This window comes from Anopheles gambiae, chromosome 3 (assembly GCF_943734735.2).
Source record: "Anopheles gambiae chromosome 3, idAnoGambNW_F1_1, whole genome shotgun sequence".
Taxonomy (NCBI): Eukaryota; Metazoa; Arthropoda; class Insecta; order Diptera; family Culicidae; genus Anopheles; species Anopheles gambiae.
In genome coordinates this window covers 79,557,290-79,845,647 of record NC_064602.1, presented here as the reverse complement: position 1 = coordinate 79,845,647, position 288,358 = coordinate 79,557,290, and the positions used below count along the sequence as shown (strand labels likewise).

Genomic DNA, 288,358 nt, shown 5'->3' with positions numbered 1-288,358 from the left:
GTGGCACAAAACCGGTCCCGGGGAATAGAAAGACACTCGCCCGTACCCGGAACACTCCGGGCGTAAGAGTCAATCTTATACCCCGAAAGCCACTTTGCTTTTCCACTAGTGCCGCCTGCCTAATTTATTAATTAATAGCTAATTCATGTAGCCGGAAGCGAACCGCGAAAGCTAACTTTTACCGCTGCCACAGCACAGCTGCTGCCGCTGATTCTGGCAGCCAACGCGAGACATTTTGCTCGATTGCTGCCAGCCCCAGCACCGTGCCATGTTCAGCGTTGCACGATGTTGACTTAAACCCGACCACCGGTTTACATGCCCGACAAAACGCAAGGCGACCCAGGGACTCGTTGGCCTGGCAGCTAGCAATGATTGTAAGCGCCCCTCCGCCAACCATCTTGCGAGACTGAGAAGATGGGATATTTCTGTCCTTTTTGGCATCTTCCTGGAAGTTTCTGATTCGACGCTGTGACTTTTGCGAATGTCAGCAGCGGAAGGGGTTAGAGTGTAGCACGGCGGCAGCAAAAGTTAGTGTTAGTAAATGTTCGATTGAATTAGTTCTCGACGAACGAACGCGAGATGTGCGCTAACGGGTTCGCAGTAAATTAAAAAGCTACAAAACTGCCATCACCATCGTGCGCTTCAAACGAGCTAACAACCGAACTGTTGCTATTTCGCTCCGGGTGATATGGAAATCTGTTCAGACGGGCAGCTAGGGCTGCAAAAGCGGGAACCGGAATTGGACATTTCGGACAGTGGAAAATATGGAAGCATTTCTGTCGTACCTCAAGCGCCCGAAGATGGGAGGAAATTTAATTACCACAGCAAATACTTTGATGCGGGAGCTGAGAATTAGTTTGTTTTAAACTTCAGGATTTATTTTCTGCAATTTAAAAAAAAAAAACTTTCAATTTTGATTATGCAAAAAGAGGCTAGCAACTTCCTACCTAAAGCAATAAACCAAAAAAAGATTTTAAAAACCTAAACTGGATCATGGTTTTCAGAATTCACGAAGAAAGTCTTCAGGCACCACACAGAGTTAAAAGTATTATTATTTTATACTATTTTGGTATTTTATTTGAGCAACGGCTAAACAATAATCCATATAAAACGTCTGCGCTGCTATAACCAATAACCCATTTCATTATATCATTCGCTACTAAGTTCTAGGTAACAGATGGAAGATGACAAAAAATTGCGAAAAAATCTCATCTTTCATGGCGATCTTTCGCACAATCATCTCCTTACCGGGCGACACAACCAACCACACACAAACGAAATCAAACCAGTCACATTGCCTACAAAACTACCCCCTTCTCTGTATCGGTCTCTAATCTACCGCTAAATCATGTGCTCGCTTCGGCGCGCACAATACCCCGTCCTGGAGGAAATCAGATTGGCGTCGCCGGAGCACCTTCCACGAAGGTCACGCGCAGAAACGCAACTTTTTCGTCCGCAGAACGAAACCCGAATCCTTCCCTCTATCGCCCGAAATCGAATAATAAAACCTATTACCAATCTTGCGGCCGAAAGTCGAAAGTCAAAGATTACGGGGGGCGAGGATCGCTACCTCGTTTACCTTCCCGAAAGATCATCTCACTTCCGCTTAACGGGCGCAACAAGAACCGCTGGACGAAGGGATGGTGGAAAGTTTAATAATTTCGAAAAATATCAAAGTGGAAATATTTCCAACTCAACCGTGGCCTTTTCTACCTTCGGGGCAATCGACGGTTTAAGCAGCGTGTCGTTTAGATTTTTTTCTCTCTCTCGTTCTTTGCTTACCGTTCTTCGGTCGGTCGTTTGATGCGATAAAACCGGCTAAAGAGCCGTTCTTTGGCTAAAGAGCGTTTTGCAATAACCAATATTCAACCAAAAGACGGGACTACGCTTCCGGTGTGATGGGTCAAGCGAAATGCAACCGTGCTATGGTGGGCAGCAAGCGGATAAAAGGATCGACTACAAAGTTTCTTTTTTTTTGTTTGTCTTGCAACTTCTTATCGTTAGCTGGAGCTGGCAATATCATCAAAAGTTTTAATATTGTGGCAAATATAACATTGTTAATTGTTAGCGCACGGTATTGAGAATGAAATTTTCCATTACGGTGAAGAAAATGAACGTTTTTGCACTGCCAAATTGCGGTCCCGGAGGAACATGGGAATTAATATCTACAATAAAATGTTGCGCATTTTAATAAATGAATGTCATCTTCTTGGTTATTTGCACATGGCTTCTAAGTTTTTAGACAAATCGCCAATCTGTTGGATAATTTGTCTACATGTCTTGTGCGTTTCCAAGAAGCCAGAAGTATTTACAGAGATTTCTGATGATATTTTTTACTAGGGATACTGACAAGAACATCAATTTAAGTCTCATATAGACCTACACTTCTTTTAAGCTTAATGCACCCATGTGACTAGGTAACAACATGATTACGAAAGCCTGTATTAGTCGGCATGACCGCATATGTCTTTAAATCGACCCGTAGAATTTGTAGTATGAATTTCTATGCTTGATTTAACTTAGATTTTTAATCGATCATTGGATTTTTTATAATTTGAAACAGTTCCAACAATCACACGAGTTTAATATCGTGGTACCAATTCGAGGACCTTGAAATTCGTTTTCTATTACGAGACTAGGACAGGCTAGCATTGCGATATTTGCAATAAACGGTCTGGGCTCATTATGTATTCAGAATCATTTCCAGAAATTGTGTGAGTTTATTAACGGTTCTTGGACCCCAATGAGCTTGAAAACAGTTATGGTATGGGATCGTATTTAGTTCTAAGACCGATACGGGTTCTTAGACCAGTATGAGTTCCAGATCAGCGTCATCACTGGTAAAGATGTGGGAGCTTTAAGTCTAAAATGGTTGGTTCCACAACAGGGTTCAATATTAGTTTTATAGCTACTACAGATGTGGGATAAATTCCAGGACCGACATTGAAAAAAAACAAGACATTGTAGTTAAAAAAACATCTGAATATCTTTTCACTAGTGCATTAAACGCCAAACTTATACAAAAAACAGAATCTCAGACGATAGAATTCAATGATTTCCAGTTTTAAACCTTCTTGATAACGAAATGCATTTTTCCCCATTTCTTTAATTAATCAATTATTACCTTAATTAACTTTGGCATTTAAGGTATGGTACAGATTTGCTTAAGAGTTTTAAAATAATTGATATTTAATTCAACAATAATTGATATTTAATTAATTTAATTCAATTTAATTCTGATATAAACCAGAAAAGCATGTTTGTTGAAGTAATCCTCCAAAGAGGAACACAAACAACTTTCATGTTGTGCAGGAACCCATAACTCTGGGTTTTGGAAATGCCAAAAATAAACATTGTTCGCCTGAGTGATCATTTGGGTTTATCGAGTACGATCCTTTCGATGCTTACCAATCCATCACCGTTCGATAATATTGTTTTAGGGTTGCGATAAGACTATACAGCTACTTCCCTGCCGTTTCGAACGTTCCATATCTTAATTCACGTCAGCGAACCGAGTCAGCCAACTATCGCGGTTGACCATTGCTGCTATCTTATCCGTTCTTTCACTTCCACTCCACTTCGCTCTCCGGGATCATTATCCACTGAAACAATATTTTGAAAACAACTAAATTCCATTAAGATTAAGAGCAACAAAAAAAAACTCCAATCGCAACCGGAACGAAACAGGTTAGCCCTTCTTTTTTCGGTCCTGTTCGGTTGAACGTCGTCACCCGGTTTTGTGGAGGAAATTTGTGTACGGACCCATGAAATCACCCATCAGCAACCACGATCCGGTCCGCATCGCGACATTGTTTTCATACCGACTATTTTGTTGCGGTTGTACACCTTAGCCAAAACTTCCTACCTTTCGGGAGGATCCCAAAAACCCAGGCGCATGTTAATGCAACATTCCTAAAGTGGAAAAAAATCCCAAAAGTGCCAGAAAACTTTATCTTGGGGAAAAAAAGGATAAAACATACCAAAGACCTAAGCTCAACCCCGATAAGGGACATGGCTATCGTTTGAGGAAAACCGGGCAGTGAAAACAAAGCACACCGGTCCACACACACACACACACACACACACACACACACACACACACACACACTTTCGGTTGGGCAAACCTTCCGCACGATTAGAGCGAGCTTCGATCCGGGACCGACGAATGACCGGGATCCGTTAGACTGAAATTCCCGCCGGGATCCTTGACGGACTGCTTGCCCGGCAGCGTTGGCTCGACCGAACAGGTGAAAACTTTCAGATGAATTTGTTTCCTTTTCCACCGTGCGCCGGTGCCCAATCACCATCGTCATCATCGTTCCGTTTCTTTTACGGCCCGGTTCCGTCCCTTTTGGGAAGGTGAGATCCTGACGAAACACAGGTACAACGTTCCAACTCCCGCCGGCGTACAGGTGTAAAGCATTACATAATTCCCGTAATATTGACCTCATTCCTTATTTATGTTTCTAATACGCTTTGGCGGGTGTGTGTGTCTCGGGGCGTCGGGGCAACGATGAGGGTGCAGAATAAATAATCTCTCCGGCGAATCAAGAGAAACGCCGAATGTACCGAACCGGGCCGTCCCGTGCAGCGAGACTTAGAGGCCGGTGGTGCTGCAGGTGCATCGTTTTGTCGCTCGAGCCGCTCGAAATGGACGGCTTCTCGACCGCCTTTCCCGGAACACTCTCGACCCGTGGAGTTTGAAGGTCTGAGAAACCGCGGGGGGCATCAGGCGCGTCTTCAATGACGGGTAAGCGTCTAGCGAGTCCCCGTCCCGCAGAAACAGTCAACACTAGTAGGCACCTTTGCTTGGGGTGTAGCATTTCTTTCTACCACCACAGGCAAGAAGGATGTAATTTTCGGGACAATTTATTGGTCCTTTGTATTTGCTCCGACGACTTTCTTGCTTGTTCTTGCAGCGAGTGGACAAGATTAATGGCTGCACTCATTACAACATAATTCTGGCGTGCGCACAATGATGTACGCACCATCCCGCGTGTTCACCGCTTTGCCCGTATCTCAGCCGTGTACATGCACCACATCAAGGCGCCGGTTTTGATAACATGGTCCCGGTGTTGAGATGAGCGCTGCAGATAGCAACGCACCAAAGCTTGTGCGTCGTGTAGATCGGATGCGCTTTGAAGGTGGGATGTTAAGAGCATGCGTGAGAAAGGGAAAAAGTACTGCCCAGAACCATGATCGATAACTTCCTTTGTAAATAGAACAAGTCCAAGAGGGGTAATACCTAAAGACGTGACAATTGAACATTTCTCAAACAATGAAATTGGCGTTAAACTGCATGAGGTACGAAAGTTTAAACATTAATTAGGGCAATGAAACCTTCGGCGTGAGAGAATGTCGTTTTCATGCCATAAAATTATGATGGTTATGGTACGGATGGTTTCACATGACGTTGGGATGACATTTAATTAGACAAATAGTAGAGTGCTACGAACTACAAGAGGCTTATTCTGTTAATGATGCGGGTTTTGGCCAGCTAAGATGCACTAGTTCTATCAATCAAGTAGTTCTATGCTATCAACAATTTTCAAATGATTGAAAACAAAACCTGCTCGAAATAATACAGAGTCTTTGATACATTTTCAAGGTTGAAACATTGCAAAACTTGTAAAACTATGGTTATGGTTTCTCGACATTGAAGAACGGGTAATGTGTGTGAAATTATAGATAATAAATTGTGAAGTGTTATTATCAGTCTCAGGGCTCACATCCGAGCTTCTAATCAAGAAGACTAATACATAAGCCCCGCAAGTGTTTAAATCTCGATTCAGAACAGTAAATGAATAAAATTTATTGGTATAATTAAAAAATAATGCTTGACCTGCAGTAGCTACTTAAGACTATTTGAATAACTCTAATTATGTTACCTTAACTTTAATCTTAACCTGCATCTGATAAGGAGAAGTTCAGCAATTTAACGTCTTTTTGTAATACATGTAATGTAATCACGACTAAATAAGAATTTTATAAATCAAATGGCTTGACAGCTCAAAATAACACACGGAACATTCTCAGGATTCAAGTCGTTATTTATGTTTTTAATGATGTTTACACTAGTTCATCAACATAATCATAGTTTTTCATTTTTCTGCAACATCTAAAAACAAAAAATTGTAATGAATGGCGGATAAAATATATAAAAATGAAGATACCTTTGAGTATGCGCTATAAAATTACAGATGGAAGCACATGTAAGTTTCATTAATTTCACTACCAATTCTCACCAACGCACTATATTCTACTTTCAAATTCCAAATTCAGCGTTCAATTTTCATCGTTTTCATTAAGAAACAATAAAAACGATCATCATAACATAAAAGATTAACCTCCCAATGATTCAAACTACACTGCTGCTTTTGTAATCATAAGCTTGTATACGCTTATCAAAATCCGAATACTCCCATCCCTGTCCCCAAATGGCTATTAGAAGATGTCTTGCTTGCTTCCATCCCTGCGTGTTAAGCAAACCATCCTGATGTTACAATTTTAATCATAACAGACCTTTATTAGCCTCTTAACGTCGACTGCTCAGCAAACGATAGCACGGAGTCGGGAAGCCGTGAAAGCATCGACTCCAATGGAAAGACATCTTCGGCCATGAACGCTCAAACCACTTTGCAACCGAACGACCAAACGAATAGAAGAAGAAAAAAAGCAATTCTAACGAAACGAAACACCAGACCCGGTGAACAGCTGCTAAATATGATTTCAGTAAACACTGGTAGCCTGTTCCAGCCAAAAATCATAATATTGACAGAAGCGTACTGGTGTATCCTTTTGCTTTTTACTACCGAGCGACAAGCCTTGCCTTTTTCCCAGCACTCTCCACACTCCATGGCTCCCGATCGGCGAGTGAATTTGTCCATATTTTACCATAAAAAGGTGCCGCTATGCTAAAATCTTCCCCACCGTGCGGTGCCGGGTGGGGCCACCCAAGAGGTGGTAATTTGATATTGGACCGGGCTTAATAGGGTCGGGACGGAGGCTTTCTTAAGAGCCAATGCTGCACACCGCTTGCCAACAAATTTGGGTGGACCGATTCTTCGAAAATGAAACAGAACCAGCACGATGAGTAGAAAAAAAAAATGGGAAAACAACAATAAAACATCAACCAAAACCACGTCAAGGGCGCGCACCGGGAACGGTAACAGGAGCTGAATCGGAGGAAGAAAGACAGGCCCCTAATTATAATAAACGGCAACCCGTAGCAGCTCAATCATGTGAAAAACTGCCAAACATCGGAAGCATTAGCAGCGGCTTGCCTTGAACCTGCCGAAATGAAGCCACTTGACATGTGACTTGAGAAATCTGCTCATCATCGATTTTTCACCCGTACCACTCAAGGGGGCCCAGGGTGGCCAGGGTGGCCTTGCAGCACAAGCTTTGCCCGTGCCCACGGCGCACTGTACGGATGATGAAATTCAATGCGAAACCGTTTTAAAAGGATGGTTAAATATGGGATTACCGCAAATGGGAGGGAGCCGGCTGCACCTGGGCTGATGAGGGTGGCGCTAGAGCAGCAAGGGATGGCCATTTGTTGCATAAATGTGGCAGTTTGCGGGTGGCACCGTCGCATCAACCTGTCAGGGAATGAAATTACTGTTACACGACGGTGGCGTGAATTAAAAGGATGAAAAGTGCTAGCATAAAGAGATTGATGAGTTTAAGCTTCTTGTTTCTGAGAATGAAATTCAACGTGGAAATGAAATGGAAAATAATCAAATGAAACGTAAGAACCTGATTGAAAAATTAACACTTGATTTCAAAACAAATTATTTGAAAAATAAATAAACAAATAAAATATGAGACTAAGGGGATGTTTATCAATACTAATAATGAAAACAATTAGAGATAAAAACATACACACTCTTACTTAAATTAGAGATCAATGAAAAACATCTGTTGTTAAAATAATGGTTGTTAAATAATAAGATATTTCAAAAACATTCATAAAAATCACACACGAAGAAGACAGCAGCAAAAAAAGGAAAAAGAAGTTACAAACAGAAGAAACAACAAAACAAACGAAAACAGACTAGAAAAATAGCAAGCAATAGCAACAGTGCAAGGAGTTAATATTCTTAATTATTCTAAATAGAAGAATATGTATTATTCCTACATACGAGATGCTTAACAATATAAACAATCGTCGTATTTTTTCCAATAGGATTTAACTTTAAATTCTATAAATTAAACAACACAAAAAAGGTTCTTTATTGATATTTACTATCTTATTCAACATTAAACTTCCCTGGCTTTTACTGCTACTGATAACGTCAACTGCATTTGAAACTTTCCACCGCTAGTGCACTTCTTTCCCTTTCTTTAATTGTGCAGGAAAACTTCAAAGTCACTTAATTTCCTCAACACTCATTTCAAGCAGCTGTTACTATCCTTTTGTTGGATTTTCTCTTTGGGAAATCCCATCTAGTCCCACCTGGTGTCCGTGGCCGTCTCCACTCTCCAGAACATAGTTTTTTTTTGCTTTCCTTACGAAAGTGGGCAACAAATCGTGCTGATTGTAATTGTAATGGGTAACCAAGGGTTTCCGGTTGCTTGAACCGGCTCGCTCTTTATCCACCCGAGGCGCCCCGATAATGTCCTCGCCACACACTCCAGCCAGCCAATAAAAAGGGGACACAGAAAGAAATAATCGAATCTTTATAGACCGACCGGCCGCTCGGTCGTTGCAGCCACGGTGGTACGGAGTGAAATTGAGAAAAAAGATTTCCGCTCGCGAACTGTGGTTTCCGCCCTCCGGGGGAAGCAGGGAGCGAAGCACGGAACGTGCGATGCGTGCGCTGCAACACGATGAGATGACACTAAAAACGTGTAAGTTATGGCAGAAGCCAAACCCATGGCAGCCAAATGGTAAGGGCTTCGATTGTTGGACTTCTTAAAGACGTAAAATATTACTTGGATTGCCACTTGCATAGCAATAATTTACGGTTGAAGCAGACCGTATGGCCCGCTGGTAGCGGTTCGGTCCTTTCGGTGCTGTACCGAATTGCTAAAGCCCCAACTTCACCGCCCTTGTCCTCTCGGCGATAGAGTAATCTCCGTTCTGGTACCACACCGGTAGAACTGGGTCGGTGTACTATTCAAGCTTGCTGGGGAAAATCTGTGACACGAACCACCAGGAAGCACCGCATGCCCATCACCCTTAACCCACACACACACACACACACTACGAGTGGAAACATAGATAGAAGCTCCCGTAGCAGGGCATAGCTACCCACACACACGTTGTGCTACAGTGTCATGGCGCAGTGGGGAATGGGAAATGAGAATTCCGCCTGCGAAAACGGACCGAACATTTGCTTTCAATTTGCCAGATGTTTAACGTTGACAACGGAGTGCTTCGAGTTTTACGACCAACGGTGTCAATCGTTTGAACACGTCTCGAACAAACACAGTTGCAGTGGGATGCGTTCGGGCGGGCGCTCCGAGAAGCGCTTACTCGTGGGCACACCTTCAGGCCGGTTCAGACTATCAGACTCCTGCAGAGAGCAGCTGGGACCGGCGGTGCTGACGGTGACTTTTCCATTCGGTAACGCTTGTCTTGGTGGCTGATATGCATGAAGAAACAATTGCAAGAAGGTACAGCGCATACAGTGTAACAGAATGCGACCTGCTGCAAGTTGAGGCATCTGCTAGTTTGTTATGCAAGCGAGCTTAATCATTCCGTTTAGTGGCATGCATGCAAAGGTCAAATCGAGACAGGCGAGAGCAGTCAATTGAGGAGTCAACAGTCAATTGAGGAAAGTGTGCCGGTGTACTACAAGAGCCATTGATTTTGTCAATCTTTATAGTGATAATAAAATTACATTTTTAACATTTCAGAGATTCAAACTTCAGTTCCTTTCAAACAGAATTCAATGAATTCAAATTCATCGTTAATTAAATGTGCATTGATCAAACCATGGATTAAATAAATGCTTGATGTTATTAGTGCTCTTTCATAATTTGATTGAAGTGCTGATACGTTATATCAACCCATATGACAAACGGTAAAGACCAATAAGAGCTGAGTATTCTGCTATGGGTAAGCTAATAAGGAAAAGGATGGGATGAGTTGAGTAATAGGAATTATTAAAACATTATTTCTAGGTGATCTGCACGACCTATCAACAATATCTGACGATGATAGTTTGATAAAAAAAATTATCCTGTACCTAACAAAACGCCTGAAAGCATGCAATAAAATTATTAAACATATTACAAATGAAGAATTGCTTCAGCTTTATAAACAGATCAATTATTTATAAAAAGGAAAATCTATATTTTTATAACTTCGACCAAAAAAAGATAAAAAAGCAATAAATAAACATGTGTAACCCATGAGTTCTGAAGCCAAAAAACCAGGGAAGCTATGATGAAAACATATCATATACGCTGTCTACATATTCTATTATATTTACCGAAGTGTGGAACACCTAAGCTGAACATAGAATTAATTTAATTGAAAAGGACCAAAAACACTATCTACAATGAACGTTAAAAGTCTAGTAAGATAGTAAAAAAAGCTTTTACGATTCACTATAGGTGTAGATGTCTTCTTAACGACATCATACATCATTTGAAATAATTTAATATCCCAAAGACAACTCAACATAAACTAAAAGTAAGATTAATTTATTTCGGATGCGCAATTGATTTAAGCTTCATGAAAGAGAAAGCCTCATAAAGAACCAAAGATTAAGTGAACCTATGATGTAGATAAATTCAAATGTTTCAGACAAAAAGCTAAAATGGCCCAAATATGTTCAACAATTGTATTCCATCATTAATCTGTCCGATATGAGACGGTGTGAATTTTGTATCATTTAGCTCGAAGCAATTACATCGTGAAACGATCGACTTATCCGTTGAATAATTATACCACCTTCGTAGGATTATCACACTCATTACGACCAATCGCCCAACAATACAGCCGTTTAAATACTATTCATAGTTCCAGCATGGAACCCATCAATCAGCCTCAATAGCGATTGTGTATCAATAAATATTCATACAAAATGTGCTCCTCCAAATGATTATTATTGCCATCCCACGCTAACCCAACTCAGCCATTCTCGAACCCTCGAACAAACACTGGGAAACTGCTGCGGCATTCATACGAGTCTCACTGTACCGTTTGATTGATGTTTGCTAATTAGAACAAGCCCACTTCATCGCTTCTGTCACGCCCTGGCAGTCCAAAACCCGTCAAAATGTTTGACATTATACTGTTTTCAGCTTCTTCGCCAGTTCGCTTCATCTCATCCTGCCCCATCGAGCGAACGGGGCAGGGTTGTTAGTTTTTCTACTCGATACAACTTTTCACTCACTGCAAACCAATCAATTTCTACCGCGCGTTTGGGGAATAGCACAAACGAACCGCCCCGTGGTGGGTACTACACGGCGACGCTCATATTTGTCGTCTCACCGTCTCGTTGGAAGGCAGCGGTTGATACGGATTTGACAGTTGGATTACGCCCGGTTCGGGAAGAACTCCAATTCGGGCCGCAGTCCGCCGCCAGCTCGGAGAAGGAAGCCGAGAATCGTCGTTGCCTGGTAGCGCTGGTTGAGAAAAACTATCCGCTGCTGTTCATCCGGGGTGTTTAAATGATGATGTGGTTACTGGCCCGGCGCGTCAAGAATGACACGCCAACAGCGTGGGGTAGGAAAACAACGGCAACACTGTTTCCTCGGGAGTAGCTTCCACTGCGGCTACCAAAATCCGCTTACTCTGCCCGGGGAAAGAAAGTCAATCTCAAGAAACAAAACCAAGAACACAGCGCCAGTAAATTAATAGACATCACCAGAAACTGCCACTCTTCATTACGGCGATTCATTGGGAAGAAATTGAGCGAAGGAGATTATGGCGGGTGGGTGACGAGGAACTCTCCCCGATTCGTTCCGCCCCTTGGGCTCTGAAGAGGGAGGCCTGGAACGGAACGTTTACAACGCCGATCTGCCGACCAGATGTGGCTGGCTGTCATATCGTATAGGGCTTGATTGGTTGTAAATGCAAATCAAATTTTCGTTATGCACGATCCGGGCACTCTGTCACTCCCCCCTCTGCAAAACCTACGGCTATTGAAACGTTCTTGGATGGGAGAGGTCGGCTGTCAGTACAACCCGAAACAACAAAAAAGAACTGCAAAGACCGACACATCTTGAGGAATGATCCGTATTTCGACAGCCGAAACCAAACCACGCATGAAACACGCCTAATCCACAGCTCTGGACATGTCATGGCGAATGGAAGCCGCTTCCAACCGGTTTCCATTTCGGTTCATTATCTTCGAGGTGTGCGCTGTTATTTCACACCATCTTGACCTTGGCGTCCAGTGCCAAGTGGCAGCCCAACCATCCCGAGCGTTTGTAATGGGGTTCGATCCTCGCGGGAAATCGCCCTGTCAGAATGCCAATCCACTCAGCGCAAGACAACCTAAGCCGGGGTGTAGCGTACGTATGTGTCACCAACATCCAGGACGACCACCCTGCGCTTCCCAAAGTGTGTGGCTGTGCGTTCCACATCAATGTGCGATCCCACGAGCATGTGTGTTTCCCAGGGGTCGTATCGATCCGCTGCGTTCCGTGCCACTTCCCTCCATCGCTCCACCGGATGGAAAAGTGTACTGTCATGTCAATGTTTCAATTATGTCATATTTAATACCCTACAAGTCTTGGTAATTAGTGCCCTTTTCGAGTACGAGCCGCTGTGCTGTGTAGTTCGCTCACTAGGCGTGGTACTGGTACTGGGCCATCCAAGGGCGGGTGGGTGATTATTGGTGTTCGAACTCGTCGGTGCATAATGTGTAATGTAGACTGGGTGTTTGGGATTGTAAAGTGTCTGCTTCCGGTGATCCTCCATCAGCTGTTCGTCGGTGTTGATTTAAGCTTGTACTGAGCTTTACCACATCGTTGCAGTAAGTGTAGGTTGGTTTTTTGTTGTTGTCAGTGATGCATTATTCGAATGAGAGCCACAAAACTGACTCTTAAGTTGCATTAAACATAAAATATTCAAAATTATTATTTGGATTATTTAAACAAACTTGGGCTTTGGAATGAGAGTAGCACAGCTGTATGATGTTGTTGATTACTACTAAGTTCGGTCAAAAACATACATTGGATTTAAAATAATACTCATTTTTGTTTCAAATTCGTGCTTTTTCTCCAAAACTAACTTTAAAAACTGGTAATTGATTAATTTGCTATCATATGTAAGTACAGGAACATAGGATGGACAAGGGAATGTTTAAAACATATATGAAACACCTATGCATTTGCCAAAGCTGGTCGTCACTTATATCTTAAGGTTACGTATGCAAATAATTATATTCACTAAACTAAGGTTGTTTTGAAGGTATGGGAAGAGAGAGATGATAAAATAGATAAGAGATGAAAATATTGGGATTTCCAAAATGAAGAAGAAAACAACACAGAACCCTATAAACAGAAGAGCGGGTTATAGTACAATATATTTAAATTTCGTAAAATCATAGATTACCAAAATTACGATTTTTTTCCCAATTACAAATCTAATTACACAAAACATGCAAGACATATCAATATTAAAAGACTTAAAATCAACAAATCTATTTTATTGGTGTAATTAAAACATTCTGACATACATATTGTTTTTGCTATAAAACATAGAAAATATTAAGTACCGAACATACATTTACACCATTACTAACTTTAAGAAATGCTTTTCAACGTGCCGAAGGAGTATAAAAATCAATACTTCATCTACCTGCCAAGACTATCCCTCCAATCCCAACCATTACCTCGAACCATGAATGGTTCCATCAAGATCGGCCAAACTGTAAACCGTACCACCAACCATCGTACCGTCGTCGTCGTGCGCCACGAAAATCGTCATCCTTTCGTCATCGTAATGATTTTATGGGCTCTTGCTCGGTGAACTCCTACACCACGCGTGATGCTGGCCCTGTAATTGGCTTTACCCCTTTCGATCCCTTTCTACTCCGCTCTCAAAACCCTGCCCAAAACCCGTAGGTTTCTGCAAAACAGGGTGCTGACATTCCGGAAATTCCTACTTCCTTTCGTTCTTCATACACCCCCAACGCTGCTCACGTATGCGAGCAATTTCTTTTGCTGCGCAAGTTCTTTCGCATTGTACGCAACGCTCCATGCGCTTTACTCGCAGCGCTGCCACAGGACGTACGCCGTTGACGACGGCCATTGTCATACCGTGGTGAAATCTGCGGGCATTAGAGCCGCTTTACGACACCACAACTGGAGCAGCACCATGTTTTGCGTTCCTGAACGGGGTGGCACACAGCACACAGCGGCAGCCACCCATTGATGGGTTGAGTTTGAGCCGTTGAGTGAATGGTACCGGTGGTACGAGGCTGCCTGGCAGCGCAAAGTTTACAATCGACGGCAGCATCGCCATCCTTGTCCTCGTTACTGTCGAGCCGTTGCGGTTGAGTGTTGAATTCTCACCAGGCGCAGGATAAATCGATAGGCTGACTATTGAGCTGGTTGGTTCGGAGTTTTTTGACAGTGTGTGTGTGTGTGTGTGTGTGCTACTGGGGAGGAATATTGACTTGTACCTACTTCAACACAACTACAGCTCAAGACAACCTCAATGATTAGTATGCGTTCAATTGTGCTATAAATGGTTTTAGAAGTGTTAATATTTTTCATTGCATGCCTAGAAGGCGAAGAAAATGCGTAATACGCTTCCAAACTATCAGTTCTTATAATATACGAATAGTTTCAACAATTTCAGTCGTACATCGAACCATTAAAGGTATCAGGAACTTCATGGGATGTTGAATTAAGATATTAAAGTAGATTACGAAAGTCAGCAGAGGAGAAGTTTCAGAAAATCATTATCCCAAAACTCGTGTACGGATAGAAACGTCTATTGATGATAACCTAAAGAAGTTAATTCTAAGTTAACACTAAGAATTGTACGATTTCATTCATTAATAATAATAATATCTAACATAAAAAAGACGATAAATTCGTTTCCCAAGAATTCCAAAATCAGCGACAGCTATTTATAATTTCTTGCCCTGATGTCAACAACAATCAACAGTCAAAAATCCAGATCTTTTCTTAGCTATTTCAATATCTATCTTACAGGCTCCTCTCAAATCAATCTCTCCTTACCCGCAGTTACTTTGCATCACCCAAACGACGGATAAAAATTGCTCCACACGCTCCGACACCGTTGACAACATCCACACGCAAACACGGAAGGATCCTTTTTTACACGGAGCAACACACACTCCCACAACTCTCCCATAAAACCCTGCCACGGGTGACGATCATCACCCACACGAGGGTGAAGGTGCCGCTAAATTGAATTCATTTTCCATCTCCGTATTTATTTTTAATATCCCTAAGGATATGTGGTGTTTTCATGAAAATTGAAAATGCATAAATACTGGCAAAGCGCCCGTACCACCGTACCAAACGGTGTGGAAAACGGCACCACTAACACGGAGCAAAATCCGATTCCGATGACGATTTCAGCCGACGAAACACGGATACAGGGACACAGTGTGTGTGTGTGTGCACTGTACAGTGTGTGTGTCTGGGAGGATATCTAATGCCACGGCGCCGCATGGGACCCTGGGGACCATCGGTAAGGTTATGCCGGTCGCTCATCGTCACGTGCCGGATGCAAAGAAAACCCGGAACTTCGCTTTCCTTTCGAGGAGGGGAGCAGTGTGATATATATATGTGCTCTGCCGAAGAGGCCGAAGAGCTATGGTCGCAGCATTCAACCGACAAACGGCTGGACAAACTGTGGCCTGAACTGTGTCCTGATGGCTGATCTCGACGTTGACCGTGTGTGTGTGTGTCTGTGGAAACGCTCGCTGCGTACAAGGGCAAACGAAAACGAATGGACTTCCCGTGCTTATATCCCGGGTTGTGACGGATGACCGTCCTAATGGGGATAGATTTTTCCCTTCGTTAAGTGATTGAAAATGCACGATGGGAAATGGGAATCATTCATGTCTTGAATTGAGTTGAACCGGGTCGACCGAATGTGTGTTTCTTTGCACCAAAGGAATGGGGAGGTGGGGAAAAAAAGGTCAAAGGCACGGGCTCGCACGTGAATCGGGGCTCGCTGTACCATTAATAGGGTCCTTCCGAGCACTGTACACACTGGCAGGAAATGAATGAAAGGCGTGATATGGTTGGAGCATGAATGTGCACACGACAATCATCGCACCCACAGCCCTGAATGGGTGCTTTTAACATCTTCTAGTGTGTGTGTATTGTTGGAAACCGCTAACGGATCCAGCTTCAAGACGCGTCTGAAGTGATTTATTGGAAAAGGAAAGGATCTCGAAGTGGGTTTTACTTTAATATTCAGCAAAGACTTTTTTTTAACTTTCAAATAATTTCTATATTTGAAAATCATACAACCATTATGGCCAGACTGACCAATGACACTGTAATGATTTCTGTTTTTTTTCTTAATATTAATAAATTCAGTTGCCTAAAACATATCAATCCACACTCTTTGGACTGACATGCGATCGAATCATTTAATGAACCAGTTTCACGCGTTTCAGTCTGTTCCACCGATGAAGTAGATTCTTCAGGTGTCTTCAAACTACGGCCCTCGATAGCCTGCAATGCGACCTGCGTTGACTATGTAAAGGTAATCAAATTTAGTTTATAGTTTTGACTTTGTTATTCAAAGCATCATTTTTTAACTCTATTAAGATAAAAATCAAGCTTCAATATCCCAAAGCATGTAGAATTTGGACGTATTTAGGTGGTGTTTTCTTATAAAAACGAGATTTCATTCATTTTTCCTTAGTACATTAGCTAAAATTCGAAATTCTCCTCAAGAACATTTTTTGCTAAACAATGCGGCCCACTAAACATTTTGGAGATTTCTGATGTAGACGTTATTCGCGAAGCCACGGAAATGAATGTACGGGTAAAAAATCCAAAATAGTAAATAAATCAATAGGGCCCTTTCCGTTTTAAGTTCGTTGGCTGAAATTTCAGTCTGTCAGCCTGTTTATGTTGTATAGCAGTTTTCGAGCAGCTATCTGAGGGAGTATAATATACAGGTGGGCTTATCCCAAGGTGTATGAATTTAGATGGCTGATAAAAATCGCTTCTAATTCTGAATGAAGATTTTAAGAGTGTTTTGTGTATTTGTCAAGCCTCCTGAAAGCTTGTTTGAGCAAAATTATTCACCCGTTCTGTCAAAAAACGATGTTCAAATTTGGTTATAAAAACAGGCTATGAGACCACCTGGACTATATACACTTTGATTCTATATTCCATCACCTGATCTCTTTAATGCACCTTGGGATGAATGTAAACATCACCTTGTTTTGCCTTTTTTTAAGCAGGTACACGAATCTAATTCTAGGCTAGAATAATCTAGACTGAAAATTGCAGGCTAGTTTTAAGTATGATTTTGTATGCAGTGTTTACATGATTTTAGCCTTCAACTGTCAAACTCCATACAAAAAGCTTACTAGAATCATGAAGGGTCCCAATATTAGACATTCTGGGAAAGTCCATCGCCTTGCCTAAAATAACATCACAAAAATTACAAAAAATATTCATTTACTTGTGGCCGTGTGCTCTAAGCTATCTGAACGAGTGTTAGTCATGTGTCATTTTAAAACCGTATTCATAAATAAGCAAACGGCTAAGCGAAAACGTGAACCATTCCAAACTCTTCTTCACCAAACGAAGACGACAAAGTTTCGGTAGCGCCTGAGAATTAGGCGAATTATTATCGTTTAAGTATCTCTTATCATTGTATACGGAAGGTTTATGGTTCAAAGAACTAAAATAAAGGATTGAAATCTCATCAAGCAATTTGAACTAAAAACTGCATGCTAATGGACCTAAAAACTTGGCACTTTGATGCAGGAAATGGTGTAAATTGCATTCAAACTCTTGCTGTCGGTAGTTCAACAAATTTATCGTTGTAATTAAACTACCTCAAATATTCCCGTATCAATCATACCACTCTTTAGTTACTGCCTAAACGTTATTGCAATTTCTCATCGCAAACATTCCCTGCTGGAAATATTTGGAGTTCCCTTTCCCCACTAATTGCTAAAACCACACCATCCGTCCATTTTCATTCCACCCTGACAGGTTCGCCCACGTTCGGTCGCAGAGAGTGCAATTTACGCTGCGCACAAAAGCTCCTGTCCCATTGTGTACCATTTAATGGTTGTGCGAGCATCGAGCATAAAAAGGACGGATTCCCCTTCCCTTTCTAAAAGGACACTCAACCGACGTGACGCTTCCGGATGATAAACGGCATGGCCGGCCAGGTATCGGAAATGCACCCATTACGGGTTCAAGTTCAATCATCATTCAAATCAATCCGCTTTGAAAGCACAGCGCTTTGCGACATTAAAAACCCCCTGTGTGAGTGAACGAAATAAATAAAAACTATAGTCAATTAATTCCAGCCCCTTTTTCCGTGAGTGGTGGCGCAGAATGGTAAAAAACAACGCTTTTAGTTCTCAATAACGAATGAACCGATAGCGGAAGTAGCATCATTTGTCAAATGTTGAAGTGCGATGCGTTTCGTCGTTTTTTTGTTGTTGCTGTTCAATGATGGGTGTGCATTTGTGTGCATTTGCCATTTATTGTCATTACCCCCGTGGGTTGGCGTGCGTCCATCGGGTTGGTCACACCAACCCGGTGAGTGATATGAATTATCCGCTTTATCATGAGGTCAACCTCGCGAAAAAGCATTTCTCATCCGCGGTTGGGATGCTGCGGTTCTGATCGTACACTGCGCACTTACCCAGGTGTGTGTGCGCCCATTTCCATAACATTTAATTACACATGCACACGCAGACAAGTACGCAAACAACCCCGTCCCTGTAATGGTGGTCTGTAATTAGTAACAAGTGTGGCATCGTTCGCCTCATTTCATGTCGTACCGCGCGCGGTGCCGAAGATCAATGCCGGTGCTACGACTAATAGATGACCATTAATCAACATTGTACGTACGTGGTGGTGGTTCCGAGGGCTTCCACCATTCGAAAGCCAGCGTTCCGAAATCGAAACGGCTGAATCAACTCAACCGTTCCGTAAAAGGTCAATCCACGTTAGCGACGAGCGAGCAGACAGTTGTAAAATTAAACCCGTCCAACTATTGCTAGGGCCAAACAAAATCTATTATTTTATGCAAATCCGTCCAATGGTTGTGCCAGCTTCCTATCAAAGCCGTACCATTCGTACATTTGGCAAAAGGTAATTCATCAGGTGGATGAAAAGCATTTCAAAACGGGCCACTCCGCGGCAATGGAGTCGCGAGCCGTCCATTTCAATTGCAACTGATAACGCCGTCCTCCGCTATCGGTGCATCTTCTAAAGACCGCGAGCTTTGGGTTGATATCGTTGAGCCACTGCCCTACAACTGCATTAATTCACATTAGGTAGCGCGGTTGGTGCATCATTTTGGAGAAGCATAATAAAACTCCCATAAATGTTTATTGCCCGGTTGTTTGATAGATGGCACCGTACTGACGGTTCGGATGGCTACCGGGTTTCTAACTGTGCAAATACCACACAACTACTGGATTACATGGTGCAATGTAAAGTGTATAGGTCTTTCGATCGAAGCCGATCGCCATCGCCAGTGTCAATGGAATTTGAAATTCGAGATTCATGATCCGTCATTAGCCGGTGGAATTGGGGAATGCTAATGTAATCGGAACAAATGAACAGCCTAGCCAATAATCATTTATTTGGGAAAATTGCATCGTGCACTGTGGATGGGACGGTGCTTTATGCCGTATTGCAATGGATGCACTTACGGTGTGGAATACATCATACACGATGGTAATGCTGTGCGTGTCGTATTGGGTAATTATTTAAATTGGATTCAGTTTCAATCATCCGAATGGGTATAAATAATTTATTTGGTTTAATTATGTTAACGCGTGTTTGAATCGTAAACAATTCGGATTTAGTACATAAAGTTTGAATGATGATTTAGCAAGACTAGAAGACTGTGGAATATTTATGTAATAAAAACTAAATGTTGAAAATTTTCTCTTTATCATTAAAAAATATTATATTATAACCGTCATACTCTTGTTTATTGTATTCTAACTCGATTTTACTCGATTTGAGCTGGTCTCGTAGTACAGTCGTCAACTCGTACGACTTAACAACATGCCCGTCATGGGTTCGATCCCTAAATGGACCGTGCCGCCATACGTAGGACTGACTATCCTGCTATGGGGGGGAATTAGTCACTGAAAGCCAAGCCCACAAGTGGTACAGGCAGGCCTTGACCGACAACGGTTGTTGAGCCAAAGAAGAAGAACTCGATTTTACAATCGCTTAATTTTCATGTAGCAGGTCTGTCAGTGTTTGTTTAATTTTCATGTAGCATTGTCTAACAGGTCTGTCAGTGTTTGCCGGTGGTATAATTGTTTGTAGACGCTCCAGGTTCGTCATGGTCATCGGTTAGCATTATCTAAATGCCATTGTTTGACCTATGCCTCAATTATCCTGTATTACGTAGCTTCCTGAACAACAATATTTCATATTCATATTGGAATTTGTGTAAAATTTTAATCAAAATCCAATTATATATTTACGCTTCTCCTGGGTAAACAGTGCCATCGCAACATACAGCTAGATTTCTGGCAATTAGTTCAAATGCAACATTGTCGAGGCATAAATCAATGCATCAGTGATTAATCAGTGGATGTTAGGCCATATAGAAAAACATAATCTTACAGTCGTTACTGCTAGTTTCTGGCTTTAACTCCTACTTTTGAAGTTAAGGCACAAATATTTAACAGCGTGTATTAATGATTGTCTCTTATCCATCAAGTGTTGTCTTTAAGGTATCAATACCGGACTGTAAGTCAATTGTTTAGTTTACAAAATGTAATCTAATGTTTGAAACTGTGTGTTCCTAAAACACTGTATTTAAAATGTGTTCCTAAAAATTTAAAAAATCTAAGAATTATAATGACAATGATGCTAATGTTGGCATGTATTTTCAGATTTGAACAATCTCTAGAAATTTGATTGCATTACATTAGCTTTTTCACAACGAAAATCAAATTATCTGGCTCATGAGACTCATGTCAATCAAATCAAAACAAATAGTCTGACACACGAATTCCTTCAAAAGTAAAAAGTTGGTGATTTATATACACAAACTGGTGCATTAGAGGCAACAATTGATTCGGACTGTCAAGAAGTTATGCCCTTGAGCCAAAATTTAGCGGCAACAACTGTACAAAACGGATACTTCTATGATTTTTTTTAAATTATGAGTCGACGGGACTTCCAACCAAACAAAAACCTTGCGAGAAATTCAAATATATCTTTCGAACGCCAGAACCTCCCACTGAAACTAACATCAAAAACGCCACCTCCAAAACAGCAGCTAAGTTTTGTGAAGTGAAAACAATACGCAGAAATAGACAACCTACACAACCGTCAAACCTTCCCATATTGGGCGAAAAAGCTGTCAAAAGTTTGCCCCCGCAAAAAAAGGTAACATCCCACGCAACCAAACAATCAATTAAGCAATGAAACTTTAATCCACCCCGCTGGAAAAAGTCACCCCGAAAGTCCGTTCCCGTCCGATCGGTTGTCCGGGCAGAAGAAGCAAACGAATCGGCACAAGCATTCTGCGAGACAAGGGGAAGAAAAACAATAATTTTCCCTCAACCACATCTGCAGCACGCGCCAGGGTGCCAGCGTGTAACTGAAACAACCAACCAATGCTGCCGCTGTCGTTGGCAGAAAGTTTTCCTCGCCTCACCTACCTAGTGCGGGCCGTTGCGGGCGGTCTTTCAAATCGTAATTAGAGGTTCCTTTTTCCGGAAGAGAAGAACGCTCGCAGTCTCCTTCACTTCTCTCCCACACGCTGCCTGTTTCCATTCCCAACTCACCCGGCCACCGGGTTAAGGATGTGAGGCCGTTTGGGAATTACCTGACCTGCGGGGTTTCGGTTCCAAGGGCAGTGGAAAACCTCATCATCGAACGCCCGTGTTTGACGGAAGTGGGCGAAAAGTGAAACCTAGAATTTTCCGCTCCAGCTTCGGCGGTAGGTTGGTTCGCTGTCATTTCTTTCCAATTTTCAGCTCGGTTACGGAGCCACGGTAATACCCCTCGGGGGCAAATACGTTATTTCCCCTTGTGCTGCTTGCGTCCATGAGTGCGGCCTCGCTACGAGTCCTCGCCGGATGCACGAGGGGTGGTGCGCTGGTGTGTTTGTGTTTGTGTGAAACTGAGCTCCTGAGTGTTAGATTATCTGCTGACCTAAACCTTCGGTTTCTGCAGCGGGACAAGGGCAACGGGCATGTCGGGCGCGCGCGGGTGTGGATGGCATGCGCCTGAGGTCGGGCGTATAAATCAATTAAACGATTACACTTTCCTGCGGTTGCCTGCGGGCTCCGAGTGGCTGGATTGATATTTGTGCATGCAAACACATTCCAGTGTCCATGCCCAACGCCCTCCTCCGCTCTCTCTCTCTCTCTCTCTTCATCCCCAATCGTTGACCATCCATCAGACGAATGGGTTTTTGCTCGGCTGTCCATTGGGAAAAGATTAGCTTATGCTGATGCCCAACCGTGTCAAAAGGTTGGCCCCGGTGTTTGGGAAAATGCAGCAGCCCCAACCCATCGACCACACAATCGACCGATGCGATAGAGTGAAATAAATGAATTTTATTACCGACCCGATCCTGACCGTAAACCATAATCGATCATTTTTCGACAACATCCACACCACCCGGAGGAGAACGCAACGATTGGTGCGATAGTATCGGTTGCATGCCCCGGAACGCGCACACTGGAATGTGTTCGCGCGTGAGGCAGGGGTTGCAATTTCAATTCCATAAAACACTGATTACCGGTGAGGGGTTGTGGCTGGCTGGGATGAGTCATCGGACTCATCGCATGTCCGGTTGTAGATATTAGATAGCCGAGAGAAATGGATGCATTACTAGACCCGTTTTATTGTGCTGATAGTTTACATTAGAACAGGTAGGAGATGTAGAATCCCTTTTAAAACATCTATTTAATTTGCAATATTTCAGTCATTTGGTTGTGTACATTGGAAGATATTATTCTTAAATATGAACGCAAATAAAACAACGAGAAACTAGCTAGTGAATAGTTCGCTAGAGGATTTCTCAAAGGAATGTCGTACAATATATTGGAGCACCTGTTCGATATGATTGCTAATGCATTCTGCCATCCACTCACCACAAGAATTGCCAATTGCTGCACGATTGCTAGGGTCAATTCACCTGAAGCTTCTTTTCAGTAAGGTTCCACAATGTACCACAATCTACTTTATTATGCGAAGTACATGACGCTCGTTTAATGGCCACACATGATGATACACAATGCAAAATAATCATAAAGGACATACAGTATCATACGCGAGAGAGAATTATCTCGACAAGTCCAAAATGTTATCTAGTCTTCAAAGTTTTTTTTTCGTTTTTCGGACTCTGTACTTATATTTTTAAGCATTAACTGTAGCCCTGATAATCTCAATCACTGCCTCAATCAATGGACCGTGCCGCCATACGTAAGACTGGCTATTCCGATATGGGGAGTAATCCGTAAGTCACTAAAAGCCAAGCCCACCAATGGTACAGGCAGATCTTGACCGACAGTGGTTGTTGAGGCAAAGAAGAAGAATATCTTGAGCATAAATACATGGGATAAATGTTATCTCTTACACTTAGTAACTGTTTGAAAATTCTTCTTCATCTTCTATTTGGCGTAACGTCCTACGCGGAAATAACGGCCTATACAGGATTGCGAGATTTAATTCACAACCACACAGCCGGATAGTCGTACCTTGCTCCGGGGGGGGGGGGGACGGTTCATTCTAGGCTTGAACTCATGACGGGCATGTTATTGAGTCTTACGAGTTGACGACTGTACCTCAAGACCTCGCTGAAAATTCTTAACATTCCTAAAATTATAAAGAACTTATTAATTAATACACATTAGTAATCTTAATTAAGTTTAGAAATTCGTGACGTAGGAGAAGCAGATTGTGATAGGCCCATTTGATATTTTGTAGAATTCGGACCAAACTGATTTGATTTTACATGAAAATTCCCGAACCCGTTTCAAAGTATAAATCCCTAGTGGTGGTATGCATCTTTTAACATATCTATATGTTAATATACAATAAGACTTTTTAATTAGGTAATAATGATCAGGATGATAATGTAATGTTGCTAATTGTATATAGAATCCAGTTAAATTGAATAATTACGCCTCCTATAATTTTATTCTCGATCTTGAATGTGAATATTTTTATCTGATACCTTCTTCGTTGCAGTTTATATCCTGGCTTAGAAGTTCAAGACCATTCCCGCGTAGCCATGACTGACTATCCTGCCTAACAGACTGACCAATTCCCATGAAAATGTACAGACATATACACAACACAATTAGAACTATCCGAAGCCCGAAAACTCTGTTCATATTTGACTCATTCCGGCAAAGCATACTAAGTATTTATATCCCCACAAATGTTACAAATACAAATGTTTTCCTTTTGCTTAATTTAATTCAAATTACAAAGTTTGATTGAGTTTATGAAATTGCTTAATTCTGCTCAGGCAACCATTTTTGTATACCTTCATAAAGTAAACAAGCTTAAAAGAAATAAATGAAATAAAGTTGCCAATGACACTAAAGTAGTGCCCATTCTTAGTGATGAGACCCAAGAAATTTTACGTGGAAAATTACTGTTGCAAAAAAAACAGCTTGTCTCTACCTTTCGAATGTGTTCAACCGTTTTTTGTTGCAGCCTAAAAGGGCTCATTTACTTTCCATTTAGAAAACTTTCAATGAGCACCCTTCGAACAGAACTAATATTTGCCAGAAGACTTTCACCTAATTGCCTACACAAACCACTGTTTTGTACAACCCGTTTCCCACCCAGGCTACCCTGTATTCTCAAAAAACCAGCAAGCAAAAAGCCATCGGTTGAGCTGCAGCAATTAAAACCCTTTTTGTTTGGCGGTAGCCTTCTGCATCCTACAAGGCCCGAATAAATAGCAAATAAATAAAGTTTTGCAAAAACCAGCGACGAACCATTTCAAATGCACAATTTGAAAAAAAAAAAAAACAGTGAGTAGGCGAATAAAAACTCTCTGAATACCTAAATTCATACCCAACTACACTTTGCTTTGCGATCGTTTCCGATCCGTTGGGTTTGTGCAAACGTTTGGAACCGTTACCTTTTCTTGTGTTTGTTTTTTGTTTTGCCTCAAAACGACAAAATGACAAAAAGCGAGTTTTCAGCGAGCAATCAGTTAATTTGATCCACTCATTTGTTTACCCATGGTATGGTCTCTCCCATGCAGAAAGAAGCGTTTCTCCGTCGTTTCGATGTAAAATTAGCACAAAAACACATTTACTCAAGATGGGCAATGATGAGTAAACCCCATGGCAGTGCGTTTTTGCGCTACACAAACGTCACAACAATCGGCCTACAGTGAGAAGAAACAACTTTCACTTTCCTAAAAAAGTCTAAATAACATTATCCTCGTTGCAGGTTTTTATGACGATTGGATCAACAAGAACAGTCAGAGGCGAAGCGGATGAGCCGTTGTCGTGAAACAAGCTGCTCATCGAAATTAAATCACTCAATTCCGAGCGCCACCGCTTTGTTTCAATGGAATTAAAGCATTGTACCGAAGCGGAAACCATTTCCACTCGGCTTGTTCGCTTGTTCATTTATTTTATTCGTTTTCATCCTTGTTTTCCTTCTGCTCGTTTTTTTTTTTCGCACACGCTTGAATCCAACGCAAATTCAATCAATTGTACTCCCGTATTTCAAAACCCCGTTGAAGGTCCCGGGCCCGTTTCTCTAGGTTTAGAATCTCATTTCACTGCGACCCACTGCGAACGAATTATCAGCGGCAGGTGGCCGGGGTTGAAAAGTTGAAAACGCTTTTCTTGTAACACTGCTCCATATCGTCCCTGCCGTTTCTATTCATCCGGTTTGTGCCACAATCGATCCGTTTTGTAAAAATCGCGTCACCCTTTTTTTTCGGGATCGTGGCCCGTGCTTGGCTTGGCGCGTCTCGGCTGCGTGACAAAAACAGATACAAACCCACCGTGGCACCGTGCTACGGAGCACGATTTGTGTAATGAATAAATCTCTTCGATAAATATTTAATGAACCGTGAGTCAAACGATAAGGCTCAGGCTGTTCGCCTTCGCCGTTTTTCCCGCAGCAAATCAACTCGACCGGGAAGAAGCTGGCTGGGCAGGATATTTCGATCAATAAAAAGTGAAATTTGAGCATCGTTGTATACGGTTGCCCAGGCGGAAGGTGTAGCTGGGAGAGTGGTGGTTGGGAAAAAGTTTCTCCCGTCGAAGGAAGCCTCAAACTAGGAATGATGGGAATTAATGGCCTAGCATCCCTTGCGCAGGAATGCAATCATGGCTTTGGCTAATGAACAGGATGGCATTTCACTGGTGCACAGCAAAACGCATACAGGAGTTGATTTAGGACGTACGTTATTGATGGCATTAGCAGGGAAGTGTACGTGCTTGGTAGAGAGCGTGTGTGCTTTTTGCTGTATAAAAACAAAGTTATTTCAATTCATTCTTTCAGTGCCACAAGAAATCTAAACATAACTCACATGAAATTTCATTAGTGAAATAAGGTGAAATCAATGTGTATTTCAAAACGTCCAAAGAAAACCAGTGTATTCTTCTTGTTTTTGTTGTTGTTGTTTTACACAACAATTGTAGTCGTCTTAAGATTGTCGTGAGCCAGTTAAAGACATAATAATAGATTTATCTATTGTAGTTTGCCTATTCGTGGGTATTGGTTTTGCTAGGAGATTCAGTCATTGGTTTGGGAAAATTCAAATTCAAAATTCATCATGAAAAATTCCCAATTTTAATGACTTTTAATATTATTCAATATTAGTGTTTACATTTACATGTAAGTACTAATAAATAATAATAATAATAATAATAATAATAATAATAATAATAATAATAATAATAATAATAATAATAATAATAATAATAATAATAATAATAATTATAATAATGATAATAATATTAATAATGATAATAATACTAATAATAATAATAATAATAATAATAAACATAATAATAATAATAATAATAATACATAATAATAATAAATAATAATAATAATAATAATAATAATACATACTTCCACTTTTTTATTTTAAAATTACTCATTTAAATTCATTGAAGACAACTCGTAATCTTTTCTACAGAGAAAAAAGTTATCTTTTCATGTGGAGTTTAAGTGTAGATTCTCTCAAATAAACAATTGTCTATTAGAGGTTTTACTGATATTTCATAAAGATATACAAAAACACAAATCTACAAAGAATATATTTAAAACTGAGAAAGTGTTTTAAAAGCTTATTTTGCTTGCTCCCTGAATACCAGCTAACGTAGTTTAGTTTAGTAATTTTACATGCAGTTGATATTCATTCTGCTATCATCCTAACTCAACAACTCAACGCATCTTCAAGTGTGATATTCACGAGATATCGTACGACAAAAATAACGATCAATCAGTTTTCCATTTGGCGAAAACAGCTCTCAAACAGTCAAACGTTCACCATACAGATGAACGGGTCCAGAAATCTCAAGGACAGCCCTCTCTTTTCCTTTCAACCGCTCAAAGCTTTCACAAAAATGTGCTGCCAGCTAAATTTCTTCTTACAACTTTCCGTCCCTTATCGAGGGCATACCGAGCAGAAAGACATACCACCCGATTTCCCACAGTGTCACTCAAACGATCGAACCGATAATCGAAAGAAATGCTTCGTCCTTTCAAGGTACATCAAAGGGGATGCAGATCGATCCTCAAACGCTCACACACACACACATACACGTCTACAGAAAGCATTATTCTTCACTCTGAACTGAAATCGAAATGTGTACGGTTTGAGGATGGCCGCAGGATGCACATAAAACATATATATGCGGAGAAGAATCGGATGCTCGTTTCGGTGTTTTGTGTGTGTGTGCGTCGCCCGGATGGAGCTTGTTCAAAGGCACCTTACTCAGACACAAGCACAGGATGGGCGAAAGCTTCCTCTGCTGCTTCGATGCACAATCGCGCGACGGTTCATCGGAATCTAAAGCATGGAAGTGATTTTGCATAAAATTTGCCGCATTACTCCAAACCGGGTGGAACGATTGTGCCACTTGAACCGAGATAGAGAGAGAGAGAAAGCTTTGGGCAAACTGCACCGACTGGGTCGAATGCTTCGTTTGCTGATTTTTGATCGAGGAATGTATGGACACGATGCCATTGAGTGAATTTGGCTTTCAAAGTATGGCTTTTACCGAAGATGTAGAATACGGGAAATTATTCGTGTATCTTGAACAAAGAGGGAAGAATTATTGTGCCATATTATAGGACAATCTTGACCAAAAATGCTGTGATATGTTGTATTGCTTTATACAGTTTTTGGTCATTCTCATCACATGCCTAAACCTTTAACTCGTCCTTACACTCATACAATAATCATAATTGGTTCAAAGGATAGGAAAATTGAATTGGGACATATTTTGAGGGCTGTTCGCAGCAGTTCAGAGGCAAGTTCGCAGCAGAACCAGTCAATCGTGAAAATGTCAAAGGTAATGTAGAAAAGTTGTTTAATAATGTAAAAACACAAACAAATTATTCTCCATAAACTAAAAAAACATCAAACCTTCGAACCCAAAAAAGAACACAAATTTGATTTAAGAATAATAGTAATACAGCTTATTACAATATCAAACAAAGATTTACATTTTTATTCTATAAAATCAGATAAATTAGTCTAAAAATAAATGAAACATTTTTCATTTACAGCTAGATTAAAAGTGACTTTATGATCTAATAACTTCAAACTTGTATCATTTATTTTCCTTCGCTATTTATAAATATATTGCCTTGGATTGAGCATTAATATAAATACAATTACGTTAAAGTCAAGAATATATTTTTTATATGAAACTTCTTCAAAAAGTTGTATTCAAGGTTGACAGTTTATTTTTGACATTTTTTAAAATTATGTTTCCTTCCCAAAAGTAACCGTCTAATACCTCTTTTAAGCATTTCTTTGTATCTACAGTTGTACGTAAAACATAATAGTCCACCAAACTCCATCAAGTGGTCTAAGGGCAATTATTCCTCTCTCTTGCTGGTGTCTTTTTGATGTATCGATTTTAGCGGCATTTCATCCCGTTTTGCCTCATCCTCGCCACTCTTTATCCCTGTTGTCTGCCTCTCTATTGTAGACACCGACACATTAGCTGCATTCCACCATCGAAATGCCACAAACACTTCAAATTGCTGCACTAATTATCGATTGCATACTTTCTCCGCCTGTTTGACTAATACCGTTGAGCGCACTTCATAACGCTCATCCTACGCAAGAGCAACAGCAGCTGCACTTCCGCGGTGGGTGAAAGAGAAATTATCATCGAACATGTTGAAGGTGAAGTTCAAAATATTTCATCCAATTTGAAGTTCATTCCAACAGCCTTGCCTCACCGGAGGAAACACAAATTTGTTTCCCTGAAAAACTGTACACGAAAAAAAAGAAGAAAGAACGCACTTGAAGATGTTTAAGGCGTATTTGATGTGATTTGTCTTTGGAGAACCACTTGAGACCACTCTCTCCGTTTGTCGTGTTCAGCCAGCGCTTCACCCAGGGACACATCAAGCGCTGCGGCTCAAGAGTGTGCGACTTGATTTACGACTCTTAAGTGCGGAGGCTCTCGCGAGGTTTCGGTGTCGTCGGCTGTCACAACAAATGCCACAAAAATGGCTCCACCTCCAGCATTGGTCCTGATTCGTGCCGGTTTTTTTTTTCAAGCTTTAAAATCCCACTAGAACCTTGTCCTGCCTCAAAGCAATGCCTCTATTCTCGAAGGATCGCTTATCAATCGCTTATCTTAGTATTTTATCAACACTTTACCAACCAGCTGGGCGGCGTTCTAGAAGTAGAACATTTATTTTCACAATCTCGTCTTTCAGTCTTGTGCCTACGGAAGGCACACGATCTGCCAACGGCATCGTCAGGCTAATTGTGAGCTGCAGACGTTTTGTTTTTTTATAACAATAGTACACAAGCACGCGACAACGAAGACGAAATTGGGCCAATCGGAACGTGAAGTTTGGCGATCGAATTTCGCTCTTACGCTACACTCTCCCATCTCTTAGGCACAATCTCTTTCACCAGAACCTAAATATGATTTATCTTTCATCGGTTTTCGGTGTTCGATTTATTGGCACGTAAAATTGCCATTGTCATCGTGCGCGACACTCGAAAGGTGCGGAAGAAGCGTTACGCTTGCCTTGGGGGAAAATCCTGCGCATAGCGAACTGCTGGTGCTTTTTTTCTTTGCTTCACAGACGGCCCGGAATTGGATGCAAATTCCAAGACCAAAATTTCGAATATTTATTTATACATACATAATCTTTGACAACGATTTGATTTATGTGCTGTAAAAGATTTATATTTCATCGCCTTGCGACGGGAATTTCGAGGCGAGGTGTTATACTTTCTTCTGTCCCGCTATTTCCTGCGCCTGTCGGAAGTTCCCGTTAGCACCCAGGACGACAGTTGGTAGAAGAAAAAAAGATTCTTTTGTTTTTTCAAGATTTTCCCCGATTGCTTTTTTTCTAGCGCGATGTGTCTGTGAGCGCTATGAGTTTTTGGGCATTTGATTTCAAATTTTGGGGTTCTGATCCAATTCTGATGTACGTACACACCTGCACGGGATAAAAAACAAAAGCAAACCTCCAAAGGCGAAATCATCCTTGCAAGACTAAAATGGGTTTAGTCGCGACGACGCGAGTTCGCGTACATTTTTTCTGCGATAGCATCTCGTTAACGTGTTTTTTTACGCGTTGACAACGAAATACACACACAGCACGCCTCCCTCCGGGGGTTTTCGTAGCTTCCAACTCAATCGAGTAAACGGGCTCGTCTTGTACCGCTACTTCTTCTTCACTTCCCAAGCGAAGAAGCATGTGTTCTTGCACACTGTGGAGGGGGAAGCGAAACAGAACGGATTAATGGCGAAGGGATTGCCGAAACAATGCCAACGCGGAAAGAAAATTTGATTTCGGTGCAAAATTCGCATCGACCAAACCAGCTCCAATCACCATTGGCAACGGTTTGATTTGATTGCGTTTTAATATTGCCACCCAAAAACGCGAGCGGGCCGTGTGACATGCTTTTATCCTGTGTTTTTCTTTCTCCTTTTTTTTTTGGTTGTTTTGTTGTTGTCAAGCAGTTGCCTGCAGTGAACGGACGAGTTGGCCCTTGTTTCCACGCTGTTTTCGTGTGATAAGAAAGCGTTCATCAGGCGGCCTGTGTGGGGAATGAAATATGATCTAATACCAACCCATCACGACACCATCAATCACGCGGTGGAAACGGTTTTTAATTGTTCACGCTCTCAAGCACGAGTTTTGGGAGTGGTTTTTCGTTCGCCTGTGATCGCAGTGACGGAGTGTCCACGTCCGTGTGTGTTTAGAGGGAAAGATTATCAATCAAGACATTGCACTGAACACGGTGACATGTTTTGACAACAACGGCAATAATCGGTGCTTAAAAATTGCTACACAAGGGATTAGAATGGCACCAGCGAATGAGTATATTCTACGCGAAACCATATCTACGCGGCAAGAGTTAAGGATGAGATTTTATTTCCCGATTTTAGAATGTTTTGGATTGAGCATTGTGACATTTCTTCTTCTTCATCTTCTTCTTCTTCTTCTTCTTTGGCACAACAACCGTTGTCGGCCAAGGCCTGCCTTTGTACCCACTAGTGAAATGAGCTTGGCTTTCTTTGACTTGTTACCATAGCAGGATAGTCAGTCCTACGTATGGGGGCACGGTCTATTCGGGACTTGAACCCATGACGGGCATGTTGTTAAGTCGTTCGAGTTGACGACTGTACCACCAGACCGGCCCATTGTGACATTTACATTTAAGTAATTTTATACTAATTGTTACATTTTAGGCTTTAGAATATGTTTACAACAAGCTGATAAGACATTTAGGAATAACATAAGAGCTGCAAATAAAGAATACACAGAGAATCATCATATGACTCGTAGCCTTCATTACTATATTTATCCTTTGCTTTAATGTCTTTCAAAATGAATGGCATAAAATTATGCTGAGAGATGAATCTAACAGCAAATTCTGAACTTAATAATACTTGATGAACGTGTTAGATTCGTTTTTAAACACATTTTTACAAACATTTTACATTTTAAATACTAATAATGCTTGATTTTGTATTGAGTGATGGCGTCATTTCAGCTTCCAATTGAGGCCCTGAGGTCATGAAAGGTCCAGAGAAAATGAATCCACCCTCCACTTACAAGTAAATTGTCTACTCGGTCCTTCAATGGTTGCCAATCGCTCATACAGTCTTGCTCGATACTTCAATAAGGCCTACATTAGGGTGAAAGCTTAGAGCCTCAATGTTTAATGACCGACACAGTTTGAAAAGTAAAGTTAAATTCTTTAACAATTCAACAAAATTTGGTCAAAAGAGAAAAACACATTTATGGATAAAGAAATGCTTTCCCTTTTACAGATTCATCTCTTTTTATTTATTTTTATTATTTAAATATTTTGCTTTTTAATGCGTAGGCCTATCTCAGCAAACCCTAACCAACTTTTCACGTAGCAATTCCCATCGATACCGTCCGAAGTCTTCTCCCGCAAGCCACAGCCCACAAACCATTTGCAAAATAACGAAGAAAACCAAGCAATTTATACCTCCGCTCGATTAATTTACCAATGATACCTCACGGAGTCTCGAAAACCGGCAGGAAAACTCCCCCCGATACGGATGGGAGGAAAACATAAACACAAACACACACACACACCCATCAGCCGATCTGCAAATCTGCCATCGCACACCGTGTGCGTGTGTGTATGTGACGGCTGGAGTGGATGTGGCACAGCTTAGAAGCCTCATTTAGGACGGCAAACAAAAACCGGGTCGCATTAATTGAAAACTCGTTCAACCGAAAAATGAGAATTCTACCGTAGCGATTGGCGCTAATATATCCGATATGGATTTTCCCGACTGTGATGTGTGTGTGTGTGTGCGGATGGCAGTCGATCGATGTTTGGTTCCTCTTTCCTTTCACTTTTCCCGCTGCGCTTTGCCGAGCATTCGCAAATATCACTCAACTTTGGGTAAAGAGTTTGTTTTCACTTGTCGACACCGGTCGACAGCCTCGTTTGTACTGGAAACGTACTGGGAGCTGATTAAGCGTGAGAGAATGGTACGTTGGTGTTTTTCCAACTGCACTGTTTACCTAGCGGAGTGTGCCAACGCGTTCGATGATCGATTTATGAAAATGTTTTCCACTTCCACCCTCTTCAGCACAATCGATGAGGCTGCTGCCGACGGTTAAGCTTATGAAAATCCTACAGTATATTTAATAATTTCAAAGGGGTGGCGAATACCATGAAACTCTTCTAGTGAAGTCTCCCATTTGCAAAACATTTTAAAAAGGGACGTTCACATTCTGACACATTCTAAGTGCCAAATAAATATAAGCCCACGAAGACACGAAGACTCAGGGGTGAAACTTAATCCGTAAGATAATTATAAGCCTTACTCACCCTGGTGTTAATCAATGCAAATGAGGTGGCCCTACCTTTCGCGATAGAATTGCAAAAGTTCATCGGTTCACTTACGATTGTTTTTTTTTTTTTTCTACCAAAAATATGTTGCTTTGTTTTGCTGGAACTGGATGAGGACGGGCAATCAAAAGGGGTGAATACGAAATTATTCCACAACTCAATCACGGCGTGTTAATTCCCGGTGGTTTAGAGACCGGCGCAACTGGAACGCAAATAGCACTACAGTACTTGAGCTGAACCAATCAAGACAAATGGGCGCACTGTATCGCTTCGACTATGCGATGCTTTTTATTAGCACTATGGGGTGAATAAAGGATATCGAAACATGTTTTACAAGCAATCGGATTGTTTTATGTTATATAGTTTAGTATTTATATATAGTATATAGTTTAGTTAGTAACAAACACGTCCAAACACAGTGTTAAAAAAGGTTATTCCCTAATATCACTTGAATAATTCACATCTAGTTTAAAAAACAAACAAAATCAATTCCAACATTTAAAATACTTTAAATTCTCAGCAAGGGAATTATTCGCGATTAATAATGTTTTGATTGTCGCACTCATTTGAAAGATTTTAAACTAGATTTCAAGTTTGATAAAATGTACTGTTATCTATCAACTTCATAAAAAATAAGAAATAATGTAAAATAAAACAAACATACAATTATCTGTTAGGTGAAAAATACATCAAGAAAACACAAAAAATAAAAAAATAAATAATCAATAAATATCACACAACAGTTTTAAATTAAATAGCGAAAAAAATGTTGTTACAGTCAAAAATATGATACCTTTTTTCCTTTAGCTATTTGTTCTTCTTTTTCTTCTTCTTCTTCTTCTTCTTCTTCTTCTTCTTCTGCTTCTGCTTCTTCTTCTTTTTCTTCTTCTTCTTCTTCTTCTTCTTCTTCTTCTTCTCCTTTCTTTTCTTTTTCTTCTTCTTCTTATTTTCTTCTTATTTTTCTTTTTTCTTCTTGTTATTTTTCTTCTTTTCCTTTTTCTTTTTCCTTGTCTTTTTCTTCTTCTTCTTTTCGTCTCCTAAATACGTTCTTGTTCGTTCAAGGTGTACTTTTACTTTACTTATAAACATTTCCACAATACCACTTTACATTTCATTTCATCACAATTATAACATATCATGCAGCTTTTACAAAATGAAGAAACGAATTAAAAAAATTAAATAAAAGAGAGCAGCAATTATTTCCGAAGCTTTTATTTTTCATTAAAAAATCCCTTATTTCATTACATACAAATATGGGTTATTTCGTCCTTTCTACGCGATTTTATATCCCACCGTACACATTGAGTCGAATATCCTTTCTAAAAAGAAACAGGAAACCTCCTTCCTCTAGAGATCCCATCTCCTCCCTCCAATGGACCCCTTTTTTCCTAGCTCGTTGAAAGGAAACACACCATACGTGACACGCAAGTAGGAGAAAAGTAATATATTTGTAACAGATGTTGCGCAACATTATCAGCGCAAATGGTTATTTGTAATTACTTCGCTTTCCCGTCGGATCCCATCGAGACGCCCGTGCCGGATGCTAGTAGCGCCAGGGCAACGGTGTGATACTCTCGCGACTGTGTGCAGGCGTACACGACGCTAGCTTTTAGCTCCTGCTTAACTCCTGCCACTCACTTTATTGTTAACGATTAGTTTGAAGCATAAATATCGATGTATCCTTCTGCTCCGCTGGCAGGTCGGCTTCGAAAATGGTCGTGATCGCGGCTGGAAAGCGATGAGCGGGGGCTGCCTGACTTTCCCAACGAAAGAGTTGAATCATTCACTTTTGACACCCGCGTCGTCTCGTTCGTTTTTTCCCCTCTTGCCATACGAGCCGGGAACCGGGAACACGATGTACGCGGGTTCAACATAAATCTTACTCTCGAAGCACCCGCCTTTTCTTGGCAAGTCTTTTTTTCTTGCCTTCAATTGCCTTCTCTTCCCGAGAGGGCTGGAAAATCTTGACGTGCTGGACGAGTTTTTCCCGTCGACTGTAACTCCTTCTCCATTTCCTAAATCGGTGTAATGGAATTCGGCGATTAACGGAGAAACACAACAACGATCGACGGTGCACACGGCTTGCATGAGACGCTCTTGCGCCCTCGGCCCCTTCCAGCAGCTCATTTATTTAAGTAATGAGCACAGGTTCGTCCTCAAGCTGTCGTCGGCAACCGCCCGGTTCCAGCCGCCACCCGGAAGGAAGCACACGCGGAACGTTATTTATTGGTCCCGGGGAAAATGGGGTCGCCCACCAACCGGCGCAGGGAAGCGCAGGATAAATCACGTGCTTTACGGGTGATTAGTTGTCCAAAATCGCGCCGATCGATCCGGACGGTCAAATGTAAGGAATGGAAATGGAAGCTTACCATTGTTGCTATTTTGAAGTGCCTGTAATAGTAAATCACGGCACACGGACGCAGGGTCGCACATACGGGAGGCCCGAGGAAAAAATACCAAAGAACGACCCACATCATTCTTGAGACAAAGGAACGAGGAATGGTTCCCCTTTTTATTGCCCAGCTTTGGTGAGGGAAATCCGTTGAAATAATCAATTTATTTATAGTAATTTGTTGCGCTCCTCTTCTAGCCGTGTATTAGTGAGCTGACCTTCACTCTTTCAGTGATACAAATGGGCTCATTACGGCGCATCTTTACCGTCGCATTAACGTGAAATCCCTGCAAACAAATTGGTGTATAATACTACCTTTTTTGTATACTTTTAAAGTTTTCTTTTGTTTCGATGCGGATTTTCTTTTTTGTTTATTTAAAAATTCTTTATTAAATGTCTTGTAATTTGCTGCAGACATCTTTTTAAATAAATGATAGAGCATATACAAATACTAAACTTACTCAAAGTAGCCTTTATTGTTATTACGATTTATAATAATGACGTTCCACTAGAGCAGCAATTATTACAACAGTAATAGCAATAGTAATGCGATGTATTACATAGGCTATGGCAGGAGCAGGAGTCTAAACTGCTCTAAAAATAAACCAAAGTCAAATGCATCGCAGCTAGTATTGAACTCCGCAGACATACATAAGGTCTGACCGATCAGAGCTCTGGATAAAAGCTGAGGTATCCGCAAAATATAACTAGTCCTGGGCGAGATGGTGCAAAAATGTTGATGAAGACAACAGAGAAGGAGAGTCGATGACATCGTTGAGAAAACCACTGATGAAAAGGCACTGTGCGTTATACCTCCTTACGGCTAGAGGCTCTAGGCCTGGAAGAGGGCATTTTGGCTAAAAAATGTGATATTCGACTTACACGGATATTCGAGTAACGCGGATGAGTCCGAAACGCAAAAACAACGTTTTTCGGGGACTGACTATAGCTACTGTCATGTAGTTAGTAACTGTATCTTAATAAAAGTAACCTGGCCTATAGCTTACTTCAGGAAATTTGCGCAAACGCAAAACGCAAATTTGTATTAGTGAAGAAGTGCAGGATAAAGAGAAAGAGTTCTTAAAAACGGTAATTTAGTCAAAGACCAAATAATGCCATCAAAATCAACAATATAACCAAATCCCTGTCCTGATTTGGTCATATTGTTGATTTTGATCCTAGAAGATTTCCAAAAGCCACGAGGGACGCAATTCCATAACATTTTCCAAACTAAAATATTATTAATTATTCTATGATATAGGAACTATCTCATCTTGTCCAATGTCTTATAATAATTGTCAAGTTATTCCTGAAATTATTAATTCACAATAAGGCTTTTGAGTGAGATAACTTAACGTCTTTTTCTATTTGGCGAAAACGTCCTTGGAGGACATACCGGTCTTTACGGCATTCGAGACTTATTCAGTACCACGCAGTCAGTTCTTGCTACTAGTTGATGACTGCACTACGGGACCACAACCGGACTTAATTATGAGATGACTAAACTATGGAGTCTTTATTTGTTCAATTTTGGCTAAGGTTGCGATAGCAATAGCTGCACCTTTACCCAATATACGTTTACACTTTTTTCACTTTTTATTCAGATTATCCTCCGATCAAACCGCTCGTTTACACATTCATTTTTTCATTACGCACCTACTTCTAGGCAACGGATATTACTTTGCACAAACCGGAAAAATACACACACCAAACATTCGCTCCAAAATAACATATTTGCGAAGCGAACTCATATCACACCAGTTGCCACAAACGAATTTGCTTTCCAGCATTCACGTATTTTTTTCCCTTTCCTTCGCCCATTTTCCCACGAATGCACGATGGGTAGTTTGCATGAAGCGCTCAACCAAAACCGTAAAATTTCATCTTCCCCCCCAGTCCCAGCAGTTGGCGAAAATCGTTAAACCGAAAATGCTGAAAAATGAGACATCTCCATTCGCCCAACGTACGCCCAGCAAACGTTCCGTTCGTAAATGTGGGTGTGCAAAATCACCACAACCTTGAGCCAGCATCCATTGGAGCGTGGTAATATGCTAGAGTTTTGCATAGTTTACTTACACCTTTTGCACCTTTCCTTCCGTGCAACTGCGTCAATCTGACCTACGTTTCGCTCTTTTTTGCTGCTGCTGCTGCTGCCGCTCTACCTTGCTTTATCGTCTCCAAGCGTGGCAGGGAAGTTACTTGGAATGATCCCTCAGCTGGTGCCGGGCATAACTGGCGGCAAATCCTATCCCAAACTACTTCCCAGCCAACCACGGGCAAACACACAGTGCTCTGGATTCGTGATTTTTTTTTCTTCTCCTTCCTACGATACCGTACACCTCTCTGTAACTCACCTGCTTCAATTTCACAATCCATTTGGTTTCCGGAGCCAAAGTATCCAACAGCTTGCAGTAATTGGATTGCGCCTGATACTGGGTATAGTAAAGTGAAGTGAACAAGCTAACAAAAAAAAACACGAACGTATTAACGTTTCCTGGGTCACAAGTTTTCCTCCTCCTTCCACCGTTACACAGTTGTGTCCTTTGCTATGTCTCACTTAAAACACGCACACAATAACGATCAAGAGTGAAACCATTGCTAAATTCAGCTAGCACAGAAAAAAACAACTTCTGTTCTCATACACTCCACGCTTCAGCATCTTTTAAAATGCTTTTTTGATTTCCTTTTTTTTCTTGCCTCGCTCCAAAGTTCCGGCGAACAGTATTGTCCCGCAAACCACACCAAGGGCTCCAGTGAAACCACAATATTAGTTTTTCGACTGCTTGCATCGATGCATTCGTATCATCGTCACACAAGTTACCGCCCAAAGGGATTGAGTGGCGTGAATGCAAAAGTCAAATTTACATGAGCTGCAGCCACCGCAGGGGGAAAAAATTGGAATTCTTCAAACGAATGGTCGTCCCGTCCGGGTTCCCAGGAAACCGATCGTTGGGGCAGAAAATTGCATTGGACCTGAAGCAAACGAAAATGGACCGGTCCGTGTACATTATTGGAGATGTGTTCAGTTATTCTTATGAAACCATTCTCAACGTTTTCAAACTAAATTCCCGATTGAAGAATTACCATGAAAAGATAGCATATTTTCCCATATCAATGTTATTTTTTATAATGCTCCGACTCTCTACCTGTACTGTTGTTAAGTTGAATAAAATGTTACAATGTATAACTGTATGAATAATCTTATTTTGTTTGCGGTCCACCACTAAAACCGCCCTCTGATCGAATGTGTCATCAACTTGAACGAATCGATTCTGTCACATCCTTCATAAAACACACCGCAGAGCCTACAGCATTCGTTATTACCTACTTCGTTGGATGCTCTTCCTTCCTCATCATCATCTTCAGCAGCATCCTCATCATCTCCAACAGCATTCTCATCATCATCATCATCTCGACATACCTACCAATTCTAGTGAGTGGTCATGAGCGTTTTTACCGTGGACAGGCTGACAGCCAAAACAGAGAAAAACTGCCACATCCATTTGCTTGATTGATTATTAATAATTTATGCCTCTCTGCATCGATGAATATTGGAAAATCGAAGCGCTATCGATACACCGCCTATACCCTATGCGCGTTCATTGATCGTGACAAATAAAGGAAAGTAAAAGCTGGTTTGTTGGGCTCGAGCACTGCCCAATTTGCTGTGTGATGCGTTAAAAAAAGGATATTAGTAAGTTTATTTTTTCCTCTTCATTCCCTACAGACTATAGATAACAACGTGGATAATAAGTAGAAAAAAAACTGGAAAAAATATCCATAAAAATACGAAAGGTAAATCGAATTTACAAAACTAAATTAAGAATAAAGAAACTATAATCAATACAAATAATACACAAAACACACAATTTACAAAGGTACATTAAGATTAAAGAAATTAAATTTAATCAAAAGCATACACAAAACAAAACAAAAAGTATGAAAATTAACAATATGCACAATTATCGATACTAACACCCAGTTCCTAGTGTTTTAGTCCTTTTTTTAATCAAAACATTTGTATTGTGATGCCAAGAGGCAAATAAAATGTAAATTAAAAGAGATTCAACATGTGAACAAGTTAATAAAAATAATGAAATGAATTAAATGAATCTAGTCAAAACGAGGAAAAAGATCGTATCAACTAAAATGAAACAAACGTAGTACGAAATAAACGTTGAATTAAATACTTTTGGAGTTTAGGAAAGCTGATAGAAGAATTTAAAGTAAACATAAGCAAAAGTAAACAAAGTATCTCAATCATTAAATGAAATCCAAATTTTGTTTAAAATACATAAGTTATAATAAGTTGATTTTTGAGCTAAGATCTTCTTATCTAGTATATTGATAAGCACGACAGAAAGATATTTAAGACAGAAAGAGATATACAACCTTGATCTAATTAGACCTCCCCGCTTAAAACAATACAACTCATCATGACGGCCACTAGCCCGCGGCACAACTATTTACCATTCACTCATCAAAAACAATTTTCTCTGCCGAAGCATCTCGGTTTTGTTTCACCATCAACCACCTATAAATTGAATATGAATCCAACCTTAAACCGAAATGATCTTTTTTATTACTATTCCGTTTTTACACCCCCGAGCAGGCTGAAAAGCGCATTTTGTTTAACATTTAGCGTGGCACAAAAAGGAAGAAAAAGGTCGCTTGAAAATAATAAAAAAAGATACAAAAACACACGCAAGCAAACGACATTCCGTGCACAACACATGGGCACCTCAATTGGTGGCGAGTGCATTATCCAGACGTAAATTCCAAAACGCGGCAAAACTGAAAGCAAACCACCGCCCATAAACATTGCACCCCTTCCGTTCGCTTTGTCCCCATTGTCTGCCCATCGGAAAAAAACAGCATCACAACCAACAACATCAGCAATTTATGATTGTGGTCAGCAATATGGTTATTTTTTATGGCAGCAATCCTTTTTTACCCCCTTGGCTAGGTGCTCCTCACGGTTTCTCCGGTCAAATTTTTGTGCAGAATGGTGTGTGTTCTCTGTAACCTTTATTTTTGTGTTACGCTTTTGACGCACAGTTTATTTATTATCAGAAACACTTTTTTCGTTATTACCCACTGCTTATCCACACGTAAGTGAGACCCAAGCGCAACTGACACCAAATATCCTTTCCCTCCCCCGACCGGAAGTTCGCATAACATACCACCCACACCACCCAAACCTCCCCATTGGGGGTTTTGTTCTGAAATTTGTTTGACATTTATTTTATGCATTTTTGCACATTTGACTTTGTCTGGTTTTTTTTTTAAATTATGCATGCCGCGTTGGGACCGTGTGTGCACGCAAAACAAACAGAATGCCGGCGAATGTAACGACTTTTCGCGTTTTGTTGCCGGGTTTTGTGGCAAAGTTTTAATTGAATGAACCGGAACTGCTGACTGAGGAACCGCACCGTGGATTGATGGGGTTTAGTTCCAGTTGTTCGTGCGAGTTTGTTTGCATTCCACTTGACCCCAAAATCCATGCAAAATGTATGACTGATTCCCAAAAGGGGAGGTGCAGCTGGCAAAGAGGGGTAGGGGGGAGTGGCAGGGAATGTTGTAGTGCCACACTATCGCCACAGCTGATAAGGAATAAATTTAAAATTGGCTTCACACTTTGATTGCGTTCGCACTCGTCCCATTTCAACCCCGCCGGGCCGGGCGGTGCAATTTGCTAATGAAAAAAGCTCCACCGGTGTGTGTGTGTGTGTGTGTGTGTGTGTGTGTGTGTGTGTGTGTGTGTGTCTGTGTGTGTGTGTGTGTGTGTGTGTGTGTGTGTGTGTGTGTGTGTGTGTGTGTGTGTGTGTGTGTGTGTGTGTGTGTGTGTGTTTGCCAGTGATTTGATGCTCGCGAGTGTTTTGCGAGACAACAGCAAAAACATTCACCTGCGCGTCAACCAACCCCACCCCACCGGTCAGGATAATCAATACGGCACGGTGCACAGCTGGCTGGTGGCGGGTTGAGATATTTAATATGCGTAACCACTTTATGCAGAAAGTGGTGGTGCATTTCGAACAGATTAATTAATAAACATGCGGTTTCCGCGGCCGGGGAGGCCTGTGTGAAGCATCCACGTTTGCGATTGTTTTTGTTTGCGCGGGGAGTCCAGTTCTAGGTATGGAAATTAATCGGTGAATCTGTTGAGCCTGTTTGGCAAATGATTTAATGTGCATTTCAAATATTTAAAAAGGCTTTAGAAAATTCTTTGAAAAATTGTATTACTCAGTTACAGATAAGTTTCTCTTAGCTTGATTAACTTTTTGATTTGCTTCCAAGGCTTGGATTTTGCGACCAAGGCTTTTGCTACCTAGATTTTTGAGACCAAAATTAAAAGATGTTAAAATCTGTATCGTCCGTTCCAGGAGTTCTTGTAATATAGGAATATTGCCAGTTTCGTGGTAAAGTCATCAATTCGCACGACTCAACTACGTATCTACATGTGTAGCACTGACTATCCTAGCGTATGACACATTCTGCGAAAACATCTCTTAACACATTCCCGATTTCAGAGACAAATTTAAAATTAAACATTTGGTACGTGCAACTGATATTGCAGGCTCAGTAAATATGAAAGCAATGCTGTTGATAACTCATTTTAGGGAATCATGATAAACCAGATAAGTTTATTATTGAAAATAATAATCGATTTTCCCTTTCATATACTTAAAAATAGTAAATATTACGTAAACATCCGCTAACGCCTTTTCTTTCAACATGTCCTTTGCTGTTCTGTCAGCTCAACACGACTATTCATTATCTGGAAAAAAGTAAAACATATCTTTAAACCAACCATACCTTTGTTCTCTATAAAGGTGAAATGCATCAAACGCCCCATCATCACCGCCCGTCAACCACACACTTACTACCCCACGAGCCCGTGTGCACACAACCATTACCAACTTTACGCTCCCCGTCCGGGACCTATTGTTGGTCCTTTTTCTGTGGTTTGCGACCTTCAGTCGATGCTGCACGCACCACTGATGTGCCTTCGCCTGGTTATTTTCACCATCCGTAAGCGGGTTCGTCTTTGCATTTCGTCTGCAACGCTAGCGATGCTGTTCCGCTACGAACGAAGTGCAGCAACAAAGTAGCGTGGCGTCTCCCCGCCCGGGCGGCAGTTATTTCCGAACCGGGCACTGCGTTGCTCGCGTGCAGTACACGATCAAAGATGCGGCTCGCACCGTTCACAGCACAAATACTCGCTACAGATATTCGTCCGCATGTCTTCGAGAACAAAAGCATAACCAAGCGCACCGAAAGTGCAGCCTGTAAGCGTGCGTGGGCTCTCCCTGTTGCACGTGCATAACGTGCAGCATCAAAGTGAAGCTACCTCGGAGGGCATATCCCGGTCTACCAGCTGGCTTGCGGTTAATGCTACAGTGTTTTGTAAATACACAAGTTGCACGCTTATTGTGTGTGTGTGATTGGCTGGAATTTTTGAATGAGTTTAAATTGTGCCACGCTTAGAAGCGCGTAGCGCAAAGGACGAGCAGTCGCAAGGAGCAGAATGCAGCGCAAGCACACGTGGCGGGAAAATTTATTAGCGCAGCGAATTTATGGGCATAAAGATTGTACATCATTTTTTACATTTTTTTTTTTTTTGTAAAAGAAAACTGCTCTGAAATATCATGCAACAATTGTTTCCTTCTACTTGCAGGGTAGATAGCGTAGTCGTGAAAACATGTCCTTCCTTTCAGATTCTATTGTATTGCTTATCGAGAACAATCCTTTATGAAACGTAATACATTTTCTCGATCGATGAATTACAGTGCATTTAAGAAGGGTAAGGATAATTTTCGTATTTTTATCTACCAAGACAGTCTTTTTTGTTGAATAAAATAAATGGGTTGACTAAACACTATATAGCTGATTTTAGATACAGCTCGCAATTGAAAATGAAATGAAATTGATGATTATTATTTCGATTACTTCATTCCTGAAATCATGTTTTCACCAACGTATCCTCAAGGTGATATGAATTTAAAGCAAAAATTAACTAAAATACTTAAATTGCATGAATTATTGAAAAAAAAACATATCGAATAGTTAAAAACCGTTATGCAGGCCTAATTGATGAAATTCTGACTCTATATAGAGCCTACCTACCTTCAATCCAATATGCCAATCATAAATAAGATAATTATCTATTTTAAATAATGTTCTAAGGTTGTTTCAAATACAACTTCAACAAAGACAAGTGACGCAACATCAAAATGCCTTAGATTCCATCACCTGAGCTTTCTAACATTACTGCAGCCTTTAACAAATCGTTCAAATCATTTGTTCTAATTTCCAATATTGTGGAGGCTTAGAACTACGCACTACAAAACATAAGAGTTTATTTACTATTTACCAACAATGTGGATGATGTATTGGGCAAACATTTTAAGGAATCAGTCAGTCAGGATCAACAATCTCATACTTTTCACCGCAACTACACGTTGTATTACAAACGTTGTTAAATTATTGAAGAGCTAAACTTGGTGACTCTTTATAGCACTGAAGCAGAGATAAATAAATACATCAAAATGAAAGTAGAAGATCAAAGGACTCCTAAATTCCTCGTGCAGTTCTTACCAGTGAAACCCCGTAAAATTTTCACTTCTTAATCCACTTTTTTCAAGCTCGTGTATAAAAATAAAGCGGGTTCTTGGACACTATCCACCAAAATACATGTCGCTGCCTAATTTCCCTACCAAGCCCAAACCACTTAGTGCAACGCTTAATGTCACTTTCACGTTTACACCACACTCACAACCCCGAGCCCGCGGACTCATCAGACTCGTGAAAATAATTAATCATACACTCGTAGCACTAAACTCTAAACCCCGAAAGACAGGACGCACCATGTGCTCAAGGGTGCTTGCAGCGAAACGTGCAAACACAGTCCCCCGGCGTCCGTGCACAGGCGTATCCTTTGCCGTAGCCCCGTGAAGGCTGCGTGCGCTCACGAGTGGCTCGCATGCACTGGCGGCACCGCTACATGTTGCCGGTTTGCCTTTGACCCTAACCCGTAGCCCGTCCGTTCCCGATTTCGCGATTAAACCTTGGTAAGCGCCTAAATAGGGTAAAAAATCCCACCACCGGATGCACTTGAAGATTTCATTCTTTGCATGTTGTTTACCTTTTTAAGATTTTACTCGCTTGAATTACAAAAAAAGAATTCACCAAATTCTCACCGACCATAACCAGAGCTGCAGTTCGTATGCCGTATGCTACGTTCCATCGTTATGCCACATTTATGAGTTTGTGTGTGTGCGTTCTTTCCCTGTTTGCTAAAAGATTTTCAACTCACGGGACTATCTGCGCTTCGCAAAATCGCAACGCTGGACCATCTGGTCTGTAACCTGTAACACGGGGTAGTAGGACGAGCGTCAGATTTCCACTACCCACCAGACCGTAATCGAACAAGTTGCACTCAAAGAGATTAAAGCAGTTTCACCTTCTGTGCCACCAGTCATGAAGGATTCGTCCTCTTCCGGGGCCGCAAAGTCGGAAGTAGAAAAAAAAGCCAAAATAATCAGAGAGAAAGAGAGTTTAGGCACCGGGCACGATGAACGCTTCGCTGGCGTCTCAATTACCACCCTCACGTGGGATGGATTTCAGATTTCTGAATCGAGCAAACCCCGGTCGTCTCCCTTCCCCTTCACCCCATGGGTCAATCGTATCAAGCGTATATTGGACGCAGTTACAGTAAATAAATGACAAGAAGCAAAAGAAAAAAGGACCTCATCTCCTGCTACACGCTTGAGCGTAACAAGACAACAACATCAAACGGACAACGGCACACAATCTCGCAATATCCCTCTTATGTTTAACGTTTAAGAGGGGTTTTGATTCGTGCAAATGGGCACTCCTTCCATTCCAGCAGGTCGCTGTTGGCCACCATAGCTTGCCGCAGTATCATAATCATTATCGTTATGAGAAATAATTCGGTAAATTGATATGCCGCTTCTTCCGATTACTCGATAAACGAACGAGGGCGAAGATTAACGATTTATGTTTGTTCGTTTCCCGGTTGTTTTCATTTGGTTCATCTAGTTTTTTGGTTTTGTTCTGTTAAAATATATAAGCAGCAAGTGGTGCACCCTAAAATATGACAAAATAGGGAAGCTTTGATTTCCTCTCGTTATGGTTGGTTTACTTCTCTTTGCATTTTCGAATTTATTGTTTTGTTTAAGGACATTTGATCCCTTCTATTTTCTGTCTCATTTTTTTGTATTCTGATTTATGTTCTGGTCTAGCAAATTTAATCTCTTTTTGCTTTTTAAAGCGTTAATATTCTTTCATATATTCTTTACAAATGCTGCTCCAATACTCTGTTGGAATTTCTTTTGTTTTATAAACTTCTTTTTTCCGCAAAAATCCTTCAACGTTCATTCTTGTTAAGGTGTATACATCTCTGTATTATTTATTTTCACAAAGCACTTGAATTGATGGTTGATTCAATGATGATTTTATCTTTTTCATCAAATTTTCAGATACTTCATTCCTACTTTTTCTATTCCTTCGCTAGACACAAATCTAAACCTAAACAATTCTCCCCACTTTCAATGCCACAATATTATTGAACAACCTTGCCCTTGAATTATTGATAAAACAACCCGCATGAAGCGGAAGCTAAAAAGGGGACAAAGCGTTACTCAGAAATCCAATAGCAATAATTCACATCCTATCAACGTTTTCATTACTAAGAAATAAAACTGCATGTGGTTGTTTGGTTGGTGATGGAAAGTTTGATCACATTTAGTTCGAACTGTGCAGCAAACAAAAATGTAGTCCTCTAATTGCACACATGCAGTTTGCAATCGAATCGATCAGTATCAGGAAACGTACACGAACGGAACCTGCGTGACCATCGAACCGTAATTAAGTGCTCACAAACGGTCATGGTTCCGTTAGGATTTTTTTTTTTTTTAATATTTTTGTTTTCCACCCCAGATAAGAGGGAAACGCACCCATCCAGCCTTTATCAAGCGTGCAAGGGGGAAGCTAGTTTTTTCGTGTGGAAAAAGGAAAGGCAGAAAAAAACAAAGCTGGTACTGTTAAAAACACCGCAGCTCCGGCAAATGTGATGAAAACGGTGACATCTGTCGACTTTTTTTCACTTCTTTCACTAACCAAACGATGCATTAGACACGGTATGTAGTTAAATGTAGTGTATTTTTCTCCGCGCCGGAATTTATTGTAGTTTTTTTTCTCGTGAAACAATTATGCGGTTTAATGAAACGTGTAGTTGTTTGATTGGTGATGCAATTTTAACATTACATTCCCGTTTTATTTTAGCTCACCTGATAGAAAGCGCACCTTTTATTCTTCAATTCGTTCTTTTGTTTCGAGCATCCAACATCAGCAAAACAGGTTGGACGCAACAAAGATGACACCTGAACTGCATTTTGCCCGGTTGTTGGTCGGGCGATGCAAAGTGGAAGAGATTTTTTTATTGTTGGCCACCACTGCACAGCTCCACCTGGACGTAGCGCAAAGTGCAGTTAGATATAATGGCATGCCACACACACACAAACACATCCAAGCAGAAGAAGAAAAAACTATCATGCTCCACCTGTCGTTTGATCGAGAAGCGGATGTCTTTAGTCAACCGTTTCGTTGCCATGAATTGCTTTCCTTTTCGCTTTGACTACCTCCATTCAGCGTCGTTGCCTTTCTCGATTTGCTCCCCCCTTTTCCTGCTTTTGATTTCACATTTGGCGAGCGAAGGGTCTCCTCCTCCCCCCTCCCCGGCTCAGTGTGTCATAAAAAATGCAAAATTTGCATTGCTCCAATCAAGCGGTCCTTTCGTCAAAATGGGAAAAGATGGTAGGAATGAAATAGAAGAGAGAAGAGAAAAAAATCGAAAGCAAGTTTCAGCTCCGTCGGACCCCACATGGCAAGCGTGAAGAAGCTGGACGAAGAAAAAAAAAGGAGCGAGCAAAGCGAGAATCTCATCCCGTTAACGTGTGCATCATCTCGTGTGCAAGTGCAGCTTGTTCGGGGTTTTGTCAAGGATTCTTCCCTGTCGCCCCATTGGAGGCACAAGATATATCTCTCTCTGGAAGCGAAAAGAAAGCGATCGAGCTCGTGAACCGATTACGATTCAATTCCACGTACATACAGTGAAACGCATACCCTACCCACGCTCAGCTTTCAATCTGTTGGCTGCATTGCTGGATGGCGTGGAATCGCACTGCACTTGAACTTGTCGCTTGATTTTTGGTCCGCTTGCAAATTCGCCTGCTACTTTGATGTGCGATCAGCATTTGATTTTTAGCAAAGATGCAACAACAAAAAACCTACCCACACACACAAACCCGGTCAACGAAAGGTTGCACTGATTGCACTCCCATTCTTTTCGTTTTTTTGCAAGTTTTGGTTCTTTCGGTTGATAAATTTGAATCAATCTATCTAGCCGGATTGGATGGCAAAATGGGCAAAATTGAACTTATGATTTCCTTCCCGCCGATAGTGCTGAAAGGTTCTTGGAACGTCGGTCCAAGCCGGGCGTGTTGGGGCGATTGGCGAGTATGGCCAATGCGCTGTTTTTTGCGTTGTCAACCGTATACATGTGAATAAGACTTCAACTCAAAAATGGGAATTTTATAAAACGTTGGCGTTTATCAAATATTCAGGAAAAAATATAAATTTTGCAGAATACTTTAAGGGTACCATTTTTATAGATTTTCGAAAATGTGTAATAATAATGCTGTTTATTTAATTGCATTTTCTGCCTAGATTGAATTTCTATTGGGGTTTTTATTTACAACATTCATTCAACATTTTTGGGGTTTTTTTTTGGGGTTACAACATTCCGAAAATATTGTATCCTTTTCAGCGTGTTTTACTCAATGAAGAATAAAAATCTAACCGAAATTGAAAAAAATCATGAATGTAATGGCACTACTATCATAATGTTGCATTTTTAATTTAAATACTTGATCAATGTTTTTAATGTTTTGAGGTACGAGTTATGTCGTTCAAACCAAAAATTAAAAAAATAATAATAAGATATATAAATATATCCGAAAAAAACTAAACTGTATTAATTTTAACCAATTAAATTAATAAAATTAAATGATTAAATAATTCAGAAAACTCATTTTCATGATGAAAATCTAAAAGAGTTCTATTAAATATGTAATTTCTATAAAATGTGTGAAAATACTTTATTTAATCAGTTTCTATGGCTAGTAACTTGAAAATAAAAACATTTCATAATCTTTACAAAGATAAAGTACATTAAAATACACAAAGTACATTAAATAGAATAATTCAAACAGTTGGGGTCCAATGTGTCATATCAACTGAAACCGGGATAGTTCTAACGCCGTTCATTCAGTAGTGAGCAAATGCACCTATAAAACAAGAATAAAACCATTGCAATAAGAGTTCCTCTCCACGGGCTGTACAACTTAGATATTGTTCCTTCGGATTACTGTGTGATCTGACCGAACATGATCTGACTGATAAGTACTAAAATTAAACTAATCAAAAAATCCAAAGACTGATGCACAAACAGCGGCCAAAGAGCTCTGTTTTTTTCGTCAATGTATCCAACATTCAACTCAAACATGATGAAAAGTAGTTTAAAATTATACTTTTTCAACCAAAAACAAATTTTGTAGAACAGCAAAAATACGACAAACTGGTGTAGATGATTACCAAAACTATGATATCCATACGTTTAAAAAAATGAAATTTTAATGATTTTAGCTTCATTTGAAAAACATAACATTAAGTCCTTAAAAGTGCATCTAAACATTGTTTTAAACCCTACTTCCTTCTCAATCAACACTCACATGCGAAAAAGAACTCAATTTTTATCGTCTAAACTTCATAAAAGCACCTTTAAAAAATAACCTTTTTTACAAACCCCAAACCAGAACCAATCCAAATCGATTTCTTCTCCCAAAGCAACAAAAAATAATAAAAAGCACCAAAAAACATTATTGCCAAAAATCATTACTTTTTAAACGCCACTCACGGGTTAATGGGCAGCCCCTCCCCCAGGTTTGCTAACGTTCGGTTTCAAATTTTACACCCTTTCTAAGTAACAACATCGTGTTGGGTTATCGTTGGGAAAGAAGGAGAGAGAAAGAGAGAGTGTGTGTGTGAGTGTGTGTAAAAAAGGGCCACACTAACACCACGAAACTCTTTATCACCTAAGCACGCTAAACCATTCCACCCGATCTGACCGTCGTTCAATGGGCGCTTAGGGATTAAGGAGAAGAGTAGAAAAAGCAAAAACAAACCACACACACACCCAAGTTGACCCCAGTAGAAGGCAACTGAAAATGCGTAGAAAAAAGCGTGCAAAAATTCTAAACGGAAATCGAGCATCGGAAGCGTTCCTCCAGTATCCCGACCCGTACCATACCCAAAGACTTGCCACAATCGGGACGCGAACAGTGCGAGTGAGCCATTACCTTACTTTATGCGTCAGTATTGTTTACCGAAAAATCCGCAATCAAGGCACCCATTCAGCGTGCCCTCGTCAGAACGGGAGCCACGGAACACTCCTTCCCATCGACCAGCAGGGAAAGAAGGGCCACGGTGCGTGTTTACCCATCGCTACACACATTCCACTCTTGGACACACTTACACGATACACGCCCATTGGCAGCCGACAGCAAACAACTTACACACAGCGAAAAAGGGGCTCACTTCCTCAGTTTTGAATTCCGGATAACAACAATCACTTAATCAAATTTCAATCTCATTTCTGACTTTTCACTTGCTTGCCGGTAGCAAACGTGTCTTCCCTGCGTCCTCTGGCTGTCTGTGTTGTTAGGGTCCGCGTTTGTGTCCTTCCTAGATAGCACCAGCACGAAGGGTTTGCCGATTCCGTTCGTTAGTGGTCGCCGGACCACTTTCGTTCGTCAAACCGGATGCGTTACTTTAACAGGTTCGTTCGTTGAAAAAGGGACGATATTTTTACAGCATTCCTTTGAGCAGCGAAGCTGTACCCATTTTCAAGTGTTCAGTACTATGTGAAAAGGGTATCGAAATTTCCGCAACCATACGGATGGCACGCGTACGTGCCACGGGGGAAGCTAGGATTATATTGCACCATTTTTTTTTTGCGCACAAGTGAGGATCCTGCCTCACTGACTTGGTTGTGTGGTCCGGGTTTTGGATTGAGGTTTCCCCTTTTCAACATTTCATGTACGACGTGTTACGAAATGAAACATAGTTCAATCGTTATATGGGATCAAACATTTTGTTTGTACTAGCCCAACACTGTTTACCTTAGTCTTAGGGTAAAGTTGCTTGTAAAACAGGAATAGGAATGATATTTTGTTTTATTTTGGTGATTTTTTGTATCATTTCATAAACAAGCTATATTTCTCAACGATTTCCATTGTCATTCTCCGATTGATCCATCCAAATAACCATTTCCAAGGATCCAAGGAGGACTGATACTGTTATTTATGTTTTATTTGGCGCAACAATCGTATTCGGTCGTAGCAGTAACGTATGGGCACATTTCATATAGGTCTTGAAACCGTCAAGGACATGTTGTTAGGCCGTGCTTGTTGGAAAATAACAATGCATTGCTCATTGCTCTCACGATTCTTCTAATTGTTGCGTTTGAAATGTGTTTTGGTTGCACATCTTCTACCTGGATTATCCTTACTCGACGCCTGAATGTATGCAATATATTTATATATTGTTGCATGAATAAACTCACTGTACGCCTAAATGTAGGCAATATATTTTTTTAAAATTTTTTTTTATACAAAGTTTATTATTTAGATATACAACAGAATTTTATGAATAATTATATATAATAATTACTGATTTTAGGGGCAATTGTATACTGTTAGAGAAGTTAAACAAAAAATACGCAATTTTCAATCTTCATTTCGTACACTCTACAACAATTTGCATAATTTCAGGGGTATTGAGTAGCTAGCAGGATATCCCTTCAAGGCTCAAATTTCAAATCAAATTGTTTAATTGACATATCCCCTGTTTTAAACACCGTGAAATCTTTTTTAGTTAAAAAAAACCAAACAAATCTGTGATAAAATCAAATGCAGTATAATTTAATTTTCTTCAAGGACGCACACTACTCCCAAAAACGGTGGGCCAATTCATGATTTGTGCAACCAATCTGAGACCGAAGCCCTTAGATTGGCCTGGGTTTTTTTTTTTATACGTAAAGGGAGCATAAAATTTAAGATTTTATGACTAAGCCCAACGTAACAAGAAGCGCTCGTAAAACTCGTTGCGATACGGTTGAATTCCACCAGTCAAGCCCAGTTATATGCTGCGTCGGTCTGGGACACGTCCGCTCGGTTCTTATAATCGAAAGCGATCATAGCTTGTTTTTCTTCCACTGCAGCTCTTCCCGTTCATTTTCCTTTATTTTAGTTTGTTTTCTACACACACACACAAACACAAACATTTCCATACCAAAAGGGAAAAGAATGGGCAAAAAATCACAGGCAACAAATGCGTCCATTTGCCTGCCGGCACCACAGCTGCAATTGGCATGCAAAAATGGCACTCTCGTTCGATTCGCTTCCGTAGCAAAGCATCCGCATACCGATATGCCGCTCAAGATATTCAAGATTTCGGTGCCTCAGCACGGGGTTTACGGGGTCTGAGGGTACACGCAAAAAAGCTGTAGAATGGTTCCGGTAAAAGAGCAGCAGCAGCAGTCGCACGCAATACCATGCCCTAACCCTTGGTCAGATTTTTATTCGTGAGCTGATTTTCTAAATTTCCAAAACAAACTCTTCGGATGGCATTTCCTGAAATGTTTTGGTAGGATTGGGTACGATTGACTTAGATTGCAAGCGTTCGGCAGAGGAAGTCAAGCACATCTCGTTCAACCCTCCTTGGTTTGATGGCCATTTCCATATGGGCAATTATCATGAGGATAGTAAGGAATTGAAATGATTCGTTTTGGGCGTTTCTATTGATGCATAGCAGTAGTTTAGGTTTGGAGAATATGGATTGCACCTGAACAAGTGAATGTGAATCCAATTATTTTGTCCAAACCAGATTACATGATTTTTTGTTGAAAAAATGTGCAGGATGAAGAAAATCGCCGTCCATGCATCTGTTCAATCTAGGAAGAAAATAAAAGATATTATAATCTTTGTATATTCAGGAATGCTCTGCTTTATTGCTTAAAGTTGATTTATTTATGTTAAATTACCCTTGGTAAATTTTATTTATTTAACCTTTATTACCCATTTGAAGGTTTGATACACAAATGACTTTCATTTTTCAAAGGGGTACTCGTTATGAGGAGTTCCATTGTATACGTGTTTAATGAATAAAAAAATACAATATTTTCAATATTTAACTCAATTTGTGTCCTTTGTCACCCAAACAAAAGGTCCTATAGAGATCTCACTATCCATTCCAGTATTCTGTGACGCGAATTTGCCTAACTTTAGGCGCTTTTGCCCTTTGCAACGCTCTCAAAAAGGACACCGTCCATCGAAACCATGAACAAGACGACTTGTTTTATCATTCCCCACCCACAAAAAAAATTGAAGCAAGGACACATTTCGTTTCGAAATTAGCATTTTCACCCAACCCGAACTGTAAGCAGTAACCATCAACATCAGGCACCACGCATCCACAATTGCAGAACAATCATCACTCGACGTCAGAGACTGCGCTACTGCGCCGTACGGAGGCTGCAGCAGAGAACTCGTTCGCTCCGTCCCGTGAGACTGCTCCGGTTACGGTACGGCTACGAATTGCAATTTCGCAGTAAACGACCATTCGGTTAGTTGATGGGCTGCACTGCATTGTACTACCTTCGCCTAGTACGTAGTACGTAGTGCAGCAGCAGCAGCAGCAGCACCTTGCACAGCCATGGACACCCGCCATAATCGAATATTAGATGCCATTGAAAACATTTTAAAGTTCATTAATATTAATTGCCACTTGCGCAGAGCGTCGCCTGCGTACGCAAAACTAGCTCACACATCGTTACACCGACCGTTTGTCGGGAGTGTATGGGTTGAAACACGGGATGGGTGGAAGAGAGGGTGAGCTGAGCGTTCTGTTTGCAAGGATTGGCAGCTTTGGTTGTAACGGTGCAGCAGGAAGCTCAGCCCCTGCCGGTCCGGCTTTGTAACGCCCTGGGGCAGCTTCTATGCTTCGGGCTTGTTTACCGTAGCTCTAACTCCTTCCAAGGCCTGTGATGAAGGGTTTTGTAGCGATGGTGGTAATGGTGACTAGCGCTCTTGTTTGCATTGCATTACACTGGCAATCAAACGTACGCAAACAACATGCCGACTACGTGGACAGAAGGGAAGAGATGTAGCCCTGCACTGCACAACTGCAGTGAGCGTTGACGCACAGGGACACGATGAAACCATGTCAACGACATGGGGACATCGTGCGTGATACTGTTTTGATAAATGGACAGGGCATTGGCATTTAACAAAGGAATGTCAGATTGGGGATGCAATATAAATATTATTAAACTTGTAGTTTTCTCATCTACCATCAATGTTTTATCTTTTGCCATAAAACTGTACATCCATTCATCAACCATTTACCAATCAATCCCACAATTCTATCATTGTTCATCTTAACACTGCTGTAACCTGACCTGATATTTCACCTCTTTTACTCCCATTGGTGATTGAACAGTACACGAATGCAACCACCATGCAATCGTTGACCGTCCAGACTCCTTCAACCCACTGCAACAAGACTCGTAGCCCATACATACCGACACTCCACCAGTGCACTCGTAACGAGTGTGCTCACACCTCTTGACACTGCAGTACACCTTCCCAGCAGTTGAGGGCAGTTTTTCCTCTTCAAACTGCTACTTATTGGCTTTCGACACCGATTTTTGGCACGAACCAACAACAATATCCTATTCTCAAAACTCTCCCCACGTTGCACCTTACCTCTCCGCATCCTTTTCTCACGGTCGTTACAGACACCGAGCACGGAAGTGAACATATCGAATTCCATAACAATGATTCATGTTGTCAGTGGTGAAAACAATTTGCCGTTAAGAGAGTGGCGAACGGAGATCATAATGCTTCAATTTCGCACACATTGTGCCGAGAGCTTTCTGCTTTCTGGTCTTTACCGAAAAAAAAATAAAAGATGGCTACAAAAACCAATGTCAGTTGTCGATGGCGAAAGTGAAATTCTATAGCACACATACTCCCATTTTTTGGGAAGTGGTACCGAGGGAAGAGGGGCAAGGATTATTGTGAAAAGAAACCCAAGCGCAACTACGCTGAACCATTAGCTTTCGGGCATTGAATCTTTTGCCTTCGCCGAGCTCTCCCGGAAATGAAGCTACACAAAATGTCCGGAAACTTTCATGCGGTGGACGTCGGGATGCGTTGGTGATCCGAGCCAACCAGAACAGTGGAAGGAAGTGCTATCAAATTAGAAATGGCATAAAATCGATAGCGCAGCCCGGGGAAGCGGTTTGTCTTTCATCCTTGCCCGAGATCGGATAAAGAATAAATGTTGCTTCTTCCGTGGCGTAATTTTCCCATGCGACTTATCATCATCGGTTCATACAACCGAGCACAACCTTCATCTACATTGACACGCGCGCAAGGATCGTTTTCGGTGGTGGTTTTTATTTCAACAGCACTGGAGAGAAGAAAAAAAACTTTTGCACTTGTATGCACCTCAACACTCGATCCCTCTCTTTCTCTATCTCCCTTTGTGACCTGTCAACGTGAAGTCTCTGGTGAGTACGTATCAGCCAAAGATCGGTCCAAGCGGCTGTCGTGTTAGTGCTCCTTCGCCCGTTCTGTGCCTTTCTACCAATGCTGCCCTTTTCTAAAATGTCACGGAACGCTTTCCCGACATTCCGGGAAGGTTAGCAACTCGAAACGAACGTATGAATGTGTAACCTATTGACAAATTGATTTCAGCTTTTCAATTGCGCTCCAGTCAAACGCAACCGAACGGTGTAACATTCTGGTGAAATGTTAATTACATTTCTGGCGAAAGGTTTTCTAAATTTGCTGCGAAAGAAAAATCAGCCCAAAAACGGGAAAAAGCAAAGAACAATTATAAGGTTTCACAGTACGATTGGATGCGGATGCGAAAGCAATGCGCCTAAAAGTATGCTATTTATATGGCATCAATCAGGACATTTTTTTAAGGGAGCAACATTTTGCAAAAAAATCAATCTTCTTACTCATTTTTGAAGAAATGGTATAATCTGTAGTTTGAGCGAAAAATAGTATATTAATTATTCTGAAATTTGAACAAAAAAGTAGAATCTCGCCAGGCTTATAAAATTAAGTTATAATAGAGTGGGACCCTCCATGAGTTTTATGTTCCAATCTTATCGAAATGCATAAATCAAAACAAATAACCGAAATTAAAGTAAAAAAAAAAAACAAAATATTTATTTCATGAATAAATAAAATTCAACCATACTCAAGTCATCAAAGAAATGAACAAAAGTACAATTTTACAGTCATCAATATGTCACTGTTTAGAACTATCATGTTGTAATAGACATGCATAAATAAAAAGACTGCAATTTCAGCTCGATCATTGAAACTTTACAAGCTAATACCCCTGCTTTACACAGTTCCACAACGGCCACAACCATTACATACAACTAATACTCGCCTGCCAGAACGGGCATTTGTTTGCAATTATTAAAAGCTGCTTATCGAACAACCATTTCATCACCAGCTAATGTGCCAACGCAGGTGCCAATCATAACCGGAAACATATGTACTGAAGCCACTTAAAAACTCGACTCGCAAACACGCCCGTACAGACAAAGCTTTTAAAAACAAGCCGCGCGCCACAACATGTCCACAACATTTCAAAACCCCCATCCCATCACCGCCCGCATGCATTTAGATAAACTAAGCTCTATTATGGTGGTGCCGTGTTTCACTCGCATGTACTCAAGCGACCCGAAACATCCGCGCTAAACGTAAACCGAACTGGACAGCGGGCCAGTTCATGCGTTTCGGACCACTTCCAAGCAGGAGGAGCAGGAGGAGGAAAGTATAGGAAAAAAAACACACACACACACAGATACAGCATCCAAATCGTTTTGCACACCCACCGGGCAGCGCATTAGTATGCCGCCGGTGAAAAGTGCGCCTGTCAGTTCGTTTGTCATTCCGGCTGACCGATTCCCGTGGGGTGGGAAACTGTTGGGGCACAAGTCCAGCCTCAGAGCCGAGGGAGCCCCATGTGTGTGTGTCTATGTGTGTGTGAGAGAAAGTACGTGTCCCTGCCAGCGAGCCGTAGTCCGGCGGGAACGAAGCTCAAAGCCGCGTGCAAAGCTGCGTGTCCTTATCCTGGCGATGGCAGGCAAGCGGGCGCTGCTGTGCGTGATTTGTGGACTGTCGTCGTTTTAGTACCCGGGTACCCGGGAGGTAGTAGACAGTAGTAGATGTTGTTTTAAACACTTCGTTTCCACTGTCCAAACGATACAAATTTACGTTTTGTTTTTTTTTTCGTTGTGCTCGCGCGGAAACCCATCGTAATCGCCGTAAAGTGGCAAAGCTCTCTACGGACATGCCTCCCGCTCCGGTGATAACGATAACGAGCGGGAGTAACATTGACGCGAATACACTACGGGTACGTTATGGGATGCCGGCCCCCGGATGGAATAGCTGTCAGGAGCAGCATCTTAAAGGCATCCCAGTCCTGACGTGGATGGAAGCAAAACTGCGTGAAGAACAGTGCCAGCACATTTCCTCTGATAAAGAAAAAACACGGTTTGGAGCGTGACAAAAGTGTGCGTAACTTGAGCAGCCTAGAGGACCAAGGTACCGCATGCCTAACGTGTGCGGTAAGGAACCCATCGATTGATATTTATAGAGGTAATAAACGAAATGGAGGTAACGATGGCATCGATTTCTCTATCACATCTAGCGTAGGCGATAGCGGCCGGAAAGGGAGAAATGGTCGTGATAAGCGCAAGAGGCAGATTTTTATTTCCGAAACCAGTTTGAGTTGGTGGCAGTAATAATAATGCAGACAGTGTAAGATTTACTTCATTTGCTGAATCATTATTGGAAGCGAACAGGGAAATCAATGTTTCATACATAACCAATGAGCTTGGGAGATTGTATGAAAATGAAGATGCCTGTTCTAGATGAAGAAGAACAAGTGCCTTAAAATTTACACGAATTTTACTGTATTCAAATTCTCATAAACAGAAAATATACTGTGACAACAAAAAATAAATATATTTTGCATGCTCTCTAACCGAACGTTTATAAAGTTTTTGCGTTTATAAACAGTTGTTCAAAATTGCAAGAAAAATAAATTATCAAACAGTGCAGTAGGCTCATGTAGCAACTGTACGCCTGAATGTTTGCAAAACGACATTTTCACACCCCGACATATTCAGAGCAACTTTAGGGGTTTTCAACTTTTCAACATATAGGTAATCGAATATTCATAAAATATGGTAATGAAAATTAAATGAACTCTTGTATTTTTTATAGCTCATAGTACCTACACAACAAAAATTGTAAGCCATTTGCATGTCATGGTGTTGAAGGTTCGGCTCTCTCCGTTTTCCTTGATTTAATCTTTAACTCACAAACTGTAGACCATACGAGGCGATATTATTTTATTGGGATTGAAACATAACTTAATGGATATCTGATTGCTCTTGAAAGTATATGCAGTTCTTAAGAAAAAGAACTAGAAATCATTTTACCATTTTTTCGATAAGTCTGATGAATGTCGCATAACGTGTTAACGAATGTAAATTAACTGAAGAATGATAAATTAATAATAAAATCGCTTATTTTCAGAATTTTTTTGTGATAATCAACACCGTGATGGTGACATAGATTTTTCAGTAATGATTCACCATAAAAACGACTAAGGGAAAACCGTGTTATCGAACCTCATTTAAATTAGCCGTTAAGTTAAATCTACATTCAATTAAATGTAATATAATCACAATCATTATGTTACTCAAACATCAACGTTTCAAAAACTATTTTTGCAGGTTATCGTATGGCATTTAAAGAAATAAAAACTCTGCCTGTTCATTCCTGAGAACTCACAATTTATGGTGACTTCGGCGTCGAAAGCTCCGAAAGCTGCATGGTACTGAATTCCACCATCCGAATGTCTCCCATTCCAAGATTGCTATTAGGTTTCTTGTTTCCTGATAAATTGATTGGAATAACATTAACACAATTAGAAAATAGGCCAGTAGGAAAGGCTAATCCATTATCTGTTTTTCTATCATGCAATAAAAACTATGGTATCCCCCAATTAAACTTATTTGTACTTCAAATTGTTTGAAAAATGGTACATACAATGAAAAAGCCTTTTTACAAGTTATTTTTCATCAAATCTCTGTTGCATCATTTACAGCCTTCGAGCAGCTTCGGAAAAAGCACTACGCGAAACAAAAATCTCTCCCCACCGTACCAACAACGGTGGCCGGCCGGTTCATCAGCACATGTGCCTCCTTGGTCGGGCTTTCTGCTAAACGGTCCGGAAAAATGTAACGGTCCCGCAAACGACACCACCAACGGCAGTAAACAGTGCACGCGAAACGCTTCAACGTTCCCATTGCCCGTGCCTGATACACCATGCCAGACACTCGCGAGAGTAAGTGAAATAAAAATCTATACACCGTACGTAGTATGTGCGGTAATAGTAACAAGACACGGGAAAGGTGCTAAAACATTCTCCCTCTTCTGCAGCCTCTTCCCTTTACACGTTTCTTCTTACGCTGCCGACACTGCCACATACCAAATCCTGGGTAAATCGGTAGCAATGCTCATCCTTCACCACTACTGGCCACACCTGGCGCAGGCTTCATTTATTATTTACTTGCAAGTTTGCAATTTTTCCCCGGAGCGTACTTCCCGCAAAACGATGATGAATCCCAAACCGAGCGGTGCGGTTACGAAGGGAAGTAAGGTTTACGAAGTGATACACAGACAGAGAGGGAGAGAGAGAACGCAAGCTGGTGGTCTAGACGGTATGGTTTACTTCACTAGTACACAACCCATGGTTGCAAGGTTGTTTCTTTCTGACATTCCCTGATTCCTTCATGCTTCGGAGCCTTTGATGCTGCTGACTGATGACAGTGACGCACTGCAGGATGTCCGTTGACTGTGGGATCTTTGATAGCCCTTGGTGGTGTTACTTTTCAACACGCTGCGGTGCATCACGGTGGTCGATCAGGACACGCTGGAAAGTCGACACAGCGGTTACGGTGAGAAGTCAATGGTATACCATTAGAAAAAAAAACATTAAAAATGAGGTCTTAGAAATGAGACAAGCGTAGAATTTAATACTCAATCGTATTTTTGTTTGAATATACGCTTTTATGGGAGTTAATAGACCGTTTCATCGAATTTAAATTCTACCATAACCGTTATCAAATAAATCTAAGCACATCTCTATTCTTTTAATAAGTCGTGACAACTTAAGCATAATCAATTTCATTCTAAATCTCATTACAGTTGCATTAAATTGATTTTAAGTGCGCATAGCAATTGGTGCCGTGACCAGGATACGAAGAAAAATAATGAATATCTCAATTGGCTGAGAGCTTTCTAACTATATATTACTCATTCATTTTTTAACTGGTCCAGTTGAAAGCCTTTGAAAAATGAACGATATGATTTAGATAAGCTTGCCAATTTAAAACAAATCCACCACTAACGATCAACTGTACCAAGGCTCATCCCACAAAAATGCCCATTAATCTATCTATGGCCATTATTTACTCACACACAAAAAGCCCATCCTATTTCATACACACACAGCAGTGATGCATTCCATTAGCTTTGATAGACAGGTTAATTTTTGTATTCAAATGAGATGAAACAGCAATCCCACCACCACCACTCCCCACCGTAAAAGGAAAGGACACTCCACCGCGTGTGAAAAGCTCCACCAGCAGCTAAACGAGCAATTTTAAATTCCGCACATAAATCATTTCCCACACAGTTTGCCGCAGCCCCATAAAGCACCCAGCAGCAGCCGAATGGCAGGAAGCGAAAAACAAATTCTGCGATAAACCAAATGGACTTAAGCACACCATTTTTCCACGGTCCTATAAATTATCGAACGAGATCGACAGTTTGCAATCGCTATTTAGTGCGGTGGCCTTGCGGTGCGGCCACCTGATCCGCCGTGTAAGCATTTTTACCCAACGCTTTTTGTTGTTGTAGTTGTTCATTCCCTGCTAAACTCAACTCCAAAATTCCTCCTCCTGCTTTGCAGCTGTTTTTCGTGATTGATAGTGTGATCAACAGAAGACTGCGGATGTTCCCGTATCGGAGGCACCATTTGACCGTTGGGGTTGATTGGTGTAAAGCCGTATGCACCTGCAGATTGGCCACTTTGGATGTGCATTTCCCACTGCCTTGGACTGCTAGTATGTAGGTCAGCACCTTCAATCCGGCTATTTATTTACGATCCAAGAAAGCATGCGGTTGTGGTGCCACAGGATGATCGAAATACTGCGGTACAGTGGTCTTGTTGGGTAAGGTACTATTTTCCATTTTCAGATGGTTTAGTTTCTAGTGGTTTGACGGCGAAGGGATAAACTAGGATTTACACCCAGAGTTGCTTGAGCTAGCTTAGCTTTTAAGACGCTTGAAAAAGTCTTGATTGCCCTTATGGTTTCCGGTAGTTGGTTTGATTTGGAAATAAGGTTCTTTGAAATAATGGGAAAAATGAACATATATTCCTCATTACTTGAATAAAACTTCCTAACAAATTGTAAATGGTATTTTGAACTAAATTTTGGAAAATGGATCAGTAAAATCAAATCTGTTTCTTAAATAACATTACTTTCAAAATCTACAAAAACTCCTTCAAGGTTGAAATCTGTTCCCTACTCCGTGCAAGAAACAAATGCACCATCTTCTAGCTCCTGCCAAACATCTACCACCCCACGCTCGATGTGTACTACCTTCGGGCGAGCGCAGCAAGACGAACTGCACCAACCAGCCAGCGAAGCATCCGAGAAACATTTATCCCATTAAGACATGAAAGCTTCCCCTGGTTTCATTCAACCGTTGCATAATTTATAAACTCAGCCACCCTACCGAAACCGAATGGCCAATACAGTGGCGCGTATCTTCAAGCCAAAACGATCCAGACGAGCTTCCGGGGCAGCACTGCAGAAGATCCCCGGCGAATCCCTGCAATCAAGAAGTGCATCTTCTCCACCGCCTGGGAAATGGAGTGGGATGGTTTGCTTCCGCCTTTTGCTTCGTCATTTGGTGAAATGCTCTTTGAGGAAGATACCGTACCGTCCCGTGGTTGCACCAAGTAATGGCAGCCCGAAGAAACGGGAACCATATAGAGGAGTTGGCCCACACAACCAGCAACACACAACACAGCGCTGGCAGGAAGGTGAAATGAATCAACGGTACCGAAGTGGCCGACACCGGTGGAAAATCTATTGGCCTTTTGGTGTAAGATGTACGACTGCCAATGGCAAACCGATTGCCAAGTGCAACCCCTCGCAGAAGTTGCTGACTTGAGAAGCTCAGGAAGCGCAAGCTTTGCCTGCCCGTAGTGCCACGAGGCTGTTAAGACGCCCCATGTTCCTTCACGTTGCCGAGAAGCACATTCCACTGCGGGCACGAAGCGGTGGGAAATTATTCAATTTAAGTTTTGTTGTGAACAGATAATGTGCTCCCATAGATCTTGCGCCAAAACGGGATGAGCCGCTCCTGTACGGAGGGGTGTTATTTATTTGAAATCTTTCTGTACACTTTCCGCGGGCAGGAGCTGGAAAATTGATTCGAGGATGTATTTTTTCTGCAATCGAACTGCCGCTTATTTTATAATTGCGGCGCGTTGGATGATTATTAGAGTTGAAAATAAAATGTTTGTTGTATTGAACCGATAACACGAGCTTTAAACAGTTTGTTGTAAGTATAAAAAACGATTAACAAACTGTCCCGCTACTTGAACAATTTCATAACAAAAAATGAAATCAAACGATCAAAAGTTTGAAGATCTCCTTATGAATTGAATTTTAATAATCATCCATCCATTAACCATCTTCAAAGTTTATAGTTTTGACAAGAGTTTTATTGTATATTGATATATCTATGTAAATAAATACGTCGTTAGAATTATCCAAGACCCTATCAACTTATGAGCTATACGAAAGTAATGCCATTTGTTAAATCTTAAATGGATATGAATGCTTAGAAATGAACAATTATACAAACAATACTAAATAACTCTGAGTTAAGCCTGAGAATGTCTTATAGCATTTACAAACTCAACACAGTAGGCACAGGCAAAATATTGAAGTAGGTAAGAGAAGTTCCTGCAATTAATCTGATTTATTTTGTTTCAATAACACTACGTTGTCTAGATCTATTGCTGAAATTTCCATCTACAGAAGTTTAATGAATATCTGGGCCGCAATCTAGACGATTATCTTTACATACTTGAATGAAATCTATAGGCATTACTTACATACTTATCCAATACATCCATGGAGATACATAACATGGTAAGCCCAGCGGAGCCTGATGATCTTGATACCCCACACGACACAGTAAGATCGCCCTGTCCATCTCGTATAACTCGTCGTTGTATCGGCTCCTCCATTATCCTTCCACAAATACGGGGCCAAAAAACCTCCTGAGGACCTTTCTCCCGAACGAGTCCCAAAAGAGTTTTGTCAGATTTGAACAGAGTGTATGTCTTAGAGATGTTTGCAAGTGCTATAAAGGTACAATATCGTTACAGCTTCACACATCACGACAACATATTTGAGGTAAACTGGTGACAGGATCTCAGGCTATAGAAGGCTATCGCACAAACAATTAGGTAGGAAATGTGTGAAATATGTCCAATGAAGTATCAAAGACATCCCATGTTGAAAGTATTGGATGTAATATAATATTTATTACAAAAAAAGTAGCTTCAAAGATGATTTATAAGTATAATGACAGTTGTCTGTTAAAAAAAGGAAATGCAAAAAATATATTATTCGTCTTTCGTTGAAATATACGTCCAGACAAACAAACTTCAAACATCACATTATTAAGCTATCACAAAGACAAAAGTCACCTGCCAACGGTCCAGCAATGAATTGAATCCAGTATCCTTTAAAATCCTCCCGCTACGTGTTCTCTCCCCCATTCAATACGGCTAAACGCTTAATCCCTTCGCTGATCGAGTTAATGAAAATCGGTTTAATTATACCACCGGCAAACAGTTCCTTTTGCCAAGCTTTTTTGCGATCACTTCCAATCTTCCAATCCGCACACCTTTTAGCGCATTATCCTCTCATCCACTAGCTGCCGTAGTATCGATGGCGCGTAATCCTACACCGTCGAACCGTCTCGTCGACAGCCTCACAGCTCGGTGGCCAATTTGCATGCTGCCGTTCCTCATTGCATTAATCCGCGCAATGGTACGCAAAAAGCCTGAATCCTGCCACGAACGGTGCGTTGCTTGTTTCGTGTTTTTTTTTCTTTTACTTTAGTTTGTGTTCGTTTCAATCGCCCAATTGACACCGGTATCGATATAGGGATTAGAAGTGTCGTTCCTGCGAAAAGTCAGCCCAGCCCTCCTCCTTTTGTGTTGTCTAAACACGAAGGCTCACTTTTATCGCCCTGTTTGCCACGATTCCCGGGCGCACAAAATTTGATCGAGCACGATAAAAAAGCAGCGGCACCATCACCGCTGAAGTGATGCGTGTACCCAAAATTAATCAATGTCAGAGAGGAGATTTCCCCGTACAGTGGATTGTATCAAACAACGAACAGGCTGATGGCTGATGAGCTATCGTTTGTTTTTCTTCACATGAAGGCTCAAGAAAGCTAAAGCCAGAGCGCGTAGCTTGCCTTCTTCGGGGCGGGTGTAAGTTTCATTTTTCCCGTTGACGCACTCACTGCTCTTGACATTCTTTCGTTTTCCCGCGGGGGAACGAACGTTTCCCAGAAGCGAACGATTCACTGTTCGAAGAAAACTTAGAACCTTAGAAGGCTGTGTGCCTCCAGCTCGGTGAAAAGTTTCCCTAACGACCAGCCAATGTAAGTCACGCCATTTCCACCAACCATCTTTGCTTCGTCCTCCTCCTCACGAACCTTTCTGGGCCTATCAGCTCGAAGCTCGTCCGGGATTGTTTTCCAAAATAATAAGATCTTTATGTACGACGGAGGAAAAAGGTTCCGATGAGCCTTTTCTTGCGAAAAACGCTGCTACTGTCCGTGTTAAGTGCTGGTTAAAGCAAATCAGCACACAGCACACCAAAATGGGCGACGCAAGCACACCCAATCTAATGCTTCACTAAAATTTAAAAGCGTAATGAAACTTTTCACCCCAAAACTCAATCAGCACGGGGCAATATTTTCAATTATTAGGCAATGAGCCGGCAAACTGCTCCACTCTGTGTTTTTTGTATTGTTTCTTTCCCATCTTCCGAAAGTAATAAACCTCATTAAGGGATAAATTGAGCTTGTTTTAAAGATGTCCTGCCCGCGTCCTGCTGGACTATTCGTTTCGGATACGGTTTGAGATGGGAGGTATAGGAAAAAAAAGCAAGCAAAAACAGCAAAGAAATAATCATAACTTTCAATTTCAAACATGATATTATCAATTTTATTGCTAGCACTTACACCTCCTATCGCTACGATTATTACAATTTTGTTAGTCACTTTTTTATACGCCTTATAAACTGCAACTGCGTACAAGATTGTATTCCAGGTTCGGATCGGTTCCGTTTACTTTCGTTTGCACACTCACACACACACGCACACGCACACTTATGCCACTTATCAATTGTTTTGTCTGATATATTGATATAGTTGCTGATGTTTTTGTTTTGTTTCGTTTCGATTCTTACGTTTATTTGGCTATTTGGCGACACGTCACCTTTCGTACTGGCATTATGTTAGTGTTTGTTTTATTCCCCTTTGTTACCACTTTGGTTAACATATTCATGGTGATTTACTTTCTTTTATGCTATTTTATCGTAAACTAAAAATGCTTTCTTAAACTTCCACTACACTGTTTGAATCTACCCTACCACAAGGTTTGACTTTTCTATTTTTCCAATCAATGCTTTCGGGAAGCTTTATTTGTTAGTTTAATGTTTCTTTTTCGTTCTCTTTTTTTACAAAACGTTCTTCCTGTCTCTTTCTCTTTCTCCGTTCAGTACTATTTGCTTCAGTTCACTGTACATCCTTTCCAGTTCAGCACACAGTTTCAAGTCTTTTGTTGTATTTGTATTGATGAGTTTAATGTTTGCTTTGTTAAGGTTATTACTTTTCTTGCTATGTTTATATCTTTATTTAATTACACTTCTCGCTTCGCGTTCGCGCTCCCAAACAGTTTCAGGCTCCTTTATTTCAGTTTAAAGCAGATTAAAACACAAACGCAACACAACTGTTTCCGCCCATTCGAGCCGACGCTTCTACCTCGTTGGAACTTTGGAAAACTTGAATCAACGAAACAGTTTTCACCAGCTAAGAAACACCTTTCCGGACTAAAAGATAACCTTTCATGGCATCCCTGCTACCGTCAGCCCAGGACCTGCAGAACCAAAGACGCGGGAGCTTATGAATATTCATCACTTTTACTTTCTTTTCAAGGATGGATCATCCCTTCAACTCTGCTCTACCCCTCCTTCCCTTCTGGCGGCCTAATGGCAGCCAAATGATAAAGCCCGGCTAGCCACTTTCGCCCGCTGAATCCAACCACCCTCTCCAACCCTCCGTTTTTAGCAGCCGTCCATGTGCCCGTGCCCCATTGATGGGCGACTAATTCGATGCGGTCGGGAGTACGGATAAGATAAATAAAATAATAACTTGAGCCCCGAGTTTATCCACATTTACATAATTTATCCTAATTACTACACTCTCTTAACTGTTTGCTCTGCTTTCTCTCTCTCTCTCTCTCTGTGTCTACCTTGTCTGTTTCGTGAAGGAAAATACCTTCACGTGGCACTCGAACATTCCCCCAAACCATCGTGCGTCTCCGTACGCAAATATGTACCGGGCGACAGCGGGGGTTTTCTCCTGCCATACAGACGCCGCGCGGATGATTTTATCAAAATATTCACTTCCGCTAATTTGTGCGCCGGCTCTCATCATTCCATGCCGACCGATTAGCTGATTAGGACGTGGGCTGTAAAGTAATGTGGTAGCAGTTGTTTTTTGTGTTTGCCATTTTCTTCAGAACCTTTCTCGAAGCTTTTCCATGGAAATAATTCCACCCTTCCAGGTGGTAAGCGAAGAGGCCGTGCCCTGTGTTTCGCTCACAGCTCATATGCCATTGCGTAGAAATAGATAGCGATGGAGCAATAAGCTGTCTACGAGAATTTTCAAAACAAAAGAGGGATCGCGTAACAACAAAAAATGCGCCGAGTTAAACTTTTTATCCATCCCCAACCACCTCACCGGAAGGAAAAAGGGATCGGTCTCTTCGGAGTTTTCCTATTGCTGAAAACTTTTTACCGGTGTAAACCGAGCCCCTGCTACCTTACCGATTGGTTGATTTTGCGTTCTATCCTGTCACAAATATGTTCGCTCTTTCTCAAGCAATTTGACAAGCCAAACCGGGGTGGCTGCTACACAACCAGCACACACAAACTCCACCCAGCTGCACTCAATTACCTGTTAATCTAATCAAACATTTTGACTACAGCTACTCTCGTTGGAGCATCTCGCTTCCTCTCTCTCTCTCTCTCGGTCTCTAGGATCTCCGGAAGCAGTCGAGCATGATTACGACAACAGCAGGTGACAGCAGCAAGACCCGTGCCGGGACGTGTTGAGCTTGCGGTAAAAATTACGGAAAAACTCGTCCGTTTCACTTACAGCCTCGAGTGAGTTCGCGAGCACATGCCCAACCAGCGTGTGTGGTAAGTGATAGGAAACATTTCAACAATTTCTCTACACCTCTACCCACCCAGCCACATGGTTGGAACAAGGAAAAAGTGCCAGTGAAAGTATTCGATGAGTTTATTACATTACATCCCCAGCCGCACACACACACACACTCGTGAGTGTGGATCGATGCTGGGAGGCATTTTTTTCCAATTTACATATCACACACTCCTTTCCGCCGGTTAGTGTTGGAAGCGTAATTTGTTTAACAGCTCATTTGAAAGCACAATTTCGCTTGACTAAATTATCGCCTGATCATCCTTGCGCATTAGACGGCGGATGGACAGAACATTTGCTCTTGTGTGATGTCATACATGGACGCTTTGCTTTGTGTTGCTTCGTGTATCATTTGCATCAAATATACAATGTCAATGTAAGTTGAATCGTAATTGAGCTCAATTTGGTATTCACGATTGTATCATAAGCGTTCATGAACAATAATCTGAACTAACTTTCTGTAAAGAAGCCTTTTGATGAGGTTCAAAACTCGACTCTTGAGTCATTCAATAGATTTCTATTAGTTTGAATTTGAATCCACGCGAATGCTTCAATCTTTTGTAACCTAAGACAGAACACAGTTGTGATGGCTTAAGGTAGTTGTCTCGCTACGTCGTTGACAGTAAAACATGCATTCTTGGCACAGAACAGAACAGAACTTGGCACTTGTAGATAATGTTGCTAAAAGCCTTTTTAATTTGGCTTGTGTCATTGTGTCGAACCAGAGTAGGAAGCAGACATTGGAGATTGATATCTAAGGATTCAAAAGCGACTCTTTTGCGATGTTTACAAATAAAAACTATATTTGAAAGTATTTGTAAAGAGCTCAAACTTTTGTAACAGATACTTCATATAGCCTCTGTAAGTCCTAAGCATGCAGTAAATGATAGAGATGTCTGATCATTCTTTGTATTTTATGTAATGCTTATGTCTCACTGTTCTGCCGAGATGACTTCAAATTCAGTAAAAAGTTTGTTTATAAAAACACATTAGCATCTGTTGTATTTTGCCCCACATTAGAACAGAGTTCTTCAAACTCTAAGTAAAGAACTCAAAATGTTTCCTTGAATAATAACTGTTTACTCAAATGAATCCAAGATTGAGTACAATCAATACTTAGCTTAGTTTCTCCAATAGCTCAGTTCTATGCATCGGAACAACTATTACCAACCTCATCCAAATCTTACCCCTTGGCCGGTAATTTCCATCCATTTGCAAACGAGACACTTTTCATCGTTGGCGGAGTTCATTCCAGCGAACAATGCACAACAATCGCCGGCGTACAAGTGGCATCCTGCCAGTCGCCAAGTTTCAGCACGCCCATTATTAACGTTTCAAACGGCGGAAACCAGAACCAGAATAACGACACACACAAAAAAACCACAACAAATGACTCCCTTTTTCTACTTCCCAGACCCGCTTGTGATGGCGGCATCATTTCACCCAGCACGATCAAAGTTAAACTCTTTCACTAGGAGCGTTCCAACGCCCAGGTAGACACCGACTCGGCGTGTGCTTTCACCGTACATCGAAAAGCTTTAGTATCCACAATCCCTTCACAAGGGAGCGTGAAACAAAACAAAAACGCGTGAAGCTCTTCGCCAGCAAAGCGGTTCAACCAAAAGGGGGGAAAAGCGATCTAACAACTTCCAACCAAAGCCGCTGAGTGTGGCTGCGTGTGTGTGTTCAATGTGCTGTTAATGTTTATCTTCTCGCCAACAGCTTCCTGCCCGCCAGAGACCAGTAATAATCACGGTGTGCCAGTTTTCCCCAGAAAGCCGCCGCCGTCTCGTCTCGGCGAATTTTCCTGCGTGCGTTGAACCAGAAAGGGCCACCAGGCCGCGTACCATTCATAACCATTGCCAGGGATGCCAGTGAAATGTATCTCCGTGTGTATGTGCTTGTGTGTAGAATTTCTCACTCTTGCAGGCTCCTCCGAAAAAGCGCTCTGGTGTTATGGGAATTCAAAGTACACGATACATCACGCGAAAACATTCGCGCACGTGTCGGGCCCGTACGTACATACATTCCCTCGATCCACGAGTGCACACCTTTGTGCACAGGTGGCCACCAAACCATCGCAGGCAAAGGAGGTAATCGACCAGGCCAATCCTGCCACCTTAGCTAAGGATACAGACTTTCGCGCCGCACACACACACTCTCTGGGGCAGTCTGCCAACGGTAATTACAGATTCATGTAACGTGAGCTATGCGGGGAGAGCGCAAATGGAACATCCACAACACAGAGCGCCCGGCCAGACCAATCCACTCGAGACTCCACCACGTACACGTGGTGCTGCTCCATTTGTTTTATTATCCTTTTTGCTTCCCCACCGACTTTGCCACCACGATTACAGCCCAGCCCACCAAGACCCTATCAGCAAAAAAACACAATGAATGTGGAAATCCATAATTTGTATAGCCATTTTCCAAAAAAGGACCGCGTCATACCTTTTCCCCTCGAAAACACACACCACAACAACAAAAATCCCCCAAAAGTCTCGGTCCAGTTTACCAGGCTTTGGACAAACATTCGTACATTCCGACATAGCAGCAGTCGCGGTATGCGAGCGTTTGTGCAGAGAATTGAAAGTAAAAGTCCCGGTCCCTGCCCCTATCCCGGAAAAGCTCCCCACAAAACCTCCTGCCAGGTTATGAATTTGGAGAATGCAAAATGTGCCCGACGGTAGCTCGATGCTCGATGTGGTCTGCACGCTGTGGTACGTTGCCAAATTTCTGCTCATTATTTGTGTTGTGTATGTGTGTGTGTGTGTGTGTGTGTGTGTGTGTGTGGGGCCAAAGTTGGTCCACCACCAGAGAACACACGCTCTGCCCAAACAATGTGAAAATTGCTTAAAGCAAACACAGACGTACAGAGGCGAAACAGTTGGAGAGTTTTACACAGGCAGGATGAAGGTTGCTCTTTAATTTTCCACAAACCATCCACAGACGGCGTGTACACTGATAAGAACACTCGAGCCAGGGCCGCCTGTCGCCCCAGTATGCAAGGTGGGCAAGCGAGACTCGCTCGCAAATCGTTTGTTTTAATTTTTAGCCCACCATCATCATCTTCCCCATCATCACCTCCGACAATGGCTTTCCGTGGGAGCCGTAGCAGAAATTCAACCAACAACAAAAAAACAAACGGTTAGCCGTCCAACCCTCCAATCCACTCACGCTCTGGCTGAAGTGCTCTGAAAAACATAGGAACGTCTGTTATGGACGGACCAGAGGACCGCACCAACCACCCGTTCTTCGTTCTCCGGCACGTGAAACGGCATCGGATAATCATGGCAAATGTGGAACTTTTTCCGCATTCCTAACTCAGCCACCGTGCAGTTACATCGGCCCCTCACGGACCGACGCTTCTGGCTTTTGGTGTTGAAATTGTGGAAATGGTAATGCAAAAAAACAAAACGCCAGGATTGTGGTTAGTCTGGCACTGTAGCTGTGGGGGATATGGACGATGAGAGCCCCCTGTTCGGGAAAGGGTACCTCTACTTTCAATTTTCTTTCACCATTTCATGGTAGTACTACTACTACACCTTTCCTTCACGGATTAGTGCACAAAAACGGGATTAAATTCCAACCACTTTATCTACGTGTATCCGGCGTACGCAGCGCGCAAGGAAATACAACAACGGCAAGGATCTGTTTGCACTAACCTTTTTTGGCCCTTTTTTTGTTGGTTCCTTGGGTAGGTTCACTTCGCTGCTGCTTTGCTCGTTACACTTCAACACATTATAATTACAATTACCCTACACGGCAAACGGGATGACCGCACGTACCGTGCGTCCCTGGGCCCGTATGTGCTAGTGAGTGCGCAATGTTCCAGGTGGAAATGATACGGCGCCAAAAAGTTGGAACTATTTTCGAGGATTCTACGTCTTCTTTTCTTGCCGAGCGAAACAAAAAAGCAATTAACTTTGATCAAATTGAAATTCGGAGCTTAGAGGGAAGGCTAGGCGAGTTCAAAGTTTAGTCCGGGTTTGTTTTCACATCTTTTTGCTTTGTATCTTGTGTATGTGGAATTATGCTTTATTTATTTGACGCTAAGAGTATTAAGTGCTTCAAGAGCGCACAGGATAGAGATGCAATGAGATGTAGTGCAGATGCAGTGATAATGTGTTGTGGCGTTATATCGTTTGTAATTTGTTATCTGACATTCAGTTCTAAGTTTTGTAGAGCTAAACTGTATGCCCTATTGTCCTTCCTACCGTAAAGGAGACTTGTTTTGAACCGTTTCATTATTGCTGTGCTGGTTTTCATTTTTTATATTATGGGAAGTTAATTTTCGTTGGCGTACATTACAGATAGTGATGCTTAGTAGTAGAGGAAATACTATCGATTATTCTCTACCCTCCTCCATCAGTAAGCCAGTTCGTCTAGTTAGTCTCAAAGTACTGATGGCCCTCGCTTTTATCCTCCAGTCAAGGCAACAAGACCTTTTGATGTTCGAAGTTGTTCAAAGTTCAAGAGATGTTAAACTATACTAATACACTTAATTTTACAGATTACTCGATGGAAAAACAACTCTCGACTAAAACAGATCTCTCGATCATAGACAATATTGTACATCACGTATCGACATGTGTAAGAGTGTTTTGTTATCAAAAAAGAGTATCTCAAGCATTATATCATACAGCAAACCTTATTGTAAATATACATGATTATTTGAAGAAAAGGGGGAAAATCATCACAATCAACTTAGAAGCTAAATCAGATCCGCCTGCGCACCGAACGTCTCATGCTGGAATGTTTTGCGAAAGGTGCGCAATTCTTTTGGAATGTAATTGTATGGTAATATAATGTGGACTGCTTGCTTAACACATCAAACAAAAGACTTGTAACTCTCCAAACTTAAATAAATTAAACCTGCACGTAGAACCTTATCTTAAAGTAGTCAGTTAGATTCCGAAAGCGAGAACCAACTTACACGCTAGCGTCGCATTCCTCCAACCTTCAATACTATAACTCCGTAATCGGTAGTGGCTTGTTGTAGTAGACGCTTGGGTTCTGCTGCAGGTACAGCGGGTAGCCCCCGTTCAGCATCGGCTGCCCTGCACCGCCATGGTACAGATTGCCCGTCCGTATAACGTAGTCGTCGTCGGTGAGCGGTTTATCGTAGTCCACCACCGTCGATAGCTCCGTACGCCCGATCGGTGGAAGCACCGGCAGTCCTGGCGGACCGGCCGGCGTTACACTAGCTGCCGCCTTGCTTTTGCACCCATTCTTCAGGTACTCCCGCAACAGGCCCCGGAAGCGATAGAATGCCAGCGCAATCGCAGTAACGATCGCCACCAACGGGACCACCACGGAGATCAGGTTTTTGTTCTTCTCCAGCGCGTACTCACACTCCCACTGGTCGGGCAGATGGTGCGGACACCCGGTAGCATTGTAGCTGACCCGCGCTGCCGACTGTAACCGCTGCAGCAACTTCGAGTAGTAACAGTCGCAGTTGATCGGATTGTCCGAGATGTCGACCGTGCGCAAACTGTTCCACGAAAGCATCCCTTCGTCGAGCCGCTCCAGCCCATTGTTGCGCAGGCTGAGATGCTTCAGGTAGAGCAGTCCGGCAAAGGTGGCCTCCTCCAGCACGGTGAGCGCTTTGTTCGATTCAATCACAATCGATTCAAGGTTTGTGTTTGTCTGGAAAGCGGCACGCTCGATCCGGCGCAAGTACAGTGAGCCCTTCAGCTCGAAGCGCTTCAGATTCGGAAGACCACGGAATGCATGGGCCGGCACCGTCTCAAAGTGGTTCTGTCCAATGGCCAACTCCTCTAGACGACGCAACACAGCAAGTGTGGACGAAGGAACGCGCACGAACCGATTATCGGCAAGGTTGAGTGTCTTCAGGTTCTCTATCCCAGCAAATGTGCCTTCCGATACGTTCGGCAGTAGACTGCTTCGCAGGTCCAGCAGTGTCAGCTCCGAGAGCACTTGAAACGCACCATCCTCGATGGTCACCAGCGAGTTGGTGCCAATGTACAGCTCTGCCAGCTTGTCGATCGGTTTGAAGGTCTCCGCCGAAGGGATCACACTCAGCAGATTGTCATCCAGCAACAGAATCTTCAGATCACCGATTCCCACAAACGAACTCACCGACAAACCGACACTTGCGATCCTGTTCTGACCGAGGTTCAACTCCTCCAGCTTGGCAAGCGGTGTGAAGGTTAGGGCGTCGATCTGATCGATCAGATTACCGCGCAGGTTTAGGACCAGCAGCTCACCCAGCCCAACAAACGTGCGGTTCGAGATAGTGCTGATCTTGTTGTGATTCAGATGCAACTGCTGTAGCTTCCGCTGGTGGCCGAACGTACGGTCGGGAATGTTGAACAGATAGTTGAAGCTGAGATCGAGCAGCGTCAGCTCGGAGTAGAACTGTATCGACGAGTCAATTATTCGTATCTTGTTGTTCTTGATCACCAACCGCTGGATGGAAGGGTTCAGCGCGATGGGCAGCACATCCAGATGACCTTCCTCACAGTTGACGTCCAGCTTTTCATCATCGCAATGGCAGCGATGAGGACAGTGCAGCAAGCTTGAAGACAGATCCGGAACAATCAGTCCAAGTATGAAGATCCAAGACAAGATGAGAGTCATTTTGAAGATTAAAGAAGATCCAGAGCTATAGATTGGTATTCTGTAAACATAAGACGGAGAAATATTTTTCATTAATGATATTTGTAGTTACAAAACTTCAATCTAACAATAATAGTTCCTTCACAAAATTCATGGAAAATACACGCAATGATACAAAAAATTCTATTGAAGTCTCAGTTTCGGACTTCAGTCAAACACGTACTCCCATCACAAATAACTTCTCCAAGAGCACCTTCCAATATCTCACTCCGTATTACATACACACGTTGGAATTATTTATTCAGCGCACACCAAAGTAAAAACTGCAACTGCGAAGCGATACCCTAACACTGCTAACACAATTTATGCCAAGACCTTTCGAGTGCTGTGGAAATCAAATTACACCTATGCTGCTGAAGTGACAACCGGCACGGTAGCGAACCAACACGTACCGCCCAGAACGACTCGAGGGTTCGATAACGTGTGACTGAAGTCGTTATCGTTAACGCGATATGCTACCGCGTTCAGGAGGTCTTGGTGAGAGGTTGCAAGTTTACCCGGTGACCGGTGGTGTGAAACAGCTAAGATGAAATCGAATTTTCCATCCACGGTTGCCTGGTTGCCTGCTCTCAGCCGATTGGGAGTTTCGGATTTTTTATTTTTTTGCTTTTTAACAAATCCATCCAATCCGCCCTTTTCTACCGAAACTTCACCTTTCCGCTCTCCAGCAACGACAACAAAAAAGGTGGGATTAATGCGCGAGGATTCATTTCTGATTCAACGCTCGGATCTAAATTTTGCCCCTGACTTCCAGCAACGATTAACTTCTTTTTCCATTTAAAAGCATTTCACTTCCCCTGCCCGGTTCCTCTCCGGTCCTTACTTCGAGCCGTACCTTCACTTCGGCGAGCATTTCGATGATTCAAGTGCTTAAAACTTCTGAGCAACTTCTCGCTCCCGAGCATTTTTTCGAGTGATTTTTCCACGAAAAATCCTTCACGAATTCGCATTCCAGCGTACAATCGGCATTTGACTTGGGCCGATCTTCAATCTACCATCGCCTCCGTACAGCAAACGCCCCGCAAAAGGACTCCCACGGCCTCCTCGCCATTCCAAAACCCCTCCGCTAGCATCGTAAAACAACTTTTCCAATAATTCCGTTATTTACTTCTTCTGACAGCTTAAAGTGGAGGATGATAAAGTTTAAGCAATTTCAATGGCAGGCGACAATCGGCAGCCAAGCGCCACTGTCACCATCACCAACCAAACCCTCGCCATTTTGCAGCGGAGATCTTCAGCGTTCCGTGTTTTCCCCGAAAGTGGAATGGAATGAGTTTCATCCGGAACATGCATACGCTCGCAGTTGACTTTCCCCTAAAATGGATGGCATTTATTTGCTAAACTCACACCGACACAGACACACATACGCACGTGTGGAGAAAATATGGTTTGGAACGCTTCCGGTTTCAGGAAAAAGGCACACATACACGCTCATCACACACTTCTTCAAGGTTCCAAAGTCGACAAAGCACCGACTTCAGGTTCCGGCAAGTAAAGCTGAAAATGAATTGATAGCACACGAATGGAAACTTTGCAATTTCTCGCAGGCACGTCTTGGACCTCCACCACGCACGCAGCTGCCTTCTTGCCGGTCCCCGAGACTCGTATACTCGGAGCTTACTTTAATAAACGATTCAATGGGCTAAATTGAATTTGATAACGTTCTGTTCTACCGGAAACTCACTGCCTCCAAGGCCTCGAGTCCTCCAGTAGCTTCAGCTTTGCACACCAAGTCCCGGGTGGGTTATTCACAACACATGTAGACATCATCTCCTGTGCCTTCCCGCAAAGTGTTCTTGCCAGAGAGTTCTTTGCATTAAATTGTCGTCTTATATCGGTCCCCGACACTGCTGGGCCGCATTGCCGGGAGGGACCGTACTGCTGCACGGGCTAGTGATATGGGCCAACCTACCTGTGTGAAAATCCGACACCTCATCCTACCCTCCACATACGCTCCATACCATATGCACTCGGAACGGAACGGAGCCTTGCCGAGCAGTGTAAGTACACTTCCGAACAACATTTATTGCTTTCCACCGGCTGAGCGTTCGAGCGGCACCGGGAGATGGCCCACGGGTGCCTGAGCCTCCCTGTGCTCTCCATTCTCGCAAACAATTCCCCAACAATCCCCGGAGTGTAATCAATTTTTTCCCGCCCTCGCTTCTCTCCAGCACACTCACTTTCGCTTATCCGAAGCATCCTCTCAGGGCAGACCCGGCTGCTGGAGCAACTTTCGGTTCACATTTCAAAGCAAATTCGAGCAGCGGAGAAATGTGCGAGAAATAATGTACACCGGCCCACCTGCCTGCCCGACTGCCGGCCCAGAACTCCGCGACCGTGCTGAGAGGTTTGAACATTGCTAATTCTGGACAAATAATGCCGCTAGCGGTGTATCCAAGGCGGCAGACTGCCGCACACAGAACTACACGTTTACGTAAGCGGGCGAAGAAATCGTTCATATGTACCGATGTTTCGCATACAGCATCACAAGCGCCCCTGGTGGTTGCTAACCGAGCAGTGGAACGAGAAAAAAACATGAACCAAACGTCTGGAATTTTGGTGAAAAATCTTATCTCCACCTTCTCTCTCCATCCGTCACGTGGCGCCTTTCCGAATCGTGTTGCCTCTTCGCACCCCGAGCGGGGGACATCCGGCAGTGAAATTTCCACAACTTTGGAGGAACACCAAACAACGAGAAAACTCCAATGGGAATGAAATGAGCAGCCACTGCTAAACAATTTCCCCGCCTACGCTACGCAACAACCCCTACCGTCAACTTGCCATCAAACGCCCGCATCGTTGCGCTTTGTGCGTGTTATGGCGGTGGTTGATGGCTAATCTACGCCCGCGATCGCAATCTTCGCATCAAAGCAACAGCAGCAGCAGCAGTAGAATGGCTGCGGGGCGAAATTATTCTGTTTTGCAACTCACACCCACACTTGCGCTTGTTTGATTTGCCAACGCACAGTCAACAAATCCCGCTTGCGTGCCGGATGGATGCCGACACGCACCCGATCGATACGCAATGAGAGCAATAGGTTTGATGGGCTCGCTGTGTTCTGGGGAGAATGTGTGAGGTGCCATGTGAGTGTGTGTCTGTGTCTAGCACGAAGAAAATCTTAGTACTGCATCTTAATTGTCCGTGACAATTGAAGCCACTGACTGTTTGGCTCTGATTGATTTGTCAATCTGGATCGATAAACATTTAGGAAAAAAATACATCCAGCTGTAATAACAACAACTACACTGCTTTAATCCTGTAATACGTCAGAAGTTAGCAAAGAATTTCATACTTATCAGCAGGAACCTAAGATGAAACTCATTTCTAACCATTTTTTCCAATAAATTTTTGTCATGGTAAATTCTTGAACATAACATAAAAGAACTGCTCCTCCAGAAACTGCTTTTATTCTGAAGAGAATTGGGACGAATAGACCTCTTTAAACTACAAAAAAATCTATATATCAGCAATTTAACTATTTTGGAACTAAGGAACAGACCAGAAAACACTTCTAGTAAAGATATTTCTCGTTCAGAGAATTGAAAAGGACTTTGGAAGTAAAATCCAAGTAAAATAACTCACTTCAAGGAGCGCAGTTATCCTTGGGCACCCTAGAGCAGTTATCCATCATGAGCGTGGAGTTCAAGGAGGTCCCACACTGAGTACTCAATCAAATGAAGTTTTCTCAATAATCCTTGATGCTCAATTTTTGATATGGTTTTCACTAAATGAGATGATCAAACTGAGTGCAACAATTGAGATAGCTCTCTGGCTCACATAACTCTTCTGAAGATCTGTAGATTCTATGCTTTATTGTAGTTTATTTCTTCATAAAATACTCCATCAGCTAGTAACTGTATTCCTACAAACAATGAAGAGTCTTAACAAAATCACTTTATTTATTACGCAAATCAAAACCCTTTCATTACATCACATTATTTGTTTATGTATCCCTACAGAGTTGAAAATACATTTGCTAACTAATTTCGCCAATTACAGCGCCCTATACTAAGGATATCATACACAGTGCGCTCTTGCTTCTCATCCTTCGAAATCGATTTCCCTGTCGCATTCAATCGCCGCGTAAGCATGTCCCCAACGAAGTTAATCATAGCATGAAGACGCTATGATCAACTTTGCCGACGCTAAACTTTACCTTCCCCGGTCCATCCCGTACCAGAAACCACACACATGAACCACAGCTTACAACACATCTTCACACTTCACCCGTCAGTGGCCCGGCAACAAAACTCACAGTGACACGGCAGACCAGTAGCATTCTTATCCTTCCATCCGCTAACCTACCGCTAAGTCGCTCATCCGGGTGGATTAACTGGCGGGCTCGTGTGTATGTGTGTGTTTGTGTCTCCCCGCCACTTAGATGTGTTGACGCGTGAACGACCCCCGAAACTTCACAAATAATTAGTACCCAAGCAGAGGGTTTATGGGTGGATGGGAATGATTGGAGCTGACGTGCCGTTAGCGAGAACTGGAGGCGAATCCTACGACGACCTTCCCAGACACCCAAAGCCCCGCCCGCGGTCGTTTCTGATGGATGAGTAATAAAAACAATAATGTCACTGCGATTTAATGCACCAATTTGCTGCAGCAGTAGCACCGGCTTCACGTCTTAAGACGAGTTGCTCGCAAGAAGTTCCCCAAGACCCTGCAGAAAGACGCTAAACATCGACCCAGTTATTATTTGTTGTAGCAAAGCTGGCCTGAAGCTGCACCCCGCTGCAATGCCCGTCCCCAATTAGCTGACCTACAATGCATCGAGGGCCGCGCAAAAAATAGGTGCATCATCCCTGTGGCTCTACGCTTCGTCAGAGCGTGAAGCAGAGAAGAAACAGACAGGAGCGCGAGTGCAGTGTCGCCGCAGTGCCATAAAATCCCAAAGTTTACCCAAAAGATGGAATCATGGAACGTGTGAACAATCAGACCGTAGATTTTATTGCATCTCTGGCACGAAGGGATGAGGCGGGAGACAGAATCAAAAAGGATGTGCTGCAGGACTGACACAGACACACACACTGCTCATACTGCATCACCGGAAGTGTGCAATAGGAAACGGGGTTTGGCAGCTCTTCACACCTTCACACACCACAAAGACCCGGCACGGAAACGAAAAACCTGCAAACTGTTTGTGACGATTGTTTGAGCACTGCGAACAAATAATAAAACCCTTTTTTTTGGGTGAAAAAACCCTTCGGATCTCACACATAAACACATACATAGAGCAGCAAAAGCTAAATAGCACGATATGCAGCCAGCTTTTTGCTGGCCCATAATTAGGTTAGCAGGTCAGTTGAAATTTATTTTTATGACTTTATTTTCAACATCCTGAGGGAGGAAGCGTTAACGCGTTGCTTCGTTTTTTTTCTAACCAAAAAAACAACAAAATGCTTGGTTTACACCACCTTCTTCACGCTTTGATTCACTATCTGGTGCAAGATAACGCGCAGTAAAATGTATTAAAACGAGTGAAAGCACACGAAAACGGGTCCTATCTGCGGATGTGTATGCCAAAACAGACACACACCACTAACACTCTACACAGATGTGCACAAGCTGCCATGGTGGAAAACAATTCGCCGCAGCAAAAATTGTTTCCTGTAAATTTTTTAACAAACTACCGCACTGCACACACACACACACTTGTCAGTGGTATGCATCGGTGGTAGGACCCCCGTCTGGAACGGCCTCCATGCTCTCCCTCCTGCAGGACACATTAGAAAGTGCAGCTCGTTTTCGGTCCAACCATTCCATCGCCCGCATTTCCCATGTCGTCCCTCGCGAACTTCCCTCACACCGAAAGGGTCCCCAAAAAAAAGAAAGAAAACACGGACGTCGACCATCAACAAAACGTAGCAAACCATTTCCGTGGACATAAATAATTCCCCGGCCATTTGTTGAGCTCCCTTTTCCCCCTTCACTCTTTGCCAGCTTGTGCCAAACCCTGTTGCCATTTTATGTGCATGTTCGTACTGTTTTTCCGCTCTACCCTCTGCTCTTTACCAATGTATTTTTGCTGCTGCATGCGATGTTGTGACTAAGATGTACCTCAATGCCCTCTGCTTGATGCTGCTGCTGCTGCTGCCACCACTGTCACCCAGGCCTACACAACATGTTTTGTCTATTACAATTGTGTGCAATGCGTATTTTGGTTGCAGTTGGTTGCTGTGCATATGGTGTAGACGTGTGTGTGTGTGTGTGTGTGATGAGTGTGTTTTTTTCTATTGCTGTTGTTGTTGTTTTGGTGCTGTTATCGTTTCGGGCTTTGGCTATTCTTTATTGTCGCCCATTTATTCCGCGATGCTTGTCTGGACGGTTTAAATAATAGAAGCTCTCTTTTGTTGTTTAGATACCGACATTGAACGGGAAGAATTACAATGGCGATGATTCGAGGTGGGTAGAATCAAGCTAAAAACCACGAAACAGTATAGCACTATGTAAACACTTCCTTTGTGCAGGAGCAAGCTCGTTGTTTGGTATACTGGAAGGTAGAGGATCAATCCCCACCCAAGTCCAGAGTTCATTGACAGTAATATTAACGGGTTGAATGAAAAGCAAATTATATTACTTAATTAACAGGTTTGCTCATAGATATGATGCAGGTGACCCTCGAGATACGACCCAATAGAGGTACGAAGATTTTGATTTTGACATTTCACAATAGTCATTTAGCTGCAATTGACTCCAGAATTCCAGAATTGAAGATTCCATCCTTACTCGAATTTTGATATTTATGCACAGTAAATGACTTTTCTTATAAAGCCTAAGCATCAACGAAAACTGTTTTAGTTAAAATATACGATATCATAGATTTCATCGACTCTTCTACTTCGCTTAAAAACTATGTATTGACAGATATTCGACATGCGACTTTATGGTCCCCGACAGCCACAGTCGTTTCTCAGGGGTCACCTGTACTTAACAATAAAATTATCTAGACTTTGTTACATTACATTATACGAGAAAAACAGGAGAGTTTTTTTTCAGAAACTCAACTTATTCAGAAGTCTCGAATAAAATAGTCAACAGATATTGGTCCAAAAAACTTTGGACAACTTATAGGATCTAGAAGTAATCTATAATGTTGAACACACTCCAAATGGATTGTAACGCAAGTTTTCGAATGAGTTCTTAAATCCCCAAAAATGTTTGTAATATGTAACACAACTCTCTTAAGGCTCAAAATATAATAAAACAAGTCAGTTCCCACACTTCAGGATATTTTTCATATAGGACGTGTTTATTTGATATGAGTCTAGTTATCACGACTTCTTCCTTCTTCTGTTTGGCGTAACGTCCTACGCGGACATGCCGGCCTACAAAATCTTTCGAGACTTAATTCATTACCACGTAGCCGGATAAGTCAATCCTTACTACGGTGGGACGGTTCCATTCTGGGCTTGAACCCATGACGGGCATGTATTTGAGTCGTTCGAGTAGACGATTGTACCACGGGACCGCCCCACGGGATCGAGTCTAGTTATGAATTTAATGTAAAACCTGTGGAGTGAAAATACTCTCCACATACACGAGTGTATATTATGAATGAATTGTAGTTTTTAGTGGAATGATTAGATCCAGCATTTCAGTAATTTGCATAATACTTCATATTTAAAGGAGAAAATTAAAAAGATTACTGAAAATGTCGACGCCTAGTAGCAAATACCACTTTCACAATGTTTTAAAGCCCTTATTTTAACTCCAAAACCCCAACAAACTTTAAAGGTACCACTTTGCAGCATATCGTTGCACTTTAATTCCACGCAAAAAGCCACGCGATCAGCCTGTCCCTATCGTTCCATTGTGCAAATTTGATTTTCCACCATATTTCACCTATTGTATCACTTTTCCCTCCATGCAATTACCCTTAATAATATGTACAAACTTTTGGCTCACGCTCTCACCCATGCACACCACAGGTCCACTACACATTGCCACACATTGCCCTCTACAAATTGGGCTACTACTGCTACTACCAACCCGTCCGCCAACAGTACAGCTGCGGATGGTTTTGCACGATAGAAACGCCAGCCCGCCATCGGTACCGGTACGGTTCAGCGTACTAAACGGAATACTAAACGGTAACAATCGAATGCAAAATTCCCGAACCCACGCCAACAACAACGAAAAAAAAAGAAGACAGACACGAAGGGAAAACATGCCGAAAGGACAGGGACACAAACACCAAAAACACACCCCCCGCTCACGGTCCCTGCGTGCGGGCAAACAGAACAAAACCTCCCGTGGTACAAGATTAAACCACGTTCAACCGCCGTAGCGAATCCGATTTGTCTTGCAACACACAACACGACGCATTTATGAATATTTATGTGCGCTTCTGGAGCATTTCTCCCTTTGCGCCGCGTATGCGCCATGCCATGCGGCGATGGCTCTTTCACTGTTGTTCGTTCGGCTTTTTTTACGCTGTTGTCGCCGCCGATTTACCACCGCCTGTGCTATCCCTGCCGCGAGCCCTGCGAGCACCCAACAACACGAGTCGTTAGCGTTTTGCGGCGTCCTTCAAAAGCGAGGACGAACGCGACGGCGGCCGACAACTCCCAAATCCATCGCCCCGAAAAGTACCCACGGATAATCGTTACCGACAACTTGCTAATGAATCTCCAACTATCGAAGAGGCACTTGCACCTCCGTGGAACGTTTCCCTGCGTTCTGGTAGACGCCGTCCAGCTCGTCCAGGATCTGGTAGTTGGGTCGGATCGGATTTCCCCGCTATCGGAACTGCCATGGAGCTGCAGATATCGAAGGGCGGGAGCAGTTGCTTGTCACGTCACTTCTGCAGCATAGTTTAAGCTCACAAACACGGGCTGATGCTCAGGTGCGTTCCGAAAGCGTGCGGACAAACAAAACGTTGAACGTGATCTCATGCAATTCTCTCTCTCTCCCCGAGAGCTGAACCGGCAGAAGGGATAGCTAACCAACAAACGAGCAAGTATGCAAACAAGCCATGCCATTTACCCGGGCATCACCGGGCAAGACGTCAGCATCATCTGCCTTCGATGCTCCGTTTGCAGCAGGGCAAGCGTTCAAGTACCGTGACAGCGGGAACGGGATCCTTCACCAAACTTTTACGCCAGGTGAGCCAGAAACAGGGCGTTGGGTTTCGGTTTTTCGGAAAAATGTTTTAAATTAGCCACCTCCTACCCGCTGCTTCCGGATTCTACCCATTGCCAGACAAATCGCAAACCACCTGTGCCGTGCTATGGTTCCCGATCGGTTTCTGTCGTGCAGGGTAAAATTTCAAATTCTACAAACAATCCCAAACCTATCGCCTGCTACAACGTTCACCACATGAAAGCAACTAGCTGCCGGAGAGGAAAGTGTAGGGAACGACTGAACAAAAAATGCACCACACACACACGTACACATTCCACCCATCCAGTAGCTTGTCTGTATGTACATAAAGTGCACGCAGCAGTGCTCTCTACCCCACTACAAAATAGTAACAAAAAATCTCTCCCCTAACGCTAAACGCCCTCTAGCCTGTCTAGGGGTGCGCCCCATCGTAGGAGCTAACCGTGATTTGTACATCAGACCTATTCGCTCTGTAAAACACAGCACGGCACACTGGAACCAACCTCGTTGTTCGTGGTTGTACCCACGAGCCCCTTATTCTCGGGAAAGACCCCCGAGTGCGACGGGGCGAGCCAGAACAGCCTGCCGAACACGCGGTCTTTGGCATATATTTGCGTACGAAATTTGCTGTTAATAGCAGGCTCAATTTGTACTTCGTTCGTATCGGGCTACGGTGCTACCCTCCCCCTTTTGGCAACCCCTGGCTCATTGACTGCTGCGAGGAGAGAGAAACAGAGTGAAGGAAAGACTGTCATCGTGTACCAACCACTTCCACTTCCAGAGGGGGTTTTTGCAAACCGACCGGAACGGTGTACCGACCGTTTGTTGTCCTTTCCAAAAGGGAGACAAGTGCTGTGGGAGGAACCTGTGAAACGGTTCACCTCCATTCCCATCTGTACCATCATGGGGCCCGGGTTACACATCAAACGGTGGAAGTGCTGCTGCTTGTTTCAACTTCCTCACCAGAGAAGGGAAAAGTTTAAAGAAACAACATTCATTAGTTGGTGGTTCACCTTAATAAAAGCCAACGCCATTTTCACTCGGTAAATCTGCCCGAAAAAGGTATGCGGCATGACGCACAGGATGGGACGCAGTTTGTCAATTACACCACACCACCGCAACAGCAGTTTAACGTGCGCCGGGCGGGTTGGAAATTGATGGGTGGGAATTTCAAACGTGAATCAGGATATGGAGATGTAACGAAATATTTGATACCTGTAGGCGGGGGTATACACAGTAGCGGTGTAGCAGTTCGTCTTAGTTAAACGTTTTCACGAAGGCGCTTTTCCTCTTTGTAGCCGTTGGGGGACAAAGGTAAATATACAACCGCTATGGCATTCCCAGCCAGCAATGTTTGTCTCATGCTCACGTGCGCGTGTGTTAGCTTCATCAAAGAGATTTTTCGCAATTAATATGATCCATTTTAACACGGTTCAAAGGGTTGAAGTGCGCACACTTTACCGGTGTGTCGAGTTCACATATATTTTTTTTTGTATTGTTAAATTACACCCATTATGTGCAATTTGATAAATGTAATTAAAACTTCGGTTTAAATTCCAAAAAGTGTGTTGCCATTTATTAACAGCAGTAAGCTAAACAATGAAGAACAATTTACACCATTGAAATAATTATACAGCTTGCGCGCTAACATGTAGTTGATTAATAAACTAAATTGCTGATTGGAATTACTCCTCCCAGATGATTTATATTTAAATAAAGGTATTTACATTTAATTGCGCAATTTTGCGCACTGGCAGCTAATAAAGTTTCTGGGAAATTATGAAAATAAAACGTCAAACGCGAGCTGTTGATTGAGCGTGATAATTAAATTAAACACAAATTAATTGTGCCTCTTTCGTAGAACATTTGCTGCTAGTACATTAAATACATTTTTTTAATAACGCTTATGGTTGCATCGATTTTCCTTTTGATAGTTTCATGAAATCGAAGATTCAATTTCAAACCATTGTTTGGCATAGAATATTTGAAAAAATAAACTCACGACTACAAAAAAAAACTTTTTTATACTTCAAAACTTGTTTAAATTACTGTAGATTGCTGTTTTCTTTTTCATTAATGGGGCCCTATAGAGTTTGACAGTTGGAGGCTGAAATCATGTAAAAACTCCATATAAAACGTCACATAAAATTAGCCTGCAATTTTCAGTCTAGATTATTCTAACCTCACAGCTAGAATTAGATTCTAGTATCTGCTCGAAAAATGGTGTTTACATTTATCCCAAGGTGCATTAAAGAGATCTGGTGACGGAATCTAGAATCAAAGTGTATGTAGTCCAGGTGGTCTCATAGCATGTTTTTATAACCAAATTTTAATATCACTTTTTGACAAGATGGGTGAAAACTTTTGTACAAACAAGCTTTCTGGAGGCTGGACGAATACTCAAAACACTCTTAAAATCTTCATTCAGAAGCAAAAACGATAAAAATAAGCCTTCTAAATACATACACCTTGGGATAAGCCCCCCGTTATATTATACCCACTTAGATAGCTGCCCGCAAACTGCTATACAATGCAAACAGCTGACAGGCTGAAATTTCAGCGTACGATCCTAAAACAGAAAGGGCCCGAATAATAGTATATTAAAAATTGGTAAAAATTATAACTATGGTGAAACTTATAGGACTGATCGCACTGTTCTAACAGCATATAAGAATTTAAAACATATAAATTATTTTTTAAGGAAAGCCATCATTCAAAACACTTAACACTCGAAGAAATATGCGCAACCAATGCGTTGTGAAATCATGTTACACTGCTGGGATGTTACACTTTTACACTGTCAATGTTAATAACCTCAAATACTCAGACTAATCATCGCTCACTCACTCTGCGAAATAAAAGCTTAAAATAGTTCTGTGCGACCCAAGCGCCAAACTCGCCACTCACTTACGTTGATTGCCAAAAATCCCAACGTTTCAAGTGAACGCACCCCCGCAAGCTGGGTGCGGGTGACAAAACGACTCCCACGTGCCGATTTTCCGTGCTCTTTGGCACTGCCAAGAAAGGACCTTCATCTTGTTTTGCAATCAAACTTTCGACAAAATGCGAACTCTGTGTCTTTCTCCCTTCTCAGTCACCCTCCTAAACAATTCCCACGAACCATTCCTAAAATAAAACGCTACATGAGTCATCCCAATACAACGGCAAGTGCATATACCCTGTTTTACTAACCAGCAAAAAAAAGATCCTACAAATGACAACTACTACTCTGCGCAATGACCGATACCAACGCACGGTACGTCTGGGGCTGCCGACATAAAACACACCACCGCGGTCACACGGTGCTGCTGGCCGTCTCCGGGAGCGAGACAACGAACACATGTTTCTTTAAAGGTTTATTTCAAGACGCATTTGAAAAACTGCCAATCTAGCCCAAGTGTACTTACCCGCACGCGGGTAAGTACATCGCTCTTCCTAAGGACGTGGTGTGCCTTCCCGAGCAACTGCTGCCGAGAACACCGGGAGCCCGCGCTGCACGTCAATCGATACGGGGTGAGAATCGTGCCGGGACTACGATAAGGCTCGCCCCCGTCTCTGCCCCATCGATTTTCATCGGCTCGCATCATTAGACCCGGTGACGGGTGCCTTCACTTCTGTGCGTCCCGGCAGGGGTTCGTTTGATTAAAACCACCGAGGGAGTATCGTCGCACCCAACGACGTTCTGCAGCACAACAACAGACGAGTCAGACGGGACGTGTTTGACATTTATGCTTTGTTTTCTTTCTCTTTTTTACCCACCCTTCTCCCTCGTCCAATCTGACTCCCGTGTTGGCTGGGCCTCCGGTTTTCAGGCCGGGCTACTCAGACGAATGAGCGCAAGTAGCAAGTCTTCCTCTGGAAGGTTGGGACGGTGCGCAGACAGCGCAACACGGAACGCCAACCTTCAAGGACCTACGCCCTACGTAGTGGAGATCGAAGTACTTGAAGTTGCCGTCACTTGAGCGGTGACGTACTGCATGTTCACACTCCACGCCGTCTCTCCGCAGTTCCTGCACGTGATTGGAGTACCGTGCATGGACGTGAATTTTGCGTCCAATTTTTCCACACCCAAACTGACATGTCGACACCGGGCAGATGACGCGCTCCAAACGAGCCTTGTCGAGCCGGAACCGTCAGCGCTTTAAAGTCGACCTGATTGGACAACACTAAACGATTGCCTGTGTTGGGGAGGGGAATGTGTTCTCCGACATCCACGCCGATAGAGCGCAGTGGTGAAGTTTCCCGGTAGTCCTGATGTGGAATCAGCTTTTCCCCCATTTGAGTACAAACCCTCAACGAAAAAGCCGAGCTCCAAAACAAAATGGGAAAATTTAATTTATGTTTATTTGCTCACGGAACACGCGAACGACCCCACTTCCACCCGACAGGCTCCCGGGTGGACGCGTCGTTTGCCGGGCGTGAAAATTGTGCTCAACCAAAGATGAGGAAGCGTCCTCGGCTAGCCAACAGAGGGGTTCTACTTTCCTGCAAACGGTGCTGTGAACAAGTGAACAATTCGCAACCCATCACGCGACGTACACGCGCACCCTTACAGATGGTTCGGAGTTGGTTGCTTCCCGGCCCCTTGATTCGGCGGCATCAAAACTCGATAATGCAATTAGCTACCGCTTTGTGCTTCGGTGCAATTTACGTTTGGACTGTCGGCCTGCTGCCAGCGGGAAAATGGCTACCTCCCTTTGCGCAGCTCCCTGCTGCGGAGTGTATAACCGGAAGAACCAAAATCAACAACTAGAGACACGCGCGCGCGCTAAACTCCTGTCGCTCTCATTCCATTTTTTCCCCCAAAAAGTCGTCATGATGGTGCCCTTCTTAACGGTTGGAAAAGGTTTATGTTTTATTTCATTGCAGTACAGTGCAAAAGTACAGCAAGGGAGTAGTAGCAGTAGGTTGAAGTTGAAGTTTGAGTCTGCGGCTAGCCCGGAGGAGGTGTTGTGTGAAAATTGACTACACCAAAACCTGGCAACTCCTTCCCCCCAAAACGCACGCCTGGAGTGAGTCTGACAGAGCACGCGATTTTACGACTGTCGTTTTGAGGTTTTGAGACGTGCGAGGGAGTAGAACTTTTCGACCAGACCAGCAAAAGGGACGCGAGGACGCGACACGGAAAGCTGTGGCATGCAACAACGACAACAAAAAAGGCAAGTACAATAAAAAGTGGAAACAACCAATGTCCCTGTCACCTGAAATGAAGCTATTGGAGTTGGAGTTGTTTCCAGCGATACGAATGGGGAAAATTGGCAGTTCATGATAAATTGCTTGCGTTTGAGCTCCCATCACGGGACCGCCCTTTTCCAGTGAAACCATTTTGTTTTGAAGAGGAAGAGGGGGGCCCGACAACCGATTCCATATCATCTTACGACCCCATGGGTCGTCATATCATAAGAAACGCATCGATGGATAAATGGTTGACACTTGTGGGCACTGCTCACTGTGCTGTCCTTGTTTTTATTATTCGGGGGTTTTTGAACTTCTTCAACACCCGACCCAACCGAACAACTCCAAGCTGTCAACCATCCTGACCCGTCCAGGAGGGGTAGGTTTGGGTGGTTTTGCTTTGGGGTAATAGGAAATGCCATAAATTATAGAGTTCGTTAGCCAAAACACGCGTACCCGAGCATGGCGTTCTTCAGTTGATTGTTTCGACGAAATATGATTGCCATTGTTGGTGGATTTGTGTGCTCGACGAATTCCCATCCCGGAGACACGGTGTGAAAAATTGTTCGCGTTCGCTCGGGTTCGCTGGACCAGCGAACCAGTCTCCCGAGAGAGAAATGGCAAAAGCGAAAAACGAGAAAAGGTAGCAAGAAGTTTTTCGTCCCATTTTGCACGGGGAAAGTTGTCAGGATACTCGGGTGCTCCCTTGATAGCTTGTTATAAATGTTAAAATGTTCATTTTCTATTCACTGTCACGATGGTATCTCCCTGGGGAGGAGCTGTTCCAAACGAGTAGAGCATTTTTAAACATAATTTTTATCTTTTTTGGAAGCGAAATACAAACTATTTGCTTGCGTTTTGGCTACAAACGCTACTAAAAAACATATTTTTGTATTTGAATGTGCCCTGAAGGCTTTAAGAACCAGACATTATTTAAGTTGTTCTATCGTACGAATATCCTCCTTTGGAACAACAAAAAATTGGGTTTAGAACGCGAAAGGACGCTATGTTATGGACAAAATATCGTTGCTTCATGCATTCATTGTACCTCCAAAATTGCATTGTTACGAACAAAAAGGTTCGACCGTTGGTCCACTGCCTTACATTCGTGCATTTCATCCCATCCCAGTCCGAACGTTGAGCAAACATTTCAGTCACTCGCTTTCGGACATCGCTCCACAACAGCCAACCCGTGACGTTCGCTGCTCAACAGAGTCCCACAAAAATCCAATAAATTGAACATGAAATCGATTGAGCATATTGCATGAGCTTGTTCGGTTGCCGCCCTTTCCAATCCCTTGGACCGAATTCCTACCATCCACATCGACAAAGGACTGCTAAACCCATCGACGTCTCCCTGCTGTCGGGCGGGATAAGGAGCGGGAGAAATAATCGGTCTCATACAACTACTGACAATCCCGGAACCCAAGGTCGGGTCTCGACTGACGAAGGCGCTCAATGGAGATTTTGAAGGGATTTGGGAATTAATCACCTCAAAAGTGGAAATCTTTTCTCGGGACCTAGTTTTTTGTGCGTTGCCTCCTGCTTCGGCCATTTCATACCCAGCTGTTCTGTTCCCTCTATTACACGGTGCGAGGAGGGATTTTTTTTTTTTGGGTGACCAAAGGCTCAATACAAATCATTCGTAGCATGTCAACGCCGTCTAGAACTAGCTTCATCATCCTTGGAGCATGTGATCACGGGACAGAGGAAAAATAGCCGCCTTAGAACCGGAAAAGCGCAGAAACAGAGTACGTTTGGCTTGGTATTTAAGCTCTCTTCTTTAACCTTGCCTCTAACACGACAGGACGAGACCCTAAGAATCCTAACTCCTCAATCACGTTGCGTTGAAGCGGCCGAAAAAGGACGACCTCCAAGCGATTCTCGAGGGCAACCGACAAATCGAGGGTCGCGGTTACATCACGGCATTCTTCCGCTCCTTTCGCACAAAGCAGTTGTATTCAAACGTCTTCAAAGGCTAACCTACGTCTAACAATGCCTTTACCTTTGCCCAGCCAACCCGCCAACCGAACTAAGCACTAAGAGCATCGCGTTGAATAGACCCTCAATAAACCATCCAGCTACAACGAGTGTGTGTGTGGCTGTGTAATTTTCGGATCATTCTATACCACTCTACATCGAGACGGCTCTTCGAGCTTTCGGAGCTACATTGAATAGGATCTTCCCAAAAAATCACAACGATCCAACATTTGCGCCGTCATCGCTGCAAGCCGTCGTCGGAACGCTGCACACCTTGAACATCGTGAACGTGATTTTTTCCTCTCGCCATGATTATCATGAATAATTTCGAGTGGCTTCCCCATCGATCCCATCGATTCTGCGGTACCTCAACAGCAAACGGCGACGACGAGGACAGGATTACGCAGTGATTGGATTCAATTTTACGCCTCACCGAACAGCTGTCATCACCGTTCAGAACCAGCACCAGGCGGCGGTTGTCATTGCGGAATAAGTTACGGGAACGAAAGGCGAAAAGGACGACACGCAGCCTCAATGTTACCCCTTTTTTGCAACCAGGGAGTTTCATTCCATCCTCCGGAAATGAGACAGAGAGAGCAAGAGAACACGCGTGTGTTGTCTGTTTTCCTCCGTATTTATATGGAATGTTTTGAATAGTTTGACAAGGCTCACCGCATCCCGAGTGAGGACCCTTAGGACGGTCTGTGCAGTCTTTGTGCCGAACGTCAAATAAAACCTCCCATTGCAGGGCTAAGATTCGTAACACGGGATACAGAACCATCGGCACAGATCTTTCCCGGAATCTGTTGTGCAAACAGATTAGCCTATCAAGGGCACAAGAATGTTTATTCCCCGACTTTTTAGGTTAATTTTCTGCCCAATAAAATTTTGCGATTAAAAGCGACCATGAACTGTGCGTGTTTACGGGTTTGGAGTGAAAATAACAATCTTTATTTGCTAAAGCGATTGCATCATTGAGCTGGAACAGGAGTGGAGTCGCAGCATCGCAAAAAAAGAATGCAATTAACAACGTAAAACTATGGCATTTTCACTAAAGCAGAATAAACATGGAAATTTCAGGAGTATTCATGGAATTGAAGGAACGTAAAATGTTCGGTATTTCAAGCAATTTGAATTCAAGTTTTAATTTTATAGTTAGAGCTTTACGAAACCACTGTTTTAGTGGATTATCTATTCTACTCCAGACAGCATCATAACAGGATAGATTTTTAGTGCATTGCTAAGTGCTTAAACATAATTACTACAGAGCGTGGTCAAGAATCTTATCATTGTATTATCCTGCAGGACATAAGTATTTCTTGCTAATATTGCACAAACCGTAACTTTTTAAGTGACTTACGTAGGACATGAAGAATTACTCCCACTCTTGTTGAAGGTTTGGAAGTCACATAATAACACGTGCACAATGCCCATACAAGAACTCTTACACTACTCATAATATTGATTGTCAATTTCAAGACACAAATTATTCAAAAAACAATTTAAGAACTCTCTCAAGTAAGGCAATGACAGTACAATGTCGTTACACTAAATATCTAATACTGCAATACGAAACTAATTTCAAAACCAAGCAACAACTTGACAGGAACTTGACAACTTGAAACTGGAACAAACCAGGAAATAAATGAACTCCCATCAAAGAATACAGCCCATCCACAGCAAACAGTTTCACTCAAAAATAATCTAATATCACTTCCAGCTTTAACTTCACTTGCCTTTCCAACCTAATAATGCCATTCGCCGGGCTAAAAACGTTCCCATGGTGCCTTCGTTACAAATCTCATCAAACGCATCGCATCCCAACGGGCAACCTTTATGCTCCTCGGCCCGAAGAAACAAAGAGCCTCCTCATGGGTTTCTCATTTTTCATCATCGTCCAAAAATGGCATTCCATGGCACAAACAAAGAGGCATTTGCCGATGCGATATTTCCCAGAATAACACCACCGTACATTTGGCTTGTGCGTTCTCGAGAGTGTTCTATTAATATTTTTCCAGCTTCCAGCTTCCTCCACTTCAAAAGATTGTATACGCTGCTCTTAGCACAGCGTACCTGCGGTACACTTACGTCTACGGAGGCCTAATTTTTGAACCATTTTCAGAAACATGACTCGTACGTTTCGAATCACTTCAAATCCTGCCCGGTAGCGAGGCATTATTTTCTTTACGGAAAAAGGAGATGAAGATTAACCATTTCGCAAATAGGCAAAAAGAAACAAAAAAAATGGTAAGGAAAATAAAGCGATTGCGAACACATTTCATTGCCACCTTTGCGCTGGCCGCTGTTCTGAACGATAGCATCAGCGCAACGGAGGAGGTCCCGCGTTTGAGAGTTTAACCGTAGTACATTCCACCCGTAGCTCTCAGGCTTCCGTTTGCGCTCCGGCCCTCGGGGTTATTTTTGGCAAAGGACTCCAAAAGGTGTTCTCCCTGTTTCTGTATGTGTGCGTTGGTGAAATAAACAGGACGGCAAAGAGGACGGCCCGACCCGGTTAGGGAAAAACGCACATCGCACATCGGCGATGCTGCTGCGAAGCAAAATCTATTGCTTTCATCGGGCGAACGATTTATGCGTTCGCTTCTGGTCCATAAATATAGCCATTATTTACGACTGGTGATTGCACTGACGATCATAATTATCGTAATTGTCTGAGCCGGTCTGCCGCCGCCGCCCGCCCGCCTGCTTGCATGAGAAAGAAAAGGCCCTGGAATGGAGGGATGAAACTTTCCGCTACCGTGTTTCCGCTATTCGTGCGAGCCCGGGAGCCTTTACCGCTGCAGCTGTTGGTGCGGTATACGGCCTAACGCACGTTTCCGCAAGGCTGCGTAGATTATTTCCAACATTAAGATCCTTGCCTGTGTGCGTTTCAGGGGCCAGTGTCTGGGCATATAAATATAAAATGAATTATCTTTATTTTCACTTTCTCTGCCACTTAAGAGCTGTGGGAGAAATCGCTAACACCACGAAGCTCTAAGAGCGCCGCGTGTTGGAGTTTGGGAAATTACCTTCCGTAGGATCCGCATCCTAACGTCAGCGTAACGGTTCGGGCAGGCGGATGGAACCAAAATGACGCAACAGAACCCGGCCACACTCAGTGGAATAAATAATTAATGAATCATCGACATCGGCTTTAAGCTTGCACTTCGCCTCCGACAGCCGGAAGGAGGGTAAACTCCGACAAGCCCAGCAGGAAATAGCAGGCATCCTCGGGCGGCAGCAAACCTTGGGCTAAATTGATGAACTTTAATTACGATTGCGGACCCCCTCTGCAGGATCGGACTAGACCAGGAGCAAGCAAAAAACAACGCAAACTGGGAAAGAAAGCCAATTGGAACACAGCAGAAGGTTTGTTTTTAATTCCCAAGCTAGTTTTAAAAATCGATAAGCTCTTTCACTGTCCAACTGCAGCAGAAAGCAAAAGAGCCGTTCACATCGTTTACGTATCAGTTGCATCGGCAGATTAGAACTCTTGCACAATGCCGGTTTGGTACCCATGGGAAATAGTGCAGGATTCTCCATTCTACCTGCTCCTGGTGCAAAGCTCAAGACAAAACGAAATATACAATTCTCATTAGGATGAAGAAAATAAAACCTTCCAAGTCATGCTCATGCAGACCTGGATGTGCTTTAGAAATCCTGCATGCATCCTGCCGAGCGATGCTGAAATCAAACCAGAACATATCCTTAAAGATGTTTAAAGCTCAGCGTATTAACGTGGAAAACCTCAGACACACAAAAGAATCAAAAGGGATGCTTAAGCATGCCAACCGAAAAGAAACCCCGCAGGATTCGTTCGTTGGAGTTAATTGTCTTTAATGAGCCAACCATATCAACCGATCGAGCGACCAGCAGCGTGCAAGGCCAGCCGCGTTTTCTCGAGGAACTCCATTTACATTGAAACAAAAGACCCGCAGAAGAAATCGATGAAAAACCAGCGGGAAAAAGAAATGGAGAGAGCAACAACAACAAAACACATTACATCCTTTGAAACAGGTGTTCTGACAAGGGTACTGCGCACGGCGATCCTACCCCTGTTTCCTCTAATTCCTGTGCATCGCTGGCAAGAGATCCCAGGCTTTAGCCCATTGAAAAAGTAATTAATTTTTACTAGCCCTTTCCTTTCCCTTTTCGGACTGATCGGGCCTGCTCGTTGCCGGCCATTTCCGAGGAACGGGGCACGGTAAGCATACATAACAGCCGCCGTACCTCGATCCTTGGTCCAGTGTCCTTGTTGCGCTTCTCGAAAAACGGTTTCATACAGTCGCATTCTCTACTAATCCTTATTTTGGCAGCCTGCGTGTGTGTGTATGTGTTGGTACACATACAAGTTGTACGGGATGTAATGAAGATACCTTTGCCGTCGCTCAGTAGGATAACATCTGACTTATCGCACCTCGCCCGTACACAGGTACACAGGGACACTCTTGCGCACGGTCTTGTCTGGACCCTTTTCCCGTACAGCACCCACCGACCCAATCCGATACGATCGAAACCAATTTCGACCCGTCGGAAACCCGGCGTGTGACCGGGTCCATCCGTGTCGCTCTGGAAAAGGCCAACTTTTTAGCACCACCAGAGTGTGTGTGTGTGTGTGTTTGAGGACGAAGAAAGACAACAACAAAAAAAGGTTCTGAGGCTTCAGCGGTGTTCGCTTTCCGGGAAGTGTCAAAGCGGTCCTCGGAGAGGCGTTGGACGCCAACACGCCCGGGAGCTGTCCCCGAGAGGCGCTGTCCGGCAGCCGCCGCTGGGTGAACGGTCGATCGTTACGACGCGATAAAGATATTTAAACAAATTGCTCACAGTAATCTCGTTCGCCCGGCTCGTTGATGCTGCCAGTGTCACGTGTTGCCGGCCCGATTACCGAGGCAGAAACTATTCGGTGACAAATTAGATTAGAAGCGCGCTACGGGTAATCCAGCACCCGGTCAAAATGTTCGATGGAACATGTGTTAATCGGTTGTGTTGGGATGGGATGGAAAGGTCGGGCGAGGGTGGCAAAGAGCTGTAGCCTAATTGGCAGAACGTGTACAAACAGGGGGGCAATAATCGGTTAATGAAGCATGGTAGTGATTCCTGGAGAAACAAAAAAAACTGATATCAGCTCGGAATTGGGAGGTTTCTGATCGAGATGAGATGTTTAGTAAATGAGAAAGTAAACATGTGTATCAATTAAGGAAATACGCTTTGTTCATTACTAACTTCACCATTATTGGGGAGGTTATTCCATTTCTACAATTTTTGATATTGAGTTTGATATCATGTTTACATGGTAGCATTCTTCACCAAACAAATCTCACAAAAAATAGCCACACATAGTTTACCAAATCATTTGATAAACACTCATTTAAAATAAATAAGTTCATCTATGCTAGAATTTTTGACTACATCACTAGCTGTACAACACCTCAAGTAATGTTAAAAGTAATGTATTGTTAACATTTTCAATTTTTAGTACACAATAGTAGAGATCCAAAAGAGTAGCTTTCAACTGTCAATTTAATAAGGAAAAAACTGCTTATTGAATTCATCATATTCACGGTTAGACAAATAAAGTGTACTAATTTAGTAAATATATATCACTCTCCAATGTTAATACTATCTTTTAGTATCTTAATCCTTCTTTGCCATCAACAGTTCTAAGCAAATCCACCATATTGAATGGTAATGTATTTGACAGCTGTCAGTTTTCCAACAACACTGACAATTATAAGCTGTCAATCAACTATTTGATGTACTAGAAATTGACAGTTCTAAGTGTTGAAATTTAGGATTTTGAAACAAATTCCTTGTATCAGTCAATTCTTCAATTTTTATTTAGCGTTCCAAGAAAGAATTCTGAACTGTAAGCTGTGCAAACATACCGTCTACCAAATAGGTACACCCTCATGTGACCAAGCTCATGCCCTTTGATGCTACAAACTTAATATTATCCTCTCTCCACGACCGTCTCCAAACAATCGCAGCACGTTCCATGCATAAAGTCACCTTACAATGGCAAATGTAAATATCGCCGTGTTGTTTGCGGTATGTTGTCATTGTATACATTGTCGGGTTCGATGGAAAACCAACCCTCCGGGACCACGTGATACCATGGATTGGCGAACACATCTTCCAACTTGGAGTCAACAGCCACTGTGTAAAGTACACGCTCTCTCTCGCTCCGAGGCTCCTACACCTGCTAGCGCTTGAGCATCTTGCTGTCTGACGGTGCCTAAGCCCATGCTCCAGCGGCACCATAAACAGACCCATTGCAGCCGACTTCATTTTGCAATTCATTGAAAATTTATTCCAACCATAAATCGAATTTATTTATTTCCATGTATATTGATTTACCCTCACTCAATGTGTGTGTGTCGATCGTTCCATTTTCAAAGAGCTACGGGGATCACGGTACTGGGAATCGATTTCCTTGAGCTTCGCACACGAGCCACTCAAAGGAAGCTCCACCAATGCGCCAGGTGAAACGGTCCACGGGCACGAGGAAATTGAAATTGCGAGTGCCAGATCGAAAATCATACTAAATACTGATGGAAACAGGAAAACAACAAATCAAAGTACCTTCACGGCGAAGAAGAACAAGAAGATGAGGGAAAAATCAAATATCCCACCAACCACGGGTGTGTGTATCGAAGAGCACGCCCCGAAGCCTAAAACAGATTCGGCAGTCACGTCTCGTCGGCAGCTTTTTATCACCATCAGCAGCAGCGCCGCGTGTCACGCTGGCGAAGAAGCATTTCCATTCGCTCCATTACCCCCGGCAACGGTCACATCGCCATGGAGCAGGGCTTTTCTGAAGCATTGGCCACCAGCAGAAGAAAGATCACAGGAGACTTGCCCTGCGAACGACGTGCGCCATGAACGGTACGACAAAAAAAAGTGCCAAAAATCTTGCAGATATTGGAACACCTTAGGCTCCAAGCAAAAAATAGCCCAACAAATCAAACAAACAGATTGAAAAAGTTGAAGAGAACGGAATCAGTCAATAAAATTTCCGCAAATCTCAATATCAATGTCGCATCTGTCTCGCTGGTACTGGAATTTGGTGGAGTCCTTCTTGATGGTCTCGCCGAGCCTTGGGAGATGGATGTAAAAAAACGCGATTCTGTACACTTCCGTATTTACCAAGGCACCACAAACGTGCTGCCCCGGGTTCCTCCCTGCAAACCCCGAACAAACGCACCCGGAAGTGTAAATGGACTCTCCATCTTCCCTTGGTGCCTTGCCGAAGGGTAAGGTGGTAGAATTTCAATTTAGGGCGTGACACGGTATTAAATTCGACCGCAAACGTCGGCACCTTTTGAATCACCGTAGCGAAGCTATTTGATTGCCTCACAGCAACAACAAAAAAAAACAGGAACGAGAGCTCCATTCCCGCACAACTTTCACTTTCGTTGCCTTCGCCACTTGCTCCATCCGTCTACTCACACCCGCAGGACACACAAAGGAATATAAATGTGGCTCAGTGTACTCGGGGCTCCACTCCTTTATAAACACGTAGATATCCTGCTGTACAGACGCCGAAGCTTTCGCTTCTTTGTGTCTCGCAGTTGGCTGCGCTTTAAAATACATCACCATGGGAGTTGGCAGTGAGGCTCACTGTGTGTCTGTGTGTGTTTAGATCGTAGGAGGCAAAGAATCGTTTCCTTTTGTTCTTTTCGCCGCTGGGCTGTTCCACCGGACACACCCAGAAAAATCGGGTGGGGAAGCCTTTACGCGGTAGCTCCATAATAAAAAAAACGAGGAGCTACGAAACACCCCAACTTCTAAACAAAAAAACCAGCGCAGGCAGATGGCGCTACCGAGGAGGAGGAGGATGTGGGAGTGATAACAAAAAAAAGGATAACAGAAAAAGGATACCCACTGCCCCATCCAAAGAGGACCTGCGCACGGGGACGGGGGCTACGGTAATGTTGCGATATAAATAATTCATGACCTCCCTGCAAGCCTCAAGAAAGGGGAGCGAGCGAGAAGCCTTCCGTAAAATGGTCGTGAAAGGCCAATCGTGGAGTGGTATTTAAAGAATGTAATAAATACAAACCTCTTTCTTCCTGATGCTACTGCTGCTGCTACTACTGCTGATGCTGCTCCTTCGCTTTTATGCCCTCTCTCTCTCTTTCACTATCTCTCTCTCGCGTCTCTGAGGTGACTTTAAGTAGCTCTCCGCTCCCTGGTAGTAGCACCCGCACGTCGCATTAGTTCTTATCTTTTTCGCCCTTGATTGTCAGTCCGTCAGCCCGGAACTTTGGATGGTCATTCAGAAACAGTGCCCGCAATCAGCATGCTTTCGGTGCTTGCCCTCACCTTGCCTCAAACCGGAACAGTCCTGGCGAACTTTAGGCGCTCACCCAATTGAGCCACTCCCTTTCGGTTGGGTGGTTCACTCCCGTAACTATCTGCTACTCCCCCCTCTCCTTTTCCACACCACACAAACAAACCAAGGGTGGACACACTTCCGGAATGATAAAGAAGGTATTTTCGACACACTCTGCCCACGCCGACAAATCACTGTCCCCGTTCGGTTCGGTTCGGTTTGTTCGTTCGTTTGGGTCTTTGCATGGACTGGGTTGGTTTTGCTGGATGGCCCCAATTTGTACGCTTTCCGGTTCAGCGAACCACGGTTTCGGAGGTTTCGAGCCCGCTTTCAATCCACTTGGTCCAGAGTTTGCTGAACTACACGAAATCCGAAACCAGGCGAAAAACCCGCACCGGCACGGCCCTGGACACGCCTACACACCCGAAGTCGCTTGCCTGGGGGTCACCGTTTAAAGCTGGCCCTGGGCTGGAGCAAACCAACTGCAACTGCTACTGTTCCACGGCACTCCGTTCGGCCGTAGTCATGGATGCAGCGTGGAATAGTTTACACTTCAATTGTTTGTTTTTCGTCCATTGTACAGTAGTAGCTGGAGGAGTTTGATTTGCTTTGGCACAACACGACACAGACACACAGCAAAAATCACACCCAACGAACGTTACGAACCGTTTATTATCGACTCACTTGGCACTGACACTTCAGAGGAGAATTTGGCAGTTTTCAATGATTGCTTTCGGTGGTTTATGGTGACTAAACAATTGTAGGTACTGTTTTTCTTCTATTTCTTTTTTTTTGTTCTTCTTCACGCACACACACACACACAGCTAGAACGATTCACATCGCGCTTGTAGGCTTTAATGCAGCGAAACTGGGATGCGCCCTACGTTACGGTTCCGGTGACTCCGCAGCGCAAAACCACACCGACCCAATATTATGAAACATCCAGCTCGAACTAATCTTCGCTCTCTCGGAGCATCGGCTGTTTAGCGTCGCAGCAGCCTTCGCCTTTCGGGATGGAAGCGTATACACACTCACACTCACACAGCACCATCTCTCCGAATATCCTTTTGTCACCTGCTTGCGCCTACATTGACAGATGGGAGAGCAAGAGAGTCTCACAGCGCAGGAGACGGGAGAGCGTACGAAGGCCTTCACAACGGTTCAAGTAACTGGCACTGGGACGGACGATTTTACTGTCGGGAAAATCGGGAAAAACGGCGACGACTCCTCTCGGGATGCAAAGCTGACCCGCCACTACGCGCTCTTCGCTCTATTTTCGAACACGCACACAAAAACGTGCTTTTATCTGCTTCTCTTTCTTGCTTGTTAAAGTTACTTCCCCCCGTCTCCTTTCCGCTTTGTTGCAGCGTACAAAAGCCGAAACAAGGAACCTTTTCTGTTTTTGTTGTGCATGAGGGAACCCCACACAAAAGACCCTGTATTCAGGTTGGTTCCTTTTGTGTTGTTCTCCCTTCCGTTATTCTGACTGTACGCTGCAGTAATAACGAGAAACTGAGAAAAGGAGGGAAAACCAATCCCTGTGCTTTTCGAAACTCATCCCTTCGTGTGGTTTGTGTCCTGGCTAGGTTGATCAATTTTTCGCCCTGTTTTGCTGTGCGCGAACGACATCCGAGTTTCCCCTTATTAGCATCCGCGAAAGGATGAATGAATCGAAGAGTCGTATTTTCGTCGGGGTTGAAGCTTCGTTAAGTATTTCTTTCGTTCTTTGGTGGACACATTCATGTCCTTTTCGGTAGGAGAGGGCATTTACTCGCGGTTGGTTTTTTGGTGGGGATGAAATATTTCAACATCAGAAATGAACGTTTAGGGGAAAGCCAAAGGATACATTTTTCTATCCACCTAAAGGTTTAACTCTATGCCCTACTATTAGAGAAAACATCTTAAAATAAAATAAAATTAATTACTTTCACAAAAGCATCTGTTACCTCTACAAAGTGACTCAGCAAATGCAACATAGGTATAAAAACATGAGTTACTATAAATAAATTGATGGATGTGAGGTAATGCAGCATGAAATGATTACAATGTTAAAATAAAAACAGGATATTATAACAGATTGTTTTCCTTATTTACATTTAGGACCCCATTACAAGTTGTCGATGGCACCTTTTTAGGCTTTCAATAGTCTAATGCTGCCCGAGGATCAAAATTTGGAAAGATCTGATATATTGCAGCGTCAGCTCTTACAATATCAAAAGGTACGGTATGTCCCTCTATATCAAAGATTTACTATCCGTTTAATTTGCAATAATAAGGGGCTCTCCTTAAATAACGCCACGCTCACAAGGGAGGATAGGGTGTACCTTTCAGTAGCACAATAACACATGCTCCACAAATACCGTAACAGAAGCAGCGACAATATCGGTGAGCGGACTAAGCGGCTTCGTGAGGTTGCGATCTTTCAAAGGGCACGAATTTTTAGCAGGAGGCGGATAATACACAAACTAATAGGTTTCGAAGTCCGTCCAGCACGAGGAGACTCCACCACTCGCAACATGATTTATGGTTGAAGTTTGTAAAAGTTAATTGGTGAATCCAGCAACCTCGTTTAGACTAGAAGTGTATTCCTCCTGGCGTTACAATACAACGATAAAAGAGCGCGAAAAGAATCAAATGTTTCCATAATTGAAGATGGTATCCTGCCTAAGAAGCCCTTATAAGCCGTCAGTATAGGTGGGTACGCCTTGCATTAGAGAAGCCGAAGTTGAGCTTTTTTTAATATAACTTTTTTGTTATTTTCCTTGAAGAATATTAGTTTTGTGTATTTGAAATTATTTCATAGTTGGAAATACATTTGACCAAAACGCTTGTTCAGTGTGATCACCTTCACGTCTATGTTGTTCCTTAGAAGATCACGCGTGTTATAAAATTAGTTTAAAAAACATAATTAATATATATTTTGTTCAAGAGATTTAATAGGTTCTATATCTGAGTTACTTTAGCTCGAACATCTCAAAATTAGCTAGCACAAGATGCAACCTAAAATGGCCAGATAGATGATAATTTTGATGAGCACTTCCTCCAATATCGACTATTACTAGTAATAGTAGACAGAAGTTCGAAACGTCGTGATGCCACCTTCAACACGCCAAATACAAATGATAGGCCTTCTGAAAAAAGAGCAATGACAATGACGCTGTACGCGATCATAGCATATGATTAATCTGCCTATCTTCTCTTCATACAAACAACAATCTTTCTGCAAGCACATCTCAGAGTCCAGTCAATGGATTGTTCCTGCATATACCAGTTACTACTGAACCGTTTGTTTGTCTGGCTAATGTCTGTCGCTGCAACTCGAGCCAGATCTGTTGTGGAATTTCCTTATTCAACGATAAGATTTGACATTATTGTTTCAAAACAACTCTTTTGTACGATGCAGTACACTGCAGCACACATTTGTAGTATTTGTGATTGATTCATACTTCAACACTAATACAATTGTGCCCTGGTTAGTGATTGTTGTTGCCCTGCTCGGTTTGTTTGTGAGCATACTGGGCATTCCCTTGTTTAGTATCAACATTAAACGTATAGAGGTGTCATTCGCACGATCACACGATCAGCCACTTGATGACAGGGTAGTCAAACCCCAGTGCTTGCGTAATGTATTTTTGAACATTTAATATTGAATAATCAGAACAAAATATGGCATAGATTCTTTAAGTAATCTTTTGAAAGATGTGCCATGTTCAAATCTGGAAGGTTCAATCAGGTTCTAATAAGATTGTCAAATTAGCTAATCTTAGAAGAATTTAATTAAAACAGAAGCGAATTACTATTAAAACTAAATGGGGAAACCAATAAAAAAATCAAATCAAACAATACATTACATCTACATGCTGGAAAAAGTGATAATGTAAGCGTTGTACATACATTACTACACATTTGGTTTATACGGCTGTAATCAGTTCTCACTGTTACGGGGATAATCGATCAACTTGCCAGCGCTATATGACCAATCGCCATCCATTAGATCTACTCATTAGGCAAATAAGCCGTCCAAATCCAAGTTTTTTAAATGTTTTTGAGATTTATTATGAGTATAATAGTTATATAATACGAAAATATGTGTTCAGCACTTTTATAATTTCAATTGGTAAACTTGTTAAATATTACAAATATTTCTAGTTACGCTCTCCTCCCAGAGTTTTACATCTCTGGTCAAGACAGCTCACAACATGGGCGCATAGCGAGTGTGAATCAGTAAAGATGACCGCACACACTTACACCGACACTTTACTTGTCTATCCCTTCCCAATGCCTACCCAAACGTACGTCATCACTCAATCACTTCTCTACGATCTTCTTTCGCGGAATTGCGGCACTTACATGTGTTGGTTACACCGCGAGCCCATTCCAAAAAGCTGAACGAATATAAATGATCATGAGCTTCGTTGCGGCATAACGTTCACGGAGTTACATCGGTGAAGTTGACCACAGCGAGACTCTGCAAGGTAGGTAAAGCTGCGCACATGATCGTACATAATCTAGAAGTGATTGTGAAGGAAGTGTGTTTTGTTATTGTGATGTGATATCTCGCATTCTACGTTCACTCAAGCATATCCTAATCGGATAGTGTGTGTGACAAAACCCGATGCGCCAGTGTTACACACTGTGTTCCGGTAAACCTTGAACTCATCTGCTCGCCGGCCCGTACGGGCCTATCAACGTGAAGGCTATAGGGGTCATCGGGGGAAACCGTACAAACAAAACCACCCAGTTGTTGTACAATCGTTGATAACCGTGACATCAATGACACTGCTGGGGCTGATGTTATTGAACAGCAGAATTAAACACCAACAACACACTGTGTTCTGCACTCTTTCGCCCACAGAATGAATCGTTTGCTCGTCAGTGCACTTTTGGTGACGGTTTCGGTTGCCCTCGTCCACGGTGCTACCGTTGCGAGCGGGCCGAACAAGAAGCTGAACATTCCCGCATTCAACAATGCGGGAAAAACGGTCGGCGTTGAGGTATGGCGTGTGGAGAACTTCCAGCCGGTCGTCATCCCGAAGGCAGAGCATGGCAAATTCTACACCGGTGATTCGTACATCGTGATGAACGTGAGTGATAACGAACATGCCCCGATGCAGGTGATAAGAAACCTGGGTTTTATTGATGATCTATTTTGTCCTTTTGCCGCCCCAATTTAGACGAAGGAGGACAAAAAGAAGGTCAAGACGCACGACATCCACTTCTGGCTCGGCACGAAAACTACCCAGGATGAGGCCGGTTCGGCCGCGATCCTGTCCGTGCAGCTCGATGATCTGTTGGGCGGTTTGCCGGTACAGCACCGGGAAGTGGAGGGCACCGAGTCGGACCTTTTCCTCAGCTACTTCAAGGGTGCTGTCCGCTATCTGGAGGGTGGCGTTGCCAGCGGCTTCAAGCACGTAACCACCAACGATCCCGGTGCGAAGCGGCTGTTCCACATCAAGGGTACGAAGAATATTCGCGTCCGCCAGGTCGAGCTGGCCGTGTCGGCCATGAACAAGGGCGACTGCTTCATACTGGACGCGGGTCGTGAAATCTACGTGTACGTCGGTCCGCATGCGGGTCGCGTCGAGAAGCTGAAGGCGATCAACTTTGCGAACGATCTGCGCGATCAGGATCATGCCGGCCGGGCGAAGGTGCACATTGTGGATGAGTTTTCCACGCTGACCGATCAGGAGAACTTCTTCACGATTCTGGGCTCCGGTTCGCCGACCCTGGTGCCGGATCAATCCACCGCACCGGCCGATGCTGCGTTCGAGAAGACGGATGCTGCCCGCGTTCAGCTGTACCGTGTGACGGACGCCAAGGGTAAGCTGGCAGTGGAACCGATCACCGAACGGCCGTTGAAGCAGGAGTTCCTGAAGCAGGAGGACTCGTTCATCCTGGACACTGGCAGCGGTCTGTACGTGTGGATTGGCAAGGGTGCGACGCAGCAGGAAAAGACGCAAGCTCTGGCCAAGGCACAGGAGTTCATTGGATCGAAGAAGTATCCGGCCTGGACGCCGGTCGAGCGGCTGGTGCAGAACGCGGAAACGGCTCCGTTCAAGCACTTCTTCCAGACCTGGCGTGCTGCCGGCTCGAACCAGTCGCGTTTGGTGTAAGTAGAAGTTTGGTGTTGAGTTGCTGACTGGCGTAGAAAATGAGATTGTTTTTTGTAGCGAAATACATGAGAAAATGTACAAAATGATGAAAGAAGTGTTGATTGGAAAAGAGTTAAACAATCCGAATAAACACATTTGAAGTCTTAAAAAAACACACAGAAAAACTACTTAATGTTTTACTCAGTCAATATTTGGTCACGTTTGAAGCGTCAGCTTCAGATTAATTGATGTCAATTATTCCTACCGGTAAAAGGTTCTATTATCGTTTCCTCCAGCATGCCCGAAGCGAAATGTCATTGACTTAATTATACCGCCATATCTTAGAACGTAGTTAAATTGAACCTATCTGCGACCTTTAGAAGCTGCCTTTAAGGCAAACGATCACTATGCAGCTTTTAAATTGTCTTACAACGCCAATAATTGTAGCATTGCTAAAAGTTAAATGTAAAGTTGACGTATTTTACACATACTTACTTACTTTTCCGGCTTTACACATATTTTGCTTAAAATGAAGACACTTCTTTAGTCGTAAATTTTAAAACGTTGGAAAATTTTAAAAATAATCGTTATTCAATGTCATAATTTGATTGTCAATGCATTTCAAACTAGCTAGACTATTTGTGCTTAATTTTACCAAATGCTCTTTATTTATTATCTTATATATTATAAAAAGTTTTAATCTTTTTCATCATTTCGATCATTTTTGAACCTATTTAAACGTCTTCTAGATGAGCTTTCATTGCATAAAGTGCAGCAGTTTGTTACGAAAAGTGAAAAAGTAATTAGGGAAGAAAACTTATACTCATTACTTATGCTACTTTTACAAATCGGGTCTTAACATATTTTATCTTCCACATGATTATGATACATGATAAGGATGCATCATTTCCTTATTCTTTTTTTTTATTCTACAATCTATTTTTTTTTTTTGCAACAGTATTCAAAGATGGTAATTCATACTTAGATTGTTTACAGAAATCAATGATCATTCAATTTATATTTTATACATAAATTTATTTTAATCAATCTGTTTTTTTTTTAATAAAAAAAACATACAGTGAACCCTCTCTTATTTGACACCTCTCCAATTTGAAAAACCTCTCTTATTTGAACATTTTGCACAGTCCCTTGATTTCCAGTACATTTTTGTTCCTCTAATTTGGAAAACCTCTGAAATCTGTGTCCCTCTTATTTGAGTATGGTGTTGCCATGGTTATTGAAAGATGTATGCTCAAATTGGCGATTCTGTTCGCAGTTTCCTATAGCAACAGTTAAGGCTGCATACTAAATGTTCTGTCTCCTTCATGTTTGTATGGACCTTTCATTCACTTTTCACCTCTGTAATTTGAAAACCCCTCTTATTCGACAGTCCCATCGCCTCTCAAATAAGAGAGGGTTCACTGTATATACAGTCTGAACTCACTGGTTGAACTTCAATTCCCTGCCAACTATTGAATATGTGCCTTTTAGTTAGCACGATTTTCCATACAAAAAAAAATATAAATTTTTCTCGGCATGCCATGAGATTTTTGTGAATTGTTCAAAAAAAGGGTTTCCCATACAAGCGCATGCTTTTCAGTTAAACTGTTGTTGTAATTATTCAATAAACAAATACTACTACTACTACTACTCAGTTAAACTGTCAGCCAACTATTGAGCGTTCAACTAAAAAGTATGCCAACTAAAAAACGTTCAACTATTGAATTCTGACTGTATTTTGTTATTAAACTATCATTATTTTATTAAACAATTTATAATTTATCATTATTATGGAATATTATTTATTCTTATGGACAGTCGTTTCCACCAAACATCGAAAGCTCTTTGGCTTTAATTTTTGACAATTCTCATACATTTTTGAATCTTACTCACCTATTTTAGTATGTAAGCCAACAATATTTTTACTTTTATAGGAATTGCTAGGATCATGCTAAATTTACATGCTGATAAATTTTATAACATTTTACATTTATTTTATAACATTCCGCAAATTTTTAGGAATTGTAATTTTACATTACAAAGACACAACAAAAATTGTGCAACTCGATTGTTTGTTAAGGAATAAAATTGATTAAATTATTAAGACGTTATTTACTCCGGAAAATAGGCTAGCTTTTTCACTTCACTGAAAAATTCGAAATAGAATTTTTTTATTATTTTATATTGTATCAATTAAATTACTAATCACTTAACTTAAATTTAATATTTTTGCAACAAACCGTTTCAGACGTGATGTTTAGTGTTGTAAATAAAACAATTGACTACAGGAAAAAAATATCCCTTAAAGGCTTCTTGAGTTGGAGCTAATATGTAGCGGCAACGGCTATACAATATTATCAATTTGGTTATTCAGAAAGAAAGGTTCCGTAGTTCATTACGTATTTTATTATCAACGCACTAATTTATGGGTTGTTGAAGGTTGATATTATGCCGAGCTCATACTAATAATTAGATTAAAGTATAATACGTGAATCATTATCAATCATCATCAATCGATCTTTTTTTAATTTTTTTATTCAAGAATTTAATATGTTCTCTTAATATGTAAGACAGTTCAATGCATGAGGCAGTTTTAGTACATTCCTTGGATTCAAAATTGCTTTCTTATCTACCTCCAACCATGACATCATTCAACTTAACAATATCCTCATTCATTCGGTTTTATTCAATTTGATTCTTATTGCAAAATACCTTTCTGCTAAAACTGTGAAGTTCACTGTAGTCTACTACCAAAACTCTCCCACTGCAATGACTCATCTTCACTTCTCTCCAGCCACAATGCTCTATATCTCTTTCTCTCGTGTATTTCTGATGTACAAAAATTTTGTTTCCACATCACAAACACCTCAATCCAATGCTGCTCTCGCATTGTTCACGTGCCGAAACGGCACGGCTCAAGTTCAAGCTCAATAATTCTCTCTGTTTATCCACCATCATCACCACCACCAACACAACAATCGCTGGGAAGTTCCGCCTGAAAGGGTGGTCCCCCCTTCGAGACTCCCACACCGCAGTCACACCCGCCACCCAAGATAAACGCTGTCCCAGTACAAATGCCGGTTTCAGCCAATGGAAGCGTTACAGTTCCGCGCAAGAAGTCGCGTGCTGCGGATGTGCCTCCATACAGTGCCTCTATATTTTGCTCTTTGAATCTAAGTGTAGGTGGATTCTCGAGTGATCAAGTGACTATTTACCTCTACTACTACTATTATTACAACCAAGTGCACTGTGCAGTGAATACGTAACGATGCATCCAGCGTTTGAAAATGCCGGCATTAGCAAGGGTCTGGAAGTGTGGCGCATTGAGGTGAATATAGAATACCGCGAGTTACATGCACAAGGTCACAACAACACAGGCCAAAAAAACCGCATCAATCTGTTCCAAAACAGGTTTTGTGTGCCTGAATGAAAGGCAGAAAAATCAACCACACAATTTTGAAGATGCGTTGCGGTTAGAAATTCGCGAACCAGCAAACCAGCGGCTCGCGATGTGATGCCGGAAGCGATAAAGCGCTTTAAATGGCCACGAGGGGTCGCTGTGTGTGTAAGTGTGCGTGTTTGTGAGCGAGTTTTTTATTCGGTTAAGACACCGAAATCGATTTCGGTCCTATTTCGACACGGTTCAGCAGCAAACACATAAAAAACACAGAAGATGCAATGACGGAAAACTGAAACGACTATGACCGAGGGAGTGATCGTGAGGGACGTGTACGGTGGCAAGATGAAATGGTGATGTCCCAGTTTTGGGCACACAAAAATCGATGGCACCAGACTGGCGTAATGCTTCACGACCATCCCATCGGCACGGAGAAAAATAGCTCCCCATGGAGTTCCGATACCGCACGACACAGCGCACTACCGTCAGTATCTAATCCAACCGAGATGGTAGTAAATAATAATACCTGACTCACGGATACGCTAACCACAATGTTATCTGTTGCGATGTGGTTGGGCTGATAATTATCAACCATGCGTGTTACGTGCCGTTACGAATCGACGCTGAAAAACAACAGAAAAAAGTGACAACGTTTGCAACAAAGACAAAAACAATGTTGTTGGTGTTAACGGAAAGCGACTTCTTCTACGGGGCGGCAAGTCGGTTCGGTCTTGGCAGCTTTATAAATAGACGACGGCAAGCAATACATCAAACGCAGCTCCCCCAACAGTACAACTGGAATGCATTAATGTACGCCAGATGTTTTGTTTACATGAGAGTAGAATACTGTTTTTCGGAGGAGTATTAATCACTTCCCCTTTTGGATGTTCATTCTAGTTGCGGGAGGATATTGCTAGTGCATAATATATGGTTGGACACAAGTGACTAAAATACTCTTCAAGATGAAAAAGATCTTATCACATAAACATATTTCTTGGACTCTTTGGATGCCCTTTAAGATGCGAAAGATCTTCCTGTTATGACATATAAACTCAACATTTCTTCAAAGCATTCAAAAATGACCAGCTCATTCGATCCATTTGATTGAAAGCATTGAACTCGTCATGTTCTGAACGGGCGTTACCTTAATGGCTAATATGACGCGCAGTACCCAAGATAAGATAAGATACCGAAATGTGTCATATCGATCGTGTGTACTGCCACTGATATTTATGCTCCCGCAGACGAGAACCCCGGTCTTACAAACGCAATTACCACGCTATCTGGCCATAACGCAATCCACCCGATGTCTTTTTTTCTGCGGAATTTCGGTCGGTATATTTTTAGCGAAAGCGTGTTAATGTAAACTTTGCAAAACCTGCACGCATGCTGTTTACAGCAAGAGCTTTATATCCCCCTTTTCGTTTTCTTGGCAAAGTCTCATCTGGTTTGTTTAATTAATTCCACACGACTAATCTCCACTCAAACAGTCGTCGCACTGTGTACCCACCAGTTCAAACAGACCATTTCCGTTGGTTAGTTTGCCTCCCAAAAACCCCTAAGAGTTTTGAGCTGAAAGGCGGAACCGCGATCTTTTCTAAGCTGCGATCCATTTAACTGCCGCTGCGACCTTGTGAGTCATGGGAAATTCAAACCGCTCGGAAGAAACGTTCGTCATGGGTCGCTAATGACTTATATAGAAGGTTGATTGTTAATTTTCCACACGTAAACCGGCTTATCGTACTGAGCTACTGTTATGAATCACTTCTAATAGCCTGCCGGGCGATCGTACGCATTATTTACTTGCAGAACTTTGAGCCCGTCCCGGTACCGGTAAAAGAGTATGGCAAATTCTACACCGGTGATTCCTACATCGTACTGAATGTAAGAGTTTTCAAACTCTTAGATCTGAACCTCGTTTTTGAGAAATAACACCCCCCGTTTATCTTGCAGACGAAAGAATCCAAGAGTGGCATACTCTCGTGGGACGTCCACTTCTGGCTTGGGCTGGAAACGTCTCAGGACGAGGCCGGTTCGGCGGCAATTCTAACCGTCCAGCTGGATGATCGTCATAACGGCGCCCCGGTTCAGCATCGTGAGGTGCAGGATCACGAGGGTTCGCTGTTTCTGAGCTACTTCCCGGGCGGTGTGCGCTACGCTGCCGGTGGCGTCAAGAGCGGCTTCAACGAGGTCGAAACGAATGCGGCCGGCGAGAAGCGTCTGTTCCAGGTGAAGGGCGCAAAGAATGTGCGCGTCCGCCAGGTGCCACTGTCGATTGGGTCGATGAACAAGGGCGATTGCTTCATACTGGATGCCGGGTACGATATCTACGTGTACGTGGGAGCTTCCGCTAAGCGGGTGGAGAAGATAAAGGCGATCAGTGCTGCGGGCCAGATTCGCGATCAAGATCATGCGGGTCGTGCCAATGTGCACATCTTAGGTAGGAAGTTTGAATGTCTCTTGCCTAATCCTTGAAATGGAATTAATGAGGCCCTTTTGTGGTATGCAGATGAGTTTGCAAGCTCCGCGGAACAGCAGGAATTCTTTGACGTGCTCGGTGAAGGTTCTCCCGACGCTGTGGCAGAAGAGTCGGAGTCGGACGAAGCGTACGAACGGTCCGACTGTAAGGCGATCGCTCTCTACCACGTGTCGGATGCTAGCGGATCGCTCGAGATCACACCGATCGGGGAGCGTCCGTTGAAGCAGAGCATGCTGGATTCTAATGTGAGTAGATAACGTCTTCATCATCACACCGCTCAAAGTTGCCTTCTTCAACTTCAATTCTCTCCCGTTCAGCAGGACTGCTACATCCTCGACACCGGGGCAGGCAGTATCTACGTGTGGATCGGCAAGGGTGCAACCGGTCAGGAACGGTCCCAGGCAATGGTGAAGGCGCAGGAGTTTATCACCGCCAAGGGCTACCCGGTCCACACCGCCGTACATCGCGTGGTGGAGAACGGAGAAACGACCGACTTCAAGCAATTCTTCGCCAGCTGGCGCGATAAGGGCATTAGCCACGCGCAGCTCATCAAAACCGCCATGGGCAGCGGGGACGAGTCGGATGCGGAGGCCGAGTTCGATCCGGAGGTGTTGCACACGTTCAAGAAGAACGGTGGCCGTGCGCTCGGCTTCATGCCGGACAATGGTCAGGGTGCGGTGGAGATATGGCGCGTACAGAACTACGACCTGGAGCCGGTTGAGCCGGATGCGTACGGTACGTTCTACGCCGGTGACTCGTACCTCGTGCGGTACGAGTACACGGTCCGGGCCGGTGGCCACGGGTACATCGTGTACTTCTGGCAGGGCAAAACGTCCAGCACTACGGAGAAGGGTGCATCGGCCATGCACGCCGTCCGCATGGACGATGAGCTGAACGGGAAAGCGATTCTTGTGCGCGTCGCTCAGGGCAATGAACCGCGCCACTTTATGAAGCTGTTCAAGGGCAGAATGGTGACGCTGTTGGGCGATTACGGCAAGCAGTCGGCGGAAGATACGAAACTGTTCCGCATTCGCGGTACCTGTTCCGATGATGTGCGAGCGGAAGAGATGGCCCCGACGGCAGCATCGCTAGCGTCGGACGATGTGTTCCTGCTGAAGACGGCGGGCACCGTGTACATCTGGCACGGTGTCGGTGCGTCCGATCTGGAGAAGGATATGGCGGCCAACATTGCCGGTGTGGTTGCGCCCGACGCAAGTGCCGAAGTTGTTGCGGAAGAGTCGGAACCGGAGGAGTTCTGGGCAGCGCTCGGTGGAAAGGATGAGTACGATCGGGAGCTGGATCCGGCTGGTGCTCCGTTCCTGACGCCCCGGCTGTTCCACTGTCGCATTCTGTACAACAAGAAGCTGCGCGTCGAGGAAGTGCCACACTTCGAGCAGGAGGTAAGTGTGCTATTTGAGAGCTTAGGTGAACTTTACCTCAAATTAACTAATCAACTCTTCTCCAGGATCTCAACGTGGACGATGTGATGGTACTGGATGGTGGCGACGAAATCTACTGCTGGATCGGTAACGGTGCAACCGAGGAGGAACGCAGCAAGTCGATCGATATGGCCCGCCAGTACATCCGTACCGATCCGTCCGAGCGGTCGGAGGAGACGGTCCCGATCGTTGTACTTAAGCAGGGCGCCGAGCCGAGAAGCTTCAAGCGACTCTTCCCCACGTGGGACGATGCTTTCTGGGAGGTTAGTCGTTAGTGAGCGCTTGCCCCGACCGGTTGTTGGCTTAACAGTGTGCTACTAGCCGTGTGTAAACCTGGTGTAGGATATACTATGCTATTGTAACCTCTCTATAATTTCGATTGCTTATCGCTAACAAAAGTATACTTTCTCCTCAGTGCACGGTATCCGCTCGTTAATTGGTTTGCATACGTTTTGGGTTGTAATTTGTGAGCTGTTACGTTACGATTATGCTGCTGTATTACTTCGTATTAATTCGCTTCCCCTAGGGTAACCTATGGAATGGTTTGTTTTAGATGTGTAATGTGTGTAGAAGAAATCAATAACCAATCACAACGCATTGCAGTTTATGGAAAAGTTTTCATCTCTCGTCATTCTATCTCTTTCTTTTTTACAGAACCAAATGTCATACGAAGCGTACCGGCAGCAGGCTTTGGAGCAAAACCAGCATGCTGCTTAGATACGCATCGACCATTCATCCACTATCACGTGTCATTTCGCCCGTCACGTGTCATACTCGTATATGCACCATTACTACCTTGCTACATTTAATCTGTACGTTTATTACGAACGTTCGCACAAAGGAATAAAACTGTGTTTGAAGTAAATGAGCGTGTGTTAGCTGTGTTTCTTTTTATAATCAATCATAATTTAAAAAAAAAAAAAACAAGATTTTGGAAAACAACTTAGTTGGCTTTTATTTGCTCTCCGTTTAAACTGTAACACTTTTCTAATAAGGTTTTCCAATTCCAATTCCAATTCCAAAATTTCCAATAAATATTCCAATTCAATTTTTAGTGCCTTTCATGATACTAACCCGTTTTCCACTATAGAGATTGACAGTTGACGGTTGTCATGTCAACACTACATACAAACGCCTCTATTTTTCAACCTGTTACTATTACGACCTGGCAATGAATTATAGCTAATACATGTTTAAAGATATTTGGATAAAAAAATATAAAATCTTTCAAAAATATATTAAATGTGCATGTGTGGTTTTTTCTATATTATGTGCAGTTAACAGCTCCCGAAGAGTTATCTTTAGTTTGACCAATATTTTAAATCATCGTCTTATAAAGAAGTACACTTACTATTGCACTATATTTTAACTAAACAAGTTACAGGAAAGCTAAGAACAGTTTATTGAAAAACCTCAATTTTTATTTTACTATTTTACTAGTTATTGTAATGATAAGACCTTCTGAGCCCCAAGAATTCTTTTGAGTTTGGGTCTTCTAAAACACTGTACTTTGAATTTTCAGGATCAAAAGTAAACGTTTATTTCAACTGTACCTTCTATTTTTTATTATTTTTTCAGTTTAGTTTTGCCATTCAATCTGCATTATAATTGGCGCAAGATTCGTGTAACGATTCACAAATAAAGTTTATGCAATAGCTCTACTATTAATTGTCCGTCATAAGAATTGAGTGAGAAAAGCCATAATCATCTTGCTCTATACAATAAGACCATTTTTTTCTGAACCCATTTTTTCTTATCTTGTTCACCCTTATTAGATTTATTGCACTAGATACTGGTAAACTTATCAAAAGGTGTCAAAAGTATGATGATTGCTTGCAAACGTAGGGGCATGATATACAAACCCGAACGAGCACTGTCTTGGTCTACCAATAAGAGTAATTATCGATTAAATGGTGTTACCAAAAAGAGAAACAAAAAGTTGTCTAATGAAAAGTATTATCATTAAATCAATTAACTCTTTGTCTTCTTTTTTTCTTATTATTTTTCCTCATACTCCCCCTTTTTACTTAACTCAACAACCTTATTCGGGCCAGGCCGATGTTAGCTGTCCCTGGGCTTGCCTATCAGTGATATGAGTGGTTTACTGTTTTTAGAGACTTTGAGAGACTCGGTGCATGCAGGGCTTTAACTCTTGAAGGACATACTTTTTCGTCGCAAAAAATGGTTAAATGCACTACAAGACCGGCCCAACTCAACAAACTATAAGTAATTTGAGACCTATCATCAAGCACTGCAGCTATTGGCTGACTTCATTAGTCAATACGACATCAAATGAATTATTTCTAACTTTGTCACTATTTTTAAACGCAAAATAACGGCACTCCATTTCAAATTGGGGGCATGATCGTGTGTTATTTATTCATATTTGCATCCGTTCGCAACGGATACCTAACCGTAAGTTTAAATCTTTTCTCCAGCAGCAGCATTAGGTCGGTGTCATTCCGGTTGCATACATCTAGGCGCGCGCACACAGCTAGCCGCCCTACTCGGCCGCCTCTATATCATCGTGCAAGTCGCTCACGTCCTCCTTGTTCGTGAGCTTGTCCCGCAGCTCGACGCACTTCTCCGAATCGTCCCGGAACTCCTCCGGACAGGCTAGGGTAAACTGACGCCACAGGCAGAACACAAAGTCGAACCCTTCCGGGTTGCACTTTGCCTCGTCGCTCGGTACGAAGGCACCGTCCGTTAGCTCAACCTCATCGAAGCACTGCTGGATGAAGCCTTCCGCCAGCGGTACCTTCCACTCGATGGTGCTCATGTGCTCCAGCACTACCTTGGCGAGGTCGGTGTGCAGCAGTGCGCCGTTCTCGTCCGCAATGCCCTCCTTCTTGGCGATACACTCGGTGATGCAGTTCAGATGTTCTCGGTTTTTGATCAGCTCTTCATCTAGACGTCGCAGGCAAAGAAATCGATCGTTTTTCATACGAACAGACAAGAATGCTACTCTAACATCAGCAACTTACGAGTGGTTTCACCCAGACCAAGCTCCTCCATGCAGGCAGTCCGGACTTCAGCGAACTTGGCATGCACTTCACTCTTTTCGAATCCATCGTTACAACAGCGCATCGTGGCATCGCGCTTTATCCTCGGCGCAAATACCGATCGCTCAAATCGTCCTGCTGCGACACTGGCCACTACGAGCGCACCGACGAACAGAATCAACACCTTTCCCATCGTATGTCGGAACTTACTGAACGAGTATGGAAACACTGCAACTGTCCACCAGAACCTACTGGCAGTGCTTTTATACACGATGCAACCGGCCGATGCGGTCGATAAGAGTCAAGCTTGATCGTGGTGCTGATCGTACATTAATTGCCATCTCCGCAATGCAATGTCGCAGCGGTAATTTCGCTGACGATGAGTTTCTCACAATTGTTGTAAAGCGGTTGTAATCTGTTCAATACTCCACGTGTGAGAGGAAGGAAATGAAGTTTACTTCGTGTACAAACAAACTCTTTCCGATCTCCGCGATGAGACCCGGCCCCTGCCCCAAACCGTGGCGAGTCAAGTGAATCATATCTCCAGCGCTTGGAGAGAACCGTACATTTGTAGGTGAATTACCATTTTCTCTTACACAATAGTTCTGTTGACCTGTAGAATTAACACCGAGCACACAATCACGGCCGATCGCGAAGTCTGACCATGTCATTTGTTCAGTTACAGCCGTGCTTTCTTCCCGTTGCCAGTTTTGTAGACATAGGCATACATTGGTCGGTTTTCGGTAATTCTATGGATCATTGACCTGACCGTACGTAGCACGAATCAGCCAAAACAACAACAGCCACAGCAACGCAACCCGCCTAACTGGAAGGGCCAGTTTCTAATGGTACAAAAATAAGAGTCCTAGGAAAGTGATATTTATTTTCTGCACGCAGCCAGTCTGCCAAACAGACTGGGTCGCTGGATGGGGATCGATTGGTCCAGAACAGAGAGCATAGACGAATCTGCTGGATGAGCCGGTCATATGTGGCGAACGTTGTTGTGAGCTTTCCCAATCTTACGACCGGGATCTTACGCCCATCAATCATCAATCTTTGTTATGGGGTGGGCAAGAACAAAACTTTAGAATGGAGACAACAAACGAGCGCAAAAAAATGAAGCACGATTGAGTGCATTAAAAAGGGACTGAGTTCTAGAAGTATTTTCAGTGTTTAGGTATTTTTTTACAAAAAAATATAGTAAACATTGTATATATAATTATTTTTTTTACGATTCCTCCGCAGAAGTTCATAGAATAGGCATATTGTCTCAAATAATTTTAAAATCGTAGCACAATTTCATAATCACAAAATTAATTATTTGGGTTTTTATAATAACATCTCAAACGTGTTATTGCTTTATTAAATTCTTCCAAATTGTATCTATTTTATTGAACAATTGATGTTCTAATTAATGGTTTAATGGTAACTTGTGTTTCCTAATAAACAAACAAAAATACAAAAACTCTATATAAGGATCATCTCTAACATCTCTAATCCATAATTTCTAGTTATAGTTCAATAATCAACTATCAACTAACAATTGGAATATTGCTAAAAATGGATTAAATTAATTCATAACACTCGAGAAAATTGCAAAAGATGAGACGAGAATCTTAAGACAAACAGTCAAGTAGTCATGGGATAACTTGTAAAAGATCCTGTAATTATTGAATTTATTTTTACAGAAAGGTAACAACTCACTTAAACTACAACTTAAAATAAATCAATCTTAACAGTATTGTTGTTTAATTTTTACAAAACATAATGATTAGGTAACGCTACAAATATAACTTCTTTTCCTGCTTCCTGATAGCCTACAGTACAAAGCACTTGATCTCTGATCTCCGCACAAATCAATCAGAGCTTCTAACTAGATCTCTTACCTCGTTCATCAACACACTAAAAGATGCAGATCACCGGGAAGAACGCAAAGCATAATAATCTGCACAAACATAGACACGTCAAGGGGAGTGAGCGAAATAAAAATACATATCTTCCAGACACCTTCGCCGCTCTGTTTGCTTTTACCATTGCAGCCTTCCAGCGTATATAAAGCATCCCAAACATTCGAATGATCATCAAATTCAAACAAGCTCTAGAACGGAGCTGATCTTCTCGTTCTGCAAACAGTGTTTAGGTGATTGTTTACATCATGCTGAAGTTGGCACTTTTCGTCGGTTTGGTTGGGTGTGTGGTTGCGTACGATTTCCAGGATTCGTTCTACAGTAAGTGCTTGTTTTGATTCCGAATATTGAATGATCATTGCAAAAATATATTTATTTACCTTTGCAATAGATGAGGTCTTGATGGAAGATTTGCTGGACAATGCAGATGAGCCCGTCATGTTCGGTCGGTTCCGTCGCTCGGCGTCTGAAGTGCAGGATGATAAGTGCAAGCGCAAGTACAAATGCTGCAACGACGCCAACACGGAGAACATGGAAAAGATCCACGAAATCAAGAAGCAGTGCTTCATGGAGGTGCGCAACAAGAACAAGGCCGATGGAGGTAACCATGACGAAGCGGTTTTAGCTATTTGTTTTCCCAATACCAATTTCAAATCACTCTCTTCCCATAGCTTACGAACCGGTTGACTTCTTCTCGTGCGAACGGCTCAACAAAACCAAGATGGAAGTGATCTGCGCCATGGAGTGCGTCGGCCGCAAGAAGGAAGTCGTCAACGAGGACGGTACGCTGATCGAGCCGAAGCTGATGGAGTTTGTGAAGAGCAACTTTGCGGCGGACGACTGGCAGCAGCCGCTGCTGGCCGGACACATCGAAACCTGCGTCAAGGAGGCCAAGGACAAGGCGGCCAAAATGCCCCGGGAAGCGGGCCAGTGCAGTTCGGAAACGTCCAACTTTGGGTACTGCATGTGGCGTCAGATGGCGCTGGCCTGCCCGAAGGATAAGCAGGTGGCCAACAAGCGCTGTGATCGCATCCGCGAGAAGCTGGCCAACAATGAGCCGCTGCACTACTATAAGGCTGAGCTGGAGGATATGTAAGGAATTTGTGGGAATGCGTGATAAGACAAACACAAAATAGGACGCACTGGGTTATCGAAATAAAAGGCAATGATGCAAAAAGCATTCAAAACATGTGAGATTTCTTTATCATAAATTAGATAAGTCGTTTTATTGCAAATAATAAGTTTATTACGCTCGTTTTTCTAATTCAACCTATCGGACATAACACCCCCAACGCCCCAATAAAATTCGCTAATCCATGCCTAGGCTTTTGCGGAAAAGAAGTTCCAGGCTAGGCGCCCATCGCCTTACTGTCTCGCCAGCTTGATATCTACTCCCGAATAATCCCAAAAATGCGCCTCACGCCACGCAAAAACTGGCCATTGGTTGGTCGGCCTACACGTCACCCGCCATAGCGTTGTATCGGAATTCGGTCGAAATGCGGAACGCAATAGATAACTTGTAACAAATGCACGCGAAAGAGCTAGACCACCGATGAGTTCATAGGCGCTAAGCCTGGGGAACGCTGAATCGGAACTACACACACACGCAAAAACAATCCGATTCATTCAGTGGGGGTATACAACAGTAAGCCAAACTTACTACTCCTACCCATCCCGTTGTTATCTCGTTATGCGATGTTATTTTGGAGGTTTCGATGTTTTTCCCCTAATTTTTAATCAAGAGGAGGATCATCATTCGGTTTGACGAGTGATAAAATGGATACCAAATTCCAGTAGTTTATTTCTGTGACAAAGGGAAGGAATGATAACAAACTAACACATTACCACCACTCACGATATCCAATACAATATCGTATCGTACAATATTGTATTGGAGATGGCCAAAAACATTAGGTTCACTTAAAACTGTCCAGCACGGATACAAGTCCGTTTAGTTGAAAGGTGTCCGCGGGACTAGTTGTATCTTGAAAGAAGCATTTAAGTGATCTTGTAAAACTAGAAGTGAAGTGTTACTAGTGGAATAAAGAAACAAGCAAAAACTGTGAAGTGTAAACTACAATAAAAGCTCGTTTTAACGTGATCTTCAAGTGAACAATAGTTCCCAAAACAAAAGCCACACAATGTTTAAGCTTCTCCGACAACTCCCAGTGCGCCATCACTCCTCGAAAGACACGCTAACGCGTGTGGTGTCCCAATACGGCGTAGTAATTAAGCGAAGCTTCTCCAACGACCACGACCCAATCGTAGATCTGCCCGGGCTGGGAAAGCTCAAAGGTTCCTACACCAAAACTGCGTGGACGGGGGCTCCGGTCCAACAGTTCCTGAACGTACGATACGCCGAGCCCCCGGTCGGTAAGAACCGCTTCAAGGCACCGATCCCTGCCCAACCGTGGGAAGGCATCCAGGACGTATCGGTCCGGGGTCAGGGAGCACCGTGCTACGGTGATCTGAAGAAGCTACCGAAAGATCAACTAAAATCGTCCAACCTGGAAGATTGCATTAGTTTGTGCGTGTATACGAAGGATACTACCGCCAAGCGTCCGGTGGCGGTTTACATTCACGGCGGTGGTTTCTACAGTGGTAGTGCCGCCCAGCATCCACCGGAGTACTTGCTGGAGAAGGATATCGTGCTGGTAGTGCCACAGTATCGGCTCGGTGCGCTTGGGTTTATGTCCACCAAGACGGAGACGATTCCGGGCAATGCAGCCATTATGGATGTGCTGTTGGCGTTTGAGTGGGTTCAAAAGCACATCGAGCATTTCGGTGGCGATCCGTCGCAGGTGACGGCCATTGGACAGTCGGCCGGAGCGGGCATACTGTCTTCGTTACTGTTCAGTCCGGCCCTGAAGGAGTCGTACTTTCAAAAGATCATTCTCCACTCGGGAGCTGCTTTTGGCAGCTGGCAGTTCGATCATAATGGGGAGCGTAATGCACGAGACATTGCGCGGCGTGCTGGGTTCGATCCGAAAGCACCGCTGGAGCAGGTGGAGGAGTTCCTGCTGGAGGTGGACACGTACACGCTGCTGAAGGCGTTCATGCATCACAACGTGAGTGGTTTTTATTTTCTTATTTTGAGTGATTTTATTACAAAGTCCCCTTTTCGATGTCAGTGGCAAGGTCTTCACAAGGGAATCAACAACACCGGTGGTCGTATGACGATCGGGGGTCCATCACAGCTCTTCCCCAAAACACCGTACGAGGTGATGAAGGCCGGTGGTGGCAGGAAAAACATTCCCATGCTTACCGGTGTGGTGAAAGACGAGGGTACGTTTGCGCTGGTGGACGTGTTCACGATCTTGAGTGCGCTGAAGCTGCACGACAAGAAGGACTTCCTGCGGTACGATGTGATCGAGGACATTCAGCGAATTCTCGGTACGGTTGAGGTGTCGTGTTCGGTGACGCCACTCGCCGTGAAGAGTATGCTCGATATGGAGGCGGCTGCTAATGGGGACATCTTGAAGATGGTTCCAGGGCTGATCGATGTGAGTGATCGTAACGCTCGTAAAGCTTGCTCCGTTTATATGACAAAATTAACTCTTCCCTGTTCTTCAGCTCTGTGGAATGCATCTGATCAAGTCAAGCGTGCTGCGACTAGCACAGTACAACAGCCGCCACACGCCGGATCGAACGTTCGTGTACTCGTTCGACTACCGTGGTGAGCATACCCGGTTCGGCTACGATCAGGACATCAGTCACATCCCGTTCGATGGAGGTGTGCATCATACCAACGATCTGCTGTACCTTTTCCCTTACCCACCCACCGCTGCCCAGCTGAACGAACCGGACACAGCGATGGCAAAGAAGATGGTCGATCTGTGGTCGTCGTTCATAGTGGAGGGCGTTCCCAAGTCACGCGATCTTCCCCACTGGCCAGCGTTTAATCGTAAGTTTAGGCCGCCATACCTCTAACCACACTAACAACTCCTAATCCAAACCGGCTGTGACTTGCTCCGCTTGCAGAGATCTTCGGCCCGTACGTTCACCTTGACCGGGAGCTTACCATTGGCAACAACTTCCTGGACGAATTCACGGTCAACGCTGACGCGGCCCGGCGACAGCGGCAGCAGCAAAAAGAATCATCCGCACCCGCGGACCGCGGCGTCACAACACAGCAGCAGGACGAACTAATCCGGCGGAATCTTACCCAGCAGCAGCAGCGGGTGTAGTGTGACGGGGTTGTGTTAATCCAGTTTGGCAAGTCTTTCCGATAACAAGTAGAAACGACAGTACAAACAATACGGAAACCTGTGACGAGGTTTAGCTGGATACCAACAAAAACAAGTTATCTATTCTTAGATGGCAAAGGTATCATTTACCTGAAGCTGATAATGAAGATTATTTGATAACGGCAGTTCAACAAGGAACTTCTGTCATATTCGTACGCACTTTTTACCCCTAGGTAAGGTTTTTTTTATGGAGTTCGTTTCGTCAGATCCATGATTACTTGAAGTTGGATAAACATAGAATAATATGTAATAAAATACAGTAGTGATAAGTAATACAGACAATAACTAAAATAAAATAAGAAATAATTGAATTCCGTTGCTGTCTTTCCGTTCATCAATTTTCCATAAAATTCCATAAATATAGCTTCAGTTATTAAGTTAAGTTAATAATGGTCAAATGATTGGGCCTACCGATATCTACCTATCCAAATGTAAATAGTTCTTCAGCCAATTCTTCACCCGGTAGCAGTAATGCCGAAAAAGAAGTAGTCTATACAGTGATACCAAGGAATTGCCGGGACAAATTGTCTCAAGAGTGCTCCTGATAAAGGTCATGGTAGCAGTAATGCTGAAAAAGAAGTAGTCTCTTACAGTGATACCAAGGGATTACCGGGACAAAATGTCTCAATAGTGCTCCTATTAGAGGCCTTAGATGAGCTGACTAGTACCATCATGGGTACCATCCCAAAACATATATTTGGGAGTATTTTCGAAAACTCTTTTACATCTCACCGAGCCTTTAATTTACTGCAAAAACTTGATTCCAATTTTAATTCAAAATGATCAAGAGCTTCAAAATTGCACCAAACGAAGACATCAAACACCTCTTTGGTGAGCGCAGGCGTCACTCTACACTCTTCAATGTGAGAGAATATATGGTGCTATGCATCGTTTTAAAATCAAGGGTAATGAAACTCATATTTAAATAAATGTTCAATCAACCCGGAGAGCTTCCGTCTTAACCCGCGCATAGGTTTGAGAGTACGGAGCCATATTGAGCAAGCCGAGCTACATTAAGCGTGCGGAGCTGTATTGAGCGTGCGGAGCTACAATACGCTTACAAGTTACTAACTGGGCACACAGTACTGTATTGAAAGTACGATTAGAGTCCTCATTTCTCATTGAAAGATGAACAATAGAGAGATGATGCTCACTGAGTAAGGGAATGGATGAGCTAAAACTCAGCACAAAGAGCTTACATGATTATTTATACTGTTCACTCTTCACTGTTACTATGAATCACTCTGTTAGGACTCCCTGTTAACACTGATTCAGAATGTAAACTATCCGGAAAAGTGATCTCTAAATTTGAAATCGCTTTTCAAATCGAATTCAACTCACTTAAAAGAGTGCCTACACTCATATCTATTGAATAACTACTTGAAAAGAGCCTCTTTTCTCAACAGAATTTCTCTGATGAGTGTGACACATATCATCAGTTCTTTTACACACAACTGCTCCTAAACGATCTTCCCCAGACGGGGTGGCTTAGTTGTACACCGCCAAAGTACACTGTACCAAAGACCACGTACCTTAGAAAGAAAGAAGCCACTTGTCTGACCCAGTCGGCACCCAGGCTTTATTGTGCTGTTACCCAACACCCTGAAGCCACCGCCCATTGGATATCAATTTATCAGAAGAAAAAAGGTTCACACAGCCCGGAGACCGGAGACCAAGCAAACAAAAAAAAATCGCAAACCGTGCGTGCAAAACGAGCAACAAACCCCCCTTATCTTTTGGCACCGGCAAGCTAATCGTCTTAAGCTAATGCAGATTCGCGAAAAATTCGACGGCTGCACCGGCCTGCTTGAACAGAGGGGGAATTCGCAGGTCCGCTCAGTTTTGCAATGGCCATCAGCATCAGCAGAACGCTACTGCTCCGGTCGCATCGCCCGAGCAAGCTGCTGACCGTACTGTGCAGCTCCAGCAAGCGCTACTCCACGATGGCGGGTCCGGAATCGACCGACCTCAACCCCGTGGTCGAGCTGCCCGGGCTGGGGAAGCTGAAAGGCTCAACGACACGGGGCGCCTGGACGGGCGTAAACATCCTGCAGTTCCTGAACGTCCGCTACGCCGAACCGGCCACCGGTGAGCGACGGTTCAAACCGCCCGTCCCGGTACAGCCCTGGGACGGGGTGATGGATGTGTCCGAGCCGAAGCTCGGCTCGCCGGTGTACAAGCGCATGAAGCTGCTGACGGAGGAGCAGCGCGCCCAAAACCTGGAGGACTGTATCAATCTCAGCGTGTTTACGAAAGATTTGCGCGGCCGCAAACCGGTCATAGTGTACGTGCACGGCGGCGGGTTTTACGACGGTGCGATCTTTCACTACCCACCGAACTACATCATGGAGAAGGACGTGGTGCTGGTGGTGCCACAGTATCGGCTCGGTGCGCTTGGGTTTCTGTGCTCCAACACGAAGCAAATCCCGGGCAATGCGGGCGTGATGGATGTGGTGCTAGCGTTCGAGTGGGTGCAGAAGTACATCAGCCATTTCGGCGGTGACCCAGGGCAGGTGACGGCCATGGCACAGTCGTCCGGGGCGGCGATGGTTTCCAGCATGACGTACAGCCCGCTGGTCGATACGGAGCGGCTGTTTCAGCGGCTCATCCTGCAGTCGGGCAACTGCCACGGGTCGTGGGTGTGGGACCGTAGCCCGGAGCGGAACTGCCGCGACATTGCCGGCTTTGCCGGGTTCGATCGGAAGGCACCGCTCGACCAGGTGGAGCGCTTCCTGATGGAGCTGGACATTTTCAGCCTGATGAAAGCGTTCACCCAACATTATGTAAGTAAGAGGAAAAGGGACGATGATCGGGGGACACTGCATTAATGGATCTCCTTTACTGGCCACGCCGTAGCGCCTTCGCACCCCGAACGGTACCGACACGATCGGGGGCGCTCGTATGGTGTTCAACGACCCGAACGGGCTGTTCCCGGAAAACCCGTACTTCATCATGCGCAAGGGCGGGGGGCGCAAGAACATGCCGCTGCTGACCGGCGTCACCCGGCACGACGGCACGTTCGCGTTTCTGGAGGTGTTCAACATACTGCTGTTCAAGAAGCTGATCGGCGACCCGCACATCACGATCCACCGGATGGTGGACGAGGTCAACCAGGTGCTCGGTGTGGACGATCCGTCCTGCACGGTACGCACGCTCACGATGGCGCAGTTCTTCACGCACGAGCAGCTTGCGTCGGGCGATTTGCGCCAGCTGCTGGCCGGGTTTTGTGATGTAAGTACAAGCCTCGTGCTGAAAATAGTTAGAAAAAAAAAAAACATTAAATTAATTCGCAATAAATTCCCACAGCACACGGCGGACGTACTGATCAAGGGTCCGGTGTTGAAGATGGCCCAAAACAATGCGATGTACTTGCCGGACCAGACGTACCTGTACTCGTTCGACTATGCCGGCGAGCATACGCGCTTCGGGTACGGCGGCGACACGTCGGCCATCCCGTTCGATGGCGGCGTACATCACTCGAACGATCTGATGTACCTGTTCCCCTACCCGCCGAACGCCGCCCAGCTGAACGAGCGGGACACGGCGGTGGCGAAGCGCATGGTCGACCTGTGGACGTCCTTTGCCATCAGCGGCAAACCGGAAGCGAACGATGTACCCGCCTGGCCACCGCTGAATAGTAAGTTTAGACAGTGTTTTTCAAAATTATTTAAGTTAAGCGTTCAAAAACGTCTTTTTCTCTCTCTCTCCATTCCTCCACAGACGTTCTCGGACCGTATCTCAAGATTAACGAGCAGTTTACGATCGGGCAGGACTTTAGGGAGGAGTTTACCGTCGCGATCAAGAGCCCGGCCGAGATTCAGAAAAAGAAATCCCACCCAAAACCAGCGCAATAGGTGTGGATTGGGATTGGTGTTGGGATTGGTGCGTCACAAATGAGGGAATAAAGTGTGTGTGAATGGTTATTGTTTAAACTAGAGCTGATTTTCCCCTTTGCTAAGCGGGGGATGGTGCGCAGCATTTATTACACGTAATAGTGGCCGGCCTGTGCCAGCGTAACTCGTCACCGTTTTTCCCCCCATTCCGGTATTTGGTTAACTCAAAACAGCCCTCAAATAGGACCACAATACCCCTACACTTCGCTCCAAAAAAACAATTGAACTCATTTGGTACCGGGTGGGAAGGTGATCCCTTCCACATCCTTTTGCTGCTGCCTAGCGGCGTCTCAGCACCGGATTGGGATTGTCCTCCACGACTACCGTTTTGGTCATCACGTCGTAGATCGAGCGGTTCTGCCGGAAGCACAGCAGCAGCAGACACATCGGGAAGAAGAACGCTATCACGACGTTCTTCACCACGGCCCGGGCAAACGCACGGCCAAAGCTGGGCGTCGTGCCCGGGTAGAGCAGCGCCCGCAGCGGCACCTGATTGCTTAGCAGGCCGGGCTGCGGTTGCGGCTCGAGCACGGCCACCGATTCCGCGTACACGATCCGCAGCCCCATCAGCATCTTGCCGGGCGTCGCGCTGCCCGGTATGACCTGCACGTGGGCCGTCCACACGGCCTCGTAGATGCACACCGCGATCTTGATGCCGATCTCGAGAAAGATCAGCTCCGAGGTGAACGACAGCAGCTCGGTGTAGTCCTCCTCGAACGAGTTGCGAATCGCGTCCAGGTCCATGTACAGGCTGGGAGGAAGGTGGGTGGAGAAAACGTTGATAATTTTAAGATAAAATAAATTCCGCGCCCGGGTTGCGATACCGGGCAAAGGTCTGCCGATTGGTTTCGGTCTTGCGTCATCCGGCCTGCTACTTACAGATCGATTTCGAACGCATCTATAAACGCGAGCGTGGTCATTATCTTGAGGAGAAAGATTATCGCAATATCGATGGCTTCGGCGGCAAAGCGCTTCCACAGCGGGGCAATTACGTACTCGTATCCACCGTGACGGTTGATTGCTGCAGAGGGGTGAGCGGCACCACAGGGGAAGGATATCAAGCCAAAAACAAAAATCGATTTAATTACACTAATACTTAATACCCTTCCCGGTTCGATTCCACCCCTTACCATCATCCGGTCGGGTGGGATCGGTCGTTTCCGTACGCCCCCGGTTTCCGGCACCATTCGTGCCCTGTCCGGTACCGCTTCCGGGCGCCGACGTTCCCCCGCCGTTCGCCGCTGCTGTGCCCGCACCGCTCATAAACTGTCCCATCATGCCGGGTCCAGCCGCCTGCCCGTTGTTTAGCTGAAACAGCTGCGGATAGTTGTTCATCAGGTAGTAGGGGAAGTGGGCGTGCAGGTGGTTCTGCATTTCCGCATGGTACACCCATGTTCGCAGCAGCTCGAAGTAAATCTGTTTGGACGATTTGGTCAGATCCAGCTGCGGCCCACCGTCGACGGGACCGCTGTCTTGCTTCTCTTTGATTGTGTCCTGATTTTCGGCCATGGTGAGCGGGGTTGAAAAATGCAACGAAACGCGGGCGTGAAATTTGTGCCCTTTTAGATTTTTTTCCCGCACAAGCAAAACACGGACACGGCGAGGGTTTTGTTTTTGTTACGGCAATGTTTTTTTCCAGCGCACAAATCCAAACAACTGAGTCAGTGCAACTGTGACTGTGCACAGTGGGTGCCGCTGGCGGTCACGAACACGAACGCATTTAATATTGTGTAAATAAACAAATGATTTAAATTTTATTAAAAAATCGGCTTTTAATACCTATTTTTTATTTTTATGAAGTGTAATGATTAGAATTAATTTGAATTAATTCAAATCAACCGATGAACTCAAACTGAGCACAGTCCGAAGGCAGAAGAATAAAGGCAGAAGAAATAAACCGACACAGAAGAAGACTGAAGATGTTGCCGGTACGACGATCCGTAAACGAATGACGTTTATTGTTCATTGCCGCGCGCACGATGATCATGACAGCGGTCATGATCAAGTTTGACACACGAAGCACAGTGGCCGCATCGTGGTCATATGTCTAAGATATTACAGCTCGGCTATCCTGACCTAGGATTGACCTCAATTCTATTCTAATTAAAGCAATACGATGCTGTCTAGTAATACATCATGTTATATGTTATTAGACCATTTCCTAAGTTTGTCTACCTCTAAAACTCCGTCATAAGGCATCTGCGTGATCTGAAATCCATCAACATCTCTAATTACATAACGGTCGTGGGGAAGTACTTTATGAACTATATAAGGGCCGCGGAACTTGCAGACGAGTTTCTTATTTGCATTAGTGGAATCTGTGTATTTGATAGCTACCAGATCTCCTTCAGAGAAACTAGGGGCTGGCTTGGTTCTATTGGCTACGTATTGTTCGTTTCGATATTGTGAATATTCAATGTTAGATAACGCTTCAGAACGAAGAAGGTTTAAGTCACGGTTTGTTGTAACATGCTTATCATTAAGGAATTCATGTAATTCGTCTAAGATCTGGCCTCGTTGCTCAATGCCGAAAAGAAGAATCGAAGGAAGAAAGCTTGTGGAACTATGGACAGTATTGTTGAGGGCATGTTCAGCGGATCTCAAATGCGAACTCCAATCAGAATGGTCAGAAGAATTGCATAATTTGCTTAAAATGGGGCGAAGTACACGATTAACACGTTCCACCTGCCCGTTCGCTTGAGGGGAACCGGTTGCATTAAGAACATGAGTGATATCATTAGAATCAACAAACTCTTTGAATGCGGTTGAAGTAAAGCATGTTGCACGGTCACTTATAATTCGCTTCGGTCTGCTATAATATGACATATATTGAGTGAGAGCTTCACATACTTCATTAGTATTAGTTGTAGCGGTAGCGTATAATTTTGTAAATTTGGTGAAGGCATCTATGACAACCAATATATATTTCTTGCGAGATGTAATGTTGGGTAGGGGTCCTAAATGATCAATATGCAACGTGTCGAATGGTACGGGTGTCTTTGGAATACTGTACATATTTCGGTTGTTAGTTCTTGGAGGTGCTGAATAGACGATGCATTTTAAACAATTTTTAATGAAGTTCTCAACTCTTGGTTTCATATGAGGGAACCAATAGTGTTGGCTAATGGTTTGGCAAGTTTTGCTGATGGCAAGATGACCAATCTTTTCGTGATTGTGTCGGATAATATTGTCTACCATTTCTCGTGGCACATATAATTGAAGATGATTTGTGGAAGACTGACGATATACCAAACCATCTTGGAGGATAAATCCTTGAACAGAACCAGCTTCAAGTTTTTGTCGTAGGGTATTTATTAAGGGGTCTTGGGATTGAGCAATCTGAAGTTGAAAATCAAGATCTAAGTCGCTGATTGCTCCAACGGCTTCAGTTCGGCTTAGAGCGTCTACATGAGCCATAGAAGTTCCAGATCGGTAATGAATTGTGTAATCATAGTTTTCTAAAAACAAAGACCATCTTGCTATTTTAGCCGATGCATTCCTGTTTTTTAAGGTTTCGACCAATGAATTGCAGTCAGTAAAGATTTTTAAAGGCAACCCATGTACGTATACATGGAATCTTTTAAGTGCATAGATAACGGAAAGCGTCTCTAGCTCGTAGCTATGCAACTTTGCCTCTTCTTTTGATGTTGTCTTCGAGAAATAAGCTACAGGATGAAGTTTATTATCTTCTTGTTTCTGTAATAATACAGCACCAAAGCCGAACGAGCTGGCATCGCAATGAAGCTCAGTCTCCTTTTTGGGATCAAAAATAGCAAGGATAGGGGATTGAGTAAGTTTCTCTCGCAATGTTTCAAATGCTTCACAACAGCTTGTATCAAAGTTAAATAATTCATCTTTTTGAAGTAAGTTAGTGAGTGGTTTAGCAATGCAAGAAAACGAAGGGACAAAGCGTCGAAAATAAGAGAAGAGTCCTAAACATCTTCTGAGTTGTTTAACATTAATAGGCATCGGATAATTTCTAATGGCTTGAATGTGCCGATCACTAGGTCGAATACCGAAAGCATTTGCTTTGTATCCTAGATAGTCAAGTTCTTGATGCGCAAATTTACACTTGTCAACGCGAAGCTCAAGGCCACATTGTTTGATTCTCTCTAGAACTGCCTGAAGGGTTTTTAAGTGAGACTGAAAGTCCAAGGAGGCTATTATAATGTCGTCCAAGTAGACGACCACTTTTTCATCATCGATAAATTCACGAAGAATGGAGTTAATAAATCTCTGGAACTCAGAGGGGGCATTCTTAAGACCGAAGGGCATTTTGGTGTACTCGTACTGACCATCAGGGGTGACGAAAGAAGTGTAGGGAATGGAAGATTCTTCCATCCTTATCTGGTGGAAGCCACTTTTGAGATCTAGTAAACTGAAAAACTTTTTGTTGCTAAGATGCTCTAAACATGTTTCAATCAACGGTAGTGGGTAATTATCCCTCACAGTAATTTTGTTTAACGGTCGATAGTCCACGCACATTCGAACCTCTCCATTCTTCTTTCGCACGAGTACCAGAGCCGAAGCATAAGGAGAATTGCTAGGTCTTATAACCTTTTCTTTAAGTAAGTTTGAAACGATTTCCTTCACTTGATTACGTTCCCCGTATGATAATCTCCGAGGTTTTGTGAAAATAGGAGTTTGATTAGTTAGATTAATTTTCATACAGTGATTTGATAGTTCATTATTTTTAGAAGTATTATTTATATAAGAATTTTCAAAAATAGACAAAATGGTTGAAGTCTCTTCGAGGGATAGAGAAGGGCCAGTATCAAGTTTAAATTCAGATTCAAATGTATCAATAGCACAGATTTCACTAAAGGCATTATCTAATATACCAGATTTGCTAACGTTCCTTTTTTGTTCCTCTATAGTTTTTGTAGGGATAATGCAAGTTCGTTTAAGCGGGATGTGATCTTTGAAATACATAAGATGAACATTAAGTGCTGGAAGTAGATCCTTCCCTATGATTATTGGCCATGCCATAGATGTATGTGGCAGTATAACAAACATGTGATGGAGAATCGTCTCCCTGAATTGAATTCGGCAGTGTATTTGGCCACGAGTATAAAGATGCGAATTTCCTAAACCTTTGTAGTTGGAAGGAACTGGATCAGATAGCAGGCATAAAGGTACGATCTTCTCATTAATAAAGCTTACTGGGCTACCTGTATCAAATAAGGAATATTCTTTGACTGTCATGATTATATTCCCTGACTTAAGAAAAGAAGCACTCACCTCGTGCAATTCATTTAATGGCAGTGTTTCTGCATTATCGATATCAACGCGATTGGCCGCATCCGGATAAGCAGCAGCGCTGGTTTCAGCATTCGGACAGCTTTTATAGTTGTGTCCCAGCTGGAAGCAACGGAAACAAGCTCCTGGTGGGCGGCGTTGGCGTGTACAAGCACTCTGATGATGACCAAACTGAGAGCAATTGAAACAACGGACAGTTGTTGGTGTTGTTCCCCGATTAGTTGTAACCCGTTTGCGATCACTGGGAAAGGGCGTCTCGGATGATTTAGCAACATATCGTGGTCGAATCGCCTCGAACTTGTTCAAAAGTGGCTTCAAATCCTCCACTTTTTCGACCAGAAAACGCATTCCAGCGGTGTGGGACGGACTGCCAAGCCCTTCGAAGATGATGTTAATTAATTCAGGCTCAGGAACGGATGCGCGACTGGCGATTCGCTGCATATCTAATACGTAACGCAGGGCTGTCTCATGGGGCGAGAGACGACGGTTACGCAGCTGTCGGTAGACGCCTTCGGTCGTGGGTGTCACATAAAAGTTTGCAACCAGCTCGTCTTTTAATTGTTGCAGTGTTGAAGCACGAGAGGCTTTAGCGACCATAGCAGCAGATCCTTTCAGTAAACGGTACACGTAGAAGAATTTATCAGAATCTTGGACGCGGCACAGAGAAAAGTGATGATCTAGCTCGTCAAGCCATTCAATGATGCACTTTGATGCATCGTCTCCAGTAAAAGGCTCAATAATTCCATCTAGCTTCAAATCGCTTGCCGAAAATTTTCCCGATTGATATTCAAGGGTTTGGACCCTTTGGCGAAGCTCTAAAAGTTCCAAGCGTCGTCGCATTTCGTTGAGTTCATTTTCGTTGTCGGCGTTAGCAGGAAGCGAAGAAGAATTCTCATTGTTAAGCGCGATGGGAGCACAAGCTACGGAAGCACTCAAAATGGTGGCAGAATCGGTATCGTTGTCGCCTTTCAAAATGGTGGATGCGCAATTTGCCGCGACGGTAGCTACGGAGGTGGTGGTGGTGGCGGCTATGGCGGTGCTCGACGGGGGGCATATCTCACCTCGTGAGGTTGTTGCGACTGCTTCCGCTGATGTTAGTTGTAGAACGTTTTCAGAAAACATATTCCGAATTTGTGGAATAGAAGCCGTAACGGGGACTTCTATGCCCTTACTTTCAAGAGCACACAACATCTCATCTTTTGTAGGCATCGCGATGGCGGATCGTGGCGTCACCTCGCACACACATACACACGCACACACTTTTCGCTATACTTTTTATCGTGAGGGTGCAAACAGCAAAACAGGTGTAGTCGATAGGACGTATCCCACTTCTGAGATGTAATGATTAGAATTAATTTGAATTAATTCAAATCAACCGATGAACTCAAACTGAGCACAGTCCGAAGGCAGAAGAATAAAGGCAGAAGAAATAAACCGACACAGAAGAAGACTGAAGATGTTGCCGGTACGACGATCCGTAAACGAATGACGTTTATTGTTCATTGCCGCGCGCACGATGATCATGACAGCGGTCATGATCAAGTTTGACACACGAAGCACAGTGGCCGCATCGTGGTCATATGTCTAAGATATTACAGAAGGAAAAAGTAAAGGATACAATCATGCTGAGTGAAAATACGACATTATTTGAGAAAACAAACCGCATCAGAGTTTGAAATGTTTAAAGGAGCTTCTAAGCTGCTTAGGAGTGTATGGAAACCCAAATAGCCAGAATTGCTTAAGCAGCTCATTTTGGCACGCTAAAGATCGCTGCTCTAATTCGCATTTTGCAGTAGATAAACAGCATCAAAGTTCCAGGCGGTCCTTCTAAATAGCGCCTAAGCAGCTTCCTTAAGCTACGGTGCTGGGGAATATTTCTTTTTTTTGTGTTTTATTTTCAAGCAAGCGTCATCGATTAAATAAACAACAGGATTTGTTTTGTTTGTGTAAATGTGTATATTTTTAAACCCTTAATATTCATAAATTACACGAAACGTATCACAATTTACTGTACAATCACATCACTTCCTTCAAAATCCCTTCTTCAAAGAACTAATCTAACTTGTACAGCAGCAATGAGATGATTGGCGGCGTCTGTCTTTGACACTTTGACAAGACCCACCTTGTACCGATGTCATGCATTAAAAAGCTATGAAGTTCCACCAAGTTCGGTACACGTTCTTAACAAGCCTTAAAGTTCCATCATGAATCCTACACATAGTGTTAATCAGCCGCAAAGTTCCAAAGAGTACCATGTGCCTGTTAAAAAGCTTCATAGTTCCGCAAAGTGCCGTCTATCTCTTAATCAGCCACAAAGTACGACATTGGAACGATTTTTCGTTAAACAGCCCTAAATCAGCTATAAAGTACGAGCTGGCTATTTGGGAAGCTTTATATAGAATGTTGGGTGACAATGGTCGCATATGGGCGTCTGAATATACTAGTGGTGGGAGCTCGGATTCAGACCTACCCGATTCCGATTCCATGTTCAGAATCAATTCCGGAACCGTTTCCCGAGTCAATTCTGTAGCCGATTCCGGAGGTGACTCACGAGCCGATTCCACAGTTGACTCCAGTGTCGATATCGGAGTCGCCTCCGGAGTCGGCCTCAAAATCTATTCCGGGATCGGAGTTGGATCCAGAATCAGATTTGGCTCCGGAATAAAAATTGGCTCCTGAATAGAAATCAACCTGGAAATCGCAATTTGCACCGGTAATGGCATCAGAATTAACTTCAAAAATGAACCTTGCTCCAGAATGCGAATCATTTCTTGAATTGAAATAAGAAGTTTTAGAAGTAAAATCAGTCCATAATTGTCGATAAGAATGGATCGTTTACTAGCAAATTTGGATTCTTTGCGGCTATCAATATTTATCATCGTTGGACTCAAACGCCTATTCTTATGATGATGCCAAAACCGACTCCGTTTCTAAGCCGATTCCGACTCCGGCGCCGAATCCGGAGTCGATTCCAGAAACTATTTCCGAATCTACTATCCGGAATCAATTCCAAAAAACTTCGGAACTAGCCGGAACCGAGTCCGGCGAAAGCTTCATTTTCCCATCATTGAAATATACTAAAAATAGGTTGAATTAGACCGCCTCTAGAACTGGCCGATTAAAATTTCGGCCTTTCATCCCAATGTGTTAGACAAATACTCTACAAAAATCCATAAATAAAAGTGAATGAGAATAAATCGGTATTTAGCGATGGAGAAAAAGTGGGTTTTTTGCAGTGTTAGTATTAAACTTCACCCTCATTTATCCAAATTGTTAAAATTTTAGCATTTTTTGATTACAGGCGGTCCCCGAGATACACGGTACCTCTTATACGCGGATTCGGAGATACGCGGTTTTCTAATTTTGACAATTCTTTGAGCAAATTGTACTGATTTGACACGACAATTTTGAATTGCCAAATAATTTCCGTTTTGATCGAATGTTCAAAACTATTCCAAAAGCTTTGAAACTGTTATAATCTGTCAGAATCATATCAAATAATTCATAAAGTAACTAAAACCACCCCCTACTTGCGAAATTACACGAAAATCAGTGATATTTTAGCTGGAAATCACGAGATTCGACTTACGCGGAAATTCGAGATACGCGGTATTTTGCAGCCGTTTTCGGTCCCCATTAACCGTGTATCTCGGGGACCGCCTGTATTCTCTAAATCATTTCTTATTCCCGGGTTTGCTTTTTTATATGCATTTTTTAGCATCGCCCTATGGCGATCTCGAAGCGCATGGAACCGATTGTTTTGATGAAAACCGCAAACTATGCTGCTTGTACCGTGTAAACAGGCCTTTATCGCAATATTGCATGATCAAATTTAAATTACATGTATCTGCTCGACCAGCTCACAAATCTCTACCAAACTTCGTTTTTACGTGAAAAATATTTTTATCTACCAATTAAAATTAGCTAAAAATAAATTTATATCACAAAATGTCACTCTCACGACACCGTGGGGCGCGCCTTCCGTGCACCGTCAACACTGGAGAAAGCTGTCAAAAAAGTGTAATGTCACCAGATTTTTGTCGAAAGCAAAAGCAAATGCAAGTTTTTCCGACGACTCGCCAAAACCAATAGGAGCAGCAGCACGTACAGCAGCAGCAGCAGCAGCGGTAGAGCAGCAGCCGTGCCGTTAATTTTATTGATCCACCCCGAGTGACGCCCGTGCCGCAGCCGCTTCGGGAAAATCGGGTACCAGTGTAAGCTGCGGAAAGAAAAGCAGGCGCTGAATAGAGAAAACCCCGACCAGTCTGGGTGGATAGGGGAGGGGGGAGGTGGTCGTGATAGTTGTTCGCTCAAAGGCAAAAATCCTGGGCGTAACGGACCCGCCGGAGCTCGTTGAACTGTACACGCTTCGTCCGTCGTGCGTAACTGTGGTGGGGGGGGGGGGGGGAAAGGGTGTGAGTGTGTGTACGCGTGCCAGTGTGTATGTGCGTGTGTGGGGTTGTGGCCGCCAACAAAAAAAAAACGGTAAAACATACCCAATTTGAGGTGCCCACACCCCTTCCCAGCATGTAGCATGTGTCGGTGTGTGTGTGTTGCTGTGACGGGTCCGGAACTGGTGGTGCGGTCATCCCGACCCGTGGCCGACTTACTCATCACACTCCCAAGAAGTATCTGCGTGGCTGTTCCGTCACTTTACGTACACACATACACACTGGCACACACACACGCACAAGCGGGCGCGTACGCAATCGTGTCTCGGTTTTTGGGAGTGACACCGGAAGAGCGAAAGAGAGGGAACGCCGTGCTCCGTGTCAGCTGAAACTGATCTTTTCCTTTTCCCTTTTCCAGCTCCCCTCCCTTGACCGACCGAAACCCGCCGGAGAGGCCGCCGGAGCGCCAACGCAGCAGCAGCAGTAGTGACCAGTGAGTGCAAAGACCTGAGAGCGCCCGGAAAAAACGGCCAGCATTGGGGTGGGCATTTCACCCCGGTCGGAGTGCATCCTCAGGATTAGTTGGTCTTGTGTTCTGAGGGAAAAGAAAACGGGGTCACTTTGCATCCCGCGGCAATAGGCTTCAACTCCTTCCACATTGTGTTCCCTTTTTGGTGGACAGTGTGAACCAGCGGATGGTACTTTTCGTGCCATCGGAATAACCGTCGATCGTGTGTGTGTGTAGGTGTGAGTGTTTGTGTGTGTGCTCCAGTTCCAGTGGAAAGTGTCCGCATTGTGTGTTTGTGTGCTTGATCGCGTTGAGTTTTCCCCAGCTGCCCCTGTGGAAAACGCACAACAAGCAACCGTTTGGTGGCCTAAAGAAAGAAGAGCAGTGTGTGTGTGTGTCTGTGCCAGTGTCTACTGAGATTGGTGTTGTGTGTCTAGTGTGTGAGTGTGTGTTTGTGCGCTCCAAGTGTGTGAAACGGGAGCAGAAGCAATAGAAAGGAAAACACAGCGGAGGGCAAAGAAAGAGCAGTGAAGGAAAACCCTCCACAACATAACAGTCGTCGCCGCCAACACCACCCGTCACCCCACACGCTCCACACGATGTCGTCATCAGGCGATTTTGGAAATCCGCTGCGGAAGTTCAAGCTGGTGTTTCTCGGCGAACAGAGCGGTAAGTAAGCGGAATATGCAGCAACGGTGTGAAACCTTATACGAACCTACACAAACACGCCACACACAGACACCAGTACAGCAATATATTTTTTTCCCGTTTTCTTATTTCATGAGAATGTGAGAGAAGAATGAAAATCCGTTACCTTCTTTACTGTTTTTCGTTGTTGTTGTTCACCCCGCAAATCGTCCCAGAACAAGAGAAAGCTTCCGCTGGGAAATGGGGAACGCTTCTTAGCAACGGACTCCTGAGAGGACAGCCCCCGCTTCGGGATGGTTCGGGTCTTGTTTTGCCAACGTGTGGCGTGTGAACCTCACCTCCCCCGAGTGGGGAAACGGGGAGCCACTAATTAGGGCTTATTCAATCTGCAAAAGGCAAAAAAAAATGTTTCCATCCCTTCAAAAATACAAGACGCAGGTGGATGAAGCTGGAGGAAAAACCCCGTCCCCGATATCGCTCGATGTATGCTGCTGCCGGCTGCGCCTTTCAGCACGGCACACAAAAAGGAAAACGGCGCCACCACCGGCTCGATTGCGGGCGTTACTTTTGCAAATAGCCATACTACATTCCCCCTGAAACAAGTAGGCGAGATATGAAAGCTTTGCTGTCTGGGGAGCGAATAATGATAAACATCCACCGCGTGTGACCTCATCACTCTGATTGAGCCGAGCTTTGAAGGTGAACTCGGATTAGCTGAGGAGAAGTGCGAGATGAGCGCCCAACACGGCGGGGTGCACGAAAAAGAAAGCCCACTACAACCACCACCACCATCAAAACGTCCTGAGAATTAGATTTATTATTCATCATTGTGTCCGTACGCCACAAAGCGCAAAACCACAAAAAAAATCTAACGAGAGAGAGAGAGAGAGAGAATGAGAGAAAGCGCACACTTGTCTGGTTGGGAAAAAATGCCGTGGAAAAACGGTGGAAAACTCCAGAGCTGGAATGTTATTCTTTTTCCGTGCGGGGTGCTTCGTGTCTCCCCCAGACACACACACGTACAAAGAGAGAGAAAAACCTAATTCACTTATCACGCAGAAGAAAAGAACATCTGACGTGACCGTTCCCGTGACCGGTGGATGCTGTGGAAGGAGTCGCTTTTTTTGCCAATTTTTATCCCAAGCTCCCGTTTGGCCTCATGCAAAAGCGTGTGCTTTTATAAGCCGTGCTTTATTTATGTGCTGTTCGCCATAGCTTTTTGGATTGAATATATATATTTTGGATACTACGGGGCGTGCGTGTCCTTTCCGTTCGTTGAAGCAGAATGTTCTCGTCTCGTCTCCAGCAGAAGAAGGTATGAATCATTCCCGTCGTCTGTGCTGCGTCGTGACTTGTCTCGTGGGATTGTCACACGGCACATAAATGAGCTCAAACGAAGAGAGAAAGAGAGAGAAAGCGATGTAGAAGCGCCAGCATTTAACCATACCACAATGGAACGAATTCCGCAAAGAAACAGCCCCCAAAAACGCAGTGAAAAATTGCACCACGAATCAAGTCACCTTACAAATCACGGTTGGAGATCGGCCCTGAACTCGGGGACAAACACACATATATACACAAATTTTCTTTCATTCTGGGAGGACGGGGGGCTGATGGGCGCATAATCAAATTATGCGATACATCACATCCTCCCAGAGGCAGGGGTTGGTTTTCCTTCTTGACTTTGGTATTTGGTGCCTCTGCTTGCATGCACAAAATATGTGAAAACTCTATGTTCATGTGTGTGTCTATGTGTGTGTGTGATTGTATGTTTCTTTCCACTACTTTGTATGTATGATCTCACATTTTGTGTATTTTACCATTTTTTTCTTCTTTCTCTCTCTTTTTCATGATTCCCCATCGGCACGGATTTATGCGAAAAAAAAAAACGAACTCGATGATGATGATGCTCTATTCACGGTCTGCTGGTTGCATCCGTCGCTGTGTGCCCTCTCCAAACCACCAACTCTTTCACCCTCAACATGCACGCACACACATACAGTGGGCAAAACATCGCTAATCACCAGGTTTATGTACGACAGCTTCGACAACACATACCAGGTAAGTGCGTTTTTTTTTTGCGATGGGAATGTGGAAACACAGTGGATGAGAAGAAAGTGAAGATCGGTGCGTTGGATGGAAGGTCCAAAGAAGAAAGAAAAAAACCTGGGACATAAAGGTACTTCTTTCGGGGACCGTTTGAGGATGATGGAATGGAGGGATAATAGAATTACGCGTTCTGCCGGGCCTCTGATAACCCCACCCCACCCTCGAAGATCGGATAACCGTTGCCGTCGTCGTTGTGATTTATGCCAGCCAGGGGTTGTTGTGCGCTCTCCATCGAATATTGGCCGATTTCGATGATTTCGTAAGCGATGGTGGTGGCAGTGGTTTGTGGTTAACGAAAACCCTTCTCACACTTCGCTCCCGCATGGCATGCGATTCGTTGTTGACCGTTATTAGTCATGCGACCTTCCCATCTGCCCAGGTTCGCTTCCTGTGTTCTTCTTTTTATTTATTTTTTTACAGGAAGCATATGATGGAGTTTTGAAAAAGTTTGATGGCATTTTGTCATCCATCAATTGTGCAGCCGGGGTGTGATTTTGTTTTTTTGGGTTTAGATTGAAGCAGATGATTGCTTTTTGTGGTTTGATTACTTTAGGGCGTTGATTACCGTTTCGGATGTGTTGGTTTTTATTTAAAATGTTGTACCTAAATGTATGTTTTTGTGAGTAAATATAAAACTTGGATTTAGATTGTAATTGTAATTATTAGTTGAATGGATCAAATGATTTGTGGTGGATCTGGTTCACTCGATAATCAATACCTGGAATAACATGTATTTGGATTTACCAGATTTACCGGTCATCCATCACCTTGGGCTTTCTAGTAACAAGATTGGTAGAGATGGGCAAAGCGAGATAAGATGAAAAGTAGTTAGGGAGTGTTCCAGAATCTGTCTCATGCGACAACCGACAAAAACACAATCTATGGAGGTACCCAAGATAAACCTGTCACATGTTTTCACCCCTTAGGGGGGGGGATACATAAAGATAATAATTTCTATAAACACGCATTAAACTTGTATAATACAGTGTTTTCCGAGCCAATTTCCAATGTCAACCACAGTTTTCATTGCTTGCGAGGTGTTTTTCAACAGATTGTATTTGCATCATAAACATTTTTCAGTTCTCTCGCATGATTTTCAACATGTTACAAGCTGGAAAGAGTTTGACAGTTTTTGTGATGTGTTGAAAATCATGTGGAAGAATTGAGATGTTATTATGATGCAAATATAACACGTAACAACTGTTGAAAAACATATTGCAAGCGGTGAATAATGCTGTGCACATAACAGATTGCAGATGGATGAAATCCCTATGTCTTTCATTAGTTTTACCAGTATCATAGGATTTTCAAGTTTTGAGCAAAATATGGGAAATTGGTAAGAAAAACAGCAAACACATTTCAGTAATAAGGGAAATTCATCTAGAACACATCACATTGTTCAGTTCTTCTACATGATTTGCAACACGTCTCAAGCTGGATTGAGTTTGACAGTTCTTTATGGTTTTAAGATGTAAAAATCATATGTAAGAACTGAAAATTTATTATGATGCCAATACAGGTGTATGACAGGTGTTGAAAATCATCGTATAGGCGATGAATACAGTGTTTTTCGAGTCAATTTCCAATGCAAATTACATTTTTCATTGCTTGCGAGATGTTGTTCAACAACTCTCAAATGTTTTATTTGCTTCACAATAAATTTTAAGTTCTTCTGCATGATTTGCAATACGCCACAAGCTGAACTTTGTTTGACAGTTTTCTGTTATTCGATGAAAATCATGTTTAAGAAATTAAACTTTATTTTGATGTAAATACAATGTTGAAAAACATGTTGCAGGCGGTGAATAATGTTGTTCACAATAGAAAGTGACCCGAAAAACACTGTAACTCCCACCAACTAGTTTATTTTGCTATGACCCATGTGTATAATAGTCATGGCAACGGAATTGCCTCCAGACATCAAATGATTAAGGTTTTGCCCAGTTGATGTAATTCTGCAATACATCTACTACTTTTGTGTACGAATGACACTGAAAGCTTGATTCAGGCGTCCGTTACATAGGGAAACCATGGGACCAACATCAGCAATCCATCATATCAGCCTTCATTCATTAGTAATAGAATGTAATATTCATCTTACTCTCTTCTCTGTCACCTTACCAACCCCCATTGGATCACTTTCATCCTTCCAGCGCATTTTTTTTTTACTTTACCCTGGTGGTCCGAAGTGGGGAATCAATATTGAGCCGAGCGGGAATTGGGTTATAAAAATGGGTACTTTTGTCACTCGTCGACATTCTGAGCCTGGCACTGCCACCGTGTCGTTGCGCTATTTCTACGATGCGATGTTGCTACTGCTGCTGTTGATGGGTTGATTCCCACGTCCTTTGCCGGGCGTGTAGGAAGATGCTGACGTTGTTGTTGCTGCTGCTAATGGAACTGAGCTGTATTGTGAGCTGAATACCCACGCGACGTTCGTGTTATCCTTGGATCGTGTTTTCTTTTCCCATCGATTTACCGAGTATCGAGTGTGGGTTTGGCGTTTCCCATGGCAAACGTCACTCGGGCAGAGCTAAAGCTATAGATGGGGCTAAAGCCGTAAACTAATAGTTTTCTATAAAATTTTAGACTTTATGATGCTAAAGGAAGTGACATCGCGGAACTTTACTTGCTCTGGAAGCACTGAAATTCCCTTTCGAGATACTTCGTTTTTCGGAAACTAGGTTAAGAGATGTGCTGGTGCTCTTGTATCCAGAGTTGACGCGTCTCAAACGCTGCGGACAGGCGTAATGTCTCTATTATGGTTTAGATACGTTTTTTGTTTGTAACTTTAATCCAAATTTTTCCTCTCCAAAGCTCTGCTTTCTTTGTTTCTGTGCCAAAGTTGATGCCTGTGCAAAACTTGTTACCCTGCTGCGGCTTCTACAGAACATAAAATGGAAGACTAAAACTGTGTGCGCATTTAGCAATCAAGAGCAGGGCGGAAAATTGTATTAAAACTTTCCGCGCCGATCTTCTTCCAGCTTGCCAAATTGACTTTTAACCGTTTCCATCTTTCGTGTCTGCCGTGGGGGGGAACGGTTCTAGAAACAGGAAGGTGAAAAACGCTCCCACGCGCACACACCACAGTTTCCCAGACAGGTGCGTAATTAAGAGGCGTCTTAAGGTGGAAAGATTCTTGCGTGTAGGTTGCTCTGCCTGCTACCTTTTTACAGCGTGGGAGGACAAACAAACCCTCCAGTGGAAAACAAAACTTTTCTCAGCGTACGCTTTTTTTGCAATTTATTTCCTTCTTCTTGAAACATCTGTTCTGACAGTTTTGGGTATAAGCTGTTTTGAGAGAAGTAAGAACAAACGTATAGCAAAGTGTGGCATTTTTAACTTGAATTATTGCAGGCATTAATTTGTTATTAAATTAATTATTATTTTTGGAAATTACGTGTCGTTCACCCTAAGGTATATTTCTAAATTGATAATATATCCATCCACTGCTCCCGGTCTGCTGATCCCATTATCTAGTCGCGAAGGAGAACTGCTCCCCTGCCAAGCTTGTCGGCCGTAGAATAAACAAGCCGGCCGCGGAAACCGTCGCGAAACTTGTGCAAATTAGTCAAGTAATTAATTACGACTTAACCTAATTACACTTCTCACGTAATACGTCCCAAGGATGATGGACTGGAATCGACCTCTTAACATTCCCGAGAATCTCTCTCTCTCTCTCTCTCTCTCCACTCGGCACATCCATTCCCCTGCGTCGAAGAAGTCAATTTGCCACCACTGTGTCGATTAGTGTAAATTAAAGGATTTCTTCATGCGGTAAATGACCGCTGTCTTGTCGCTCGTGGCATGATGTGCGTCTGCCTTGTCAGGGGGGATATATCTGTGGTGTTTCCTGCCGAGGAAGTGTCGATGATAGAGCGATTACAAGCGCAAGGTGGTGGTGTCCAGCAGAAAGGGAGCCTTCCCGGGAATGAATGTGGTGCCACGTGATGATGTGGTTTGCTTCGGATGATGCACGCAAACATAGAGTTTGCTGCTTCGTTATCTTCCCGTGCGGAGAGAATGAGATGTTTAATGTACGGGAAATCAAGCAGTCATTTCAATTTATTTGTTTTGGGATGTGCAAGTATCGGTTGAAAGAGGTTGTAAGATAGTAAATGGTAGTGAAATTAATTAGAATTGCACACTGTTATCTTTGGGGAATATCTTTACCGTGGTTTCAATGAGAAATGGTAATTGAAATAATGAATAATCTTCTCTTCTTAATAATTTAATTTTATCCTGTCTTCATTTATATACACAATACTAGCTGGCCCGAAAAACTGAATCAATCCCTAAAAACTAAAATATTCCATTATTGGGGGCCTTCACGATTCTAGTTAGTTTTTTGTATGGAGTTTGACAGTTGGAGGCTGAAATCATGTAAACAATCCATACAAAACCACACAAAAAACTAGCCTGTGATTTTCAGTCTAGAAAATTTTAGCCTAAAAGCTAGAATTAGATTCGAGTACCTGCCCGAAAACACGGGTTTGTTTACATTTATCCCAAGGTGCATTAAAGAAATCAGGTGATCGAATCTGGAATCAAAGTGTATGTAGTCCAGGTGGTCTCATAGCATTTTTTTATAACCAAATTTGAATGTCACTTTTTGACAGAACGAGTGAAAACTTTTGCTCCAATGAGCTTTCTGGAGGCTTGACGAATACTCAAAACACTCTTAAAGTCTTCATTAAAAAGCAGAAGCGATAAAAATCAGTCTTCGAAATTCATACACCTTGGGATAAGCCCACCTGTATATTCTACTCACTTAGATAGTTGCTCGAAAACTGCTATACAATGCAACAGCTGACAGGCTGAAATTTCAGCCTACGAGCTTCAAACGGAAAGGGCCCCATTGCTTTGTTACTTGGGATAGTTGTATCGTGCCCGTATCCCGTCAGGATCCGATCATTGAGTGTAAACCGCCAGACACCTTACACCAAGTGTCAAAGTGCTGTATACAACACAACTACAATCCTGCTCTTTGTATGGGAGTTATCAGAAAACCATTACTAAATTGAGTTTAGTGTAACATCTGAACGATTTTTAAATCTTAAAACCTATTCTCATACCACCATAAGATGTGTGCGAAGTTTCGTTGAAAATGATCCAGCCGTTTCGTTTCGGAGATTGCTCGCAACAAACACCGTGACACGAGATTTATATATACATAGAAGATTAAACGAACAAATAATTGTTTCGCGTGGTGTCTCTACGTGGCAATTGAACCCACATCTGATCTTGTGAGAGCCGGTGCTGTTACCATTAGACCATCCAGTGCAGCTCCTGGACATGACTTAAATCTCAATTTAAGCGGATAAAATAATCCTAGTAGGGAAATCCACAGATCAATCATTTGATATCGCAGGCCACAACATGTTTTGCTCATAAATGGTAGCAGATAGCATATCAGACTGCACCAGATGATATTAAATTTATTGTTAATGACATAATCTTTTTCATTGTAGTATCGTTTCAATAGGTATTTCCTGTAATGCTGTATTGGTATCTGTTAAACTGTTTGTCTACAAAACATATCAAACTTCCGTTTGTAATATGATGTCCTCATGCAATTGTAATATCATCTGGTTAGTTGCGCTTCACATCTTCTCTTTAATCTTGTGCCTCTAAATTAATCTTCTGCCAACCCTCTCTCATCTTTCGATGAGATTCATTCATATCAATCTTCAGTGATGAGTGATTCGAATCTCGAGTTGAATCTTCAAAGATTCATCAATTGGTAGGTTGTTACGCCAAAAAGTAGATTAATAAAAAGCTCGAGCTTTATGATGTTTTTGAGATATATGAATCCCTACAATCTTTCGAGATTTTCATGTCATGTATCTTTGGAGATTTCGAGAAGATTGTTGTGAATCTTTCGAGGACTCATTAATTTTTCGAGATTCATAAATTCTTGAAGACTCAAGAATCTTTGAGATTCATGAATCTTTCCAACCGAGATTTAAATTCAATGAATCATACCAAAGATTTATTCAGATTCAAGAATCTGAATCTAATTTACCCAACACTACTCTAAATCACAGTCCTCCCATCGCAAACGGACACGTAATCAAATGGCAAGAAGCCGATGACAAATCCTGCCGCGGCCCCACCTGTTCGAAAGGGGGGTTCAACCCCTTTAACACTACTCGCCTATTTGCTCTGGTGATAAGAAACGGTGTGAAGGTTTCGGCAAAAAAGGTGCTATATTGAACGGCACAAAAGAGGGCCAGCAGTGATAACGATTACACCCGCCGCCGACCTGGTAATCGTATGTGCTGCTGATTCATGGTGCGCGCGAGTGTGATGTATGTTAAATAACATTGCCCCAAACCAGCTAGCGAAATGCATTCGATTGACGTGGTGGTGACGGCGGGAATTATAAGCCACTTTAAAACAAACCAAACAAATGACTGTAGAATGTTAAGCTTGTTTTACGGGTTCTGTTTTTGGGGCAGTAAATGGGCAACTTAACACTCCAAACAGTGAGATATCATTTAACGCTCCGACCGCCCCAAAAACACAAGACCTTGTGTGACAGGTTCCTGGTGTGTGTGTGTGGGGCGTGTCGTGAGTAATGTTACCGTTTAAAAGTTTTTTTTTTATTATTCGAAAGTACGCAAGAAACTCCCTTTTCTAACAACGTGCCCGTTCAAGTGAGTGCCACGTCATAAAGCACCCATTTGTAATTCATTAGCCAGCAACTTTATCATCACCCCGTTCGCACAACCTCCGCCACCTCTCCGATGACTTCTAGCCAAAGCTCTGAAGAGCTCGTTCCGTTCTTTATTTCACTGTTTGAACAAAGATATGAGCTCTAAGTTCTGCTTACAATTTCAATTAGCATAATCCGGCACTGACTGCTGCAGCACCTCATGCTGTAACTTTTTGCCTGCTTTTTTGCCTTTTTTATTCCTTTTCCATTCCCATATTCCATTCCGCCCAGCCAGCGCGCAGTACCAATTGCGAACGAATGAAGTAATTTGCCGCTCACCTCCAATCGTGCGTCGTGCGCGATCGAGAGATTGAATCCTGAATTATTCAAGACGCTTTTTCCACCCACTTCTCGGCTTCACGCGTGCGACGGGAGGGTAATAAACTTAAAGCTGTGTTGCAGTACGCATACACACACACACACTCGGGAAAGAGGAAAAGAAGGAGGAGAAGTTGGAATAGAACGAAATTCCTCATCAAAGCGAAAATTAGAAGCCTGATGAGCTTCGGATTCATTTGATGTTTCCTTTTTTTTGTTTCTTGCTAACCAGCACTTGACCGACCGGGTGCGCTTTACAGGGTTTCGAGCAGTACTGCAAAATGTCACTGTCAATGTCATAAAAAAAATGACTGAAACAAAATCCATAACAGCGTCACGTCATTGTGATATAACTTGTCACTGACATAGTCATGACAAATTCCGGCTGAAATAAAATCATGTCAGCGTCACGCTCTACTGTGGTGATCAGAGGCGAGCCTCAAACAGTTGGTGAGACCATCACATGCTTGGTGACATTGTGTGCAACCAACTCTTGGTCAGTCACATGGTCGCGACATTTTCAGTTGCTGATCATCGCGATGGTCACGGGAGATATGCATTGCGTGCGAGTGGTTCCAAGTAACAAAATGAGCATGTTTTCTCGCTCTGTTTAATCCGAACGATAATCAAAACTGATAGAGGGAGTGTTGGAAACTGTTATAAGGTTCCAACGGACTGTCAGCCAAGGCGATGTTTTGTGCGCGCGAAAAGAGATAAAAAGGCAAGGAAATCACATAAACGGGGACAATAACAAGAAAATATCCAAAAGTGAATAAGCAATAGCAAGAATAAAAGTAAACTAATTTTTTGGTGCACCTGTGGTGCCAACCTAAGAAATTCATTTTATTCAATTTTTCCGAGTTAGAACGGCAGTTTCTAACAGGGAGAAAGAATGCTCATTTTGTTGTTAGAGCCCACGCGCCAAGTATATTCCAGGAATGTCGTCATTATCACCGCCAAAAAATATCGTGACAAAGTGAGTGAGCAAGAGTTGGGTTCCAATCAAAATGTCACCAAGCATGTGATTGATCCTCCAACTGCTTGAGTCTCATCACTGATCATCTCAGTTGTGTGCGTGAGCTGATTTGAGCATTGTTTCAGTCATGAGTGTTGGTGACTGAAACAGTGGCATTTGGCAGCACTGTTCACAGCCAGAAAAAATCAAGAATTCACATGTTGTGTTCAGCATGTCATGACGCACTTTTATTGGCTATCAGCAATGAGCATCAAGCTACCACGGATATGTTCATTGTTTTCGTTGGTGAAAATCTCGTGATACTCACGACATTTTGCAGCACTGGTTTCGAGTCAAATTCCAAAGTCTTCTTCTTCATCTTTGGCACAACAACCTCTGTCGGTCAAGGCCTGCTTGTACCCTTGGTGAGCTTGGAGGGAGCTTGGCTTTCAGTCACTTATTGTTACCATAGCAGGATAGTCAGTCCTACGTATGGGGACACAGTCAATTCGGGATTTTAACCCATGACGGGCATGTTGTTAAGTCGTACGAGTTGACAAGTGTACCACCAGACCGGCCCATTCCAAAGTCTACAACATCTTTAATTTCTTGCGAGAGGTTCTCCATCTGTCTCTCCAACTGTTAAAAGTTATATTTTCATCATAATGATGTTCATTTCAGTTCTTCCACAAAATTTTCAACACGTCTCAAGCAGAATTGAGTTCGATAGCTGGATAGAAATTTTATTATGATACAAATACACCATTTGACAGCTGTTGAAAAACATCTTGGATGTGGTGAATTCGAGAGTGAAGCGGAAAACCCTGTATTCTGGCACTGCAGTGGGATTGAAATACGTTTGTACGATCTGCGCAAGGAAAAGAATTTCATTAGCATTAGCTTTCCATCTGCCTGCAATTAATGTGGTGTTGCTCGTTTATTTCGTTTCATGTTCGATTGCAGCTGTTGAAGCTTTTCGAACATGATTTAAAAACATCAAACGAAAGTGCATAGAAAATAGATAAAACCCATGAGACACACGGGGAATCGGTTCTTGATTGCGGGGGAGAGAGAACACGATCACGGTTGTGTAAACAAATTTATCACACCCCAGGTGAAAATGGTGTATCCCTTTCTTCCGTTCCCTATTACTTTTGTGGTATTTGAAAAAAAAAGGATGGGACTTCCCCTTTTTTGTTTATGGCATAACGCATGGATCCCATTTTTTGCATTATTTTTTTTACCACCCAGGAAAAAAGGCCGGCCATACAATAGAGATTCCCATACCCGCCCCGGGTTGTTGGGTCGGTGTATTAGTAAACGCACAGCCGCGACCGTTTTGCGAGAGCCCTTTTTCCGTTTCTGCACATTTCAATTGACGCCACCTTCCGCTGGAGAACAAAAGGAGCGGAAGTTTGGGATGGAAAAAAAGGAACGAAATTTACATTGTGTGCTGGTGGCGCGACTCTCGGCACTAGAGAGAGACGGGTTGAGTTTTTCTTTTTATGTTTTGCTGGTGCTGAAAAAAACAAAGACGAAAGAGGGGGGTAAAATACACATGTTTATGGGCGACAGAAGCGACGCGCCGTTAAGCCTAGCGATTTCGTTTGCCACTTTAGGCAAAAATATAGAGCACAAGCTTGTGGCTGGGGGAACTTCCTCTCCTCCCGTTACAAGCACAAAACGGTCGGTCCCGTAGAAGGATGGAGACGGTTTATTGGCAAACAATTTTCACTACATAACTGATGGTGGTGGTGCTTATACCCCCTGGACTGTTGGTAAAAGTGCCTCGCAGGAATTCGTTCGTGTTTTTTTGCCGATGCTGTGCGCCGTCGGTTTGGAAGGAATTTGTTTGGCCGGATTGTTTTATGTGCAATAATCATGTTCTACTTCGCTACTACTCTCCCCTTTTTTTAGTGCGCGTGAATTAACTGCTTGTTCGAGAGAGAGAGAGAGAAATTTGTTTACTCCGGGAGCGCGATATAAAATGGATTAAATAACTTTGAGCTGTAGTAGCTGGTGGCTGATCATGACGTCGTGGTAAAGGACGAGCAGCTCAAGCGCGCAGTTCAAATCTTTACTGTGTTTAGCGACTGATTTTGTTGCGATGATTTCGTAATGAATTCGGACGATTTGTTCATAGTTTTGCTGATAAAATGCAAAATATTTTTTAGACTCGTTCAAATATGATGTCTGGTCAAAGCAGAATGGTTTTATACAGTATAGAACGTAATTATATGGTCATACTGTTTTATTTTCCATTTCATCACAAATATTCGTCGTTGGAATGAAATGGAAATTTGTACTCAATGGAATTTATTAAATGCACAACATGAGTGGGTGTGCCAGAAATCTACTAAAGCTTCATTTTTATCATTAAATTCATACTCTTGAAAATAAATTACAGTATAGCGACGATATCCAATACAGTGAACCCTCTCTTATTTGAGAGGCGATGGGACTGTCGAATAAGAGGGGTTTTCAAATTACAGAGGTGAAAAGTGAATGAAAGGTCCATACAAACAAGAAGGAGACAGAACATTTAGTATGCAGCCTTAACTGTTGCTATAGGAAACTGCGAACAAAATCGCTAATTTGAGCATACATCTTTCAATAACCATGGCAACACCATACACAAATAAGAGGGATACAGATTTCAGAGGTTTTCCAAATTAGAGGAACAAAAATGTACTGGAAATCAAGAGACTGTGCAAAATGTTCAAATAAGAGAGGTTTATCAAATTGGAGAAGTGTCAAATAAGAGAGGGTTCACTGTATATCAAACATTTCATTTAGCACAGTTGCAAAGCCAACCTCTTTTTAAATTTAAACCACCAACTGCTCCTAATTTAATAAATAAAACGATTTATCCGTTAAAGAGCAGATTGTAGTAAAGCTTTATCATTATAATTTTCTTATTTAAAAAAAACAAGGTTTACCGAGTATTTAATATGTGAACTTTTTTTGTCGTTTACAACATGATATCAGACCACCACCATGGATAATTTGTACTGTTCCATGGGTTTTGCAGTCCATTTTCAATGTCAACAACATTTTTTATTGTTTGCAAGATATTTTTCAACAGCTGTCAAATATTGCATTTGCTTCGCAATAATATTTAAGATCCACCACACAATTTTCAACATGTCAATTTTCAAAAACACAATTCAGCTTGAGGCATTGCGTTTGACAGTTCTTTGTGATGTGTTGCAAATCATATTTAAGAACTGAAATTTTATTTTAAAATTATTTTATTATTTACAGTAGAACGTCGATTATCCGGGTAGCTCGGGACTGGACGGTTGCCGGTTAATCGATTTGCACGAATAATGGTCCAAAAAATGTCAAATTCACATAAAAATTATAGAATTGACTAGTTTTATGATTAATTTACTTCGAATCAATCGATTAATCGTTAGTAGAATATTATTTCAATCAATAACTATAGGTTTGACAACTGTTTATGAACAAAAATGAATTTCGAAAACACCTCTAGACACTACAGAGCTGTACAAAAAACTGGTTGCCCACTTGGCTATCGCTGCAAATGTTCGCTGTACGCTTGAACAGCTGTCACATTTATGCGCACGGTTAAACCGCCCGCCGGTTAATCCGCCCCCGGATAATCGACGTTCTACTGTATTTGCAATACAGTAGGTGACCGTTAACTGGATGTGTTTTAACTGGAGTGCTTTTTAACTGGAGGTTCGCTAACTGGAGTGATTCTCAGTTAACGAACACTTAAACGTCAAAACATGAAACATCCGGAAGAGAAATTTATCGCAAATGTGCATTTTTCAAACAAATTTAGAGTCTCTTGCCTACGTTTGCTATTAATTTATGTAATTACACGAATTAGTATACTTTATATCAACATAAATGAAAAAAAAGTTTGGTATGTTTATTCCAGTCAACGCCAATCAAAACAATCAAACCCTAGAAACGTCACTCCAGTTAGCGAACATTGTTCGTTAACTGGAGCTTGTTTACCTCTCAGTTAGCGGTCACCTACTGTACTCAATGTTTTAACAGCTGTTGAAAAACAAATTAGAGTAACTTGGAAAACTCGGTATGATCCCAAATATTCGTTTTTACACGTCCATTGATTGTTTTGAAATTATTTACCGCAATCATATTATTTAAATAATTCATCAGTTATTATAAACATGGAATTAAACTCAATTGGCTGTTTACATATATTCGAGGACGTATTCATACGAGAATGTTTGTACTTAACTGGTGTCTGTCTGACAAGCTAGGTACTAACATGTGCTACTAGTTTTGCTATCAATCTACCAATCTGCCATGACTTTCTAATGGTTGATGCTTTTGTCTTGTCATATTGTGACATCATTTGCTGCATATTTTCATAAGAGTCGCTCGTGTTATTCTATCGTATGAAAAACCATGATAATGGATATTTAATGGAGTTATTATCATAAACATGATAAAATATGGAATACTATTCGATATGATCAAAATAATTAAAAATAATATCATTACTTTAGCTCCTAAAACGATAATTCTATAGCTATGCCACGTACTGTTGAGCAAAAAATATTCCTTTAGGGAGGGCAAACAAATCCAAAGCAAATGATGATCACATTTCACATGTCGTTGTACAGTTCGTACAGTTCGTTGTACAGTTTTTACTTTTGCTCTTGGAAAAATTGAAAACATAATGATCAGTCGAAACTCAGATTGCGGAAGGTCAAAACATTATTTTGAGCCAGAATATGTGAGTTATCAAAGTACATTTTTACCCATCAATTTGTATTATCTTTTTTACTTTTTGTTTTAGTTTTACTGGAATTACGATTTCGAGAGTACGAAAAATAAGTCACACTTTTACGACCCGCTTTTATCATGATGTATGTTTCTGTTTGTTGCTTTTGCCTGTTTTGGTAAAACAGAATTTAAAAAAAACTCCTTATCCTCACATCCTTCACTCCCCCTTACCGGTTACAACTTCACCTCAAAGGAGGACGTCCAGCAAGAGGGAAAAGCTTTCAGCTCCATTTTTGCGGCTGTTTTTCTCTCGCTTGCTACTACAAACGGTGCTAATAACTTATTTTCCTTATCCCTTTCATCTCATCTGGACCCATTACTACACGCTCTTAATGTGCAGCGTCTGGCACACGCTCTCGGCCTCCCCTCGGATCCGCCTCGCTCTGTTTTCCTCCTGTAAAGCAAAACAGAACCGCGCCATGTTCCATCATCTGTCGGTACACACAACACCGTCAGGTTTTCTTGTGAAGAGGAGCAGTAGTAGTAGTACATCATACGCGAAAATTCGAAACGAAGAAAGGAAATGGGTGGGTGTCGGGCTACATTACTTTACCGAGGGTGCGCACTCATTTCAATGTTCTTGTTGTTGCGTGCGCCGTTCCGACATCCGGTCGACAAACAACAACGGTCGGCGGGCGGGCGAGTGGGGCACACCTTTTCGGGCCGAGAATACATAATGCCGGTTTTTGGTGTACCGTACGCAAGGTACTCACAGTGAGACTAACTTTCCTCATTTTCATCCACCACAGGAATGGACATTAAAAGGAGAAAAAGAAAGCTTAAATGAATTTCGGAGCATTCCAAGGAGCCCTCAGCCGGGTCCTTCCGTTGTGCTTTGTACGCTTTGGAAGGGGGGCAAATTTTGGGAAAACTTTCACAGCGAGAAAACAGCATTAGAACGTAAATAATAATTCATCCGGAAAACACCCGGAACTGTCTTTTATCTCTCGTGTGGTGATGGAAGCAATTTTTCTGCTTAGTGTCGGAGGTAATTTTCCGTGGTGGGTCGCGCTTTGGAGTAAGCTAAACTCTGACCACCTCCAAAATTGAATGGGAAATGGCCTTTGGTCTTTACATCTTTCGTGTAACTTTACAGAATAGGAACAAGAAGAACCTTTGATTGTAGAACCAGAAATGAAATTTTAAACAGAACAAACGAACAATTTCGATAAGAAACTTTACTTGATGGCAGTCTCGTTTTGCAGCAATAGAATGGTACGCCTCGAGGCAAATATGGAACTTTAGCCAAGCTCGAGAAACAACCCTTTTCAATCGTAATCGATCCGTAGCACAGGCGACGACCGGCACAGCGCATTTGGAGAGCCGCGCTTCGCTTCACTTTCGATCCAATGACGTCCTTCAGACAATAAAACCCTCCAAACCCGGACCACCACAAGCCAACCACTGCCACCTACGCGAAACATTCATCACGGTTTTGCCCTATGTCGACCGGTCCTGCAAGCGCACGAAGCGGAGTGATGTGAAATTAGATCATTAAAATGTATGCGGAGACATGATGTCGCCCCACGCAAAGTGCAAACCATATCGGCGACCGGCGAACAGCAGAGCACACATTTCAATGTACGTACCCCGGTACGACCGGCCAACCTCTGCCCGGGACTCTCCCTCCGGTTGATTCGGTTGACGTAAAGGTTCCGGCCATTTTAGCAGCTCAGTGCCACCCTCCAGTGTTCGCTTGGATTTCGCAGCCCTACCAGACTGCCGACGTGTCGTTGCGTATCGATACACTATATAGCCTCACTGAACCTGTGTGTGAAAGTGTGTGGGATGCGCTTGTGCTTACATTTTGAACCATGGTTTTTGGAGCTCCACTCCCTGGTCGGTTATGTGTGGCTCGAACATGTGTTAAATCACACAAAAGAATTGCTTTTGCAACAGCAGTGTGGTTTAGAATTTCGCTGCTCATCGGTACCATCGATGCCTTTCAGAGCAGATCCTGCCGAAACAATTGGGTGGGCGCCGTAAAAGGCACAATTTGGCGTCTTTTGGCAAAGTGGAATCGATGCGTGTAAAGCGAGATGATTGATCCACTCACTGCAAGGAATCAATTTGTCTCGGGGTGTGGTTGTGGTTCTGATACTACGAAGGTGGAGTACATAAAACAGTATCTTTGTGTTGGGGAACCATTTTCCCTTTGCTTTTAGACGGGGTTTGCGTAAAAAAAGCCATTTTTTGGTCATATTTGCCTATTAATGATGGAAAAAGTACTTATTACAAAAGGAAAGGCCTCAACAAAGTTTGAAGCAGCTCAACAGTGCCGTAAAAGTAAGCATTACTTATGTCTCAGAGTAAAGAAAAAAGTTGTTGTTTATCCTAATTTTCTGTCCCAAAATACTTTATTACCCAAAGTGAGTGTTCAAGTATTTAAATGTGCAAAATAAAATGGACAGGAACTTTAAAACATACGAAATGTTCATTTTTGCAATACATTTTTAGGTATTCACTGCCTTTTAATCGCTTTCATTCTGCCAAACAGTTCTATACGGTGCAATATAGAGTAGAGCTGACAAATTTAAAAATAATAGATTATGGAAAACTACTGCGAGCAAACAGAATCTGAAAAACTTTCGAAATACGCTATAAAACATCTTAAACATTGTCTTTCTTTTCTTCTATTTTTATTAGTTATCGGTAAAAAGCTCTGGTCGTTTTTAATTTCATATCCGAGCCCAAGGGGTCTGACTTAGATTTCAATATGCGACCTTCGTTGTGCAAAATCGCACCGTTGGCAACATACCACTGAACTGAACATGTCTAGTAGACGTAAAAACGAGGTTTGTTGATTCATTTCTATGAATACGATTATGCACACCAGTATAATTGTTAAGAAGTTTATCAAATGTTGTAAAATATGTTAAATATGTTGTAGCAGTTTATTTATTCTAAAAATACATATTTCACAAAAGGTTTAATCCAGCACGTATGTAAATGTTTTACGCCTTTGCTAACCGTATTTTCGTGATGGTGTTTCTCTGACCCACAAACCGAACGCTGCACAACACGTGCAGCTTCCCTGCCCATACCAAAACGCGATCGTTAAGCAGCATGTTGTTCCGTCCGAACCCGTTTCATGCCGTGTCGTGGCGGTACAATTTCCGTGGCCAGAATATTCGAGGTGTTATCGTTTTATTTATTCAGTTTATAACTTTGGGATGCATTCCACGGCAACAAAAATGCAGCAGCAGCAGCAGCACAGAGTTCCACAGTGTTCCTCTTTTGTGAAAACCACCCGCCGATTTTATGTTTGCTGCTTTTCCCGCTCCCCATCTGACACAAAAGCGGGTTAGGGAGTTGTGCTGGCGGTTGCACGTGCACCGGAGGGATTTTCAAGTGTATTTCAAGTTGTGCCTGCCCGAGCTCGAGTTCAAGTGGCCGGGTTAGTGGGGGGGAGGGTTGATGCTGGTACTCGTCTTCTTCTCGACCCAAGAGTGCAATACTTCCCTCCGGGACCGAGCCGTGTACCCCTTTATTCCCCAAGTTTTCCCTGTGTCCTGTAAGCGTTGAGAGAAAAGCACCTATTACGCCATCAAAACATGGTTCGAGGACCCGTGATCGACCTCGTGTCCCATCGGGTGGTGGTAGGTTGTGTAGCGATTCAGTCTACGGGTTTCGCCTCGGTCCGGTGTCGGGCTGTGACGACTCACTCTCTTGCCCGGAGGAGCAATTTTCCAATTTTATTGCACACAACAGTGCGCACATGGCGGGCGAACTCGCACGGGCGCTCCAAGTTATTTATGTGTCGCAAAACGGAAAGCGAATGATAAAAACTGACAAAACATGCTCATTAAACTTTTGCTCCGGTTAGTTTGTTTGCTAATGTTTGTTTGTTCGGTGTTTTTGTTAAGGTGCGCGAGACGTGCGCCACAAAAGCCCTGCCGAAACCAAATGTATCTCAACTAAAATGTGTATTATCATGAACGCTTATGATTCATCATTAAGCGGGAGCATATTCATTACCAAATTTAACTCTCCTGAATGCTCTTATCTTGTCGGTCATTCAGAAGTACTCCCTGTGCTAAAATTAAGCCTCCACACCGTCTCCATCTTGCACGATGCACACAAAATATCCCCAACAGAGCTATTCCACTGTGTGTTGCTGTTATCCGCTCGGCCCCTCTAGACAAAGTGTGCTCATTATTCTTCTAACCTCCAGCATTTTCCAGAATCGACTTCCGGGAGTGTTTGTAGGCATGCGTTTGTTCTTTCTTTGATGAAACGTACTGCCACCGCGTACATCTGTAACCAAGAAATGGCAAGAAAGGAACCTATCCAACAGCTCTCCCGTGTGTTTTCTCATGCATATTAGATGATCCATATTTATTTGCCCTGGAAACGCTTTGAAGCACGCGCGGCGCCTGTTTTTCCCAGACGCAGTCTGGCCCACACCCCAAAACCCACCGTCAATGGGCCTCGGCACAGTAGCAAACGCGGTACCATTCCTTTAATAGGCTTTATGGGAGTCGAAATAAAAACGGCGCGCGAGAAAAGGTGGCTTACTCACGACAGGTCGATTTACCTTCGGCTTCTACGTCTGGCGTCTTGTCTGTGCCCAAACCAAAAGGACACAGGTCGGTCAGCTGGCTGGTTCCCCCCTGGAAGCCCCTGGTCCTGGGATGACGCCATCGATTGGGAAGATTTATGCGCGTTCGTGTTTTATCGATCCGACGCTACTTCAACCCATGATGGTGCGTTTTCGTGTCGGTACGGACGGAAATGATACTTTAATAGTCGTCCCCATCGGGACACGTTTCCGGGATGAGAGGAGAGGTTTCAAGAAGACGTGTAGGAATGATGCGGCACTGTGAGGTAAAATCCTTGAGGCCTGCCACGAACCTTCGCCAGCAGAAAGAACGTTGGTTCATCTGCCGTACGAGCACGACGTACCGAGCCTGTGGCAAACCAGTCGGAAATGAGATATCCGATAGACGCGAGCACACGACCCCGGGGCCATATTTGCGTCCGCATGTTGGTGAAGTGTGGCCATAATTGGCTTTGGGTGTGTGCGATTGATTGAACAGCGCGCTTCAACAACGTTCGGCAACGATGGGCTTTGCGTCGTAGTGCAATCTTCATCTTTTGTCAATGCAGTTGGGAGTAGTGATGGGTAAAGTTGGCAAGAACTCGGTGCCGACTCCGATCCTATTCTGATAAATTCGGAACCGACTCCGGAAGGTAGATCCGCCCAGCATTATCCGGAGTCGTCTGAAGTCGTTCGAAGTCGTCCGGTGTCGTCAGGAGTCGTCGGGAGTCATCCGGCATCGTTCGAAAAGGCGTTGAAAGAGTTGTCCAGAGTCGTCCACAGTCGTCTGAAGTCATCCGGAGTCGTTCGGAGTGGTCCTGAGTCATCCGACTCGGTACGACTCCGACTCCAAACGAATCCGGGCGTCTCTGAATAATTCCCCACATCTCCAGATAACTCCGGACAACTCCGGACGACTCCAGACGACTCCGGACGACTCCGGACGACTCCGGACGACTCCAGACGACTGTGGACGACTCTAACTCACAACGACTCCGGACAACTACAGACGACTCTGGACGACTGTGGACGACTCTGGACGACTCTGACTCATAGTATTATCCAGCGTCGTCTGAAGTCGTTCGAAGTCGTCCGGTGTCGTCCGGTGTCGTCGGGAGTCGTCTGGCGTCGTCCGGAGTCGTCCGTGGTTGTCCGTAGTTGTCCGTAGTTGTCCGGAGTCGTTGTGAGTCAGAGTCATCCGGAGTCGTCCGGAGTTGTCCGGAGTTGTCCGGAGTTGTGGGGAATTATTCAGAGACGCCCGGAGTCGTTTGGAGTCAGAGTCATATCGAGTCGGATGACTCAGGACCACTCCGAGCGGCACCGGATGACTCGGGTAAATTCCGGACAACTCCGGACGACTTTGGACAATACCGGACGACTCCGACTCCGAACGACTCCGGACGACTCCGACTCCAAGAGGAACCAGTGGTTCAGATTTGCCACAGTCTACATCGGATTAATAATAACCAGAGTCTGATCGAAGTCGAGGGTGTGCTCCAGAGAGCACATCACTAGTTGGGAGAGCGATGCATGGAATCAATGTTGATGAAAAAAGGTCCCACAGCCCTATCGGTGGACCGGCCTTCTATCTCTCGTAGTTGTAAGAGGGGGGAAAGCGCATAGCGCTGCTCGTATTCTTCCGTTTTAACTAACGCATTCCTTTTTACTCTTCTTATTCTGCTTTGCAGGCCACGATCGGTATAGACTTCCTCTCGAAAACGATGTATCTAGAGGATCGAACAGTGAGATTACAGCTGTGGGACACGGCCGGCCAGGAACGGTTCCGGTCGCTGATACCATCCTACATTCGTGATTCAACCGTAGCAGTAGTGGTGTACGACATTACAAGTAAGTATTGGAATGGCAGGGCGAGTAGATAGGCTCCCCCTTTTCTCGGAGGGAGAAAAACGATTAATGCAAACGCCTTTCTGACCGAGCATATTTTAGTAAGACTCGTCTCTTCCCATATACTCGCATGAGTGGTGCTGGTACTGTTGCTCCAAGAACTCTGAATGCTTTGATTCATATCCATAAATCATGCAAGGTTTTGGGGGGCGCACTGTAGTGCTACGAAGACGTCTGGTGTCTCACACCGTACAGCATTATGACCGAGCAAGAAAAGTCGTTCGGATGATGACGTCCGTCGGAGGAAGTGCTGCTTGCGATTTATTGAGATATTCCAGTGACCTTTCTGCTGTTGTCGTCCAGGGGTTATGGACTACCATTGAGTCATCCCAGAGCAACCTCAGGGGTTTGACATTTTCGGCGTTTTCAGTATGTATGCTTTTCACATCACTTCTTGTGCTTTTTTGCAGGGAGAGAAAGAGAGCCCGTTGGGCAAGTGCGCGCCCACTTGTTGTTTGTTTGGCGTGCAATTACGACTCAAGTGCACGTTTGCTGCAGAGGTGTGGAGTCTCATAGGAGGAGGGCCTTTTTGCTTTGCTATACACGGCTTGTAATGTCGCAAGAACTCTCACCACCGGGAGAGGGCAACGGTGCGTTTGTGCGTTCGTGCTGATTGGAAAATATCTTTACGACGAAGAGCGCAACAAATTGTTTCCCCGTTGGCGCTAGGCACACTTGTGTGGAAGGCTTCTTATCACCGTTGACACAGTTAGGTCTGCCTCGAGTGGTAGCGATTGCCGTAACTCGATTGGTAATCGTAAAATGGGTCGCCGTGCTTTGCAATGGGTGTAACTCGCAATACTTTGGAAGCAAGATCTAGACATTTCTCTAAATTTGTGCAAATTACTTTGGGATTTTGGTAGTATGCAAAGAATTGGTTCAGAGGAGTCAAACTCTTTTGTTGGACTCGACGTAATTCTATTTATTTTTTAAGTTTATAGATAATATGTTCAAAAGATTTTTGACGGAGATGTTAGATCAAAACTGGAAGCGTTGTGTGTAAAAGCAAACATTTCAATGCTACAATTCCTGGTTTCCGATATAATCGATTAATCGATTAAATTCAAAGCTGCCCACATTTTGTTTTGGAATCGGACGAATGTTTGAACAATCCACTCCAATTCTTCCCACGCATCATTCCAAAAACCTGTTGAACCAAATGATCCATATCAACACATCCAATATATCTGTTAGTCATACTCTCCCCCACCTCCGGACATGACACCCTTCGTAAATACCTCTGCTCTCGTGCCGCGTCATGCGCTTGGCGTACAGTTTTATTAAATTTATAATTTTTCCACTGACTGAAAGTGAAACATTTACCCACAAATGCGGCACGTGTGGTGTGTGGGGATGGTGTTACGCGTGAAGCGGTCAATATTGTCCAAACTTATCACGCGGCTATGGCTCATCGATTGGCAGATGGATAGGACGCTGCGATTCAATTAGTTTCGCCGTGTGTGTGTGACTCAATCGGTCACGCATCAGCAACGATCAATTTACGCGCTTTATCATCCTCCATTGCACAACAACATTTTGATGATTCGCTCGCTTACGGTGTGCCATTGTGGCCCGATAGAGACTGTGTCACTGTTTTATGACTTGCAGCTTCTTCGTGGAGCGTTTTTTTGCGTAGAAAAGTTATGAGAAAGATGCAGACAGTGACCCGACGTGTCATCAAATGCACACAGTGACACCAACAAAAAATCATTACGCGATACACGCTGGCTGTGCAATAATGGCATGTCTTTGGGGGAGGATAAATAAAGCGAAAAGAAGTACAGAAGCGCCTCTCCCTCTTTCTCTTTTTCGTTGCAATTTTAAGGATAGGTCAAAATGCATTCGCTCGTGTTCATTCGTTCGTGTCCAGCTGGGCGTCCAGTGCACACTTTCGTTCGCTTTCGTGTCCAATCGAACGTGTGTGTGTGTGGTTAAATTTAAACCTAGAAATACGCTTCGACAGGCCGGCCTACACGCCTCCTTGGACGGCTATGATGTGCACTAACCACTTCACTGCAGTGCGGCGTACATCCGCGTGGCTTTCTGTGTGGCAGCGCTGCCGAATCGATTTCCGTTTCCACCAGCCACAGTTGTGTTTGTGTGTGTGAGAGAGAGCTCCACCACACTTAAATTGGCGGTAGGACAAGCGCTTATTGGTGAGGAAGCTCCGACCGACCCTTGGGGCGCTCTTCACCCAATGATGAGGCCAATCCCTTATAGCCCCGCACTGTCCTCTAATGGGCATCAAATCCAAGCTAAATGTGACCGATGCATGAAGCTAATGCAAATGCGGTCGGTAGGAGGTACCGCCGGCGGTGAGAAGATCGAATGAATAAAATGATAATGAAAACTGCCCTTTTTCCCTGAAATGACTCTTGTTCGGGGCGTTTTTCTTGGTCACATCCCACACTCTGCTGCTCTGCTAGCGCCGTGTCCTGCCTCTGCTTTGTGCAGTGTCTCTAAGCGGTGTCGATTCAGATTTCATTGCTTCGTTTGTGAATGAGTTGCTAATGAATTCTTTGGCCGTCGCAGCCACCGCAATGGGATCTAGTTGCGGACTGTGCAGTGCACAGGATTAAAGGGAATTTGAACCCCGTCTCAGTTTAATCGATTTGTAGTATGTATATAGGTTACATCACTTAGTGTTCCACACTACTGATGTGCTCTCTGGAGCGCACCCACGACTACAATCCTACTCCGACTATTGTTAGACGGATTCCGACTGCGGCAAAATGGGAAGCACTAGTTCCGCCCGGAGTCAGAGTCGTCCGGAGTCGTAGTCGTCTAGTTCGGAGTCCTTTGGAGTAGTCCGAAGATTCGTTCGGAGTCGTCCGAAGTTGTCGGAAGTCGTCCAGAGTCGTTAGGAGTCAGAGTCATTCGTAGTCGTACGGAGTCGTCCGAAGTTTTCAGAAGTCGTCCAGAGTCGTCCGGAATTTTCAGAAGTCGTCCAGAGTCGTCCGTAGTCGTTCGGAGTCAGAATCGTCCGGAGTTGTCCGGAGTCATCCGAAGTCGGCCGGAGTCGTCCGGAGTCGCCCGAAGACGCCCAAAGTTGTCAGAAGTCATCCGGAGTTGTTCGGAGTCGTTCGGAATAGTTCGGAGTCGTCTGCAGTCAGTGTCGTCCGTAGTTGTCCGTAATCGTCCGAAGTCGCCCGACGACTCCGGATGACTCCAGGCGACTCCGGGCGTTTCTGGACGACTCCGGGTGACTCTGGACGACTCTGGACGACTCTGGACGACTCTGACTCATAGTATTATTCGGAGTCGTCTGAAGTCGTTCGAAGTCGTCCGGTATCGTCAGAAGTCGTCCAGAGTCGTTAGGAGTCAGAGTCATTCGGAGTCGTTCGGAGTCGTTCGGAGTCGTTCGGAGTCGTTCGGAGTCGCTCGGAGACGTCTGGAGTCGTCCGGAGCTTCCAGAAGTCGTCCAGAGTCGTCCGTAGTCATCCGAAGTCATCCGGAGTCGTCCGGAGTCATCCGGAGTCGTCCGTAGACGTCCGTAGTCGTCTGTAGTCAGAGTCGTCCGCAGTCAGATTCGTCCGGAGTCGTCCGGAGTCATCCAAAGTCGTTCGGAGACGCCCGGAGTCGCCCGAAGCTGACAGAAGTCGTTCGGAGTCATCCGGAGTCGTTCGGAGTCGTTCGGAGTAGTTTGGAGTCTTCCGGAGTCAGTGTCGAAGGTAGTCGTCCGTAATCATTCTAAGTCGCCCAACGGCTCCGGATAACTCCAGGCGACTTAGGGAGATTCTGAACGACTCTGGACGACTTCTGACAACTTCTGACGACTCTGTCTCGGGGCGACTCCAGGCGACTGTGGGCGATTCCGGACGGCTCTAAACGATTCCGAACGACTCCGGATAATACTGAACTTCCTTCCGGAGTCGATTCCGAAATTATCGGAGTAGGATCGTAGTCAATTCCGGCTATTTGTCAACTTTACCCATCACTATTACACACTATGTTGGATTGACTGTTGAAACGATAAACCGACAATACACTAGGAAATTCGAGCTGTTAAACTATTATTTAAATTGTTTTGTACTTCTAATTGATTAGTTTCATATATTGAACACTTTTTATTCCCTCCCTTACAGACGCGAATTCATTTCATCAAACGTCGAAATGGATCGATGACGTGCGAACGGAGCGCGGCAGCGACGTGATCATCATGCTGGTGGGCAACAAAACCGACCTTTCCGACAAGCGCCAGGTGTCGACGGAGGAGGGCGAGCGAAAAGCGAAAGAACTGAACGTAATGTTTATCGAGACTAGTGCGAAAGCCGGCTATAACGTTAAGCAGGTAAGGGCATTGGTTTGACAAGCCTGCAGAGAGAGAGAGAGAGGCTTTTGCTAATTCATTTGCTCTTCTTTTTGTTGTAGCTTTTCCGAAGAGTGGCCGCCGCCCTGCCTGGCATGGATTCGACCGAGAATAAACCACCAGAAGACAGTATCCTTTTAGCAAAGCCAAATGATCATTGTCGTCGTTTCCATTGCAGCTTCAATGTTGTTTTACAAGGAAGCCGCAAAGCAAACGAATGTATATTGGGCCATTTCCATAAAATAGCTCATTTCTTTTCATTCACTTTTTTCATATTTTCATACATTTGCTTTTGTTTTTCTTATGTTTGTCTCTATTGTTTTGGTTGTTTTGTTTGTTTGTTTGTGTTTTTTTCCTTAACATTTTACTTTCTACTCCTTCCCTGCCTTCCCAACCACCATCATCAGTGCACGAGGTTGTGCTGAAAGATTCGCCAAACGAAACGAAAGACCCGGAAGGTGGCTGTGCCTGCTGAAATCGCGCTCCCGGTACCATCCCCCTCCTCGTCTGCATACCCAACACGCGCCACGGAGAGACAACTATTTTTGAAAGCATTATGATGATAACCCGTTACTACTGCTACTACTACTACTACTACTACTACTACTATTGACTGTACTATTACTACTCTACTGCAAACTACTGCTAATATAACACGACTGCAACACGGACCAGCGTTTTTCACCATTACGATTGATTGTAATTTTGCTTATTTCGCTGTGTTAAGCCGGCCCCCTCCCCCCTTCCCCCTCTCCTCGACGGACTGGCTCTTGAACTAATAATGAGAGTGAGGACACGGACACGGACACACATCCCTACGAACGGCGCCCGAACATGCAGTGCAGTGTTTAGTCTTTTTTCGTTAGTTTTGTTTTGTTACACGTTTTTTCCGACCTATTTATTTTGGTAGCAACAAAAAAAAATGGAGCGCAGTTAGAGCATGGTGTGAACTATTTCTAAGTGGACGGACACAATTGTCGGGCTTATTATGAAATGCAGGTGTTGTGGGAGGGATTTTGTTTTGCGTAAAAATATGAACAATTGAGCTGCGTCGGGGCAGCTTATTTTTTATTCCATTTCTCGTTTTGATTCTTTTCCCGGTTGTGCCCCTCTTCAATCAGGTCAGTCAGGTTTGCGTTAGATTATTGCAAATAAATTAAGTAGCTTATTCACTTCCCCACGGCGCTGTGTGACTGCAAATGCAATATATATACACGTTTCCAATTTGATAACTCCTTCCAGAGAGGCGAATATAGAAAGAGCTGCAATATTATTGTGTATAAACTGTTTCACAGCGTCAGACTTATACCGACCGAGTACGCTTTAGTTTTGTCTTATTTTATTCGCTTTTTGTACACACATATACACACATATACATCCACAAAAGACAATAGAAAAAGAGGTAAAGAACGAGCAATTATTCCCACAATTACACCAAGACGGAGACTCCATGCCGTTCCAGGACAGCTTAACAAGGATGGATTCTATGTAGAGACGCGAGGAAGACATTTTGTAAGATTTATACACACACCCATAGGAGACTTGTACTACTACTACTGTTGCTATTTACTATTACTACCACCAGATCGGGGGGTCACTTACTCTATTCTTACTTATTAACGTTTTTAAGCATAAGTTGTTAGGAAAGTAAATAAAAGCAAAACCCGCAGTAAAGTCTATTCTATGTTGAAGATTTTGGTTTTTATTTTTCACGACCTTTTCTTCCTTTCCTTTTCCTTTTTTTACTGTTAACCTTTAACCGTTGTCTTACAGTGAATAATAATGCGAAAAATGTCCCACTAACGTACCTCTAATGCTCCTTAACCCATGCAAACCAAACGCTAACCCCCACCACCATCACTACCACAACCTTACAGCTGTCGATCTGCAAACTCAACCATCGAACTCTGGCGATCAGCAAGACTCGGAGGGTGGCTGCATGTGTTAAGAGCACATGCTCCCTGCACGCATCTGGATGCAAACGAGAGGAAACAAACTGATACTCCTAATTGTGTAGTAGTGCGCGCGGGTGCCGCAGCAACGAGAGCGAAAGAGAGAACGAGTGCACGCGCCGCAACATCCCGTAGCTAAACTCTGTTAGTCTTCATTTCAAGCAAAACATACGCAACGAACGTTTTTGGTCCTACTCGCGCATCCAATCCAATGGGTGGACAACGTTTTGGAGGGCTGTATATGTTAGTGGCGAGTTAGTGTATCGTTTTGGTTACTCTTTACCCTCCTTTCTGCTCTACTCTAGATGCGAAAAAATGAAATGGCGCTTTTATGCTTAGGACCTCACCTGGGAGGACCTCCTCTCCCGTATTTGCCTGCCTGAGTGTGCATGAGTGTGTACGGCTTTATAGGAGCGTGTAGTGGTGTGACGAGTGAGAATAGACGGACAGAAGAACGCTGGCTTCATCACACAACACTAGGAGGGGAAACAAAAGCTTAAAACAATATTAGAAACACACCGAGAAGCAACAAGGAGAGAAAAAAAGCACAAGAACCGGCGAAACGCATAGCGAACGATTCAATTAGCTGCAGTGTAGTGGTACGACTACATGCAAAAAAAAAAACATTTATTGCATGCCAACACGTGAGTTAGCAGAATAGCGAAGAGGCAAGGTTTTTTGGAGTCAGAAAAGGATTGAGCTAAGAAGAACCAAGAAGGATTGGTTGCAGTAGTTTAAAACAGATTTCATAGTACTGCATTAATATGAATGAGCAGCAGGAGAGGATGATTAAAATGATTTATAAAAGAGAATGTATTTTGTACATTTTTTTGGTTTCATTTAAATTAATTTAAAATCCATTCAGTGGAAGGATCAGTTCATTAACTGTTTGGAATTTAATTATTGAATTTATGTTTATTTTATTATATTTTTTTTCAATACAATCGTGTTGCTTAATGTGTTAGAAACATTCAACACCCTTTCGGTGGTTCGGTAAATGGAACTGGTAAACACATTACTTAATGCGCCAACGCTAACAACTCCTCCACTGCCTAACATCATTCAAACACAAGCAACCAACTCATTCATTAATCACTAAAAACAAGAAAAAAAAGTTGTAGAAGTAAGCAAACATGATGAAACGATAGAGAGAAAGAGAGAGAGAGAGAGAGAGAGAGAGAGAGAGAGAAAAGAATTAATCCATACACCTAACCAAAAGCGTTGTCACAAAGTGCGCCAGAAAACTTGCGTATGGTTTTACCGCGCTGCATGTTATATCTGCTGCTTCAACGTGTGTGCTGCTTGTGAAAGGGATAAAACGGCAGTTTGTTTGGAGAAAGATTTAGAAAAAAAAACGATGACGTGATTAATAGATAACGGTATATGAAAGAAAACTGCAAATAAAAAAGGCAACAAAAAATATGCACTAAACCAACCAACACCATCACAAGTCCCCCTTTTCCCAAGTAAAACACACACAAAGAAACACAAGATCATTAAACACTCTCAAAACCTACCCTTCGCACATCTAAGCTGTAGAACAAACAAAACACAATAAAAAACAAAACAAAACAAAAAGAAACAGGAACACAACTATACGAGCCGGAATGATGCAAAAACAAAAGAAAAAAAAATGCAAAATAAGAAAGTTTCTCTCTTTCATCTTCAACTCTTAAATCTAAACCAATTATTACTAAAAAAACAAAACGAAAGTGAAAAAATACAAGGAAACAAACAGAAACGGTGGGCTAATGGGAAAAGTTGGAGTCTGTAAGTTTTAGACACAGGAAAAGAAACGGGGAAAAAATTAATAATAATCAAAGCATGTTTCTTTTTCTTTTAGAAGAGTCAAACATCGGTCGAAATAAATTGCAGCTAAAACAAAACAAAAACGCGAATGTAAAGGATAAGAGAAGATGAAAGGAAAATTGTATGAAAAGAAAACCGAAACCGAATAACTCTCCCTCTAATGGGGCGCCCTAATACAGATGATAGGAAGTGTCGTGTTTTGTATCGTCGTTACGTTCCGGTTCGGTTTCTCCTTCGCGCTACAAGTAATAAATTTGTAAATTTGGCTCAGTTTGTAGCATCTTTTTTGGGGGTACGTGTAGGAACAGTAAGAACAGAAAACCAGATAACCAAACTAATGGATATACACTTTCTACTACCAAATACCAATGACTTTACCATGCAAAACCAAGCTACTATTTTAACAAGGAAACACACACTTAATGGATGATTCATTCTAAAGCGAATATGTGAAAGAGAGAGAGAGAGAGACACGAAAGCACCGCAATAGAGGGCACAGCAAAACGAACAGACAAGATACACAAAAACACTCAATAGTAATATTAGGACCTTCTCCCTTCCTTTTCCCATCTTCCCGCGGTCCGTGGTGTTATCCGCTTTCTCATCCCGCAAGCAGATAATGGGGTTGGATAAATAAACACAACAGCACACAGCAACTCCTCGCAACTCAAATCATACATGCAAATTTACTACAAAAAATGGAAATAGTACGACGAGCGCACACACACACTCATACAACCAATACATAATTATCACGCATTTTGTCATAAACAAACACTTAAAGAACAAGAAAAACAATCGAAGAAAAGCATGATAGCGGTAGAATGTGGAGCGCAACTTTAGCAGGAGGAGGTGCGTGTGGGGGAGGCTGGTGCCTATTGATGGATGGAATGATAGGACGAGAAGGATGGTACTTGAAACAATCAAATGAAGCAACACCCTCAAAGAGAAAGAGAAAGAAAAAGAGAGAGAAGAGACAGGCAAGAGACGAGACATACAGACGGTTAAAACTTCACAAAACCTCCGTGGGAATAATAAAACAGCAACTACAAACCAAGACACACAGTACAGAACACATTCCATGGGATAACAACATCCATATTAGTCGCTTTTCATAGTTAAAAATAAAGAAATCAGAAAATATGAGTATCGAGTCCTTTAATTGACCATTTCACCCGGTTCTGTCATCTTATTACATGTATCATTACATGAGTATGAAGTACATACTCCAATCGTCGTAACTGGTTTAGGCGAATGAGGCCAATGGGCTCAAAGTCTCTATAAAAATAAAGAAAAAGTCGTAACTGGAGATCCTTATCAACCCTTGAATAGCTGGAACATTGGTTCAAGATTCATGTGCAAACAGAAATTCCAAATGGAATATCCTTTATTTGACTTGAGCATTGGCTTCAGTCATTCCAGTTCTCGGTTAGATCCTAAAGCATCTTGGTTCGCTTCATTTTTGACATGCATTGCTTCTTGCATGATTTTATCTTTAACAACCTTTCTCTTGGAAAAATCCAGACAGACGAGCGGGAGGTGATCGAAAGGTGGAAGTGAACAAGGCAACCACCAGAGCAGTAACACCAGCAACAGCAATGATGCAGACGACGAGGTGCCACTACCATCTCTGGATGAGATTGCCAGCGCTATCAAGCAGCTTAAGAGCAATAAGTCTGGTAAGTCTGGACTGGTGGCTGTGCTCTTCAAGAGGCCGGAGAGACTTACCATCAGGAACTACCGGAGGAGTGGAAGCTAGGTGTCATTCACGCAGTCTAAAAAAACAGGCGAGAGGCTGGATTTCTCGAACTTTCGAGCAATCACAGTCCTTAATGTTGCCTACAAGATCCTATCCCAGATCCTGTTCTGCAGACTTGCGCTCCTTGCTACAGTTCTTGTCGGCGGCGGCTACCAAGCTAGATTTGTTGGAGGCAAACCCACCACCGACCAAATTTTCACTCTACAGTAGATCCTCCAGACGTGCCGAGAGCGACACTTTAGACCGGATTGAACTATGGAACATACATCATGCAGCGGTACCATTTCCCTGGGAAGTTGATCCGGCTGTTAAAGGCCACCATGAACGGGATGCAGTGCAAGGTAAGAGTATCGAACTTGACCTCGGAATCGTTCGAATCTCACAGGGGTCTGAGGCAAGGTGACGGACTCTCTTGTCTGTCTCCTGCCCTGGAAGTTGTCATTCGAAGCGCGGAGCTAGACAACGACATCCGTGGCATGATACTCTATCGGTCTCTCCAATTTTGTGGCTTCGCGGATGACATCGACATCATCGGCAAGACAACAGCGAAGGTGTGTGAGACGTACACCCGATTCAAACGCGAAGCGGCAAGAATTGGATTGAGAATCACGGCGACGAATTACCTGCTGGCCGCAGACTCAGACCATCTGAGAAGCAGTGTATTATTTGATGGCGACAGGAGTTCTGCTATCTCGAGACGGTCGTTACTTCGGACAACGACATCAGTAGCGAAATCCGGAGACGCATTGTTCAGGGGAATCGCATCGTTTGAAAGTATCGAAATGTATCAGACAGTATTAACTAGACTCATAAAGTCCTCTCTTTTTGCCAGGACATTGCTTAAATCCTCAAAACATCCTCCTCGAAGCCGAAAATAATGATATTAGTGTGACTTTTCCAAAATTGAACTTAACGGACTTACACCCCCTTTTCAAACTACTCGAATTGCGTTTCGTGGAAAGTCCGTTCGAGCAGCTCAGCTGTCAAACTGGTGGTTCAGGATTTTTGTTTTGTTTAGAAGCTGCAGCAAGAATGTAAACAAAACAATCCATTCGGAGAAATACACTGCCAAACTGTGATTTTCTTGGTTAAATTTAAGTAAGTTGGTTATTGTGTTATTTGCTCTTCCTATTTGCAAGTGTTAAAAAAAACTTCTTTCTTTATTCAAGGACTAAGGCAAACGCTCGAAACGCTTCCTCGGCAATGTCACCGAAAGTGCAGCGATGCTCGATATGTGGGACGCTCGAGACGGCGAGATGGTACCTGCTGGACCGACGATCCATCTGTTCCGACTGTCACGACGTTCAGCTCAATCCCCCACTAGATCCACGGGAAGAAAGATCCCCCGAGCCGGAAAACCGACCCAAACAGTACGAAGATCTCTTAGAAGAGGATGCCCCACCCGCACGAATAGACGCTTCTGCTGTGCAGCACTCCTCAGAACGCGCCTTGCTTGAATGTCCTGTAACACCGAAGAAAGTGGACATTCCACAGCCCAGCGCAGAAGGACAGGCAGATCTCGAATCAGGCGCCGACGGCTTTGTTGGCATGGACGAGCAGGAAGAGCTGCACGATAGCGTCCCACCGGTGGGAATGTTTTCGCCGCGCCGCTTGCGCCGTCGCGTCTGTCCCGTCACCCGGGTGCCGGCACGGCGCGGCACGAAGAAAAACGGCCGCACGACTAAATCGCGCAGAGCGCTGACGAAAAAGCAGCCCACGAAAGCGCCGCGCGAAACGGCCTCGACCAGGACCGTCACGAAAGTGCTGCAGGACAACGTGTGGTACCAGGTGGGGGACATTGTGTCGATGCTCGATACGAAGGATAATACGTACTACGCCCAGATCCGGGGCCTGATCGTGGACGCGTACAATGAGAAGAGTGCGGTGCTGACGTGGCTGCTTCCCTCGACCGTCAGTCCGCCGCCGAACGAAGGGTTCGATCCGGCCACGTATATGGCCGGCCCGGACGAGGAAGCACCGAGGCGGCTTACGTACATGCATTTTGTCATGAACGCGCCGGTGAATTACTTTCTCGACCGGAACGAACCGTACCCGCGCCCGGAATGCTACGGACCGAGCAACACCACACAGTGCGACAATCGGAACTACGTGTGGGCCACCATGGGGCGTTAGGGGACTGGTTTCGAATTAAGCCTAGCGTGCTAAGCAATCTACTTTAGTAAGGAAGAATACAGTTGAAGTAAGTAAAAGTGCAAATTTATTGCCCAACAGTGCGATGAAATCATTCGAAATTGGTCGCCGGCAGTATGTAGTTCACGAACGCGTGCTGCCGCATGTCGAACCGTATGTTCAGGGCCTGCTCGTGCCGTATGTTTGCCGTCATGATGACGTCGTAAAAGTTGATCGTCTCGAACAGGGTCGCCAGCTTCTTCGTATCCACCCGGCAGCACGCTTCGGACAGGTTCGTTGGGTTCGAGTCCGCGTCCGGTCCCGGCCTGTGCGCCGGCACACACTTGAGATTGCGGTAGTGGCTGGCCACCGTTACCACCTCCGTTTCGACCACGAGCGACAGCTCATCGTTCGTCGTGGCGTACAGCGTCACCGTTGGCGCGAGGTTTTTCTTCTTGTCCAGCAGCCCGCGCAACGATTTGCCCGCTGGCATCGCGATCGACAGGTCGTACTCAACCTCGAGCGGTATCGCGTACTGGTTCCATTCGCTGCGCGGCACCACCGTAACCGGTATGGCGTGCTGTATCTTGGGCGTCAGCACGTCCTGGTCGTTCGTGATGGTGGTCGACATTTCCACCGCCAGGCAGGGCATGTGCGTTTTGATCAGCTTCAGCTTGATGTACTCCACTGCGTTGTTGCGCACGTAGGAGAGGGCGCGCAGGAAGCTCGCCGCCAGGCAGGTCATGTAGATTTGGTTGTGCTCGGTGTCGATGCCGTCCATCAGGTACTCGGAGAAGAACCCGTCCCGCAGCGTCGCGTCGATCTCGCACCACAGGTACTGGCCATCGTACGCTTCGGATTCGATCTGCAGAAGCAGCTTGCTCGGCTGCACGTTGATGATGAGATTTTTCTGCATGCGCGAGAAGGTGCTGATGACGTTGAGGAACTCCTTGATGTTGATGCCATCGTTCATGACGGCACGGAACTTCATTGCGGTGGGAAGTAAAGCAGGAAGGAGGATGTGCACATGATTCTACGGGAAGGAAACGGAACAGTTTGTTGTTTTTTGTAAACAACGGTTATTTTGGCGCCGGTAGAGAGGGATGGAAATCACCAGGTTGGTTTGTTAGCGAATAACATGACAACTGAAAATGTTGACAAATCGGAGATGTTTTTCCATAAAAAAACTAATTTACAGAAATTTTGGAATATTTTAAACGAAAAATATACTTTTTTTTACTTTGCTGTGTAAAAACATTGAGAAGAATGCAAAAATAATGTTATTTTTCTGAATTTGCCAACCAGACAGTGCGATGACACACCGTCCCACGTGAGCCAAGTGTTCAACTCACTCGCCGTAAACGCACGCCAAAAACCGATTTGCACGAGCCCGTCAACGATTCAAATAAGTACGATTTTGCTTCTGCTGGCGAGCGTTTTTGAAAGTTGTTGCGAGGGGTTTTGAGGGTTCAAGACGGTCGCCAAAAAGCTCGCGCTGGTGTGCGATTGTGTTGATGGACAAAAATTAAAAAGCCCCAAAAAATAAATACACTGCAACTTCACTCTCATTGTTCCCCCCCTCCCCCCAGGTCTCCTTCATTAGTTGTGTGGGAGTGTCTTATTTAATTTAATTTTAAAATTTCAATTCAACCCGAATACGTAAAAAATGAACTACGATTCATGCATGATCAACATTTTTAACCCCATGTCCCATGCGCCACAGATTAAGCTTAAACGACTGGAAAATTGAATATCCATAGAAAAAAAATGAAAGCTCCACAGCTTCATCCCAAATAACCAAATCGTCCTTAACCCACTGTAAAACCACTTCAAACCCACGTGGGTTTGTGATGGTCGATTCAGTCGTTAACCCATCAAATTTTAGAACAATCGGAGCTGCCAGTTCCAATCCGATGTATTTATCTTGCCCACCCTTAACCCACCTTTTCCAAAAATGATTTGAGAAAAAGTTTGGTCAAGGGTTGGCTAAAGTCAATATGCTGAACAGGATTTTAACTCTTCGATTGATTACATTCATTCACTTACATCACTGCACTTCAACTTCAGCAATATTATTAGTCTATAAACTATGCACTGACCAGCGAAATGGAAGAGTTCGATCGCAAGTAAACAAACACACATATACACATATTACACATGAATGTTTTACAACAAACCAACTTAAACACACACGTTTAATTGCTTCCTTTGCACAATTAAATACAGTGAACCCTCTCTTATTTGAGAGGCGATGGGACTGTCGAATAAGAGGGGTTTTCAAATTACAGAGGTGGAAAGTGAATGAAAGGTCCATCCAAACAAGAAAGAGACAGAACATTTAGTATGCAGCCTTAACTGTTGCTATAGGAAACTGCGAACAGAATCGCCAATTTGAGCACACATCTTTCAATAACCATGGCAACACCATATACAAATAAGAGGGACACAGATTTCAGAGGTTTTCCAAATTAGAGGAACAAAAATGTACTGGAAATCAAGGGACTGTGAAAAATGTTCAAATAAGAGAGGTTTTTCAAATTGGAGAGGTGTCAAATAAGAGAGGGTTCACTGTAACATTTTATTGAAACATGTTGAACAAATAAATTGCCCGTGCATAAAAAACTAACATTGAAGTGGCTGCTTCTGTGGCCGTGTGGCTTAACCCACCAAACTGATAGTTTTTTAGCTTTGTTTGATGGAACTGGATTTTTAGTACAAGAAATTGGTGGCGTTTTCGGTATCTTGGTTATATGGGATTGGTTTGATCAAAAGATGGCGTATTACAACTCATCATTATATTGCTATCCTTTTCTTGCAATGTGTTTCGACAAGTTTCATCTTATCATGACCTATATAGCCTTCTAACTTTCTGAGCAAAAATCTATATGAATGGTCGTGTGGTCAGACACATGGGTATCAACCTTTACTCAAATCTCACTTGCTTCAGTGCTGGTGGTTTCCATTGGAGTTTAGTATTCAAACAATTGTATCGCCGTTCTAGTTCTAGCGATGCATAACTTCAATGCGAAACCATACAACAGTACAGAGGAAATGAGAAAGCTCTCCTCCAAGCGATGAAGCTCAACTGGTTGGGGTATCCCACCAACAGAGAGCGCCACCAGCTTTTTTGCTATTTTTAGAATGCATGAGTCGTTTGCCGTCTGCTAAACGAAGTCTTTCTATATTCCGTTTAGGTAGAGAACTTGAGTCTTTTAGAAGACGTTTGAGAGTACCATGTGCTTGTCAAAAAGCTCCATAGTTCCGCATAGTACCGTCTATCTTTTAACCACCCACAAAGTACGAAACCGGAACGATGTTTTGTTAAACAGCCCCAAATCAGCTATAAAGAACGGGCTGGCTTTTTGGTATTGCTCATTATTTTATCACAAAAGCTCATCGCTCATATAGACATAGGGCAACTACGTCGCGAGCGACGACATCTCGAGCGACACAAAGTAGCTCAATTTTGCAAACAGAGCTACTAGTCTCGTGCGACATTTCTGCTTTATAAAACAAGCTACGCAAAGTGAAAATTTGAGCTACATTTTGTCGCGCGATACGTTGTCGCTCTATACCTATTTGAACGGTCACTTTGAAACGAGCACTGTAGGTAACGGAAAAGGAAGGAAAAGGGAGAGCAATAATGAGCGAGCTGCAACGATACGTCAAAACGTCAAAAACCCTCGCCATGTTGTACGGGTAGAAACTGTTAAGCCGAACCCATCAAAAACCCTTCATTCTCTACGGCTCTCTCGCGCTGCTGGAATTGGAGGAACAATAATTCCGGAATTTATTTCGTTTTCTTGCATCGGAAGTGATCAATCACGGTCGTGTGCGTACGTGTGTGCGTGTGTGTGCTGAGTCAGCAGCGTTTGTTTCGGACCAAACGGCACCAGCCCAGCTTTAAGCCCAGTCGTCCCTGGTTCGTTTCCGTCAGTTCTGGTCGGTGTGCTGCTGCAAACCTTCCCCGTTTCCCGTTTCTCATCCGGCTGTTCGGGTCGCTCTCTCGCTGGTCTGCTGGTTTGCAGACGAAGCAAAGTGACCGCCGCACAATCTCGCTTCCTCCTTCTCCTCCACCTCCGCGCTGCTTCAACGTCGTCGGGTGGGGAGCGAAAATCGACCAGCCTTTGTGGGCTAGAGAGTTTTGCCTTCCCTGCTTTTTGGCTGCCCCGTAGACTGTGCTGTGCCTCGGCTAACACAATCGGAAAAGTGTACGCTTGGCACCGTCGTCGAAGCAGGAAGCATCGCAAGAACACAGAGAGGTACAGGGGGAGCGTTCGCCTTTCGTGGCCAGCGGAAGCGTAATTGCTTCCCGGAGTGTGTTGCCGTGTGTTTGTGTGTTTGTGAAAAAAAAGCGAGAGGAAGAAGAAAAACGGGCACCGGAAAAGATAGATAGCACCCCTCCGTCCCTCACAGACACACACACTTCTCCCTTCCATGGCTCGCTGTGCAGTAGTGCTGTATGGGTGGCAGACATGAACAAAAATGCACGAAAATCTAAAGTGAATCATCAACTGGCTTCAAAACACAAGACGCGTGTGTGTATGTGTGCTGCCTGTGCGTGCGTGCGTGCGTGTGTGTGTGAATGTGGTGTGCTGGAACAAAAACGCGAATCCCGTGAGCCATGCAGAAGACGAACATTCATTGTTATTAGTACGCCCTGTGACAGTGTGTTGGGCCCTCCACACACACACACACACACCCATACACATGGAGAACGCTCTCGCATATATCTACGGCGTATAGCGCTGGCGCTGACAAATGCGTATTCGGGAAGCCATCATCAACCTTCCTCCCCCCCCCCCCCCCCCCCCAGACTCGCCCACTCGAACCACAGAATTCTTTGCTCTCTGACCCTCTTCCAACCTCCCGAACCGCTAGCGAACCGCAGTGGGACACACACACACACACAATCACAGGTCGCAGAACAAGATAAGGGGAAGAAGGCAAATTAGTACCCGTAGCGTGTTGGGTGGTGTGGGGGGAAGACGTTCGGGCACTCTCCTTCCAGACCGACAACGTGACCCACTGATTTCTTCGGACCCACACGAACGCGACCGGATCGTGATTGTTCCGCGCTCGTCAAATTGCGCCTGTGATTGATCGATTGTGTGAGACGGCGGAGGGGGGAATTTTTTTTCCTTCTTTCCTCTCGTCCTCTTATTTTGGCAAATCTCGTCCCATCACGCGCCACTATTCGAGACAGAGCCGGGGCAAATCTCACGCTCCTTTTATTGTCGGGAGTGACGGGACAACGAAAATAATATAATAACATTAATATAATTATCCCACATGCCGTACATTGGCCTTGCTCACCCTGCATCGGGGGGGGGGGGGGGGGGGGGGTTGGGCCTCGCGAAATCAATTGATGAACGTTCAATCGTTTTGCAGCAGGCGTGTGCACACTTCCTCTAATGCCTTCGCTGCTGCCTCACTGTCAAGGCGACGGGCAGCGTCGTAGTAGGCCCATGCAACACCGCTGCTGTGTGCGTATTCTTCCCCCTTCCCCCGGTCGTTATCACGAGACAGACGACGGGTGTGCTCGGATAGACAGACCTGCCCCCCCAGCGGGGGGGGGGGGGGGGGGGGGGGGGAGTGGCGAAGAAGGTATCCGGTAGAAGTGGCGCAACTGATTTGAATTTTTCTACTCCCGTTACTGCGACAACAGGCTTCGGCTGGAAGAAGAAAGAGGAGAAGGCAACGGGGAAGCAGCTTGGGCGGTTTGTTTAATATTTCTCCAACACATTTGTTGTTATCTGCTTGCACTGCTGCTACGGTGTTATCCGTGGCTTCGCACAGGCTTCGTTTGTTTACCGCACACGTGTACGCAGAATCGCCCCTGTACGCAGAGAGCAGTAGCGCAAAAGGAACACGCAGCCGAGTGTCCCTCCAGGTTGTCTCCGGGGGGTTTTGTGAGGGGAGCGACATTTCTATCCGGTTCCGGTTACGGGGTTTGGAATGTGGATGGCGAGCGAGCGTGAAGGGCGAGAGGACTTGAAGATTCTAGTGTATCATTCGTTTTCAAGTTTAATGTGTGTGTGTGAGAGGGGGGAAGAGGTGGGCCTGGAGTGATACGGTCTTAGAAAAGTATTCAAGTGTGAGAAAATATGTGGCCGGGGTTTTTTTTTGTTTCGGAGGAAACACATCTAAATCAGTGCGAGGAGTGGTGGACACCGAAGGCGAAACTGTTTCACTGGCGCCATGCCGTGCTACTGCCATTCTCGTTGGCTCTGCTACTGATGCTGTTTTGGATTAAAGGTGAGTAAAATAATTATTTAACTGTGAGGGAGCTCTATTTGATTCTTTTAAATACTTCAATATTAATGGAAGTCTTAAATGTACAGGATGTCCCCGTGATATGCGGATACCTCTTATATGAGCAGTCTGATTTGGCTCAACCTTTGTCATGAATGCAAAATAGATTCATTTTCGGTCGAATTTTCAGACTCATTCAAAAAGATACTGAATTATATTTCTTCAGTCTGAATTAGTGATGGGTAAAGTTAGCAATCGTCCGAAGTCGACTCCGATACAACTCCAATAATTTCGGACTCGACTTTGGAAGGTAGGCTCGCTCAGCATGATCCGGAGTCGTTCTGATTCGCATAGAGACGTCCAGAGTCGTTCGGAGTCGTCCGGAGTCGTCCGGAGTCTCGGGAGTCGTCAGCAGTCGGATCTAAAAAAAGCTTGTAAACTAAGAGCACGTGCACCGGACGATTCCAGACAACATCGGACAACTTCGTTGCCGGTCTACTTCGATCGATTCTGGATGAGTCTGAATGACTCCGACTCCGATCGACTCCGGGCGACTCCAGACGACTCCGGACGACTCCGGACGACTCCGGACGACTCCGGACGACTTCGGACGACTCCGGACGACTCCGGACGACTCCGGACGACTCCGGACGACTCCGGACGACTTCCGACAATTCTGGACGACTCAGAACGACTCCGGACGACTCCGGACGACTCCGGACGACTCCGGACGACTCCGGACGATTTCCGACAACTCTGGACGACTCAGAACGACTCCGGTCGATTCTTATTCCGGGTGACTCCAGACAATTCCGTATGACCTCGGACGACTCCGGGCGACTCCGGACGACTCCGACCCAGACGACTACGACTCTGGACGACTCCGACTTCGGGCGGAACTGGTGGTTCCCATTTTGCCGCAGTCGGAAGCGGACTAACAACAGTCGGAATAGGATCGAAGTTGTGGGTGCGCTCCAGTTAGCACATGACTAGTCTGAATCATTTGAAGTAATTAATTCAGTGAGTAAAACCTAACACTTTCTACAAAATAACTCAAAATTACCTTCAGTTTGGCTGGAAACCGTCAAATTCGACTTACTCGGAAATTTAAGATATGCGGTTTCTTCTCGGTGGATCTCGTGGACAATCTGTTTAGATTTTTCGCTAATATCCAATATCTAATATCCATACTTGGGCCGGTCTGGTGGTGCATTCGTCAACTCGAACGACTTAACAACATGCCCGTCATAGGTTCAAGCCCCGAATAGACCGTGCCCCCATACGTAGGACTGACTATCCTGCTATGGTAACAATAAGTCACTGAAAGCCAAGCTCACTTCACCAGTGGGGCAGGCAGGCCTCTTGACCGACAACGGTTGTTGTGCCAATGAAGAAGAAGAAGAATATCCATACTTATCCTCTGATTTAATGGTTTTACAATAAATCGGATGATAATAAAGGTAAAACACGATCGCACTGAGTTCCGTCAAACGGTTGTTGCTGCCTTGTCTTTTCCTATCCCTCTGGGAGCTATTAAGCATTTATATCTCTTTTAAGGACCAGAAGGCTGTCCGGCCTGGCGCTATCCTAATGACGTGACAAATCTATGCGAGACTGACTAGACCAGTGAGATCGGGCAAAGTATGGTCTGCGGGCATTTAGAATTTGGCTCTTTGGGCCACAAAGTTTACTCGACCACTGAACTAGACCGTTAGCGGCTATCTGTGAAGTGTCTGATTGTCTTCTTCAATATCTTATTCTTGAGTTATGGAACTACCGGAAATGTCATCCCAGTTGGCAATGCTTTAACGTCCGGCGACACCACAGTGTGACGTCGATAGCAAACCATCGCTTTAAAAAAGCTGTCGTCATCACTGTGCGCTGTTGCGTGTAAATGATAGATTTAACGGCAAATACTATTATCTATTCCAAGAAGTTTCCAGCACTTTATGCTGTAATTTTTTTCAACGAAATCGCTCGTTACGCGAGTACTGTTTGCATTCTACCGGCGTTGGTTCGTGCGGTCGGCTAAGTGTGTGGCGACTATGCTGGATCTATTGGAATCTTTAATCAATTTTCATCGCCTTACTACATAAGTACATGAAACTCGTTCAACAACTAAACGGCTCGTCTGCTAAAATCTTCTCGTATCGTAAAAATCTTCGTATTAAACAAGTTTTTTGTTATGTGACGTGTGCCACTATCAAGATCTTTGTTTGATTTAAGGTACTCGTTCTTGAAGCGACCTTATGTATATCACCAACTGCAAGCAAGAAATGTCTTGTAAAGAAGAATATATTGGATCTGAAGGTGTAGATTGGATGTAGATGTATTATTTAAATAGGCGAACGAATATCAACACAAGGCCTAAGAAATGTCCCCCAGTTTGTGGAGCTTTCTTAAATCTCTTACAACATCTAGTGAGTGTGAAGACCTCTCGCTAAATATTGTTATCTTATTTCCAGTTACCGTAAATAGAGGAAAATAAAATATTTCCTCGAAATAAATAAAAATAAATATCTTTCTATAATATTCATTACAATGTTAGTCACTTTCCTCCATTGTCAAGAGGACCTGTCTCTCTTTTCCGCTTACTCTCTTACACACACGCTTTGTTACTTTTTGGGATTTAAATTAGCAGCTTTTCGGCAGAAACCACTACAAACGGCTCGTTACCACGAGGGAAGTATTAATTAAATCTAAATACTTCGTTCGGTCCGGGGGCTCATTATTCAACGAATCGAAACAGTCGAATTGATCGTTTACCCACCCACTGCACCTTCTTCCCCCCATTGAGATATCCAACCAATCATTTAAACATCCGGTGCCAGGTTTTTGATAGTTTCCATGGATCTTTTTAAAATCCGCACAAATTGATCGAGTTGTGTGCTTTTGCTGTGTGCTGCTTTTAAGCGCATCATCTACTGCGGAGTTGATGAAGCGAAGCGTGTGCTTCGGTCGGGGATCTAAAGCACAAACAGCCTTTTCATCGGGAACAACCGCCGTACGTGGTTTGTTTTTCCCGCGACAGCGTTTTTCCCGGTATTTTGCCATCATTAGCTATCATCCGGAACATTCCTCCTGGTCCTGCTTTTTCCCTTTTGGATGGTGCAGTGATGCTGGTAGCAACTGGCAGAGTTTTGTAAATAATATTCCGCATCGCGACAAAACAAAGTGTGTGTACGTTCATACCCAAAAACCCTCTGGTGTTGGGTGGTGATGGTGGTTTATTCGCAATAACCCCCTGGTTCCACCACCCATTTCACGCAAGGATAAAGTTACTAATTACACGATGACTTTTCCAGCAAGCGTAGAACTGCCGGGCGCGCATATATTACCGTAAGCTTTGAAAATCGGCACACAAACACGCACACACACACGTTTGAAGCAATCGTATGAAGGGGTTTGTTGTGCAGTCAATTTTCATCATTAAATGATGAATCTTTTTTATGATCCCTGGCCAATGTTGCACCAATACACACACACTCTCTGAACCGGCTTAGCATGGAGGGTCGAGCACGGTCGTTAGCACGGAGGCTTAGTAAGGTGGAGCAAATTGGACGAGCATGTGCAACAAATGATGAAAGCGTACTCTCACTCAGGTTCTCGGCTGAGCTCGGCGAGAAGCCCATGAAGTGCTGCAATTTGCTGGCCCACAATTCCCAGCGGGTGCAGAAGAAGGTACACTCATTGCCAGAAATGCTGCAGCCCTTTTTTGGTTTTAGTTTCCCCTTTCGTTCATCAACGGAAGCTTTCAAACTTAGCCGAAAAAAAAGGTAAAACACGGCACCTCCTGACCCAATTCTTGACGATGATTTGGCAATGTTGTAGTTTTGTTAACTCCAAAAAAACAGAAAAAAAAACAACTCGTTTGCAGTGGCACTTAACAAGAGAAACGAATGGCAAAAATGTTGAGAAAATAAAATAAATAATCCGAGGGGAGCCCGGACCAATGGCCGGTTAAAGGGTGGCATTGGGTGGGGGGAGGATTAGCAAAACGCTTTTCACTCCATTCACCCACCCCTAGAGGCAGGGGGAGATGAGGTTGCTACTGGCAATGATGGTCAATTTGTTGCAAGGCAATCAATGTTTCCGTTTTAGCCAAGCAGCAGCAGCAGCAGCAGCAGCACACCCTAACTTGGACGCAATCCAATCCGCAGCGTCCACCAACACACCCAGATTGGCAGAAAGAAGATGGGAATGAGGGGGGAATATGAGTGAGGTGTGGTGGAGATGCTGTTGTTCTATTTGTAAAATTATTACACCAACCACGCTTTCGATTTGTTGTAAACGACCGTCTCTGGATTGGATTGGTGGTGGTGGTGGTGGTAGTAGGGCCTTCGGTATTTAGCAGCAATCCGGGGTAGACACTATCGGTTCGACCGAATGATGTTTCGGTCGAGGTCTGCAGGTCTGCTGTGTGCTGCAGAGGATGCCAAGGTGCGAAGGAGACGGTGTTCTTTGTGCAAGGGCCGTTGGGAAAGTGTTTATTTTTAAAACACCCATCCATCCGCCACTCCAGACGTGAATGCTGCTGCTGCGTCGTCCTCACTGGAAGGTGTGGTGCACAACGTGCTCTGCTCTGTCTGCTGCCTCCGATGATGGTGGTGTGGTGATTTGGGTCGTACCAACTGTGGGCAAATGATCTGCTTTGTGCGGGAAAGAGTTGGCTTACAAGACAAGACAAGTGTTTTGATGAGAAGGTGCGAATTCGATCAAATGCGGATCAAATGGGATGAGCTAGATACCATAACTCTAGCCATTTTATATAAGAACACAACTATTTCTGTTTTAGGATATGTATCTGTTTCAATTAATCGTTCGTTGGATGTTACCTGTTTTATCATTTTTCTTTGCGATTGTATTAAATTTTATTTGAAGTTGTGTTTTCTTCGTCTAAATAATTATCTTGATAACCTAAAATGGGATATTTGTTCTTGGAAGTAATCGGAGATGTACATTCTCACTACTATACATTTAGGATATTTTCGCAAGATGATATTATTTTATAGCTTCTCATTTAGCAAAAATGTTAACTTCCGCAAATTTCTCAGAAATGAGAAAATTGCATCATTCTTTGTAGCCTTCAATGAATTCTTTGTGAAGTATTATTCTTCTTCGAATCGTTGATCGCTCTTCATGTACTTCAAACTTGGCAAAATCATCGAATTCTGAGGCCTCAAAATCTGACATTTTGATTGTTTTTAGTACGATCAACAGCACGATAGCATTGGAGGAGTTTGACTTCTGGAGGAGTATCCTTCAACTTCTGGATCGAATCGATTCACTTTTTGGAGCATAGTCAGGTGCAGGGTACATTGAATGAAGTAGATAGAGTAATAGTAATAAGATTCGTAAGGAAGACTCAATGCTATATTGATTTACTTTTAGTATTAAAATCCGATGATTCACTCTGACTCTCCGAGCTCAACTTATTTGAAACAGCGATGTGTATCTGCTATCGTACAAGACATAAAACTCGAATTACAACCAAGGCCCTAAGCGGTCATACGAATGTAGGCCTTTCTGAAGTGTCGAGCGAGAAGTTGTATGAGGAATTCTAAACAAGAGAAGAATTGAGAAGCAAATCTACTAGTGAGCAGGGGTTGTGGTCCTTTTTTTTGGGCCCCTTGAGACCTCGGAGACCCTCGCGGCCGCTTAGTTTGCGTAATGCGCACCAGTTTGCCAGATGTGTTCTTGATTGAAATAATTTCAAATTATTCTTCGAATAGTTTCTTTACCATAGTCCACAGTAAAAATGGATCGTTCTGGCCGTGTTCTATGAGACAAGGAACAGATTACAGAACACCTTTCGGACAGAGTCTTGTTTGTTTGTCTTCTTCTTTAGCAGAAAGAGCACTGCCTGTATCGTTCAGTTCATTAAAAACCAATGGACAGGAATTCCCTAGCAAAACACAAATAAAACGTGATAATTATATTCTTCATATTACCCTTTCTAAAATGAGCACAATTGCCTACCAAATGGAAGTTGCTAAACATATTATACATCGACACCTCGAAACATCTTCTGACACCCTGAATAAATCCATTCCGTAAACTTACCAACACACAACAGAGTACGCTGCTGCGTACGGCTAAAGCGTCATCACCTTTGCGGATGATTAATTCTGAATGATTCTAGCCGGAGAGTTAGTGTCGGTCTGGATGATGTTGCCTGGTAGCTGTTACGTACGTACGTGTTGCTGCTGACACACGCAAAAAGGTGCATCGCTGGCAAGCTGCCCAGCCATATAAACCGTACCCACACTCCTCACCAAGCTCTGTTGGTGGTAATTGGGCCTCCCTCTACCGGATCGGTTCATTTCGCTGAATGCTGACCGTTTCGGAACAACCAATCGTGCAATGCTCTCGGTCGTCCCGGTTTAGACAGTTTACAAACTCGCGACTATGTTCACCCCATTCCCTCCCCCCCCCGGTTCCGTTTGAACTGCTGTGGCACCTTTGGCTTTGGAATGGGTCTACCGACTTGCTAGGGAACGTTCGCTCACACGGTTTGCTGATTGAGTTGTGTCCTTCGTTGACGATGTGTCATTTGATTTACCACGATACATCTGTGTGTGTCTGTGTTTGTTTGTTGGACGTCGGCGGGGAAAGGGACTGATAGAACAACTCCCCCCTCCCCATTCCGCCATGACCCTTTCGGGCAGTCGGTGGAGGTGGAGAATGATCGTCAAAGGTCTCCGGCATATCAAATCGAATGCCGTATCGGCTTAAGCTATGCCAAGTTCATGTCCCCGTTTGTTGCGTGCGCCTAAAAAGGCAGTCTGGCGGCGAGTTAACTAATTCCCAACCAACTGTGGCCGGTGGGTGAGCCAGATACATATTGACAAGCGCGAGTGATAGGGGATTTGCTCTCTGCTGTGTGCTATATTCTTGCGCAATTAATACCGATGTCGATCTGTTGCTGTTTTGTGATGCTATTGCCGTTCGATGTGCGATCGACATTTACTCTGCTCCATTTTGGGTTAACCTGTGAACTGTGAAATGCAGTAAAAAGTAGCTTTTCGATAAATGTTATAAAACAATTTTGAACCCTTACAGAGAGAGTACATGTTTGTGTTCTCGGAAAGCCGTAAGAGCTTGGTTCGATTGTTTACCTCTCGTTGCTAATCTTATCGCTTGGCTGGCCGATGATAACTTTCGGCAAACAATTAGCTAGAAATGTTTACGACATTTAATTGGGCCAAAATGCTGCTGCTGTACGTTGCTAACCTTCACTGCCGAACGCGCGGATGCCTTTATTGTTCTTCCATCACCGTTTGTGCTGGAAGTTTCCTCCTGACTCTCTCTCTCTCGTTTGGTGTTATTCATTGCGTGCGCGCGTGCCCTGTCTATCGTATCTGGATTTATGGTTATCATCGACTCCCCCGTTTGAGAGTCGGGCCATTCAGACAACACCGGGAGCAAAGCGCGAAAGTTGTTAAAAGTATGTACAGCCAAATGAGTTGCCCTTTTCATTGTTGGTGGCCCCGGCGTGTGTGTGCTGGAAAGTGGAAATAATACCCGGGTACGCACAACATTTTCGAGTTTCGACGTTTCGAGGAGCGGCTGCATGCATAATTCGAGGAAAATCTAAATCTAAACAGACAGATGTTGGTGCGCGGGAGCTTCGAGATCGCGTGCGAGTGTTATGGAAATGAATGACTTCCAAAATCTGGCCGGCGTATTGTGAGCCGGAACTATACGTTTCTATATTGCTATTTTAGTTGGATTGTAAATGATACGACCTCGGACACCGATATGCTGTATTGGTTGTTGGGTACAAAGTGTACTGGATTTGCCCTTTTGCTCGAGATCTTCATCTTGTTCTTGATCCGCTTTAAAATACGTTTTTTACATGATTTGCTGGGAACAGCTGAGCAGATTGTTAGTTTGTGCAGAACACAATGGAAATGAGGTGAGACACTGTTCGAAAGTCGGACTTCATTCCGGAGCGCGTTGGGGTAAAAGTTTTGCAGTAAATTATGGAACACAGGCCCCTTGTCGGTAGCGAACGTCTGAAATGAAGCAATGCATATTTAATGCGCCCAGAGACTGTTGTGCTTAATTTAATCAAAAGCACAGCAATCTTACGAAGTGGTTTTGTGTGGGAGTTGTTAAAGATTTAGCTTTGCGTTCGAATGATTTGTTTTACGCGGTAGTGTTTCGACGACAAATGAAAGCGTTTTTTTGCCAAACATCCATAAGATTTTAGTTTTGCTTGCCTTTTCTGTTAAATAGAGGATGATGGATCTAATTGGCTTTTTCCCCCTTCGGAAGGCACTAACACATTGGTTTATTTAAGGTATAACGTATACATTTATTCAAAAAATTCTCAAGAATTAAATTGCAAAACTAAAGGCGTTGTTTATTGTCAATCAATTTGAATACATTTTTCTTCTTCTTCTTTTTATTCTTTTTTTTTCTTCTTCTTCTACTTCTTATTCTTTTTTTCTTCTTCTTCTTCATCTTTATCTTTTTCTTCCTTTTCTTCTTCTTCTTATTCTTCTTCTTCTTCTTCTTATTCTTATTCTTCTTCTTCTTCTTCTTCCTTCTTCTTCCTTCTTTTCATTTTTCTTCTTTTTATTTTTCTTCTACTTCTTCTTCTTTTTCTTCTTCTTTTTTGCACTGCCGTTATCGGTCACGGCCTGCCTGTACCACTAGTGGTCTTGCCAGACAGATTGCCTGTACCACTAGTGGTCGTCCAGTGACTTATTGACTACCAATAGTTAATCCTACAAATGGAGGCACGGTCCATTCAGGGCTCAGAAATGAATAGTATAACCCAACGCGACCTTCAATCCTTTAGAAACGCAAGCAAAAACTAAATAAATGATCAGAAAACATGAAAAGATATAAGACAGAATAGAAAGCGATTAGAAATTATTTAAAACTACGAAATTTAATTTAAAGGTATAATATACAAACAAAAAGGATCCTTAGGAAGAGAAGGACAAACAAAAACATATTATTGGGGGATACATTTGGCTAACTGAGAGAAAGTGGCAAAAAAGTAAAACAAATAAATATAGAAATAGAAAAGTAGGTCACCGTATTATTACTGTATTATCGATTGTACTGAATGTTTGTTTTGAAAATCCATTGAAATTCCAGCAAACCAATATATCGGGTGGCTGCTAAACGGGTAGCCATTTTGCCCCATATTCCCCTTACATGCCGTTTTCGCTGTCTTCAACTACACTTGTGTTTGCTGTTTAATCTATCGAAATTAACTTGTTTAGTGGTGATGTTCGATTGGACATTGGGCAAGTACATCCCCCTTTCACTGCTTCCGGCAACCCGCCCCACCTAGACACACATACAACAACAATGCTCAACCAATCGCGTCCGGATAATGGCCATCCTTTTGCGCCTCCGAGATACGCGAGCTGCTAACCTACTTTTGGCATTCTTTTCAGATGCCACAAACTCTCCTGCCCCCCCTCCTTCCCGTCTCCGTTCACATGCAGCGGGCGTTGATTCGATTTTGGCCGTGGTAGAAATGATGAGAAAGCACTTTAAAACTCAATTTGCGGTATGCTTTCGTGGAAAATTTCGTATCGGTTGTCCGATACGGAGGTTTTTTTGTTGTAGTTGTTGTGTGTTTGGTTGCTGTGTTGCGTGGCTCAGTCAGCTTCACCCACTTTTCAAAGGCATTTTCCTCCCTCGACAGATAGAGATGTGTATAGATTTGTATCTAGTTAGAAAAGTGGAAAGTTGTGAGAGAGAAAAGGGTGTCGGTGGTTTGAGGAGGGTTTGTAGTGTCATATTGGTTGTTGGTGTTATTTTTCCGGTGCTCTGCTTCTGTTCGTCTGTTCCTGTCGTCGTTCAAAATTTTCATCTTGTACTGGTACGGTGCTGTGATTCCGTTTTTGCTCTCCCATTCCGGCGCTCTTTGCTGTCATCCCCGTACTGCCCTCGAGCTGCGGCTGCTGCATGCATACACATTTCGACCTTTTGGACTGTGAGCACAAAACCGGATGTTTGTGTTGAACATCGAAATTGTGCGAATCTCCGTGCGCTTCCGGGCTTTTGTGCGCAATCGATCGTGCGTGTAGTTTCGGTGGAGGAAACAAATTTCGTACCTCCGCTGCGCATCACTTTTTGATGTGTTTGATTGCACGGCTGAATGAGACTATCATGTGTGGAATGTAATAGATTTAGACATTGGAAATTGTGGTTCAAATCTAAGAGTTTAAGAAGAAGTTTTGTCTGAAAGTGAAATAAAACTAACATTGGAGCTTTTCACGATTCTAGTCTGCTTTTTGTATGGAGTTTGACAGTTGGAGGCTGAAATCATGTAAACACTTTATACAAAACCACCCTTAAACTAGCCTGCAATTTTCAGTCTAGATTATTCTAGCCTCAAAGCTAGAATTAGATTCGAGTACCTGCTCGAAAAAATGGCAAAACAAGGTGATGTTTACATTTATCCCAAGGTGCATTAAAGAGATCAGGTGATGGAATATAGAATCAAAGTGTAAGTAGTCCAAGTGGTCTCATGAGTGGTTTTATGACCAAATTTGAATATCACTTTTTGACAGGATGGGTGAACACTTTTCAAACAAGCTTTCTGGAGGCTTGACGAATACACAAAACACGCTTAAAATATTCAAACAGAAATAGAAGCGATAAAAATCAGTCTTCTAAATTCAGACACCTTGAGATAAGCTCACCTGTATACTATACCGACTTAAATAGCTGCTCGAAAACTGCTATATAATGCAAACAGCTGACATGCTTAAATTTCAGCCAAGGAACTTAAAACGGAAAGGGCCCCATTATTTTATTTTATGTATTAATTTTTAAATAGATCAACATTATGATGGCTTTGATCGTATTTTCAATACATCATAAAAGGACAGATTTTGTTCTCTGGACATTTATTTTTACTCGGTTTTAAATTAAAAAATGAACTTTTTGAGGTATCCTTAAAATGTCACGTATTTTTCTTTTCGTCTTTTTTGTTTGTGGGTTGTGCTTTCAAAAACTTTTTACTAAAGCTCATTTAAGAAGCGGGAAGAGTAGTTGAATTTCCTCCTCTCTCGCACTGGAATGTTCGTGAACTTTGTGTGCAATCACTTGGAAGCAGGGATCTTCGTGGGACTTACTTTCTTCTGCTGCTTTTTTCTACGAATTTTGCCCCTGATTGGTTTGTGGATATATTTTTTAGTCCGTACATAAGCTTGGAGAGAGAGAGATATGAAAAGTGACCTTTAAACAGTATTTGTCTTCGTGTAAAATCTGGTGTAGAACTTTTCTAATATTTTGATTTTGATTTTTTTATTGTACTTAACATGTTTGATATTAATGGAATTGAAGTCAAGTATAATTCTTTAGTGAACCTTTAAAATTTATAATGAAATCATTACTATATGATCTTGCGATGAGGGAGTCATTTAAGGTATGGATTGGATTTGTACTCCCGACAAGTGTGTGATAAGTCTCAAAGACCGATGCCTCCTTAAGACTGTGTTAAGACCGCGTGTACCGTACATAAAGCTATTTGGTGTTTGCTTATAACTTCTATTGATGGTGAGAAAACAGATAAGAAAAATATTGAATTCTTAGTACACAGTACAAACCCGTAACAAACGCACGGCAAAGCAGACATAACTTCTTTGAATACACACTCACGAAGCATCAGTGCACGTGTTTTGGTTTTGGTTGGAGCTTATTTTCTGTCTACTATCAGAGAAGCCATTACGGGGTGGATTTTGGGTGAGCACCTAACCTTAACCAACATAAGAAGCAGCTGTGTTACGAAGCCACTAATCCTCCTGCAAGCGCGTGGCAGAAGATTCGGGGGATTGGGCGGATCTCTTAATTATACGGTTGTAAGTCTTTTAATTTGGGTTGATGGACTGTGGAGTGCGTTATGATTCGGGGCGGATTCTATGCGAATTTGGAGAAGAATTATTAACATAAATAAAGGATATTTTAGTACAGTTTGCCGTAACATGTTACCAACATGTGTTTTGCCTGAACTGCAATGACCTAATGCAATCACTTGTGACTTTACACGCTTCGGGGGCGCACATTGTAACTAAATTATGCGCGCTCTCTCCCCTTTGGCGTCTCGGCCGGGCTGGAACTTTACCAGTTCCAGGAAATCGGTACTCTGCCGAGTTCACAAAATTAAATGCTCAATTTATTTTGCGCCTCTGTTTTTCGGCTATAATGTTGGCTGACTAACAACACCATGGAAGGACTGAAGGGCTCACAGGGGAGGCAGAAACGTAACGATTTGCACGAGCGCGCTTCACATTTCCCCAACCCCGTGGGTAGATGATAAATCGATGTCATGCTTACTTTTTGCCCCAAGTGCACCACCAGTTGACTAGCAACCGTATCACCGCCACTCGTGGGGGTCGTCGAAGGTTTGATGGTTTGATCTACTCCCGGTGTGTGTGTGCGCGCAGTCCACCATCACTCTGTTATCACATTCAGCGCAGCTCTCCGGGATGCCCCCAGTATAGAATGCTGCTGTGGTATAGCTCGGTAAGGGAAAATAGGCTGGGAAAGGAATGTGGAGCCGGCCACCCAAGCTATGATGCAAATGCAAAGGTGACGAATTTGAAATGGCCATCGATTTCCGTTCCATCGTTGTCATCCTTTGGGGAGAGTGCTGGGTAAGAGCAGCACGATCATCGCGTCGCGTTAGTGTGTCTGGTGCGTGCTTGGAATCGGTAACATTCTACATCGTCATTGGCAGCAAACGCAACAGAGCCAGCCAGGTTTGTGTAGGATGGAATAAATGCACTCCGTCTCGCTCACTTGCGTGCTCTTTGCGTTCCGTTCACTTCTCGATCGACTGTGGTGCATCCATAGGTGCATCCATCGATGGGAGGCTAGTTGAGGCATGAATATAAATCTTGTACGCGCTGGGTAAGTGGCAATGACTTCGTCGCCACCTTCCGCTCTTCTTCTGGCACCTTGCCGAGGTTTGGCATTTTATCACCACACTGTATGTGTGTGTGTGTGTGCGGTTGCTCGTCGGTCGTTGGCAGGTCATTGGCCATTTGGTGAGAAAATTCAATATTTTCTACCAGATTCTATTCTGCACTACGATCACACACACATACAAACCCACACGATGGCTCGGCGTGCTCATCCCATCTAAGCTCTAAGCATTATGTACGATGCATATATGGTCTCTATGGGTCAGGGAGAAGTTTGTGACCCGCATATCCCTAATCCCACAGCCCGCTCGTCAACGGTTGCGGTGTGGAAAATTGGGGGTAGAGCTCCGCTTGTGCCTGTTGCCATACTGTGTGCACACGCTATGCAGTGTGAATCATTGGGGTACTCGGGGCAAGGTGGTCATCTGTATTTATGGAAATTAAATACGTTTAAAATAGCTTTTAATGTTAGAAGAATGATAAATAATTTCTCTACAAAATAAAAATGTTATAAATAAGATAGTTTTGATACATTAAAAAAAGAGATTCTTGCATCTCAAATATTTTAAAGTCTTGAAAGATTCAGATATCTCGAAAGATTCACGAATCTCCAGGGATTCATAAATGTCCAAAGATTTATAAAACTTGAGCGTTGTATTATTCTTTTTCTTGGCGACGTCATTATGCCAGGCTATACAGGCTTTCGAGACTTTTTGCAACACAGTCGGATAGTTAAATTTTCTACGGCTCATGTTGTTATATCGTGCAAGTCAACCACTGTACCATGGGATCGCGCAAATTCTATATTTTGACAATCATAGATCTCTAAAGATTCATGAATTCCTGCAGATTTATGAATGTTAATGGTTTATGAAAGATTCAAGATTCTCTAAGGATTCTAGAATCTCTAAAGATTCATGAATCTCGTAAGATTTATGGATTTTAAAAGATTCATGAATCCTTGGAGAATCTTTAAAGATTTACATATCTTTGGAGATTCGATTCGAGATTTGAGTCAATTATCGCAAAGATTCATATGAATTAATCTCAACGAAAGAAACCAACACTACTGAAAAGCTGCAACATCGTCAAAAGTAATCTCAAAATGGAATTCATTCTCTGGTTTACTTAAAACTTGCAGTGTCGTTTCGAAACTACACTAATCGCACTGTATAAGGTTGCTTTAGCTGTAACCATAAGCTTCTTTCAACTGAGGTTGTTGTCTATTTTGTTCACCATTTTGTCTCAAAGCTTTGACCATTTTGCCTCATACAATGATCCTACATGGCATTTCAGAATGTTGGTTTTATTTCCCAGATTCCATGTGAATAGCATCTGCTGTCAGTTTTAATTCACAGATCATTTGTGAAAAGCTATCCATTGCTATCACAATATCACTGTTGAGTGTTTTATTCAATGAGATGCAGAGCAACATCCTGCAAGCGACCTTTTTGCGCCATATTCCCCTACAGCAAACTGAAATAACATCACAACCACCACCAACAACAACAACAACAGGTACATATTCTGCGTCAAACTTTTCCTACCTATAACATACGAGTAGTAGTTGTGTTGCCGGCTCTCGGGAAAAGTCAGTCCTCCAGACCAGAAGATGCTCCATTTCGCCTCACGGATGTATGCAATTTGTATGTGTGTGTGTACCGGGCGGCGACAGATTCGATCAAACCGAAGGAATGCTCCAGCATGTGCTCTCTATTGTGTTTGTTGTGTGTATGCCGCCGTGAAACGTAGAATTGTGTTTGTGGTTTGAGTTGGTGGTTCTACGCCTTGCCACGACCAGAAGCTTTCGGTGTATGTTTGTTTTGCCCACCGATGTCCGAGGTGATCGGAGAAGGTGGGCGCGCGGCCGTCTCGGACCATTGCCACACCGGAACGGTCACACAGCCGCCGTGTGCCTGCATCATCGTAATACGTTGTGGAACATCGTCGCTCATCCCGGCGTGACAAGCTACAGTATCAACCTCTCGTACACACTAGAACGTGTGCACGTGGACGTCTCATGTACGAACGATTATCTGTTGGACTTTTCGCTCAATACTTCTGAAAATTATTATTACATTACTGCAATGGCTAGAGCAGTGGGAAGCATCTGGAGGGAATAGAACTTTGGTGAAGTGAATAAAAAGTTAAATTGGAGTTCGTTTCTGTATGTGGCTTTGTCCATTGATAGCGCGCACATGGCGCGCGCACACAAGCGATGTAGGACGGTTATACAATAAAAAAGTAGGGAATGTGATCAAAACTATTCCGAGGACTTTTTGTTAGGAAATAGAAGGTAGAAGGCAAGTTTTGCAATGAGTGCGCTCTCTCTCTCTCTCTCGTTCATTCTATTAATTGTTTCGATCACGGGAGAGAAGCTGTTCATTAATATTAATTTGTTTGACATTTTGTTTATAACGTAGATCGTGGTCACGTATGATAGAAATAATTCAAAGGACAAGCGGTTTTGTGTGTATAGATGGTCACTGGCACATCCGTTGTATCGGTGATGTATATCTGGTGTATTTCAAAGTTCTGATTGCTCTGAACCGTGGCGGTGATGTCAAAAAATTATTTTACGAAGCGATGTTGGCGTCACGAAACTCAAGATGTCTTCTTCTTCTTCTTCTTCTTTGGCACAACAACAGTGACTTACAGGGTTTTCGAGGATTATATAGACATGTTCAGCGAGTTGTAGATTCGTTTAGGCACATAATAGACTCTTTCAGCGAGATATAGAATTGTTCGGAAGTAGGCGTAGACATGTTCGGTTATACTGTAAAAATAAAAAAACAGATCAAATTTACGAAAAAATACAATTTTTTGTGGCTCCTTCGTTGTACCTATAATGGTGGTATGGTTCCTATAGTCGTCTTATTTTGTTCCAATAGTGGTGGTAAACAAAGATGCATCAAAAACGGTGTATAATATCAATGAAACTTAGTTTAGAAGCTGTTTTCATATGAATAGCAAGGATTACTGCCATAATATTGGTTTCTTCCGTAATTTGATCGTAAAAAAATGTAAAAATTTGATCGATGAAACTATTGACTAAAGTACTGCATCACACCTGTCGTCAACCTAAACCCGGAAGAGTGTGCTTGATTTGAAGTAAATTTTTCATTCAGCCATATAAGCGAATTTTGGCCTGTTTTTGGTAAATTTCCTACATAAAACTCATTTCTGTTGCTTATTTTAGTGAAAACAGTACGACATGTCGAAAATATCCTCGAAAAAATCTAAAACGACCCGTTTTTATTGATTTTATAACTATAACCACTATATGAACATGCCTGTTTTGTGTACCTATAATGGCACTATGGTAAAAAACACTTAAAAATGCATAAATATGGTCAAAAGGCAAATAATTTTGGTAAAACAATAATATTTCATAACAGTTATGTTGAAAAACTAGTAATTGCGTGGTTATGTGGTCATTTAGAATTAACAGAAATATGAGTTTCGTTATGAAATCCTAAGGATTTTGGAAAAATGTTGACACATGTCACAAAATAATGGATTTTTTGGTCACTAAGTAACGGAATGGCCCCATTTAACTTTTAAACCCTTTGTAAAAGGTTAAAGAACATTTCACACTAACGTAAATAACTTAATAACTTTTAATTTGCCGTATGAACCGCATTTTAGTGCAATACCACCACTATTGGTACTACCACCACTATAGGTACATTTACCCTATGATGTACCAAGTTAACTCCCGATCTGATTACTAGTTTTCGAGGGTTGGCTATACGTTGGTAGGATAACTGAAAGACGGATATGAACATCAGATTTGACTTTACTGTTTCTTAATGTCCTTAGCATTGTTCCCCACAATTGATAGATTCTTCCCTTAATACTTAAAATAAAAATAAATAAATAAATAAATAAATAAATAAATAAATAAATACGTTCCAATCAAATTGTTTCAATCATTGATTGCGCCATGCAGTCCAAAGACTAGATCAAAGCTGAATGTTTATGAAATGCATTGGACGGGATGCGTCAAAGCGTACGCCTGTCATGAAGATGCGCTGTCTATTAAGGGTACTGGGGTATCCTTGGTGAAGATATTCTTACTGCCAGATGCGGGGCCCTCTACATTACACCTTAAATGAAGGCAACCAACTGCTCGTGATATAAATACAACTCTCTGACAATTGCTTTTACTTTTATCGATCTGATTTTTATTAATCGACGGTACAATATGCAAACAAATTGGCAAAACAAATTCGTTTGCTTCTCGTGTAGATTTATGTATTCTATTAGCAAATCTTTCCCTCTTCACTCCCACTCGCCAACACTGGTGGAATGAATATCAGCATCAGAATGTGAAAGATCATTATCTGTGATAATCAACTGTTGGAATGAATAACTTTTCCCATTCCCAGACCATCCTTTCTTCGCGCCTGTGGAACATGATCTCCCTCCGTTAAGCTTTATTGCGTCGCTTTTTTTTTCGTTTCTCGATGTTGCTGCAAACGGTTTTTCAAAACTTTTTCACAAACACGTTACCATGACCATAGATGGAGCGAAAGATGACACCAAAGGGAAGACGCAAAGCGCGGAAGAAGGGCGGTTTATGTGGTGCGATTCGCCCTGCAGCAACGTGATGGTGGTGTGTACAACAGGTTTTTCCAAAGTTCAATGGCACTCTAATCAGCCTATTGCCGGCTTCCGGTTGATTGACGTTCGTTTCCTTCCCATGAGACACGGTTGTTGGGAGGAAGGAAGGGAACGGCCTCCATATTCTCCGCTCCGCTCGGCTGGTATGTCACTTTATTGCCACAAAAAGGGCCGCCTCCTTTAATGCTGCCCAAGCTGGCAACATGCTTGTACTTGGAATGGGTGAGATATGGGTGGTGATGGTGATGGAGGCGCTTCCTCTTACAGCTTGCAGTTTGGCGTGGGCGCGCTTCGTTGACGGAGGCACCCGTAGACGCGGTCTACAAAAGACGGAATTTTGACAGTTTTTGACGTTTGTAGCAATGCTTCTGTAGCAATTCCAGTGGGGAAAATTTTTAGTTTTCACCAATACAACCTGTGCTACGAAAATATTTATTTGATTTGTCTTTTTTTGGAAGTGTATTCCTGAAATGAGTTATACTTCAATTTCATCGCATTAATTTAGCTTTCTACTGATTGTTTCAACTCTCTGCGCTCTAGTTCATGCTGTCCGTGGTCTAGACTTTAATAAAATTTTCTCCGTTATTTAATGTGTTGCCACAAAATAATAATTTTGGTTGCGTAGCTACGCGTCGCGCGTCGGTGTATATCCTGCGGCGTTGGGCATTGTTGCATGTTTCCGTTGTGAGTCCGGGCGCAGGCTTGATGGCCAATAACCTTGCTGATGGATTTTTTTCGGACCACCCTAAACCTGTCGTAAACATCGCATTAAAGTCTCACTGAAAGTCTCACGCGTACTCTTCCAGTGGTAATGGTTTGTACGGAGGAACGCACCACAGTGACGGGCGTGTGAAAGCGCAAGGCGGAAGTTGAAGGCTTTTCTACAGTCCAAAGTTCAAAGTTCTATGGAATGGCTTGGGTTTTGGACCAGCACGGGGTAGCAAAGAATGTGGTTTTATGGAGGGGGGAAAGCTTAACAATTTTGACAGATAAAATGGTTTTCGGTCGCCGGACGCTGGTCCTGGCAGGGCCGGGTTTTAAACTTAAGATTTTTAACGGTTTTCGGGGAAAGGGTATGATAAAAAATGCGTCTACAGGCAGCATACCTTCGCTATAATATCCGGCATTAGTTCCAGGATCAGATAATAGTCTGGTTTTAATTTTATCATCGGTATTTGCGATGTAAAATGAAGCAATTTATTTTAACGTACCAAGAATTTTAGGATTGTGTGGATCTTTGGATCTGGTCTGGTGATTGTCATGCTAGATTGAGACTGGAAAGAGTGGATATTCAGACGAAATTTCATTCCGTGACTTTCTGAAACTCTACCATGTACCTTACGATAAAGACGCTCAATAAATATTTCGTGGCTCAAAATGATCCGATGAACAACTCTCAACTTTTGGAAGATTTGGAGAATCTTGAAATGATTCTGATTATGGCAGTAGCCGATGACTAATGTAGTTACTGCGAATGTATGTACCTTCTTTTTCGCACCCAAAACAACGACTCCGTACGACTCCGAACGACTCCGTACAACTCTAGACGACTCCAGACGACTCCAGACGACTCCAGAAGACTCCAGAAGACTCCAGGCGACTCCGGTCGACTCCGGACGACTCCGGACGACTCTGAAGACTCCGAACGACTTCAGACGACTCCGGACGACTCCGGACGACTCCGGACGACTCCGGACGACTCCGGACGACTCCGGACGACTCCGGACGACTCCGGAAGAATCCAAACGACTCTGGATGACTCCGGATGACTTTGGACGACTCTGGACGACTCTAAGTAAGACTCCGAAAGACTCCAACTCGGAACGACTCGGAACTGGACAACTCCAATTTCGGGCGGAACTAGTGGTTCCCATTTTGACGCAGTCGGAATCAGACTAACAATAGTCGGAGTCGGTTCTGAGTAGTGGGTGCTTTCCAGAGAGCACATTGTATCCCCAAAAACTGAAGTTTCAGCCTGTTGGTACAACAATATTTATTGTTCGTGATGTATTTTCCCATGCCTCAAATGCAAACTCCTCATATACAAATTAACTGGCTAATATGTTAAAAAATCCCTATGTCAGATTATTTCCAAAAAGCAAATTTTAAATTCATTAATGTAAAGTAACTAGTTATTATACCAATTACAAAAAAGAAGCTTCTCATGCTCCTCAGCAATGGACCAGAACTTTACTGGACTGTAGCCAACGATTGATTTCGGCTTTAATAATTGCTACTTTAAGTGCAGTTAAGCTTACCAAGTGACTATTCCATTAAAGGGGGTTTACTTGCCTCTCTATTATGAAACCATTGGGACGGTCCAAAATCCCTTGATTGAGTTTTTAGCAAAAGTCTTTTGGATATTTCGGTTAGCCTGCATGAAAGTGCACTGTCCGAATTCAATGGTTCGAGATTGAATCAGAGTGAAATTGTGTGTGCGACAGAGAGAGAGAGAGTGAAAAGCAGTAGCGCACCGCACCAAACGTAATTGCATTAGCGCTTAACCCAGCCCCACAAACGCGCAAAAAAGTGACCATTTGTGGCCCCCGGCCGGGGTCGTAGGTTGCTTCTGTCGAACGCACCAACCACACGGCGTGGAAACGGTAACGCGCACTCAAACACCCAGCATGTTCGGTGGCAGAAGATTAACCCACACGCTCTGGGCATCCGAGTGCGGCAGGGCACACAACATTCTAGAGCGCCGAGAGATAGTTAGCAGAAAATTAATTTAATTACTGGCTACGCGCACTAAGCGTCCAGGGCGCAGGGCAAGGGCGGCGCATGGGGGCAACGTTAATCCGCATCTAAACACCGCGCAAACACGGGGAAACCGTGCACCACCCGTGTGCCGTTCGTTTGCATAGCCTAGCCACAATGTGTACGGCCAGCAGCGAGGTTGGAGAATTTGCAGAACGGCGGAATTTGTTGTTTGTGCGTTGTTTGGATGGCCGAGCCGTGCACCTAGGGGAACAGTGAGAGAGTGCGCGAACATGCTGCACATTCCTTCCCGATCGATCCGGAACGATCGATGAGTTGAAATATGCCCTGAAGAGCGGGTGTGTGTGTTCACACAGGTATATATCGATCGGTATTCGGTCGGTGAAAATAGTTTTGTTTACACGCAAAAGTCGATTTCCTCCGCAACAACCTTTCGGTGGGTGGGCGGTTAAAAGCGCGCTGCAAATTTAATCGTTTGAAAATTCGGGTTTCGGGCGCAAATTTAGGTCACTCTGTAGAGCAGAAGTAGAGGAGTAGAATGTGCTGCTCTTACAGGGTTTCGGGAGCAGAATTGAATTTGTTATTGTAAAACTAATTTTGTACCAACGGATTACAATTATGGGTCCAAGGGGCATTCTCTTGTGCATTCGCTATCTTCTTGTCTTGGCTCAAAAACGTTACCTTTTTGCATTATTTTTCTAACTTCACACGATCAAAGGCATAACTCCACTCCACCCCATTTTAGACCGATGCAAATGTTTTATCAGCTTGTTTATCGAAGAAAATCTAATTTCAGTACAATATACACGCACGCGCTGCACAATTAAACCGTCCCAGCGCCTGCGTCTTATCAGTAGGCGTTCCTGAGGTAGATGGTGCGAGAACTACTTTACCGTTCGGTGCGCGAAGTGCGCAACAAACCGGTGCTGGTTAAGCTTTTACAAACAAACTAAGCCGGTTTGGCATGGATTTATTCACGTTGGATTGCTGCTGCTCGCAACAAACTCTTCTTTCGTTCCGTGGGGACTAATCTCTTGTTGCGTTCGTGTCCCCAACGAGCGAGGTCATATAGGGTATCGAGCGTTGCCTAATTTCAAAATGCTTCGGTTCACGAAACTCCACTACCTTCCACTTTACAATTAGCGAGGTGAAAAAATATGTCCCACTTTAATGATGTCGATGCGAGTGCAATTAATTCAGGTGACCACACACAAATTATTAATCTACCTTCGCACATGAAATATAACGTGCGGCGACTATATTTAAATCTTCAAATTCGCGTCTCCGGCGCCCGTTTCGATTGTGTGTTTTAATTGCTTTTCTGATAAAAGGGAGGAAAAAGCACATTCACTCCGTTATTGTTGCTGTTTCGATTGTATATTGTGTACAGCGACATATGCCGCCCCGACTGCGTTGAAGTTTCAACGCTGTAGGGGGGGACGAGTTTGCCAGTGTAAATATTCATTGGGTACATCGAGGAAAAAAGGCATCAGGCTGTATAATCGATAACGTGCGGTGTGTGACACAGAAACACCACTATGATTCCAAACACTGCTGTACAATAATTCTCAATTTAATTGCAAATGATTGTAACGTCGGAAGAGACGGAAATGCATGCATATTAATATTATGTGGACAAACTGACATTTTAAAATTAAGCAACAGTTTCATTTCGCTCTAACCCGGGACTGCAAAGTTTGGTGTGAAGATCTTCCTGCGCAATTTAAATTTAACTAATTGTCCTCTAACATTTGTGACACAAATTGATTTTAATTTTTCGTTTTCTTCCCTTCTACTTTTAGGTATGTACATCCTTGAACCTCCTCAACCACTCTGCAAACTTGAACTTTGGCGAACTGCCCACTGGATGCTGTTGCTTTCATCAAACCCTGCTACCGTTGAAACCATTAAATTCGAGGTACAAACTTCCAAATGGCGTGGGATTGCGTGACCCATATCAGGTTAATACCGAACCAGGAAAATAAAAAAAAAGCGAAGCAACCCCATCGCTGCACTCCATTACGACCCCTGCGCGGCAATGGTTAACGACGTGTGGGACACGTAAATGTGGGGACAGTAGTAGTAAAACACAGTAAACAGGTTAGCAAGCAGTGCCGCTTAGTGCACCTTTCTTCGTCCCTGTTTGGGGTTTCGGTCCCCTTTTCACATTGCTTACGGCAATGATTTTGGGTTGAAATGTGTGGTGCGGCCAACTATTGGGCAATAATCGATAAATTATTGAAACACGTGCTGCTGCTGCTGCTGCCTGCGAACTGGCTGCGAACTACCTGCCAATGCTCCGGGGGCTTTCAAGCCTTGAGGAAGGGACCGATCACAACCTTGGATTGATTTTGTGATTTGTTACACCGTTAATGTCGCACGTGTGAAAGACGCTGTACACAACGTTCCTGGGACTACCCGAGATTCGTGGGTCCGTCTCGGGCACAGGAAATACGTGTGCTTTTTATTTTGGGAAGAGACGTATTGATTCGCCATTTGGAATGGTGTAGATGGAGACGCAAAATTAAATCTCCATGGGATTGACGTAAACGGAAGTGGCATCGCATCGAGACTGTTTGTATATTAAATATAAGCAAAATTAGGGAAGACTTCTTGGGAGGGAAGAGGGCGAACAAAACTCAGATAGAAGCCGGGTTGCGTATCCAAGGCGGAACAATGGTTTCTTTTTATGTGCCAAGCGCCGCCTGGTATTGGTGGTGGAGATGGTGGTACCGTTTAGGGCGGTTGTGGGCCTGTGTCTGGCTGTCGCCAAAAGGTTGGTATCAGTTTTTGGCCGAACAGATCCAATACCGGATGAGTGTTTGGTTTCGTGGCGACGTACTCGCTGTCTCGTAGGCGGTTTAGCGGGTGGGATTAATGAACGTTTCGTACCGAGGCGCCACTCCAAGCAGCAAGTGGATCGTTGTAAACTCGTTTGCTCCTTCTTCTCTTCCTCTCTGCAGTACTGTTGCTGAGCCGAAGATGTCGTTGCGAATCTGTGACGTCAATGATACACGCATGCAGCAGGATGTATGTCTAAGATGAATAGGGAAGAAGGGGCAGCACAAACCGCAACCTCGCGTCACACATTATTGCTTCTTATGAGGGAAGCCGGGAGAATCACGACATAGTATGTTGTGCTAGGAATTTTATTCCTCTGCTAGATAGAAATAAAGGGGTTTTCGGCTTGATTTCGCAAGCGTAGCAACGTTGAAAGCAACTGCAGCATTGGAGAGCACAAGCGCATCAGTTGTTTTCAGAATGTCATCACGCTTAAGACAACCTTCGCACTTGATATCGCAAGTGCGTTACATAATATTACAAAGGAGTTTGCGGCATGAAGCAATAATTTAACCATCGCCTATAAACATTTTCAAAGTAATGCACAAACCCAAAAATTGAAATTACAGAGTTAGGTAAAGTGCTCGTCCCTTATAATTGTAAATTAACGTGAACAAGTATTTTGGATTTTTTCACTAAAATCTCCTAATGCAGTTGAAAACTTGCTTGCATCCGCAACACTGGAATTGTGATATTATGTACCGCGCTTGCGATATCAAGTGTGCGAAGGTTGTCTTTAGCATTATGACGTTCCGAAAACAACTGATGCGCTTGTGCTCTCCAATGCTGCAGTTGCGTTAAAGGTTGCTACGCTTGCGAAAACTAGTAAAAATGTTATAAATCGTTGTGCGTTTCTTTTGATCATCTGACAACACATAGAACGTTCAAAACAAAACGCATTGCACAACTGCACGTGTAAGTAAACCAGTTGTTTAAAATTGACCAATTAATTATTGATGTCATAAGATCGACTGATGAATAATTGAAGTAAAGTGCGGTAAGAAGAGGCAGTAAGGGCTTTTAAAGTAATGTTGTATACCCAAAATGTGTTATCAATGTTCTTCAAACCATATCCTCAGAGGAAGCCTTTATGCCCAACTTTCTCGATCCGATTCCTCCATAAGCCTTTAAGAGCATTTGCTTTCTCATAGTTCGCCCTCCCCAATAAGTGAACGAATGCTGGAGCTTGTCAAACGATTGATATGAAGTATATTTTTAGCTTTGGTAGTACGATACACGCTCCGGCACGCATCGCCGCCACTGGTGCTAGAACAGTGGAAAGTAAACAGCGACTCCAAGACGGTGCGCGCACATACAATGAAGAAACAAAAGTCAACCGTTTCGCGAAGGCGCTTTCAACCGGCACTGCGGTGTAGTAGGAGTGTCCCTTTACAAACCTGCCAAAACCATGCCGACATTCATTTGTCATGACGTCGAACGGCGGTGTGTTTACACGGTTGCCCACCACACACGTGTCACCGCCTCTTCCAGTGAGCAATCTTTCCAGTGAGTGCAGAGTGGCGCTTGCGGGCACTGGGGACTAGTTCTAGGTGAATTTAGTTCACTCAAGCTGTAGCAGTAGACCCCGTCTTATATCGGAGCCCAGCTTGAAGCGGTTGAAAGGTGACTGTCTTCGGTGTCGGCTTCCATCGTCAGTACAATGAAGCCGACAGAGAGGAGAATCAGCGGTGGAACTTTAATGTTAGCTAATTAAAATAACGTACCAGAAAATTGCAATGATTCACACATTGGGGTAAGCTGCTTCCATCCCCACGCGACCACAATCGGCTCGGGTTTGGTGGGTGCGCGCACTCTGATCGTGTCGAGTCATGAGTTTTTCTGTTCAAAAAGCCTCCTTCACTGTTGAGCTGTCATGCGCGTATCAATCGGGGTACAGCTGAAAGGCAATGATGCAGTTCTCGGGGCCCCTCCTTTTCAGCTGAGACACATTTCGTACGGTACAATGCACGGCGGGAACCATATTCATCACACAATGCACTCATTGCGCGACAAATTGTAATCATATGTCTCTCTTGCCTGCTTGCTTTGTCACCGATGACGTCGTCGGCATTGCTGAGCCGCTGCTAGAGCATCAGGAACATTTGCGCATTACTCGTAGTGTAGTGGTGAGGGCATTTTAGGGCGAAATAATTCAGTTCCGGGGGATTCCGGGGGTATGATTTGAAGAAGGTGGTGGGAGAGAGCATGGTTTCGGAGAGAGAACTATGGCGATACTTTTTAAATGCGAAATATGACAATGACGCATTCCTTTGCATGGCGGTACCGAACGCGCTCGCTTTCGGGGTTTGTCCAGCAATGTGTGAATGTCAGACAAGCGAAGAGGCTGCCCGTTGCTTATGTCATTTTACGGCACTAAAGGCCGTGTGTTAGGTGAGTCTCCTTCCTTTGTGCGTGTGACTAACGGCGTACAGATTTAACGTAAAACGATGAGCGGCGAGAGGCGTACGGTAAAACCATAGTGATGAGTGTGTGCTCGCTTCCGGGAAGTTGGATGCTCTGTAAATTGTTTGGAGCAGTATTTGTGTTCCGGAAGCTTGGAGTATGGCAGGTTGGGGCTGCGTGGGCATGACAGTGAATTTATGTTCGTTTTTGTATGAACGATTGGTCAGTTGTAAATATTTAAAACGGTTAAATACGCACTCACATTGAAATAATTATTTTTTTCCCAAAAAAGTTAGACAATTTACAGAAATCATATCGATATTCGGTTGAAAATCACCCATCAAACTAGCTTCGTATGTGCAGTATAGATCCTTTGCAACCTGAAAACCGTAAACAACTACTGTTTCATTGCGTAGCGGAATTTGGGGCAAGTGTGCCATACGGGGCAAGAGTGCCACCAAGCATTTTTCCTTAAAAACTTTAGTTTAATGATCAATTGTGTATACAGTTGGTTCCTTTCCAATGACTAGATATACTGAGCCGAATTTCATATAGACCAATCGATATTTCCCATTGTTTTGAACTGATTTATGTTGAGTTTCAAAATTGAGTAGAATATTATAATTTTTGAATCCAATCAAATAAGCTCTCAAAAATCATGCGAACAATCAACCGAGAAAATATTTACACCACCGCATAGCTGAGAAAACGTGAAATTTTTTGTGGGGTTAGTTGAAAAAAACTTTCTTTTTGTCACTGAAAAATTCAATTTCAAAAAAGTTACAACTTTTGGGGCAAGTGTGCCATCTCTGTTTGGGGCAAGTGTGCCACCATCTTTCATAGGCGCGAGCTGTCAAAAATGTAAACATTGTTGTAGCGTGCTGCGGAATGGTGCGCTATTGTGAGTGGATTCCACGCCAGAAAAAACAGAACAGTAACAAACCATATTGTGGTACAATTGGTGGTCAAAAAGGGTTCATTGGTGACTAAATACATGTAGGAATACATACACTAGTGGTACAAACGTAATAATTTCCAATTATCTAAGAAATACGGTTATTTTAACCAGGTGGCCGTCCTGCCCCATACGAGTGGCACTCTTGTAGTGATGGGAAAAATGAAGTTTTTGTCGGAATCGATTCCGGCTAGCTCCGCAGTCTTTTGGAATCGATTCCGGATAGTAGGTCCGGAATCAGTTTGCGGAATCGATTCCGGAATCGGCTCCGGAATCGGAATTGACTCCGAAATCGGCTCCAGAATTGATTCCGGAATCGGCTCCGGAATAGGAATCGGTTCCGGAATCGACTCCGGACTCGGCTCCAGAATCGGAATCGGTTCCGGAATCGACTCCAGAATCGAATCCGGAATCGGCTCCGGAATCGGCTCCGGAGTCGGCTCCGGAATCGACTCCGGAATCGGCTCCGGAATCGGAATCGATTCCAGCATCGGAATTGGCTCCGGAATTGATTCCGAACACGGAATCGGAATCGGGTAGGTCCGATTCCGAACTCGCATCACTACACTCTTGCCCCATAGCCCAAAAAACAACGTCTTTTTGGACCCTTTTTAAAACGCTTCAAAAACTGTTTTGTTTGCACTTTTTCCAAGCGAAACTCATTTATAAGTGAGGAAATAGATGTAAAATGGTTATGAGATTTAAATCGGCTTTTGACAAACACGATTTACTGAGTTATAACTTGAAATGCTTAAGGTGGCACACTTGCCCCAAATTCCGCTACTTAGGAATGGTATGCTGTAAATGATTAACTTTTCCTGCATAACTCTCTGAAATAGAAATTAGCGACCAAGAATTTTGCGACCTAGATTTTTGCGAACAAGATTTGTGCAAACAAGACTTTTGCGACGTAGACTTTTGCGACCAAGAATTTTGTGACCTAGAACTTTGCGAAACAAGAATTTTGCGACCAAGAATTTAGCGACCAAGAATTTAGAGATCAAGAATTTTGCGACAAGGAACCTTTGCGACAAAGAACTTTGCGACCATGAATTTTGCGATCAAGAACGTTGCGACCAAGACTTTTGGGATCAAGACTCTTGCGACCAAGAACTTTGCGACGTAGGCTTTTGCGACCAAGACCTTTGCGACCAAGACTTTTGCGACCAAGAACTTTGCGACCAAGATCTTTGTGACCAACACGTTTGCAACCAAGAATTTTGCGAAGTTAGACTTTTGCGACCTAGAACTTTGCAATTAATATTTGCAATTATTCAACAATTATTCTTGGCGTTGTTTGCCCTGTTCATGCACTCATAAGTTAAAATAAAAAAATACCGAAGCTCTATAATTTGCATGCTCATTCTCCGTTTTTGCATACCTTCAGCAAGCTATCTGTCTCAATCTGCTTCCTTCCGGAAAATCACACATATTGCAGGCAAATTAACATTAATCATGATTGAAAGGTGCACGAGCGAAGCGAATTTCATTAAATTCCTCCAAACCATCAACAGCACGACCAACCATCACCATCACCGCCAATATCGAGTTATGGCATAATGCCATTTTGGTTCTCCGCCCGAATGTCCCGATAGTGCCTGAATATTACTATTTCCATTTACATACCCGGCGTACGCTTGGTGCACCCTCCATATGATGATTCCCTAGAACAGGTATCTGATACGGTGTCTCTCGTTCCTCCCCACCGATAGTTCCGGCTTGCATTCTCCCGTTTCTCAGCCGTCACCGCATACGCCGCTGCAAAACTGGTGTTGTGAGCGTTCCTGGTAGCATGCGAAATGGTTTGCCCCGAGGTGGTTGTACATAAATTGAATTCGAGGACGATTTGCATTCGTCGTCGTCGTCGTCGCCCTCTTGAGTTTGATTTCTGTCCCATCGGGGGCGCTCTACAGGTCGCAGAGGCGGTTTTGCCGTGGCGATTGCTGATGGATGTGCCGGGTCGCGGCGCTAGATTGCAATCAGCCGGTGCTGGTGCTGGGGCTCTTGAGCCGAACCGATAATGATATAAAATCTCCACACAACAATCTGATGGATACGGCACGCAGGCAACTGCACTAGCTCGCTAGCGGTAGCGATGGAATTAGTAATTGAGGGCACTGGTGGTGGTACTTCCGCGGCTGGAACTGAGAAAGTTTAAAGACGGACAGAGTGGAGATGCCTGCTAGCTCTAAGGTTTCATTTTTGTTTCTCGTAACTTAAGCTAAACAAATTGCTTATTTGCAACAACTTTTCCTTCCAAATCTTCGTCATCGTTTTCGTGATCCTATCCCGTTTGAAAATCCCGATCACAATATGCTTCGTTTTTGTGTCTATCCTACTATCCATGGGTGTAGTTTTAGTGTTGGATTAGAAAGCCTTGATAATAGAGCAGCAGGCAATGTCTCTCAGGCCGGAAAAAGGGACCCAGAACGGATGGTATCTTAATGCAATAAAGAAAGGCAAAATCGTCTGGAAGATTAAAAGTCCATTTCCGTTAGGCGGAGGGCAGATGTTTCTCTCTCTCTGTTTCTCTTGGGAAGATCATGAAAAGGTGGCTTCTTTGTGCCAGTACCAATACATTTGCAGATAAAATTAAATTCCAAATCCGATTGGATGCCGTTTGGGATCGGCCGGCCTTTGAATGATCCCATCTTTTCGATTCGATAGTACAAAAGGACTGCCCTCCCCGGCTCTGGTAGCAGGGGACTGATGGACAGTAAAGTAAATTGGTACAATAATCTCGAATCATGTTTGTGCATGGTGAGACTTTTTCACACGCAGAAAGCATGCTGTTCTTTCTTTCTTCGAATTCGTTGCTAATAACCTTTTTGTGGGTTTTGAATTAAAATATGAAAAATATTATTTGACAAATCGCTGTTTCCAATGTATTATTCCTTTCCTACGAAATACCGGGTTTATTCTGATAATAAACCTTTTTGTTTTCCAGTACCACAAAACCTTTTTGACCTTTTGCACTTTACACGGTTGTTCGTGTCACTTGCACGAATCGAAATACGCCAACGGGTTCGGAAGTAGCATGCGAAATTAAATAACCATTCCATGTCACCCCTGTCGGATGGTTGTTACATGATAGGTGGATGATGGTAGCAATTAATAATAATTAACGCCGCTAGAGTTTATTACGATGCACGCGCATCGGTGTACTGGTGTCGAGCCAGATGCATCCCGCTTTTTGCACGCGTGCCCCTCCCCGCGCGTGCCAGTAAACGTGAGGGAGAATTGATTTCAATGTTTTATTGAAACCCTTCAATAAAAATCAATGAGTCGGTGACGCTTATGAATGGTCATATTGCGCGGTTTTTCTTGTTGTCTGTACTTTATGGATTGTTACGGAGCTGGTAACATGATTCTGTTTTAATTGAGTTGGAAAAATTGCTCCAAAACCGTAGGAATTATGATGGAGATTCTAGGAGATGTTAATATGAGTTTAATTTCTGGAGACGTAGTAATGCAATAATTGTATGGAGAACGTTCCAAGAATAAAGCCTTGGTTTTGAATAGATCTCTATTTGGAATTGAAGTGAGAACTCTCAAGTTACTAACCTACTCACCCAATTCTTGTGATCCTTTAAAACAGCTGATCTCTAATAAATGCACCTTATGCGCACTGTCTAACCTTTTTCCAATGCTTGAACTCCGTCGTTCGACGACTTCCCTGTTTCGCAAAGCGTGAAGGGGGGAGTGTCTTATTTTTGCAAACGCTCTGATAAGGGCGAACAATTTATGGACTGGTATGCGGGGATCTGCCGCATCATGCTCTTAGCGAAGCGGAGAGGATATGTGTTTACCCGTACGCCCATTGCGCTCGATGTTGTTTTTGTCGTCGGAGACGTTGGATCAGCGAGAAGAATGCGAAGAGGCAGCAAGCGCGCAGACAGTTTACCGGCGCCGGAGAAATAAATCCAGTGACCTAGTTCAGCTGGTATCTGCTATGGTTTGCTAGAAGATGGGACAGCACAACGGAAGCCACAGCCGAGGTTAAAGGGCATTGCACTGCTGTGTGCGCCTCGGTGATTAATGTTCTTCCCCCTGTACGCGACGGGTCTCGCCGTGAGTGGAAAGTAAATGAGCTTTGGTCGTCCACCGCCAGGGCGAGAAGACCTGCCATAGGTACAGACAGAGTGGTGTGGTCTGGCAGACGGGGCGGAGTGGCTTTTTGGATGGGTTTCCCTGGCTGCATTTCAAAGTCCTGTGTGGCGTTGTTCCTTGCAGTAGTAGTGTGCATTTTGGCTGCCAACGCTTGCGGCGGGGCTGTGAAACGTACCGAAATGAGTTATATCTCTCTGTGGCGCCCTGTTAGACGTCGTAATATTTTCAATTATTGTCGAATCGCTTTCATTTTGCCGTTTTTTTTAGTTGCCTTGCTAACTAGACGCCGCTACTACGGTGTGTTCTGTGCGCTTGTGTATGCTTGGGTCGTGAGAAATAGTGGTTTCATATTACATGGTTAGTGTCGGAAGTTAAACGCTTAGTATGATTGGTTGGATAACCTAAAAAGATCTCTGGGCTACTGGGCACGACGTCTAGTAAATTGGAAGAGTTAAGTCTACGGTAGTCCATCATTTCGACAGCCATAACTCACTTGCCATTGGTAATCTTGTTCCATCTAGAACCGCCTCACAGACACTCTGTTTAGTGACTGTTCAGTACCTGCGGCGCTATAAATAAAGTAACTGCGGCACAGGAAGCAGTAAATAATACTCAAACATTGTATAGTTTATTGCTTGGCTTCACGCTGAAGCCATTATGGGATGTAAACTAAGAGGAGCCATGTTTCACAAAGGGTTGATTATAATACCATAAAGTAAATGACAAAGTAACTCATAAAAGCCAGTTTAGTGTAGTCAATCGAAGGCCAAAAATCGATCTGCGTGTAACATAAACATGTATTTGGAAGCTCCATCATCGTGCAAGTTAGAAGTTATTGGTAAAACAATGGCTACATCCAATCCAATCAGTATCAAAAAGCAGAAAATGTTCCACGAAGTGTATTGTGATATCATGTTTACCCCTCATCAGTAACATTCATGCCCAGAATGGACACTAATCGGATGCTAATCACCCACACCAAATCAGATCAGAAACACTTGAACGTAGAGAAAGAGAGAGCCAAACCTATTACAGAACTTGCACGTGCCCATCATGCAGCTCGAATGCTGCTAGCTAAAATAGCTCTAGTCAATTCCTCAAGGATGTCAGATCCGCTCGACTCACTTGCGCGGGACGAAGTTGTTTGGAAGTGGAAGCAAAATTGCAACAATGAACGGTCCGTTAATGATGATGATGTTGCATGACCTCGGTTGTATCCGCGGGAGACTAAGGATGATGGGTTTGATTACATCTCGCCAAACCGGACAGCGACACACATAATGCCATTAATATTACACAATCTTCTGATTTGACCCACCGGGGGGAAGTGTTTTCGTTCGTCCTGATTTCGTTTCGTTGTGTACTAGCGTTCTTATTGCTGTGTGGGCAATATGAATCAATGTAATTAATTGACTTGTGCGGAGGTTAGGACTGTGAAGAGAGAGAGAGAGAGAGAGAGAGAGAGAGCAATTTTAATGGCAGCCTGGCTTCAGAAATTATTTTTCCCCAAGAACTCGTGCCGTAAGGTGCATGATCTTTGAAGTATCATTTTTTTGTCGCACAACTTGTCTTTTAGACGCGTTTTTTGTTATTTAATGTCATTACAACAACCAAAAAAAATTAACAAAATAATTAATTTCCCTTGCACAACATCCCAAAATATCAAGCCAACCGAAGGCTGTTGAAATCGGGAAATGTTAAAAAATGACAAACTCTGATAAGGGTGTTTTTATCCTGCTAAAACATTGCAAGGAAAGGCAATATCGGTGCTTTCAAAGCCCCCCCCGTAGCTTATCCTTTTGATCCCATCGCAGCAAAGTTTCCCACAGCGCATGAAGAACGTACCGCAGGTTGTCGACGGCTTTTACATTTCCCATCGTCGTCGTCCTCAGGAAACCGGGGGCTCTATTGACTGTGTGTATCAACAGTGGATGAGTGTGGGTGTGCCGTATCCAATGGTCCTTTTACCTTCTAAATCCCTCTCCATCTGCTACGTTGACTGCTATGTATGTGCTCCCCGCCCCCATGGGTGGGGTTCAATTTACCTGCCAAACCTTCGGAAGGTTCGGTCGTCGTCGCCTCTCGAAGCGCGCCCAAACGCTCCAAAATTTGCTCCATATCCATCCATCTAGACATGCCTGCAAACATCCCTCTGGGAAAGTGGCACACCACAGCAACACAAATGGGTCCACATGTTTCATAATCTTTCCGGACTTTATTGCTGCAACACGGAAAGTTCTCTTGGACACAGGGGGGTTTCTGGTTGAGTTGGTTTCCGTACGGATCCGTTCGAAACGTGACCGAGGCGCAACAGATGCGCCTGTCTTTTTGTGTGTTTGTGTGACTCTGCTGGCATGCATAGTTGCGTCCAAACGCCACGCTTCTCCTGTGTCATCGTTTGTCACAATTGGTCGATTGGAAAGATGCACCCTTTCGTAGCGACCGATACGGTCCATCGCCCGACGACGATCATTTTCCACCAGTGTGTCCAACCCTACATCGGGCCTAGTTAAGTATGTGTCTGTTGATTCTTGATACTTGTAGGGGTGTAGAAATACGGCCCAGCATTACCGGATAATATCCAGTTTCAGGGGTCCACAACACGTGTATGATAGTGTTGTATATCGTGTTCTAGTGCGTTTGGCTCATTTGGTCCGTTTAGGATGATGATTTTTTGGGTTATTGTTCTCAGAAATAAACACACAAAGCTAGCGACAGATAGACCAAGCCCAACTATCAGAACATTATTATTGTTGGGGTACTTTCGACAAGCAACTTTGTAGCATAGATGTTATGAAATTTCAATATTTAGACAAAGACCAACAGTACTCGGATGCGCAAAAGTATAGCTGCTGATTTTAACTTTACATCAAGTGAAGAAAATACAATCATGGCTAAAATAAATACTCTTGACAACTTCGTTTCAGAATCAACATCCCTAGTTTAGGGCGAAAATCAAAGTCCTAAGGGGTTTGTAAATATTAAAACTCTACATAAAGCTCATGTTGTTTTGCCATTCAACCCCCCTGGTCGTTAAAGAGGACATTTGGATGTGGTATCTTCGTCTCCTTCTTGTCGGCCAGTATCAGTACACGATCATACCGGTCATCATTTTAGTTATTTCAATTCGTTTTTTTTTTCAATCTTTGAATGAGGGGTAACAAGACCGACCTCCATCACAAAGAATGTTGTTGATTGTTTCGTAGACAAGCATAACGTATTTAAAAATTTGAAAATTGTCAGACATTGCACCAGATACAAGCAATTCACAGATATATTATTATTAATAGTAGGTTAGGCGTCTGGAGATTAAAATGTTTAGAATTCTTATCAATACTGCTGACGGAGATGCATATATTATGCGTCTACAAAACGTTGTATCAAATATTAGAAAATTTAATAAGAGTTCATTGTTTGTTTCGATCCATCCCAAGAGATACACTTGTATGATTCGTAGTGAGACAATGCCTGGCGGGTCTCGTGGTTAAGTCGTCAACTCGAACGAATTCACGACATGCCCATTATGGGTTCAAGCACCGAATGGACCGTGCTCACATACGAAGGACTGACTATCCTAGTATGATATGGGTGTAATCAATAAGTCACTGAAAGCCAAAGGCCCCCACTAGTGGTACACTGGCAAGGCCTTGACCAACAACGGGTGTTGTGCCAAAAGAAGAAGAAGAAGTGAGTCAATGCCATACTCAATTCCTAGATGTATCAAATCACTTGTCACGTGTAATTTCTACTCATGTGTACGTGTACTCTACTCTACTTCAATGTACACACTAATCGAATCCAGATTCTTTGGAAGTCCTGCAATCCTGGGTATCGTCTCGAAAGTCTGTGATCTAGGTGTTACATTAGACTCTAGTTTAAATTTCCGTTTACATATCGACAACACTGTTAACAAGGCATACTAGATGCTAGGTTTTATCTTTAGACAATTCCGTGAATGTAATGATGTCTTATGTCGATGTTTACTGGTCTTGTGCGCTCGTGCGTGGAGTATTGCTCTATTCTTTGGTTCCCGAATTGCACTACGATGATTAACAGAATAGAGGCAATATAACGGAAGTTTACAAGACTTGCTTTAAAATGCGACCAATTTAGAGGACTTACAACCATGCCAAATTATCACTCGCGTTACCTTCTGCCTACAGACGCTCGAACACCGTTTTAAGGTTAACTAATGTGTGTTTGTAGCCAAAATATGAAAAAAAACGAATTAGACGTCCCTTGTTTAGTAGAGAAGATTAATATCTACGCGCCTTCGAGACCTCTTTGCTCTCATAACTTACTTGTCGGCGAGAACAGGCCTAGCCGTTACTACCGTTACTAGCTATGACAAGGCAATTCAATACATGGTCCCATCACTTTGATTTTAATTTAACGACCAACGCATTCAAAGAAAACATTGTATTAATCTTCAATTTTGGCGACACTGGATCACGGGAGATGTTAGGGGAATTATTTAGGCTTTAAGTTTAGGATTTTTAGGAAGATTTAGGATAAGTTTTAAGTACTTAATTTGTCACAGCCTCAAGAGTGCAAGACATTTATGTTTGAAAATAAATAAATGAATCAATAAAAACCTGTACAGGCGGCAGGCATGATTGCGTGGGTCCTTAATGTCCAAGAAGTGTGATGTGAGTGAAAGTAAATGTGAAGTATTGGTTTTTGAAGATATACCACAAAATGTAGAGCATTGGATACCAAGTTGAATTGTATCCTAAACACCAGCTATTGAGATTTTTCTTGGTGTTCTGCAATGATATCACTCTTGTACATATCCTTTCATAAAAAAATATTATGTTATTCATAACATCGCACGAACAGCACGTAAATTCCACTCCAGATGCTATAGTATCTTATGAAAAGTAATAACATAATTTAATATGCAGTGCATGACCTCAAAATCTGCAACAAGTAAACAGGACAATTCTTTACATCACATCAACTTTGTTATTATACTGCGAGCGAAAGCGCGCACTATAAAACTGAAGCGCAACCGTGCGCTTCTTGGTCCGTCTGCATGTTGCTGCGTCCGGTTTTACGCTTCGATATTAAAATGAAACCACTGGGTGTATGTGTCTTCATCAACTGCACTCCGGGGTACGGTTGAGCTCTAATGTAATGTGTGTGTGTGCATTTGAGTGTAACAGTTTCCTTCGTTACGCTCTCAATACCACTACCGTCCCGATGGTGGCAGAAATCCTTCTAGACGCTTCGATTAAAGTGTTCCGACGGCGGTTATCCGAAAAGGAGGATATCTCATGCATTACACCAACCCCCTACCCGCTACTACAAGGAGATCTTCACGCCGGAATTCCTTCGCCTCGACACACACACACACACACAACGGTCCACGACCTCTCAATCGCTCGCGCAAAACCGAGCGAATCGAGTGCAATGTTTCCACCAGATTCGGTATTGTTTTTGCAGCTTTGCCTCTCCCTCCACTGCTCAAGATGATTCCCACACACGGACCATTGGACGTTTCCGTTGGCCGTGTGAGTGCGCGCGAGCCGTTGTTTTTATGTGGGTTAGGAGCGCCCAAACCCATTGCCGGGTACGATCAACGCAGTGGGAAAGGATTGCATTAACCAGAATATGTGTGTGTGTGGGTTGGTAGGTTGGTTGGTGGTCGCTCTAGTGGACCAGAAAAGAAAATCCATTCGGGTGAAAATGGCAACAGCAAAACCCCAGGACATGGTGGGGGAGAATCGTCGCTCCTCGTTCCAAGTGTAGTGCGGCAAAAGCGGCAAAAAACCTCACATCAACCCGCTTGCTCAACCGGATACCGGCAGGATATTTGCAGCAATTGGTGGGTGTATGTAGGTGTGTGTGTGTGTGTGTGTTTCTGTATGTGCTTTTGTAGATTGTGAGTTTTTGCAGCGCTCGTTGTCTTTTTATCTGAACCAACGAAGGCAACACAACGAGAGCCGCTGCTTCTTCGCACAATTGCACACAAGCAGCAAGCGAGCTGTGTGTGTGTAAGAAGATATTTTACTATCTGGGTCAACTTGGGATGATAGTAAATTCATGGCGAAAGGGAGAGAACAAAAAACAGCACAGCGTAGATTGTTGGGGATATAGAATTGCACGTCGCAAGTAGCGTAGCAGCAGCAGCAGCAACGAATTGCGACACTTTTCGCTCGTCCGAGACGCAACCGACCTCAATTGCGCGGGGGACACGTAATTCGAGTGAAAACAATTTTCCGGAAAGAAACCCTACCGGGGGATTTTCAACGTGTGTGTGTGTGTGTGGTTGATCACACAGAGCAGAAGAAAGGGGGAAATCCTACCACTGATATTAGAGTAAATATCAAGCCATCAAGTGTAAGAGTTGAAAGTGGAGTTTGGCGAAGAGAAAATGCTCTGCTGCGCGTGCACTAGATAGTGCGGATATAGTAGGACCGAGCGCTATGTTTATCCCTTTTTCCGTAGAAAAAAGCAAGGTTATGATAAGCCGTTGCCCACTACTGGCACCACTACCGCGCTGCGTTCGTTGGAGTGTTTCATTTTTCAATTTAACTCCCCGGCCCCCGCCTGGGCAGAGCACAGAGTCGTCTGGTGGAGGGAGTGTTGCGTACAGTATCCTTAGCCAAATCTTCCCCCGTTTTTTTTTTCGTTGCAGTTCTACGAAACTGTGCCGAGAGCTTAGTAATGGTGCAGCAGTCCTTCTGTCCGGTGACCTCTATCCGTGGTGTGGGCACCACAACCGCGTGAAAGAGGGAGGAGAAAGGGGACCACGTGCCACATGCGATGGCTTTGGGGATTTTGCTGCTGCTGCACTGGGTACGCCGCCCGACTGGCGCCGTTCGTTGGTGTACCGTGAGAGAGAAACAGAGAGGGCGTACTACATTTGCAATGCAATGCTTTTCTCCTCCTGTTCGATGTAGTTTTTTTTGTTCCCATCATCCCTTCCTGCCTCGCCTAGTAGTTGCCTGTCGCCCGCGTTAGAACTGATTACGTGAAAGATTATAGTAGTGAGCGTGAAAAACCGGGCCGGGCACGATTGTATATATCACGCTTCGAAGGATGAAATGATGGTTTGATGTTTGTGCTCGTTGGGTCGTAAGTGCAGGACAAGAGGCGGAGAGGAAATGACGCGAAAAATGTACAAACACAAACAAAAAAAAAACCCCGTTCCGTCTTGCATAAATTATCGGCTTGTTGGGATCGCTTAATTATTCATGAGTGTGTACAGTCAAGCGCCATAGGCAGACGACGAACCCGTTTTGTTTTGGCGTGTGTTGTTTGAAGCGCAGTGTAATGTTTGTTGTAGACATAAAAATGTGTATAATCTGAGCCACATATAAAGGTATAAAGGTAGGCTTTTTTCTGGTGGGTGAACACACAAATAAATAATTCTCGACCCTCACGTTTACACGCGCTTCGACGAAGGATGGAAAGCATTTGGTATTAGTATTATAGCGAATGAAGTAATATATTCACGGTAGATTATGATTATTGATTGCTCGGGAAGAGCATCTGGTACACGCGGAAGCTTCACAATATAACGACCAGTGTAAAACGGGCGGCTCCTCCTTGAGCCATTAAACCAATAAACCATTACCAGCGTTAAATAAAAACACATTTAAAACACGTCCCACTTCATTTCTCACCAACCCACACACCCACTAATGCGTGCATTTTTTCTCTGTTTTGTCCTTTTTTTCAGACTTACTCCACGGGCACGGGCGGCTTGTCATTACCACCTCTACACCCAGCTACAGCACCACCACCCCACCTGACCGGCAAACTCTGTCCACTTGAACAAAGAGAGGCTTGGCCGTGGAAATTCACCATCGGTGCCTTCGTAGCAGGAGAGGGCATTATTGTACCTCTCAGACTGCGACACCGCTAGACGGCGTTGCAAAGAATACACGGCCAAATTGGCTTCAGGCTCATTAATCACTCGTGGAATTTTCGTGGAGGATTCGTAAAGTTGAACCCCTTTTAATCAGCAAGATTCAGTTAAGGCTCCGGCCACCGTCGAGGGACACTACAACCCGCGGTGGTGCGTGTTGCAAGCGGTGGAAAATTAATTACTGCTCAAATTTTACTCAAACGGCGATCACCCCACCCCCAGGTCCAGGCAGCAGTGCTTTACAAGGGCGGCGGCTCTAGTGCGTTTGAGCACGATCACGAAAGCACGGTGGAAATTAATTCAATAAAACCCCATCACCGGTTAACAAATGGATGGTTGAGATACTACACGCTCGCCGGTGCTGCTGTGGGGGTGGGGTTGTTCGGTAGCCTCAGGCGCATCAAACTGCCCAAACGCTTGGAATTCGGTTGCGCTTCCACGGCTAATCTCATTGTCGTTTGCGGGTATTTTCACACTGATCGATAGCTTCTCAGTTTTCCTGCGATAGAATGGTACTTCAAATCAGCAACAGTGAGGATGCTATTTGAGCTGGCATCTTTGAAGGATTTATCCTTGGTGTTTGTGCGTGAATATGACGCCTTTGCTGCTTTTTTTTATTAACTGTTTTACTTTACTTTATTTGAAGCAGGATTTTTGAAAATATTATTACCTAATTATCAACATTTATCTCAGGCACATCAAACAAAAGGTATATGGGTTCGATATACTCAACCTTGGTCCCTTCCATACTTTAAGCCAGAAAGCTGTAATTTTATGCTTGTCAGTAGAATTGTATTAATCAACCGGGTTGTATCAATCTGACAGTTGTGGTCCATCATGTAGGATTTCGAGTAATTGTATGCAATCGAAGATGCATTTTTTTTGCTTTCTTTTTTTTTTGTTTGAAATGAGTTAGTACCTAAAAAGTACCTAAAGAGTACCTGAAAACCCTTAAAATTCGATCCAAAACAATGTTTAACCTTTCTTGGCACTTGACATATTTATCCTTCAGCAAAAGAAAAAATAAAATCTCCATGACCAAACCTGATTGTACCTGTGACGAATCGGCGTTTGTTTACATGTGTTATATCTTTCACAACAAAAATCTGAGGCTAGTTTTGTTGTGTATGGAGTGTTGACATGATTTCAGCCGCCAATTGTCAAAATATATATAAAACAACTGGTTGGGCTTTTAAGATCCTCACGTTTTCTATCTCAAGCTGGAAAGCTGAAATTTCAGCCTATCAGTGGAACAATATTTATCATCCGGGTTGTATTTGACAGTTAAATTCAGCCATATTGGATTTCACCAGTATTGTACAAACAGAGTTTTTTTTCTGTTTCATCGTTGTGGGGGTTTTCTGTTTAAAATGGTTTATAGGGTAAACGTACCTATAGTGGTGGTAGTACCAATAGTAGTGGTATTGTACTAAAATGCGTTCCATACGATACATTAAAAACCAAAGCACTCTTGCCTTTTACATAGGGTTTAAAAGTTAAATGGGGCCATTCCGTTACTTAATGACCGAAAAATCCATTATTTTGTGAAATGTGTCAACATTTTTCACATGTCATACTGTTTTTACTACAATAAGCAACAGAAATGAGTTTTCTGTAAGTGATTTACCAAACATAGGCCAAAATTCGCATATCTGGCCGAGTGAAAAATCGAATTCAAATTAAGGGTACTCATCCGGGAGTGAGTTGACGACAGGTGTGTTATACAGTACTTAGGCAATATTTTAATCAACCAATTTTATGCATTTTTTTCCAAATTATACAAATTATGCAAGAAATCAATATAATGGTAGTAATCCTTTCTATTCACACGAAAACAGCTTCAAAACTAAGTTCCATCGATATTATTCACTGTTTGCGAGGTATTTTTATTTACCACTACTATAGGAACACAATACGACGACTATAGGAACCATACCACCATTAACAAGGTTGGCTGATAAGTCCCCGGTCTAACAAATAAAAACAATTTTTTTTGTCAAAATTCGTTTTTATTATACAACATAGTTCCCTTCAAGAGCGATACAACGGTTACCTTCCAATTCCAATTTTCCTTCCAATTTTTTGATACCATTTTGGTAGTAATCCTTCGGTTTTGCCTCAAAATAGTCCTCAGTTTCGGCGACCACCTCTTAATTGCAGCCAAATTTTTTCCCTGCGAGCATCCTTTTGAGGTCTGAGAATAAGAAAAAGTCGCTGGGGGCCAGATCTGGAGAATACGGTGGGTGGGGAAGCAATTCGAAGCCCAATTCATGATTTTTTTGCCATCGTTCTCAATGACTTGTGGCACGGTGCGTTGTCTTGGTGAAACAACAAAATAACAAACGTTGCTTGACAAAAGACGCTCTGTCTCACAAACTAATTGACATACAGACGTCAAATTTTGACACGAATCATTTGAAGGTTGGTACTATATAAAAATAATATGCATTTAATACTAGCGGCACCATCTATGTGTCAGACCGGGGACTTATCAGCCAACCTGTTAAAGGTACAACGAATCAGTCACAAAAATATGTATTTTTTCGTAAATTTGATGTATTTCATGGTGAAAATGGTTGTGCTTGCGAAAATAAAACATATTCCAATTGCTATGTGTTAAAATATTCAGAAATTGTCCTTCCTGACACTTTAAATCCATTAAAACACAATTGTACCACTACATATAGCCCCACTATTGGTACATTTACCCTAGTAACTTTATATGCTAAAAAATTTGTTTGATTTTTTTTAAGCTTCCTTGAAATTGTTGTTATCTTTTAACATAAACAATTTTAATAAAACGATGAGCTAACCTGATCGAACCTGGGACTAATTGGCGTTTGTTTACATTTTTTTCACGCTAAAATAATCTAGGATGAAAACTCAGGCCTGATGGCTGAACTTTGTATGGTGTGGTGACATGTTTTTTAGTCATCAAATCTGAAACTCCATACAAAAAAAAAGCTAGGTAGTATCTTAAAACCTCCCATTGGCCATATTTGTCTTCAGGTATACAGGTACATTTTTCGCCTAAAGACACATCAAGTTCGAAGAAGGATGATCCAATATTAATGTAATGATTTTTGTGATATTGGATTGTTCAATCACCCTGATTATAATTGTTAATTCAAAAATCACGTGATTGGACACATTCATACATTTCGATATCTTTTTTAACTGGAACTTAAAGCCTGAAATATTGTATAAAGGCCTATCAATTTATATTTTGCTTTCGTTCCGTTCTTCGCAAACGAAGTGAACATTATCAATCATCAAAAGATATGGTTGTGTAATAAATTTTGATTATGTTGTATTATTATTTAAAACTCCCTCTATTTTCAATGGATCTCGCACACATTCTTCAAAAAGGATTACACGCCCCATCATGCTGCTCTGCAATTACTATAAATACTTTTTCTTTCACACATCAATCGATCGTTCGATAAGCTACTGTGTACAGGACGTATGCCGAGCGTGTGAAGCATGTGTTGCTCCTTTTGCCTTCGAGATACGTTTTTCTTCACCCGCTCGCGTTACCTTCCTCGCATTACAACGGCGGTTGGTAGGGAAGGTGTTAAATTCCGCCGACAAGAAAGAACTCGAAGAACGGCGGGTAGTGTATATATGTATTTTTTTGCGTTTCATCTTTCGATCCGCTTGCCTTGCCATTTCTTTGCTCGCCTCCGGCAGAGTCGGTTAGCGATTCTCGTTCTATTCGGGTGCGAGAGATGTGGCATCCGATGCGGAGGAGTGTAGGTTTTGTTGTAGGTAAGAAGGATTCAATTGAAATCCCCGGCGCAGGAGAGATACTTCATTGATTTTTTTTTGTTGCTGTACATTCCATTTCCCGAAACCCCGATTGAGGTGGAAATTGGAGCAACTTGGCAAGCTCCGGTGTAAAAATAAGATTGTTCGGGAATCGGCAAGGCATTCCTAAAGGAAGCGCGCTATAATGCTATAAGTATTTATAAGTTTCTTCGAAGCGCAAGCAGAAAAAAAATCAACTTGATTGGGAAATAACTTTCCTCACTGCACAGTAAATCGTGCATACTGTACTTAACTTTACTTTTTCGCCTCCGTCCACCCACTAAGGTAAACTATTTACGAGAATGCGAAAATTGTTCGAACGTGGTGTGAAAAGAAAATACTTTTTCCCCTTTTTCACTGATCCGTGTCCTGTTCCGTGCGGGTGGTGCTGGTGTAAAAACTATGCGTAGCATGCTTTCGATGAATCCATCGCTTTACGGGTGACAACTATCCTTGGACACAGATATAGGGAGAGAGAGAGAGAAAGAGAGAAGCACAATAATGGTGTGAAAAGAAAAATCACTCAACGCAAGAACGCTTCGTGAGCGTTGTCTCTTCATCTATTCAGCAGCATCTTCTTTTTTGTTGCCGCTCACCCGAGGGTTGTTTGCCATTTGTTCCGAATCTTGAAGTGAAACCGGATCAGCACACGCACACGCGCGAGCACACCGCAAACAGTCGGTGTCGGGATACCATTTATGGGAACACCGGGCTGACACTCCATTGCTGGAGCCATTCTTTCTCCGCCAGCACAAAGCAATGTGGAGAAAGAATTTTGGTTTGCGCCCCCGGTCGGTTGCCGGCGGCGATGGCAAACGTTAGTATTTGGCAGCGTTCTCTTCGTGTGCACATACCAGCCCGAGGTAATGGTGGGTGCGTGTTTGTGTGTGGGAGTGTGTTTGAATAGTGTCAAAATAGGCGAAGTGTAAAATATGTCCATTGTGTCCCTTTCACACGCCAGCTAATTCCGAGCTACAGGGTTGTGAATGTTATGATTTTTTTTTGAGTTTTTGTGTATTTTTTCCTTGCATTCTTTGTTACTTTGAGACTTTAATATATGTAAGTGCCGTCGCCGTTCGGGTTGCAACACTTCAATCTATTTGATTGAATGTGCTGTGCGTTCATAGAGTGTAGTACACCAGAAGTGTATCGTGCAACGGAGGGCGCAGCTAAAGCAACAAACCGTGTATATAGGACGAGCATATGCAACACTTTTCCTCCCACTCAATGTATGTTTACGTTGCAATTAACCTGTTTTCCAATTGGACATTTCGTTACAGCCCGGCAGGGAGAGTGAAACGCAACAGTTAATCCGTATGGGAAACTAACAAGATTTGGCTTTTAGTTGCCTTGACAGGCGCGCTGCAGTGCTGTGTGGTGTATGAAAACGAAGTGGTGAAACAGTGACGCTGCGAAGTGAATAGAAGAAAAAGGATAATAATTGTGCGTGCGTGTGTTTGTGTGAGAGAGTGCGTGGAAAGCCCAAGCAGACGTACGGAGGTCGGTGGCACGGTGGCCTCTAATTAGACACAACGGTTTCGAAATGAATACCCATCTGCAAGGATCATCGCCCAGATCGCCCGCACCGTCACCCGATCCTGACGTTGACGAGGGTAGCTCGAAAAAGCAGGCAACAAGGTAAGCGTGCTGAGCCTAGGTTAGGTTTGTGGGTTTTTGCGCAAATAAAAAATTAACATTGCATGCTGTAATTAGCATTATTGGGGTAGGCAGTTTAGGTAAATACTGGGCATAATAAAAATAAAATGAGCTCTAGAGTTAGTTCTAGAAAGCAAACACCAAACGTTGCTGTAAACGTTGAAAAATGGCCTGCAATGAATTTTGCATATTAGATTGTATTATTGCATAAACGCTTTCGTGTTATGTGGATTGAATTATTTAATTTGTACTATTGATCAGTCAATGATATTTAGTATACATATTTATTTTATTTTAGTACAATAGTATTGAGTTGTATATTTGTTATATTTGTTGGCCATTTGGGCTCGGCATCAAACCAATATACCAATATAACATAAGAAGACAATGAATGTTATTATTGAATTTATTGACAATATTATAAATTTAAGGATTTATTGTATTTAATGCTTATCTGGTAAATTGAATTACTAAATTTAATGGGAGGATCATGTGAAAGCGAATGTAAAATATTGTATTTTTAAAACATTACAGGGTTTTCGAGGATTATATAGACATGTTCAGCGAGTTGTAGATTCGTTCAGGCATATAATAGACTCTTTCAGCGAGATATAGAATTGTTCGGAAGTAGGCGTAATTACTCTTTTTGATCTCGCTCAATTTAAGCGTTAGAAGTAAACATGATCTACCTATTAGTTGTACTATTTAACCTTTTTATACGCATAGTGGCGCCCTCTAAATGAACAATTTAGAACTTAAATCTCAAGCTTGTGAATGCTTCTTTTTCATTTAAATTAGTTAGTTAATTAATTCATTAATTTATCCCAATAAAACTAACTGACAATGTATTCTTCGCTTCTCGCTCCTCTCTTTCCAGAGTATTTAAGAAAAGTTCTTCGAATGGCAAAATCACCGTATACTTGGGAAAACGTGACTTCGTCGACCACATCACGCATGTCGATCCGATAGGTAAGCCCGCCAAAACCCCCCGAAAGGGTGAAACGCTCTACCGTTACACGTTGTTTCACCGGCAAGCAACAAGTCCCTCTGGCCTACCCCTGCAATCCTTCATTCGTTGTTCTCCTTCTTCTCTTTGTCATTGCACACACACCTTTACTACAACTGCGCACGCCGCCAAACGCACGCCGCCATCTTCATCAAAATCAACGATAAACTGCGCCCCACCGGCGAACACCACTCACCGCCACGAACTGTGCTCGGTGCCAGATGGTGTCGTGCTGATAGATCCCGACTATGTGAAGGAGCGGAAAGTTTTCGGACACGTACTGGCCGCCTTCCGGTACGGGCGTGAGGATCTGGACGTGCTGGGACTAACCTTCCGAAAGGACCTGTATCTGGCATCCGAACAGGTTAGTATTTGCGTTCAGGGGCCGGGGACGGAGCGCTGTCTGCAAACGTGTAACGCGCCGCGCTGATATGATGCTGCTGCGGCGCGTTTAATCTCCTGAATAATCGAGAGGCAAATGACCTCGGGTTGGTTGGTCGGTCCTATTCTACGAAGGCACACTACGAGCGACGGTGTGCGTGCTTAGCACGGGACAGAGGAGCGTTCTAACCGTACGTGTACGGTAAATTGAATGTATATCAGTAGGTCACAACTGTACGTGCAATATTCAGAGGAAAGGGAAGTTTTGTTTTGCCTTTGCTACAGATGGAATGAAATTTGTTACATTATTTTTTATTAAAATGGTCCATTCATGTTGTCGAAGCAAAAGAATACGATGCTAGGAACTAGGGGCGCCAGATGGTGTGAGCGAAGCGAAAATAATACCGAGAACTCTGTATTTGCTTTGTAAAAACAAAGGACAATTGTCTGCGCTAAGGCACGTGCGCGCTTTTGGTGGCCGATCGGCCTTTCTTAGAATTTCATAGGTTAAGCGACAAACCACAGAAGTTTGCTATCATGAGCGTATGAAATAAAAGGGCAGTCCATCCTTAGCACTCGACGCGATCGGTCAAAATAAAAGAATTTTCACAGCAGTCCAAGTTTTAATGTTTAAATTCAAAACATTTTCTGGTCCTTCGAACCGGATTCGAACATTTGGTTACTCGAAACGAATTCCAACAGCAGTTTTGCTTAGTTCGATTCGAAACCTAATGCTAGCTACAATCACTATCCGCGAACGTGATTGTGCACAGTGAAAGTGTTGATGAACAATAAGAACAATGTCAGTGGAACGCACGCCGGTAAAAGTTGCCGATCTAGTGGGCGACCAAGAAAAAAGTGACACACCAGGTGAACAATTGCCGTCGACGTCTAAGATGGATCTCTCTGACCCGTTCAAAGGTTTCGGAACGGGAAAAAGTGACATGTTGGAACATGAAAAGGCTTCCAGAGTGCGCGATCATCTCGATCGAAAGATGAACCGACTGGATACCATTCTAAGCGATGCGGATCTGGAAATTTCCCAGCTTAACGAATGTGCGGACCGACTTGCGGCGGTGCAGTCGGAATACGAGAAAGTGCATGTGAGCATTTTAGAAGTGTCGGACACAATCGAAGAAGAGGAAGAAATTTATGCACGCTTCGAGACGAAGTTGTATAAATTAATGCGAAACGCAAAGCAGCGAATCGCAGCTGCTACAGTGAAAGAAGTGTTACCTTCTAACGTTTCGAAGCAAACATCGCGAGTGAAGCTACCGGAAATCAAATTACCGAAATTTGACGGTTCTTTGCAAAATTGGACGACGTTTCGTGATAATTTCAAAACGCTGATAGATGCGGCGCCGGAGCTAAGTGAAGTGGACAAATTTACGTATTTGATTTCATGTCTAACGGAAGATGCAAAGCGCGTGATTGAAGTGATAGAAGTTACCACAGCGAATTACAGCGTTGCTTGGGATTTACTATGCACCAGATATGAGAACAAATATCTAATAGTGAAATCTCATGTGGACTCTATTTTTGCCATCTCTCCGATTAAAAAGGAATGTCCGGAATCTATCATGCGTCTGGTGGATGAATTTGAGCGAAATTTGAAAATGTTAGAAAAGCTTGGTGAACGGCCTGAAGGGTGGAGTACGTTGTTAGTGTTTCGCTTGTCATCGTGTTTGGATCCGGCTACTTTGCGACAGTGGGAAACATATAAGCGTTCGACTGAAGTTCCTACCTACGACGAGTTAGTGAAGTTTCTCCGAGATCATTGTAGAGTGTTACAATCTGTGGAATCAGTGAAATTAGATCCGTCGGACAAAACCTCATCACAGTTTCGACGCAAACCGGTCCAGAAGAACACAGCAGCGTATTCGACAGTGTCCTTAGGTGCAGCGGAAAAGTGTGTTTTTTGTCGTGACGTAAAACATTCTCCTTACAAGTGCGTTATGTTCCGAAACATGGCAGTGAATGATCGAAAGGATTTAGTGAAGAACAAGAAACTGTGTTTCAATTGTTTATCATTGGGTCATACGGTTAAGGACTGTCCATCAGGTACATGCCGTATTTGCCACAAGAAGCACCACACCATGTTACACGAACAATCGAATGCCATGCCAGTTCAGGAAGTATTGCAACAGCAAACGATACCCGAATGCCAACCCGGTCCTTCCACTCCTGCTTCGTCTAATCCAGAAACTCCAGCTTCGTTAAATCATTGTTTTGTGAATGTGCCACCGGCTTCTAATCAGGTATCTTCAACGGTCTTGCTTCAAACGGCCGTGGTCAAGGTATGTGACTGCAACGGAACGCAGTATTGGGCGCGAGCTCTGCTCGACTCAGCATCACAATTGAATATTGTGACAGAACGACTAGTACAACGTCTTCGACTCCCTCGCATCAAGGAAGTACACTCGATCGGCGGTATTGGTGAGTCGAAAATCATGTCTTACTCATCGGTCATGGTGAGCATCAAGTCAAATTGCAGTGCTTTTAGAACGACATCCAAATTTCATGTGCTCAGCCAAGTCACAAGAAATCTACCGGTAAGTGCAGTCGATCTAACAAGGCTAACCTTACCTCTAAACATCGAACTAGCAGACCCTAATTTCCATGAACCCGGACCAATCGACATGATAATCGGCATGGACCTGTATTATCTAATCTTGGAAGAGGGCCTTTTGAAAATGCAGTCAGGTGCATTGGCAGTACAAAAAACTGTGCTAGGATGGGTCATAGCTGGAAGAGCCACCGTTTGCCAACCAAGTGAGCAAACATCAGTAGTGGCTCATGTGAGCAGCAACCTCGACGCACAGCTTAGACAATTTTGGGAACTTGAAGCATGCCAGACTAACAGCAAACTATCGGTGGAAGAAAGCAAATGTGAACAATATTTTGATAGAACAACAAAACGTAACACCGCAGGTCGGTTTGTGGTTTCTCTACCAACACGCGACGACAAAATTGCCCAGCTGGGCGAATCCAAATCTATTGCTTTGCGCAGATTCCTAGCATTAGAAAGACGTTTAGAAACCAGACCACAACTTAAAGCAGAATATTCACAGTTTGTTTCAGAATATATAAACCTTAACCACATGGTACAAATAACAGAAAACACCACAGGACAAGTTAGCCCAAGCTATTACATGCCGCACCATTGTGTGCTTCGTCCCGATAAAACTACCACCAAGCTTCGGGTGGTGTTTGATGCGTCGTGCTCTTCCACCAGTGGAGTCTCATTAAACGATTGTTTGATGGTAGGCCCAATCCTTCAAGACGATCTTATGTCTATCTTACTAAGATTTCGAATGCCAAAATTTGTACTCGTGGCTGACATTGAGAAAATGTACAGACAAATTTTGGTAGCTGACGAAGACCGTCCCTTGCAACGAATTCTATGGCGAAATAAACCAACCGATCCAATTTGTACATTTGAATTGAGCACAGTCACTTATGGTACTTCTTGCGCACCATACCTCGCAACTAAAACTCTACAACATCTAGCAAAACTAGAAGCAAATACTTACCCAGAGGCAACAAAGGTTTTAGCTAACGACTTTTACATGGACGACATGCTAACAGGAGTCAATAGTGTAGAGGAAGGGCAGAAACTCAGTGACCAATTATTGAATTTACTTCAATCTGCTGGTCTTTGTCTTCGTAAATGGACATCTAACTGCTCCGAACTACTAGAAAAAATTCCCGTTGATTCGCCAACATCATGCATCAAAACATTGGGTCTGAAATGGCAACCAACAACCGACAATTTTCTCTTCGAAACACCTGAGTACAGCAATCATGACAATCCAGTTACGAAACGCATTGCTGTATCAGACTCGGCAAAACTTTTCGATCCTTTAGGATTGGTCGGTCCTGTGATAGTGGCAGCTAAAATGTATCTTCAAGAGCTTTGGCGCAATGAAACGTCTTGGGATGAACCTCTCAACCCACCACTACAGAAACAGTGGAGAGATTTTCGTAAAAATCTTGCAGAACTTAATAACATAAGTATCCAACGTTGGGTTCTTTCTCACACGCCTGTAAAACAAATACAGCTACACGGATTTTGCGATGCGTCTGAAAAGGCGTACGGCGCTTGTATTTACATCAGATCTGTATCCAGCGATGATACAGTTACAGTGAATTTACTAACGGCTAAATCTAAAGTAGCTCCTCTGGCAACTTCGCGTAAACAAAAACGAGTTTGTTTACCTCGTTTAGAGCTATCAGCCGCATTACTCTTGGCACATCTGTATGAAAAGGTTTCCGGTGCCTTGAAAATTGAAATAGAACCATATTTTTGGTCGGATTCAAGTATTGTCCTACACTGGTTGGCAGCAAACCCATCGCGCTGGAAAACTTTCGTTGCGAATCGTGTATCGGAAATACAACATCTCACTGCAAATGGAAAATGGAATCACGTACCCGGTATAGAAAATCCAGCAGATATAATTTCTCGCGGAATGGATCCAGCACAGCTACAGCATGCCACATTATGGTGGAACGGCCCGAATTGGCTAAATGAAGAACCTCTGATTTTCCCTACAAAGGTTGCAAGTAAGGTTGAACTACCTAAGGAAGATCTCGAAGAAAGAGTTACGTTGGCAGCTCATTCTATTGAACCGAGTTTCATTTTTAAACTGCGTTCGTCATTCGGCGATTTGAAAAGACTTGTAGCATGGATACTCAGATTTGCTCACAACGCAAAACTCAAAAATCGTGATCAACGACGATATACGCATCTGACCACTGAAGAACTAAACGATTCAATCAAGTGTCTCGTCCGTCTTGCACAACATGAATCATTTGCGGAAGATTTTAAAAATCTTGAAAAAAATGGTTTCGTTGCAAACCATTCCAAATTGAAGTCGTTAAATCCATACATCGAAGCCGGCATACTGCGAGTAGGTGGCAGGCTACGTCATGCAGAAGTATCTAACGATCGACGACATCCTATGATACTTCCATCCAATCATCCCCTCACCGACATGATTGCAATGTTCGTTCATCTGAAAATGTTGCATGCCAGCCCTCAATTTCTGACCACGAGCCTGCGCGAAAGGTTTTGGCCTTTGCGAGTCAGAAATTTAGCCCGAAAGACAGTGCACTCATGTTTGCAATGTTTCCGCTGTCGACCAACATCGCTTCAACAAATTATGGGCGACTTACCAATGGAACGCGTGTCTCCAGCCTTACCATTCGTCCGCACTGGAGTGGATCTATGCGGCCCGATAGCATACCGCTATCCCCATAGAAAATCGCAGCCGCTAAAAGGATACGTGGTCATTTTTGTATGCATGGTCGTGAAAGCGGTGCACATCGATCTTGTTACAGACTTGACCACAGACGCCTTTATTGCGGCCCTACGCAGATTCATCGCGCGCAGAGGTAAGCCTTCATTAATTGAATGTGACAACGCTAAGAATTTTGTAGGCGCATCGAAAGAATTGGCTGTCCTAGCTCAGCAATTCAAGGATCAGGCATGGCAAGGCGACATAACTCGGAAGTGCAGCGATGAAGGCATCGAATTTAAGTTCATCCCCCCTCGTTCTCCGAATTTTGGCGGCCTATGGGAGGCGGCTGTCAAATCCTTCAAAAATCATCTTAGGCCTACGATGGGAAACGCGTTGCTGACCTACGAGCAGCTCACCACGCTTCTAACGCAGATCGAGAGTTGCATGAATTCTCGACCGTTGACTCAACTATCAACCGATCCAGCTGATCTTGACGTTTTGACGCCGGGACATTTCCTGATCCATCGTCCGCTTTCTGCCTTGGCCGAACCATCCCTGGAAGCGGTTCCAATCAACCAGCTGAATCAATGGCAGGAAGTACAAGAATATCTTCGAAGGCTGTGGAAACGTTGGAGTACTGAGTATTTGTCCGGTCTACAACCACGGACAAAGTGGACCCGTCAACGCAACAACATCTCCGTCGGAACAATGGTGCTTGTGAAAGACGATGGTTTACCACCCCTGAAATGGTGTTATGGTAGAATAGTTGAGATTTTTCCGGGAAGTGATGGGAACATAAGAGTAGTTACCGTCAAAACGAAAGATGGTTTGTACAAGCGCGGAATATCAAAAATCTGTATTTTGCCTGTAACCGAAAACAATTCTGTTGAATTCAATAATTCAACCGGGGGGGAGTATGTCGAAGCAAAAGAATACGATGCTAGGAACTAGGGGCGCCAGATGGTGTGAGCGAAGCGAAAATAATACCGAGAACTCTGTATTTGCTTTGTAAAAACAAAGGACAATTGTCTGCGCTAAGGCACGTGCGCGCTTTTGGTGGCCGATCGGCCTTTCTTAGAATTTCATAGGTTAAGCGACAAACCACAGAAGTTTGCTATCATGAGCGTATGAAATAAAAGGGCAGTCCATCCTTAGCACTCGACGCGATCGGTCAAAATAAAAGAATTTTCACAGCAGTCCAAGTTTTAATGTTTAAATTCAAAACACATGTCTCAAAGAAAAAAAAAAAAAACCCCGTTCAAAGCACTGACATGGCACTTTTTGATATTGTAAAAGTCATTCCATTTGGCGAAGGAATAATACGTACACGCTCGCTCTACTTCGTCGGGGCCATTGCAGTGCGGGGGTGGGCTGGCGCTGTTACTGCTGTTTTGCACTTACAAAAAGTAAACATGTGTATCTTTTAATTCCACCGAGAGCTAGCAACACACACACACACTGCTGCAGCACAACAGGAGCACCCGTCAACGAAAACAAGTTGAAAATCCATGAAATAAATCTTCCTCATTCGCCCGTGTCACTGCGGCACCAGGCGCCTCCATCGGGGGGGTGGCGGATGAAAACAAGCAACACGGCGGGAGTTTTTGTTAGGGTACGTACGAAAGTAATGCCGGGATGCTTTTGGACCGAAAAAGGAACGCAACACGTTCGCTGCGCTGTTGCTGTTGTGTACACATCAACGCAAATGATGTAATTTTGATTTACGATGCAACACCGTCGCGCGTGCAGAGAGCTCCTTTCTGCTCGCCCGTCCCGATGATGGAAGAATAATACCACTTACTTTTAGCACACACACCCATCTCCACACCGACCACCACTTTGTTGGCACAAAACTGTAAAGTTTTGGTGGCGCCCTGGATTAATTTGCTGTAGTTATTTTTGTTTTGTTGTGTTTTCCAGTGGTTGTGTGTTTACCAAATGATTTGCTAATGGAGAAATACACACACACACGGCAGAAAATTTTCCGCCAGGTAAAGTAGTGCTGTCTGCAGTAGCTGGTGCTAAAGTTGCTGTTATACTATATATATAAGCAGCACTTGTCCTTTTTAGTGGCATACGGAAAAGGTGTGATACACACGAAAATAATCAAAATTTATGATCACCTCCAGCAAAATGGAACCGGCGCAAGAAGCATTGAGTGTGCAAGTGTGCCGCTTTCAATGGCGTCTCTTTCATATGTGCTTGGTGTTCAAAACAGCCGGTCGACAGCCGACACAAATCCTACGCTGTATTCTTAATGGATGTGCTGTTGTTGTTGAAGAACCACACAAACCGTTTGGTTTTTCGACCGTTGTGCGCGCACCACCATGAAGACCAAAGACAAATGCAAACACTTTTACCGCAAAGCACTTGCGGTGGAATGTGCATGTGTGTGTGTGTGTGTACATTTCGTCACGCGGATAGATACACCCATGTCCAGACACATCATGCCTCGTGTGTTACTAAATCTGTTAAATTGTACCATTCTCTGTGGAGAGAAAAAATATAAAAACATCCCGAGTGCGTGTACGTATGTACAAATGTCGATGATTGACTGTTTTTCGTTTGTTGTATTGTAGCGGGGGAGCAGCAAAAAAAAAAAACGCGCAAACATTTGCAGCAAAGCACGTACTCAATCTATCGTGCTTGCGCGAATATTTGGTCCGTTTGATATATTCGGTGCGGTCGGAGGGTTTCAGCGAACGACTTCATCATTCATGGCGGATTTGTTCCGTCACTTTAACGATGTAAGCTGGAGGATGTTTAGCTTCTTTTTTTGAACAACGTTTCTGCGTGTGTTAGATTTTTGTGCAATTTTGGAGAAAAGTAGCAAGTTGAAGCAATCATATGAAAGGAACATAAATGCATTGCTTTGGAGAGATCGTTTAATGTTGTTCGAGCACTGAACGTCATGTTCAGCAAGGACTGTTTGATAGCTTCTGGTAGGTTTGTTTGCAATATTTTGCTAACAATTTTTAAAATCGACCTTTAAAGAAAAAGAATATCAAAAATCTTTAACTACAATTCAACGTGACACTTTACGGTCGGACACTTTACGGTCGGACACTTTACGGTCAACGCATCATTTTAGTATATTTTTTTTAATTAACTTTATTTTTTAATTCAATATCATATGAAGCAGAAATCTTCCTCCAGGGTATTTTGTATGTTTAAACAGCAATTTAATTGGTTTTCACCACTCAACGGCCTGATCTGATACTGGTCTCTTTTGCGAATGTTTGAATTGCTGGACAGCTTCGTATCGAAATTAGATTCCGCACTCTCATGAGATTGTTCGAATGTTATCCGGTACGGATATTGCTATAAAATTGAACTAATCCTACTGAAACGAAATCTGAGCGCATACTCTGTATAGGGCAGGAGGGAGGCACAGTAATTGAACCAGAGCCAGATCAAATGATGTATCGATATTGTTTGGATCGTTTTATTCTTCGAGCGTGTGTGGAAGGAAAACTCCAGCGTATCTTCATTGCAATGTGCCAGTAAACACCTGAACGTAATATCGAGTTGAAAGTAAATGCTCGAAGGCGGTTCATGTTGGCATGACCTGAATCTGAAAAAAAACTGGATCATGTATGTTGATGGAAGATGACACGTGAGACATACCCAAGATTAGGGATTTTGTTTTCTATACAAGGATTCATCACATAATGTTCATAGAGGCTCTACGATTTAGAGCTGCAAGAGCATTCTAGATTTACGAGAGGAATTCAATCCACCTTTTATTGACACCATGTTTGTTTGTATTTGTGGTGATATATTTCCAATGAGCATTCATTTTTTCAAACTGTAATATCAATTTCAAACTGAAATATCATCCTAAACATCCTTCCCAGACATTTTGTGTGATTTTTTGTAGAACATTCCAATAAGTAAATTAAGGGAAAAGCGTCGTAGATTAAAATGGATGTGGTGAGTGTAATGGATGCAGATAAGAAAAAAAAATCAACATTCGAGATTATATTTAAGTGAAGAGCCACTAAATGGTTTCAACAACATTCAAGGAAAGAGGGTTGTCACAGAGGTTGATCTTCTCTTACTCTTAATCTAAAATTAGACAGAGTTCTCGGATTTCTACAGTAGAACACTCTTCGGAGAACATAGGAACTAAAGGACACATTAATTAAGTAATGTATCTAATATTTAGTCCATTGCGGTTAAATCTGTTGAGATAATTGGTCGCGTTGCCTTGCGGAGAAGTACGTAGCTAGTGTTGGGTAAAGTTGACAAAAATCCGAGCTCGACTCCGATCCGAATCCGAAAATTTCAGAGCTGACTCCCGAAGGTTGGTCCGCTCAGCATTATCCGGGGCCGTTCGGAATCATCCAGAACCGCTCCGTGACGTCCTGAGTCATCCTGAGTTATCCGGAGTCATCTGGAGTCATCTGGAGTCATCTGGAGTCATCTGGAGTTATCCGGTGTCGTTCGAAGTTGTCTGGAGTCATCTGGAGTTATCTAGAGTCGTTCAAAGTTGTCTGGAGTGGATTTATCCGGAGTCGTTTGGAATCATCCAGAGCCGCTCGGAGTCATCCGGAGTCATATGGAGTTATTAGGAGTCGTCCGAAGTCCTCTGGAGTCATACGGAGTCATCTGGAGTTATCCGGAGTCATTCGAAGTCGTCTGACGTCATCTGGAATCATCTGGAGTCATCTGGAGTCATATGGAGTCATCTGGAGTTATCCAGAGTCGTTCGAAGTCGTCTGGAGTGGATTTATCCGGAGTCATATGGAGTTATTCGGAGTCGTTCGAAGTCCTCTGGAGTCACACGGAGTCATCTGGAGTTATCCGGAGTCATTCGAAGTCGTCTGACGTCATCTGGAATCATCTGGAGTCATCTGGAGTCATATGGAGTCATCTGGAGTTATCCAGAGTCGTTCGAAGTCGTCTGGAGTGGATTTATCCGGCGTCGTTTGGAATCATCCAGAGCCGCTCGGTGTCGTCCGGAGTCATCCGTAGTCATATGGAGTTATTCGGAGTCGTTCGAAGTGCTCCGGAGTCATACGGAGTCATCTGGAGTTATCTGGGGTCGTTCGAAGTCGTCTGGAGTCATCTGGAGTCGCCCGGAGTCGTCAAGAGTCGTCTGGATTCATCCAGAACTATGCGAAGTCGTTCGGAGACGTCCGCAGTAATGCTGAGTCGTCCGAAATCCTCTGGAATTATTTGTTACCATTCGGCTCGGTCAAATCCTTATACCAAGCTGTTTGAGTTTAAAATTAAATCTAGGCTGTACTATTCGCTTCAGAATAAGATAATTTCAATTGATCAATAATCGCCATCACACTTAACTATGCTGTGAAGTGTAATGAACCTTAAAATATGGTGCTGTTTAAACCAACAGCTATAATTCCGCGAAAAAGGCGGCAGAATTCATTAGACACCTTAGGGCTATTGACGTTAATTATGGACACCAGACTCCCATTGTCTCGCACACTTGCCTATTGCGTGAGAATTACTTTTATAGTTCTCATTAATATTAATAATACGCCCCCCGAAACATTGTATCCGAACGCGCGCGTGTAACTATTTATTCTCTATTCCAGCAACGCACCAAACATCGCCCCGCAGTGTACCAATCTGTGCCAATTTCAGGGCAGCAAAGTGCAAACAAAAATGTAGCCAAACGAACGATTCCCATATTCTTCCCCCCCCAATTTACGCCTCCCTGGGAGTCCCGGGCTGAATATTCAATTACCCTGGCGCGCAAATAGATTATGGCGGAAGCGGAGGAGGTGTAAGAAAAAAAAATGGTCGGGCCCTATCGCCGCGATCCTGCTGCAGGTTTAATTACGCAATTCGTTCGGGCATTGTTTTGATTGTAATGTAATTTTGCCACCACAGAAGGTGCGCGCTGTCGCACCGGAATAAAACGCACCAAACCAAACGAGCCCTGATGATAATTATTCCGCGAATATAAGGTAAATTAAAGCATGCATTCATTTGGGCGCGGGTGCCAAACGATCCAAAGCGGGTTTTTTTTCTCTGTGCGTTCGTGATGGAGCAATGGTGGAAAGGTGAAGAAGCAGAGTATAAACTGATTAAGTTATAGCTATCTTCCCTTGGTGTACTGGCACGGGGCAATTGTTTCGATTTTCCAGGGACACATTGTGTGCCGAGCGCACTGTTATGCACAACGAAATGACCAATAATGATGTGCTTTAGGGGAAGGAAGCAGGCAAGAAGGGAGCGGAGGCTTATGATCCTATTTCAGCGTCATTTCATTTACTTCTTCTCCTCGTTAAACACACCGTTGCTGTTGCTGCGTGTGTCCGGGTAGGGAAAATTGTAAGAAAATCGTTCCAATTACTTGAATAGGTTCTCGCCCATTTGGCGGCGTCGAAGGAAGTTCATTTGATTGGCGTTTCCCCCGTTTTACGACAAACGTTCCGCCATAAAGCTCTGCGCTCACGCTTTGTTAAGCATTAGCATCAGTTTGATATTTTACCAAACTGAACATTAACTCTCTCCATTTTGGGTGTGTTTTGCCCAGCCACGGGGTGAAAATGCGATTTCATTTGCTTGAAAGGATTTACCAATTTGCGAAGCAATTGTTACTTGCGAGTCAAATAACTGTTGCAAGTGTGTGAGAGAGGGCTCCCACCGAAAACGTGTTGCTTGTGTGCGTTGGTTTGTGTCGGTGGAAATTTCAAATTAATTTGACCGGTTTTGCCATAACCTTCCGTGTACACTACCTCGCGCGTGGACGAGGGCGTATTAAATGGCTGCGTAAACAAATAGTGTAATCCAGCGCAGATCGAAAGAAAGCTAAACAGAGCGAGCTGCTGCTGCTGCTGCTGCTATTGTAGTTAGCCGGCCAACAAAGAAAAGGTTAAATTAAGTGCACCTCATTGTGCTGCGAGAACGCGTTTTGTTTCCTTCTGCGCACCGCCTTCTCCTCCACTAACAGGCTTGATCGCTGTGTTTAAGCCCGGGGTGCTGCTGCTGCTGCTAGACCGACACAGGCCGACAGGCACAGACATGCCGACATGCTTTGTACGTTAGCGACCGTAATTGAAAATAAATTATTTCTCTTTCGTCTTCGCGTTTGCTGCTTCAAACCATCATGCCATCAGCGCAGGCATTACACGTGGATGTTTTCCTCCCTTTCTATCAAACTCACTCTATACTGATACTATTGTTTCTCTCTTCTTTCTCTTGTGCTTTTCTTTTTTTTTTATCCACCGCAGATTTATCCACCGCTGGAAACGGACCGGCCGCTCACCCGGCTCCAGGAGCGGCTGATCCGGAAGCTGGGCGCGAACGCGTACCCGTTCTACTTCGAGGTGCCGCCCCACTGTCCGGCCTCGGTGTCGCTGCAGCCGGCCCCGGGCGATACCGGGAAACCGTGCGGCGTGGACTACGAGCTCAAGGCCTTCGTCGGCGAGTCGCAGGAGGACAAACCGCACAAACGGAACTCGGTCCGGTTAGCGATAAGGAAAATCATGTACGCACCCTCGAAGCTGGGCGAGCAGCCGTCGATCGAGGTTAGCAAAGAGTACATACTGAAACCAAATAAAATTCACCTCGAGGCGAGTCTGGACAAGGAGGTAAGGCGTGTTGTTTTTTGGTTTTTGGCGTGTGGCGAGACAGTAGGCATCATTTAACTCTACTAATTTCCTTTTTTTCTTCCCCCCCGACTCTTTTTTTTCAATCTTCCAGCTTTACCACCACGGCGAAAGCTTGTCGGTGAATGTACATATAGCGAATAATTCAAGTAAAACGGTTAAGAAAATCAAAGTGTCGGTCCGACAGTTTGCGGACATCTGTCTCTTCTCGACGGCACAGTACAAGTGCACGGTAGCGGAGGTAGAATCCGAGTAAGTATAGCGCAGCCGAGCGGGCAGCCCGACCCGGACCGTGTGAACCATCCGTCTCCCCTGAACTGGTATGCAGAAACTCTGATAGAGAATACAGCGGAAAAAACCAGAAATGCCATGTGCGAGGGGGGATAATATGTCCCTGAGTTCCCATTTCCGAAAGGATGAAGTAACTACGGCTACTGCTCGTTGCAGGCGGCTTGCACACAGCTTAATCTTGCTCGTGGTTTGTAGGTTTTGCGATGTTGTGATTAGTGGTGTGCTCTCTGTTTCGCCTAGTTCCGCCTGTAGTCGGAGTTGTCCGAAGTTGTCCGGAGTCGTCCGAAGTTGTCCGAAGTTTTCCGGAGGTGTCCGGGGTCGTCTGGGGTCGTCCGAAGTCGTCCGGAGTCGTCCGGAGTTGTCCGTAGTTGTCCAGAGCTGTCCGGAGTTTTCTGGAGTTGGCAGGAGTTATCGGAAGTTGTCGGGAGTTGTCCAGAGTTGTCTGGATTTATCCGGAGTTGTCCGGAGCCGTCCGGAGTTGTCCGGAGTTGTCCGGAGTTGTCCGGAGTTGTCCGGAGTTGTTTGGAGTTGTCCGGAGTTGTCTGGATTTGTCTGGAGTTGCCCCGAGTTGTCCAGAGTTGCTCGTGGTTGTCCGGAGTCGACTTGAGTCGTCTGGAGTTGACGTCCGGATGACTCCAGACGACCTAGGACGACTCCAGATGACTCTGAACAACTCCGGAAGACTTCGGGTGGCTCTGGACGACTTCAGATGACTACGGACGATATCGACACCGGACGACTCTGGGTGACTTCGGACAACTCTTACTTCAGACGACTCTGGGAGACTTCGGACGCCTCCGGATGACTCCAAATGACTCCAGATGACTCCAGATGACCTCCGGAATGACTACGGATAACTCCAGATGACTCCGGATGACTCCGGACGACTCCGAGCGGATCTGGATGATTCCAACTACATTCCAGAGTCGACTCTGGATTTTTGTCAACTTTTCCCATCACTAGTTCTGACCTCCCCGGGCAAAACGAAAACCGAGCAGTAATCTTGTCTGTGTATGTGTGTGTGTATGTTTGGCTAAGGTTAGGGGCAAATGTTCTCCTCTTTGAAAAGCGAATGGCGAAAAAAAACCTTCACCCGTTATGCCGTTACTTAAACATCCCTAGAACGCAGAAGAGCACTCAGGTTTAATTGAAGGATTGAATGCTACTGAACTCTCTCGTACACACACATACATACATACGTATGCGGAAACTCTACACTCTCACACATACTCACACCATCCTTGTTTGTGTGTGTGTTTTTTAAGGAGTGCTTCCCCTCGGCGCGTGGAAAAAGAAAACCAGTGTGCAAGTGGTGAGTGTGTGCTTCTAAAAAGCATAAAAAGCACGCAACAGTGTAGCTGTGTAAAGGTGGCAATGCATCCATCCACTCAAAAAAGCAAGGCACAGCTTAGCCCGGTTACCATCGGAAACGGAGTTAACTGCGTGTGGAACGGATTATGGTGGCTCTTGAAAGACGGTGAAAGACCTAATGGTGGCCGCCGTGGACTGGAGGCAGCTGTTGTCCAAAGTGACTTAACGTTGCAAAATCTGCGACCGTTCCCCCTTCTGCGGTAGAATTTATATGCTTCCCTGGGTTGACGTATGACACACGAGACTCACACACGCACACACGCTCACATGCAATCGTGTTGAGCTACTTGGGGCTAACGATGCGTTTACGTTGTGTTGCACCTTTTTTTTGTGCCCCGAAACCATGCACAAACCAGCCTCTCGGGATTTATGTGCTACACTTCCTCTACCCAACACACGCGGATAATAAGCGAATGGATGTTTCTGGAGGCGGTTGGTACATTTGGTTTTTTTTTGTCTCGTTACGTCCAGTTAGTGCAGCACACTGCGACCGAGATTGCACATTTTTTGTAGAACGAAAGAGAGAGAACAAAAAAAAAAATAAATGCTTCAAGCGTGGTCGATTTACACAAAAGCACATACACCTAAGGAGGGGAGTCACATAAGTCGGAAAGGAAGCTCACTTGTCAGGAAACGCAAGACAGTTAGTGGTGGTGGTGGTAATAGCGGATAGCATTATAGCACGAACATCGACCACGAACGCGCGCACGCGACATCAAATAATGATGAAAGCAAGAGGAATTAATTAGCTTTTATGATGCTTTTTGACTTCTTCAAACGCGCCTCCTCTCACACAGCGTGGAGTCACAAAAGGGATTTTTGCTATATTTGGATTGGTTTTGTAGGGGAGGGCCGTTTTTTTCGACTTCAAGTGTCTTTTTTTTCAATTTTTCATTCACTTTTTACCATTACTAAGAATTAGTTGAGGAGGGTTTGCTCTAGAATGTTTGACATTGACATTTGGGGGTTGACAATTTCGGGGTCAACTGTTGATGGAGTTTCCTTCCCGGAAGAATCGTGGCTAGAAGTGACTGCGCGTACACTCACTATCGCTAATTGCGCAAAAAAACGGGGTAGCTTATAGATGCAGCACGTGGAAACAATATTTGCCTTCTTTCAGGAAAGCGTTAAATGGGCTTTATGTGTATGGTAATATTAAATATTATTAGTTCTTTCGAGTTGAGCTGTAAAACGATCGGTTGAACTAGCTAAGCGACCGGATTCCCTGGAAGCGATAACATAAAAGCTACCTCGAGTTTTGTCGCCATGCTCTCTCTGGTGAAAGGTCATTCTCCCGTCGCCGTCCATCAAGCTCTTCTGGACCTTGGAGCAAGCCATTTTTGCCTGGCACCGGAAAACAATTCTCAATTAAATTTTTCAATTAAACCTTTCCCTTCTGTGCGGGAAGCCACCGCCGTCCCGTTTGCACAGGAGCATATTGCGCTTGACCTGAACCGGAATCAGCAGCGCGCCATGGTGGTGAGAAGCATCCGGAAAATCGATAGCAACAGTAGTCGGGCAGTACCTGCGCTGACCAGTGTGTGTGTGTGTCGCTCCACGGGCTGTAGAGGCAGCCATTGTACTGCTGGGGTCATCGGTGCGGCTGGGTCGGAAAATTCTGTTAGTTTGTGAGCATTTTTCACTGCTGGTGGCAGTTGGGCACCGATAAAAGGTGTGCGCACGGTGAAAGCGACCGATACGGCGTTATTGGCTGCCTTTACCTCTGCCCTGCCTGCCGGCACAATGTGTCGGGGTCAACGGAAAACTTTTATCGAAAATCGTTTCCATTCCGCATTTGGAGGTCAGACGGTTCGGAAGAGAGAGAGAGAGAGAGAGAGAGAGAGAGAGAGAGAGAGACAGAGACAGAGACAGAGACAGAGACAGAGACAGAGAGAGAGAGAGAGACAGAGGTGCGCCACACACAGTCAAACGGTTGCCTAGACGGATGGAAAAGGTTTCTTGGGCCGCATTGTAGGCCAGCGTGTATTGTACTGCTTCAGCAATTATGTATAGATAAACTCCAAACAAAGAAAGAAAAGGTCCGTTCGCTCGTTATGGAGGAATCCCGTTTGAAGGCAAATGGAAAAGGTCGCGATCGCTATGTGTGGAGGTCATCGATTATGGGAATTGTTAAAGAACGAAGTGCTTCTCTATCTGTTTAACGTTTTAGTATCCGCGTGCTTATTTTGAAACGGTGCTGCGAGTGCTTTTTACGACAGTATCGTCCCAAACAAATCGTATCTTTCTTTATTGCCACTCCATTTCACACCTTGCCCCCCCCGCTCTTTCCAACGGTTCTCGTGACATAATAATACGCACACAAGGTTTCCTCAGGTCATGCAGGCACACAGCCCCACATTCATCTAATCGCCACCTTTCACCTTCACCTTGCAACTGCAGAGAGTACTCCGTCGGGCCCGGCTTTACCCTATCCAAAGTGTTCACCATTAAACCGCTGCTTAAGCACAACAAACACAAACGAGGGCTCGCCCTGGACGGCCAGCTGAAGCACGAGGATACGAATCTAGCGTCCAGCACGATGTAAGCGAAATTGGGCCCGCCACCATTATGCACACAAACACACACAAACACACACAACTATTGTTTAAAAATGGGTGCTGAAAGGGACGTTGGTGGTTAGGAATAGGGAATACTTTGTTAAGTTAGCGCCCTATTCTCACGAAGTGAACGATTGCGTGTGTGTCATGTATTTAAACCATAATGGCGACTTGCTTACACCTTAATCGGTCGTAACCCCCCGCATATATTTTAGTTCTCACACACATACACACACACACAGGGATCGGGGTGTCGGTTGATAATTCCTCCTGCCATTAATTCAGTTCCTGTGTTCATCCTCTAACACCAGTTTGCAACTCACTTACCTGTATTTAATCCAGCATCATGGGTCAATAATGGTTATTTTCGTTGATTTTCATACGGACGGTTGTGGTTTTGGTAAATAGTGAGTTTTGTTGTCAAATTGCATAATTGCTTGTTGCACAAATCTGGCCGGACAATTAGGTTTACATGATTAATCAGTATTTTAACTTTAAAAAAATTAGTAAAATAGTAACTTTTCTGCACTGGCATTTCATTCATTACAGTAGCTTTTAAAACTAGATCATGGTGATGGTAATCAACCGGAAAAAATTATAGCAAACAGACCTTTATGCTAAAAGTTTCAATTATCTTAGCGTTACAGGGGTTTTCGAGTCAATTTACAATGTCTACAACATTTTTAACTGATTGCGAAATGTTTTTCAACAGCTGTCAAATGTGTTGTATTTGCATCACAATAATGTTTCAGCTCTTCCACATGATTTTCAACACGTCTCATGCTTGAGTTTGAGTTTGACAGTTCTTTGTTGTATGTTGAAAATCATGTGAAAGAATTGAAATTTTATCTTGATGCAAATACACCATTTGACAGCTGTTGAAAAGCATCTATGAGGAGTATGAATACGGGGGTTTTCAAGTCACTTTCGAATATGCATATTATTATTCACCGCTTCTAAGATGTTTTTCAACAACACATTGTATTGGCATGAGAACAAAATTTCAATTCTTACACATGATTTTCAACACGCCAAAATATGTGTCAAACTCAATCCAGCTTGCGACGTGTTGAAAATCATGTAAAAGAACTAAACTATTATTGCAATGCTAATGCAATAGTTACAGCTTTTGAAAAACATCTTGCAAGCAATGTAACATGTTGTTAATATTGGCAATTGATTCGGAACCCCTGTAATGATGTGCACATTGGACAGTGGCTTGGAAAACCCTGTATTCTAAATGATCAAATGGGAAACAAATTAAACAAATTTAGCATGAACTTCAGCTAACTTCGGCAGCCGGAAAGAGCAGATGTTATCCCATACAATTGTACTACTACTAACTTGTCGGTCGGCTAAACAAAACAAGCTCATCTGTGTTAAAAGGCAACCTTCTTTTGACGTTATTTCAATTAATTATATTGTTGAGTGAACTATGTGAAATTTAGCTATCATCCGATTTACAATAGGATTCTAGTAAGATTGACGGAGTTAGTTTTCTTCCTTTAGCTTGCAATGAATGTGAACAGAACCGATGCAAATGGATGAAATATTTCACTGAAACACGGCGTGAAACAACTTGTACCGTGAACAGCCATCTTAAGCGACATTTCTCATCCCGGAATTCGAAACTAGCGAAACCGACGTGTAAAGTGCGGTGTGTACGTCTTCCACTGGTGTTTTAGTTTTGCTACGTTGTCTATCTAAGAACTACTTCTAATTACCAACCAACATGCGAGCGTGTGTCAACAAGGTGGGCAACTCAGGTAACGACGCCCCACAAACTCTTCAAGAACGCGGTCGAAACGATGATACTTCCAACTCAAGACACTGCCAACGATGCGCCTTATGATGGGTTATGAACTTTTCAACCATTTTCCTATGATTGCGCCAACCACTGACGGAATGATGATGCCCGACCTCTTCTTCTAGCACCGAAGTTTACCCCACTCGTAACGTTTCTACTGCTTTTTTGTGTAGCATCAGCAGAAATGAGCAGACTTTGCGTGTTTGGGCAGTATGTAAGCGATGCCAACCGGCTCCAATCCCCATACCGACGAATTTGACCATGATACATTGTGACATTGGAGTGTTTTTGCCTACCATTGCTAGCACCGATATGTTTGTATTCGAACAAAAATGGAAGAAAGAGGCAAAGATCAACCCCCCTGTCGTAATCGGATTCAGTGGCATTGGTTGTCGATGATAATACGCCTGCAGGATGTGTATGTTAGCTCTATCGCGTGCGTGTCGGTTTCGGGGCTCGAGAAGGGAAGTGATTTTGTTGCAAAGCGATGGCCAACTTCAAGCCTACCACCGACACGTGTGCCTCTCGTAGTTTTGCTAATTCGAATTAGCTTTTCGCTGTTGTAGCCGCTCCACACAGAGCACAAGCAGGAAAAGCATCAGCTCTACGCAGCTGGGAGCAAAAACGAACCTTCTGTCGAGTGGCGACGCTCTCGCTGTGGAATGAAGTTCCAACATTTCCGAACACGCTGCTGTGACCTCTGAAAACGCAAATCTCAAGTACAATGTGTGTGTGTTGGGCCTTTCTGGCCCAAAGGGATTGGAAACATGGGTGGAATGGTGTGGTTGTGCGTGCCACTAGTGATTAGCTTTCGTTTCCGCCCATTGCGGCGTCCTGCGCTGTGGCTAGGCGTTTGCTTTTAACCAATTTAACCTTACCAGTTTCCCCCCCTAAACTACCGCCCCACACTACCACACACTCACACAATGGGCACGCTGTGGAAGGTGGTGGTGTATCATCGCCCCCGGGCAGGTCGGCAGGTCGCGGCAGGAAATCGATGGAAATCGGACCAGACCTACCATTCCATCAACTTGCACACACAACCACACACACACAGTTGGAGCGCGCGTGCGGGAAATGAATTCATTTTGCGGAGTCGTTCAAATTGTTGCCGCCGCCTTCGCCACCGCTAGGGCTGCTCCGTCGGCGCCTGTCTGCGCCCGGTGGAAGTGGAATGGAGTCACGCGGCTCAGTGGAACGGCGTGGATGATGATGACGCTAATGCTCGCGCGTATCACGGGTGGAGTGTGTGTTTGCCGGTTCCGTTCGCTTCTTACGGCATTGGTAGTTTCGGGTGTGATAATCATGCCCAGCGTGTGCTATCCGTGAGCCACCATGCGCCTCCATTGAAAATGATATGCGTGTCGGGTTTTTCGTTTCGCGCCGTGTTTTTTATGTTTGTTTGTGCGACCAGCAGACAGAATGGAAAGGCATTTTGGCATTTTTTGCGATATATGCCTGCCGTCTAGTCTGCATTATCATTTTTTAACTCATTCATTAAGGGTGCCCGCTTGTAGTATGAGGGCATTTATTGTCGTTTTTGATAATCGATACTTTCCTCGTGCTGTTTTTCATATAATTTCCTTGTTTGTTACCCCCTGTGAAATGCGATCGATTTTATGGTAAAAAAACAACAATAAATGAAACAATACTGAAACGCTTGCTAACGCGACAGAAAACACAGCGAAGGATGGTGGTGTTGCACGGCCGGTCATTTGCTGGTCGATTCGGTTTTGCTTCAAAGCTGCTGCCCTCCCAATTCGGCAGTCCAAAATGCATTCCAAAATGTTAATTGTTCCTTTTTTCTTCTGCTCCACTCTTTTCTTCCCCATATTTCCTGTATTTATTTTTCTTTTCATGTTGTGAATCGAAACGTGCTGCTTCCGTTGCTGCTCTCTCCCTATCGCTCCTTTTCCGTATTTGCCGGGACATTGATGCAACAATAAACAACACGCCCTCCCGTCGTGATGTGTGTGTGTGTGTGTTTTGCTGGTGCTCTATATTCTATTACACGTGCGAAAACATATAAACACACTCGCAACGCAACAATGAAATCCGCGCACAATCCGTCGCCGCGCCGGGAAATGATATTCGAATCCGCGTCCCTTGCGATGGCGTGTATTCAAATGATGCGCGCGAACTCTTTGTCTGCTGTGTGCGCTTCCTGTTGTTTCCCCTTTGCTCCTGCACAAAACGTCCTGCTAACGATCACACTCGTTACGTACGCCATCAAACCCATCCACGTCCCGTCGATTGTTTTAATGCGTACGGTTGCGCACACGAAACGCGAACCGCCATCCGCCAATCTATCTCATCGCAACACAACGAACTCCTATACCCGCCCCCTACACCCACATCCCACATCTCCCACCTGCTCCACATCGTCGAGCAACAGAGACGGATGCCAGGTTGCCCCCGGATTCACGCTTTCGAAAGTGTTTACGCTGACGCCACTGCTGGCCAATAATAAAGACAAGTGGGGCCTGGCACTTGACGGGCAGCTGAAGCACGAGGACACCAATCTGGCCTCGAGCACGCTGTAAGTTGTTGATATATCTTTCACCTCCTCTCCTCTCCCTCCCTCTTAACCCACTTCCCATTTCTTTCCTATCTTAAACTCTCTCTCACACACACACGGGCCAAAAAACCCCCTTCTCGACCCCCCCCCCCCCCCCACTGTCGAAGTCTAGTTGTGTCCGTACTCTGTGTCCCAGCTCTAGGCAAATGTGTCGTGTTTTTTTTTTACAGTTTCTTCTCATGTGTTATTTTCTTTCTTTTTTTTCTTCCTGTTTTTGTTTCGTTTGTTTGATCCATCGGAAAGAGTTTAACGATGTTGTACCTGCTCCGTGCTACATTGCTTTTTGTTGCCCATTTTCCTAGTTGGATTCTCTAGGAGCTTGTTATACTTTCTCTCTGTGCACTGTGCCGTTACATTCGATCGTTGTTGCACTCTGTTTTATGTCTTTTTTACTTTTTGTTGTTCGTTTTCGCAGGTCTGTTGTTCTCTGTTTCGTTATCTGTTTTGTTTGATTTAAAGAGAGAAGCTTTATAATGCGTGCTATACGATTTGATTGAAGTATGATGTTCTTCTTTTTTCATGTCTTTTTTATTTGCTGTTTTTAAATTGTTTTTATTTGTTTTTTTTTGTATTTATTGGCTATAATTATGGAAAGTAAAAGTTTAAAGATTTGTCGGCTCAAAGGCTTGAAATTATTTTAATTTTTATTTATAAAAAGTTTGTTTTTATTAAGCTTTTTTTAATTTTCATCTTTGTGTTTTCATCTTGTCTGGGCGCTCATAGAACATTCATGTTTTATGTTTAAATTTAATTTACCTTTCGTTTGTTTCGTTTGTTAGCAGCTAAATTGTGTTTTGTTTTGTCTGTTTGTTATTACTTATTTTGTTTTGTTTTGTGTTTTTTTACTTTACATTTAATTGTTTTACTTATATGAGAGTTTATGTATAATTTTTCTTGTGATTGTTTGTTTTGTTCGCACCTCTTTCACCTGCTTGCACATTTACTGCTCCCTTTTTAACCACTCCCTTTGCCCCACTCCTTTATTGCGCTGCGCTTTTCCCCACTTCTAATCCACTTTAACATAATTCGCAGGTCTCGCACACTGGTGGATGGAAAATATAGGTAGAATTGAAGAACGAATTTTAAAACATTCAACTTTGTAGTACATGTTTAGTTCAGTTGCACGTGGTTAAGATATTTAAATTCTATTTAATTTGTTTGTGTTATTTGTATGATTGTTAGTACTATCTTGCATTAGGTTGTACCTTGTTTTAGTACTTTTTCTATTATCTTCTTTTTTCTACTATTATAATACAGCTTACTGCTTAATTTCCCAAATTTTACTGTACAATGGGGTTACCTTGAACACATTTCTATCTTCACGGGCACAATTTAATGATTTTTTTCTTTGTTTGTTTACGCGAACTATTTAATCTTCTCCACACCTACACGTACCAATGCATCAGAATTGCTGACCCTTCACAACGAGAAAACCTGGGCATTATTGTGCAGTATAAAGTAAAGGTTAAGCTGTGCATCACTCCTCTCGGCGGGTAAATATTACCAAAAATAAAGACTCCCCTTTTCACTGCTTTCCACCAGCACACCATTTTGATTTGTGATTTCGGTATTTTACCCTTTTTGACAGAGATTTGGTGGCGGAGCTACCGTTCATACTCATGCACCCGAAGCCGGACGATGACGAACCCGTGATAGGCGACCGGTCGCCCGGCCGAACAGTCAACAGTGCGGACCGAAAACACTCCTACCAGGCCGGTCACGAGATGGGCTCGCACAGCAACAACGGGGACGCACACGCCTCCAAAGAGGACGGTCCCAATCTAATTCAGCTGGACGGGTAAGAAAAACATTCGCTCCATCCCCCTTTTGTGTGTGTATGTGTGAGTGTTAGACAGCTTTATTATTATTATTTTTAATTCGTTGCAAATCGTTTACGGCTTCAACTTGTTGGAGCAAACCATCAGAACCGGGAAGGGTTGCGCTTTTACACATCGTGTTCGTGCCATGTTTTTGGAAGTATTTTATGTTCAGTTCGGTGAGTTTGGTGGGTAACCACCACCGGCATATCCTTCTGTCTGTTGACATGGGTTTGCAAAGTGGCCATTTGTCGGACACTGGTGAGATTTAAGCAGTAAAAATGGCACAACTGATATCCCTTAAGTAGACCGTTTTGCGACTCCGTTTTCCTTGAGAGGGTGTTACATGAAAATTTTGGAATAGAGCTAAACATGTCCTTTTTGATTGAATCTTATGTTTTCTGGCTTTTAAATTGTGTAATATTCTAATATTTGTTTTTTTTTCTACCCTTTTAGAGACGACAATGGTCCGGATGATGATATTATATTTGAGGATTTCGCTCGATTACGCTTGAAGGGCGCTGAAACAGAAGCTTAAGGATTAACCGCGTTTGGACAGTTTCGTGCGACGGGCGTCGGCTGCTAACGTGTGTTGTAGTGTGCATTTCCCGAGAAGTAACTTCTGCCGAGGGGAGGATACACCGGTTGCCCTCAGTCAACAAAGGTGTGCGAGTTATCGTGCACGCATACACAAACACAAAGGCGCCACGCACTTACGCTACAAGCGCCATTGGTCAAGGCAAAGGTCAAAGGTCGTTTGGTTAGCAGAACGTTAACAACAACAACAGCAAACAAACAAACAAACAAAAATATTAAGAACAAAAACGACCAACAGAGATAATTTAAGCTACGCCAAAGTATCCATATTTGATGTGTGTTTTTTCAAAAAACCGATTGTCTAGCTCTTCCTCAACCAACTCCTAGACGCAACACCGCCACACACACACACACACACGCACAAACAGACACAAAGATGCATTTAACGCACACGGTTGAAGTGGCCGAGCAAAGCGGCAAAAAGAAATTTGTCACTAATAACGTTAAGGACCAAGAATTCCGGCTTCAGCACGCTAGATAAATCTCCATTACAATGTTCCGCTGCTGCATCCATTTGCGTCCATTTTGGGGGGCGTAATAACTCCATCTTTGCACTCTCCTTCCCTTTGGCGCATCTTCCAGTCCTGCGACGGTGTGTTGCGTGCGTTCGGTACTCTGCCAGTACGGTCCACGTACAATAGAAACACGCATTTACGTTCTCCCAGAGAACAATTATCTTCCGAGCGTGTTGTGTGTTTGTGTGTCTGTATGTGTGTGTGTGTGTGAGTGGTGTAAATCAGTTAGCACCTAGCACGCGTGTTAGGCAGATCAGATTCAGCAGATGGTAGAGCAATTATAGAATGCATGTACTTCAACTGCCATCACACTGCGGAGGGAGAGTAAGAGAGAAGGAGAGAGAGAGAGAGAGAGAGAGAGAGAACGAAAGGAGAGATTTTTGCACCTTCGCTTCCATCTCTAAATCCGAATACATTCAAAGCAACTGTTAGGTGTCAAAGATAACGATCCATGAAGTCGTTTTTGAAAGATACGTTTTTAAATGAACGATTCATATATTTCTTTCTGTACACATGGAGCCTATTTTCAACGCTTTTTAGTTTTGTATTTTTCCCTGACGAAGTTGTATTAAAGCACAGAAATGGTTTATATGTGGAAGATTTTATTATAATGTTTATATTACACGCATAACTTGACCAGCAGCAGAGGACGGCACCATATTGCGCCGTCCCTGGGTGTGTATAGAGCTGTTACAAAGATAGGGCAAAAGCAATGGTGTGTCACGCAAGGAGTGAGCTCCCCGCCCCGGTTTTGTGCATTTAACCTGTGAACACTGTTCCAACTGTAGGTGGATAAAAATGTAACGACCACACGATCGTTGCTGAAAGTACATTGCATATGGTGTGGCAAAAGTTGCGGTGCGCGCGCACAGTCATTAACGCAACCATATTACGGACGCGGAGCTTTGTTTTTTTTTTTACTACGCCAGGCACATTTAGTTAGAATTGTAAGTAACGTTGCGTTTAAAGGCTTGTTCCATTGACACGATGAGAGGAAGAGCCCGTTCGCTTGATATTTTAAAAGGCGCGCACAAAAAGCAAAAAAAAGCCCACCATTTGGGGCCCCAGGAATGTATCGCTCAAGCTGCTCTCCGTTCGTAGTTCGCTATTTTTCAAAATTCCAGCAAACGCAATACTTTTTTTTAAATTTCATTATAAACGCAACTAATATAACTAGTTTGTTGTAGGTGAGAAAACACGCACACACACATAACACACAGGATGAAAAGAGAAAGTATTTATTGGAATAAACACAGTAAAAAAAACAACGTGTTAGGTAGAAATGTTCGATGTGTAAGAGATATACTATGCGAAATAAACAACCGTCAACCAACGCCAACGCCATTCCGCTCCTGACGTACATTACCTTACCGCGCGCCCTCAATAAAAGCACCTCACTGCAGCAGTCACACGTGCCGTTGCATTACTGAGTGTAGAATGAAAGGAAGCAGTAGCTTCAATGTAAGGACAAAACAGACGCGCACAGACGCACACGCGCAGCATTTAACAATTCGTTCTTTCTTGTGTGTCCTTCGAGGCTCGTGCGCAGGGCGTACGTTGACGTTTTTTGTGTCGTTCAACAGAGAAATTGCTCCTCCCGAAAAACACACACGAAACACGAAACGGGTTGTCGGGCGAAGAATGTCTGATTAAATGCAGGGATTGTTTAGATTAATTCCGTACCGCCTCCCCGATTTCAGGTGGTTTGGAAAATAGAGAAGCACAGAAGATAGCCTCAGTACCCTCTCTCTTTCTCTCTGTTACATGTAAAACGTGTGATCGATTTTATGGGAACCTTTTCGCTTGCCTTTGACTGATCGAAACGATCGAGAATTTAAGTGTAAGCTGTGCACTACTGTCCGACAACCCGCGAGGATACGAGCGCACTAGACAGGGAGCTGTTTTTTTTTTAAATAGTTTTCTACACAACACACACAACAACACTCTGTCTCACTTTCTCTCCCTCTCTCTCTCTCTTACATGTGATCGTATTCATCACAATTTGTACAATTCGCCCGCGCTCTGCTGCCCGCGGGGGAGAACATTTTTCCAAGTGGCATTAAGGTGGCAACAGAAGCCGAAGACGCAGGCAGATGATTCGTAACCGTTTTAGATAACTGTAGCATGTAGAACACAAAACGAAAAGCATAAACGGGATGATTTCCACAACCCCCCCCCCCTCCTACCCCTGTTCCCTTTTCTTTTCGGTTACTCATTGTCTTTGGTGTGGATGCGCTTGTTGTTCTGTGTATGTTTCGGTAGTTTTGTACCACCTGATGTGCATAGTGTTTATGTGTGTTTGTGTGCATGCTTGTACGCGGGCGAACAGTGTTTTAAATGTAATTATTGACACAATCATAACCCGTTCTAAAAAGGAACAAAAAAAAACATCGACGAATAATCGACACGGAAAGAGTGTGGAAGTGTGGCAACAACACCAACTCCCCCGCATACACAACACGCAGAGCAAAAATACACGAAATACAGTTTACATGTCAATGTTTGCCGGATTACAATTTTCGAATTGAAACAGTTATATAAATCTAACGTTGTAGATATGTACTAAACAAAATACACACACAATTTACCATTTTCTACACTCCTTAACCGGGTCATCAGTGTCCAGGAAGAAGGCATGGTGTTAGGGTGTAAGGAAATCTAGGCAGTAAGATGGAAACTTCAGTCATGTTTAACAGAGGTGTTGAAATTGCGTTGATACTGCTAGCATTGCATGCCAGGTGTATTTTATTGAAGCACATTTTCCATGCTGGTATGTAAATGTATTATAAATATGATAGCTTATGTTGCGTATTTGTGAATATTTATTTGAAATGCAATTAACCAACTATAGGCGAATCTTGCTTTAAAAAGTATTACACAATCCCGTTTTTTTTTTTAAAAAGATACGCTAATGCAAGCACGTACAATTTTCCTAGCGAATCGTCGATGCAGAAGAAGATACCAGGCCCGTTCGAATCGTTCTCGCGAATCTAAAAGCCTGACGAAATAACAAAATTGTGTACCTTTCGCATTTTTAAAACCGAATGACAATACTTACTCATAGTTTTCGGTCACACTGAGAAGGGCAGACGGCAGTGTCTGTTTTTGGAAATCTTAAAGAGCTCCTGGGGGAGTTTGGTTTTACGTTCGAGGTTGCGTTTTGTATTGATTGAAGAGTTAAGATTGCTTTAATCTGTTCAGGGTGCATGTGCACAGTTTCATGAAAAATCGTTTCGTTGTAGTCCAAATTGACAAAAATTGTACAACGGCTAATTGGAATTGTGTAATAGAAGAAAACTAAACAAAAAAAAAACAACGCACAGACACAGGCACGAAGATATTTATACTAAACTAAAATCAAGTGAATGGATTTCCGTTTTTTATGGAGACTATTTCTCGGTAGGAAATTAAAGAAAAAAAAAACAAACAAAAACTTATTAAACGCTATAGACAAATATTAAATGTAATACCAAATAGGAAGAAGATTTCATCTTGGGAACTGTCCTGGGCGACACGGAAAAATAACCACCAGCACGACCACCACACCCATTATTAAAACAAACTGGCCGGGAGAAGATCGCTGTGTGTGTGTGTGTTCGAAAACAGATAACAAAAGTCAATGAGGTTAAGACAAAAATATACAAAAAGGACAAACAAACAACTCCCCAATACGAATGCGCGTGGCCTCTTCCAGACATGTTCAACTCCGTTTCCGCGCACAGGTGTGGCAGTGGATCGCACTGTATGATCGTGAACGTTAATGAATTTAAAGTAAATGGAAAACTTAACCCACAAAAGTAGATAAACTAAACCACCATCCAAGGCATAAAGGGAAGCCTCCAATAAAATGCGTGTGTATTGTACCCATTTCATCGTCGACCATTTACCCCATCAGCCCGCACAGTTTAGAGGCATGCCATTTCACTCCAACTACTAAACCACGAAGGCCACAATGTGAAACAATCCCGTTAATTAGCAGAAAGCATTAGTATATACCTAAAAAAAGGAAATTGAAACATGCGCCCACACACAGACACAACCAGAGAACAGTTCAGTGGTGAGGTATGGATAATACAAAGCTGAATATAAATGCGAAAAAGGGAAAAAAGGTGTGATAGGCGGAGAAGCAGGCAAAGGATGAAAGGCTGAATGTAACAATCGAAAACACATGGCAACGTTTAAATATAAAAAAGTATACCTAAATAACACTATTAACCGCTATAAAATAGTTTCATTCTCTTCGCAGCGGAGCGAGAAAGGGAAAACGAACAGAAGGGAAAATAGTTGATACTAAAGGAAAGAGAGAGAGACAGAGAGAAGGAAGTGTATGAGGAGCATGTAGCGTTGACCGAAACTGGAACATTGTTAGCAGTGATACACGTACCGCGTGTTGTAATTTAATCTTCTTTTGCAAAATCATTCATCTCCACCACGTGTCGATGTCTTTTCCCATACGATAAACACACGAACACACTCACACACATACTCTTGCAGTTAGAAAGATATATTTTAACGCATCATTCGTTTTGTATGTCCTAATCAACCCCAAGAACAACAACAACAACAACAACAACAAAAAGAAGCAAAAGTGATGCGAAAAGTGTAAAGCATTTTAAAATTATGGTATAGTATTTTAGATCTGCGCTGCTATGTGTGCACACATCCACGACCGTGATTAGAGGACAAACTAACCTATGCGCACAAACACCACATACAGGCTAAGCGAGCGAGGCGTTGTGCGAAAGAAGGGAAGGAAGGAAGGAAGGACTGGGCAAGGCGAGGATGGCCGAACGGTAGAAGAATAAAAAAACGGTGAAACAAACTTTACCAACGTTATGGGCAGAAATATACAGACAGTACACAGCATGGCTCTTGCTGAATCGGGAGCTCTTGTTGCATTGTGGTCGTGTGCATGGTCAACAAAGCAGGAAATTAAGAACTCGGTAAACGCAAATGCACGATAAAAGTAACAGCAACAACACACAACTCTGTAGTTTGCAAATGCAACCGGTTTGCATAAAATTAAACGATGATGGAGCCAGCAGAAGAACAAGTTTACAAAAATATAATTTGGTGTAAAAAATAGCGTCTTTGATTGTTTTAATTCAATATTTTTTAATTCGTTATACTTGTTTTCGAACGATGCTGATAACATTAAAAGACTATTACTTGATCCGATGCTTGGTTGATTCAATGTACTATGAGAAATTTTCAATTTTTTTCGTGTTATAATTACAATTATTAATTCTAATGTTATTTTAGTTCCAAGTTTACACAAATTCGAAAGAAAACCTAATGAATATTATCGACGAAAAAGTCCAACTGGATATACTGGATATAATCAGAATCAGAATCGTCAAAGTGAATCACGTAACTGGTAAGTCTAAATTTGATACAATTGAATTTTTAAATGTCCATGAATCTCTAAAGATCAAACAATAACATCATAGAACTGATCGGGTGTAATATGTAGAAATCGCTAATGATACTTGAATTACTAGAACTCCTCTAAAAGTCATGATTTTCTCGCTATACCTGTGTCTTCTATTTTGCCTCTATGCTGAACTTCATGCATGGCTTGAATGAGAGTTGTGTTTAATGACTCTTCCGTTGAGATACTTTTCCGTTGATGTACATCTTCAGCGTTGAGTGATTGGAATTTTTAATCCACAAAATATATACATCTCCAAAGAATCACGAATCTCTGAAATTCATGAATTTCCAAAGATTCATCTTCGTCTTCTTCTATTTGGCGTAACGTCCTACACGGACATAGCGGCCCATACAGGCTTTTGAGACTTTATTCATTACCACGCAGCCGGATAGTCAATCCTTCCTACGGGGGACGGTCCATTGTAGGCATGAACCCATGACGGGCATGTTTTTGAGTTGTTCGAGTTGACGACTGTACTACGGGACCGCCCTGGCCAAAGATTCATAACTATATGAAAACTCAACAATCTTTCAGGGATTTATGATGTTCAAGATATTGAATTTAAGCTATCAGTGGTCATGGAACAATGGTCAAGCCTGGCATGTACCGTCTCCCCGAATTATGCACAGACTATCCGGCTGCATGTTACTTGCTAAGTAGTCTCGAAAGCCTGTATTAGTCTGTAATCCCCAGAACTCTATCTTTTAAGATTCACGAATGCCTAGAGATTTATTCATGGAAATACATTAAATAGCGAAAAGATTGATTTATTAATTTGCAGCATTCAACTCGCACGCACATTCTTCATACTGGCGCCTCTCTACTGCAAACGTGTTTTTTTGAAATTCATGAATATAGATGACGATTAAAAGCGTTATACCTTTTAACAGATTCATGTTTTTTTTTGGTGACTGGTGAATATTTAGAGATATATAAGAAGTATACTAGCTGCAGTGAACTATATCATAGCTAGATTACTGACAGTCTTCAAGAATTTTACACGAATTTCCTTAAAAAGAATCGCTCCTTTATGGAAATTAGTTTAACAATTTCACCGTTGTCCTAAGCCAGGGGTCCGAAGACTTTAGAACAAAAGAAGTCTAAACCGTTTAAAGCAAATAACGGGTAAATAACTCATTTTATCAGCAACTGCATGCTGGTCGTAAGCAGCTATACTTTGCTAACCGTTGTCTTAGGATGGCTCCTCACGGACGTAGATGGGATCTAAAGCAGAATTGCCTGAGGGTTTGCTTGGGGAATGGCTAGATGTCGTAAATATATCTTCTGTAGTCACGTTTAGATTACCTAAGATATCTTGTTAGGAGGTAAAAAGGTCTACCCTTTACATCAACGACCCAGAACCAAGCACTTGTTCAGTATAGATGCACCTGTGCTGAAATGAAGACCGTTCCTTTGGTCTTCGCTTTCGAAAGATACACGCTTTACTTATCAGATTACAAGCCATGCTTTAAGGTATGCTAGATAAGGGAAACTCTTCGTATGACCTTACACAGTTTAGTGTTGCGCGAGACATTGATGTGTGCGGAGGTCACAGCTGTGCGAGAGGAGCTTCCAAAAGCCGCACGAAAAATTAGTGAAAATGATCGTTTAAGCCGCAAAATGTGACGCGAGAGATGCTTCTCTGAATGTATATTATTGTGTAATTGTGAACTCCAAAACTTTCTACGCACAATCTGTTATTTCCCTTAGTCGTGTGTTAAAGTGCGTGTTATCGTTATCAATTGTTGTGAGGGTATGTTCCTCACGCATGAGGAAAGTACCTAAACATGTGATTTTTTGTATGTGATGACTGGTGGTTTGTTGGTGTGAAAGTTTAATTGAAAAGAAAAGGGAAAATAACACATAACCTTGCTCGTGACAAACGGCCCTATTACATACCTCAAAAGCAGAATATGCTCCAGCTGAGCCTGGTACCAAACCGTACCCTAGGTGGTTAGTCATCGTAACCGCACCTAAACAACGCTCTGATAAAACGCACGCAACGGGAGGAGGAAGCAAGTGTTTAGATTAAACGAGATAAGATTGTGAGAGACCTTCCCCCTATACGAGATGCAGCGGCAAGCTGTTTGGGTGCTTTTGTGCGCCCTTTTACTAGGTAGGTACGTCATGTAATAGACACTCAATGTGGTGGAAACGATGTGAAATGATCTTCATTGCGTTCGTCAGGCTTTGTGAACCAGATACAGGGTAACTACAATCTGCCGGAGGAGCTGATTCGCTGCTACCGAGGCAATGGAACCCTTCCAGGTCCTCCACATACACTGTCGTTTTTGCTGGAGCTGATACGAAAGATCGAACGGAACAATCCTACCACGCTCGATATACGGTTGCTTAGTGCAGAGCTGATACACCGGTAAGGCGGAAGGTTTCTTGCTGTTCTTGGAGAATTCACTGACGTTTTCGTGCCGTCTGACTCATTTCAGATTGCGTGTCGATGGCATTGAAAAGGTACCGGGTGTTGCCGAAACGGAATGGGTCACACCGTACAGCCCCCGGGGCATAATGGTGCCGAAGTATGCGCTTCTCCGGCAGCTGGTGTCCAACGTTCCCGGGAGGATCGATTTTGACGCATTCCTGACACCGTTTGAAATCTGCAACCTGCACCGTATGCTAAGCAGCTCCGTAGAACCATACCAGCGGGACGACGAACGGGTCACCTGTCCACTTACACTCATGAGTAGCGATGGCAACGCGCAAGCACCTTGGATCACGCAGAACAAGTAAGGGCTTTTTGCGCTTGTAAAGCGTTTCATCTTAATTCTAATGTCTAATTCTAGATCACAGAAGAGTAACTCCAATCGGACCACGTTCGCTCGTCCCCTTTCCCGGTGCCCGCTGGAGCGTGGTACGAGCCGCACGGCCGACTACGGTACGATCGCACCGGGTGCGGTGATCATGTCGATCGCCGCCGGTCTGATGCCCCAGAACGTACGCATCAGCGAGTTTGTGACGGCGTATCGGAAGAAGAATCCGTACGAAAATCTCGAAACCATGGACATGGCGGACACGCGCAAGCAGCTCGAGAAGCTGTTTGCATCGCTAGAATCGATCGATAACATGTACGCCGCTGGACTGGCGGGCGATCTAGCGGAGGTGTGCCTTTACCAGGGTCCGGCTCTCGTGAAGGATGTGATCGTTGGGCTGGCGGGCAGTTGGAACGATACGTACCTGCCACGGGCTCGCTATCTGGCGGAAACGCACGCAGGGCGGTGGGAAATGACGGACAGTGAAATATTGGCCGGTATCGATGGGTTCTTCCTGTCGCAGCAAACACCTCAGCTGTACAAACGCTTACGCCGGTTACGCCTTTCCCAGGTGCTGGAGATGTACTACAGTGATCGGGGCATCCCGGTGACGGCAATCGAAACCATCTCCCGTCGGAGGCGTGTTGGGCTGGGGCAGGGAAGACCACGAACCGGAGGACCAATGTCACAGTCATCCATGGCAAAAGAGCGTGAACAGATGGATGACGGTAGGGGTCGGTTTAGTGCAAAAGCCGTCGGCAGTACCAGGTTTCATGCGGTGTTTGATGGGGAGCAGGAACTGCAGGAATCACCGACCCAGAAGCAAACGATCGACGTGACGCGTGCCTGCGAGAGGAAAGATATTCTCCGCTCGATCGAGAAGGATAAGCTGAAGCAGGAAACGTACAAGTTCGTGGAGCTGTTACAGTACACTACCGGGAGTGTGGTGGTGGATGAGCGTCTGATGCAGAGCATCTGCAACGCAACGGTGGATAGGTTTGTGGAGCAAGCGAATCTGCTGCTAGACACGGTTACGGAGTGCCCTGCCGGGGCTGGAAGCTTCGTCGTCAAACCCAACGTTGATCTGACGGTCGTGCTGGACGTTTCGCGGGATGAGTATCACAATCTGCAGCTCATATCGTAATGTATCTTCAGGAGTTGCAGCTCTGGTGCGAAACGAAAGGTATTAATAAGAATTTAACTTCAATTGCAGCTATCTGGTAGAACTTATCGATGTCTCGAGCTATGGTTCTTCCCTTTCCGTTGTACACGGTACTACCGGCGAGTACATGGTGAACAGGACCAACAGTATATCTTCAACCTTTGAGCAGCTTCTTCGCTTCCAAGGATCATGTACGATCCCTTATCTTACCTTCTAGAGCTTTGTTTGTCTCGATCTTTATAAGTACCGTTCTATTTCTGATTGCAGTTCCCCGTCAGCTATCCCTTTCGAGAAGCTTCGCTTCGATCGTCAGTACCCTTGCGACCCAGATGGACCAAGAGCGGTCCAACTTTACGGTCGGCGCCAATGCGCCCGTCGTGCTGGTGTTTGCCCAATCGCATCGGATAGCGAACGCTGACTTCGAGAGTGCCCGCCGTATGCTGCGTGGATCGTTTGAGCAGTTTCCCGACTTGTACTTTGCGTTTGTCACGAACGATGGTGCCACCTTCCGGCAGTTAACAAACTTTGTAAGACCAGCTTAATGCCCTTATACTCTTTTTTATTTTATTAAACGCTATTCTTCTTCCAACTTCAGACGGGCACTACACACAGCCGATCGGCCGATGAGCACTACCACATCATAGAAACTGGTCAAACGGCGATCGCAACCTTCCAGGATCAGCTAGGCCAAATACTGCGCACCATCCCACAGCGACTAATGGCACCGGATTGCCACACCGCCAGTAACCGTGACTTGTGGCGAGCGCCGGTCGTGCGCGAAGAGTACGAACAGTATCTTACGCCCGGCGTGGAACTGCGCTACCGGTTGGGGCAACTGTTCCTGCGCAACAGTGAGCACGTGCGGGTACAGTTTATGAACACCGATTATGGGGAGTTTACCGTGTGTGAAGGGCGCAACTATCGGGTCGCACCGGAACACTGCCAAACGACGGGGCCGGGCCTGGAAAGCCTGTGGTTCAATCACACCCGCCCGTGCGACGGCATTATGGATCATGCGTGCCGCTCGCTGTACTATACGGTACGGTTGGAAAGTTCGAATGTGATGTGCAATGAAAATGATTGCCGGTTTCCGGATCAGGTGCGGTTCGTTATACGGCACGAAGGGATTAGATGTATGAGCGATGGTAATGGTGGGGAAAGGATACGTTTCTTGCCTGCACTGTGGATGGTCGTTTGCGTAGGTGGTATACTAAGTTTATTTGCGTAAGGTGCTTCCCGGAGGGGTAATTATGAAGAAGAATGAAGATTGTAGTAATAGATAGTAAAGAAAGTTGCTGTTAAATATAAAACACATGGACCGCATTTATACGATCCGAACGAACAACCATCCAAATGCCGCAGCATCAAACTTTGCTTATTTATTTGTAAGGATGGATCTTCGGTAACCCCCTTCGAGACGGTTCTGAAACTTTATTAAAGAGAATTAAAAGGTACTTCTATTTAATTCACTTCACTTACTTCTTCTCGTCCCTAACTCTTATCTATTTCGTCACTAACTGCTTCAACTTTCTTTCACACTCGTATCTCGTATCGTAAAGAAGGGTCGTTTCTGTTCTGATGCCTTGCTCCGTTTCCCGGACGATCGGCAGTTTTCGTTTGCGATTGTCGCAAACACTTCTGCGATTGTCGCAAACACTTCTGCGATAGTCGCAAACACTTCTGCGATTGTCGCAAAAATTTCTGCGATTGTCGCAAAAACTTCTGCGATTGTCGCAAACACTTCTGCGATTGTCGCAAAAACTTCTGCGATTGTCGCAAACACTTTTGCGATTGTCGCAAAAAGTTTTGCAATTGTCGCAAAAACTTTTGCGATTGTCGCAAAAACTTCTGCGATTGTCGCAAAAACTTTTGCGATTGTCGCAAAAACTTCTGCGATTGTCGCAAAAACTTCTGCAATTGTCGCAAAAACTTCTGCGATTGTCGCAAACACTTCTGCGACTGTCGCAAAAACTTCTGCGATTGTCGCAAACACTTTTGCGATTGTCGCAAAAAGTTTTGCGATTGTCGCAAACACTTCTGCGATTGTCGCAAAAACTTCTGCGATTGTCGCAAAAGCTTTTGCGATTGTCGCAAAAACTTCTGCGATTGTCGCAAACACTTCTGCGATTGTCGCAAACACTTCTGCGATTGTCGCAAACACTTCTGCGATTGTCGCAAAAACTTCTGCGATTGTCGCAGTTTTTGCGACAATCGCAAAAGCTTTTGCGATAATCGCAAAAGTGTTTACGACAATCGCAGAAGTTTTTGCGACAATCGCAGAAGTGTTTGCGACAATCGCAAAACTTTTTGCGATAATCGCAAAAGTGTTTGCGACAATCGCAGAAGTTTTTGCGACAATCGCAGAAGTGTTTGCGACAATCGCAGAAGTGTTTGCGACAATCGCAGAAGTTTTTGCGACAATCGCAGAAGTTTTTGCGACAATCGCAGAAGTTTTTGCGACAATCGCAAAAGCTTTTGCGACAATCGCAGAAGTTTTTGCGACAATCGCAAAAGTTTTTGCGACAATCGCAGAAGTTTTTGCGACACTCGCAAAAGTCGCAAAAGTTTTTGCGACAATCGCAAAAGTCGCAAAAGTAGCAAAAGTTTTTGCGACAATCGCAAAAGTCGCAGAAGTTTTTGCGACAATCGCAAAAGTCGCAGAATTTTTTGCGACAATCGTAAAAGTCGCAGAAGTTTTTGCGACAATCGCAAAAGTCGCAGAAGTGTTTGCGACAAACGCAAGAGTCGCAAAAGTTTTTGCGACAATCGCAAAAGTCGTAAAAGTTGCAAAAGTCGCAAAAGCTTTTGCGACAATCGCAAAAGTTTTTGCGACAATCGCAGAAGTTTTTGCGACACTCGCAAAAGTCGCAAAAGTTTTTGCGACAATCGCAAAAGTCGCAAAAGTAGCAAAAGTTTTTGCGACAATCGCAAAAGTCGCAGAATTTTTTGCGACAATCGTAAAAGTCGCAGAAGTTTTTGCGACAATCGCAAAAGTCGCAGAAGTTTTTGCGACAAACGCAAGAGTTGCAAAAGTTTTTGCGACAATCGCAAAAGTCGCAAAAGTTTTTGCGACAATCGCAAAAGTCGCAAAAGTCGCAAAAGTCGCAAAAGTTTTTGCGACTATCGCAAAAGTCGCAAAAGTTTTTGCGACAATCGCAAAAGTCGCAAAAGTCGCAAAAGTTTTTGCGACAATCGCAAAAGTCGCAAAAGTCGCAAAAGTTTTTGCGACAATCGCAAAAGTCGCAAAAGTTTTTGCGACAATCGCAAAAGTCGCAAAAGTCGCAAAAGTTTTTGCGACAATCGCAAAAGTCGCAAAAGTCGCAAAAGTTTTTGCGACAATCGCAAAAGTCGCAAAAGTCGCAAAAGTCGCAAAAGTTTTTGCGACAATCGCAAAAGTCGCAAAAGTCGCAGAAATTTTTGCGACAATCGCAAAAGTCGCAAAAGTTTTTGCGACAATCGCAAAAGTCGCAAAAGTCGTAAAAGTTTTTGCGACAATCGCAAAAGTCGCAAAAGTCGCAAAAGTCGCAGAAATTTTTGCGACAATCGCAAAAGTCGCAAAAGTTTTTGCGACAATCGTAAAAGTCGCAAAAGTTTTTGCGACAATCGCAAAAGTCGCAAAAGTCGCATAAGTTTTTGCGACAATCGCAAAAGTCGCAAAAGTCGCAGAAATTTTTGCGACAAACGCAAAAGTCGCAAAAGTTTTTGCGACAATCGTAAAAGTCGCAAAAGTCGCAAAAGTTTTTGCGACAATCGCAAAAGTCGCAAAAGTCGTAAAAGTGTTTGATGCAATCGCAAAAGTCGCAAAAGTTTTTGCGACAATCGCAAAAGTCGCAAAAGTCGCAAAAGTTTTTGCGACAATCGCAAAAGTCGCAAAAGTTTTTGCGACAATCGCAAAAGTCGCAGAAGTTTTTGCGACAAACGCAAAAGTCGCAAAAGTTTTTGCGACAATCGCAAAAGTCGCAAAAGTTTTTGCGACAATCGCAAAAGTCGCAAAAGTCGCAAAAGTCGCAAAAGTTTTTGCGACAATCGCAAAAGTCGCAAAAGTTTTTGCGACAATCGCAAAAGTCGCAAAAGTCGCAAAAGTTTTTGCGACAATCGCAAAAGTAGCAAAAGTTTTTGCGACAATCGCAAAAGTCGCAAAAGTTTTTGCGACAATCGCAAAAATCGCAAAAGTCGCAAAAGTTTTTGATGCAATCGCAAAAGTCGCAAAAGTCGCAAAAGTTTTTGCGACAATCGCAAAAGTCGCAAAAGTTTTTGCGACAATCGCAAAAGTCGCAAAAGTCGCAGAAGTTTTTGCGACAATCGCAAAAGTCGCAAAAGTAGCAAAAGTTTTTGCGACAATCGCAAAAGTCGCAAAAGTTTTTGCGACAATCGCAAAAGTCGCAAAAGTTTTTGCGACAATCGCAAAAGTCGCAAAAGTTTTTGCGACAATCGCAAAAGTCGCAAAAGTTTTTGCGACAATCGCAAAAGTCGCAAAAGTTTTTGCGACAATCGCAAAAGTCGCAAAAGTTTTTGCGACAATCGCAAAAGTCGCAAAAGTTTTTGCGACAATCGTTAAAGTCGCAAAAGTTTTTGCGACAATCGCAAAAGTCGCAAAAGTCGCAAAAGTTTTTGCGACAATCGCAAAAGTCGCAAAAGTCGCAAAAGTTTTTGCGACAATCGCAAAAGTCGCAAAAGTGTTTGCGACAATCGCAAAAGTCGCAAAAGTGTTTGCGACAATCGCAAAAGTCGCAAAAGTTTTTGCGACAATCGCAAAAGTCGCAAAAGTTTTTGCGACAATCGCAAAAGTCGCAAAAGTTTTTGCGACAATCGCAAAAGTCGCAAAAGTTTTTGCGACAATCGCAACAGTCGCAGAAGTTTTTGCGATAATCGCAAAAGTCGCAAAAGTAGCAAAAGTTTTTGCGACAATAGCAAAAGTCGCAAAAGTGTTTGCGACAATCGCAAAAGTCGCAAAAGTTTTTGCGACAATCGCAAAAGTCGCAAAAGTTTTTGCGACAATCGCAAAAGTCGCAGAAGTTTTTGCGACAATCGCAAAAGTCGCAAAAGTCGCAAAAGTTTTTGCGACAATCGCAAAAGTCGCAAAAGTCGCAGAAATTTTTGCAACAATAGCAAAAGTCGCAAAAGTTTTTGCGACAATCGCAAAAGTCGCAAAAGTTTTTGCGACAATCGCAAAAGTCGCAAAAGTTTCTGCGATAATCGCAAAAGTCGCAGAAGTTTTTGCGACAATCGCAAAAGTCGCAAAAGTTTTTGCGACAATCGCAAAAGTCGCAAAAGTTTTTGCGACAATCGCAAAAGTCGCAAAAGTTTTTGCGACAATCGCAAAAGTCGCAAAAGTGTTTGCGACAATCGCAAAAGTCGCAAAAGTTTTTGCGACAATCGCAAAAGTCGCAAAAGTTTTTGCGACAATCGCAAAAGTCGCAAAAGTTTTTGCGACAATCGTAAAAGTCGCAAAAGTTTTTGCGACAATCGCAAAAGTCGCAAAAGTCGCAAAAGTTTTTGCGACAATCGCAAAAGTCGCAAAAGTCGCAAAAGTTTTTGCGACAATCGCAAAAGTCGCAAAAGTGTTTGCGACAATCGCAAAAGTCGCAAAAGTGTTTGCGACAATCGCAAAAGTCGCAAAAGTTTTTGCGACAATCGCAAAAGTCGCAAAAGTTTTTGCGACAATCGCAAAAGTCGCAAAAGTTTTTGCGACAATCGCAAAAGTCGCAAAAGTTTTTGCGACAATCGCAACAGTCGCAGAAGTTTTTGCGATAATCGCAAAAGTCGCAAAAGTAGCAAAAGTTTCTGCGACAATAGCAAAAGTCGCAAAAGTGTTTGCGACAATCGCAAAAGTCGCAAAAGTTTTTGCGACAATCGCAAAAGTCGCAAAAGTTTTTGCGACAATCGCAAAAGTCGCAGAAGTTTTTGCGACAATCGCAAAAGTCGCAAAAGTCGCAAAAGTTTTTGCGACAATCGCAAAAGTCGCAAAAGTCGCAGAAATTTTTGCAACAATAGCAAAAGTCGCAAAAGTTTTTGCGACAATCGCAAAAGTCGCAAAAGTTTTTGCGACAATCGCAAAAGTCGCAAAAGTTTCTGCGATAATCGCAAAAGTCGCAGAAGTTTTTGCGACAATCGCAAAAGTCGCAAAAGTTTTTGCGACAATCGCAAAAGTCGCAAAAGTTTTTGCGACAATCGCAAAAGTCGCAAAAGTTTTTGCGACAATCGCAAAAGTCGCAAAAGTTTTTGCGACAATCGCAAAAGTCGCAAAAGTTTTTGCGACAATCGGAAAAGTCGCAAAAGTCGCAAAAGTTTTTGCGACAATCGCAAAAGTCGCAAAAGTTTTTGCGACAATCGCAAAAGTCGCAAAAGTTTTTGCGACAATCGCAAAAGTCGCAAAAGTCGCAAAAGTTTTTGCGACAATCGCAAAAGTCGCAAAAGTTTTTGCGACAATCGCAAAAGTCGCAGAAGTTTTTGCGACAATCGCAAAAGTTTTTGCGACAATCGCAAAAGTCGCAAAAGTTTTTGCGACAATCGCAAAAGTCGCAAAAGTTTTTGCGACAATCGCATAAGTCGCAAAAGCTTTTGCGACAATCGCAGAAGTCGCAAAAGTTTTTGCGACAATCGCAAAAGTCGCAAAAGTTTTTGCGACAATCGGAAAAGTCGCAAAAGTCGCAAAAGTTTTTGCGACAATCGCAAAAGTCGCAAAAGTTTTTGCGACAATCGCAAAAGTCGCAAAAGTCGCAAAAGTTTTTGCGACAATAGCAAAAGTCGCAAAAGTGTTTGCGACAATCGCAAAAGTCGCAAAAGTTTTTGCGACAATCGCAAAAGTCGCAAAAGTTTTTGCGACAATCGCAAAAGTCGCAAAAGTTTTTGCGACAATCGCAAAAGTCGCAAAAGTTTTTGCGACAATCGCAAAAGTCGCAAAAGTTTTTGCGACAATCGCAACAGTCGCAGAAGTTTTTGCGATAATCGCAAAAGTCGCAAAAGTAGCAAAAGTTTTTGCGACAATCGCAAAAGTCGCAAAAGTTTTTGCGACAATCGCAAAAGTCGCAAAAGTTTTTGCGACAATCGCAAAAGTCGCAAAAGTTTTTGCGACAATCGCAAAAGTCGCAAAAGTCGCAAAAGTTTTTGCGACAATAGCAAAAGTCGCAAAAGTTTTTGCGACAATCGCAAAAGTCGCAGAAGTTTTTGCGACAATCGCAAAAGTCGCAAAAGTCGCAAAAGTTTTTGCGACAATCGCAAAAGTCGCAAAAGTCGCAGAAATTATTGCAACAATAGCAAAAGTCGCAAAAGTTTTTGCGACAATCGCAAAAGTCGCAAAAGTTTTTGCGACAATCGCAAAAGTCGCAAAAGTTTCTGCGACAATCGCAAAAGTCGCAGAAGTTTTTGCGACAATCGCAAAAGTCGCAAAAGTTTTTGCGACAATCGCAAAAGTCGCAAAAGTTTTTGCGACAATCGCAAAAGTCGCAAAAGTTTTTGCGACAATCGCAAAAGTCGCAAAAGTTTTTGCGACAATCGCAAAAGTCGCAAAAGTTTTTGCGACAATCGGAAAAGTCGCAAAAGTCGCAAAAGTTTTTGCGACAATCGCAAAAGTCGCAAAAGTTTTTGCGACAATCGCAAAAGTCGCAAAAGTTTTTGCGACAATCGCAAAAGTCGCAAAAGTTTTTGCGACAATCGCAAAAGTCGCAAAAGTCGCAAAAGTTTTTGCGACAATCGCAAAAGTCGCAAAAGTTTTTGCGACAATCGGAAAAGTCGCAAAAGTCGCAAAAGTGTTTGCGACAATCGCAAAAGTCGCAAAAGTTTTTGCGACAATCGCAAAAGTCGCAAAAGTGTTTGCGACAATCGCAAAAGTCGCAAAAGTTTTTGCGACAATCGCAAAAGTCGCAAAAGTTTTTATGACAATCGCAAAAGTCGCAGAAGTTTTTGCGACAATCGCAAAAGTTTTTGCGACAATCGCAAAATTTGCAAAAGTCGCAAAAGTTTCGCAGAACTCGCAGAAGTTTTTGCGACAATCACAAAAGTCGCAAAAGTTTTTGCGACAATCGCAAAAGTCGCAGAAGTTTTTGCGACAATCGCAAAAGTCGCAAAAGCTTTTGCGACAATCGCAAAAGTCGCAAAAGTTTTTGCGACAATCGCAAAAGTCGCAAAAGTTTTTGCGACAATCGCAAAAGTCGCAGAAGTTTTTGCGACAATCGCAAAAGTCGCAAAAGTTTTTGCGACAATCGCAAAAGTCGCAAAAGCTTTTGCGACAATCGCAAAAGTCGCAAAAGTTTTTGCGACAATCGCAAAAGTCGCAAAAGTTTTTGCGACAATCGCAAAAGTCGCAAAAGTTTTTGCGACAATCGCAAAAGTCGCAGAAGTTTTTGCGACAATCGCAAAAGTCGCAAAAGTGTTTGCGACAATCGCAAAAGTCGCAAAAGTGTTTGCGACAATCGCAAAAGTCGCAAAAGCTTTTGCGACAATCGGAAAAGTCGCAAAAGTTTTTGCGACAATCGCAAAAGTCGCAAAAGTCGCAAAAGTTTTTGCGACAATCGCAAAAGTCGCAAAAGTGTTTGCGACAATCGCAAAAGTCGCAAAAGTTTTTGCGACAATCGCAAAAGTCGCAAAAGTTTTTGCAACAATCGCAAAAGTCGCAAAAGTGTTTGCGACAATCGCAAAAGTCGCAAAAGTCGCAAAAGTTTTTGCGACAATCTGAAAAGTCGCAAAAGTCGCAAAAGTTTTTGCGACAATCGCAAAAGTCGCAAAAGTTTTTGCGACAATCGCAAAAGTCGCAAAAGTGTTTGCGACAATCGCAAAAGTCGCAAAAGTTTTTGCGTCAATCGCAAAAGTCGTAGAAGTTTTTGCGACAATCGCAAAAGTCGCAAAAGTTTTTGCGACAATCTGAAAAGTCGCAAAAGTCGCAAAAGTTTTTGCGACAATCGCAAAAGTCGCAAAAGTTTTTGCGACAATCGCAAAAGTCGCAAAAGTTTTTACGACAATCGCAAAAGTCGCAAAAGTCGCAAAAGTTTTTGCGACAATCGCAAAAGTCGCAAAAGTTTTTGCGACAATCGGAAAAGTCGCAAAAGTCGCAAAAGTTTTTGCGACAATCGCAAAAGTCGCAAAAATTTTTGCGACAATCGCAAAAGTCGCAAAAGTTTTTGCGACAATTGCAAAAGTCGCAGAAGTTTTTGCGACAATCGCAAAAGTCGCAAAAGTTTTTGCGACAATTGCAAAAGTCGCAAAAGTTTTTGCGACAATCGCAAAAGTCGCAGAAGTTTTTGCGACAATCGCAAAAGTCGCAAAAGTCGCAAAAGTTTTTGCGACAATCGCAAAAGTCGCAGAAGTTTTTGCGACAGTCGCAAAAGTCGCAAAAGTTTTTGCGACAATCGCAAAAGTCGCAAAAGTTTTTGCGACAATCGCAAAAGTCGCAAAAGTTTTTGCGACAATCGCAAAAGTCGCAAAAGTTTTTGCGACAATCGCAAAAGTCGCAAAAGTTTTTGCGACAATCGCAAAAGTCGCAAAGTTTTTGCGACAATCGCAAAAGTCGCAAAAGTTTTTGCGACAATCGCAAAAGTCGCAAAAGTTTTTGCGACAATCGCAAAAGTCGCAAAAGTTTTTGCGACAATCGTAAAAGTCGCAAAAGTTTTTGCGACAATCGCAAAAGTCGCAAAAGTCGCAAAAGTTTTTGCGACAATCGGAAAAGTCGCAAAAGTCGCAAAAGTTTTTGCGACAATCGCAAAAGTCGCAAAAGTGTTTGCGACAATCGCAAAAGTCGCAAAAGTGTTTGCGACAATCGCAAAAGTCGCAAAAGTTTTTGCGACAATCGCAAAAGTCGCAAAAGTTTTTGCGACAATCGCAAAAGTCGCAAAAGTTTTTGCGACAATCGCAAAAGTCGCAAAAGTTTTTGCGACAATCGCAACAGTCGCAGAAGTTTTTGCGATAATCGCAAAAGTCGCAAAAGTAGCAAAAGTGTTTGCGACAATCGCAAAAGTCGCAAAAGTTTTTGCGACAATCGCAAAAGTCGCAAAAGTTTTTGCGACAATCGCAAAAGTCGCAAAAGTTTTTGCGACAATCGCAAAAGTCGCAAAAGTTTTTGCGACAATCGCAAAAGTAGCAAAAGTTTTTGCGACAATCGCAAAAGTCGCAAAAGTTTTTGCGACAATCGCAAAAGTCGCAAAAGTTTTTGCGACAATCGGAAAAGTCGCAAAAGTCGCAAAAGTTTCGCAGAACTCGCAGAAGTTTTTGCGACAATCACAAAAGTCGCAAAAGTTTTTGCGACAATCGCAAAAGTCGCAAAAGTGTTTGCGACAATCGACAGAGTCGCAAAAGTTTTTGCGACAATCGCAAAAGTCGCAAAAGTTTTTGCGACAATCGCATAAGTCGCAAAAGTCGCAGAAGTTTTTGCGACAATCGCAAAAGTCGCAAAAGTTTTTGCGACAATCGCAAAAGTCGCAAAAGTTTTTACGACAATCGCAAAAGTCGCAGAAGTTTTTGCGACAATCGCAAAAGTCGCAAAAGTTTTTGCGACAATCGCAAAAGTTTTTGCGACAATCGCAAAAGTTTTTGCGACAATCGCAAAAGTCGCAAAAGTCGCAAAAGTTTCGCAGAACTCGCAGAAGTTTTTGCGACAATCACAAAAGTCGCAAAAACTTTTGCGACAATCGCAAAAGTCGCAAAAGTTTTTGCGACAATCGCAAAAGTCGCAAAAGCTTTTGCGACAATCGCAAAAGTCGCAAAAGTTTTTGCGACAATCGCAAAAGTCGCAAAAGTGTTTTCGACAATCGCAAAAGTCGCAAAAGTTTTTGCGACAATCGCAAAAGTCGCAAAAGTGTTTGCGACAATCGCAAAAGTCGCAAAAGTTTTTGCGACAATCGCAAAAGTCGCAAAAGTTTTTGCGACAATCGCAAAAGTCGCAAAAGTCGCAAAAGTTTTTGCGACAATCGCAAAAGTCGCAAAAGTTTTTGCGACAATCGCAAAAGTCGCAGAAGTTTTTGCGACAATCGCAAAAGTTTTTGCGACAATCGCAAAAGTCGCAAAAGTTTTTGCGACAATCGCAAAAGTCGCAAAAGTTTTTGCGACAATCGCATAAGTCGCAAAAGCTTTTGCGACAATCGCAAAAGTCGCAAAAGTTTTTGCGACAATCGCAAAAGTCGCAAAAGTTTTTGCGACAATCGGAAAAGTCGCAAAAGTCGCAAAAGTTTTTGCGACAATCGCAAAAGTCGCAAAAGTTTTTGCGACAATCGCAAAAGTCGCAAAAGTGTTTGCGACAATCGCAAAAGTCGCAAAAGTTTTTGCGACAATCGCAAAAGTCGCAAAAGTCGCAAAAGTGTTTGCGACAATCGACAGAGTCGCAAAAGTTTTTGCGACAATCGCAAAAGTCGCAAAAGTGTTTGCGACAATCGCATAAGTCGCAAAAGTCGCAAAAGTTTTTGCGACAATCGCAAAAGTCGCAAAAGTTTTTGCGACAATCGCAAAAGTCGCAAAAGTTTTTGCGACAATCGGAAAAGTCGCAAAAGTTTTTGCGACAATCGCATAAGTCGCAAAAGTCGCAGAAGTTTTTGCGACAATCGCAAAAGTCGCAAAAGTTTTTGCGACAATCGCAAAAGTCGCAAAAGTTTTTACGACAATCGCAAAAGTCGCAGAAGTTTTTGCGACAATCGCAAAAGTCGCAAAAGTTTTTGCGACAATCGCATAAGTCGCTAAAGTCGCAAAAGTTTTTGCGTCAATCGCAAAAGTCGCAAAAGCTTTTGCGACAATCGCAAAAGTCGCAAAAGTGTTTGCGACAATCGCAAAAGTCGCAAAAGTCGCAAAAGTTTTTGCGACAATCGCAAAAGTCGCAGAAGTTTTTGCGACAATCGCAAAAGTCGCAAAAGTTTTTGCGACAATCGGAAAAGTCGCAAAAGTCGCAAAAGTTTTTGCGACAATCGCAAAAGTCGCAAAAGTTTTTGCGACAATCGCAAAAGTCGCAAAAGTTTTTGCGACAATCGCAAAAGTCGCAAAAGTTTTTGCAACAATCGCAAAAGTCGCAAAAGTTTTTGCGACAATCGCAAAAGTCGCAAAAGTCGCAAAAGTTTTTGCGACAATCTGAAAAGTCGCAAAAGTCGCAAAAGTTTTTGCGACAATCGCAAAAGTCGCAAAAGTTTTTGCGACAATCGCAAAAGTCGCAAAAGTTTTTACGACAATCGCAAAAGTCGCAAAAGTCGCAAAAGTTTTTGCGACAATCGCAAAAGTCGCAAAAGTTTTTGCGACAATCGCAAAAGTCGCAAAAGTCGCAGAAGTTTTTGCGACAATCGCAAAAGTCGCAAAAGTTTTTGCGACCATTGAAAAGTCGCAAAAGTTTTTGCGACAATCGCAAAAGTCGCAGAAGTTTTTGCGACAATCGCAAAAGTCGCAAAAGTTTTTGCGACAATCGCAAAAGTCGCAAAAGTTTTTGCGACAATCGCAAAAGTCGCAAAAGTTTTTGCGACAATCGCAAAAGTCGCAAAAGTTTTTGCGACAATCGCAAAAGTCGCAAAAGTTTTTGCGACAATCGCAAAAGTCGCAAAAGTTTTTATGACAATCGCAAAAGTCGCAGAAGTTTTTGCGACAATCGCAAAAGTCGCAAAAGTTTTTGCGACAATCGCAAAAGTTTTTGCGACAATCGCAAAAGTCGCAACAGTCGCAAAAGTTTCGCAGAACTCGCAGAAGTTTTTGCGACAATCACAAAAGTCGCAAAAGTTTTTGCGACAATCGCAAAAGTCGCAAAAGTGTTTGCGACAATCGCAAAAGTCGCAGAAGTTTTTGCGACAATCGCAAAAGTCGCAGAAGTTTTTGCGACAATCGCAAAAGTCGCAAAAGTTTTTGCGACAATCGCAAAAGTCGCAAAAGTGTTTGCGACAATCGCAAAAGTCGCAAAAGTTTTTGCGACAATCGCAAAAGTCGCAAAAGTTTTTGCGACAATCGCAAAAGTCGCAAAAGTTTTTGCGACAATCGCAAAAGTCGCAACAGTCGCAAAAGTTTCGCAGAACTCGCAGAAGTTTTTGCGACAATCACAAAAGTCGCAAAAGTTTTTGCGACAATCGCAAAAGTCGCAAAAGTGTTTGCGACAATCGCAAAAGTCGCAGAAGTTTTTGCGACAATCGCAAAAGTCGCAAAAGTTTTTGCGACAATCGCAAAAGTCGCAAAAGTTTTTGCGACAATCGCAAAAGTCGCAAAAGTCGCAAAAGTTTCGCAGAACTCGCAGAAGTTTTTGCGACAATCACAAAAGTCGCAAAAGTTTTTGCGACAATCGCAAAAGTCGCAAAAGTGTTTGCGACAATCGCAAAAGTCGCAGAAGTTTTTGCGACAATCGCAAAAGTCGCAAAAGTTTTTGCGACAATCGCAAAAGTCGCAAAAGTTTTTGCGACAATCGCAAAAGTCGCAAAAGTCGCAAAAGTTTCGCAGAACTCGCAGAAGTTTTTGCGACAATCGCAAAAGTCGCAAAAGTTTTTGCGACAATCGCAAAAGTCGCAAAAGTGTTTGCGACAATCGACAGAGTCGCAAAAGTTTTTGCGACAATCGCAAAAGTCGCAAAAGTTTTTGCGACAATCGCATAAGTCGCAAAAGTCGCAGAAGTTTTTGCGACAATCGTAAAAGTCGCAAAAGTTTTTGCAACAATCGCAAAAGTCGCAAAAGTCGCAAAAGTTTTTGCGACAATAGCAAAAGTCGCAAAAGTTTTTGCGACAATCGCAAAAGTCGCAAAAGTTTTTGCGACAATCGCAACAGTGCAGAAGTTTTTGCGATAATCGCAAAAGTCGCAAAAGTAGCAAAAGTTTTTGCGACAATAGCAAAAGTCGCAAAAGTTTTTGCGACAATCGCAAAAGTCGCAAAAGTTTTTGCGACAATCGCAAAAGTCGCAAAAGTTTTTGCGACAATCGCAAAAGTCGCAGAAGTTTTTGCGACAATCGCAAAAGTCGCAAAAGTCGCAAAAGTTTTTGCGACAATCGCAAAAGTCGCAAAAGTCGCAGAAATTTTTGCAACAATAGCAAAAGTCGCAAAAGTTTTTGCGACAATCGCAAAAGTCGCAAAAGTTTTTGCGACAATCGCAAAAGTCGCAAAAGTTTCTGCGATAATCGCAAAAGTCGCAGAAGTTTTTGCGACAATCGCAAAAGTCGCAAAAGTTTTTGCGACAATCGCAAAAGTCGCAAAAGTTTTTGCGACAATCGCAAAAGTCGCAAAAGTTTTTGCGACAATCGCAAAAGTCGCAAAAGTTTTTGCGACAATCGCAAAAGTCGCAAAAGTCGCAAAAGTTTTTGCGACAATCGCAAAAGTCGCAAAAGTCGCAAAAGTTTCTGCGATAATCGCAAAAGTCGCAGAAGTTTTTGCGACAATCGCAAAAGTCGCAAAAGTTTTTGCGACAATCGCAAAAGTCGCAAAAGTTTTTGCGACAATCGCAAAAGTCGCAAAAGTTTTTGCGACAATCGCAAAAGTCGCAAAAGTTTTTGCGACAATCGCAAAAGTCGCAAAAGTCGCAAAAGTTTTTGCGACAATCGCAAAAGTCGCAAAAGTCGCAGAAATTTTTGCAACAATAGCAAAAGTCGCAAAAGTTTTTGCGACAATCGCAAAAGTCGCAAAAGTTTTTGCGACAATCGCAAAAGTCGCAAAAGTTTCTGCGATAATCGCAAAAGTCGCAGAAGTTTTTGCGACAATCGCAAAAGTCGCAAAAGTTTTTGCGACAATCGCAAAAGTCGCAAAAGTTTTTGCGACAATCGCAAAAGTCGCAAAAGTTTTTGCGACAATCGGAAAAGTCGCAAAAGTCGCAAAAGTTTTTGCGACAATCGCAAAAGTCGCAAAAGTTTTTGCGACAATCGCAAAAGTCGCAAAAGTTTTTGCGACAATCGCATAAGTCGCAAAAGCTTTTGCGACAATCGCAAAAGTCGCAAAAGTTTTTGCGACAATCGCAAAAGTCGCAAAAGTTTTTGCGACAATCGGAAAAGTCGCAAAAGTCGCAAAAGTGTTTGCGACAATCGCAAAAGTCGCAAAAGTTTTTGCGACAATCGCAAAAGTCGCAAAAGTGTTTGCGACAATCGCAAAAGTCGCAAAAGTTTTTGCGACAATCGCAAAAGTCGCAAAAGTTTTTGCGACAATCGCAAAAATCGCAAAAGTTTTTGCGACAATCGCAAAAGTCGCAAAAGTCGCAAAAGTTTTTGCGACAATCGCAAAAGTCGCAAAAGTTTTTGCGACAATCGCAAAAGTCGCAGAAGTTTTTGCGACAATCGCAAAAGATTTTGCGACAATCGCAAAAGTCGCAAAAGTTTTTGCGACAATCGCAAAAGTCGCAAAAGTTTTTGCGACAATCGCAAAAGTCGCAAAAGTTTTTGCGACAATCGCAAAAGTCGCAAAAGTTTTTATGACAATCGCAAAAGTCGCAGAAGTTTTTGCGACAATCGCAAAAGTCGCAAAAGTTTTTGCGACAATCGCAAAAGTCGCAAAAGTTTTTATGACAATCGCAAAAGTCGCAGAAGTTTTTGCGACAATCGCAAAAGTCGCAAAAGTTTTTGCGACAATCGCAAAAGTTTTTGCGACAATCGCAAAAGTCGCAACAGTCGCAAAAGTTTCGCAGAACTCGCAGAAGTTTTTGCGACAATCACAAAAGTCGCAAAAGTTTTTGCGACAATCGCAAAAGTCGCAAAAGTGTTTGCGACAATCGCAAAAGTCGCAGAAGTTTTTGCGACAATCGCAAAAGTCGCAAAAGTTTTTGCGACAATCGCAAAAGTCGCAAAAGTTTTTGCGACAATCGCAAAAGTCGCAGAAGTTTTTGCGACAATCGGAAAAGTCGCAAAAGTCGCAAAAGTTTTTGCGACAATCGCAAAAGTCGCAGAAGTTTTTGCGACAATCGCAAAAGTCGCAAAAGTTTTTGCGACAATCGCAAAAGTCGCAAAAGTTTTTGCGACAATCGCAAAAGTCGCAAAAGTGTTTGCGACAATCGCAAAAGTCGCAAAAGTTTTTGCGACAATCGCAAAAGTCGCAAAAGTTTTTGCGACAATCGCAAAAGTCGCAAAAGTTTTTATGACAATCGCAAAAGTCGCAGAAGTTTTTGCGACAATCGCAAAAGTCGCAAAAGTTTTTGCGACAATCGCAAAAGTTTTTGCGACAATCGCAAAAGTCGCAACAGTCGCAAAAGTTTCGCAGAACTCGCAGAAGATTTTGCGACAATCACAAAAGTCGCAAAAGTTTTTGCGACAATCGCAAAAGTCGCAAAAGTGTTTGCGACAATCGCAAAAGTCGCAGAAGTTTTTGCTACAATCGCAAAAGTCGCAAAAGTTTTTGCGACAATCGCAAAAGTCGCAAAAGTTTTTGCGACAATCGGAAAAGTCGCAAAAGTCGCAAAAGTTTCGCAGAACTCGCAGAAGTTTTTGCGACAATCGCAAAAGTCGCAAAAGTGTTTGCGACAATCGCAAAAGTCGCAGAAGTTTTTGCGACAATCGGAAAAGTCGCAAAAGTCGCAAAAGTTTTTGCGACAATCGCAAAAGTCGCAGAAGTTTTTGCGACAATCGCAAAAGTCGCAAAAGTTTTTGCGACAATCGCAAAAGTCGCAAAAGTTTTTGCGACAATCGCAAAAGTCGCAAAAGTGTTTGCGACAATCGCAAAAGTCGCAAAAGTTTTTGCGACAATCGCAAAAGTCGCAAAAGTTTTTGCGACAATCGCAAAAGTCGCAAAAGTTTTTATGACAATCGCAAAAGTCGCAGAAGTTTTTGCGACAATCGCAAAAGTCGCAAAAGTTTTTGCGACAATCGCAAAAGTTTTTGCGACAATCGCAAAAGTCGCAACAGTCGCAAAAGTTTCGCAGAACTCGCAGAAGTTTTTGCGACAATCACAAAAGTCGCAAAAGTTTTTGCGACAATCGCAAAAGTCGCAAAAGTTTTTGCGACAATCGCAAAAGTCGCAAAAGTTTTTGCGACAATCGGAAAAGTCGCAAAAGTCGCAAAAGTTTTTGCGACAATCGCAAAAGTCGCAAAAGTTTTTGCGACAATCGCAAAAGTCGCAAAAGTTTTTTGCGACAATCGCAAAAGTCGCAAAAGTCGCAAAAGTTTTTGCGACAATCGCAAAAGTCGCAAAAGTCGCAAAAGTTTTTGCGACAATCGCAAAAGTCGCAAAAGTTTTTGCGACAATCGCAAAAGTCGCAAAAGTCGCAAAAGTTTTTGCGACAATCGCAAAAGTCGCAGAAGTTTTTGCGACAATCGCAAAAGTCGCAAAAGTCGCAAAAGTTTTTGCGACAATCGCAAAAGTCGCAGAAGTTTTTGCAACAGTCGCAAAAGTCGCAAAAGTTTTTGCGACAATCGCAAAAGTCGCAAAAGTTTTTGCGACAATCGCAAAAGTCGCAAAAGTTTTTGCGACAATCGCAGAAGTTTTTGCGATAATCGCAAAAGTCGCAAAAGTTTTTGCGACAATCGCAAAAGTCGCAAAAGTTTTTGCGACAATCGCAAAAGTTTTTGCGACAATCGCAAAAGTCGCAACAGTCGCAAAAGTTTCGCAGAACTCGCAGAAGTTTTTGCGACAATCACAAAAGTCGCAAAAGTTTTTGCGACAATCGCAAAAGTCGCAAAAGTGTTTGCGACAATCGCAAAAGTCGCAGAAGTTTTTGCTACAATCGCAAAAGTCGCAAAAGTTTTTGCGACAATCGCAAAAGTCGCAAAAGTTTTTGCGACAATCGGAAAAGTCGCAAAAGTCGCAAAAGTTTCGCAGAACTCGCAGAAGTTTTTGCGACAATCGCAAAAGTCGCAAAAGTGTTTGCGACAATCGCAAAAGTCGCAAAAGTGTTTGCGACAATCGACAGAGTCGCAAAAGTTTTTGCGACAATCGCAAAAGTCGCAAAAGTTTTTGCGACAATCGCATAAGTCGCAAAAGTCGCAGAAGTTTTTGCGACAATCGCAAAAGTCGCAAAAGTTTTTGCGACAATCGCAAAAGTCGCAAAAGTTTTTACGACAATCGCAAAAGTCGCAGAAGTTTTTGCGACAATCGCAAAAGTCGCAAAAGTTTTTGCGACAATCGCAAAAGTCGCAAAAGTTTTTGTGACAATCGCAAAAGTCGCAAAAGTTTTTGCGACAATCGCAAAAGTCGCAAAAGTTTTTGCGACAATCGCAAAAGTCGCAAAAGTTTTTGCGACAATCGCAAAAGTCGCAAAAGCTTTTGCGACAATCGCAAAAGTCGCAAAAGTTTTTGCGACAATCGCAAAAGTCGCAAAAGTTTTTGCGACAATCGGAAAAGTCGCAAAAGTCGCAAAAGTTTCGCAGAACTCGCAGAAGTTTTTGCGACAATCGCAAAAGTCGCAAAAGTGTTTGCGACAATCGCAAAAGTCGCAAAAGTTTTTGCGACAATCGCAAAAGTCGCAAAAGTTTTTGCGACAATCGCAAAAGTCGCAAAAGTTTTTGCGACAATCGCAAAAGTCGCAAAAGCTTTTGCGACAATCGCAAAAGTCGCAAAAGTTTTTGCGACAATCGCAAAAGTCGCAAAAGTTTTTGCGACAATCGCAAAAATCGCAAAAGTCGCAAAAGTTTTTGCGACAATCACAAAAGTCGCAAAAGTTTTTGCGACAATCGCAAAAGTCGCAAAAGTTTTTGCGACAATCGCAAAAGTCGCAAAAGCTTTTGCGACAATCGCAAAAGTCGCAAAAGTTTTTGTGACAATCGCAAAAGTCGCAAAAGTGTTTGCGACAATCGCAAAAGTCGCAAAAGTTTTTGCGACAATCGCAAAAGTCGCAAAAGTTTTTGCGACAATCGCAAAAGTCGCAAAAGTTTTTGCGACAATCGCAAAAGTCGCAAAAGTTTTTGCGACAATCGGAAAAGTCGCAAAAGTTTTTGCGACAATCGCAAAAGTCGCAAAAGTTTTTGCGACAATCGCAAAAGTCGCAAAAGTCGCAAAAGTTTTTGCGACAATCGCAAAAGTCGCAGAAGTTTTTGCGACAATCGCAAAAGTTTTTGCGACAATCGCAAAAGTCGCAAAAGTTTTTGCGACAATCGCAAAAGTCGCAAAAGTTTTTGCGACAATCGCATAAGTCGCAAAAGCTTTTGCGACAATCGCAAAAGTCGCAAAAGTTTTTGCGACAATCGCAAAAGTCGCAAAAGTTTTTGCGACAATCGGAAAAGTCGCAAAAGTCGCAAAAGTTTTTGCGACAATCGCAAAAGTCGCAAAAGTTTTTGCGACAATCGCAAAAGTCGCAAAAGTGTTTGCGACAATCGCAAAAGTCGCAAAAGTTTTTGCGACAATCGCAAAAGTCGCAAAAGTTTTTGCGACAATCGCAAAAATCACAAAAGTCGCAAAAGTTTTTGCGACAATCACAAAAGTCGCAAAAGTTTTTGCGACAATCGCAAAAGTCGCAAAAGTTTTTGCGACAATCGCAAAAGTCGCAAAAGCTTTTGCGACAATCGCAAAAGTCGCAAAAGTTTTTGCGACAATCGCAAAAGTCGCAAAAGTTTTTGCGACAATCGCAAAAGTCGCAGAAGTTTTTGCGACAATCGCAAAAGTCGCAAAAGTTTTTGCGACAATCGCAAAAGTCGCAAAAGTTTTTGCGACAATCGCAAAAGTCGCAAAAGTCGCAAAAGTTTTTGCGACAATCGCAAAAGTCGCAAAAGTTTTTGCGACAATCGCAAAAGTCGCAAAAGTTTTTTGCGACAATCGCAAAAGTCGCAAAAGTCGCAAAAGTTTTTGCGACAATCGCAAAAGTCGCAAAAGTCGCAAAAGTGTTTGCGACAATCGCAAAAGTCGCAGAAGTTTTTGCGACAATCGCAAAAGTTTTTGCGACAATCGCAAAAGTCGCAAAAGTGTTTGCGACAATCGCATAAGTCGCAAAAGTCGCAAAAGTTTTTGCGACAATCGCAAAAGTCGCAAAAGTTTTTGCGACAATCGCAAAAGTCGCAAAAGTTTTTGCGACAATCGCAAAAGTCGCAAAAGTCGCAAAAGTGTTTGCGACAATCGCAAAAGTCGCAAAAGTGTTTGCGACAATCGCAAAAGTCGCAAAAGCTTTTGCGACAATCGGAAAAGTCGCAAAAGTTTTTGCGACAATCGCAAAAGTCGCAAAAGTCGCAAAAGTTTTTGCGACAATCGCAAAAGTCGCAAAAGTTTTTGCGACAATCGCAAAAGTCGCAAAAGTTTTTGCGACAATCGCAAAAGTCGCAAAAGTTTTTGCAACAATCGCAAAAGTCGCAAAAGTGTTTGCGACAATCGCAAAAGTCGCAAAAGTCGCAAAAGTTTTTGCGACAATCTGAAAAGTCGCAAAAGTCGCAAAAGTTTTTGCGACAATCGCAAAAGTCGCAAAAGTTTTTGCGACAATCGCAAAAGTCGCAGAAGGTTTCGCGATAATCGCAAAAGTCGCAAAAGTCGCAAAAGTTTTTGCGACAATCGCAAAAGTCGCAAAAGTTTTTGCGACAATCGCATAAGTCGCAAAAGCTTTTGCGACAATCGCAAAAGTCGCAAAAGTTTTTGCGACAATCGCAAAAGTCGCAAAAGTTTTTGCGACAGTCGGAAAAGTCGCAAAAGTCGCAAAAGTTTTTGCGACAATCGCAAAAGTCGCAAAAGTTTTTGCGACAATCGCAAAAGTCGCAAAAGTGTTTGCGACAATCGCAAAAGTCGCAAAAGTTTTTGCGACAATCGCAAAAGTCGCAAAAGTTTTTGCGACAATCGCAAAAATCACAAAAGTCGCAAAAGTTTTTGCGACAATCACAAAAGTCGCAAAAGTTTTTGCGACAATCGCAAAAGTCGCAAAAGTTTTTGCGACAATCGCAAAAGTCGCAAAAGCTTTTCCGACAATCGCAAAAGTCGCAAAAGTTTTTGCGACAATCGCAAAAGTCGCAAAAGTTTTTGCGACAATCGCAAAAGTCGCAGAAGTTTTTGCGACAATCGCAAAAGTCGCAAAAGTTTTTGCGACAATCGCAAAAGTCGCAAAAGTTTTTGCGACAATCGGAAAAGTCGCAAAAGTCGCAAAAGTTTTTGCGACAATCGCAAAAGTCGCAAAAGTTTTTGCGACAATCGCAAAAGTCGCAAAAGTTTTTGCGACAATCGCAAAAGTCGCAAAAGTTTTTACGACAATCGCAAAAGTCGCAGAAGTTTTTGCGACAATCGGAAAAGTCGCAAAAGTCGCAAAAGTTTTTTGCGACAATCGCAAAAGTCGCAGAAGTTTTTGCGACAATCGCAAAAGTCGCAAAAGTTTTTGCGACAATCGCAAAAGTCGCAAAAGTTTTTGCGACAATCGCAAAAGTCGCAAAAGTGTTTGCGACAATCGCAAAAGTCGCAAAAGTTTTTGCGACAATCGCAAAAGTCGCAAAAGTTTTTGCGACAATCGCAAAAGTCGCAAAAGTTTTTATGACAATCGCAAAAGTCGCAGAAGTTTTTGCGACAATCGCAAAAGTCGCAAAAGTTTTTGCGACAATCGCAAAAGTTTTTGCGACAATCGCAAAAGTCGCAACAGTCGCAAAAGTTTCGCAGAACTCGCAGAAGTTTTTGCGACAATCACAAAAGTCGCAAAAGTTTTTGCGACAATCGCAAAAGTCGCAAAAGTTTTTGCGACAATCGCAAAAGTCGCAAAAGTTTTTGCGACAATCGCAAAAGTCGCAAAAGTCGCAAAAGTTTTTGCGACAATCGCAAAAGTCGCAGAAGTTTTTGCGACAATCGCAAAAGTCGCAAAAGTTTTTTGCGACAATCGCAAAAGTCGCAAAAGTCGCAAAAGTTTTTGCGACAATCGCAAAAGTCGCAAAAGTCGCAAAAGTTTTTGCGACAATCGCAAAAGTCGCAAAAGTTTTTGCGACAATCGCAAAAGTCGCAAAAGTCGCAAAAGTTTTTGCGACAATCGCAAAAGTCGCAGAAGTTTTTGCGACAATCGCAAAAGTCGCAAAAGTCGCAAAAGTTTTTGCGACAATCGCAAAAGTCGCAGAAGTTTTTGCAACAGTCGCAAAAGTCGCAAAAGTTTTTGCGACAATCGCAAAAGTCGCAAAAGTTTTTGCGACAATCGCAAAAGTCGCAAAAGTTTTTGCGACAATCGCAGAAGTTTTTGCGACAATCGCAAAAGTCGCAAAAGTTTTTGCGACAATCGCAAAAGTCGCAAAAGTTTTTGCGACAATCGCAAAAGTTTTTGCGACAATCGCAAAAGTCGCAACAGTCGCAAAAGTTTCGCAGAACTCGCAGAAGTTTTTGCGACAATCACAAAAGTCGCAAAAGTTTTTGCGACAATCGCAAAAGTCGCAAAAGTGTTTGCGACAATCGCAAAAGTCGCAGAAGTTTTTGCTACAATCGCAAAAGTCGCAAAAGTTTTTGCGACAATCGCAAAAGTCGCAAAAGTTTTTGCGACAATCGGAAAAGTCGCAAAAGTCGCAAAAGTTTCGCAGAACTCGCAGAAGTTTTTGCGACAATCGCAAAAGTCGCAAAAGTGTTTGCGACAATCGCAAAAGTCGCAAAAGTGTTTGCGACAATCGACAGAGTCGCAAAAGTTTTTGCGACAATCGCAAAAGTCGCAAAAGTTTTTGCGACAATCGCATAAGTCGCAAAAGTCGCAGAAGTTTTTGCGACAATCGCAAAAGTCGCAAAAGTTTTTGCGACAATCGCAAAAGTCGCAAAAGTTTTTACGACAATCGCAAAAGTCGCAGAAGTTTTTGCGACAATCGCAAAAGTCGCAAAAGTTTTTGCGACAATCGCAAAAGTCGCAAAAGTTTTTGTGACAATCGCAAAAGTCGCAAAAGTCGCAAAAGTTTTTGCGACAATCGCAAAAGTCGCAAAAGTTTTTGCGACAATCGCAAAAGTCGCAGAAGTTTTTGCGACAATCGCAAAAGTTTTTGCGACAATCGCAAAAGTCGCAAAAGTTTTTGCGACAATCGCAAAAGTCGCAAAAGTTTTTGCGACAATCGCAAAAGTCGCAAAAGCTTTTGCGACAATCGCAAAAGTCGCAAAAGTTTTTGCGACAATCGCAAAAGTCGCAAAAGTTTTTGCGACAATCGCAAAAATCGCAAAAGTCGCAAAAGTTTTTGCGACAATCACAAAAGTCGCAAAAGTTTTTGCGACAATCGCAAAAGTCGCAAAAGTTTTTGCGACAATCGCAAAAGTCGCAAAAGCTTTTGCGACAATCGCAAAAGTCGCAAAAGTTTTTGTGACAATCGCAAAAGTCGCAAAAGTGTTTGCGACAATCGCAAAAGTCGCAAAAGTTTTTGCGACAATCGCAAAAGTCGCAAAAGTTTTTGCGACAATCGCAAAAGTCGCAAAAGTTTTTGCGACAATCGCAAAAGTCGCAAAAGTTTTTGCGACAATCGGAAAAGTCGCAAAAGTTTTTGCGACAATCGCAAAAGTCGCAAAAGTTTTTGCGACAATCGCAAAAGTCGCAAAAGTCGCAAAAGTTTTTGCGACAATCGCAAAAGTCGCAAAAGTTTTTGCGACAATCGCAAAAGTCGCAGAAGTTTTTGCGACAATCGCAAAAGTTTTTGCGACAATCGCAAAAGTCGCAAAAGTTTTTGTGACAATCGCAAAAGTCGCAAAAGTTTTTGCGACAATCGCATAAGTCGCAAAAGCTTTTGCGACAATCGCAAAAGTCGCAAAAGTTTTTGCGACAATCGCAAAAGTCGCAAAAGTTTTTGCGACAGTCGGAAAAGTCGCAAAAGTCGCAAAAGTTTTTGCGACAATCGCAAAAGTCGCAAAAGTTTTTGCGACAATCGCAAAAGTCGCAAAAGTGTTTGCGACAATCGCAAAAGTCGCAAAAGTTTTCGCGACAATCGCAAAAGTCGCAAAAGTTTTTGCGACAATCGCAAAAATCACAAAAGTCGCAAAAGTTTTTGCGACAATCACAAAAGTCGCAAAAGTTTTTGCGACAATCGCAAAAGTCGCAAAAGTTTTTGCGACAATCGCAAAAGTCGCAAAAGCTTTTGCGACAATCGCAAAAGTCGCAAAAGTTTTTGCGACAATCGCAAAAGTCGCAAAAGTTTTTGCGACAATCGCAAAAGTCGCAGAAGTTTTTGCGACAATCGCAAAAGTCGCAAAAGTTTTTGCGACAATCGCAAAAGTCGCAAAAGTTTTTGCGACAATCGGAAAAGTCGCAAAAGTCGCAAAAGTTTTTGCGACAATCGCAAAAGTCGCAAAAGTTTTTGCGACAATCGCAAAAGTCGCAAAAGTTTTTTGCGACAATCGCAAAAGTCGCAAAAGTCGCAAAAGTTTTTGCGACAATCGCAAAAGTCGCAAAAGTCGCAAAAGTGTTTGCGACAATCGCAAAAGTCGCAGAAGTTTTTGCGACAATCGCAAAAGTTTTTGCGACAATCGCAAAAGTCGCAAAAGTGTTTGCGACAATCGCATAAGTCGCAAAAGTCGCAAAAGTTTTTGCGACAATCGCAAAAGTCGCAAAAGTTTTTGCGACAATCGCAAAAGTCGCAAAAGTTTTTGCGACAATCGCAAAAGTCGCAAAAGTCGCAAAAGTGTTTGCGACAATCGCAAAAGTCGCAAAAGTGTTTGCGACAATCGCAAAAGTCGCAAAAGCTTTTGCGACAATCGGAAAAGTCGCAAAAGTTTTTGCGACAATCGCAAAAGTCGCAAAAGTCGCAAAAGTTTTTGCGACAATCGCAAAAGTCGCAAAAGTGTTTGCGACAATCGCAAAAGTCGCAAAAGTTTTTGCGACAATCGCAAAAGTCGCAAAAGTTTTTGCAACAATCGCAAAAGTCGCAAAAGTGTTTGCGACAATCGCAAAAGTCGCAAAAGTCGCAAAAGTTTTTGCGACAATCTGAAAAGTCGCAAAAGTCGCAAAAGTTTTTGCGACAATCGCAAAAGTCGCAAAAGTTTTTGCGACAATCGCAAAAGTCGCAGAAGTTTTTGCGACAATCGCAAAAGTTTTTGCGACAATCGCAAAAGTCGCAAAAGTTTTTGCGACAATCGCAAAAGTCGCAAAAGTTTTTGCGACAATCGCAAAAGTCGCAAAAGTTTTTGCGACAATCGCAAAAGTCGCAAAAGTTTTTGCAACAATCGCAAAAGTCGCAAAAGTGTTTGCGACAATCGCAAAAGTCGCAAAAGTCGCAAAAGTTTTTGCGACAATCTGAAAAGTCGCAAAAGTCGCAAAAGTTTTTGCGACAATCGCAAAAGTCGCAAAAGTTTTTGCGACAATCGCAAAAGTCGCAGAAGTTTTTGCGACAATCGCAAAAGTTTTTGCGACAATCGCAAAAGTCGCAAAAGTTTTTGCGACAGTCGGAAAAGTCGCAAAAGTCGCAAAAGTTTTTGCGACAATCGCAAAAGTCGCAAAAGTTTTTGCGACAATCGCAAAAGTCGCAAAAGTTTTTGCGACAATCGCAAAAGTCGCAAAAGTTTTTGCAACAATCGCAAAAGTCGCAAAAGTGTTTGCGACAATCGCAAAAGTCGCAAAAGTCGCAAAAGTTTTTGCGACAATCTGAAAAGTCGCAAAAGTCGCAAAAGTTTTTGCGACAATCGCAAAAGTCGCAAAAGTTTTTGCGACAATCGCAAAAGTCGCAGAAGTTTTTGCGACAATCGCAAAAGTTTTTGCGACAATCGCAAAAGTCGCAAAAGTTTTTGCGACAATCGCAAAAGTCGCAAAAGTTTTTGCGACAATCGCAAAAGTCGCAAAAGTTTTTGCGACAATCGCAAAAGTCGCAAAAGTTTTTGCAACAATCGCAAAAGTCGCAAAAGTGTTTGCGACAATCGCAAAAGTCGCAAAAGTCGCAAAAGTTTTTGCGACAATCTGAAAAGTCGCAAAAGTCGCAAAAGTTTTTGCGACAATCGCAAAAGTCGCAAAAGTTTTTGCGACAATCGCAAAAGTCGCAGAAGTTTTTGCGACAATCGCAAAAGTTTTTGCGACAATCGCAAAAGTCGCAAAAGTTTTTGCGACAGTCGGAAAAGTCGCAAAAGTCGCAAAAGTTTTTGCGACAATCGCAAAAGTCGCAAAAGTTTTTGCGACAATCGCAAAAGTCGCAAAAGTGTTTGCGACAATCGCAAAAGTCGCAAAAGTTTTTGCGACAATCGCAAAAGTCGCAAAAGTTTTTGCGACAATCGCAAAAATCACAAAAGTCGCAAAAGTTTTTGCGACAATCACAAAAGTCGCAAAAGTTTTTGCGACAATCGCAAAAGTCGCAAAAGTTTTTGCGACAATCGCAAAAGTCGCAAAAGTTTTTTGCGACAATCGCAAAAGTCGCAAAAGTCGCAAAAGTTTTTGCGACAATCGCAAAAGTCGCAAAAGTCGCAAAAGTGTTTGCGACAATCGCAAAAGTCGCAGAAGTTTTTGCGACAATCGCAAAAGTTTTTGCGACAATCGCAAAAGTCGCAAAAGTGTTTGCGACAATCGCATAAGTCGCAAAAGTCGCAAAAGTTTTTGCGACAATCGCAAAAGTCGCAAAAGTTTTTGCGACAATCGCAAAAGTCGCAAAAGTCGCAAAAGTTTTTGCGACAATCGCAAAAGTCGCAAAAGTTTTTGCGACAATCGCAAAAGTCGCAAAAGTTTTTTGCGACAATCGCAAAAGTCGCAAAAGTCGCAAAAGTTTTTGCGACAATCGCAAAAGTCGCAAAAGTCGCAAAAGTGTTTGCGACAATCGCAAAAGTCGCAGAAGTTTTTGCGACAATCGCAAAAGTTTTTGCGACAATCGCAAAAGTTTTTGCGACAATCGCAAAAGTCGCAAAAGTGTTTGCGACAATCGCATAAGTCGCAAAAGTCGCAAAAGTTTTTGCGACAATCGCAAAAGTCGCAAAAGTTTTTGCGACAATCGCAAAAGTCGCAAAAGTCGCAAAAGTGTTTGCGACAATCGCAAAAGTCGCAAAAGTGTTTGCGACAATCGCAAAAGTCGCAAAAGCTTTTGCGACAATCGGAAAAGTCGCAAAAGTTTTTGCGACAATCGCAAAAGTCGCAAAAGTCGCAAAAGTTTTTGCGACAATCGCAAAAGTCGCAAAAGTTTTTGCGACAATCGCAAAAGTCGCAAAAGTTTTTGCGACAATCGCAAAAGTCGCAAAAGTTTTTGCAACAATCGCAAAAGTCGCAAAAGTGTTTGCGACAATCGCAAAAGTCGCAAAAGTCGCAAAAGTTTTTGCGACAATCTGAAAAGCCGCAAAAGTCGCAAAAGTTTTTGCGACAATCGCAAAAGTCGCAAAAGTTTTTGCGACAATCGCAAAAGTCGCAAAAGTTTTTGCGTCAATCGCAAAAGTCGCAAAAGTCGCAAAAGTTTTTGCGACAATCGCAAAAGTCGCAGAAGTTTTTGCGACAATCGCAAAAGTCGCAAAAGTTTTTGCGACAATCGGAAAAGTCGCAAAAGTCGCAAAAGTTTTTGCGACAATCGCAAAAGTCGCAAAAGTTTTTGCGACAATCGCAAAAGTCGCAAAAGTTTTTGCGACAATCGCAAAAGTCGCAAAAGTTTTTGCAACAATCGCAAAAGTCGCAAAAGTTTTTGCGACAATCGCAAAAGTCGCAAAAGTTTTTGCGACAATCTGAAAAGTCGCAAAAGTCGCAAAAGTTTTTGCGACAATCGCAAAAGTCGCAAAAGTTTTTGCGACAATCGCAAAAGTCGCAAAAGTTTTTACGACAATCGCAAAAGTCGCAAAAGTCGCAAAAGTTTTTGCGACAATCGCAAAAGTCGCAAAAGTTTTTGCGACAATCGCAAAAGTCGCAAAAGTCGCAAAAGTTTTTGCGACAATCGCAAAAGTCGCAAAAATTTTTGCGACAATCGCAAAAGTCGCAAAAGTTTTTGCGACAATCGCAAAAGTCGCAGAAGTTTTTGCGACAATCGCAAAAGTCGCAAAAGTTTTTGCGACCATTGCAAAAGTCGCAAAAGTTTTTGCGACAATCGCAAAAGTCGCAGAAGTTTTTGCGACAATCGCAAAAGTCGCAAAAGTTTTTGCGACAATCGCAAAAGTCGCAAAAGTTTTTGCGACAATCGCAAAAGTCGCAAAAGTTTTTGCGACAATCGCAAAAGTTTTTGCGACAATCGCAAAAGTCGCAACAGTCGCAAAAGTTTCGCAGAACTCGCAGAAGTTTTTGCGACAATCACAAAAGTCGCAAAAGTTTTTGCGACAATCGCAAAAGTCGCAAAAGTGTTTGCGACAATCGCAAAAGTCGCAGAAGTTTATGCGACAATCGCAAAAGTCGCAAAAGTTTTTGCGACAATCGCAAAAGTCGCAAAAGTTTTTGCGACAATCGCAAAAGTCGCAAAAGTCGCAAAAGTTTCGCAGAACTCGCAGAAGTTTTTGCGACAATCACAAAAGTCGCAAAAGTTTTTGCGACAATCGCAAAAGTCGCAAAAGTTTTTGCGACAATCGCAAAAGTCGCAAAAGTTTTTGCGACAATCGCAAAAGTCGCAAAAGTTTTTGCGACAATCGCAAAAGTCGCAAAAGTTTTTATGACAATCGCAAAAGTCGCAGAAGTTTTTGCGACAATCGCAAAAGTCGCAAAAGTTTTTGCGACAATCGCAAAAGTCGCAACAGTCGCAAAAGTTTCGCAGAACTCGCAGAAGTTTTTGCGACAATCACAAAAGTCGCAAAAGTTTTTGCGACAATCGCAAAAGTCGCAAAAGTGTTTGCGACAATCGCAAAAGTCGCAGAAGTTTTTGCGACAATCGCAAAAGTCGCAAAAGTTTTTGCGACAATCGCAAAAGTCGCAAAAGTTTTTGCGACAATCGGAAAAGTCGCAAAAGTTTTTGCGACAATCGCAAAAGTCGCAAAAGTTTTTGCGACAATCGCAAAAGTCGCAAAAGTTTTTGCGACAATCGCAAAAGTCGCAAAAGTTTTTGCGACAATCGCAAAAGTCGCAAAAGTCGCAAAAGTTTTTGCGACAATCGCAAAAGTCGCAGAAGTTTTTGCGACAATCGCAAAAGTCGCAAAAGTTTTTGCGACAATCGGAAAAGTCGCAAAAGTTTTTGCGACAATCGCAAAAGTCGCAAAAGTTTTTGCGACAATCGCAAAAGTCGCAAAAGTTTTTGCGACAATCGGAAAAGTCGCAAAAGTTTTCGCGACAATCGGAAAAGTCGCAAAAGTCGCAAAAGTTTTTACGACAATCGCAAAAGTCGCAAAAGTCGCAAAAGTTTCGCAGAACTCGCAGAAGTTTTTGCGACAATCGCAAAAGTCGCAAAAGTTTTTGCGACAATCGCAAAAGTCGCAAAAGTTTTTGCGACAATCGCAAAAGTCGCAAAAGTTTTTGCGACAATCGCAAAAGTCGCAAAAGTTTTTGCGACAATCGCAAAAGTCGCAAAAGTTTTTGCGACAATCGCAAAAGTCGCAAAAGTTTTTGCGACAATCGGAAAAGTCGCAGAAGTCGCAAAAGTTTTTGCGACAATCGCAAAAGTCGCAAAAGTTTTTGCGACAATCGCAAAAGTCGCAAAAGTTTTTGCGACAATCGCAAAAGTCGCAAAAGTTTTTGCGACAATCGCAAAAGTCGCAAAAGTTTTTGCGACAATCGCAAAAGTCGCAAAAGTCGCAAAAGTTTTTGCGACAATCGCAAAAGTCGCAGAAGTTTTGGCGACGATCGCAAAAGTCGCAAAAGTTTTTGCGACAATCGCAAAAGTCGCAGAAGTTTTTGCGACAATCGCAAAAGTCGCAAAAGTTTTTGCGACAATCGCAAAAGTCGCAAAAGTTTCGCAGAACTCGCAGAAGTTTTTGCAACAATCGCAAAAGTCGCAAAAGTTTTTGCGACCATTGACAACGTCGCAGAAGTTTTTGCGACAATCGCAAAAGTCGCAGAAGTTTTTGCGACAATCGCAAAAGTCGCAAAAGTTTTTGCGACAATCGCAAAAGTCGTAAAAGTCGCAAAAGTTTTTGCGACAATCGCAAAAGTCGCAAAAGTTTTTGCGACAATCGCAAAAGTCGCAAAAGTTTTTGCGACAATCGCAAAAGTCGCAAAAGTCGCAAAAGTTTTTGCGACAATCGCAAAAGTCGCAGAAGTTTTGGCGACAATCGCAAAAGTCGCAAAAGTTTTTGCGACAATCGCAAAAGTCGCAGAAGTTTTTGCGACAATCGCAAAAGTCGCAAAAGTTTTTGCGACAATCGCAAAAGTCGCAAAAGTTTCGCAGAACTCGCAGAAGTTTTTGCAACAATCGCAAAAGTCGCAAAAGTTTTTGCGACAATCGCAAAAGTCGCAAAAGTTTTTGCGACAATCGCAAAAGTCGCAAAAGTTTTTGCGACAATCGCAAAAGTCGCAAAAGTTTTTGCGACAATCGCAAAAGTCGCAGAAGTCGCAAAAGTTTTTGCGACAATCGCAAAAGTCGCAAAAGTTTTTGCGACAATCGCAAAAGTCGCAAAAGTTTTTGCGACAATCGCAAAAGTCGCAAAAGTTTTTGCGACAATCGCAAAAGTCGCAAAAGTCGCAAAAGTTTTTGCGACAATCGCAAAAGTCGCAGAAGTCGCAAAAGTTTGTGCGACAATCGCAAAAGTCGCAAAAGTTTTTGCGACAATCGCAAAAGTCGCAAAAGTGTTTGCGACAATCGCAAAAGTCGCAGAAGTTTTTGCGACAATCACAAAAGTCGCAAAAGTTTTTGCGACAATCGCAAAAGTCGCAAAAGTGTTTGCGACAATCGCAAAAGTCGCAGAAGTTTTTGCGACAATCGCAAAAGTCGCAAAAGTTTTTGCGACAATCGCAAAAGTCGCAAAAGTTTTTGCGACAATCGGAAAAGTCGCAAAAGTCGCAAAAGTTTCGCAGAACTCGCAGAAGTTTTTGCGACAATCGCAAAAGTAGCAAAAGTTTTTGCGACAATCGCAAAAGTCGCAAAAGTGTTTGCGACAATCGACAGAGTCGCAAAAGTTTTTGCGACAATCGCAAAAGTCGCAAAAGTTTTTGCGACAATCGCAAAAGTCGCAAAAGTTTTTGCGACAATCGCAAAAGTTTTTGCGACAATCGCAAAAGTTTTTGCGACAATCGCAAAAGTCGCAAAAGTCGCAAAAGTTTCGCAGAACTCGCAGAAGTTTTTGCGACAATCACAAAAGTCGCAAAAGTTTTTGCGACAATCGCAAAAGTCGCAAAAGTTTTTGCGACAATCGCAAAAGTCGCAAAAGTTTTTGCGACAATCGCAAAAGTCGCAAAAGTTTTTGCGACAATCGCAAAAGTCGCAAAAGTTTTTGCGACAATCGCAAAAGTCGCAAAAGTTTTTGCGACAATCGCAAAAGTCGCAAAAGTTTTTGCGACAATCGCAAAAGTCGCAAAAGTTTTTGCGACAATCGCAAAAGTCGCAAAAGTCGCAAAAGTTTTTGCGACAATCGCAAAAGTCGCAAAAGTTTTTGCGACAATCGCAAAAGTCGCAAAAGTGTTTGCGACAATCGACAGAGTCGCAAAAGTTTTTGCGACAATCGCAAAAGTCGCAAAAGTTTTTGCGACAATCGCAAAAGTCGCAAAAGTTTTTGCGACAATCGCAAAAGTCGCAAAAGTTTTTGCGACAATCGCAAAAGTCGCAAAAGTTTTTGCGACAATCGCAAAAGTCGCAAATGTTTTTGCGACAATCGCAAAAGTCGCAAAAGTCGCAAAAGTTTTTGCGACAATCGCAAAAGTCGCAAAAGTTTTTGCGACAATCGCAAAAGTCGCAAAAGTTTTTTGCGACAATCGCAAAAGTCGCAAAAGTCGCAAAAGTTTTTGCGACAATCGCAAAAGTCGCAAAAGTTTTTGCGACAATCGCAAAAGTCGCAGAAGTTTTTGCGACAATCGCAAAAGTTTTTGCGACAATCGCAAAAGTCGCAAAAGTTTTTGCGACAATCGCAAAAGTCGCAAAAGTTTTTGCGACAATCGCAAAAGTCGCAAAAGTTTTTGCGACAATCGCAAAAGTCGCAAAAGTTTTTGCGACAATCGCAAAAGTCGCAAAAGTCGCAAAAGTTTTTGCGACAATCGGAAAAGTCGCAGAAGTCGCAAAAGTTTTTGCGACAATCGCAAAAGTCGCAAAAGTTTTTGCGACAATCGCAAAAGTCGCAAAAGTTTTTGCGACAATCGCAAAAGTCGCAAAAGTTTTTGCGACAATCGCAAAAGTCGCAAAAGTTTTTGCGACAATCGCAAAAGTCGCAAAAGTCGCAAAAGTTTTTGCGACAATCGCAAAAGTCGCAGAAGTTTTGGCGACAATCGCAAAAGTCGCAAAAGTTTTTGCGACAATCGCAAAAGTCGCAAAAGTTTTTGCGACAATCGCAAAAGTCGCAAAAGTTTTTGCGACAATCGCAAAAGTCGCAAAAGTTTCGCAGAACTCGCAGAAGTTTTTGCAACAATCGCAAAAGTCGCAAAAGTTTTTGCGACCATTGACAACGTCGCAGAAGTTTTTGCGACAATCGCAAAAGTCGCAAAAGTTTTTGCGACAATCGCAAAAGTCGCAAAAGTTTTTGCGACAATCGCAAAAGTCGCAAAAGTCGCAAAAGTTTTTGCGACAATCGCAAAAGTCGCAAAAGTTTTTGCGACAATCGCAAAAGTCGCAGAAGTCGCAAAAGTTTGTGCGACAATCGCAAAAGTCGCAAAAGTTTTTGCGACAATCGCAAAAGTCGCAAAAGTTTTTGCGACAATCGCAAAAGTCGCAAAAGTTTTTGCGACAATCGCAAAAGTCGCAAAAGTCGCAAAAGTTTTTGCGACAATCGCAAAAGTCGCAGAAGTCGCAAAAGTTTGTGCGACAATCGCAAAAGTCGCAAAAGTTTTTGCGACAATCGCAAAAGTCGCAAAAGTGTTTGCGACAATCGCAAAAGTCGCAGAAGTTTTTGCGACAATCGCAAAAGTCGCAAAAGTTTTTGCGACAATCGCAAAAGTCGCAAAAGTTTTTGCGACAATCGCAAAAGTCGCAAAAGTTTTTGCGACAATCGGAAAAGTCGCAAAAGTCGCAAAAGTTTCGCAGAACTCGCAGAAGTTTTTGCGACAATCGCAAAAGTCGCAAAAGTTTTTGCGACAATCGCAAAAGTCGCAAAAGTGTTTGCGACAATCGACAGAGTCGCAAAAGTTTTTGCGACAATCGCAAAAGTCGCAAAAGTTTTTGCGACAATCGCAAAAGTCGCAAAAGTTTTTGCGACAATCGCAAAAGTTTTTGCGACAATCGCAAAAGTTTTTGCGACAATCGCAAAAGTCGCAAAAGTCGCAAAAGTTTCGCAGAACTCGCAGAAGTTTTTGCGACAATCACAAAAGTCGCAAAAGTTTTTGCGACAATCGCAAAAGTCGCAAAAGTTTTTGCGACAATCGCAAAAGTCGCAAAAGTTTTTGCGACAATCGCAAAAGTCGCAAAAGTTTTTGCGACAATCGCAAAAGTCGCAAAAGTTTTTGCGACAATCGCAAAAGTCGCAAAAGTTTTTGCGACAATCGCAAAAGTCGCAAAAGTTTTTGCGACAATCGCAAAAGTCGCAAAAGTTTTTGCGACAATCGCAAAAGTCGCAAAAGTCGCAAAAGTTTTTGCGACAATCGCAAAAGTCGCAAAAGTCGCAAAAGTTTTTGCGACAATCGCAAAAGTCGCAAAAGTGTTTGCGACAATCGACAGAGTCGCAAAAGTTTTTGCGACAATCGCAAAAGTCG

At 43.2% G+C, this 288,358-nt stretch overlaps 14 protein-coding genes across 40 annotated transcripts; 10 read left to right on the top strand and 4 right to left on the bottom strand.

Moving 5' to 3' along the window:
- Positions 1-65,631: 65,631 nt before the first annotated feature.
- Positions 65,632-100,168, bottom strand: LOC133392712 (insulin-like growth factor-binding protein complex acid labile subunit). The gene is made up of 2 exons (XM_061653483.1): positions 98,908-100,168; positions 65,632-74,585 (listed from the first exon to the last, which is right to left on the bottom strand). The coding sequence occupies exon 2, from the start codon at positions 74,543-74,545 to the stop codon at positions 72,911-72,913; it is 1,635 nt and encodes a 544-aa protein (XP_061509467.1). The 5' UTR covers positions 74,546-74,585; positions 98,908-100,168; the 3' UTR covers positions 65,632-72,910.
- Positions 100,169-103,439: 3,271 nt separating this feature from the next.
- On the top strand, positions 103,440-105,379 carry LOC133392711 (gelsolin-like). Of its 2 annotated transcripts, none has more exons than XM_061653480.1 (3): positions 103,440-103,655; positions 104,036-104,264; positions 104,355-105,379. In XM_061653480.1, the coding sequence occupies exons 2-3, from the start codon at positions 104,037-104,039 to the stop codon at positions 105,291-105,293; spliced, it is 1,167 nt and encodes a 388-aa protein (XP_061509464.1). In that variant the 5' UTR covers positions 103,440-103,655; position 104,036; the 3' UTR covers positions 105,294-105,379. The 2 variants fall into 2 exon arrangements, with proteins under 2 accessions (XP_061509464.1, XP_061509465.1); XM_061653481.1 differs by having other exon boundaries at positions 103,474-103,659.
- Positions 105,380-108,304: 2,925 nt separating this feature from the next.
- Positions 108,305-113,452, top strand: LOC1278328 (gelsolin). Of its 2 annotated transcripts, none has more exons than XM_061653459.1 (7): positions 108,305-108,600; positions 110,479-110,553; positions 110,623-111,109; positions 111,179-111,393; positions 111,466-112,548; positions 112,614-112,850; positions 113,242-113,452. In XM_061653459.1, the coding sequence occupies exons 1-7, from the start codon at positions 108,541-108,543 to the stop codon at positions 113,302-113,304; spliced, it is 2,220 nt and encodes a 739-aa protein (XP_061509443.1). In that variant the 5' UTR covers positions 108,305-108,540; the 3' UTR covers positions 113,305-113,452. The 2 variants fall into 2 exon arrangements, with proteins under 2 accessions (XP_061509443.1, XP_061509444.1); XM_061653460.1 differs by having other exon boundaries at positions 108,307-108,600; positions 111,469-112,548.
- Positions 113,453-114,940: 1,488 nt separating this feature from the next.
- Positions 114,941-115,920, bottom strand: LOC1278329 (uncharacterized). Its single transcript, XM_317952.4, has 2 exons — positions 115,572-115,920; positions 114,941-115,494 (listed from the first exon to the last, which is right to left on the bottom strand). The coding sequence occupies exons 1-2, from the start codon at positions 115,780-115,782 to the stop codon at positions 115,091-115,093; spliced, it is 615 nt and encodes a 204-aa protein (XP_317952.4). The 5' UTR covers positions 115,783-115,920; the 3' UTR covers positions 114,941-115,090.
- A 1,736-nt stretch (positions 115,921-117,656) lies between these two features.
- On the top strand, positions 117,657-118,685 carry LOC1278330 (uncharacterized). The gene is made up of 3 exons (XM_317953.3): positions 117,657-117,817; positions 117,888-118,097; positions 118,168-118,685. Exons 1-3 carry the CDS (start codon positions 117,745-117,747, stop codon positions 118,590-118,592), a joined length of 708 nt encoding a protein of 235 aa, XP_317953.3. The 5' UTR covers positions 117,657-117,744; the 3' UTR covers positions 118,593-118,685.
- Positions 118,686-119,637: 952 nt separating this feature from the next.
- Positions 119,638-120,434, top strand: LOC133393176 (carboxylesterase 3B-like). The gene is made up of 2 exons (XM_061656639.1): positions 119,638-120,341; positions 120,404-120,434. The coding sequence occupies exons 1-2, from the start codon at positions 119,638-119,640 to the stop codon at positions 120,432-120,434; spliced, it is 735 nt and encodes a 244-aa protein (XP_061512623.1).
- A 728-nt stretch (positions 120,435-121,162) lies between these two features.
- Positions 121,163-121,683, top strand: LOC1278331 (glutactin; the record flags this gene model as incomplete). Its single annotated transcript, XM_317954.5, has 2 exons — positions 121,163-121,400; positions 121,478-121,683. Coding segments are annotated over 2 exons (444 nt in total), but the record flags the coding sequence as incomplete, so codon positions are not given.
- Positions 121,684-123,590: 1,907 nt separating this feature from the next.
- Positions 123,591-125,599, top strand: LOC3291301 (glutactin). The gene is made up of 4 exons (XM_554880.4): positions 123,591-124,526; positions 124,600-124,974; positions 125,050-125,380; positions 125,464-125,599. The coding sequence occupies exons 1-4, from the start codon at positions 123,591-123,593 to the stop codon at positions 125,595-125,597; spliced, it is 1,776 nt and encodes a 591-aa protein (XP_554880.4). The 3' UTR covers positions 125,598-125,599.
- Positions 125,600-125,663: 64 nt separating this feature from the next.
- LOC1278332 (protein FAM8A1) lies at positions 125,664-127,318 on the bottom strand. The gene is made up of 3 exons (XM_317955.5): positions 126,767-127,318; positions 126,516-126,657; positions 125,664-126,387 (listed from the first exon to the last, which is right to left on the bottom strand). Exons 1-3 carry the CDS (start codon positions 127,143-127,145, stop codon positions 125,916-125,918), a joined length of 993 nt encoding a protein of 330 aa, XP_317955.5. The 5' UTR covers positions 127,146-127,318; the 3' UTR covers positions 125,664-125,915.
- Positions 127,319-134,893: 7,575 nt separating this feature from the next.
- Positions 134,894-166,991, top strand: LOC4577653 (ras-related protein Rab6). Of its 8 annotated transcripts, none has more exons than XM_061654405.1 (7): positions 134,894-135,109; positions 135,705-136,463; positions 138,445-138,503; positions 157,559-157,718; positions 161,861-162,066; positions 162,147-162,213; positions 163,962-166,991. In XM_061654405.1, exons 2-7 carry the CDS (start codon positions 136,394-136,396, stop codon positions 164,030-164,032), a joined length of 633 nt encoding a protein of 210 aa, XP_061510389.1. In that variant the 5' UTR covers positions 134,894-135,109; positions 135,705-136,393; the 3' UTR covers positions 164,033-166,991. The 8 variants fall into 8 exon arrangements, with proteins under 8 accessions (XP_061510389.1, XP_001238010.2, XP_061510386.1 ...); XM_001238009.3 differs by lacking the exon at positions 163,962-166,991 and adding an exon at positions 162,492-163,768; XM_061654408.1 differs by lacking the exon at positions 163,962-166,991 and adding an exon at positions 162,492-163,768 and having other exon boundaries at positions 134,910-135,101.
- Positions 166,992-168,572: 1,581 nt separating this feature from the next.
- LOC4577613 (GATA zinc finger domain-containing protein 1) lies at positions 168,573-169,821 on the top strand. The gene is made up of 2 exons (XM_001238011.3): positions 168,573-168,702; positions 168,774-169,821. Exon 2 carries the CDS (start codon positions 168,808-168,810, stop codon positions 169,735-169,737), a length of 930 nt encoding a protein of 309 aa, XP_001238012.2. The 5' UTR covers positions 168,573-168,702; positions 168,774-168,807; the 3' UTR covers positions 169,738-169,821.
- Positions 169,800-171,044, bottom strand: LOC1278334 (checkpoint protein HUS1). The gene has a single exon (XM_317958.5). The coding sequence runs from the start codon at positions 170,723-170,725 to the stop codon at positions 169,847-169,849; it is 879 nt and encodes a 292-aa protein (XP_317958.5). The 5' UTR covers positions 170,726-171,044; the 3' UTR covers positions 169,800-169,846.
- A 2,384-nt stretch (positions 171,045-173,428) lies between these two features.
- Positions 173,429-248,943, top strand: LOC1278336 (arrestin red cell). Of its 17 annotated transcripts, none has more exons than XM_061653467.1 (12): positions 173,450-173,656; positions 219,573-219,865; positions 220,761-220,852; positions 221,111-221,253; positions 233,716-234,075; positions 234,188-234,345; positions 238,156-238,296; positions 242,516-242,659; positions 243,731-243,760; positions 244,105-244,191; positions 244,287-244,496; positions 244,972-248,943. In XM_061653467.1, exons 2-12 carry the CDS (start codon positions 219,771-219,773, stop codon positions 245,051-245,053), a joined length of 1,542 nt encoding a protein of 513 aa, XP_061509451.1. In that variant the 5' UTR covers positions 173,450-173,656; positions 219,573-219,770; the 3' UTR covers positions 245,054-248,943. The 17 variants fall into 17 exon arrangements, with proteins under 17 accessions (XP_061509455.1, XP_061509460.1, XP_061509458.1 ...); XM_061653462.1 differs by having other exon boundaries at positions 219,508-219,865; XM_061653466.1 differs by having other exon boundaries at positions 173,450-173,676.
- Positions 248,944-252,481: 3,538 nt separating this feature from the next.
- LOC3291300 (uncharacterized) lies at positions 252,482-256,311 on the top strand. 2 transcript variants are annotated; one of them, XM_061658469.1, is made up of 7 exons: positions 252,482-253,177; positions 253,249-253,435; positions 253,506-253,802; positions 253,860-254,966; positions 255,040-255,179; positions 255,256-255,515; positions 255,584-256,311. In XM_061658469.1, the coding sequence occupies exons 1-7, from the start codon at positions 253,132-253,134 to the stop codon at positions 256,214-256,216; spliced, it is 2,670 nt and encodes an 889-aa protein (XP_061514453.1). In that variant the 5' UTR covers positions 252,482-253,131; the 3' UTR covers positions 256,217-256,311. The 2 variants fall into 2 exon arrangements, with proteins under 2 accessions (XP_061514453.1, XP_061514454.1); XM_061658470.1 differs by having other exon boundaries at positions 252,482-253,181.
- Positions 256,312-288,358: the final 32,047 nt, after the last annotated feature.

Excerpts from the sequence above, each read along its gene's own strand:
- LOC1278336 (XM_061653467.1), top strand. The coding sequence starts at position 219,771 with ATGAATACCCATCTGCAAGGATCATCGCCCAGATCGCCCGCACCGTCA. Across the intron at positions 242,660-243,730 it reads AATCTGGCCTCGAGCACGCT|GTCTCGCACACTGGTGGATG; the intron begins GTAAGTTGTTGA and ends CATAATTCGCAG. Across the intron at positions 244,497-244,971 it reads AATCTAATTCAGCTGGACGG|AGACGACAATGGTCCGGATG; the intron begins GTAAGAAAAACA and ends CTACCCTTTTAG.
- LOC1278332 (XM_317955.5), bottom strand. The coding sequence starts at position 127,145 with ATGGCCGAAAATCAGGACACAATCAAAGAGAAGCAAGACAGCGGTCCC. Across the intron at positions 126,658-126,766 it reads TCCCACCCGACCGGATGATG|CAATCAACCGTCACGGTGGA; the intron begins GTAAGGGGTGGA and ends ACCCCTCTGCAG. Across the intron at positions 126,388-126,515 it reads GATGCGTTCGAAATCGATCT|CCTGTACATGGACCTGGACG; the intron begins GTAAGTAGCAGG and ends CCTTCCTCCCAG.
- LOC1278334 (XM_317958.5), bottom strand. The coding sequence starts at position 170,725 with ATGAAGTTCCGTGCCGTCATGAACGATGGCATCAACATCAAGGAGTTC.
- LOC133392711 (XM_061653480.1), top strand. The coding sequence starts at position 104,037 with ATGAATCGTTTGCTCGTCAGTGCACTTTTGGTGACGGTTTCGGTTGCC. Across the intron at positions 104,265-104,354 it reads ATTCGTACATCGTGATGAAC|ACGAAGGAGGACAAAAAGAA; the intron begins GTGAGTGATAAC and ends GCCCCAATTTAG.
- LOC4577613 (XM_001238011.3), top strand. The coding sequence starts at position 168,808 with ATGTCACCGAAAGTGCAGCGATGCTCGATATGTGGGACGCTCGAGACG.
- LOC1278329 (XM_317952.4), bottom strand. The coding sequence starts at position 115,782 with ATGGGAAAGGTGTTGATTCTGTTCGTCGGTGCGCTCGTAGTGGCCAGT. Across the intron at positions 115,495-115,571 it reads TGGTCTGGGTGAAACCACTC|ATGAAGAGCTGATCAAAAAC; the intron begins GTAAGTTGCTGA and ends TGCGACGTCTAG.
- LOC1278330 (XM_317953.3), top strand. The coding sequence starts at position 117,745 with ATGCTGAAGTTGGCACTTTTCGTCGGTTTGGTTGGGTGTGTGGTTGCG. Across the intron at positions 117,818-117,887 it reads TTTCCAGGATTCGTTCTACA|ATGAGGTCTTGATGGAAGAT; the intron begins GTAAGTGCTTGT and ends CCTTTGCAATAG. Across the intron at positions 118,098-118,167 it reads CAAGAACAAGGCCGATGGAG|CTTACGAACCGGTTGACTTC; the intron begins GTAACCATGACG and ends CTCTTCCCATAG.
- LOC133393176 (XM_061656639.1), top strand. The coding sequence starts at position 119,638 with ATGTTTAAGCTTCTCCGACAACTCCCAGTGCGCCATCACTCCTCGAAA. Across the intron at positions 120,342-120,403 it reads GGAGCGGGCATACTGTCTTC|CTGCTTTTGGCAGCTGGCAG; the intron begins GTTACTGTTCAG and ends TCCACTCGGGAG.
- LOC1278328 (XM_061653459.1), top strand. The coding sequence starts at position 108,541 with ATGCATCCAGCGTTTGAAAATGCCGGCATTAGCAAGGGTCTGGAAGTG. Across the intron at positions 111,394-111,465 it reads AGAGCATGCTGGATTCTAAT|CAGGACTGCTACATCCTCGA; the intron begins GTGAGTAGATAA and ends TCTCCCGTTCAG. Across the intron at positions 112,851-113,241 it reads GGGACGATGCTTTCTGGGAG|AACCAAATGTCATACGAAGC; the intron begins GTTAGTCGTTAG and ends TCTTTTTTACAG.
- LOC4577653 (XM_061654402.1), top strand. The coding sequence starts at position 136,394 with ATGTCGTCATCAGGCGATTTTGGAAATCCGCTGCGGAAGTTCAAGCTG. Across the intron at positions 138,504-157,558 it reads GCTTCGACAACACATACCAG|GCCACGATCGGTATAGACTT; the intron begins GTAAGTGCGTTT and ends TCTGCTTTGCAG. Across the intron at positions 162,067-162,146 it reads CCGGCTATAACGTTAAGCAG|CTTTTCCGAAGAGTGGCCGC; the intron begins GTAAGGGCATTG and ends TTTTTGTTGTAG.
- LOC133392712 (XM_061653483.1), bottom strand. The coding sequence starts at position 74,545 with ATGACTCTCATCTTGTCTTGGATCTTCATACTTGGACTGATTGTTCCG.
- LOC3291301 (XM_554880.4), top strand. The coding sequence starts at position 123,591 with ATGGCCATCAGCATCAGCAGAACGCTACTGCTCCGGTCGCATCGCCCG. Across the intron at positions 124,527-124,599 it reads AAGCGTTCACCCAACATTAT|CGCCTTCGCACCCCGAACGG; the intron begins GTAAGTAAGAGG and ends GCCACGCCGTAG. Across the intron at positions 124,975-125,049 it reads TGCTGGCCGGGTTTTGTGAT|CACACGGCGGACGTACTGAT; the intron begins GTAAGTACAAGC and ends AAATTCCCACAG.
- LOC3291300 (XM_061658469.1), top strand. The coding sequence starts at position 253,132 with ATGCAGCGGCAAGCTGTTTGGGTGCTTTTGTGCGCCCTTTTACTAG. Across the intron at positions 253,803-253,859 it reads CCTTGGATCACGCAGAACAA|ATCACAGAAGAGTAACTCCA; the intron begins GTAAGGGCTTTT and ends GTCTAATTCTAG. Across the intron at positions 255,516-255,583 it reads TCCGGCAGTTAACAAACTTT|ACGGGCACTACACACAGCCG; the intron begins GTAAGACCAGCT and ends TTCCAACTTCAG.